The sequence below is a fragment of the Danaus plexippus genome, chromosome 17 (assembly GCF_018135715.1).
Source record: "Danaus plexippus chromosome 17, MEX_DaPlex, whole genome shotgun sequence".
Taxonomy (NCBI): domain Eukaryota; kingdom Metazoa; phylum Arthropoda; class Insecta; order Lepidoptera; family Nymphalidae; genus Danaus; species Danaus plexippus.
In genome coordinates, this window is record NC_083548.1 from 5,766,818 (window position 1) to 6,055,175 (window position 288,358).

The 288,358-nt window shown below is 31.8% G+C and overlaps 18 protein-coding genes across 20 annotated transcripts in view; 7 read left to right on the plus strand and 11 right to left on the minus strand.

The window, feature by feature from the left end:
* Positions 1 to 719: 719 nt before the first annotated feature.
* LOC133319335 (beta-1,4-galactosyltransferase 1-like) lies at positions 720 to 2,456 on the minus strand. The gene is made up of 5 exons (XM_061523334.1): positions 2,305 to 2,456; positions 1,981 to 2,213; positions 1,742 to 1,889; positions 1,082 to 1,176; positions 720 to 979 (listed from the first exon to the last, which is right to left on the minus strand). The coding sequence occupies exons 1-5, from the start codon at positions 2,424 to 2,426 to the stop codon at positions 774 to 776; spliced, it is 804 nt and encodes a 267-aa protein (XP_061379318.1). The 5' UTR covers positions 2,427 to 2,456; the 3' UTR covers positions 720 to 773.
* Positions 2,457 to 6,012: 3,556 nt separating this feature from the next.
* LOC116771493 (beta-1,4-N-acetylgalactosaminyltransferase bre-4-like) lies at positions 6,013 to 162,791 on the minus strand. Of its 3 annotated transcripts, none has more exons than XM_032663342.2 (10): positions 162,527 to 162,791; positions 15,143 to 15,243; positions 13,084 to 13,279; positions 12,607 to 12,869; positions 11,959 to 12,094; positions 11,125 to 11,222; positions 10,178 to 10,361; positions 9,021 to 9,143; positions 8,730 to 8,825; positions 6,013 to 8,367 (listed from the first exon to the last, which is right to left on the minus strand). In XM_032663342.2, exons 3-10 carry the CDS (start codon positions 13,245 to 13,247, stop codon positions 8,235 to 8,237), a joined length of 1,197 nt encoding a protein of 398 aa, XP_032519233.2. In that variant the 5' UTR covers positions 13,248 to 13,279; positions 15,143 to 15,243; positions 162,527 to 162,791; the 3' UTR covers positions 6,013 to 8,234. The 3 variants fall into 3 exon arrangements, with proteins under 3 accessions (XP_032519233.2, XP_032519234.2, XP_032519235.2); XM_032663343.2 differs by lacking the exon at positions 162,527 to 162,791 and adding an exon at positions 15,319 to 15,512; XM_032663344.2 differs by lacking the exons at positions 15,143 to 15,243; positions 162,527 to 162,791 and adding an exon at positions 13,551 to 13,730.
* Positions 162,792 to 163,522: 731 nt separating this feature from the next.
* Positions 163,523 to 169,669, minus strand: LOC116771318 (beta-1,4-N-acetylgalactosaminyltransferase bre-4-like). Its single transcript, XM_032663142.2, has 6 exons — positions 169,557 to 169,669; positions 165,312 to 165,409; positions 164,836 to 165,016; positions 164,414 to 164,536; positions 164,082 to 164,177; positions 163,523 to 163,716 (listed from the first exon to the last, which is right to left on the minus strand). Exons 1-6 carry the CDS (start codon positions 169,631 to 169,633, stop codon positions 163,542 to 163,544), a joined length of 750 nt encoding a protein of 249 aa, XP_032519033.1. The 5' UTR covers positions 169,634 to 169,669; the 3' UTR covers positions 163,523 to 163,541.
* A 3,933-nt stretch (positions 169,670 to 173,602) lies between these two features.
* LOC116771410 (beta-1,4-N-acetylgalactosaminyltransferase bre-4-like) lies at positions 173,603 to 175,234 on the plus strand. The gene is made up of 5 exons (XM_061523258.1): positions 173,603 to 173,697; positions 174,046 to 174,143; positions 174,378 to 174,561; positions 174,902 to 175,024; positions 175,111 to 175,234. Exons 1-5 carry the CDS (start codon positions 173,603 to 173,605, stop codon positions 175,232 to 175,234), a joined length of 624 nt encoding a protein of 207 aa, XP_061379242.1.
* Positions 175,235 to 175,290: 56 nt separating this feature from the next.
* LOC116771570 (sperm flagellar protein 2-like) lies at positions 175,291 to 181,017 on the minus strand. The gene is made up of 2 exons (XM_032663455.2): positions 177,653 to 181,017; positions 175,291 to 177,578 (listed from the first exon to the last, which is right to left on the minus strand). The coding sequence occupies exons 1-2, from the start codon at positions 180,964 to 180,966 to the stop codon at positions 175,541 to 175,543; spliced, it is 5,352 nt and encodes a 1,783-aa protein (XP_032519346.2). The 5' UTR covers positions 180,967 to 181,017; the 3' UTR covers positions 175,291 to 175,540.
* Positions 181,018 to 182,640: 1,623 nt separating this feature from the next.
* Positions 182,641 to 183,922, plus strand: LOC116771454 (uncharacterized). Its single transcript, XM_032663297.2, has 2 exons — positions 182,641 to 182,781; positions 182,866 to 183,922. The coding sequence occupies exons 1-2, from the start codon at positions 182,752 to 182,754 to the stop codon at positions 183,334 to 183,336; spliced, it is 501 nt and encodes a 166-aa protein (XP_032519188.1). The 5' UTR covers positions 182,641 to 182,751; the 3' UTR covers positions 183,337 to 183,922.
* Positions 183,923 to 184,285: 363 nt separating this feature from the next.
* LOC116771408 (PAT complex subunit CCDC47) lies at positions 184,286 to 197,766 on the minus strand. Its single transcript, XM_061523071.1, has 11 exons — positions 197,613 to 197,766; positions 196,742 to 196,878; positions 196,232 to 196,323; positions 195,425 to 195,529; positions 189,141 to 189,315; positions 188,571 to 188,698; positions 187,387 to 187,545; positions 186,189 to 186,379; positions 185,706 to 185,859; positions 184,926 to 185,060; positions 184,286 to 184,410 (listed from the first exon to the last, which is right to left on the minus strand). Exons 2-11 carry the CDS (start codon positions 196,872 to 196,874, stop codon positions 184,306 to 184,308), a joined length of 1,377 nt encoding a protein of 458 aa, XP_061379055.1. The 5' UTR covers positions 196,875 to 196,878; positions 197,613 to 197,766; the 3' UTR covers positions 184,286 to 184,305.
* A 3,131-nt stretch (positions 197,767 to 200,897) lies between these two features.
* On the plus strand, positions 200,898 to 207,991 carry LOC116771378 (lysozyme-like). The gene is made up of 4 exons (XM_032663222.2): positions 200,898 to 201,056; positions 205,012 to 205,185; positions 205,855 to 205,928; positions 207,521 to 207,991. Exons 1-4 carry the CDS (start codon positions 200,990 to 200,992, stop codon positions 207,674 to 207,676), a joined length of 471 nt encoding a protein of 156 aa, XP_032519113.1. The 5' UTR covers positions 200,898 to 200,989; the 3' UTR covers positions 207,677 to 207,991.
* Positions 207,992 to 210,774: 2,783 nt separating this feature from the next.
* Positions 210,775 to 213,088, plus strand: LOC116771398 (uncharacterized). The gene is made up of 4 exons (XM_061523309.1): positions 210,775 to 211,087; positions 211,460 to 211,636; positions 211,834 to 211,907; positions 212,077 to 213,088. The coding sequence occupies exons 1-4, from the start codon at positions 211,036 to 211,038 to the stop codon at positions 212,218 to 212,220; spliced, it is 447 nt and encodes a 148-aa protein (XP_061379293.1). The 5' UTR covers positions 210,775 to 211,035; the 3' UTR covers positions 212,221 to 213,088.
* A 1,822-nt stretch (positions 213,089 to 214,910) lies between these two features.
* LOC116771397 (low density lipoprotein receptor adapter protein 1-A-like) lies at positions 214,911 to 224,101 on the minus strand. Its single transcript, XM_032663247.2, has 6 exons — positions 223,957 to 224,101; positions 219,228 to 219,401; positions 218,946 to 219,051; positions 216,943 to 217,114; positions 216,424 to 216,486; positions 214,911 to 215,550 (listed from the first exon to the last, which is right to left on the minus strand). Exons 1-6 carry the CDS (start codon positions 224,003 to 224,005, stop codon positions 215,473 to 215,475), a joined length of 642 nt encoding a protein of 213 aa, XP_032519138.2. The 5' UTR covers positions 224,006 to 224,101; the 3' UTR covers positions 214,911 to 215,472.
* Positions 224,102 to 227,706: 3,605 nt separating this feature from the next.
* LOC116771389 (inhibitor of growth protein 5) lies at positions 227,707 to 229,176 on the minus strand. The gene has a single exon (XM_032663232.2). It carries the CDS (start codon positions 228,930 to 228,932, stop codon positions 228,105 to 228,107), a length of 828 nt encoding a protein of 275 aa, XP_032519123.1. The 5' UTR covers positions 228,933 to 229,176; the 3' UTR covers positions 227,707 to 228,104.
* Positions 229,177 to 233,256: 4,080 nt separating this feature from the next.
* On the minus strand, positions 233,257 to 246,444 carry LOC116771577 (actin-binding protein WASF3). The gene is made up of 10 exons (XM_061523102.1): positions 246,233 to 246,444; positions 238,178 to 238,326; positions 237,121 to 237,272; positions 236,591 to 236,859; positions 236,144 to 236,327; positions 235,377 to 235,508; positions 235,013 to 235,157; positions 234,571 to 234,734; positions 233,617 to 233,838; positions 233,257 to 233,450 (listed from the first exon to the last, which is right to left on the minus strand). Exons 2-10 carry the CDS (start codon positions 238,297 to 238,299, stop codon positions 233,257 to 233,259), a joined length of 1,584 nt encoding a protein of 527 aa, XP_061379086.1. The 5' UTR covers positions 238,300 to 238,326; positions 246,233 to 246,444.
* A 616-nt stretch (positions 246,445 to 247,060) lies between these two features.
* LOC116771481 (diphosphomevalonate decarboxylase) lies at positions 247,061 to 248,749 on the plus strand. The gene has a single exon (XM_032663323.2). The coding sequence runs from the start codon at positions 247,316 to 247,318 to the stop codon at positions 248,483 to 248,485; it is 1,170 nt and encodes a 389-aa protein (XP_032519214.2). The 5' UTR covers positions 247,061 to 247,315; the 3' UTR covers positions 248,486 to 248,749.
* A 1,485-nt stretch (positions 248,750 to 250,234) lies between these two features.
* Positions 250,235 to 252,284, minus strand: LOC116771218 (small ribosomal subunit protein RACK1). Its single transcript, XM_032663014.2, has 5 exons — positions 252,116 to 252,284; positions 251,626 to 251,834; positions 251,133 to 251,339; positions 250,645 to 250,896; positions 250,235 to 250,483 (listed from the first exon to the last, which is right to left on the minus strand). Exons 1-5 carry the CDS (start codon positions 252,222 to 252,224, stop codon positions 250,307 to 250,309), a joined length of 954 nt encoding a protein of 317 aa, XP_032518905.1. The 5' UTR covers positions 252,225 to 252,284; the 3' UTR covers positions 250,235 to 250,306.
* An 810-nt stretch (positions 252,285 to 253,094) lies between these two features.
* LOC116771217 (serine/threonine-protein phosphatase 2A catalytic subunit beta isoform) lies at positions 253,095 to 264,258 on the plus strand. The gene is made up of 8 exons (XM_032663013.2): positions 253,095 to 253,242; positions 253,370 to 253,480; positions 256,924 to 257,133; positions 260,155 to 260,459; positions 261,490 to 261,675; positions 262,849 to 262,902; positions 263,112 to 263,188; positions 263,469 to 264,258. The coding sequence occupies exons 2-7, from the start codon at positions 253,379 to 253,381 to the stop codon at positions 263,182 to 263,184; spliced, it is 930 nt and encodes a 309-aa protein (XP_032518904.1). The 5' UTR covers positions 253,095 to 253,242; positions 253,370 to 253,378; the 3' UTR covers positions 263,185 to 263,188; positions 263,469 to 264,258.
* Positions 264,259 to 265,835: 1,577 nt separating this feature from the next.
* Positions 265,836 to 276,027, minus strand: LOC116771406 (solute carrier family 25 member 16-like). The gene is made up of 6 exons (XM_061523163.1): positions 275,564 to 276,027; positions 274,868 to 275,094; positions 268,590 to 268,778; positions 268,068 to 268,224; positions 267,666 to 267,807; positions 265,836 to 266,951 (listed from the first exon to the last, which is right to left on the minus strand). The coding sequence occupies exons 1-6, from the start codon at positions 275,625 to 275,627 to the stop codon at positions 266,774 to 266,776; spliced, it is 957 nt and encodes a 318-aa protein (XP_061379147.1). The 5' UTR covers positions 275,628 to 276,027; the 3' UTR covers positions 265,836 to 266,773.
* A 452-nt stretch (positions 276,028 to 276,479) lies between these two features.
* On the plus strand, positions 276,480 to 284,362 carry LOC116771405 (sialin). The gene is made up of 11 exons (XM_061523162.1): positions 276,480 to 276,690; positions 278,086 to 278,291; positions 279,480 to 279,570; positions 279,852 to 280,000; positions 280,949 to 281,096; positions 281,452 to 281,618; positions 282,191 to 282,340; positions 282,635 to 282,767; positions 283,232 to 283,387; positions 283,756 to 283,841; positions 283,918 to 284,362. The coding sequence occupies exons 1-11, from the start codon at positions 276,657 to 276,659 to the stop codon at positions 284,086 to 284,088; spliced, it is 1,491 nt and encodes a 496-aa protein (XP_061379146.1). The 5' UTR covers positions 276,480 to 276,656; the 3' UTR covers positions 284,089 to 284,362.
* A 929-nt stretch (positions 284,363 to 285,291) lies between these two features.
* Positions 285,292 to 288,358, minus strand: part of LOC116771379 (5-methylcytosine rRNA methyltransferase NSUN4) — a 4,526-nt gene continuing 1,459 nt past the window's right edge. Inside the window, exons 5-10 of the mRNA XM_032663223.2 lie at positions 288,281 to 288,358; positions 287,555 to 287,738; positions 287,099 to 287,219; positions 286,615 to 286,739; positions 285,868 to 286,005; positions 285,292 to 285,501 (exon numbers count right to left, since the gene is read on the minus strand). The exon at positions 288,281 to 288,358 is cut by the window's right edge and continues 51 nt beyond it. Coding sequence (XP_032519114.2) covers positions 285,354 to 285,501; positions 285,868 to 286,005; positions 286,615 to 286,739; positions 287,099 to 287,219; positions 287,555 to 287,738; positions 288,281 to 288,358 — 794 coding nt within the window. The 3' untranslated portion in view covers positions 285,292 to 285,353. The remainder of the gene's footprint in view (positions 285,502 to 285,867; positions 286,006 to 286,614; positions 286,740 to 287,098; positions 287,220 to 287,554; positions 287,739 to 288,280) is intronic.

Sequence of the window (288,358 nt, forward strand, 5' to 3'; positions counted from 1 at the left end):
TTGAATTATATGTGTGGACTGTAATTAATAGAACTCTCAAAAAATGATTTTAATAAACTCATAGGAACATATATACCTTTTGTACATGTCGATGAAGTCACCGTCGTTTGACCAGGCTTTGTTAGAAAATCCGTTGACTTTTATAAAATGTTTGGGTCTCATGGCAACGGCTCCTCCAAATCTGTATTTTAATAAAACTTATATATTTTATTCACTGCTTGTTTAAATAAATAGAAAACAGCTTTTAATAAGTAATTGAAGCTTGATTTTCTAAGGGTATATTTAAAATTTTAATTATTTCACTAAATTGCTCTTTTCAAATTTGTTTAGTCAGAGAGAGGAGCTTGGACGGTGGAGGTGAGTGTTTAACGAGCGTTAGATGGGGGCTCCTAAAACCTACACCTGGGTCGCAAGTCCCAGGCGCTGTTGAAGCTCCTCTCCCTGCAACGCGTTGGACCCGGCACCCGGACGGTGAATCCATTGAATGCTAAAAAGTTTCGTCTCTGTGACCTTACATTTTGAGATTATGCAATAAGTTACTGTATATATATATATATATGTATATATTAGCGTGCTTGGACACATGAAGTAAGTTAACATTTTTTACACTTTAGAATAGATAGAATATAATCTGTATCTCATTTTACTGTTAATTCTCAATGCAACCAATGAATTTAAGAAAAAATGTCACAAATCATTCATAAATATTCAACTTTAAATACATTTATATTAAATACGTTTAATAAATTCTACTGGTTTTATGTTCAAATGTATTAAGAAACTTTCTTGATCGGTTTTTGGAAATCAGCTATGAGCATCCTTGGCCGGTGACTGCATCGGTACAAGTTACGAGTGTCGAGAGGTATGAGATGAATTTCGTGGAATATAACACAGTCCCAGCCCTCGTTGCGGTATGCTTGAGCTTGTTTAAAACCGATGTTAAATAGTTCTCCCCGCCTATACGGCACAGAAGCGTTTGCTGATGAAATTAAAAGTTCTTAATATAATTAATCATTTAAAATTACTGTTCTATGAAGATGATTTTGACATATAAAATGTATAGGAGTGAAAATTTACTAACGTTTAATTATTAGAAAGATTTGATATTCCAGTTGTTGTTTCATTAGAAAAGGGTGAATGTAATATAAAAAGCTGTAGGTATTTTGCTTTGAATTCCTGAAATCAAGAATGGTTTTCAAGTAAATCGATTGAGTTGATTTATTTATAGCAGAATTGTCAGGACCCTTATCAGAAAAACTATTAGGCTGCGCTGACATTTCTATACGAGAACGGCTCTAGCATTGGGCTGTATCTTGCAAATATTTTTTTTTTATAAATTATAACAACGTTGAAAATTCTAAAATAGTTTTATATATATATTTACCTACTATAAATGTATTTAAATAAGAAAGTATATTTTAATTTTTGATAAAATATTCATTAAATCTAAAATAAATACAGCGTTTACAACACTTTTGTGCTTCTTAAGTTTTTGAACAAATCTAAGCAGAGGCCTGCCATGTTCTTCGGTTAGTAAATTAAATTCACTCGTGGTTTGACTAGCGCAGTATAAATGCTATTAACAATTTATCTTCCATTTCCGGTATGTATGTATGTATGTAACGGAAAATAGCAAATAATAATAGCAATCCAAAATATCTGTTTGGTACAAAAAGTAAACAATAAAATTACATAACTTTTGATACGGTAGTTTATAAAATTATATAACATAATTACTAACGGCAGTGTTTCGTCAATCGGCACGACAATTGCTACTTTTTGTATCGCAATACATTCAATGGGTATGTGGATTCCACCGGGTTGTATCCGCAAGTGAACGTCTTCCATGAGCAAGAGACTCTTAAACGATCTGTCTTCGGCCACGGGGCCTATAACACAATGCAAGGGTATACTAATTGTAGATAATAACAAAGAACTCGAAAAGATACTATAAAACTTCGGATTTGTCTATGAACTTACCAAGGCCAGGTGATATAAACGGACATGGCCTATCAAAGTATTGGTCGACGTTTGTCTCAAAATAAGAATCATACTTAAAATCCAATGCTTTCAAATTGATTACATTATCTTCTTTTTTAAATTCCACTTCATCTACCTGCTGCTTTTCCGTTCCACAGCAAATTATTAAGTTGTAAAGAGTTTTTACATTTTCTGGGATATCAACAGTCACTGGAGGGCCATATTTATATTTGCTGTAATTTTTAGAATAGGTAATATTTAATCATTAATATGAAACATTTAGAATGTTAAGATCCAATGTTAAGATCCAATTTTTTTTCTTACCTCGGTGATTTCTGCTTTTGTGTATGAAATATTTGATAAAATGGAAATATAACGTGTAAAACAATATTGATCAAAACTACTGCAAATAATATAATCCACAATTTCCGAAAAGTTGTAAGCATTATTTAATGATTTAGACTTTATCAACTGTGACAGTTATGAGGGATGTATGTTATTTTTTTAATAACATATTGACTTGAAGAATATTTACATTGCCTTATAATAAATTCGAGTACTATTATTCAATAACACAAACTCCTTGGTGGACCCTCCACAAAGTACTCAAGCTTATAAGTCGTCCAACAAATAAAAACGTTGACATTGGCACAATATTCCACGATCCTAGTGCGAATTAAGCCATAGTTTAAAATAAAAAAGATATGTATATAATAAGTAGATTTATATTATTTATACTAGTAAAAATGGTTAGTTTGGTTTAAAGATATCGCGATGTAATTGTTTGATGTAGGGTAAATCGCGGTTTAAAACTTAACGGAATAATTGAAAAATAAAAACTAAGTATATAATTAAAACTAACTAATATAGTTAACACAATTGAAAAAACACACACACACACACTCACACACACACACACACACACACACACACACACAGATGTACGTTTGAAATATTAAAAGAATTAATGTGTTTTTATACACTTCATTTATACCAAAATTATTTTAAATGTTTGTCTCATTATGCGGCCCAATTTCTACAATGCTTGGATCCTTCACTTGTAGATAATTGATGTAAAACGAAATAACTTAAGCTAGGTTTAAATGTTGAAATTACGTATTATTTATTAGTATTGACAATAAAACAACAATATTTCGTTCGGACGAAGATAATAAGATTGTAATTTTATAATTAAAGCCATTCAAATAGTCACTTAAATACGGTGTATCTTTCCTTCAATATTTAGTTCGGGCTTCCCAAAATATAACATCATCCTTCGTGAGAGCTTAAGGTGAAAAGGAGCTTTTGAATTAAATATTAATGTTTTTTCACTACGGCTATTCAGTACACTATAAAAATGGTTCTCAACGCTAAGTATTTATTTTCTGTTCAATGTGTAGTTCTGTATATCATATATTGAGATTTTAATGAGCATGGGCGAGAAAACCTGGCAGCTAGCAAAGAATAAAAGTAACCCGAAAAAAAAAACATTACGTACAAAGATTTTCGCGTCCCTTTGGCGTCAATTGAAATGACATTTTAGGAAGCAATATAACAACTTTTTTTTGACAAAATTTTATCAGGAAAATGCCGAAATATTACAGATATAGAGCGACATCACCGACTCGGAAATCAAGGAAACCTAAAGACAAAGAGAAGGAAGTGGAAAGGTAGTTGTGTAGTCACTAAATGTAGAAGTAAAAATATGTGTGTAGGTATAAATTTATATTTGATGTATGGATATGGGAATAATACTATAAACCTTTGCTTTTGATTATTGCGTTTGCACCAATCGCGATTCATTTAATCGTTTTAAATTTAACAAACAGATTTGCGTTATCATTTTTCAAGACAATTTTTGAGTTAGTCTTATATTTTATACTGTACATCAAACTGAATAGATAAAATCAAGATCAAATTACCTATTGGTATATTTACCCCCAAAAGCCTGTCTTGATAAAAAAAGTTATAATATTGATTGGTGTTCCAACAATCACAATATTATTTCGTACATTTCGTTTTAAATAACTTCTATTCATTAAATATGTGGATAATTTGTGTCACTTTGGAAAGAAATTTGAGAAGGCAACGCCACACGGAAGACGTCCAAGATTCTCTTTCATTATTTCCTTTTCAGGGTCAAAGAACCTGACTGCAATTGGCTCGACCTGACATTAAGCTGCTCCCCAGCGCCCCCGTGGTATCTGCGACGTATCTCGTGGCGAGAAACACCTCCACTGATGGGTTTACCACGGCAGCTAGCAGTGGGCTTACGCACGTCCTTAAGTGTTGCCATAGACCAATACTCCTTATCGCAAATTAATCAACGATACATCTTCAAATTGTAATTTGTTATCAATTATTTGGTTTCTACTTTTTTTTAATCAATCCAAATGTAATGTGAATTGTGATCTTAAAGGATTTAGTTTTTTGATGTCCTCAAATGCTTCAGAATGTCCAACAATTTCGTCTTTACAAATACAAACATAAAAATATAGCATTTTTTATTTCTTATAATGTATTTAATTGGATGCTCTTACTTATAAAAGTTCCTTAAGAATATGATCGCTATTAACGAAGTTACAAAATATATTTTGAAAAATTAATGCACTTAAAATGTCGATTATATTTATTGTATCAAAGTTGAACTGATTTTCCTTATGTTATGACAACTGCCGACTTATCACTTGACTGTCTTTTTCCTGGTGATGTATTTATTTATTTTCATAATTTTTTCGATAGTGTTTTTGTTCACGTACGCGTGCTACTAGGGCAATACATGTACAAATTTGGTTAGGTAGAGAGAGGCGCTGGGACGGTGCATGTGAGCGTTTAACGCGCATTAGATAGGGGCCCCTTAAATTTACACCTGGGTTGCAAGTACCAGGCACTGTTGAAGCTCCTCTCTTTGCAACGGGATGGACCCCAACGGCAACCGCACGGTGAATCCATGGAACGCTGAGAAGTTTCTTGTCTGTTCGTGACTTGACACATACGAGATATTTGATAAATACGTCTCCGGATAATTAAACCAGCATCTATCTTTAATAATGTTACAGGTAATCTGTGTTTTTTTTTTTAAATAATCTGGTTATCTAAAATAAATATACATTAAAAAATATAAAAAAATATATTTAATAAAACTTTTATTTCACCAATATTATACTGAGAAATTAATCCGTATCTTCTTAAATAAACTTGTCTTCAAATTCCATATTCTTCTCAGAATGTGAATCATTTCATAGGCTTATTATAATGTCATCTATCTTTTAGACACTCGTTTTGGTCAGAATTTGGTCGTCAATTGGAGAAGTTATATGATTTGCAGCTAAATAGTTTTATTTCGGCCCACACAAGCTCCTTAGGGTTAAGATCAGTATAATTTGTGCTTCATAGAATGATACAACCTATATTTTATAGCATTTCGTCAATGGTTTACCTTTTCAGCCTAAGATGCAATAGGAAAAGTTCAGCTTTACACAACAGTATGCTGTAATTTTTTTTTGTTATCAAACCTGCATCTCAATTTTATTATCTGTTTATTTTTTTTATTATATTTAAGTGTTTAATACTGTTCTGGTATCTATTGAGATAAAAACTGTGAACATTGTTAATAAAAAATAATTTGCATTCATATCTGTGAACCTATCAAAGGATAATACGAGCGTTAGAACCAAATCAGGCTAAAATGCATCATTTAAACGTTGGGACAGCGAGGGCAAATTGAGTTAGACTGACAAGTGACATTAGTTCACCCGCCATTTTACCGCTCGAATGGGGCTGTCATCAGCAGTTAACGGACATTAAAATATTATTAATCTCATTTGTAGTATCAAATATTAATGCAAATTCCACTAAAAGCAAAGGAAAGAAAAATAGATTTTTTTTTTAAATTACGTTTGTGATTTTCACAGCTTTAAAGCAAATTTAATTTCTATTCAAATCAGTTTCAGAAATCCACTTTTTTTGCCGTAAAATTCTATATTCATAACTATTTAGGAATACAAGGATGGTATAATAAAAGGCGTCACATAATTTCTTTGAAACAAACGAATTTATTTATATATAAAAACAATACTTGGCTCTGAAAACAATGCGCTGTTAAATAAAATGTCTAAAGCTCACTACGTTACATTTGGATGGCTCAGCGAATTCTGTACACTTAATAATATTGAAAATGTATCACATAAAACAATCTTACACACCAAAATAATATGATATTTTTTTGCTATTAAAAAAAATATTTTAAGCAAATAATGTAGACTGGATTACAATTATTTTGTTAATAATCTCAGTATTTTGAATTCTCTCTTAACAAGAAGTTAGATTTTTTAAGGATTTCTCTTCATTCAAATACATTTACATACATGTATAAAAGTTTTTAAATATAAAACGCTCTAGAGTCTAGGCCAACCGCTTTGATATCAAATTAATATAATAAAGTTATAATGAAAAAATAAACATTAGAGTATTAAATAAAAGAAAAAAAATCTTCATTCTGACAATGTGGATTGTGATTATTTAATTAGCAAAAAAAATAAAATATATTACACAAAAAAGATTACCTCAAAAATAAAATTCTATATATCTTGCACCATACATAATAATGTAATTCACATATAAGCGTTACAGGATCAAAAATATTATACAGGTCTATTAAGTATATCTGACAAGTCTAAAACTACAAGCTATGTACATCTCATAAGTAAGTACATTAAACAGTATTCAACTCCACTTCTTTATTAAATGTATTAACTATATGTTAATAGAAAATTAAATGTATAATATTACAAATGAAGAAAAACTATGTGATTGTCTACATTTAGTTATTAATGTATACTTATGTATTGTAGGTTTTCGAATATACGAATTTTGCGAAGGTACATACTTTAGGCCGGATATAACATATACTAGCTTCAATACATTTTCAATGCTTCATATTATAATCTAAAAATTAATTTCAATTCTGATCCGTGGCTAGCTAATTGTTCATTCATATTGTCATATTTTTACATATTATTATTATTTATTTTTTTTTCAGATTTTTATTTTTATTCAAATTATAATATTTTTCGGCATCTCTGAGAGGGTTATATAAAAAGGTTGTTTTTAATTTATAATTTATTGTCTTCCTATTATTTTGTTATATTAATATTTACATACGAATTAAATCTATATCAAAAAAAAAATACACGGACAAGACTAGTTTTTCTAGCAACGAAATACATATTAGAAAAATAATTAAAAAATAATAATAGTTTTTACTTAATGATTACACTACGTTTACATGATTCCTATCTATGATATAAAAGGTAACATTTCGCTTACACTAAACATATATCAATATAAAAGCAATAAAAAAATAATTCAAACAAAATGATTTTAAAGATGGCAACACCATATGTTACTGCAGAGGTCTTAGTACTAAGTAACCACAATTCACAACATTGACTTAACTGCGGATAATGAAACCTTTGCAAATTATCAACTCACAAAAATACCGTGAGATATTTTTTTAATCTGTTCTTATATTAGATATAAGCAGACTAAGGTTTAAACTATACAGCATTGAGAGTTTTTTTTTTTTTAATAAATAAGAGCTATTTGTCGTAAAGATCAAAGTTATGCTTAATAATTGAAGTCTTCAGTATTATTATAGTTTTTGATATTCTATCTAACAACGTTAAATGTATGCTTACACTTGATTACTCGTTAGCACATAGTCTAGGTTGTATTCCTTACCAAGTAATTTCCTAACATATTTTTTTTTATCAAGTAATTTATAACACGTTACTTTCTTGTGATTACAGATAATCCCGTATGTATAATCTGCGGAAATTATGATTTGTCCTATATCCCCGTTTTTAATTTTCACTTGTCATATTTCCCGCTTTGTCATTAAAATTATGTATCTGTCAGATGTCAGTGAGCGTCCTTAGCATTAGTTAAACTAAATCACAAAACAAAAAGTTTTTAAATAATAAATGATAGTAATATCGTTCGTTAGTTTCTCATATGTGGTCGAATTAACAAAATTTCTAGGTATCTTAATAAAAAGACGCTTAGTGACCACAGATTATAATTTGATAAAGAGGCTAATATTTATAGCCACAGACTATGCTTTTATTATAGGACAATTTTTGCTGACCACAGACTATAATTACCACAGATAATAAACGTTAAATCCGCAGTTATGTCAAATATGTCGTTAGGTGTTACCGGTCGCCAAACAGGAGTTTGGCGAGGTATGTCCGTCAGCTGCGCTCGTCTATGTTCACTAGTATGTGCGTGTAGAGATGGTTGGCCGTCACCTTTATTACTTCGTATTCCAGCGTCGATAGACCGTCTTTCTGAAACGTTTTGCTCGTCTGTGATAACAACTGATATCTGGAATATTACAGAATAGGTTAACATGTATATTAATGAAGTGAAACTTCCTATGCCACTTCTAACGAGGTTGCGTTAAACGTTTAACGCTTCTGGGGGAGGGGATAAAGGAGACAGAGCGAGAGGGAACGAGTGGCGCTCGGACGCAAGCGGGCAATCAATTGTGACTTGAAAATAATGATAATAAAGTTTGTCTTAAAGAAAGACTAAAAATTCCTTAAAAATAAATTTCCACCCCTTCCTGTTTTCATTCCAACATTACGAAGTTTCACTTCTTCCGCGCGGAGAGACTCCACGCACACTTAATTAATTTTTTATTTATTATGTTTTTCTTGTAATCTAATAAAATCTTTCTCACATACCTCTTAGGATTAGGCGCTGACTTCTTATGATCTAACATGGCGTATCTTGCAATTGACATTTTATACCTCGCTATGTGGTAATTCATTTTTTTCAATCTGAAATAAAATAAAATTTTCTTGAATTTTTTTAAAATTAAATCTGATTCCACCTGCAAAATATGTTACGTCCTCAATACCTAAACATTAAAACAATTAATTTTGTTTTAGAATACAATGATAAACTGTTTATATAGTGATTATGTTTTGAAACATCTAAATAATAATGTTACATATATATTCTTATATAATCACCTATAAAACATATCGTCGTCTTCTCCACCCCAGCCCCAGTACTTGTTGGAGAACCCGTTCACCTTCGTGAACTGTTCCAGTGTCATAGCTGAGACGCCTCCGAATATATCTTCGTATGGTAACCTGAGAAAAATTAACATAGTATATATAGAAGACGCCTTTATATGACTCGGGACGGAACATTGAGTGGATGGCTAGAGCAGTGTTTTTAAATATTTTTCATGACAAATTATTTCGAGTAGCATAGCCTTAAACCAAGTTTATTTATTGTTATGAATCTGTGGTTTTCGGATGTACTAACTATATTACATTTTTTACATTCTACCCGACGTTCCGAACCTACGTTACCTCTACAGCAACCATGGTTTTTGGGGATGTGGTTTCTGTTGAGTGTCGTGCGCAGCGACAGGTACGTCATTCAAATACGCAAGTCAGTTGCACACTAATTGCTTTGTTAAGAGAAAGATTGCACGCGGGATGCAGCCCGCATGCAATCTATAATCATCTATATCTATAATCATCTAAATCCAATCTATAATCTACAATCAATCATAGACCAATGCATGCTTAGCAGATTCTCAAGAAACCGTAAGCTGTATTAACACAACGCGCTTTAAAATTCGCAAAAAAACAAATAAATAAGTGTAATATATCCGAATACCAAGTTCCATTTAAATGTATACTTACAAAATGTATGAGATACACATAATTATTATTTTTTTGTTAATATGGTATATGTAAATATAAAAGATGGGTGAGTTTTTTTTTTGTTGATACTCTGTTGTCGTTTTTAATTAATATTTAACTACTTAGTTGTTTTTTTTTGCTAAATTACTTGCCAAGACTTCTATCAGTTCCCCCTCTTAAGAGACTCTGTTTTGTAATTATACATTTTCTTCTAAGAATTTTAAGATTTCAGTCATACAAATACAGTAACGTAAAAGACCGTCTCAAACGTTATATCGAAGGGAAAAATTTATTAAAGCATATAACATTAAGGCCATAGAAAGATACAGATACAATTAACTATGGACTCTAATCGAAATCAACTCTAATCTAAAAGAGTCGTTAGGGTTTCAAAAAGAGTCATTAATATTTTGGAAAGAAAGAGAAGTAACAAGAGATTGGTAGAGTAGAAGTTGTCTGTTTTGTCTCACCTAAAGTTGAGTTTGTCTATAGATGCGGACATGTGACGCGGTTGTTTCGGACACGAGTACATGTTCCGTGAGTCTAGAGGCAGGAGGTCTATGTCGTGGAAGATGAAGCACTGCCACGACCTCTGTCTCTGACTCTCCACGAAGCCTACGTTCATCAGCTTCGCGCGATTAAATTCGCTGGTACCTATAAAAAATTCATTGCTATGAGCGAATGTTGTGTTTCCGTCGCAGAAATAGTAAATCATATTTTAGAAACTATGGTTTTAGTTCGTGTACGGTTTGTGATCGCTGTATATATAAGAAGAGAGAAAGATAATAGTAAACAGAATAGTCACAGTTAGTTACTTAAAACGACGAACCATTCGAATTTCATAGAATTTTTGGAACCAAGTTCCTTATTTACCGTCTATTCTATGTAATAACAAAAACTTTCTAATAACAACAGTTTATAGAAACGCTAAGGGAATAAAAAACAAAATAATTTCGAACTTATTCTCTTAATAAGTATATAAGGTTTCTGTCTAGGTTTATGACAATAATATTTTTCATAAGTTTTTATAATTTAATAAAATCCGTCGGACTAAAAATATCAAGCGACCGAATATGAATAAAATCCAGAACAAAGAACAGTTCGCTCAAGTAACTGGCGCCGGGTGGCAGCAAAAGGAGCACATGTTTATGCGCCTGAATTTATTGGCACATCGATATTTATTAGATAAGGAGAAATCGTCTCAAGACCGTACTTTATCAATCTCAAGTGGCATATAAATCCCTTCTGAGGAATAAATTCCAGTACAATCGTATTGCTTTTGACAACTAAGCGATTGCTAAAAGACGCATATATTAATGGAGTATTGAAGTTTTTTTTTTTTTTTTGGCACATTGAATTTAACCTCTTGACAGAGGTTTATGTATTTTTAACACCGAAGTTTAATAAAATAACTAACCTTCTTGTTCAATTATATATATTCCGTATTCTATCTGCTGTTTCATAAGGAATGGATGCATGTGGTTCAGGAATATCGCTAGGTGTTGTTGACGATCTCTGTAACCAAAGAAATATAATCGAGTGCAGACCTAAAAATGAAACCTTTACGTCATATATTATGTTTTATCGTGAAAAATTATGACAGAGGGCTAATTTACGACATCCGCAATCCGTTAAATCTGTTTGCGAAGGGAAAAAGTCGCAGGTCGAAGGTATTTTGGGCGTAAACAAGGATTGCTTGCTTAGCTGATAACATAAATAACGCCCTTGTCCACACGTGTGGGGACTGGAAAGGACCTGTAAACGAATTTGACAAATATTCCTTTCCTTTGAACCGTTTCCACAACGATTTTCTTTAACTTTCTTCACATTAAATTTATATGTATTTATATTAAATTTATTTAATATTACGCAATGTTATGAAAATTATAAAATACTTGATATTATCAAGCGGTCCATACTAGAATATAATAAATCGATTATTTCATATTCAATAGTACAATATAAATGTCATTATGTCTGACGTTTAGTGACAACTGACAACACACACACACACATCGAGGAACCTTCACGGATTTGCGTATTATATGCGTGTGTCAAAGTCGTACGTAATTACGAATAAGTAATGAATTAAATTACTTGTAATATATAATAAGGAAATAGCGTTTTGCACTTCTGCCTCATACAAATTTTGGACTGCACTAAATTACCCGATCTGCATTTCTCTTAACAAATGAGAATTTTTCACTTCCGTTATTAATAACGCGTATAAAGCCTACAGCCAATAACTAACCTGTAGGGTACTATGATAGCAACTCTATGTCTGGCTGTGCAATTAGACGAAGAGTATATTCCTCCACTCCGGACCTCCGGGTACCTCTTCTCCACCCAATCTAGTTCAATCTCAGTCTTGTTCACTGATATGGGACCTAGACAGTAATATTTAAAGAGTCATATCCTACCTGCTAGAATATTCGAATAGTCTAGAAATCACTAAAACACTGTAGTTTATTAGAATAAATGCCATCAATTGTATCAGGAAGATACAATGTTTGGAGAATAAAATATAAAAATTCAAATTAAATAAAATTATAAAAACAGAAAGTATAGAATGAAAATTCATAAACAGTTACAGGGTTGGGACCTGGCGTTCCGGTTACTTTATTAAGTAAATAAAATTCATTAGGTGAATTCTTTAAATTTATTCTTCATATAAGGACGATGGTTTAATTGGTTAGAAACCTGTTCGTGTCCTTGATTTTTTCATTCTACACCTCGATTTTCAATGTCACTATTTTAATGCACGAAATATAACTGTATGAACTAAATAAACATATTAGTAGAGGACGTTTTTGAACGATCAATTGAATCATAGTTTAGAGCAAAAAAAAAATTCGACCTCCTTTATCAGTGAAAGTTTATGTAGCAGGCTAAAGCTTACCTAGATCTGGCGGCATTTCATCACAGAGCGGTAAGGATGGTTCATCTCTGAAGTCTTCTTCTGTGGTTACCAAATTCTTTATGCTCTCCATAATCTTGGTGATTAAAAGCGGCGTGCTCGTGTCGTCAGATAGATTGGGTTTAGTCATGTTAAATGTTTCCTTGGCTGGATTTTTATTTGAACTGTTTGTTGTGTGTGTGTAGTTTGTAACTGATTCTGTTCCTTGTGTGAGTAGTTTTTTAGCCACAATCTGTTTATCGTTTCTGTAACAAATGTTTGGACCTGGTCAGTAAATATCATCAGTTTTGACAGTACTATTTAGGTGATTAACCAAGATTTCATATGGTGATTTTATTATTATTATTTTTTGTTTTAATCAAAAATATATTGATTAATTGTTGAAGTATTTTTATATGAAAAAAATATTATTTACTTTGCTTTCAATCAGTGTTTCTTGTTATATTTATTTACACTTACTTGATAGACGGCGTGACGTTGTGCATCGGTGCATACAGATAGGTCCTGAGAGGTGATGCGTCCAGGATGGAACCGAACAGGTACTCGACAGCGGCCAGCGCCAGCACTAGCAGAAGCAGAAGCCGGAGCGCCCGCGCCGCCCGCCCTCCGCCCGCGGTGCCCATCAACGCATATGGCGCAGCCTGGCACTTGACTCCTGACGAGACATATCTTATGAAAACGTTTGGATGATTGACACAAATAAAACCTACGTAGCTATACAATCTTATGAGACATTTTTTCTACTTCTAGCAGACAGGATCTTAAAACACTAAGTGCCCATAACCATTAGAAACCTCATTTGACTTTAGGGTTTTATGGAAATTATTAATGGATGTGATAACACAGGAAGCCTTTGGCCGACTGTATTTTCAGCCACCTACAGTACTGTGCTATAAACATAATTTGTACGAGAGTATGTTACCTACCCAATTATCCAGTAGTCAAGTTAGGTCCAATTACAAGTTGCAGTTATTTAACAAGTTTTATATCTACCAAACCCTCCTGGACATGAGGCACAGAAAAATTGTAAATAGTTAATTTCAGAATCATTGTGTTTGAAATCTTCACTTAGAATAGTTATTCTGTAGATACAATTCTGAATGTAATATATCTTAATATACCAATAAACCCGTAGGTAAGTTTTTCGCATTTTTTTTGTAATATCACAACCCTATTAAAGCAGGCACTTCAACCGCCCCACTGAAATGTGACCACATGTACCTATCTTTTTTTCTTTTATAACAAAAAGATCGCACTACCGATGTTACCTAAGAATAATCGATTACTAAGCGTGCATTTATCTATATAAAAATTAAAGTGATGTTTATATTAGATAACTTTCAAGAACACTCACGATACGAACAACAGGAAATTGTATAGATAAATTAAAACAACACATGTACATTGAGCGGGAAAAATGATTAAAAAAAATTCGTTTTGAAGCGATATCCGAGATTCATTAATAGCGTTAATTACGATGCAGTAAACACGTTACACGGAGGTAATGAAAAGAAAAAAAAAACTCATAGCAAAACGAGTGGGAAATGCGAAATATGCTATTATTGTTTACGATTCAAGAATGTCCAAGAAAATCGATTAAGAAAACAATAAATTATGTATTAAAATTCCATTTTAATATTTTAACTTATATCGTTAATATTTCGTATACCTTTGGGTGTGTTGTAATGACGCTATAATTTCCTTCACTACTCATTTTAATTATTAAGAGATACTTGCTATTATATTTTTAAACGTATACAATGGTTGTAGTATTATTTCAGAGGTGTATTATTTGAATGTCTATAGGAGACATTCATATCACATAGCATAAAGTAAAGTCAGTTTAAAAAATATATATGTAGCATATTCTTCCTAGTAATATTCTTCGATCAATTAGCGCTGAATATTTTTTGAGTCTTTTTTATAATCCTTAAGTCTGTTTTGTGTGTAAATTTTTTAAAAAAACTTAGCTTTAACTATTTACTATACACTAACTATATTGTATAGATTATTATTTATGTATTTTTTCTTGGTACTGGTAAAAATATAACTAAAGTGTTATTAAAAAAATCACGCCTTTATTACATTCGACAAACTCCTTCGTGTTTTGTCCACACGTATTAAAAACTATAATTTGATTAAAATATTCCAGTTTCAGTGTAAATTGAGCCACAGCATAAAAAAATGTAGTATTACAATTTTAAGACAAGAATTGATCACTGCACAATGTATATTTACAATATTCTGGTGAGTGAAAAACAATTTGCATTTCATGACATTGTTAAAGAAGTGTTTGTCTGTCTGTTATTAAATTTCTCCTCAACGATTCTGTCATGATACTCGGTGAAAAATCGATTGAGATATTATCACAGAGGTCCAATATATTGAGTCTCTTTTATGTAACACTTTATAGTTCGGATAACATAATATTTATAAAGGCAAAACAAGACGATGAGATAAAATAATCTAGCGTAATTATTATCACGTATTGTTTGGTAGAATTAATTTTGTGTTATACCTGTGACTTAAGTTTGTTTAAGGAGGGAGCTCTATGGAAGGGTCCCATTATCATCATTGAAGAGTCTCTTGAATGAACTGCATGGTAACTTCAATTCTCATCTGGAACAAAATACATATAATTAGATATTAAAATCTAAAAGAATATAATAATTTCTTATTTAATAATCACAGCACCTCCATTATTTCCTCTTGATAGCTTTTTCAAACAACCTCATTAAACTTAACACCTTTTAACGCCAAAAGTTATGGGAGCAGATATAAAAAATTACATTAACCTTCCCTAAAACCGGCAGAATTAAACGGTTGGGGAAAATTTTCCACGCCCCTGTAACTATAACCGCTCACACGTTGCTAACGGTCGACTGGTTACAAACCAGTGTGTTTAATGAGCAAAATTACAAATAAAAATCTTACTCGTTGAATTTGTTTTTTTTTTTCATATATATATTTTAAATATTATTATTTTTATCACTCCGTTGAATCGGTGCATGTTGAATGAATTTGAAATTAGTTCAGGGTATATTAAATGAGAAATGTTAGTTTAAAATACTGCTAAAATTACAGTTTTAATGTTTATTAACTTCAATTAGTTTCATAACAAATATATATAAGTATATGAAAAATTGTTTTAATTAAAAATATTATTGCTATAGATTTTTTCATTTCATACCACGTGACAAACTAGTATTGAAGCCAACTACCATATTGCATATAGCGTACTAGACTTTTTCCCAACTTTGTCTGCGAACAGTTCGGAATTTGGCTCACAGAGAATTGTATAAAGTGAGTTAAAATAATTAATATATTTATATACTGGCATCTGTGCTACTGGAATTCATACGTAATACATCTCCTATGCCGTGATTCGACGGGAACTACATGTAATTTCGTGATAAATTATAGCCCATATCGTATTCTGATGTTTCAGCTACATTATTGCAAAGTTTAATCAAAATCCGTATAGCAGTTTCTTCTTGAAAGAGCAACAAACGTCCATACATACATATGTACGGACATACTGTATACATGTTCACATTTATAATATAAGCGGGATATCCATAATATACGGGTGATAACGTATGTTCAGTTCCAACTTTAAATCCTTTATACGTGTTTAGAAAATTTTACATAATTTTTACGGTATTGTTATTAGAATTATTATTCTGGAAAACACGCGCACTCACACAAAAACAATCAATGGCTTAATTATAAGTCGATATTGATATACAATTTCGCTATTAATTAAACGTATCAAAAAATATTACATTTAAGAGCGGTCTTTTGTTACTTTAATTACCGATATCATAAAAGTGGACTGAATATTTAGATAAATTAATAATTTCAATAAAAAGTTATTATTTTCGTTTATCACAATGTTGGTTTAAATGTATCGAAGACGATAATATGTTTTTAATTTCTTTCTATTGATTTTTGTTGTACTATAATTTTGTTATTTGAGTACTTGGTTTGTTACTGTGTGTCTTTCTCGGTTATATTACATGATATCTTCGTTTAAATATACCGATAAGTAAGAATAAGGAGAGGAGAGAATTATAAACCATACATTTGTACCTCTTTTTAAGAGAATTGATCAAACTGATTACTGTGGAATTGAACGTTGTTAAAGTTTGTATGAAGAAGTGCATAAGGCTTATCTTTTTATCCCCGACTTAAAAAGAGGTATATTATGTTTGACGGCTATGTCCGTGTGTGTATCTGTTTGCGGCATCATAGCTCTCAAACGGATCGACCGATTTCGACGTTATTTTTTCTAAATGAACTAGAATTTACTTCTTTAAGTATATATAATATGTTGGGAACACTTTAAATTATTAAAATTATCATTACACACATTACTATGACATTGACACACACATATAATACGCCAATCCGTGGAGGTTCCTCGATGTGTGTGTGTGTGTTGTCAGTTGTCACTAAACGTCAAACATAATGACATTTATATTATACTATTGAATATGAAATAATCGATTAATTATCATCAAGTATCGATCATTAGAAGGCATCTTGTTTTATTAAAATTACTTATTAATGGTGGCGTTAATCAATCATTCTATTTCAAACGGCATATTGAATGGCAAATTGTACTCTACGAAATATAAAAAAGCCTCGTTTGTAGTGACGTCAAAATAACTTTTGTTTTTTTTATTTTATGGATACCAGTTTTACTGAAAAGGGTTCGGTAGCTTTATTTTTACGATAAATAAACAAAGATATGTCTAGCATATTCACAATATATTACACTTAAGTAAACGAATTATTCGTTCTGATTCATGATATTTTTGAGCATGATTCTAAATGAAGAATATGAATCATGGTTTTAATATAAACTGACTTCGTTTCTGTATTCAGAACTTCATCGACAGCACATTTTATATGTTAATATAAACTATACAGAGCCTGGATACCACGTAAATGTAAATTACACATATAACCCGAAATATATTCTAGCAAATGTGTACACTGTGTGAAAGACATAAAGCCTATTTTTGTATCTACAAAGCCATACACAAGTCGACACACTGGTATGAAGTGAATTGATCATTAGAATACGAATTTGAAATCATAAGAGTATATATTGGGACCTAGATAATGGAAGTTAAAGATGAAATATTCCTATTTTATTATACCAATAAGAATGGTAGGGAATTTTACTATTTATTTTATACACTAGAGAAACAAAAGGGTATTACGTATGTAACGTCTCGCTTATAGATGCCATTGATGCTGAGATATGAAAAGTACCCTCCCTCGTATTGGAACATTTGTCATATTACATTCAGATAATATATTGCTGTCTCCGCACAAACTAGTTATAAGAAAATTTATTATATAGTATAAGGATTCTAGAGTGATAAATAGGCAATTTTAAAAGCCTTCACACAATATAAGTCGTAAACATTTCGTATATGCTATATGCGCTTGAGAGAAAAGTACGTGAATCATTGAAATCGTACATTAAACGTGAAAATATTTATTTATTGATTGAATGTACAACTGATCAGTAAATATGAAAAGTAAAGAAGTAAATAAATCAAAATTACCATAACATTTTGTTTGTTTCCTTCTCAACATCCGGTAGGAGCTGAAGGCTGTTTTGAATCGCTTTGGGTTTTGCGTCAAAACCATTAATTGTTGCTTAAAGTTTAGTTTTACAACAAAGTTTTGAAGACGCGGAGCAGATGTTACTAGTTTGATATTTATTGGATAGCTAAATTACTTCAGAAATATCTATATATACATTTAGTTATTGAATCTGTTTTAAAATAAATTTTCTTCATAAAGCTGCTGAAAAATACGTCATTTCCTATTTTATTTATCCAAAACGAGCACCTTCAATAAATTATTGTGTTAAAACCAAAATTCTTTTCAACATTTGCAGAAAAAGACATGCTCATTAATTTACATTAAAAGATTATACAGACACGAAGCCGTTAATGGATTTATAATGTGCTGAAAATGTTAACATTATTTTGGCAAAGACATGACACTCTCACACAGTTATCGATATTAACAAAACACCTCACAAACTGGTTATTGAATGAAAAAAATCTCATCAAAATCGGTCCATCCATTTGAGAGATAGGATGCTACAGACATACAAACACAGGATTTTTGATGTACTATTCACAAACTAATATAATTTTATCGCCTAAGTTCTTCCTTATCCATAAATTCTGGTTAAATTCTCTTTAAACGTATTTTTTGTTTATACCAAGTAAATATAATTATGTTTTTTATAGACGCGATAACCATTACCTACTGAACGTTGAGTAATTTTTGTTTATAGAGGTATTACAATTTAAATTAAAAGTGATACAATAGAATATAAAAATCACTGGAACTACAAGGATTGCAGAGAGTTGATTACGATTATATTTATATTACACTGCTTTATTTTACTTTTTTATTGGCGTTCAGTATAATTAATTTACGAATTCGATAAAATAAACTATAACATTCATAATTTAAGAGAGAAATATGTCTTCATTAGTCTTATTTATCCTGGAGCTAGTTTCATCCGAATGATTCAGATTTAAAATTAATTTAACTCATACTTAAAGTGAGAATTTTAGTTTTTAAATATCTAAAACGTCTCTTAGAAACTTGTGAATACGAAATGAAAAAAATCTTGCAAGTATCTTCTTATTCAAGTTGTAAATATATTAATTATATTGTAATAGAAAATATATTTTTTTATTACATTTCTTTGTAAATCAATAACTTCAATAATATAATTTTAAAGTTCAGTGAGTTATAGTCATACGAATTAAAGATTATATATATATATATATATATATAATTTAAGTTCATGTCATAATACCCGCAATGCGTCGTTGCATTGTGCTGGTAGCTACGTTTGTACAACTCAATAATTTTAGCCGGCGTTTATAGTATTCTTACTGATTTCTGCTTTATTTTTTCATGGATTAATCAACCTGCGTTTATGATTTAAATATAATGTTGTTCTATTATCAGTATCACTAATGTTCAGATTTAGGTTGTTTAAATTTCCATTATAGTATAGTATAGAATAATTGCAATAAAATATATTTGATATTTTTGATTAATTTTTTAAAAGTATTTTTGTAGTATAAAAATTTTTTAATATTATTTTATTTACTATTCAAACGTTATTATAAGAAACATTCTCGTTATAATTCCAGCCGATTAAAACGATCCCATCCTTCATTATTGATCAATTTAATATGCCATTTGACTTTAAATTAGGGTGAGCTTCGTAACAGCCAAATAAAATTGTTTCATCGCTTGTAACGCCAGTGCTCTCTGAGCCGTTAACTTTTTAAAGCGTAACAATTAACGATATTGCCGCTGGTACACGTTATAAAGTAAATACATTTATATTATCTATAATAATATTGTTTGTGTTGTATATTAAATCATTATTAATATATGCACTGTGAATAGAAGTCGAATAACCTCTTAGATTTCAGGAAATGAAACTACAGATACGTAGAACCAAGTACTGTCTCCTTATTAATACTGACATTTATAATCGCAATAATTTTAACACACTTCACTTAATTTCACTCAATATAATACAGTATGACAATACTATGCTTCTGAACAACTCGTCAGATCAACGTTTGAATCGTTAATGTCTGACAGATCTCTCAGCGTCTTAAATACCCAACTTAAACTAACTCACTTGTGGTTAGGTTAAGTCATCAGGCGATACGCGAAAAAACATTACCTTCTAAATATATCTATTAGAAATTTTAACTATGGTGTTGATTTAAATAACATAACATGGTGATAATTTTTTTGGATGGATTAAACACACTCGAAGGTGCCGAGGATTACAAGCTCTCTGTTGATATGTCATGACTTAGTTGTCGTTTATTTAAATTATATGTATTTACTAAAATTATCATTTGAAATATCGTAAAATTTTAATGTTATGAAAACTGAATTATGATAATTAAAATGAAATTGATAAATTTAAAATTATATCGAACTAATCACGTTCAAGAAATACAGTTTTAATATGTATGTTTATATTAAAGTAAGGCATGACTGGAAAAAGTAAGTTTGAATTAATGTTAAATGGTAATAGAAAGAAATCAGAGACTGTACGATTAGTATACAATAAGACAATAGTTGTAATGGATACGTTTTATAATAATTCACGATTAAAAGGAGACGAAAGTTAAATTGATGCCAAAATTTTATAATATTAGTGCGATTTAAATTAGAAAAAACGTGGCTGACAGTGAATATGTTTAGAACTGGCCAGTTAGAAACATTGCTAATGAAAACTTTTTGAATTTCAATTTTAGAACCCTTTGGTAACCTAAAGTACCTAATATATTGCATTCGTTTTTCATATGTTTGTGTGAATTGGCGGCAAATCTAAAACTCATGTAACGCGTAAAAATGTACTCAACGCCAGAAAATTTTTAGTTAATGATGTATTATGACTTTCGCTGTGGGCTTACTCAACAACAAAGCTATGATAGGCTGCGATTAGCATAGTCGGTGAATGAAGCAATCTATTTATTGAATATATCGGAATAAAATATTAGATAGATAAACGTTAACAAAAATACCGCACATTTTTTAATAATTACAACATAGTTTTAGCCTTTATTACTTACAAAGGTACAAACCTATAAAATATAATCTTTCATTGAAGACTTAATTTCTTGTCTAGCATTAATATTACATCAAGATTTTATGGACAAAATTTTGGATTTTTAATAAGCACACAGTGGAAATCTTCAACGAGGGTCGTTATTAATGGCTGATGAACTAAAAGGAACTACTTAATCACTCCCCACAGACCGAACATTGTATTTAACACCTTTAAGTACGATCATTGAAGATTGAGGCCTTATACAATAGTGCCATCTATTATCAGTTATCAGAACTACACAAGAGTTTCGGAGAACCTAACGTAATTTAATCGTTAAAACCTTTCCTGAATTAAATTAATTGAATGGAAATAGCTTTGACAGTTTCTGCTATAAACATTGAAATATGTGACTCGACAGTATATGGATTAAAAAGAATATTTTGAACGAAAAAGTTATTAATAAATAATAATAATAATAATGAAATTACAATTTAATGTAAAGTCTAAAAGCGTGGACGGACCTTAGAAATAATTAATGTTCCCGATGAATTCATTAATAATACATAGGGGATAATTGCTTGAAGCATTGAAAGGAAAAGAGGTCTGAAAGTTTCATGAGGAGATAGAGGCATGTCGACTCTGGGATGTAGCGTATTAAGGGTGGCTCACCCAAGACAGTGTTATCCCACCATAGAAAGCCGGTAAAATAAGGTGATATGTTTTTATAGTACAATCCGGGAAGTGAGTTAGAAAACTAGATGTTTTCTCAGTAAGGGGATTTATTTTGTTAATTCGCTGTATTTCTTTAAAAAATTCTTTAATTTCAGAGTCACTATAAATATTTGCAAAGGGTCTGCCCTAATTTCGGTGATAAGAAATGAAAATTTAACATTTTTAATAATTTCTTTTTACATTATACCTATCAAAGCTTTTCGCAATATACATGAGATTAAACTTATTTTAATCTTAGAAAAAAAATAACTAAAATTATGAAAAAAAAGTTAATAACCTAATTTAGAGAAAAATACAAAAATGCGGTTTTCTAAAATTTTATTAATTAATAAAAATTATAAATTATAATATTCAGTGTTATTCATTCCGAACTATTCGTATCAGTATATACTTTCAGAAAAAAAACATCATTAAACGAAAAAAAAGAAAATAGCCACAATTTTTGGAGACAAACGGTTTATGGTTTTTGTTGAAATTGTGAAATGAAATTAAATATTTCGATAAACAAAAGCAAAATTCAAAGTAGACCCAAAAAAAAAAATTATATTTTAAATATAAAATCGGATGGATCGGACCCTTACATTTGAGTTATTCTTGAACGCAGGAATAAAAAAAAATAGATATCCTTACCCTATCATTGATATTAAACAAATTTTGTAACAAAGATGAAAGTGTCTATCGGTTAGTATGACTTTTTAATCGCCAACGATTTTTAATTTTCTGCCGACATTTTTTCTTTGTACGCAATCTGTCTTGAGTTATTAAAATTAAGTTTTAAATTATGGTATAATTTAAGTGACTACAACTGAAAATCTTTAATAAACATCTTCTTAAAATTTGATTTTTAATTGACTTATTTAAAATAAATTTATATATTTAATATTTATGTTAATTTTTATTATAATATTTAAATTTATATCTTGTTTATAATAGGTAAAGTAATACTGTAATCAATTTTAAGAGATCTATAGTTTACGAAAGTCAAACTATATTTAAAGTGTAAATAATTTTATTTAACTTACGATAAAATAACATTACAGTCTTGAATAAAACCTCTTTATATAATTTAGTGTGAAGAAAAATAAAAACGAAAATAACAAATCCAAACTCGACAAATATTACCTTTCGTATATATATTTCATAGAAACTTATTTTTATTTTACCAAGCACATTTTACGCGCGAAATTATTTTATATACGAATGTTGGTTTCCACGTAGATGTAAATTATTGCCCCCATCTTCTCATAGCCGTACTATTGATAATGAACCCTAAATTCGAGAGGTAGAGTTCATATTTGGTAAACAGATTATGATAAAGTGAAATATTGACACTAGAAATACTCTTGGAAATGAGAATAGGGATGGTAATAATATTCTTGATGCCTTCCGCTATTTTGAATGATGTCTGAGGTATTGTGTTGCACTAAAAGGTTATGAGAAAGGAGGTTTTCAGATTAAGGAGGTTTTATATAACAGAGTATGACGTATGAAATATTTAGGTAATGGTTTCCATTGATGCCGAGATATGAACGCATCATTTAAATCATAATATTCTATATTCTAGATTTGGAAGATTTTTAACAATATGAACGAAATCAAACCAGAGGTAAGTAAAATTATAAACAAGTAAGAATCAAGTGCTCGAATGGCACAAATATAGATTGTTTAACCAAGTAAAGGAAAGCAAGTAATTATACCAACAGCGAATAAAATCAAATTTACTATAACATCAATAGCTGGATTTTTATTCCTGATAAACGTCCTTGGAGTCTCTGTGGTTGAATCCAAATTATACAATAGCAAAGAACATACGTAAGATATTTTCAATAAAGCCAATTTAAGCGCCTGTTACATATGTATTTGATAAAAATTGAATTCGGCTAAATAAATCATTGATAAAACACTCAAGTCCGTGATCAAAGTAATCAATGTGCGGTTCACTAAGTTTGTAATCCATTTAATGAGCAGTTGCTACAATTTCAGGTCCAATGACTATTAAGGGACACCACAGGCTGAAGCTATTTGAATTACTTCTTGTTTGCAATTTCAGTGAGCTTTTGGGAATAAAACGTATTTTATTTCGTCTACAAGTTATTTCTATATTACTCACGTTATATGAAAATTCTGTTTTAAGACATACATTTAAATTAATTATATTATGAATGATATATTCAGAATAAGACAGTTCTTTGTGTTATAATTGTGATATTTAACTTTTATGGATATTGTTATTAATTACGTGAAGCGTTAAGCCACTTTTTTTTAATGAAATAAGTCGAATTTTTTTTAAATAAAACATATCAGTTATATGTATTTATTAAATTTTATATAAATACTCTGTGTCAGCCTAGCAAAGCTTCTGAATCATCCGACAAAGTCAAACAGAACTGTTTCTACCGATCAGCTTAAAGTACAGTTTATTCTTAAGTACACAAAATTATTGCAAGGTTTAATTACATCCTATTAAGTTACGAATAACCAAGCTTGCTGTTCCGAACTTTGTTCATGAAATACTGACGCATGTAAAATATTAGCTTGCTTGTATATGTCAGAGGTTTTAAATACAAAAAGTTCTTTATAACAGAACCCAATGAATTAAAAAGTCCAATACATTTACAGTATAGGAAATATTTGGCGGCAAATGATTCCTTTGGGTCGAGGATTTAAAAGAGGGTGAGGTCATTCATCAGTGGCTTTTCGTTTTATTTTGATCATATTCTCAATTCTTCTTATAAAATAATATCAGTACAGTTATCAGATTTTGAAAGTAATATTTTTCAATTTTTTTTTCACTACGTGGCTTATGATGAATTTTGATTTTTGTCAGCGTACATTCGTTTAGTATGTCTATTTATAAAAAGCGATGTGGTTAAATTAAATGAGAACTATTCAGTAAAATAACGTTATGTTTTATGCCTTTCAAGCATATAATAATATGTAGACTAAATCAAAATTAGATTTTACTCAGTTATATAAGAATAAAACTCTTTCTTATTTTACACATATAACAAATAAAAATATAAGTATTTAATAAATAAAGCAATTGGAAGGAATCTTTGAATTGGGATCTTTTGTTGAATCGGAGGGTCCGACATTCATCACTTAAATAAGAAGATTAGGATACCGGGCGACGATTTATGTGAAATGCAGTAACAATTAAATTTGGCATCATTGCCATATATATATATATAGATAGATACAAGCTAAAAACTATTCTTTGTTGCCATTTCTAGTTTTAAATGCTGAACCATGCCATACCATTTGTAACTTAAATAAATTATATATATTTTCAACTACAACACTGTGTGGTTTCCGAATATCGATACATCAATACCGATGGTTGTCCATCACTAAATTTCATTAAGCCATTTTATTATTAAAATAACTGGATGTTAAAATATTCATATTAATAGTGACATACGGTTTGCACAACACCACGTTGTTTGTAGCCCTTATGGCATATCATTTTTTGGTTAAGCTCATAGGAATTATAATGTATTATTAATAAATGTAAATATTTATATCGTATATTTTTTTTATTTTTCTTTACAATTTTCTAATATTTCTTTGTAATAAAACGAACAATGACACTTCGTTTTGATGCGTTTGTGATATTTTTATGTTATTGGTAGTTTATTATTGAAAATACGTGCATTGTTGTAATTCTAATATAACGTTCCTTTGTTCTCTAGTAGGTGATCTTCTCTGAATTTCCGAGAGCCATCATTAATGGTAACTTCAAATATTAATTAATGAGTTTAAATATACGTCAAAGGCTGTAAATCTAACAAGTTGTCAGATTAAAGCTCTTCATGAGGAACGCATAACGTGTACATTAAAATTTTCTTAAACAAATACTATGTTAGTACAAAAAATATAAAATTAATCAACTTACTATTTCAAATTAACTTTCTTATTTTGTTAAAAATGTAGTTTCGAAAGGTTTTCCGATATTTCCGATGTTTGTCCGTTAACTTTTAAGTGCTGCTAGTAAAAGCCAACAGTTTAATTAGAAGCGAGAGTAAACGAGTACTTCCTGTTTCTTTAATTAAAAGAAATAAGCGAATTCGTTCTATAAAATGAGAATAATGATCAAAAAATTTCGTTTCTAAAGAATATGATTAAAATTCCTATTTATTTTGAATTTTTTTTGCATTAAATTCTCCTTTTCTGCAAAAATAAGAATAAAAATAAATGAGTTTTTATTCTTGTTGAATTTAATTGAAAAAAGTTATCAGGTAGCTAACATTAAATAAAATACAGACAAATTGATAACCTCAGTCCTTTTTGAAGTCGTTTGAATATTTAGAATACAATTGAAATTAACAACTTACAGTAATAGAAACTAATAAAAACTTAGTACGTAAGTTGTAATAATTTTTTCACAGACAAACTTGTCGTCAGTGCCGTTTTCGGTCATTTTAATCTTTGAATTACGGTATAGGTTTTTATATTTTTGATTACCAAGAACATATTCCGTAACCATGTATGTAATTTTTTTTAAAATGACGAGCTTTGAAATAATCATTTCTATGAGCAGTTACCTTTAATATATTAATAGTTATATAAAATTTTTGCAAATTTTATTGTAAGATTATTTACAAATATATATAAAACCATGTTAAATCATAAGGTTAGGTGACGTGAAAAATATTATTTTATGTGACAGTAACGTACAATCGAGACTTTCATTTTCATCATATAAATGTAGGCTGATTGGTCCACCGCATACACTACAGTGAATTTTTACGATATTTTATAATAAATATTGGTCTTTGATTGGTCGCCAGCACTGTTAAAATTTTACCTCAATGCGTTCCAGATAACTCTCCCAGATCAGAGATATTTAGTAAGATGGGGCGAAGGTACCGAAAAAACTTGCTACATTTGCTCGCGTCAATACTCGCGTCTACAATACTACTACTACAATACTCGCGTCGTCACGATAGAGTTTTAGAAATCATATGTGAAGCGGTTAGTCTATCGGCAGCAAGAGCGCAAAAAGAAATAACCACGAACCAACGATCAATAGGTTTTGTGAGAGAAGGCACTAGGGCTATAAAATCAAACGTCAAGCCTTAATCTATTATTAAAGCGGCTTCGGATTGGACTTTAATGATGGACACGTACGAGAAGCAATATAAGATCCCAGAGTATATTTGTGCGTCGGCCTCGGACATATTTTTATACTCGCGAATTTTAAAGCGCGTTGTACTAATAGAGCTCACGGTTTCTTGGAAAACCAACACCCCCAAAGACCATGCCATCAAGGTCAACAAGTATTGTGAGCTTACTAACGAACTCACTAAGAATATGTTTCTTGTAAATTTGTACGCGGTAGAAGTAGAAGCGAGAGCCAAATCTCTCTACAACCTGCTAAAAGACTTAGAACCTGCCAAAAACTAACATCAGTTCATTCTTGGAACGTGCGTCGAAGGCAGAACCAGCAGGTTCGTTTCATATTTGGTTAGTTAGAGAGAGGAGCTTGGACAGTGGAGGTGAGCGTTTAATGCGTTAGATAGGGGCCCCTTCAACAGTGCCTGGGTCGCAAAGTCCCAGGCACTGTTTAAGTTCCTCTCCCTGCAACGCGATGGACCCGGCACCCGCACGGTGAATCCATGGAATGCTGAGAGGTTTCGTCTCTCTTAATGAGATCTAAGACTTTCACGAGTTATTTATTTAAATGGAACTAATTCTTTTCGGATATACTACGCGTGCTTTATTTTTGTAAAAACTACATACTCTCGACATTTCACATTCACATCTCGTCTGCCCGTGATCACGGTTGCTGAAAAGTTACCAAACCGTCGGGAGTATGTAGTTTTTTACAAAAATAAAGCACGCATAGTATGTATATCCGAAAAATATTAGTTTCATTTAAATAATATTGTTTTAATTCTGTTGTAAAAATATACTGACCTCATGTTCCAAACTTTACGTACTACACTTAATTAGGTCTGATATGAAACTAATAAAGCGATTGCCAGGGAAAATAACTTAATAAGACATTACTAAAAATCAATTAAATTGCGCTACAGGTCCCATGGGAATACAAAGGTGTGGCTTTATTAATGCAAAACACCCTTGACCTTGTCTGGCCTTCGAGTAGACAGCGCGGTAGAACCTCCATGTTAAAAGCATAATTTTCACAGATATAAAACTTTTACTATAAAACTAATTCTAGTTGTTTTAAAATGTGATGTCACATAGTTCGAGGTTTAATGAATTGTCTCTCATAACATCACACGTCGGATTTAATTGTGTAAAAAAACGACTGTTCATTTGATGAACAAAAATTTAATAAAAAGTTGCATCGTAAGTTGTTGTTGGGATTTTTCATAATATTCATTATAACGCATTATGCATTTTATTAATTCAAGCTCAAAATGTAGCTACTCTGTTGTGTTATTCTAGTATCTGAAGTAACGTTTAATAAATAGTGACAGGTTAATAGGTAATTGCAAGACTTGCTAGCCTCTTGTTGCAAGACCAAGACTGGGAGTGCCAAACCAAGTGTAGTGATGCAAGACCAAGACCAAGACTGGCCAAGTCTCGTCTTGTTCTTGCATTAGGCCAACACTAATTGCATACATATATTTTTGACTAATTTTCTGGTATGTGAGCTTTTAATATGACTTTATTTCAACGTGAAAAAGTTATGCATATCTATATTTGCATGTATACTAAGATTTATGAGCAAAAATATGTCTTCTTTATTTACGGTTCTATAGATGGATAACATTTTATAATACTGAAGTGTCATTACAACTCTGAGCGTCCATCGTATTGGTGACATATCATTAGAATAATAACTCCGTGTGAAAAAGACAACGTGTGAATCACATTGTACGCTTCATTATAAATATTATTATATTGTATTGTAAAAAGCGTTTATGATGTATATATAAAAAAGTATTGACTGAAAACATAGAGTGTACGGAGAAGAAAGAGAAATTAGGTTTTAGGGGCCATCCATAGCACGTCACACGTTAATGGGGAGGGAGGGTATCACCGAAGTGTGACATCGTGTGACAAGGAGCATGGCGGTCAATGGTTTTGTGACGTCACATATTAAAATTTAAAATACTAAAACTTAAAGTTTTGATGTGAATTGAAAATTAAGTTTTTTATCTTTAATCAATATCTATAATTAATCGTTTATTATTTGCTAACTAGTCGTTTGTTTTTTCCGTTTTATGGAATGTTAGACTTTATGTTGATTTTATTAGATAATATTTTATTAGATAGCAGATTATTATTTAATAAAAATAAATAAAAAATAAACAGAGCTGTTTTCTCTAGATTATTTCTAAATGCATACATAAATTTAAAAATTGTGTGACGTCACATCAGGAGGGGTGGGGGTTTATAAAAATGTGACGACCTGTGTGAAGGACGGGGGAGGGGTTCAAAAGTCCTAAAATTCGTGTGACGTACTTTACGGATGGCCCCTTATCAGTCTTAAGCTTGAAGAGGTATACTTTTACATGCAGGGGAATTGTTTTTTTTTTTGTTTAAAGTACATGTGCAGGAAAAGAAATGTTCTACGAATGAATGAATGTTCAGAATGGTCGTAAATTTGTAAAACAAAATAGAATTCACCTTCAGATATTATATTTCATTTAAATTTTAACGCTCTTTATATTCTGGGTATTAGAATCTTTGATACAACCAATATTAATTTCTGTTAATTATTTAATTAAAATTTAAAAAAATGCGAGAATTAAGTTTCGAGTTAAAAATTTAACTCTCCTTTTTAGTAGGTAAATGTGAAATATAATTTTGACATTAAAAGCGGTTAGTTCACAAACTAAAATTTTTTTGGTAAATGAGACTATGTATTTCGTTAAATTTGTCATGAGATGTCTCTTTTTATTTATCTTACTATATATATATTTTGTATTTTTGAAAAATGTAAAACTAAAAGGTCAACTGAAGTCGTTTAAATATGTACAACGAAAGATGTGTACAAGAATTTTAGCTGGAAATTTCCACGCACATCTGAATAAGAGTCTTGACAACAGGCGGACAGGCAGTCGGACAACAGTTATGTTATAAGGGCTATGTTGTTGCTGTTTTTGGTAAATATTAAAAAAAAATTAACAATCTCACTGAATGGATCTAAAACATTATCTTTTTGTTATAACTATAACTTAATCAATGTTAAGTTTGTTTTTTAAAAGATCCTCAAGGCCTATTCTATTTATATTATATATTTCCATAAAAGTTATTTTTATTAAGAATACAATAATCTAATATTTTCCGCTACAAAAATATCTGAACTCAACTTAAATGTTTTCGTACCAGGTGTAATGATTTGTGGAAATGTGCGTGACGTTTGTCGACACGCAACATTAATCTTCTGTATTCAGTCTTAAATTCAGATCAATTTATCATATTCGTTTAAATTCACTGATTTTAGGCAGTAATTTTTTATAACGAGGTTAGCGTTTAACGCGCGTTGGGTCCCCTTAAACCTACACCTGGGTCGCAAGTCCCAGGCACTGTTGAAGCTCCTCTCCCTGCAACGCGATGGACCTGGCACCCGCATGGTGAATCCATTGAATGCTAAAAGGTTTCGTCTCATCTCATAATCACGTTGTTCTTCAATTTTAAATTTGAATTAATTTAGTTATTATTATTTAATTTGAATTAATATAATTTAATTATTTTTTTAAATGCTAATTTTTGAAAGTTGAAAAATATTTAAAATATATATTATGGCTACATGAAATAAAAATAAACATTTCATTGTAGAATTATTATAAGTCAAATTCACAGAAATAATAACAAAGTGAGATAAAAAAAAAATATCACGATCCATCGTAATTTAAACTTCATGCCATAAACCCTGATGATTTAATGCCCGGGAAAGAGAAATTATATTGTTTGGAATAAAGGAATTAATGTTGCTATACTGAACAAAAATACGATAAAACAATAGTGGCTTAAAATAAAATATAAAATGCCGAATAATAAAAAAATACACATAATGGTTACATTATATTACATGGTAACATTATTACGTATTGTCTGTTATGCTTAACACATGTTTGCATCATCAGTGGATACGGTACGTTCGTATGTTTTATGTTTCTTATTCAATAACCTATATTTTAACTATACAAAAACTGTTTACACTACGTATCTATATTTTTTAAAAACATTTATTAACTCTTAATACTTTAATTTGAAAATTTGGATAAACTTTTTAGTTAATGTGTTTTTGACAGTCGCCACAATGCCTCAGCTCCCCGCTAGTTAATATATGTTAATAGGACAAATAATACATTTGTATAAAAGTGTGAGGAATAATCTATTAATTCCATCAATAAAAATTCCGTGTAAATGTTAAGAACTACTGAAAATGTATTCTTGTTGAAGACTTGTGTAATGAGAACTGAGAATTACTTTAATTTAAATTCTTTTATTCCTATTTGTACATCGATATTATACTCAGTTAATAAATTGAGCATTCAATAAAAGAGCCATTTTAATCCACTCCATCGTTAAAATAAATTTTTTAATAAGTTAAAAAATGTAATATTTTTTATCGACCCCTAACTCAACAACTGGCAATACCAAAAAAGGATTATGTAGATAGATATCAGAGCATAAAAGACGTAGTATCCGAAAGGCTTGGTTTCCTTTAACCATGTGCATATTTATGAGAAACATTATGTTTTTGAAGATCAAATCTGAGGTATAGAAAGCCTTTGGCTAGATCTTGTTTTTCTGACCAAAATAGGCTCTACAGTTATTTGGTAATGTCATGTTACTCGTTGCGTCTTGCAGCAGACACCAGAAAATCAAAATATGTTAAAAGATTTGCCGGTATGAAACAATAAAATATATATTTTTTAAAAAGTTATTACTGTTGGTTATCAAAACAAAAAAATACGAAGAGCTACCACCAGTTCGGACTTCTGTTTTAAACAAACATACGATCTTTATTATTTTTTTGTTTTTATATTAAATTAAACATTCAGGATAGCATGTCGTACGACCGACTTCGCCTATAAAATAGTATCAGTAGAATATTAGTAAAAACGAACGTAAAAACATTTTCTAATTGGTGATAATGATAATGTTTCCACGCTTGGCTATACATGACACACTGAACGTCAATTCAGCGCTTTGTTACAACGGAGGCGAACGTTCATCACTTAAATAAGAGGCTTACAGAATATTAGCCGACGCCGCGCCGGCGATGCGCAGTGCAGCGAACAACGACAGTCCGGCTTTACGAACAGTTGTACAAAGTTAAGCATAAATCAACGTCGAAACATAAACGGTATTTAGAATACGTATTAATTGGAATAACTTAAGTTATGTTTAATAACATGTATATATTGTGTATAAAATTAGTGATTACATAACGCACGGATCGTATTGTTCTGTCTTGTTTCTCAAGCCCTTGACGTTATTTATGTCTAGCAACATGGAATAACTATCATCACACACATTGAGCTGTCTTAATTGATTTATATAGTAGAAAAAATCCAAGATAGGATTGATTTCTTTGAGAAACCAATAAGACTTGTAATAGTATTGAGTTTTTTAAAGTCTTTTTACTACAACACAAAACCAAAGTTATTCAACAATATGAATTCATATTTTAATACAAATACGAATTTTTTATTTACAGTTAAAATTATTTTAGGATTTAAATAGTGCAATGAACATATTAAGGCAAACAAGCTTTTTATTCGACAATTGTAATTTATAATAAAAGGTATAATGTTTACTTAGAATCCTCTTCAACTCAATTAAAACTTTGAATATTTTTCTTTCCTCCCTAAATTCTTGATCAATTTAACTTCTTGCCATATTTCCATTTAAATTAGGATATTGGATAAATTGCGAGCCGCGACACTGTTTTGCTATTTGGCAATCGAGTTTACTCATAAAAAAATTTCGAGTATAAATATTCTCTGACAATTCTTAGACGGTCTAAAATTTATTTTTATACAGTAGTCCTAACAGGGCTGATTGAAACTCAAAGGCGTTTAAGAACCGAATCAATTGACAAGAGGAAGTTATCATTGATGGTTGAAAGATTAGGAGAGAATGATCTTTAATATGGTGTGGAATCCAAGAGAATCTTATTTACACAGCTTGAAATCAGTTCTAAGTTAGAATATAACTTGAATTTTTTTTATTTTGAATTGAAAGTTTGAAAGAAATAAATAGGAAACTCTCATTGTAGAATTATTTTCTTGACAAATGTCTGTAAGTGTCACGAGGCTTAGAAAAACTGATGTAAAATATAAAATTATATGCGAGATAATTAATTGAAGGCATGTTTGTATGGAAAATACATTCATATTGAAAGTAATAAGTCAATTAGTTAATCGAGTACTGTATGGATGTGACCGCTCCTTGATTAATTGGACGAAATGATAGCAGCCACTCCTCGCTACATGTTTATAGGAAAATAAATATAACAGATGGGAGGTTCGTATTGATAAATTATCGTATAACAAGTCGAGATTACACAATCAAGAGATTTTATATTAGAGGCATGAAGTATTGAGTGACTTGACTGTATATAATTGCTGAGCCGATGTTATGTTGTTTAAAATAATTTCAATAAATTTATGTATTCGTGGTATCGAAGTAATTGATTTTTAATTCCCGACGCAAGGAGAGGGTTTTATATGTTTGGCGATAAAAGTCTCTGTCTGTGTGTGTGCGTGCGTGCGTGTGTGTGTTTGTGTGGCATGCTATATATGTGTGCTTTCATATGGATCTGCCGATATTGATGCGATTTTTTCATATTTAAAAGCCAGTTTCCCTTAGTTCTTAACTACATCTGGTTAAAAAATGTTAAACAGTTAAATTCTCACGCGTCTCATTATAATGTTTGAGTGACAATTACTTGATACAATTTTTATTCGTTCTCAATATGTTATTTCTTTTTGCTTGATTTTCTTATGTGAAACATCTGAATGTAATCGTTTAACTGTAATCTAAATAAGAGAAACATTTTATTTATAAAAGAGTAAATTTTGATTTTTATCAAGAGCAGAAAATCTGTTCTCACTTATCACTGTTATTAATACCTCAACCATAAATTGTACTCCATGTTTTTGAACACTACGTGCTGTAAGGTCGTGACTCCGGCTTGTTGCCTAGCGGTTTAATTACTAAACGACCTGTGGCGTAACGCTCTCATCTAGAGCGCGTGGTTTATTTATCGCCTAATTATAAATATTCTCATCAACGTACGTTTTGGTATATAATATTAGCGTTTCGACTTTGAATAAAATTACACTATTTCATACTATATATATATATATATATATATATATATATAGTATGAAATATTTTATATTTTAATTGAAAAAATATCTCACATCGTTTATGTATGCATTAAGTTGATTCAGGTTATATTTTAACAACAATAAATTTGTTATAAACTCGATTGAAACTAGATGAATATATTAATTATGACGGTTTTAACGGTTAATAGAATCATCGGACTATTCAAGTTAAACGGCCCCTGAATAAATAAATATTTAAAACGTCAGAGTTTAAATTTTGGATTGAGTTGAAGTGAAAACCTGTATAACAAACCATTCCTGTCAGTGTGATAAATTATTAATGGTATATTTATATTAAAATGTCTCATTATTATAATATATATATATTATAAACAACTGAGTTAATATATTAATGATGTATCAGACAAGGAAGAGGTTTATAAAATGAAATTTAAATCCAACTAGTGAAGTAAAGTTAAATAATAAATTTAAATAAAATATTTAAAAAATCCTTTCGTGAATAACGCAAGATAATCTAATCATATCTTAAAATAAACCGTGAAATCTCACGGCTACGCCTTTGATGAGATCTCATCTCGCACAATAAATGTCTACTAGAAGAAAAAAAATATAAAGAATTTTCTCGTAACGGCCAAGCAACGTTACTTTTTTAATAAAACTTTTTCAAGTATTTTTATAACAAGTGACTTGGAAACCAGGAATCCAAAATGGACGAGATAGCTTGAATTAGGGATTTACAAAGTTTGTGAACTCTGACCTCTAGGAGTATGTTGCAGATAATATCAGATACTAACTTAAATAGCGATATGTAATTTGAAACTGGCGGCATTTGGAACAGAAAATAACATTGTGAGAGCTGAACCTCATGTAACTAAGGATATTTTAAGTTGTAAGAACGTACACTGAAATTGTCACAGAGACAGACTTAAAAAACCATGACATATGTGAGTTTTTTTAGTTACTATTTATAAATCACACAATACTGCGACAACAGAAGTATCGTCTAAAAGTTGTTTGTTCAATCAATATACAATACAAGGAACATATATATAATTAATACATATTCAATATAATTTTACATACCATGCTTTTTTTTATACGCAAAAATTTTAATTAATTTAGAGAATGTACTATAAACATCGAATACGGGCAAGTTAATCTTCTGAGTGTTGTTTTGTTGTACTTGGTTTGTGTGTTTCAAATAAACATACAAACTTGAATAGTAAGTTTAGTAGATGTACATAGATTAAGGTAACATTAACAGAGACTTGGATTGGGAATTAAAGTATAGTTTTATGTAATAAAATTAATTTTCGTATTTAAATAATTACAAACATTTCACATTTTATAAAAATTAGTAGCTATTGTTTTAAAATATTTAAGTATATTAAAAGATTGCACCTAAAATAATACAAACATATTAGTTTTATAAATTCGCCACTTTAACAAAATGCAACCACGTAAAGCATTTGGAAGAGGTGCTAAGATCTTAAGTATAAAATATGTGTAGGTCCCGAGTTACCGAGTCGTGAAATAAAATTTACCGAGAAACACTCCCTGTTTGAACTCAAGTTAAAGGCTCTTGTCTTTTTCACCTTTTGTGAAAATCGTTAAAATCGAATGCCTTTTGTGAGTTGATCGTGAATTTATGTGAGTTTTCTGTCGTCCTCTATCGTCCTATCGGAAAATTAACACGTAAACTATGAAATCCAACAATATTTTTACAATTTGCTAGCATTTTAAGATGTTTAACATATCTTTAGCCTGAAGCATTAGCGTGTATTGGGACTAGTTGTACTATAATAATGCATTATCAGTTTAAGGCATCTACACACTTATGTTGGAGATGTCCATAGTCGACGGTGAGTGTTTTCCATCAGGAAGAACGTCTGCCATATAATAAAATATATTTATACGTTAGTAGTATTTAATTTTGAATAATTAAAGTTTATGGTTTTGAAGCGGTGATATCTCACTGTAGAAGGACATCACGTCTAATAGATTAGTGAACCCTTTATGCATTAAACACAGGAAGTTATAACGTTACTTAGTGTTAGGGCAGTTTGGTTCCCGGCTTTCCTGAGCACACGCTTTGAATACTGATAAATATCCATTATTCAATATATATATAATATTATCTAACTGAATTTTCAGAGCAAATATGTAATACGATGATTGGAGTTTGTATATATTGATGTAAGGTTTTAAAATATTGTATTTTATTAGAAGAGTGGAACAATTCATACATGTCCCTGATAACGCTTCATAATACTTTGAATAATATTGATTGTTAAGGCCGCCGATACTCAAACAATATATGCCTTGTTCCTACATACATACAACATATGAAAATTGTCCTCAATTTTCGTATGTTTTACTTTTAAAGGTTTAGTATTTTAAAAAGAATAGATCTAGAATAATTATCTATAATTATAATATAAAGCAGGTATATAGAAGTAACAATAAAATGGTACAAAGAGTACACCAAAACGTGTTTTAATACATTTATACAAGGAAGGTTTCGTGTGTACAACAATAAAAATTCAATTTAATGTTAAATTAGTTCATATTACGTGCAATTTTTATTATTATTATTATAATTATATGTTTTTAATATGAAGATAATGTTGGGCTTATATTTGAATTCGAAAGTGTAGAATGAAAAAGTTATCGGCACGATTTATCTATGTTTTTTTTTGTCGCATGTCACGATAGTTTAATTGGTAGAGGGCCTACAACGCGTGATTGCAGACGTTGCAGGTTCGAAACCTGTTCGTGTCGGAAAAATTTCATTCTATATTATCTAATTTAAATTCAAATTCAGAATCTATTGGCTTACTTTAAGTCAAAATGGATGACGATTTAGGATGAATAATGTAAGAATCGGTTTGATAATTTTTTCAAGTCATCATTTCTGACTTATGAAGGAAACAAGGACAAACAATTAAATGTTACCTGAATGATGTAATCTCTTTTGTGATTCAAAGTGATTTTATACTTATTAAACTAAGTTTTTCCGATGAATACGCTTTTTTAAGAAATAAAATAATGAAAATTGCGTAGTTTTCCGACAGACTGCCTTCATTTAAGTGACCTTATGTTTTTTTATGCAACAACTGGCAAGCATTTTCTCTGAGGCCTGAATTAGTAAAATATTTTCTCAATTAAGATGTAAGGAGTCTCATATTTTAAATTATATTTCATACCATATCACACAGATAAATCGTAACTGTTACAATGCAATAAAAACAAAAGGACAAACCAATGAAACTGTGTGAGTCAATGTTTAAAAAATTTCAGCCAAATTGGATTTACGCATTGAATAATTTACAATGCGTTCATAACATTGATTGGACATTCATGAAGTCAACTTGAATTAATTTAACCAATCAGAATCAATTGTACTACTAATTGTTCTTGCTTTATTTATGATGGGTTACGAAAATTAAATTACGTTGATAATATTTATCTAATTTAACTTGTAATAAATGAAACTAATATGTATTATTCGGATTTACTACGCGGATTTTATTATTTAAAAAACTACATAATCCCGACGTTTCGGTTACTTTGGAGCAACCGTGATCACGGGCAGACGAGGTCGACGAAGACGAGCCAACTTGTAATAGTCTATAAGCTGATTAATGAAATAAAATGCTTTTATACGAAATCCTGTCAACTTTAAAAATACATAATGAAATGGTTCAATAGGGAAGAATTACCGACTTCCTATAGAAGTGAGATCGGGTCTTTTGTCAATTTGAGCCACATTGTAATTAAGTTACTGATGACATTAACATTTACGTTAAAGCTACTATCAGTTAGTAACATTTGGATAAAAAGCCTATTCAATGGAACAGGTACATGAAGGTCCCTTAGGAGTTTGGAAGGTCCCTTGATGTATAGCGATAAATCAGCAAAAATACATGACACTCTAAAATATAAAGACATTGCTATTATCACAGTTTATAATAGAAAGTCGGAAAGGATGTCTGTCAGCCATCCTTATGGTAATAGAGTAACAGATGCCTTATCTTCTAGCAGAACTAAACGTAAGAAGATTAGGCAGAGAGAGATACGAGCTACGAACAAATATCGACCTACATTTTGAAGAAAAGAAGGAAATTGAAATTTGAAATTAAATGTTAATTTTCTTGGACGTCTTAAAAACAAGTTGGTCTTACAAAAAATAATTATCTAAATATCTATAATATTTTACTTTAACACAGACTTGATATTCCATGATAGCATATTTATTAAATAATACTATAAGTTATATTAAAACCTCTTGTAATTGTTAAAAATATATCCAACATTTCATTATATTAATATGATGAGATCTTAGACTGTCGCGAGTATTCATTTAAACGAAACTAATATTATCGGATTTACTTTTTTATTATTTTAACTACACACTCCCAACGTTTCGGTTGCTTTGCGACAACTGTGATCACGGACAGACGAGATAAAAATTATATTAATATGTTTAAGTATAATATTTCTTTTTATTAATCCGTAAAACCACTATGATATAATATAAGGTTGGGACTAAAACCGACATTATATGTTTCATCAATATAAAACGGAGCTGATAATCAAAATGTAATTAATCGGTACAAACTATTAAAATACAATTATTCTCTTATATTAAAAGCAGCGACAGTAGATAATAAACAACAATAATTTAGTTAGCAAACAAACTATTGTTTCAAACAGTAATCGGTCTTTGAAGTGATTTTACTAACGATCACGGAAGCTCAAATGGACCTAGTTAACAAAAGCTCTCAGCGATTTATATTGCAATTAATTCATTAATTTAAAATCATAACAATAGACGATCGTTTAGTTTGACCAACAAACACATACATTTCTAAACGTTGCAAATTTTAACGTGCGAAAATATATTAACGTGTAGTATTTTTATGAAATAAAAATTATCTACATAAGCTTTTAGATATCTGTCCAATTTTAAATAAATAACTTTTGAACTGAGATAATTCTATTATAAGAATCATTTATAATATACAACACAATTCTGTCGTAAAACAAGCAAAGAAATTAATATGCTGTATTGTTATCAAGCTACACGATAACCAGCCTTAATTTAGATCACGTACGTTGTGATAAATGCCATTTTTCTAATTAACTTTGGGAGATAACAAGACTGCGTCGAGTCCCCGCTAACCTCTGGGAAGCCTTCGATGTAGAAATAGGGATTGTCATTGGGCGGGCTTTAACTAACGACCCTCAAAAGTTATCTGTTCAGTCACGCAACATTTGTTATCATCTAACGAGATATTAAATTATCTCACTGACAGGTATTAAGAAATTGCATTCATTTTAAAGAAAAGAAAGAAAAGCTCTATATACTTATAAAAATACGCAAATTTACGTTTTATATTTGGAGTTTTATCGACTGTAAGACAGAGATAGGTTTTAAAATAAAAGAAATAGAATTATATATGTAAATGTAAATGTATGTACACAGCCAAATAAATTTGGTCGAGTTTGTAGTTAACCGAATAATCCAACTAAATAAATTACAAGGAAACCTAAGTAAAGAAAAGTCCAAGGAAACACTCAAAAGTCCGAACTTAATTTGCGGCTCAGCAAGTTCGATAGTAATCTACTTATCTGCTATCTTAGTACGAATTTTTATCAATTACATAAACAACGATAGTTTACCAAAATCGAAGGATACTCGTGCGGCTGACGATTTGAGTAAAAATTTTTATAACTTTCCATTGTTAAGCTTGTTACACTATATTCAACAGAAATTATAATTTGTTTGTTATATATAACATTACATAACACGTATATTATATATAATTTAAACAAAACTAATATTTTCCGATAAATACACGTAGTAAGTAATCCGAAAAATATTAGTTTCATTAAATGAATACTCGCGAATATTTTAGATCTCATTTATATATATAATATATTGAATTTTTTAATTTATTCCATACGAGTTAAAAACATATCATAAAAATATGAGTAACAATTTCAAATAATTAATTTAAAATTTTACTTTTCTACTGTTTTCTTTAAATATATATATTATTAACAATAACTTCACATTATAAATCGCTTTCAGCTTAAAGAAAACTTATCAGTCGCATTTTTAATATAAATATCGTAATTTTATAATCAATTTGAAATTCCTCAACAGAAATTTTGAATCACTTTATAAACACGAAACTGATTACTCGTACAATATTAGTATCAAACTTTACATTGAAAGCAAACGATGCATAAATGGAACAATGATGTTCCCAGAAACTCGAGGGAACATTATCTTAAACGGGTTCTTAATAATAGATAGTTAATGATGAAACCTTGTTACAGTTTCGGGAACGTCTTATATTATATTCATGCACATTGTGTAACGTTTAGAAACTGGCATAGCGGAGTTGGTTAGTAATAAAATTCATAGATTTATTTTGAATAAATTACGAAATGCAGACTCTTAATTAGATTATATTGCGCTCGCTGATTATAATTAATGGCATTTAAAAAAAAGTTTTATACGAGTTAAACAATTATATAATATATTGAATCAGAGTCTAATATTTTAATCACTGACTATTGTCCCTTTTGATTCCTGAATAATCACATTCATGGTTAAATTAAGAGTGTCATGAATGAAAACTGTAAGTACTTGAGTAAATTTACTGTGATATTGTTATTCAAATAGCATTATATTTCGTTGTTATAGAATTAAACTAGTAGGAGCGACGGACCCGGAACTGTGCTACAGCTCAGTTTAATTTTGCTGTGAGGGAAGCAAGTTTTGAGTTAAACTGTTGCTTGGTGCCTCGTGACTTTAATTTTACGAATTCAGCTTGTAATTTTAATGAAAAAATTTCGTCGGTTTCAAATGTTTTACATTCGATGCTGTTTGTAATTCAATATTATGTGACAGGAGCGAAACAGTGCGAATAAATGCAAATGCTATTAGAATGGGGACTACTACGAAAAGTTTTCAACCCTATATACAACGCAGATAAACTGACATGAATGAAAACAGAATTTTATATACAAAAACATCTACCGCGTATTAATTTTTTACATTCATTAATGACCGAAATATTTTCTTGTTAACACAACGCTTTTATATCATTACATTAAAAAGCGATCGAATTATCTCAGCTTATTTACAAGAACGTTAACGTGCAAATATGTATTTTAATATGTATAGAGAAAGCAATGTTTAAAGGCTTAATTTAATTAATATAATATTTTTAACATAACATAGAGAAAAAAAAACTACAAAAATAATTTAAAAAGGAGAATAATATTATGAAAACTCACCCACTTCTAAAAGGTTTAATTTTGAATGAAACGACTCGTTTTTACCTGAAAAATAATTATATTTTTTTGTTGACAAACTTTATATACATAACAAGACTATATGACTTAGACAACTGAAAATATATTAAGGGATAACTTTCTAACGATCAATTGACCAAAATACGTTTAAAATTGTTAGGTCCCAGTTAAGTGTCGTTACAGTTCCCATCGTGAGATTTTCACATACAATTTTCTACTCAACTCACTATAAACTATATAAAGCTTAATATCTTTATAATAAAAAAAAAAATCCAATATTATTTCATGTTATAAGATAAGTGATAAGTGAAGCGCAAATACTTTTTGAGAATCCATACAATTACACGCACGAGTGGTCTTGTACATATTGGCTGATAGGACAAAGATTCGAAGAGATGACGTAAGAACGTTCTATCTATCACGAGAACCCTTCCTTTAATAAACCGAAGAAGGTTATTATAATATAACGATGTAAGGATTTTCGTAGTTGAGAACAGACTTTCGGGATAGTGATTGAATGAAAAACATTTTAGTACATATAGTTTGATAATTATAAGGCTTTTAAAATATGTCAGTTTAAAACGTTAATGAAGTTTGTAACACTCCCATTCGTAAAATCCCAGAAGATATTTGTGCGTCGGCGTCCAGATCAGACATATTTTTATATTCGTGTATTTTAAAGCGCGTTGTGATAATAGAGCTCACGGTTCCTCGGGAAACCAGCATCCCAAAGACCATGCCATCAAGGTCACCAAGTATTACAAGCTCACCAACGAATTCAGTAAGAATAGGTTCGTTGTAAATTTGTACGCGGTAGAAGTAGGAGCGAGAGGTATAACAGCCAAATTTCTCTACAACCTACTAAAAGACTTGGGCCAGTCAAGAACTAACAATAGATTATTCTTGGAACGTATGTCGCAGGCAGCCCTAGCAGGTTCGCTTCATATTTGGTTAGGTAGAGATAGGAGCTTAGACGGTGGAGGTGAGCGTTTAACTCGAGTTAGATGGAGGTAGGTCCCTTAAACCTACACCTGGGTCGCAAGTCCCAGTCACTGTTGAAGCTCCTCTCCCTGCAACGCGATGGACCCGGCACCCGCACGGTGATTCCATAGAATGCTGAGAGGTTTCGTCTCTTCTTATAATATAAAGTTTGTTAGTTGTGGTTGTGTGTAAGTAAATATCTATTAAATAAAGCTTATATCTATAAGAAACAAATAGATTCTATACAAATATTTGGAGGAAAAGCTTTTAAGTAATTGCAGTGACAACTTCTGCTATATTTTGAATTTTTTTGTAAGATCTGCAAAATCTAAAATATATGGAACATTTTAACTAACTAGATTCAGAAAAACAGTTCAATAATTTAAATGTTAAACGATATAAAATAAAAGTTACTTTAATTGCCGGATTTTCAACTGGCTATTATATATTAAAAGAATATCGACATCGCTCGAGTTGGCTTTTAAGAAAGAAATATTGCCAATAAATAACTAAAATCATACTTCGATATATTCCTCTCACATACGAATCGACTGCGGTGTTAAAAACCAAACTTATATAAATCAAAGAGTTAAAGTTATACTCGAGATCTAACTATTTTAGAATTTGCGTAACAAAACTATTTTTTCAGATCGGAGGTTTAATTAAGTTCAGATCGGAGGTTTAATTAAGTTCAGATCGGAGGTTTAATTAAGTTAACATAAAAAAAAAAATAAACACACAGATAAAATATTAATTGCATACAATTTAGTTGTATTGAAGTTCCAACATTAAGTAGTGGTAACAAAATGTAAGTGGGAAAAAAATTTATTGAAATAGTTTTCATTTGTAAAGTTCTAGAAATATGACAAATTAGATTTTTTTTGGCAGAGCAAACCAGTCCATCGTTATGAATATGTAGTATGTATAGGTTTTAATGAAAATTATGAAGAAAACGGTATTTTTCCTGAAGGATAACGGCGGACGAAAAAAAATAATTTTCTAGTATCCCTGATCCCAAGAGATGTCCATATATATTGCTGAATTTTGTAGGCGATTTCCGAAGCGCTGTAATTCATACTGCATTAATCATATCACTACAAAGATAATTTTTACGGCTTCTCCTAAATTATTAGCTTAGACTATATTTTGGAAGTAAGGCATCTGCTTTTGTTGATAACTAGCTCTCAGCACAGGTCTCTTCTTAATCTGCTGGATCTCCATGGAGGTCAAATTCTTTAGCATTCTTTAGATGTTAATTTACAATTTATGATACTAATCGCAGCTGTCAGTCTTGAGAGATTCCACGCTAGATTATTTATTACGTGACGTGAACATGTTACGACCTTTACGTCTCATGCTTAAGTACGTTATGGGCATTATGAATTACGTTAAAGTAAGTTTCAGAATTACGTATGATATGACCTCGTTACGTGAGTGTATCAAACAATTAAGCTGGTTATGCAAAGTTGACCCGAGCGGGCGGTCGCGTCAAAGCCTCTCGACGTTTAATATCGTTTGTCGGAGATTTAATTAAGCGACCAGAAGAGTTATATTATATATAGACATGGTTTTAGAAGTATATTTTTGTTACACAAGTAAAAAAGTTAATGCTTAAATTATGATATAAAATGTCACTACATTTTCTGACTGATAACGATTCTTTTGTTATAGTATTGAGATTTTTATGTATTTGAGATTTTTAGTTATATATCCTTAGATTGATAATTGCTAGGTTAATTGTATTTTTATTTCATTAGCTTTACAAAATCATCGCGGTTCTTAGAAACTACATAATCCGGTCGTTTTGATAGTAATTATAAGGATTTCCACATTTGGATTTTCGTTATATATAATATAAATTATATCAAACAATTTATTTTAATGTATATAATGTACATATTATATAAAGCGACTTTATATATAAGTATATGATTATACCAAATCTACAATTATTTTAAATAAGTATCTGAAAATCCGCAGCCCAGCTGTTAATTTTTCACGAATTCTCTTATTCAAATTAGATTGAATGCCAAAAGGTTTTGTTGGAGTCAGCGTTTGCTGAAAATAAGCTTCGATGGAAGTGTTTATTTGGGCCTAATTCTACAAATTTATCAAAAAAAAAAACCGTTTTAACTCCCTAAATATTTAACGGCCAGTTGGAATGTTAATACAGCGGATTTACAAGTTAAATATAAACGTAACCCCTGCTTGTGTTGAATGTTGAGAGCTGAATATTTGAAATTATAAACAAAACAACCGCCCTGGTTTAGTGCGTGTGCAACGCCATCTATACTAGGATAATATAAACTTTTCGAGTATAAATCGCTTTATATGTCCGACTACAAACTATTTCTCTATACTATTTAAAATTAAACATTTCACGTGGCTGTTCGAGCTGAACTTTCATATACATTGATAAAAAAATATTTTAATTACATAGCCTATGACTTTTCGTTGAAACGGTTGACAATAGGAATTAATCGGAAAGAAGAATAATTACGAATACATATCCACTGTGGTTCAAAGGCAATTAATTTAAACAATTTTGTAATACATAGTTATTGGAGACCGTTTATCTGTAAGCGACTTTTTTATTACAGTCAAATTAAAAAGATTATATATCAAAAAAATATATTTATAGAATGTAAATAAAACCAGACAAATAAATGTTATATAGGCAACATCATATTGCATGTACCAATATTTAAAAAACGTAAAAATTTAAAAGGGTCGTTAAAATTATTTAAAAGTAACGAATGAGCTTTAAAATATTATCATACTTTTTTTTAAGGAGTATTTGTGTATCAAAAAAATGGTACGGAGACAGCTTTTTTGCGGATATGGTAAAGGGCAGCGGGTGTGTGGACTTTGATATGTTTGGTAGTTTAAATACTTTTATATATATTACATTATATATTTTTAAACTAACAATTTAATAGTGCTCTGTTCATGTTGAGAATAGCGTTAAAAGTTTATTTATGGCCACCTCACTATTTAGGTTAATCTGATACTATACGACTATTTAAGAGAAACTTTGAAATAATTTCGTCGTATTGTTTTAAAGGATCCCCGGTAAATTGATACCCAAAGTAACTTTAACGAGATATCGATCGTGTTTCGTATTCATACACTAACTGTAAAATAGTTTAAGGTAACTGAGTTAACGATCCGTTCAGTCGATATCTTATTGTTACAAATCTCAACAATCTGTTGAAATTGTTTTATGATCCATTAAATATTTTAACGGTTCCCCAGACAAGAATTACTGCAAAACTAAGCTTTAAGTCTTTTCCAAACAACAGTAAAATGAAGCATAAAATCTGATGTTTTTTAAATATAGCTATTCCCAGCATTGTACCAGGTTGTAAAAAAAAAGATTATTTTATTCTCTGTTTTTACAAGTGAAAAGCACTATTATCAATTCGTATGATGTACAATCACAGAGCCATCGAATGCTTTCATATAAAGGCCTTTTTTCTGTAGAATTGACTCTACCAACTAATATTACAACACAGTATAATTAAAAAATATAAATCATTCTAAGTTCCAAAAGTAAAAAAATAAACGTGGCTGTATACATGTCGCTGTAGCGTTAAAGTATCGTCAGCTATATTTATTTCACCCATAATTCAAACCAAGACTCATTTGTCAATATCACTAGCAAAGGTGGTCTGTAAAAAGGGCATTAAAGTTACATAAGACTAGTGGGATTTTACTTAAGGGATAGTGTTTTAATTTTGATTACATATATACAGTAATCAGCGTCGTTTGATGGCAGGGCGATAGTGTCATAGTCGTGATAAGCATTATATAATAACTATTGATTAATTGGTATGCGGTACATAAAACCGGCTTCCCGCGACTAATTAGATTTTGTGTCTGCATAAATTACACATTTATCTAAATGTGCTAATTGAATTCATATATGTATATTAATTTATGTTCTTCTTCATGCGAGAAAGTTCCACAATGAAAGCAGCCCCGCTGTGCGCCTGGTTATCCGATGTCAAGAGAAGTGCAGGAATTTTTGAGCCAAACGAGAAGTACACAGAGAACGCGCTCATTTGCCGTATGATCCATCAGATATAGGCAAAGAGCGTGTGAGAACCGTAAAAGTTCGTCTCAACCATTACGGCCAGGTACAGTAAGCTTTACTACCGGAAGTATGACCAGAGAGTTTCGTGCTATAGCGGTCCACACAATCGAATTATTATTTTTTTTATTTTTTCAACACTAGCTCTAACTCATGTATATTATATGTAAATTTATAAGAAATTAAGTTTTTCACATCGCCTTTGTAAACGGATGCTTTATTTAGATGTTTCTTTATAAATTTAAAAATTATATTAACGGTATAAACACAAGGTTATTTGCATTTCTATTTAAAAAATAACAGTAGAATATAAAAATATAACTTCTTATTGATTTACTTATAAATAAAACTCTTTTCTTATGCCACATTATATTATTCTAATACCTTTATCTGTGCTTAACAGTGTTAATATTACTGAATTATTCACTTCGCACAGATGTCATTAATAACATCAGCAGAACAATTGCCTTATTGCGTCAGAAGTAAGGCTCGAATTTGCCAAATAATTTAGTTCATTATTTCCAATTCAAATAAGAGTGAGCGGCAAAACCTTTTTGTTACAGCAACTGCCTACGAAAATAGGCTGCATTATTCATCTTTATGGAAGTATTTATTTTGAACAAATATTTATTTTATACAAACGAAATTAAGGTTCCGACGAATTTGTTAATCCTACTTATGTAATAATTGCGAGAGTTTTAGGGGATGTGTTTAAATTTGTTGCTCTTTCGTTTAATAACTACTTAAAGGATTATGATGAAACTTTAGAGAAATGTAGCTTTGATATAAGGATAAGAAATGGCTTTAATTTATCCCAAAATCCTGTGTAGTTACCGCGTGATCAAACCACAATAGATGTATTGTTTGAAGTCACGTATCGTAAGCTATAGCTATCGTAGCTGAATAATTAATTATCATATCTATTGTTTCAATAAAATTTATACATTGATTAACTCCGAACTCCACGCGGACAAAGTCATAGACGAGAACTAGTAGACAACTTATATATATTTCTAAATTATTTACTTCGTTATTTAATAGGGTTTCCGTTTTTCTAAGAAACATTTTCTTCTGTATTTTGTAATAATAAATCAACATACATAAGTCACTTTAATTGTAGATAGACTTTCTCCAACTTCAAAGCTTCCATGAGTAGCTATATCGTGTAATTCTTAGAAAAAAATTGATTATATGAGACGAAACCTCGGCTCATATATAGGTTCTCTAACAGGAACAATAGTTATTATATATAAAGTTATTTCACTTCACTTATACATATGTATATATTAATTTTATGACTTCAAACCAATCGCACTACAAAGGTCTTACTAAAAATACATTGCATTAAAATATAGTATCTATTGAGCATCTGAACATAAAAATATATGTAGATTTTTGATAGTTTCATGGCGTTCATAAATGTTTCATAAAAATAGAGTTATGCCTGAGTACTCGACAAAAATAGTCGTTTCATTCCTTGTATTTCATCGGGACTAATGTTTCGGATCTGGAAAAAAAATACATTTTTACATCTACCACGGGTATTTTCAATTGTTGCCTTTGATAACTTTACAAATATCAATAAAAATGGCTCTATATCAAAATCAACAGCTTTGTTATATTGGCCTGCTTTAGTTGTTTCATGTTGCGTTTTTAGTAACAACTCGTTATGACATTCAATGATAAATGGTAGTATTTGATATGTATGCGAGGACAGTCAATAAGTTCGCAAAAATAAAAGTTATTTTTTTATATAAAAACCTGTGTTTCATTCAAAAAGTCGAGCGCTTATTCATCCCTCGTTATATATATTTTGAAGAGGAACTTCCGTTGGATTTATTTTTGTGTGATAAAATATATATGAAATCATCTTCTGTAGCAATCACTTCACTGTTGGACAAAGGCTCATAGAATAACAATACACAAGAAAAAAGTTAATAAAATGTTATTGGAATAACTTCAAAGATATATTATAATATATAATATATTAATTAATTACAAGATCAACGAATTATATAAATAATCTATGATTCACGAGTAAACTTTGTTCTAAATTACATCGATTTCTTGTGAAAATTACGTAGAAAACTGATGAGTAGTCTGAGTTTTATCAATACTCAAACAGAGACTGTTTGGTAAACTTGTTTTAAGTCACGTCATATCGAAGAAGAATCTAAGCTTGTAGAGGACTTATAAACATCGTCATATTATAAAGTTTGCAGAATTTAAAGTAACTTATAACAGAATATCAGACAACTATACACTAACGACTTCAATAAGATAAGTACTCACTAACGACAACATAGAAATAGTAACTTTTATTTAAGTTCCCTTAATGATATTCTGTTATGACACTTACTGCTTGTATACAAATTAAGATACCGTTGGTTTGATGTGAAGAAAAATAAGCTTCTTTTTAAAACAACCTAATTATATAATCTTTTCTTTGATCGCGATTCATTACACTTTTATATAATCATTATATATTTTATTTATAATAACTCTGAAATAAATCTCGATTCTGGTGTCATTATATGGACCACGTGAAAGATACATATAAAATAGTACTAATAATATATTTAACTGCGATGAAATTAATCTAAATTTTACATCCGAAAAAAAATATCTAAATTAATGTTATTAATTTAAGACTCCCGATATAAATATTAATGTCTGTATCAACTTTGGAATATTTCAAAATTGTTAATTCTTAACTTTTTGACGTGTAACATTCTCAATAGTTAACTTAAAAAAAGCCGAACACGAAAACAAGATAACGCAGTTGATCTAATATTTAAGGAACATCATGTAGAGGGTTAATATTTTCAAAAAATAAACTCTATTCTGTTGTTAGAAAAGTTATTATATAGTGACATGTTTAGATCACAGTTAGTTAATGAAAAATTTTGTCATCACAAAATCGTAATTATTTTTAGCCGACTTCAAAAAGGAGGAAGTTTCTCAATTCTATCGTATTATATATGCTTTTTTTATTTAACTTCCAATTAACTTATTTTTTCAAGATATTTCAATCAGGTCCTGACTTGGTGGAAACAAACATACGTCAGCACAATGCCTTTTCGATTAAAAAATATAAAAAAAGGTCCTAAATTGAAGGAGTAATAGCGTAACAAACATTTAGTCGCATGGATATTTACCTCTATTTGAAGTGGGTTAAAAACTACCCTAGATTATTACTTACAACATTACCGCTGTGGGAGTGAAATTCCCATCATAACCGGTTCAGTCCCTCCGCAATTTAATAAGTAACGAGAAAAAATGGGGTTATCGCTTCAAGTTTTATAAAAAATATACAGAATTAATTCTAGCCTTCCCTGACGATCTCGCAATACTGACACGTAAACCCAAACACTATCAAGTACTATTGAATGAAGTGGATAAATTCTTTAAGTGGACGGATGGATTGAGGACAAAACCAAATAAATGCCACTATCAGTGTCTCGGCAGGCGGCATACAAAATATACCTCATACGATCCGGGATTATCAGTAGGTGGTCCATGTGTTTCTACGGTTACAGAAAATGCTCCTTTTAAATTTCTCTGTCCTAAGATATATAATATAGGTCATAGTCCATCCTTAGAAGGAATAGCAAATAGCTTTTTGAACGATCTTAACAAGGTCTATAACAAAATAGCGTCAAAAAAGCTTGGATCTACGATTAATATCTAGTAGCACGTTTGAATTGGGCTTTCCTCGTCTATGATTTTAATAAAACCGTTTTGTCAAAGTTAGATGCAAGCGTCATAAAGGTGTTTAAGTTGTGGCTCGGACCGCGCTGTCGGCTGATTTATTCAGGGATCGCAATAATTTTAGCATAAATCTAAAAAGGCCGTCGAAGCTCTATAAATACCTAAGAGTTTCGAAGAGAGATATCCTGGGGAAATCCCATGATGACGTCGTTACATGACTCCCAAAAGACAATGATGCCCTAGAATCAAGACTTCAATTCCATAAACAGTTTATGATGGGAGCACAAAGTAACAGAGCAGGGTTAGGATCAAGTAGGAAGGCCAAAGATACGGATATATTAAAGATTTTATTCGGCAAGACGAGAATTCTAAATTTAAGATCCATGCAATGAACTTAGAAATGCAAAATGAGTGGCTACCTAAGAGAATTTTGCATCCCATTAGCACTAAAATGGCGCACTCTAATTCATGATTGGTCGCCAGCACTGCAAAAATTTTATTTCAATGCGTTGCAGATGACTCTCCCAGATCAGAGTAATTTAGTAAGATGGGGTAAAGGTACTGAAAAAAATTGCAACATCTGCGGGGAGAAAGTTGAAACTGCTAAGAATTTGCTGGTGGGATGTAGGGTACTCCTGGATAGTGATCAATAATAGCGTTTTACAATTCATACAAAGAAAAAACCACAAAAAAAGAAAAACCACAAACCAGCGATCAATAGGTTTTGTGAGAGAAGGCACTAGGGCTACTAAATCAAACATCAAGCCTTGCTCTATCATTAAATCGGATGGAACTATAATGATGGATACGTATGAGAAGCAATATAAAATCCCAGAGAATATTTGTGTATCAACGTCCAGACCAGACATATTTTCATAGTCGCGAATTTTAAGCCGGTTGTGCTAATAGAGGTCACGTTTTCTTGGGAAACCAACATCCCCAAAGATGCCATGCCATCAAGGTCAACAAGTATTACGAGCTCACTGATGAACTCACTAAGAATAGGTTCGTTGTAAATTTGTACGCGGTAGAAGTAGGAGCGAGAGGTATAATAGCCAAATCTCTCTTCAACCTACTAACAGAATTGGGCCTGTCAAGAACTAACAACAATTCATTCTTGAAACGTGCGTCGATGGCAACCTTAGTTGGTTCGTTCCAAATGTGCTGAGGTAGAGAGAGGAGCTTAGACGGTGGAGGGGAGCGTTTAACGCGCGTTAGATGGGGGCCCTTTAAACCTACACCTGGGTAGCAAGTCCCAGGCACTGTTGAAGCTCCTCTCCCTGCAACGCGATGGACCTGGCATCCACTGAATCCATTGAATGCTGAGAGGTTTCCACTCTCGTCTTTATTTATTTATAAATTCACTACATATAATAAATATACTACATGTAAATTAATTTATTACTAAATAAATATATTTTTAAGTAAATTATCATTATAATATATGTGTAAATCTTTTTATATTCATTGTTTACGTAAAACTTTAAATTGGGTTATCAAAATTAATTGTTATTCAAAAGTGCAAGGTAATGCCAGGGCGACCCTGATGACTTACCTTATCTCAAACAAGGGTTTTTTAGGTATACTGATAACATAACAGGTTTATGACCGGAACGATATCGAACGTAAATATTATAACGTATTTCATAAAAGATATTAAACTTTGGCTATACATGATCAATACTTACTAATACTATGCAGCTTGATATTGTTTTATATTAAAAACAAATTAATTAAAATATTTTCTTCAGATCGTAGCAAAAATCAAGTTATGAAACTATTGGAAAACAGTTTTCGCGAAATAGCTAATTAGGTCTTCATGAGCGTAAAAAACCTCTTAAAGTAACGAAATATTAAAAAAAAAGGATCATTTGTGTATATTAGTTTTTTCCAGCGACTTCGTTAGCACGAACTTGGTAATTAGGGTTAGAGAATGTATAGAATATATTAAAACAATACATAGAGTACCAACCACCAATCAACCTATACAAATTTTTGTCAGGCGACTTCATATACAATACGACTCTAAAGACTCTATCATACGCAACTATATACGGAGTATATTTTCTGCCTGTCTTATACTGATGTCTATGCAAATTGCTGTAAAATTTTATCAGAATCGTCCATTCATATATACAGACACCCTTACAAACTTCCACATTCATAACATTATCAGGATTGATATACGCCGTCTTCTATATTTTGAAAGTATTCTTGTTTCTCCCTATGTAAATGTTTTCGTACATTTGTGGACTTCCCTTGTTATGTACATTAAAATGTAATTTTGCTGTGGGCGTAACGAAACAAGTGCGCAAGATACATTTTGATATTATAACAGTTTAATCAACATTAAATATTATAGTTTTGAGTTACGTTTCAAGCAAACGAGATGTAAATGGACCAAATGTATTCTGTGAAACTTCGGGGCATAATTTTGTGAAAAAATAATGAATCGTTCTTAAAGAGGTCACATACATGCTTTTTGACATATGTTTGCTTAGCTATTAAGTGTATATATATACTTAATATGTAATATAAATAAGGTAAAGTCTAGATTCAACTGACCTTTGACCGGAAATAAGACTTGCCCTACAAATAATATTTCTCTGAAATAAAATCTTGCGTGCCACTCTTGAGTATAACTTCAATTGATTATGAAACAAAGTTTATCTCATATAGGAGTTGTATGTTATGTTTATTAAGGAAAAATGTGTGTACCATCCTTAATTGAGGGGCTGTCTACGAGTATTATTACGAGGGAGTCGTTTTCATTAATAAAAAACGAGTACAGTTTGAATATCACAAGGGACATTAAAAATGTATATCAGCAATACATCGCTACTTACATTCCTAACATAATAGTTGCATGTCTATGTCATTTGTTCACAGCCTATATAATTACTTTTTACGAAGTATAATTTTAGTTTAAAAAAAAATATACTCATAAAATAATATATTTAGGGAATAATATGAATGAAAACCTTTAAAAAAAATATAGAACAAAACAGTATTATCCTCTTGAGCAATAAAGACTATTTTATCATAAGTCATCACATATGTAAATACATATTAATTATTATTCTATTTATTTCTTAGACAGCAGTCATGGAATTGTATGCCATCGTGACTATCGGACGGTAGATGTAGCATATAAAATAGCCCATATAACTTAAATAATGAACTACTTAATCACGTCTCACATGAAACGTCGTTGTTTAACGATCAATTCATCTGTATTGAAGCCGACTGGCGCTACAAACGTCTGTTGAACAAAACGAGCCAGACCGATGGCGCCGGAAGGCTACACGGGTTGTTATGAAGGTTATATTGCTGGTACAATGTCGTTCAATGTTTAAACTGTACACACGGAATAAGGGTTTAAATAATTCTATGAAAAAACGGGCCATAGATTACCTTCGATATTAAACAAGTATAAATTTAATTTCAATGTCTATGTTTATGAGATTTCAAATAATCTTCATCGATTATTTCGTTAATTTTTACAGCGATATAATTATACTTGATATTTAGACGTCATATATATTTAGTAAGTGATTTAGCTTTAAGTATAGTTTCCTTGAACTGAAAAATTTTCAACGATGAATTATGATTCCATGTCTGTTATAAGTTATCGTCGGTTACAACCTTCCCGTATAGAGCCAAGTGTTTTTTGTCTATTTATTTTTATCGATAACTCTACCTATTTCTTCTTGTCTTCCGACTCTTCAGGAGTGACATGGTAGAATAGAATTTACCTGTAAAAGAAATTAATATGTCAATAATTTAATCCTACAGTGTAAAATTTTATGTTATTTAAATAAGAGTATACGGAATATACATACATTAGTACATTATATAATTAGGACATACGGAATCACCTTTATATTTATTAAGCGATAATTTATAGTGAAAGTAACCTTGGACATCTATTATGTCGAAAATGTTATTTCAGGACAGCTTCTTAATTTGATTGTTTAGTGAGTTTTTATATCAATTTATCTAACCTTCGACCTTAGTTATGTGGACGGGTATACTTAATAATTAAATTGAGCGATATTTTTATGGTTGAAACATTTATATACCAAAAATTATTTTAATTAATAGAAGCGTTCCAAATTTAAATTATATATACTTTATTTGGGTGAAATATCCTTATATACAACAGTAGTTATATATCCTTCAATTTCTTTAAACGGAGAACCATCCAAACTATTTTTTTGTGTCCAATTTACGGTTCAATTTCCAGCGACCGTACATTTTATTTTCGGTCTAACTGAATGTACGTTGAAATTTTAGGCTCACTGATTTTCAATCGCAATCAAATCATCTAAAAGTCATAGAAAATAACGTTGATTTGCATTCAGAATTTCATTTACGTCTGGTGGTTATAAATGTAATTTTTTTTTTAGGAATTATATCAGGATATATAAAGGCTTTGTCTTTTAACTATTAAACAGTTGAATAAATTTAATTAACATTATTTAGCAAGTCACGAATATAAATTTTTAAATTTTTTAAAATTATTTTTATGGGAGTAAACTTTTAAAATTATATACAATTGAGACACAGTAATAATTTCGTACATTACTATAATTACCGCAGATACATTCAATAATAATTTTACTAAAGCAAATCCATTTTATCACGAGATACAAATACATGAATCATTATTTCGATTGTTAATTAATAAATAATATTTTTTTTTTAGAAAGTTACAAAAATTACAAAGATAAAAGGCATTTTATAAAGAACATAACATAAAGGCGCTGTATAAATTCAGAACGAGAACAATATTGAATTTTAAGTCAAATTAAAGATCGACTTTTCTTCTGAAATTCGCTTCGCTATGAACTTATGACGTAAGTATTTGAGTTATATTCGTTGATTGCTATATTTTTCATTTTCATATAAATTTCGTGTTGATATGGAAGCTGTGATGCTTCATCCTCGATCCAATCTTCCAGACTCTGTTTCGTTTCACGTCATTTGTTATATAAATAAGATTTCTTCTTTCATAACCACCCGTGTATGATTATATAGGACTCTTTATCAATAATACGATTATTGCAATATTAGACCGGTGAATATTCATTTTTGATTGACGAATAATAAAACTGAAAAACGCTCCATCATAGTTTAAAATAACTATAAAATAGAAATTTGTTTACCGAGTAGTTTAAATAATATATTATTTTTGTAAGTCATGGAGACGGGAATAAGAAACGGATATATCAAATTTGGTTTTGATTTGAGTGAGTTACGATTCAACAAAATTTAATGAAAAATCTGTGTAATAAAAAAAAAAATTCCTTTATTTCAGCGAAATCAAGAAAAACGGTCAAGACAATTAAAAAGAGTTGAATCATAGAAACGTAAGCAATCAGATTAGAGAGCTCCGAAGCTCTTCAAAGCGCGGACGGATCCGATTTTCTGTATTTTGAATTGAAGAGAAAATTCATTTGATTCTGAAGATGAAAATTTTTTGAATCATTAAAATACTGATCCATTGGAATAGAAGGATTTCCTGTTTGGAATTTTGTAACAATAAATGTATATCAATTTAATGGTACCGTTAATATTAACTAAATAAAATGTTGAGAACTTAGAGACGTGTTATTTCGCGGGTTAATGTTTAGATTGTTTTCAGAAATCGTGATCACGCGAAGACGAGATGACATTTCGCCCGGTAGAGTCTGCGATAATAAATTATAAAAAGCGAGTGCAAAAATCAGTCTTATTTAAATTTGTTTATAATCTCTAGTAATAAATAAAATCGCTGTCTGTATGTACCATTAAAATATCTGCTTTTTATGTTAAGTATGGATCCACGATACATATATAAATAATATATGTTAAATGCTTTCGTCTATCTGTTTGTTCCGACTTATATCTGAAACTGACGGACTGATTTCGACGAAACTTTCACTGGCTCTTAGCTGATGTAACAAGGAGCAGTATGGGCTATTATTCTTTTATATTTACTTTTATTAATATAAATAGTTTAAAAACGTGACATTAGGTTAGGTTAAAGTATTTAAAAAAATTAAATAAATAATCGCTAGACAACCGTATGAACTTCTTTAACAAACGAATCAAAACATCTTGTGACGTTCAACATTCTTGTGATGAAAAATTTAAAGATTATTCAGAGGTCTGCGAGGGTTGAGATTAAACAAAATGTTTTAATAATAGAGACTTTATTTTAAAATGAGAATTATCATTTCATTGAAAATGTACCTCTTGATTTACATATATATACATATAACATATGTAATGTCTTAGATTTATTACAGGTGAGCTTCAATTTCCTACTTACCTTACCAATAGGTAAGGTAAGGTTACTGTATACATACATATATGTAGGTAATGTCGTAAATGTAGTATAATTACATGTTAATCTATCTAAAAACGGACTACAGATAATTGTTTGTTTATTATAATTAGGACGTAGTACGTTTGTTACTTTTAAAAGCTTTGTATGAGATTTTTTATTTGTATCTTTACAATAATATTAGAAAAAATATGAACAATAAATTTGCTACAATTTACAGATATATTGTTTGATTTAGCAATAAAACATAGTATTCGGGAACAAGTGAACGGAATAGCCAGTAGTTTATAAGGTAGATGAAAAATTCTTAAAAGAGGTTGCATTATGAAGTATTTATTTGCATTATTTTTAGGAGACACTAATATTAATACAAAGCTTTTTAAAATATGTTTTATATTTTAAATTCAGATTAATAAACGACCCGCATAAGGCTAAGGCTACAATGCGTGCTCAGCGAACCTTATTTTTATTGTTGTCCTGTCACAGAGAAGGCTCGATGGAAGCTCCTGGAAAGACTTCAAAGAACTCTTTTCACGGACCATGGTCACCGTCTTGTAAAGACCATTAAAGAAACTTAAGGATGGCCTTTTGAATGTGAAAATGTAGCCTGTAATGGGTCCAAGGAAACGTTTTCTATAGAATACAATACCTTGGAAGCCTGTTTGTAGCAAAGGACGATCGAACGATGAGTACTAAGCTTTGTATCAGATAAATTTTATTATCCTATTTCAGAAATAATGTCTAGAATAGAAAGAAAATCAATCAAAATTAATTTTGCATCAGTAGTATTCTTCTATATTAAAAAACATTTTTACTTCAAATTAGAAATGTTATTGTATTTATTTAGTAGGCTTTACATTTAAGAGGTCGCCTAATAAAACTGAAACAACTGGTCTTATGAAATTAGCAAAGTTAACTTCACACTTACGTTTGTGAATACCTATGTGGAAACTATAATTCCGAGTTAAAGAACTCAATGCAACGAATATCTATCTCCAGAAAATATAAAAATAAAAATTTTATAATGTAATATTCTGTTGAAGAAAAATGGTCACCCAAATGAATGACTGTGTGATACAACATTAATATCCTTGGATTTTTATATGAAAATATAAAAAATTCAAGTCATCAAGTGGAAATCCTCTTAAAGAGTAAAATACTGGCAAAAAGATCCGTCAGCGCTTCAGATTTAATCTGATTGCTTTCGTGTCCAGCCCTCGACGCCGTTTTAATTCTATTTAACAGATCATTCTTTAAAATGTTTCTATAGTTTAAGTTTTTAAATTAATTAACTATCATAGTGCTGGTTTTGTCTTGTTTATATAGATGGCACTAATATATAATATATTATAAGAAGAAAAATAACGAGCCTTAAATATTTTTTTTTGTTTATTACGACAAATTAAATATTGGAGAATACGTAAGAGAAAAAATCCAAGTAGCATAGAAAACCCAAACATATTGGAAAAGGTAAGCGTATTGTTACCGTGGCCAGGCAGCCACTGTTAGTTGATTTTTGATTAAGAGAGCTTAACTCCTTAACGACGCTGAACGTCTAAAGGCCGAGATACTGTTGCTTTATCGTGCATGCTCTGCATGGTTTTATAAACAACCCGCCCATGCCTTTTCAGCATCGCAAGAAGCAAATTTCAACCAGCTACTGTCCAGTGATTATCGGCCGTATTATTATATAGAAGGTATTGACTGAACAGGCAACATGAACATTTGCCAACAATATATATATACCAGTTAAAATGTAAGTAAATTCTTGAGACTAGTAAGAATATCATTCCTTTATAGCAAGGAGGAGCCTACCATCGTGAACGCGAAAGTTCTTCGTTTGCTTATCTTACGTTAGCCAAACGAAGGGAAGCAACCGCATAAGATCTTAAGAATGTACACAGATACTTAAAATAGGCGTAGGTGTGTGAACACGCAGTGTGTCGACAGTGCGTGAAGTCATAGTGGACAAGCCAAGCCATTATATCCTTTTCGATATACCACAGATCGTTGCTCGTTAAGACATTCTCATTTACGAGGTAAGTCTGCAATAAAAAAAAGAAATATTTAATAGAGAAGATGTCTGGTAATTATCTAACACTTGGGTTCCCCTCATCGAATATATAAAATCCCATGTTCTTGACCACACTATTATCAAATTGAAAATTATCTTCAATCACATAAAAATATAAATCAGTGTAATTATCACCTCAAACGGTGGTGAGGCAGCATTTTACGGAGACTTATAAAAATAACGATCAGTACAGCAATACAACCCAGAGTATTTTCTATGAATAATTAATATTAAATTGCTATAAAAAATAAATTCATTTAAAAAATGACACTAATAAAGATGGCAGATTTATTAATTGTAATAATATGGAATTAAGATAAATTTTTAAGAATTTAAATTTACTTACTTTTTGTGAAATAAAAAACTTATATACTTATGTTACGAGTATATACGTAAGCATTTGAAGTCTGAAACAGAATTACAGAAGTCGAAAGTAGTAACTATTACTGCTTGTAAAGAAGCCTCAATGGAAGGCTTTATTGATTTTAGGTCTAGTAGGTTAAGTGAAGCCTGAGACTGAGTTAGTATTTTTTTATTGGATTCTTGCCAACTTAAGCTATATATACATATAAATATTATGTATATATTCCTGTCCCTGTATTGAAGTCACGGTTTCCCTTCTTTTGGATTTAACAATACAATTCCATATATTTAGTAATATTAGAATTATTTTGAATTTTATTCATTTCTACATTTAATAAATAAATTATTTATATTCTAGTGTCATATTTCATGTATGTAAATTCTTCAAAATCTTTAATAAGCATTTCGAATGATTTGACACATGCACACCACATTGTGGGCTTGAAACGCGTTAAGTGCATGTAATGGCTTGATTGCTTTGATATGGGTCATCACTATGGGTGCACTCTGTTTGAATAAAAGCTAGTACGTACATACTATAAAGCTAACAAACTATCCTGCCTTCAAAGTACCTAATGTTTACAAAATATTACGACACTATTCCAGGGACTACACTACAGTATTGGCTATTATAATTATTCAAATTTTATACAGCAGTCGACCAAATTTATGCTATTTATCTTGATAAATAAAACATGTTTTAATCAATTATTCATAAATTGAATATTACCAAAAACTTATTCAAATTGAACTATTGGATATGAATTGAAACAATCCTTCAATAAACTAATGAATGAAGAGTGAACAAATATGTGAACGAATGAATGGGTTAGCGCTTGACATAATCAGAATATACAAAAATTATAGGTACAAGCTTGGGAAATAAGATAAGAATTACAAGTCAAATGGGAATTTTATTACGTGGTAACATTTTTATTAGTAAAATAATTTGTGAGTGCATAAGGGAAATATAGTGTGTATATTATATGTATAGCATTATTTAATAATAGACGTATATTGGATAAAGTTAGATTTAATTTCGCACTTCAATAGACTTCATCTCGGGACCTCAGTAAGGATTCATTGAATCAAATATATTTGTAGAAAATAATATTTATCTCTAGTTGAAGAAGTTCTTTAACTCATAGATTTTAATTAATTATTGATTCTATTATTACTTCGGTAAGTTATTTATCGTAAAGCCTTGTCTATATAGGTTATTAATAAAATTCAATTTTACATTATTTATATCTACAATGTCGAGCCTGTTTGTTTTATACAAAAATCGGTAACAAAGTATTTGGTTAATATATGGCAAACATTTATAAAATCAAATTTGTATATTTATTTATATAGCAGAAAACTAAATAAAAAAACTATTTACAATAATACATGTGTGAAACAAACGTGCAATTAAGATGTAAGGATTATATTTCAGTGAACACTCAGAAACTTTTGCTAGTTTAGCAGCTCGCTTGCTCGTTTGTTTTGCTTTGTGGGAATTAAGGGATCCCAGAGTTGGATGTGTAGAGGCAGTCGAGCGAATGTGATAGCGCGATGGTCTCTGTTGTTATTTAAAATAAAACATTCGTGTTAACAAATTATTTTCTGCACTGTTTTTAAATACATCTCACTTACGCACTAACACGTTAATATCCTTATATAAAATGGCTGGAAAGGTCTTAGATATGTTCAGTCGACGAAGCGAAATATTCCAAATAAATAATTTTATTTTAAATAAGAAATTTGTATGTAATTTGAGATTAATCCTCCATAAATATTCGATCTGGCGTACCATAAGGCGAAAATAATACGAGATCTGGTTCAATTTAGTTTGAAATGCATTGTTTTACAAAATCCTATAGATTATTGACAGTTTGGAGTATAACGACGTTGTTAGTTAGTAACTAATACGTGTACGACGTTTTGATATGAAACACGTCTTATCTATAGATATTAAATTTCTATTGTATATTTAATAGAAATATAAATAGATGTATCATAACCTAATGTTATTCAATTAATACGAAGACTTATAAGTCTATGTATAATGATGATAAAAATTCTATATGTCCAGAAATATCAAATTAAGGTAAATTCTTGATAAACATCTACCTAATGAACGTAACTATCATTATTCTAAGCGATTAAGATGAGGTGTTGAGTTGAGTGTACAAAATTATGAAACTTTCCTCTGATATCATGATACCTGAATACACACAGTTTAGTGTACTTTATTTATAGTAAACAATGTTACTCTTCGATTATATATTTAAAACGACATCTATATTTCTATATCTGTCCTAGAAAATAAATCTAGATTCATATATTTTTGCAGAATCTCATTTATTAATGGAATTGTTTCTAATGTACCAGAGGAATATGTATTGACAGAATTATTTAAATTGTTCATATATTAATGATCGTGACATGTAATCTTTTGTATTAATAATATGGTATTAAAGATAACTATGGTAATACGTATATAAATATAATTGGTAGTTTAGATGATTTTTATTACAGTTTTGTTAAACTAAATCTAAAAAATCTTAGGTGTTAGACGCAGCCCACGAATTCCGTACGTCCTGAAAGGTGACGTCCCCAGTTGTAGCATTTTCTGTCTGATTAATGGAAGAAAGTTACTATCGTATACAAGGTAAATTCGACTGTCATTTCCCGGACTGATGTTGCCACCAAAAATATATGAACCTTTCCTAAAACGGAATTCGTTTTACTCGGAACATTCCAAATTTAAATCTATCATAACAATATGCTCAATAATAATTTGCGAAAAAAAAGTAGACAAAGCAAAAGATTGAATTATGCCAATGAGGAGATGGTTTCAAAAATGCATTGGATAAATTTACCGACATTGATTCTGTTTTTTAATATTTTACTTGTGTTATATCTTTCCTAGGAATCGAGTTTTATTATTCGGCTCCAAAACTATTAAGTTCTGACATATAAAATAGGCATACAGAAGTACAAGCTTACAAAAATTTTTTCAGAGTTCAAGGGTTACGGGAGCATAGATCGATATGATTACTATATCCGCGATATTAAAGTGATACCATACTATGGATGGTGAAAAACCAGATCTTAGGAAATAACATAAATCGACCCATCCGATTTTCATTCGATTTTGACGGTTACATGTTTAATATAAAATTAAAGTTTCAATAAGTATATTGAAACTATATAATTGGATAGTTGTAAAATATAACAACTATCCATTTATATAGCAAACAAATAACAACTATAGATTGATAGTAAAATTATTGGAATAAACAATAGATAAAGCAACCGCTCATGGAAATTAAATTGGTGTTTCGAACAAATGCTAGATTAAATTGCATTTGAACAATAAATTCGTTTGCAATATTCAAATGCAATTGACTGATGTATGACGTGTCGTGATAAATGAATCGGAGCAATTCTGTTTTCATATATATATATATATAGTAGTATTATTTGGTTGTATATGACGCTTTATTAAGTTGTTACAATAAAATATAAGGTTATGCTCGTTCTACTCATAGTAATTAACATTATTTATATTTTATACTAGGTGCCCGACCCGGCTTTGCACGGGCTCTTTAAAAATATATAAAATGCCCTTTTTTACGTAAAGTTGGTTGACTACTTATTTTTTAAGTAAACTCAAGACAAACAAATTTTTCATCATATTTCTTGTTTAACATATTTTCAGTTTAAACGAAACAATATTATATTTTGATGTTAATAATAGTTTGTTAATATAAAAAAATACAATATTTCTTTGTATACAACATTAATGACGTGATCCTGTGAAGAAATGAACAAATTTTGTTAAGAAGTAGCGTGTGATATGGCAACATTTAACAACAGGAAAAGGTTTTTTTTAAATTGATGATTTTGAATCTTGTGCCGTTGCACAGTTTTGGCGGCCACAAAATTCTTAATAATATGATAGGGTCACCTACTTTTAATGTTAACTTATGTGGCGGGATTCCTGGGGGTGTTACAGATTGAAACTGTTACACGTCATTAGTCGATTGTAAGCTAAACCTACCCCGATCACTACCTCTACTTATTTATTTTGTAATATATTTGAACGATTTTACAGAACTGCACAATTTTACGTTCTCATGTACATCGCAGATCTTTCATAAAATTCAGTATGTTTCGGGTGACTTCCTTCAAGGAGCGACTTTATAGGCTGTGGTGGCCAAACTATCTCGTCTATCTTCATCTTGCCATTAGCAAAGCAATATTGGTCAAATCGACGGAGCGCCTTTCGAATTATTTTGAAAAATTGTAATGCATCGCAGATTATTCTTCAAGGGACCATGAATTAGTTTTTTGCGTTCCACTGCAATTATTTTGTGAAGCATTTCTTAAATGTCTATGCCGTATATGGTCGTTACCCATGAGGACCTGTTTATCTTCGGGCGTTTCTGTTTGTTTTTAAACATGATGCCTATCACGATCCAATCCACGATGCATAGTACGATCCAGCGAAGTGTCTCGTGCTTCAACAAATATCGTTAATGTACACACAAATAGATACAAAAACTTAACAAATTATATACTAAAACCTTCCTCGAGAATCACGCTATCGAGTGGTGAAAACTGTTAAACTGTAAAATAATTGATGCAGTATTTTTTCAGTTTATCGCGAACAGACAGACAGACAGCGCGGGGGACTTTATTTTATAGTATATATTTCTTTTTTGTTATTATACCACGTTTTATAGTGACTGACGTTTCATGTCAAGTCACACGGGAATGCTGTCGAACGGAATAAAAAGTATCCTATGTCCTTCTCCTGGCTCTAAACTACCTCCCTGCCAATTTTCAGCTAAATCGGTTCAGCCGTTCTTGAGTTATAAGTGGAGTAACTAACACGACTTTCTTTTATATATATAGATAAGTTATTACTGACTATTTTTTTTAAACTATCTGTTTTATTTAAAACATCCATTTTGTTTTCAAACATTTTAACATCATATATATTTATAACAGATAACTGTGAATAAAAATTAAATATTTTTACAATAATTTTTAAAGACGAATCCTAAATTTAGAATATAAATAATCGGCACTACTGTCCATAAGGATAAACTGAACTTACAGAAATACATATAGGTTAAAAATAAAATATACTTTCTCCACTCCCGTCGTGGTTAAATAAAAATAATAACTAATTGGTCTTTTATAAAAATATAATAGCGGTGAATGAGACGAGTTTTAATTAACGTATAACATTAATGAAATTTCTCGTTACACGTCTTAATTAAAAAATCTTTAAGTGTGAGCTTCTCGGTTCATTCAAGCTTGCTGTATAGATCTAATTAAGGCTGTATGATGTAACTGAATATAACTTTTATCTCAAAGTTCATTAAATCCATATTAGCTCGCTGTGTATTTCTTAATCAAAAGAATTTTCAAATAATCAAACTTCAATGAAACAATGCTCTACGTTGTATCACCCGAGATGTAGACGGCGGTATGTGCTTATAGTATAAATAGATTTTTTGCTTCTTTACTCCAACTTAAATTGCACAAAAATGAAAAACAGTAATGTTGAAGTTATACACTGTTAGTTTAACTGTTATCGTAAATAATTGACGCGAACATCTATGAATCTTATATTTTGTTTTAGTTTCACCGAAAATCATTTCTGATTTCGAACAATCGTTTCCAACTTGCACGAAAGTATCTTCTTTTCTAAGACAATGCCAAAACTTTTAAGTAACTTTTAACGGCTTTCAGATTGCTGTTCTGTCCAAACGGAAAGAAGCTTCAAAGCGGTTGAATTTTACTTTCGAATACATATATATATATATATAACTAGCTTTTTGAAGAATGCTATACGGATGCCAGTTATACGACAAAAAAAAATACTATATGTATATAGTATATCTACTATATATTACTATATATTCAGAACATAAATTTAGTGTCATAAAATCAATTTCATCTTTAGTCTTAATATACATTTATAAGTATAATCGGATGCCACAAAGAAATCCTGATATACTTACAAATTTATCACAGATTTTAGACAGGTTATTACCGCACGCTGCACTTTTCATATGACATAAAAGAAGATTTTAATATTTTTCAAGGAGATAACGATAAAAATATATAATTGCAATATAAAAATAAACAAAGAGCGTGCGAGTATTGTGAATAAATCAGAAACAACATGGTAGTAATTACACAATATATTGTGAACAATCACTCCATTATACGTATACAGAAATTAAAATTATACAAGTGTCATTAACGAGTTCATATTAAATAAATCATTTATCACCAGATAAATAAATAACTAAAAAAATATGACAGACATAACGAAAAAACATTTATTTTAATGTTATGTTAAATAATTTGCAAAATATTTCAATGACATACTTCTCGTAAAGTAATCGATGTTAGAAAGGCCGCGCAATAAAGTACCCACTGATGTTTTATCGAGCTTATGGCCGATTGAAATTTATTAACCGGAAGAAATAATCTATTTATATAGAACCTCTTGCTTACATCACGTAAAATGATGATTAGATTGTAAGTAAAGTACCTATTGAAGTGAAAAAAAAATAATGTATTCTTATGTCATTATATGATATCAAGCAGAAAATTTATACAAAGTAAAAACAGGTAAGTCGTATTTATAAAAATGATTTGAAATTGTCTTACTTTCCTACTTAGACTTATTAGAATCGAGTATTCTGAAATCTAAAGAACATTAGAAACTTCATGATAGCATTAGGAGTTTTGGATTAAAATAAAGAGAGTACAAACTGACATAACGAACAAAGTATTTTAACAGAATTATGTTGGAACTTCCTATTAAGATAACGTTGTCTTCGTTAAATTTATTACGGTTTTGTCGGATGTATGAAATGAAATTAACACACGTACGACGATTCACTTATATACTTAGGTTTAAATACGAACTTTTGTGGCTCACTGTCACGACTCGTTTAATTGTAGTTTTCCTTTTGTTGTGTTGCAAGAGCCAATTGTACAGACGTCACCGCAAGTATTATACTCGTAAACATTAAAATAAAAATAAGTGTATCATACGCTAATATTTGAAAGTTAACTTAAAACGTTGCGTTAAAAACTATTAAAGTATTATTTTCTATATTTTCATTATTCATTGAGGCTATTAATAAATGTAATATACGGTTTTTTGACGATAATTTAATATTTTCAACACAGCGGGACGTAACGATCAACACCAAGTGAAAAATCATTTTATAAAATAAATATCACATTGTATGGTAAAAATAAGGTAGTATTTATAGACCTTGACGCAATATTTGTTTATTCACTTTACTATATCGCATTAGCCATATAAAGTATGCATACACTATTCATAGCTTGATTACTCAAACGCTACAAGCACAGTCTAGCACAGATCAACTGTGATGGGAACGGAAATGGAACTTGTAAAACCTATCAAACTATTTCCTGGACAAACATCAGTCGACGAAAGACATTTTCATGACTCCTATGAAACGAACAATTTGTTTGTATTTTTTTTTTTTTTAAAAAACAAGCATTATTCCTATAGATATTACATTAAATATGTGATGATTCAATCAATCAAATCATCACAAAGGGTCTCCAGTCTGAACCTAGTAGGATCCATATCGGAAAGTAGTGTGTGGTGATCAAATAATATTCCATACGCGTGTTGGCTTTTATTCATTGCCTCAACGCGTTGTGATCGAGTAGCACGCCGGCCGCGACACGAATTCCGCTATTTGTTCTGTCGGTGATCGCCTCAACGCGTCAACGAATTTTCGTCAGAACCACAACACGCCATGTGGAGTTTTTCCTTTGACCACACCGAGTTGCGAGATATTTTTCCGCTCACTGAGCGTTTTCGATCTTTGAGCGTAACATATACAAACGGGGAAATTGTTTTTATATATGACCACTTCCAACGAAACTGGACTTTTTTTTTTTATAAAAACGTAGTACTAAAGTAATACTACAAAATCGCTGAAACATAGGCAGTACTATGTTATATTTGATTTCATAAAATTAAATAACAAAAGGAACAAAGAAAGAAAAATATTAACAAAATTAGTAGAAAACTTTGGTACTTCATTATTATTTAGGTGAGCGAGCCTATCTGTGGTTAAGTTACTATAGCTCTAATATGGGCTGGCTCGACCGGGAAAGTACCACTCTCTCACAGAAGATGGGTGTGAGGTAGCTTTTAATGGCTGCGTTTCGTTTGATGAGTGAGAGAGCCGGTTGCCCTTTCCCTGTTCCCAGCCCTCCCTTTCCTCAAAAAGGTTGGCAAACGCATCCGCAAAATCTACATTGCGGATGTCCACTGGCGACGGTCACTACTGCCCATATAGTAGGCCGTCTACCACCTTTCACATAATATATATAACTTCACCTTCAACAGAACTAATACAATTATATATGAAATAAAATAAGAGAAAGTTTGATCGGTTTCATCTGTAAAGAGAAATTAATTAACATTGTACCCATCGTACTTAAGTTAAGTTACATAAAACTAATATTTTTCGGATTATACGACGCGTATGTGAATCACGTCTCGTCTGTCTGTGATCCCAAAGCAACCGAAACGCCGGGAGTATGTAGTTTTTAAAATAATAAAATACGCGTAGTATAATCCGAAAAACATTAGTTTTATTTAAATGAATACTCGCGAAAGTCTTAGATCTCATTTGAGTAAACTTACTTCATGGAAAATTTTCCGTAGAGGTAGCTAGCACTATTTTATATATAGACTTAATGTGACATAAGCAATTTTTTAAGTTTATAATAAACGCTTACACCGATTCATATGTATTGTTCATACATTACTTTCTTAACTTAAAGAGTCTAGTATATATAGGGCATATGTGTATACATACATACAGAAGTAAAAAGTAAAAATATAAATTCATATAAAAGGTGACATCTAACGGGAGAAAAACAAAACAAAATTAATATGGGATGAAAAAATTTTCGATGTCAAATTGACTGTGCTAATAAAATTGATCAAAAAAAAAGTATAGTTCAAATTTAAAAATCAAATGATCATTATATTACGTAATTTGTAAGAAGCGCTGTAATTTAAGCATATTTATATTCAAGCGAAGATAGTTTTTTTTTTTTAATAAAAATCTCTAAGAGGATTCCGATTTCAACGTCTGTTTTAAGTGCTGTATAACAGTTCTGTCTGCGCATCAGACGTCTGTAAACTAATTGTTTTTGAGTCCATTAGTCTACGCTTTTACATTGAAATTACTCATAACGAGAAACTTCAACATTATTTTGCGTAAAACCTTTCTAGCTTTTAAAAATATATGTAAACTAGACTTTAATTAATGCTATGTATATACTATACATGTTTATATAGTTGAAAACATTTCACATCTCGTCTGTCCGTCATCACGGTTGATGCAAAGTAAACTAAACGTCGGGAGTATGCAGTTTAAAAAAAAATAAAATACGCGTAGTATAATCCGAATATTAGTTTTATTTAAAAGAACACTCGCGAAGGTCTTAGGTCTCATTTGTTTAATACAATTTTATGACTAACAATTAAGGCGTAATGTCGTCGGAATAAAATAATAGTTACATATATGTAAAATACCGTTTACTTCTAGTTTCAGGAGAATTTCGTCTGTGGGAATCCTTAGGAGGCTTTCCGAGACTTTAAATTTGATTTAGTTTTCGTTATATATTTAGTAAAGTTTGTGAATAATAAAAAAGATTTACATGAATTTAACATGTTATTTTAGCTGTATATTGCTATATTGTTGTAATGTTGTTCAAATAAATAAAAAAATTATTACCAACTTTAATTTGGAGTTTGTATTATAAATAAAGACCTGTAGTTGTATTATTGGTATAATGTAAAATTGTAGATATTTTTTAATAATACTTATAATTTCACAATTCAAGAAAACCCTCCGTCCAAGGAAATCCAGGTGAAAATGTTTACATTTTAAGGAAATGCTCACAGCGTTTTGTCCATATTCCTGTTGAAAGAGCTTGATGCTATAAATTTATGCAATTGTTTCCGTGATTGAATTTCGTACTCGGTGTTTAGTGAAATAAAATATTTGGTCGAAGAAAATAAAATATGTTTTTAAGATGGAACCTTTAATGTATATAGATAAATTAAATTGTTCCGAAAATATTTTAATTACAAAAAAAGATATTTTTTAAATAAAATATAATAATTTAACAATCTGTTATTATTGGTGTCAAGTTGAGAGCTTAAAATAATTTTAAACCTGAAATGTAGAAACACTAACATGTGGAAAAATATGCAAACCATTTATTTAGTTTCGTTAACATTTCTATGCGAAAATGTAAAATATCCGTATGAAATTTAATGACTCAACGTATATTTCTCATCTCGTCCATTTATAATTTTTTTAAGGAACAAATTAATTATTTTTTTATTATTTACTTTATAAAAAAATATATTTTGAATGCTATATAGTTGGAACGATTTTGTTACTATTTTTATTTCTGTGCAACGACACAGGGGATAACATTTTTTTTTATATTTCTGTTTCCATAGACAAATCAAAACAGTCAAGAAAAAAAAGAATAACAAACGGATAAAAATATTATGTTTTAATACTCTGTAACGTTACTGTATGAAATAAACAAGTTCATTGTAAAATAAATGACATTTCTGCTAGCAAGTATTTTTGAATTTAGAACGTCAGGATCGAAGAAAATAAAATTGTTTTCTTTGTTTGTTTGTTTACAAATTTACGTGTCTTTTGTTTATTTTCGTTGGTTCTTCACTACCTTGGTAAATATCTATATATCTATATTTACTTTAATAGAATTTTTAGTTTCGTATAACGGATCTCTTGTTACCAATATAAAAGCTTTAATAAAAATATTATTCATTTCATACGACGAGCTGTTCTTTTCGTACATTCATGCTTTTTAAAAATACTAATTAAATTTATGACGAGCAGCTCAAAATCAGCTCTATCACGAACAAGATATAATCTTTATTGGCTTGTATAATAAATATATTTACAAATGAATGTGTATTAATTAGGATTCAGTGCCTAACGATGCTGCAGATGGAGCGATTGTTGGTGTTGGTACTTCACATGTTTTGAAGGTGTTAGTAGAAACAAATTCTCAAGTAAAATCTTCCTTTGGTACATTTTTTTATGGTACAACCATTTTATAGCTGCGCCTTTATAGTAGAGGCGCCTGAGAGGGGATTTCTTGATTTTCCAAAGTACAGCAGATTAATATATAGAGGGATAGCTTGTCCCTGTTAAGTACTTTCACGAAATATGAGCTTCATATATATAGCCGCCCGTCCAGAATAGAGGAACAAATTAGTGAAAAAAAATTGATCATCAGATATTCTCGAGCAAGCCACACTAGAGTAAGGTGAGTTAATTACATTATAAAAACTATATGTATGTAAAACTAATCTAAAATTGGAGTGATGTGAAGAAAGGTGTCGTTGATAAAAAATGTTATCGCAAAGCATGGTTTGGGTAATTTTTCTCATTTTAAAGGAACTAATATAAGAATAAAGTAAAATATATAACCTTATAATTTCCATAAACCGAAGAAACAAAAATTAGTTGTCAAAGTTCATTGCGTACATTTGCTTGATGCCTATTATCACTCCGTCACGCAAGCGATCACACTAATATGCGTACATTATTTAAAATACGTAGGACACGGATTTTATCAATATCTGGCGAGCTCGAGTATATCTACGCCAGTTTTTATTTACACTCCCCCACCGATGAAAAGGTATACATAATATAAAAAAATATCTTTTTATTATGTCAGCTTTCAACCCAATATGGCTTCATAAAGCTCCAGTAAATCCCCATTCAGCATCGTGGGCTCTCCGACTAGTGATATTACCTTAACATTTCCAAAAGATGTCGCTGATTAACGAATGATATGAAACAATTATGAGCGTGGAAACTAAAGCAAAGAAACCTTAACAATGAAGATAATATATTTGTAAAAAATATTTCTACAAAAAAACACGAATCTCATTTAAGGCATTATTCTTGTGAAGTTCTTAGCTTAACTGTTGAATGACCAGGCATTGTACACTGGAATATTGCCAAGCTTGGAAACTGATTAATTGCTGGCTTGGCATTATTATTCTTTTTTCCGCCTTAGCCTAATAGGGAATGCGCTATTTAGAGTAATAATTGGGTCAAAGTGTCGGGAATCTGTACGTTGCTAATTTCTAAAATAAACTAAATGCACCGCACAACTTTGTACGGATGTATCATGGATGTATGCGTGGAAGTTAGTTACTAGTTTAAAGAAAAATCGCTTAAAAATTTCAATAAAACGCAGCTCAGAAATAGTTTGTATTTTAAGTCAAAACATGGGACGTTTTTTAGAGAATTGTCTCTTGCTCTTGCGACAAAAATTACATTAAATTTGTATATTATATAGTCACGTGTATAGACTGCAGCTGGTCCAAACTATATAATTTTATTTGAGCAAACGCCACTCATGTTTCTGTGAATTTAAGACTAGAGTTCCAACGAAAGTTGAAGATATATTCTTGTACACAAACTTTCCTAATAAATTGCGTGTGTATAACTGAGATATACTTTAAAGCTACTCGTAACGTGAAAATAGTCTAACGTAGACGAAAGCACGAAACATATCTTGCTGCATGATGAAGCACGAACTGTTTCAGAACAAGCGTTACAAGCAGTTGTTATATGCGAGTAAGTTCTTCATACTTAATTAAATCTTAAATCACCTTATATAATTTTTTTAATACCGTCTGGGAGTTCGTTTAACAACATGCCAGCTACAAAACATTAATGGGTAAAATATTAAATACAAATTTTCAAAACAATTTACTTGTAGGTACCATTTCTGTCGTTTGGTAGAATTTTAGAAAAAAACATTAAACTAGGTCTCGTTAGCGAAACACGTTTGTAGTCAATTTAAATACACTTTACACACACACACATATATATATAAACAAATATTCATTTTCCTTTCTTCCTCAACTGTATATGATAAACATGACCTGGTAATGAAAAATAAAAGACATTTAATTAGTAAAATTAAATTATTTAAATCATTAATGAAAGATATTGTAAATGAATTCTAATTAGCTGATTTTGATCGAGTTCATCATTAAATCCGCTATACCAAGCCTATGTTCACAAGGATTTTAATAACTTGATACTGAAGGTACATTAATATAAAGTAATCCATAACAATGTTTATATTTCAAACTGAAAACAATTGTCATTGTTTAAGCTCACAATGACGATGCGATTCTCAGACGTCTGACGATTATTGAATTAAAACGATTAAATGAGTCTTAGAAGCACACTCAATAATTTCTGGTACTGAATGGTTAAGAGAGTTTTCCTCATTAACGAATTGAAACAGTTGAACTTTAAATGTATTATGACTTTATTATTATAACTTTAAATTTACTGTTATTTTGTATCGACAATATCACTCATTATAAACTAGCAACACCATCTACCATATTATATGTAATAATGTATAATGTTAGTTCACGTGTGTCACTTGTTTCATTAATAATAGGTTATGGCCCCAGTGATTTTTAGTTTTTCTCGCATATTTTCGTGGAAATTCCTAGTGAAAATAGACTTTGCAGATTGAGATAAACTGTGATAATGACAAACTATCTTATCAGTGTGCCCAAATTAAAGGGGCGTGAAAATTACAATGAGTGGGCTTTGGCGGCTGAGAATTTCTTAGTGTTGGAGGGAAGGTCTGATTGCATTAAGTCGGAGACTGTAGCAGCAGAAATAGGAGCAGCAGGAGACGCAAAAACACGAGCCAAACTGATTCTGACAATAGATTCGTCACTGTTCGTTCACATCAAAAGTGTACAAACGACACATGAACTGTGGAAGAAATTGAAGAACCTATTTGATGACTCAGGATTCACGAGGAGAATCAGTTTACTGAGGAGTTTGATTTCCATCAGACTTGAAAATAGCTGTTCAATGACTTCGTACGTGACACAAATCATTGAAAAAAGTCAAAATGCCAAGCGGAAGCGGAAGCCAAGCGGAAATGGCGGCGACAATGACGCTGCTAGTGGCGCGTTTGCGAGTTTTAAAAAGAACCGGAAAGTTGGTAGGACGGAGACCAAAGACAACGCCCAAACGTTAAAGTCAAAACAAAAAGTTGTCACATGTTATAAATGTAAACAGACAGGACATTATCGCAACCAGTGTACATATTCGAACAAAAATTCCTCGAATACAAATAAAAATGAACGTGCAAGCAGTATTGCGTTTAGCGCTGTGTTCCTGAATGGTGAATTTTGCAAAAGCGATTGGTATGTTGACTCCGGGGCGAGTGTTCATCTTACCGCGAACGAGGAATGGTTGTCAAATGTGTCGCGATATCATAAGATCAAGGAAATTGTAGTGGCAAACAAAGATATAGTACCTGTATTATGTACTGGAGATGTACAGATTACTACAATGACGCGTACCAGTGAATACGATATTACAGTAGAAGATGTATTATGCGTGCCAAAGTTGACTACAAATCTGTTGTCTGTTAGTCAACTTAGAATCTGTTGAATGGGGTTGAACATGCCTGAGAGTTGTTCATCAGCTGCAGTGATGATGTCCAGTGAAGTTTGGCATAGACGTCTAGGTCATGTCAACAGCCAGTATTTGAACAAAATGCAAGATGCTGGATTGACACTTGACAGTAAGTCTGATACATCAAAGTCATCATGTATTGTATGCTGTGAGGGCAAACAGAGCCGCTTACCTTTTCCCAAAGAAGGTAGCAGAAGTACAAGGTTATTACACATTGTGCACACGGATCTCTGTGGACCTATGGGAAACCAGTCAATAGGTGGTTCTCGATACTTTTTGCTATTCATCGATGATTTTAGTCGTTCAGCATATATTTATTTTTTGGAAACTAAGGATGAGGCATTGAAATGCTTTCAACAGTATAAAGCAGAGGTTGAAAATCAACTTAATCACAATATAAAGATCTTGACAATGGGACAGAATTCTGCAACAGCAAATTTGATGATTTTTTAATGTCACATGGAATTGTACATTACAAGACAAACCCATACACATCTGAGCAGAATGGTCTCTCAGAGAGATTTAAACGGACTATCGTTGAGAAAGCAAAATGCCTACTGTTTGATGCAGGTCTCGAAAAAAGGTTTTGGGCAGAGGCAGCACATACGGCAGTGTACTTACATAACAGGACTGTTACCACAACATTAAATTATAAAACTCCTTATGAAATATGAACCGTCAGAAAGCCAGATGTAAGTCACTTGCGTATTTTCGGTAGTACAGTGATGGTACATGTGGCGAAACAAAAGAGAGTAAAGTGGGACAGAAAGTCTGAAAAGTGTATCCTCATCGGCTACTCCACTAATGTCAAAGGATACAGGATTTACAATCCGAAGTCCAATGTCATCATTACCAGTCGAGATGTTATAGTATTAGAGAAGAAAGAGACAGAGAATGTTCTAGAGGTACAAGAAAGTTGTTCAGATGAAGTAAGGATGGTTCCAGTGGGGGAAGATGAAGTGACTCTCCAGAAAAATTCATTGGAACAGTCAGAGAGCTTGAACACAGATGACAGTGGTGAACAGTATATACCTTGTGGGAGTGAAACATCAGATAACTCTGAGTCTGTTTTCACAGACAGTGAAGACTCCATTATACTGAATAATTTCAACATGACATGTAGTTTTAGGCGTAGGCAGCAGCCAGACAGATATGGCTTCGCAAGTGCTTGTATAGAGGACGACAACATGTTCATGGGTGAGATATCATTGCAAGAAGCCTTGAAAGGTCCTGAGAGAGCACAGTGGTTAGCGGCCATCGAGGATGAATTACTGTCGTTTGAGAAAAATAGTGCGTGGGAACTCTTAGATGTTCCAAAAGATGGTACTACAGAGCAGTGGAAGTGGGTTTTGCGGAAAAAATATGATAGTGAAAACAATTTGCGGTTCCGTGCACGTCTAGTTGCAAAGGGCTTCATTCAAAAATATGGTGTAGACTATATTGAAACATTTTCGCCTGTAGTGCGACATACAACTCTGAGACTTTGGTTTGCATTGTCTGTTAAGTTAGGTTTAGATGTTACCCATTTAGACGTCAAGACTGCGTTCTTGAATGGCGATTTAGAGGACACCATTTATATGAAAATGTCTGATTGTTAAAATAGCAGTAGTTCAGTTTATAAAGTATTAAAGCTAAAAAAGGCCATTTATGGACTTAGCAGGCTTCTAAAGCCTGGAATAAAAAGGTTGACAATTGTTTAGTCAGTAATGGTTACAAAAGGTCAAAAATGGAGCCATGCATGTATATAAAGGATATCAACAAATGTAAAACCACTGTAACAGTGTACGTCGACGATGTTTTTATTCTCCAATGATAAAATTGAGACTGAGAACTTGAAACGGAGTTTGTCTAATAAGTTTAGCATTAAGGACTTAGACGAAGTTAAACAATGTCTTGGAATGAATGTAACTTTTAACAAAGAAAAGGGATATGTAACTTTGAGTCAGGAAACTTACATTGATCAACTTTTGACTAAATTCCAATTAAGTGATTGTAAGACTGTAGATACTCCTATGGAGGTCAGATTTAAGGTAAATAAAGGTCAAGTAGGTGTAAATAGGCAAGTGCCTTATCAACAACTAATTGGCAGTTTGATGTACCTGTCAGTCTTAACTATACCAGATATTAGTTATTCTATTTAACTAGGCCAGATAATAGTTATTCTATAAGTTTTTTAAGTCAATTTAATAATTGTCACACAAAGGAGCATTGGGAATATGCAAAGAGGGTATTAAAATATCTAAAACACACTAAGTATGGTATAAAATATTGTAAAGAAGGCAATTCAGAAATAAAAGGCTATTGTAGATGCTGATTGGGCCTCTGACTCTGTAGATAGGAGATCATATACTGGTTTGTGTTTTTTATTATGTAATGGTGTTATCTCACGGGAATGTAGAAAACAAAAATTTATAGCACTCTCTAGCACTGAATCAGAGTATGTTAGTCTATTTGAGGCATGTAGGGAAGTATTGTACTTGAGAAACCTGCAATATGAAGTATCTAATAAAATGTACACATTCAGTCTGTTCAATCATAACCAGGGTGCACAGAAACTGTGTGCAAACCCAATCTTTCATATCGTACGCTTGTACAAAGCATATTGATATCAAATATCATTTTTGTCGTGATCTAGTAAAAGATAAAATACTGTAAGTTGTGTATTTGCCAACAGCTGATATGCCAGCTGACATTTTAACTAAAAGTTTATGTTCAGCAAAACATTATAAATTTCTGTCACTTCTTGGTATAGTGGTTTGTGAAGAATAGTTTTGTTTAAAATTGTTTAATGAATATTGCGATAAGTGGGGCGTTATTTTGTATCGACAATATCACTCATTATAAATTTGTAACACCATTTACCATATTATATGTAATAATGTATTTGTGCAATAATTTTAGTTCACGTGTGTCACTGAAGGGTTTCATTAATAATGATTACAATATTCCACAACTAAAAATGATTTTAAAACGACTAAATAATATTGAATAGGGAATCAAATTGTACAGTAAAGAAGTTTTGTACTTAGAAACTACACGTTCAAGGAAGACACAGGTACAACATAAAGATCAAATCTGGACTAACATAAATTTGTAGTAAAAAAAATTGTTTCTATGTATTGAAGTAACTTTAGGTTATATATCACAACAATATAAGTAAAACTAATTTACAGATAAATTACTTGCAATTTATATATATACTAGGAAACAAGTATAGCAGTTGCATTTTTTTTAAAGTCAACTAACAGCTCCCGATCGCGCTAAAACCGTGCAATATTTTTTTTACATACAAAATAAACCATATATATTTCTTTGGTATAAAATAAAACCATATCAGGTCAAAATCGCGAGCATATAGTAGTTTTCACATTCCATCCATACGCGACTTATGCCAGGTATGATATCTATTGACGCATCAATTCCAAAAATTATGATAAGCAACTGTTAGTTTACTGAATGATCGCTAAGTGCTTTGTCTTTATTTTCTATTATTATCTCATAACAATTTTTTTTACCACCTTCCAGGAAAGCTGCACACATAATATCGTTGAAAATGTTCTTTATAAACTTTTATCAGCCTGAAGCATATTTATTCAGACGCAAGTAAAGATTCTATGAATAACAAATAGCTTCTGAATTTTTTACAAAATATCATAACAAAAAAAAAATAAACCAGTGACCCGACAACGGGAAACCGGAGGTTCGAGCTCCTTAAAATTCATTTGACAAAAAGAATGCAGCATTACGTGCTATCTTCTGAAGAAAGTTTGCTTTTGAATTGTTTAATTAAAAGTTTTATCTTTTGACTGAGGCTGCGAGCGGTAAATTTGTTATACCTATTTACGTATAATAACGATTACTTAAAACACTTGCATGTAAAACTTCCGCTGAAGAGAAATTCTTTCAGCTATGGCTATTTTAAGTCTAGGAAACTTGAGCCGCTTACAAAAATGTATATGTATATATTGCATTATATATAAGTAAAAATATAATATTTGATTAAAGTGCAATCAATGTAAGGAGTATCATAATTGTATTTTAGGAAAAAATTATTAGTAACAATCTAGACCGAAGCTCCTTTTTCTAACCACATCTTCCAAAACAGATGATCTTAAAAATTATAGCGAAACCGTGTATTTTCGCAATCACTAAAATTTTATTTTTAATTTCTACAGAAAATAAAATATATTATTTACGAAGATTATTGTATAAAAATTAAGATTTAATTGGGCAAACAAAAAGGGTAGTTCAATTTTTTTTTTTACTTTATTTGCCACGTCATCATACAAGGTATACGGAATGTTTAGCTTGGATTTAATAAACACAACATTCCATTCGCTATATACTTTCAATAATAAAAACTATTTATTTAACTCGAATAATATTTTAATATCTTGATTGATGGATATGAAACTGTACGTTCGTAACTATTTTCACAATAAACATCATTTAGTTTACATTAGTTACGAACTAACAGCACATTTAATGTGTTCTAACACTCATTGCTTATTGACTAAATTACCCCGTAAATGTATTTATGGGGGATAATTTGTTTGTTCAGTTTGACCATAGATTAGATAATTTTTTTTCTTTTTTGAAAGCGACAAATGAACTTTTTTTTTTCTTCAAACATAAAACCTCATTACTTATATCAAATAGTATTATTATAAATCCATAGATAAGAATTTTTCGAACATTGTAAGCACTCGACACGACTAAGAAATTACTGAAAGAATTATTCTTTATCGGAAGTTATTTATGAAATCTCTTTGAGTAAGCTTTATTTCATTGTTCATGGCTGTGATCAAAATATTATTTTATAAAAAAAATCAGAAGCCATAAAAGTATACATTTAAATCTTCATAATTAATAATCAAATCTGATACAACGAACCTTTCACTGGATTCATGCAGGCTTACATGTTGTACGGAAAATTAATTAATTTCGTGATGCGACACAATCAACACTCTATGACAAAGGTAATTCGATCTATATTTGCTTGTGTAACGTATCTTATTACTGTACAAATCCGTTTTCATTAAGGTTCAATATTCAAAACATTTTATTACGTTATGTTAATACAAAGGCAGATTAAATGATCCAATATCTTGATAATACTTTTCAGACTACTTTTTTTTATTTTTATTTTTATATTTAGGTTATAAAAAACAGATAATCTTTAATATTTATAAGTATTGTTATTATGTTTATTACCCATTTAACTTAATTTTTCTCGAGAAAACTATCTTCTCCAGAAATTCTTGTCTAGAAAATTGGAACTGCGCTTTGTAGATTGGATTACTGCCAAGTTTTTGAATAGATTAATTGCCTTATGGTGTGTATTTTTACATCTGGTTGTAAATTAAAATAATACAAGTGTTTTTTTTTTATTTTGCCAAAAGAAGACAATCGTATCCTTTAGAATTTAGACCATGATATAAACTGTATTCTCTTGATTGACTCTGAGAAATACAGCATTAATTTAGCTGAACACATACATTTCTATTATTTGCATTAATCAAAGAATTTAATTGAATCTACGGAATAAATTGGCTCTCATCACAACCAAATCATTCGTACAGATAATTTTGAGTTAACACTGAAAGTATCAAAATATTTATCTCATATTGACGTAAAAGAATATTCCTATTTGATATATTAAAACTGCAAAGTTTGCTTATATTAACAAAACTATACAACCTTTTTGGTTGTACTATATGCACATTTAAGTAAACTCGTATATGTACACAAATTTTTCAAGCGTACAATATAATTACATTTAAAGTCAGACAACTTTAGGCAGTATCATTTTCTTATAAATAAAAAAAAAAAAAAAAATCAAAGTAAGTGTAAGGCATCTCAGAAAGTCTAAGTCTTCTAAAATAAGAGCACGAACCAAATACATATATCTCCTTGCATGATTAAGCTCCAAGTCTCCTAAAATATGTTCAACGTCTCACTTTATTCCGTCTGGATGCACCCTTCTTGTCTTGCCTTGAGATTTCTCAAGAATCTTAAGTCGTCTCATGTTACGTTAAATTTAACCAAAAGTAAATTTGATATTTTATATAAGCGATAAAAATGTTTCCGTACATGCACTTAAGACTCACGAATCTCCAATGAAAATTGTAACATTTCGTTACAGAATTTTCAAAGTACTCAGATGAAAGAAATTAGATAAAAGTATATTGCGAACGAAATTTCAAAACGTATACTACCAATTTTAATGTATAAATGTTAGGTGGTTACATAAACTAGCAAAAAAAGTTTATTTACAATAATTATCTGGTTTCGTTGGCATCACTTCACAGACAACAATAATATCAAAACGTCATAGATATCCGCAGGTTCATTTCAATAATTTATAAATATTACACACTTTATATATATATATATATATATTGTCTATATTTCAAAAGTTCTTTTTACCATTTACACCATACCTATTCCTAATCAATCATTAATACTCATTGTTACGAACACTTCAATCGTTCGAGCTATCGCGTGACGGTTTTCGTGAAAGGTCAGTAAATAACATATCACCCATAGACATGAACATTAAATTAAAATAAAGTTTAAAACTTAAACGTACGTTATGTTCTGAGAATAATTTATTTAACAAAACATTGTTAACTAAAAGTTTACCACCGTTACTCGTATATTTTATAATTTATATAAATCACTTGTTTAGTTTCAAAATTGAAGCCTGAATAGAATTAAGTTATTTGCCGTGTATTAAATGATAAAGGCAATAAATCTAACACCTTATTGATGTAATATGGAGAAAGTACACGCTAAAATACATTACTTATTACTTACGTCTTTAAAAATATAAGTAAAATAAAATTGAGCTCACGTGAAGTGTTCATCGTTATGACCTAATTGTCAAGACACTAAGTTATATAAGAGATTGATGGATCGAGATAATAAAGTTTCTATCTGAAATTGGAATAAAAAAATCAGATCAAACGAAGTTTTAATTCCAATATAATAATAAATCGCGAAGTAACATACGTCTTACATACTTCATGTTATGTTAATATCACGAACTAATAATGGAATTAATATTAGTTCTTTTAAAAATGCGACAAAATTTCAACATGACATCACGAAAGAGGCTTGGAAATAATGCATCCTGTATGGTGAGATAAATATATTATAAGCTATTTGTTGTGTTTCACCTCGTTTGAAGCCTCTAACAAAACTGCTAGACTCGTATGTTAAGGTTGGTGTGAAAAAACAAAGTTACGTTAAGGACTAGAAAAATTTCTTTCCGACAAAAACGTTGGCGTTTTCTGTCTAAAACTTCCAATCAGATTTTTTAAGAGCTGTAAATATAATTTTCGGCTTAGATTGATTTTTTAAAAAAGTATCGCATATAGCTTACTTGTGTGTTCTTGGTTGTTACTTGTCATTTATTTGCTCTTCTAAAAGGATATTCTCTTACCTGAAAAAGAAAACATATATTATTTTAATTGAACAGTAATATTATTGACATATCCACATCAATTTGTCGACACGGATCTGTAACATGCCAACTCGCCGGCGGACTCAAGTGTTGCGATGTTATCAAATTATTATTTTTTTCAGTTCATCTGAGTTATAGTAAGGAATCGTAAAGAACTTTTAACAATATACAGCTCTTCATCGTTGAACCTAAAATACTATAAAATTTTAAGCAATGTAACCTTAATTCTATGCTAGATAAGTATTACATATGTACAACACGAGCCAATTAGCATATCTGTATACTCGGGCGTCATAAGAAGCCGTACAAAGAAGCCATTTCATGCTATGAACTAAAACGTGTTACTATATTTAAGTATATACACCTAACCTTAGAGATATTAATACAGAATTATATAATTTTGAGAATAGTAGAGCAAGGCTTTAGTTTTTTGACTGCAACTGGTACTGCTTCGAAAGGGAAATACCGCTGGCATAGCTGGCATAGTCGCGCAACGTAACTAATATTAAATGATGAAAAAGGGCTAACCCTGCCTCAGATTTATCGCTCAAGATTATCTCCTTGTTGAAATCATTCTGTCATTAATTCAGCTTTTAGGTAATCTGGAAAGGGAGTAAGTAGAGCTTATCAGTACATTTATCAGGTCCGGTGCGCAGTAAATCTTCTTGCAACCCCAGATTATTGATGAGCTGAAGATATAACAAGCCAAGGAAAAACCCTGATATAATGCAGGCCTTCGTTGGAGTTCTGGTGCAAAGCTATTTGAAAAATTACCCTAGGCCTATGCAAATGGGTACCTAGCTTTCTTTAAGGGTGCAAGTCGAAATGGTCATGCATAGAAACTAATGTTTTCGTTACCCAGTATGAGTTGCTACACCTTCACTTTATAACATCAGCCGAATATAACATACTACCTAAATAATTTTTGCTTAATAGCAAAATAATACATTTTGCATCTGACACTGAAAACTGCATAAAACAGGTTCACTTAAATTACCAGATATAAGTTTCTTCGGTCCAATATCTCGAAGAGAAGACTTCATCTTATCGAGAATCAAAAGATAGCATTCAGACCATGAAAATTAAAAGATATTCCTCTTTAGGTCAGCGCGTGTATTATGTTCCTGGTCGATATAATAAAGAATCTTTTCATTAAAGTCACTATTAGTGAAGCAGTCATAATTAATCTGCATTTAAAGGAAATCATACGAAAACGTATTTTTTTTATGTATTATAAACAAAACCAGTTTAAAGAAATCTTAAGGACATACTTAAAGAAATTTCCATTTCTTCGAAACCGGTCTTAGTATTAATGAACTTCTATCTACCAATGAAGTAATCAAATAATAATAATTTCAAGGGCAGTATTTCATAATCGAATGAATAAACAGACAACATGGATGTTTTATATAAGTTGAATAAACAATTAACATGTTTAAACACAAACACACTCAGTCATTCATAATTTTATTCATCTTTTATGTTCCGATCCAGCCGTAATATTATGCAAACTTAATATCAAGCGAATCGCTCTCAAACTCATTTTACGGATTGGAATAACATTTGACGGCGTCATAACGGAATAAACTTTAAACATATAATCAATTCATTTTATAAATATGAAATAAAAGTTCTAATTATTTTTAAAACATTTTTCTGGATTGTCCACTAGTTTCTTTCTTTCGATGACTAGTGTTACAGACATAATAAAGTAATTGATGGCGCATACTTTTATTTCTGCATATAATTGAAGATTTACATACATACATATGTGTTACCCCGAAAGTGACTTCAATGAGTAGTGGCTAGAATGTCAGCCTTCATATCTTCGTTGTCAGATTCAATACGCGGAGAGCAAATTTATAAATATGTACGCATAAATAGCAATTACATATGCCCGGATTTATAAAGTCTGGAAATTTATTTATCTTGGTCGAATCTAAGCATCTAATTCACTATTGATCGATGTTCTGAATCACATTCTAAAAACGTCCCGTACGCAATATACAAATTTTAGTCAAGAATCGTAATATATATTTATATGCTAACTTTGACTTTAGTCATACGTACGTATTATATGTATGTATATTAGATAGGAGTTGCTTTCGGTACGATATAAACCAAAGTTTTGTTCGCCGTTCACTGTATAATATCTCAAGAACAAACGACATCCAGAATAGTTTTGTTTTCTTGTCATTTTAATCATGATTCTGAATATTGTTCCCCTTTTGTGTGTTTCGGCAATTGGTGTTTTAACGCTAATAGATTCCTTCCTTAGGTAGGATGATTTGGTATAGTTAAAAAACTTCTTTACAATATCATCCGTTAACAATAACGAAAAAATACTAACGACAGGTAACGAACTAAAGTAACATTACTATTAGTTCATCTAAAGCCAACATTACAATTATTTCAATGTTTTGTAGTCACTTAATTTATTACATATTTCTTCTACATATTAACTTACTTATATACAAATGATAACGCATGAAAAGGCTAGAGATTTCAGTAGTTAGTGAAAGTAAAAACGTTGGCTTATCAGTATTTGGGGACGACATTGCAATTCTAACAGTTACCTTAATTAAAACAAAACGGAATTAAAGTATTGTAACGAATAAAACAATTAATTTACTGAATGTAAACTTTATAAACCTGCCGAAAAGACTGAATAACATCTGACCTACCCGTGAATTCAATTATTTTAAAGTAATAAACGTTGTTTTATTATTTAAAATACTCACGTGTTCGACGTCGGGGCAAAAAAAACTTTAACATATATATTCTTTTAAAATGCAATTTCGTTTTCATACTGTATGAAACACTGACATCGTTTTTTTTTTGTATCCGGAACGCGACGGAAACGGTGTACGTGTATAGATGTTTGTTTGTTTGTGTCGTTTGAATGATCTCCAAAAATCGATCCGGATACGGTTTATTTTTATTTGAAACTTACTTTGTTTACGAGAATCTCTGCAAAAGTTTCAACTCTTCCTGTTTTATTTTACAAACTTTTAGATTCGATGTACTTCCAAGTTTTAATTGACGATTCGTCTTCGAGACTAAATAAATATAAATATCACTTTGTTCGACTTCAGTGTATTCTTTATGATACGAAAATTTATTATTATTATTAATTTAGTCATTCCTGATTATAGTAGTCTAGGTATAGCACGTTGTGTACTAGGAGAACTTACGATAAAGCCTTATTATGGGGTATAGCGTAATAATATTTAAACCTTTAGAGGGTAAAGAAGATGGGGATTTAAAGAACTTATATAAATAATATTAAAGTAAATTGTACTTCCGACAGCTTTGCCAATAAATTTGTCACAATATGACACACAGATAAGATGAAAAAAAATTATAGACCAAAAATATTTCACCCTAAGGCTTAAACTTTAGTTAAAGGGACGATCTATGTTAAAATGGTGTTATTCTGACTAATAATTCATTATTTAATTCGCTTTACACAATAAGTCAATAAATTTAATAATAATTTATTTTTTTTATTATTAAAAAAATATCGAACACTACTAATACTATTAGTAATACTAAAATTAAACATTGTACCATTATCATATATGCTTAAAGCGTAGTTATACAAAACTCGTATGATATGTCGAAGCTTTAAGCGTAATACTTGCAAGCATAAAGACAAAAATCGTCACGACATTCGTTCGTATAGTAACCAATAATCGTCGTTCGTATAATAACTAATAGAGAAAATATTATTGCTAAGTGCAAAAAAACCTTTATTATTAAGATACACAGAAACCGGTTGTTTATTAACTATTCGCTTTAAATAATTTCAAGTTAAAAGCATATCTTTAATTTATGAATAGCAAATTTTAAGGCAAGATTGAAAAAGTTTTCTTCGACACGAACTCATCGATCAAGGGTTGTCTCAGAAATTTGTAACATTTCTGTTTGAGACAAAATTTTTAACGAAAGTAGAAAATAAACTTATTTGTTATTAGATTGATTGACTCATTGAATAATCGAATAGGCTAGAAAACTTAAGTAATTGTTAAGTGAAGTAGATCTCAAAATTTTCATTTCGTAAAATGTAATCAAATATATATATACATATATATCAATAAAAATGTTAATGTTACTATAAAGATTTCTCAAAACATATTAAAGCGATTAAGTACATTTTTATATCAATTCTTATTCATATATTTAATAAAATATTTCAAGTTCAGTTTTGAATAATTGTAACAGTTTATGTCAGTGATGAATTAAATTTAACATATTAATGTTGTCATATGCAAGATCTCGTCAGCCCGTGATCACGGTTGCTGAAAAGTCACCGAAACGTCGGGATTATGTAGTTTTAAAATAATAAAATCCGCGTAGTATATCTGAAATATATTAGTTTCATTTATATGAATAAAACTCGCGAAAGTCTTAGATCTCATTATACAAATGTTTTGATTTGAGTCAAGCCATATTCTGAACTTCCATAAGTCACTTATTCGTTGTATTAAAACACTCATATACTTTAAAGAATTTTATAAAATACGCGAACAAATTATTAAAAATTTTATTGCTTATAATGCTCATTCAATGTTAATATAAGCAAATAGCAATTATATAATTTTGTTCATCATCGTCGCAAGAGTCTTTGCAAACACGTTTCAGTGAGATAGTTGCAGTGGTTTCCCCTTGCCTTCTGCTCTAGCACTTTTTTGGGGCTATTCAGACCCCAAGGCTTGCTGTAACGTGTTCCAGCCAGTGGTGTCTAAATACTCTTAGAAAGTACATATGACTCGGAAAAGATCACATATGTACCTGCCAGGTATCGAACCCGTGCCCTCACGTATGAGGCCGCCTCCTTATAACCTCCACAACATTATTACATTACATTAATATTAAGTACTCGTTGAATGTTTTGTTTATGTTATAAAGAACACATTCTTTTTCACGTAAAATATACTGAGCAGATTATATTATTATAGAATTGTCCAATGAGCTAAGACAGAAAATAATGTAAGCTAATACTTAAGAGCAACGTATAGGCTATATTTATGCCTTCGGTTCGTGTAATTTGTTCAGATATCACAACAATTGTGGGTAGTATGAACATTAACAAAGAGCGTAGGTGTCGCTGACGGTTTCTTGACATATCTCATTATGTAAAGTACACATAAAGTACTATTAATGTTACTTTAAACATAATATAGAATACAACGCGTACGAAGTCACGCACAGACACTGTAATAAATAAAAGGTATTATTAATTTTTTCCTCAAATATTTTTTTCTTAAAGCAGAGTAAATATGTTACAATTTTTACGTAATTACATTTCAAAAGTAGATTCGAGCACGGCTGTCTGACACATTTATGTCTTTGTAAATTCTCTTTTTCGAGACTGATTTTAATTTTCCAGCAAAAAATGCTATAAATTCATATTTTTAACCAGAATCGCACCGCAATCGAGTATGGATTTAAATACTTTATACCAATATTGTTTGTATGATTAATATTGAATATATTTTTATTTTATTAGAAGGTGTTCCAATGAGAAACACTTATATTTTAAAACCAAAATGAATTACTTAAAGCTGTTATTATTTTTTTTCAACTCTATACTTCTGAAATTGTAAATAATTCAAGTAAAACGTAGTTATCCAATTGCCTTTAGGTTATATATAAAAAAAATACAAATAAAATATTTAATTGTTGTCTTTAAATACCGGGCAATATTATTAGGATTAAATTTTCGTGTAATTTAAACGATAACTATGATTTTAAGGATACAAAGTATACAAACAAAATAAATGTCCCTTCAAATTTTTTTGTTCAAAAACGGGGACAATGTTAATGACAATAATTGAAGCTCTAACGAATCTTGTCGGAGATTTTTTGCCAAAAAAGACATGATCCTTTGACAACTTCTTTCGTTTTATCTTTAATGAGGAGTTTTGATAATTACGCTTTGCTGTATTACTTAAAGTATTTTTTAAATTATAGATATACATATATACAAGCAGTGGAGCATTGAAAATAAAAACAGATTTGTTCCATTAAACCAACAGTTGTTACGTACGGACAACATATTAAAAATAAATAAACATCGCCGGGGCAACATCGTTGCATGGATAAGATATCATTTTACGAGTAACGTTGCTGACTCCGCGGGATGAACACCAAGCCGTGTGAACCAGAAGATTCCTGATACCACACAAGCTATGGAATGGCATTGCGATACTAACATCGGGGCAATCATGTAGTCTTAGGTATAGGTTATAAGTTTTAATATGTAATTCTTATTATAATATACATATAAGTAAATTTCGTAGTTTTCCTGGAACCTATATAATTTAGTTTGGTTTGGTTGCCACCCTATATAATTTAGTTCATAATTGTATTTATAAACAAAGTTATATAGATTTAACTGACATATATTTTTTGATACAACACAAAAACTACTTTCTAAATTACAAGAAGGCTTCAAGCTAGAAATTCCGTTTACAGGTGAAGGCTATGGCTGTATACCATAACGGTCTTGGCAAAAGCAACTGAGTAATAGTAAAAAAATTAAAAGCTATTGATAAATATTCCCAATGAAAGATATTTTGCGTAGGCTGCATTGAACCTTAAAATTCACCACAAAAAAGAATCACGACGAATGTATCAAAAAATCGCAAAAAATTGGTAGATTAAAATAATCAACGAGCAATAACAACTAATCATAATTACTTTGTTATAATAAGATTATAAATAAGAGGCGGTAATTTTACCATACCTTAAAACCTCTACGTTTACAAAAACTCAACGTCTATCTTGTGTCTATTGAGACCACAAATATTTTCAGCGAAGACGTAGGTCAAAACTAATAAAGAGTACAATAGTATCACTTGCATCTTTATTTCCATATCTTTAATCCAAAAATAAGTTTATGTTAATTATATTAAAACATGTCATCACTAAATATATAGGTACGTTTAATTAAATTTCATGATATAATCCTTTGACCTTTATGAGGTAACAAATCACCCCAAGGGAGCTCTTCACCCTGGTGACGACAAAGTTTACATATTTATTGATGCCATGAATAATTCAAATATTCAAGTGAAATAAAGATTCCTGATAAATCATTCTATAAGAATATTGAACATAGTCTTTATTAGTCTACACTTACCACGTTAAGTCTTTATATTAAGATATTATCAGTGTTGATCGAAACGGAACTACAAGTAATCGGAATTGAAAATAACTTAATAATTACTAAAGTGACTTATACAACTGATAATATTATATCGAATAAACGAGTGTCTTTATTGTTAGAACGATCGAGAGACAAAACAATTACATGTATTGAGAAATATTAATAAAATAAAATTCAACAAATAAACTTGAGATTTACATTGTTTAAGTTAATTTCACTGATTGATTAATTTCTAAGCATTACAAGTATCTTCCTAACAGAAGAATACGTGGCTAAATATGTGGCCGCGTATAAGCCTCAGCGGCGATGACGTCACTATGACGTCATCATCAGTGATGTACCCATTTAGCACGAAATATGCTGTGACGGTTTAAAGACATTACTGTTTCATGCGTTGTGTCGCAGATCATAGAGCTTTGGAGGACATATAGTGAGAAAATTATAAAAATTACGTGATAATATTCGATGGTAACTAATAGAATGTATTACTATATCTGTAAGACAAAAATTTTCTGATGCATTTTTTTAATTTTTAACAATGATAAATAAAGTTGAACAAACAACAATAAAGAAAGCTGATGATCACCGAAACCTATATATGTATAAGAATTTCATCATATTAGAATACTTGCCAATTAAAAAAAAAAAACTATCTGGTTTCGATGTCAAATTAATTCTTATTTAAATATTTGTGTAATTGCGCTACGTTTTAAGATTCCAAGAACGGAGGCTGAGTTGACTTTCAGGTGAAGAAACTAGCCAATATAAGGTGAAAGTGTGACAACCCTTAAGCTCAAGGAATCAATTTACGAATCAGTCCTAAGACCCACTGTATTATATGGATCTGAGTACTGGGAGACCAGAACTTCGGATGAAAACAGATATCACGTATCAGATGCGAAAGTTTGGATGTACTTGTATGTGTGGGGTGACAAGACTGAATAGAATCAAGTATCAGAGCATTGATAGAGAAATTAAGGAATAATAGTTATAACAAGTGTTTAAAGCGATTAACGAAAGAAGACGAGAATGTACACGATTAAGTGAAATGTGATTGTGTGAGATATTATATATATGAGATGGGCTTGAAGTCAGATATTACGACTGAAGAACAGAACAGAACAGAAGACATGAAGACACCGTCGTTAACAACAAAGAGATGGGACAGATACACATGTTAGGGTATAATATATTTGTGGGAACTACTTATAATGGCTGGATTAAACGACCTTATACATAAATCCATTGAACATGTATTTTGACCCTGACCCTGCTTCCTGGTAAGAATTATACGTCAGAGATAACCTTTGTAAGAAAGCTACAAAATGGTGTTTATAAAAAAAAATTTGGTAAACTAAAAGAAAATAACAAACGCTTCCTAAAAAACACGAAGAAACACAAAGGCCTGGTTTAAAGAACGAAAAATAACAAAAAAAAAAACCTTAAAGGCCTTCGCTTTGCAGCACAAAGGCTTTGTCTTAACTTTAATATTTACATATCCATGTGTGAAGAAGTAATTGCACAAAGAGTTCCCTTTGATAGTATTATTTGGGGAATATTCAAGAGCATATATGATTAAACAATTACACGTATTTACATCTATAGTACATCGGTTTTCAAAAAAAAAACTACGTGTCGAATGTGATAAGGGAATAGACAACTTAATGATATCCAAGATTTTCACGCGTACACATTTATATTAAACTAAATTTTTCGAATAACTTGGTTTCATTATTTAAACAGGCAACTTAATGTTGATACAGCTGTTCTCGACGTGTCATTATAAAATGTAATAATTCATAAAAACCATATCGAAAAAAAAATGATTTGCTCAAAATGTATTGTCATAAGATTACAAACTTAAATTAAATTTCTTTAAGAAAATTCATTTAAAAATCTTAATTCAGTTGCTTTACCGAATAATAATAAAAAAAGATTTATGAAAATAATAAAAAAAGATTTATGAAACAATTCAATGTGTTCTAAAAATAGGCAATGAAATTTTTATTCAAGTCGTTATAAAAATATTCCGGTTTTGATGTTCCTTTAAAAAAACATGTGTGCTCCAGAAGTCTAACGTTTATTCATATTTCATGTGATATTTTAAACTACAACAAAAAGGATATGTGAAATGTTGATAATATTTTTAATCAATTAAAGTTAACATATTAGCACCTATGCTAAATTTAAAAGTATATGAATATAAAACAAAAGGTTTTTAATTTACACATGCAAATATATTTTATATATAAACTTTTTCAATATGTGCTGTTCTGTTCAATACATTGATAGTTAACCAAAGCTTATTTGATTAAAAAAATTACATTTTATATAAAAAAAAAAGAAAACAGTCCATGTGGGCTCTAACTACAAAATTATGGTTTGGCGAGAATTTACAAATGAGAGACATAATTTTAACATTCCTTAACCTTTGCTGTTTTATTATTTAAAAAATAAAATGCTCCTTTTTAGTGTATATAATATCAGTATTTACGTAGCTGCTACGTCGGTGCTTCGCGTGTTGCTACGAGCTACGTGCTACGATTGGAAATTTGCGGTTTCTTTGTCCTGTATTTCATGAAAAAAAGCGAGTGTCTTCACAAAGATAGTATTGTTAAACTCATTTTTAAAATATAACTTTTAGCGATAACTATTATCAAATCAATATAATTCTTATCTATTTGTACAAAGACCATTTCAAAGCTTTTCAAGCAATAAGTTATTTTATCTAAAGTAATACAAAATAAACTTCCTCTCTGACATTAGAATATTTTTATATGTATATAGAAAGTTTTATATGTGAAAATTGAGATTATTTTCAACAGACCATTTAATTTTGTATCGATATTACCTCATGGTAATATTTCCTCGAACCGAAAATGGATGGCGTCCAGGTGTTTTATGTGCGTCCCAGTTTATTTATCAGTTTCCGTTGTACATCTATGTAACACGTGTCCACATAGTTAATGACTGGCCGGAGAATATATGGCGAGTGCGAATCACATTTGATAGTGAAATGATTTTGACTCGTACGATAGAAAATTTCGATAATAGCAGTACAAGTGGCCCACATAAGGCAACAATACATTACCCGGTCGGAATATTTTAATGTAATTCTAATAAGTAAACGTCAATCGATGTAAGGAGGCGGAGGAGGTGGTAGGAGTGCTTAACTTATTACTTAAATTTAACGATGTTTTGCCAAAGACTATACGGTGACTTGCATATGTACAAGCCATATGCTTGTACCAATCGCTTAGGGCGTGAAGGCTATAAAATAAATGGTTTACCGTTATAGCAACATCGTTGACGCACGTACTGATATTAATATGTTAGTCATTAATAAATATAATGTAAGTAATAAAGATTACAAAGACTCAAAGTTTCAAAAAATGTGAATGGAAAGGCTTTTTTTATTCTATACTTGTATGAGTTGTCCAAAATCCTTTAGGAATAAATTAAATTTATCAACAGAATCCATGGAATTAATTATTGTGTTTCAATAATTCTAATATAAAAGCTCATCAGTTACATCAAACACATAAGAAAATATTAATAAGGCTTTACTGTTGTTGGAAATGGGAAATAACCGTATCAGTGGCTGTATATTTTTGTCATCAATATAGATGTCACTTTTTTACTTTGCTACTCCTCGTGAGAACGATTGCAAAACCAAAGTTCTGATTAGATCTGGAAAGCACACTGTTAATAAAACTAATATTTTCGGATTTACTACTCGTTTTTTATTAGCTTCACCTGTATGTTTGTTATTATTATAAAACTACATACTCCCGACGTTTCGATTACTTTACAGCAACCGTGATCACGGGTAGACGAGATGAAAATTGAATAAATGATACTCGCGAAAGTCATTTTTAATATGTCTCGTTCTATGTCTCTCCTGGGCATTTTTTATTCCCATCTTGTTGTGGAGTCTGCCTTCTCTATCTTCTTCTTCCACTTCGCTCTATCAGAGACTTTGCAATCGGAGACTGCAGGAAATCTTGTCTTTTTTGATCAAATCTGTCCACCCTGTCTTTGGTCGTCCTCTAGGTCTGGACCTTGAGATGTTCAGATTGGTTGTCACTTTCCCACATAATCTTGAGGTCGTCTCTTTACATGTTCGAAACACCGAAGTCTGATTTCGTGTAGGTTTTCGGCGTTGTCACGTACGCCGAGACTGCCAGGGATGTATTAATTCCTAATTTTACCGAGTCTCGTCACACCGCACATCCACCGAAGCATCTTCATCTCTGCGACTTGGATGGTATGGACTTAACGCTGCGTAACGGCCCACGTTTTAGCCATTAGTCATAAAATAATTTTTACAATGTAAATTATGAAAATACTACAACTATCAATATCGCTGATGTCATCGACAAATATAACACAAACTGCGGAAGTTTTTCACAACGACAGCTAGATTGAAATAAGAAAAATAGATACGGTTTTAATTAATAATAAATGAGAGTTACTGCAACACTTTATATTCCGTTTTAAAAAATAACAAAAATATTTTAAGTGTGGAAATAAATACAGAAGTATATGAAACGGACTAGAAAAAACGTGATTTTTTTTTTTGCTAAATGAGCTTTCAGTGCCCCCTCTAGTAACATTTTCTATAAGAATATTTCCGAGAATCGACTCAAATATCATTCAAAACAACGAGATTTCATAAAAATTTCTTTACTAAGTTATGGATAAAGGAGAAATATAAATAGCCTAAATAAATTAAATTTAATATTCAAATACAATAAATATTTTCAAAATGACTCTTATGTATATGAACATTTTAACACTTATATATAATATATAGTAAATAACACGCACATTCGTTGATATAATAAAACATCAGAATTATAAATTAATTATTTTTTTAAAGATAGTTTTTTTTTTCAATGGTCTATTAAATATTAATATTGATTTTCCCCTGTGCTATTTATAACAAAGTAAATAAAATCTCCCGAATATTTAAAATCATTAAACATTTTCTACACTATGCTTATCCTCCGACGTTGCGTTGCGTTTATTTTAATTAAATTTCATAATATATAACAATCTTTGTGACCTTTATTGACGCAACAAATGACGTCGTTTGATCTCGTCGCCGGAGGGACAACGGCAAACTTTATATGACATTTATTGTGGTCTCGGAATTCTCCAAGTGAAATATAGGCTTTTACGCAATATCAAATGCCTCTACACTACCATAATCTCCCATCGTCAGTATAGACTTAGTTGTAAAAATTTCTTTAAGTTTAACAATGAATAAAAAAAGATTTAAGTGACATGTTGAAGTCAAAAATAATTGTCGTAAATATGAAGCATAGCGGTGATAGAGATATGTGATAATGTGTTTGTTCTTCAAAAAACATTAAATAGATCATTAAACTTATCTTTTGTAATGCTACGCCTACGTCTGCCCTTATAATAATTTTGTACGTCTTTTAAAACTCATTACTCAAAATCACTTTTAACCGAGCTAAGTGATTTTGGAAGCGTACATTAGTGTTATTTATGTATATATAGCAAATATGTCGATATATTTTTTTTAACTTTATGTGTTAATATTTAACCTAATATGTCAATAATACGAATAAAACGTAAAAATAATCAATGTAAAGTATGTTGTTAACAACTATCCTGAACGATAACTATATTGTTAACAATAGAGCTTTTCACAAACGGTCCGTTACCAAAACTTCATAAAAATAATTATATAAACGTATTAATTATCCCGAAACAGCAGTCCTTTATGCGAAAAATGAAAAACGAATAATACAAATGTACCGCAAAATTTGATAAAATATAATTACTTAACAATTATTATTATATTCAAAGCAGTTTTAAAAAATAAATTAAAAGAGTACGCTTTAGTTTATATTCTGATAGAAATAATAAAACGGCTGTCGGTTTAAAGTTAATATTAATGTGCAGGATATATCGAATCTCCGCTTTAGAAATTGTTCTCACGTCACCTATACAAAGATATATAAAAATAAAAAAATATCATAACAAACTACACTGGCCATAGTCCAGAGACCAAAATCCGTCCGAAACAAACCTTAGCGGTCATGACGTCATACATCATCGGTAATGGAGCCTTTAAACACTAAGTATCCGATAACGGTCAGATGACGTCATATCACGACCAAAGCCAGACTTAAAACTATCGAGATAAAAAGCAATGAACATATTTCGACTCGAATTTTATTTCAAAGTGCAATAACTCTCTACTGTTTCGCAAATACACGTTCATAATTTGAATTCAGCCCACGTTTCTTCCGATGAGCTGTTGCTGTCAATCAAATGAAAAATGTTTAGCGATTCTTTCCTGATACTACCAAAATCGATTCACATCTGTATACATAATATTGGAAGAATAAAATAAAATTTATCACTTACACCAGAGCTGTCTAAACAAACGCTTGAGTATCAATGCTTTTCGTTTTCTTTGTAACCTTTTTTTTTTTTCATGACGCAGGGAAACTCTTTTTACGAGCCGTCTCACCGGCCTTGGTGGGGCCGGAGAGGATGTGTGAGACTCAACCTGGGTAGGTCCCTACTCACTAAAACCACTGCGAAAGCCATCCGCCGCTACGTTGGTGCACCCCGGATCTGTCAGCGACAGGGCACACCAGCGACTGGCCGGTCCTGGCAAATACCGGACTTACTCCTTCGGAGAAAGGAGGCGATACCGGCAATTAGGATCGCTCCGACGACGCCGGGCTTTCACAGGAGCCGGGTTACCAGCCCGACCCCAGCCCGTAGTGGAGGGGCGCTATTGGAGGCGTTGCGAATATTGCCTCCGGCGCACCCCCGTCCGTCGTCTGCGGAGGGAGGGTGCATCAGCCGCAACCTCCCGTTCCCGCTCAGATGCCTCCTTCGTGGACATGACCGTCTCATAGAAGGAGGACACCGCCATCCAGGACCTGTCACTCTCAAGCATCTTCTCCGCGACACTCGAAAGCGACAAGCCCACTCCGCCGAGCGCCGCCACAAGGTCTTGGCGCTGCGCAGCCCATCTCGGGCACACCTCGAGGGTGTGCTGGGCTGAGTCCACCGCAGCGCCGCACTCATGGCAGCCTCCTCCCGGCTCTCTCCTGGCCACCCGACACAAGTAGTCACCGATTTCTTTGTAACCTAACCTAACAGTTTTAATGACAGCATATTATAATCTAATTCGTATGTAATCCTAAATAAATCTATATTTGTTGGTGTGTCCGATTGCATGACACTGGGATCGTCACTATTAGCGCTTGAGCACTTGGGTAATTCCCCGAACGCAAAATAGGTACACAGTTTATTAAATGACACGTCACTAAAGCATGATCTTCCTCTTGACTCTAGCTACTACCAATATTGACGTCCATGTTGACAGAATTGTAAAAGATAATTTAATGAAAAAGATAAAAAAATTAAAAAATATAATGAGATCTAAGACTTTCGCTAGTTTTATTGATGATGTGATCACGGTTGCTGAAAAGTAACCGAAACGTCGGGATTATGAAGTTTTAAAATTATAACATCGCGTACTATATCCGAAATATATTACTTTCATTTAAATTTAAAAAATATATTACAATACGTATTTAGTCATTTTATTCGCCCTAGATCCGATTAAGTATGGACATCCCTGACTTGATACGATTCCACTGAGTATTTAATCTGCAAGTGAACCTAATATAAATTAAAAACATCAAATTACTACCGACGTAGGTTTATATACTAATATTGTTATTAATCAATATAGGTATTTGAAAATAAAAATTATTATACACCCTACAAATCTTTATTGTAAATAATGTTGGAAGCCCTTAGTCATAGGAAAACGAGGTAGACCACGTTTAGACTGATAAGTAAACTTGTGATATGTCACATCAATTTTTATATTAGCTCTGACGTTCGTTGTATTATATTTCATAATTATTAAAAAAAAGCCTATATTCCTTTTATTTAATAATAATTATTATCATTAAATAATTTAATAAATCCTATTTTATGTACAGTAAATATTATATAATTAAACAAGACCAGCCAATATTCCCAATATTACAAAATAGTTATGTATCTAAAAATTTCATATTATTCATATACTTTTTAAAAGCCACTTACAAGATATTATTTTAGAGTTCACAAAAAAATAATCGAATATTAATAATTTATTTTCAATGATAATTAATAATTACATTAATGCAATTAACACTTACATGCAAATGATATTCACGAAAAAGTTTTACAATAAAGAATACAGAAGAAGTAACAAAGTTATAAAAATAATTTAGTTATATTTACATTACTCAAATACATAGAATATGTTTATTTAACGTAAAAGCAATATATAGAACGTTGAGGTAATAATTTAGTAGAGTTCTGCTGTTTTATTATATATACGTATAGGATAATAATACGGAAGCTGCGGGTTCGAATCCCGCTTGTAGACATTTTTGTTCATTCTATTTCATTCTACTTGAATTTAAACTGGAGACACAGACGTCCACAGCTAAACCTCCGAACGATTTTAAAACTCTTAAATAGATTTACATTACGATTTTAAACTGCTTTGTTGGAAACTCAGTTAAATAATGAATAATCCTTCAATCCATATACGTGTAATAACAATGGTAACACTTCAGAAAAAGTCGGAGGTAATTTGTTCCCAATTCTTTTTTTGGCACTCACTTTAAGTACTCACTTTAAGTGTTCTGTCAAACTATATGACAATTTAAAGACATACATAGCTTTAAAAATAAACAACTGGAAGGCTATACCAGGAAATGTTTTTTCGGAGCAGTTATAATAACATTATGATTTTTGGTTAAGGTACTATTCGTTTAAATACCTATCATACTAATATTATTAAAACAAACTAAAAAAAAAATGTTTAAATGTTGAAAAATATTTAGTATATTAATTTTTATTTCAATTAATACAAAGTCAAAAACAATGAACATCGTAATTAGTTTTTACACAAAGGGTGTTTTAATACAAAGGGTTTTACAAAAAAAAAAAGTGAATTGAATTTTCACAATATTTATCCGTAAAATCCGACAGGAAAAATCCCGTCCATATATCTTAGGGCAATAACGGTACCGTAAATCGTCCAAAAAATACTTTAAGGCCGCATCTAAATACATTACCGATAAGAGTAATCTTTAAATGTAAACCTTTTTTTTAGTACGGAACCAAAACCATCTTTACTTAGATAAGAATTATGCAAATATAAATTAAAACTCAATTCGACGCTTTATATTCCTAAACGTTAAAATTCAGAATCGGTCTTGTCGATGGAATTTTCATTATATTTTTTTTAATTTAATTTTCAATTCAATTATTAATGAACGTTGATCTTTGTGTTCAGAACATAATTAGACAAATATAAACATATTTTAATTCAGACTTCATGTATCGCATCCCGAATTGAAGCGTTATATTCCTATATTGGTTGTTGTGTCTAGCAGATGAATGAGGTTGTTGTTGTTCAGTTCGTCTTGTTTTCTCTGACAACAGCTGTGCTCCGAGTGTGTAATATAATTCAAGATTTGATATGCGCTCTATACTTTATACACAGCATTTTGGAATTTATGTGCATTTGTTTACCGGATTTTGAAATGCTCTGTAAGCAGAAGAACACATCGCCGTCAGCTATGGCATTGCTAAAGTGATTTGCTATGGAGAAAATCGTTTAGAATTCCAATGTAAAGTCTAATCGAGTAACTCTATTTTGTGATGGGTATGCACTTTGCAACTTTGTTTAAAAAAGGTGTTTACAAAATATTTTGCGATGTATTGTCGTTAAAGTTTCTTTTATAATATTAGTCATATAATTGACCTAGAAGGAAAATTAATAAAAAATTTATGCTCATACAACAAAGGGACACATTTGAGTCGAACAAGATTCAATCGAAATAAACTTTTTCAAACAACAAAGTAACAAAAATCAGCCTGATTTGTTTTGAGGTAGAAAATGAAAACATAAAAAAGTATTTATTTTTAACCGATTTCAAAGATCTGAGTAATATTTATTCGACTCTTTTTTCTGTTATGTATATATTTTTACATTGTTTTCCATTAGGTAGTCTGTGTTTCGATATTGGTAAAATAAAAAAAAGATTGGTGAAATAAAAATTCACGAAACTGATTAAACGTCCGTTATACTTCAACAGATTTCAATAGTTTTTTAAAGTAAATACTTTTTTAGGGTTCCGTAGACAAATAGCAAAAAACGGAATCCTAATAGATTCGTCATGTCTGTCTGTCCGTCCGTGTCACAGCGTAAAAGGTGTAAAAATGAGTGTCGTTGTCCCCTCTAACTTTTAAAATAAGAGAGCGAGGAAACTAAAAAATATATATGCTGTAGATTTCAATGAAAACTTTCAACAAAAATTAGTTTGAACGAAATATCATAGTTAGTTTTTAAAAAATAATACACTTTCAAAAAACGCATATACAACTTTGTCGTTCATACAAACACTATGTAAAACCACGTTATTTTTTTATAAAATATCGATCAAAGTTACAACGAACTACAATACCTTCTATATTATCTACTCTATTTAAAATCTTAGACCTCATTATCTACTCTACTTGCTGCTACGGAACCCTACATGGGCGAGTCCGACTCGCACTTGTTTTTTCATAAAAGAATAGAGCTCGATTATTTACATTGAGGTCCATACTTTTTTTTATATGATATTTGTGTTCCATCATCATTATTCTACATCATACGTTAAATTTTACACATAAGGCGTTTTACTTTTTCATTAACATTACACAAAAACACTCTTTCGTCATATTAATTCGTGAAGCGAAAACTTTGTATCCCTTTAAATGAAACGAGATCGCGTCGGTCCGTGATCACGGTTGCTGCAAAGTAACAGAAACGTCGGGAATTTTAGTTTTTTAAAATAATAAAAACACGAGTTGTATACTACGAAAAATATTAGTTTCATTTAAATGAATACTAGCGAAAGTCTCAAATCTCACTTCGTATCCCTTTCAAAGGAAAAAGTGCGAACAGATGAAGCTCGAATTAAAAGTGAAAATTTGAAAAAATGTGCACAAAAATATTTTTTTATCAAAAATTAAACATTACACACACAACCATAGCTTTGACACACACATATAATACGCCAATCCGTGAAGATTCCTCCATGTGTGTGTGTCACAAAACGTCCAACACGTCAACTATTGAACATGAAATAATCAATTAATTATGGTCGAGTAAATACCATTTGTTTATATCACGGTAAATTTAGTTGACTTTGAAATCTATTTCATTTACGTTTAGAAATATACCAACAAGATAGAATTACTTAATGATATCTAAGATTTTCGCGAGTATTCATTTAAATGAAACTAGTATTATTCGGATTTACTACGCGGATTTTTATATCTCGTTTCGACGAACAGAGTGTACTATTGGAACGAACTAACAAATACACTATTATATTGAGATGACAAACAAGGTAACAAAATCTTCGTCAACTGCATAAAGAAATAGAAAATGAAATGAAACGTATAAGTTTATATTCTTACGATTCGATATTATTTCAACATATATATATCATATTAATTGTTACAATCAAACTATTTCGAAAACATTTCAAGTGAGATTTTCTGTTGAAAACGTTAACTGGGACCAAATCGTGATGTGCAGATTAATTTAAGTGATCACGAACGCATTAGCTTCACTCCGTGTTCCGTGACGTGCGATTAAATGTTATACCATTACGTACAAATCATGAAATCCGCCTGATGAAGTGAAAAGCATCTATATTTCATATTGACACACATTTGTCACATAAGTTGATGCAATAAAATTCTATATAAAAACAAGTTTTTGCCCGCGACTCCGTCCGCGTAAACGCCATAGTTACACTCAGATACAAATGCATAAAGTGTTTTAAAACAATACATAATCTATGTTGCAGACATTTTATTTTAAATAACCTATATACGGACTGCAATTGCATACAAAAAAGTGATTCAAATCCTTCCAGCCGTTTAGGAAGAGTTCAATGACGTAAAACGTACAGTAGAATTGTATAGACTAGTAAAAAGTACAGTATGTCTTTTATAGTCACAAAAGACATGCAATTTCATAACCGTCAAAGCTAATTTAGTAACAAAAATAATGACGTGTTTTGAACCTCTTAGCTTAACGCTTCAATGGATCAAATATTTTCAAATGGGCCATCCCATAAAATCTTTGTAAAAGTATCTGCAAAGAAGCTGCATGGTAGAGAAATAGTGTAAGTCAATATCTCAACAGGCTTGTGGAGATCAAAAGGGTGATTTCATGACGATTCTAGATTTTCATGCGTTAAACTCGTTGGAATGTCTAAGCTTAGGCCTTATGGTCCAAAATAAAACAAAACATATACTAAGAATAACAATACAAGATAACTTTACAAAAATATTTTTTATATTAGTATTATCCGAATACAAAACTATTTAGATAGATACATCAATAAATATACGTGAAAGCCAACTATCGCTGAAGGTAGGTAGTCGGAATATATTAAATTGTTAGTAGTGTTACAAAAGCGCTGTGCTGTGATTGAGAGTGCTGAAAGCCCTAAATCCTTTTAATTCCTTTTAGGGTAATCTCATACTACCCTCCCATGTTCCTATTACCAGGACAAAAATACACCTGGAACAAATTCTATAGCTATTCTATGTAATGGCCTCTCACAACGTACAATAAATAATTATCCAAGTAAAATTTTCATTGCATCCTCAATTTTACTTATAATGAAATTAATTTTTGCTAGTGTAATTATAACATAATGTTACATAAGATTTGTGCGTGTACCTACTCATTTAAATGAAACTAAGGTTATCGGATAGTACTACGCGCTTTTTATTATTTTATGACTACATGATCCCGACCTCTCGGTTCCTTTGCAGCAACCGTGATCATGGACAGTCGACATGAAAGTGCGATTAACCTTACTTCCATGTAATTAGAACATATTTAAAAAGTATTTGTAGACTCATTCTTTCGTTCACTCATCATTTCAATATGTTCAGTGAATGAATTCCCATGCGTCGCATTTAATATCCGTGCTGCAAATCAAAAATTCAAACCATTCAGGTTTATTTCCACACAGATTTTCATAAGTTATTATAAAAAAATGTATTAAAGATTTAAATCCTAATTAAATTATACATATTATTCAGTAAAAATGTCTATATGAATGACATTTTGACTAAAGACGCCAGCTGTATTTCTTCTTTTATTCACATCTGAGACAAAGAAATAAAAGCTATCTATGTAACATATTTTTAATATTGATGTTTCATTGTTTTGAAGCCACACACTTATAGAAAAACTTCGATAACATTTAGAATTCAATATTTTTTTAAATTAAAACCTAATAATATAAGATTCTGATTCAATTTGGAAAAATCTAAGTAATTTCGTTTGCTCCAACGGAACCGTCTACGTAATGGAACCGTCGTATCTAATTTCGACTAATGTTTTAAACTTTGAATTCAAACACGTTTTGGCGTAGTTAAAGTACTTTACAAAGTTTTTGTTTTAATCTTATATTTTATATATAAAAAAAATTAATTGTCGGAATAATAAAAGGGATGACGGGTCTCTTTTACAACTTCTGAGGGTATTCTAACATTAATAATTTTAGAGTGACGTACCTACTTTTCCTTAAATGCGGTGAGTTCCTTAATGTAGGAGTTCCTATTCATAACTAAAATATTTATTTCATTTGGCACTTGTCGCTTGTTATACATAGCTTATTCAAGAAAAAAATCTTTGTTTTTTTTTTGATAAAAGAAACAGTGTTTTATGGACTTCCTATCATATTTTTTAAGGCTTACAGCAATTTTTCATTAATAGATCAAAAAAAAACTAATATGACAAAATTAAAGGTCACATGTCGAAACTGTTACAAAAATGTTTGGTAATTAAAACAATAATAATTAATAGAATGAATAATTTAAGTAATATAAAGTGAAAAATACCACCATTAACCCTTCACAGACAGCTGAAGCGCTTTTCAAACACTGAAATGAGGCCTTAATGATTTGCGCTTCGGTTTAAAAATGAAAATAGATGAAAAAATAAACAATGTAAATAATTACGCTCTCTCCTTTACTGTATTTTTTTTTATCCGAATCAACTAACTTCATAAAACCGCTGCAGTTATTGAGTTATTCTTTTGCTTTTGACAACTGTAGTACATCAAATCAAATTTTTATTTAGTAAAAAGCTTTGAATAGACAAAATCCTGATTATTTCGAAAATGGAAAGACATAAAACAATTTTTCAAAATCCTTACAAATATTGAAAGATTATTATAATTAAATTTGAGTACATTCTAGAAGAAAAATATTCGTTAAAAGCGTTACGTATTATTGGAAGTAAACGATTAAACTAATACGCGTGAGGCAATTTTTAACCGAGTAATCATATGACAAAAATGCCTTATATAATTTTGGAAAAGCTACGATGCCACACTTACTCACACATACACACACACGCACGTACCAATTTTCTTATCATTCGCTATCCCGCCATCATTTTACGTATCTCTCACTAAAGGCTGTCTGTAAGACATTATTTATAACAATAACAGCCTATCATGTGCTCAAAGTTCTCGAGCATATTTTGTAGGATGTGCGTATATCATGTTGTATTATAGTTACATTTACTAATGTCAGAGATATGTCCTGGTGCCAGTTGATGTATTTTGTTCATAAGTTGTCACAAATTTGTTGATACTTTTAATGTAATAAGTATTATGATAGTATATTAAAGCAGTGATTGCCAGGATACAGTGGCTAACTAACCACTGTACGGAGGATCTGATTGTATAAAGTGATAGTTGTACTGTGAACTAGAGTTACATCAATTAACTTAATCAAGCTGTGTCAATAAGATTATTTATATATATATTTATTGTCAAGTTTAAAGTTTTTATTCATTCTAAGAGTAAGTCTGTTGCTTTTCTTTAGTGTTTTGTGTACTTCTTTACTCTAACATAGAATACAGTATTAGAACAGATACAAAAATAAAAACAATATTACATAAAAACAAACGTAATAAAGGAAAGATAAGATGTGTTGTTAATACATAGATCAATACAGAAAATAGCTTTAAATGAAAAAAAATTATAATAATGACACAAAATGGAAGATAAAATACAGAAGTTTAGAATTGTAATATTAATTAATCAAACATAATTAACATTCATCATCATCATCAGCCTATCGGAGTCCACGGCTGAGCAAGGCCTCTTCTCACATGGAGAAGGTTAGAGCATTAATCGCCACGCTTGCTCAAGACGGGTTGACGATTTCAATCTTATAATTTGAAATTATAAGATTTTCCTCACGATGTTGTTCTCCGTCTGTCAGTGGTGTCTAAATACTCTTAGAAAGTACACATGATAAGATCACATTGGTACTTTGCCAGGCTTCGAACCCGCGCCCCCACGTGTGAGAGGCGGGCCATTAACCTCCAGGCCACCACGACTTTTTTTTTAATTTACTTTATTAACATAAGATAATAATAAATGTGACATTGTATATCATGGCAAATTTGACCGACCTATAAATTATTCGAATTATAACTTACGTCTAACTAACCTTGTTTTGATTAACGTTTGAGTTGTAATTTTCTTTCAAGGAAGCATTATAACAAGACTATTGTGCAAGTACTAATTATCATAAACCGAATTAATTAAATTTATCACCGTCAGACAATAACACTTTGTACTAATAAAATGGCTTACAACTTTCTTAGCAACAAAAACGCCAATGAAAACAACCGAGAACAATATATTTAATTATGATACAATAGACTGTTTCGGCTAACAAATTACTTTTTACATCGAACACATAATTTTATATTGAAAATTGGATAATAAATAAATGTTAACATTGGATATTAGGGAACAACAACTCCTTTGAAACAGAAATGACAGTCGCATTTCTGATGAGGCTGGAACTGATGGCGCTGTAAGTTAACAATAACGTTTTAGTTTATACTCTGTAAATATAAACATATATTTTCCGTCCCGAACATACGACTCAAATGCAAAACCATTAAAGAGAATGGTTCCCCTTCATACTCTACTGTTGCGAGTTATGGAAAAAAAAAATATCTAATGGAGGCGACAATGTATGTCATGTATTATGGGCATATATTTTATAATGTTAATATTATGATATATTTTTTCGCTGACACGTAAAATTTAAATTTATCAGCATACAAAAATATATTGTTACTATAGTTTGAAGTTATTTACAAACATAGTCTAAAGAATCGAAGAATAAAATGGAGATATATAGTCCTTAATTTAGCTATAACATTAGTTTTAATATAAGCAAAACATCTGATTTAGAAACTTAAATACATTATAAGAAAAATTACTTTTTTTTACCAAATACAAATTTTACTCTGAAGAAAAATATTTATCACTGTCGTTATTGATTTTGAAACTAGACAAAGACGAGCAGTGGGCACTGATTGTCGAGAATTTAATCAACCCAAAGAAGCTTTGCGCCACGTTTGTTTCAATCAAATCCGGAAAACCAATAAGAAAATCTGTTTGCCAAAAAAAAAACATCATTTCTTTGCTTTCAAAAATCTTAATTAAAAAACAAACAATACTAAATAACTTTAAATATTAAATATTCTAAACGAAGTAATTTTAATAGCTCCTATTTACACGTATATAGATGGAAACAATATTTCTATTTAAAATATCATAATAATATTATACCCACTCATTAGATACGTACGTGATTTTTATAAAAACACTACGTTTATATTTTATTTCGTCAGAAAAAACATTACAATAGAATTTTTACAGGAAAATAAACTATATTACGAAAACACAATCGGAGATAATTTGTTATCAGAAAAAAAATCAAATACACAGCAAAAAAAATTTGCTCGGAAGAATAAGTTTTTTAATATCAACATAACATCAGTATGGCATAGCTTGTATGTTTCTCTTATAAGATATTGAGGACAAACGATGTAGGTAGCCCATTTTGGTAAAGCCGCTGTAACATGGATAATCCGTTGTGTTCCCGCATTATAAGGGTCTTATATGAAAGAATTTCGTGTACCATCAATATAAATCTAAGCTACTTATAATAAAAAGATAAAAATTACAATTATATCAAGAAAATGTTTTATATTAATGTATTAATATATCGGTGTGTATATTTCATCGAAACTAAGTCACAGTAACTGATAACTCAATGCTAGAATAACTGTTACAATGTAGATATTGTTATCAAAGTTAAATTATTACTATGTTTCATAAGCTTATATGTGAAACATGCACTATTTTAGTCATAAATAAGAGAAATCTATATATCTACTTACGGTGCAGCCTTTTCATTTTAAATAACACAGATACCGAATCGATTAACTTCGACTTCCGACTGCAGGGCCATACGCGGGGCTGACTAGTGAAACCATCTGGAGCACCACCCAAATGCATACAACAAAATCCATACAAATTGGTCGAACAATTTAGGAGGAGTTCAGTGACATCACATTGACTTTACATATGTTGTAAAAAATGAATCTGAATCCAAGGTTTGAAAAGGTGACGTTATAAAAAGGAGGGGTTTCTTCATGAAATTTATTTCCATCGATTATACAGCATGAATTCTTAAACCGGTCCCCGGAGATTTACCAAAAGTAGTGTACATTAACGCGACAAAGGAATGGGTATTTGGAGCTTCATACTTGGGACGCCAAGTCAACAGAATTTATCTGGTTTCATGGAGGAAAACTAAAACGTGCGCTTGACGTCCCTTATCAATGAAGGTAGATAAAATTATATTTACAAATAAACGATTATACGTGAAAACGCAACAAGAAACACAAAGTAATATCTTAAAGTTTTTCGTGTAAAGTAACTTCGGCGGGCTTTGTTGTGGGACGAAAAATGTTATTCAAGTATGTTAATTGTTCAATATTATCGACTAATAATCTAATATGCATCTAGTTTAAATTGTCTGCTTTTGAAAGAAATACTCACCTATTTATTATCACGAATTCAAAATTATTCTTAAAACATAGACATGATAATCTTACGAATTTAAAATTTAATGAGTTAAAAAAAAATTATTGTGACAAATCTTTAAAAAAAAACTTTTTTTTATTTAATAACTAGACTTTTTATATACTTATATTATGATCATTGAAATTTCCAACACCGGAAAAGTTAAAAGTATCAATATTAACTTAACACGGAACTTAAATCCTGTCGTCAGAAATGTAATCACGTACTTCGGAACGAGTTCCTCAAAGTAAAATTCATAGTGTGTTTACAGTCAAAGATAAATATATGAATTCCGTTCGGATCAGACTTTCCAAGTTTCACGTTAAGACTATTAAGTCATATCAAACTTTGTTACAATGGAAATGCTCACAGTTCTCGAAAGGTTCACACATGGATGTAGAATATTGTAGTTAAATTTCGCTTTACAATACTACAGTATAATACATTTATAACGTCGTGCCTAATCTTTGTTATTCCGAGGCTATATTACAAAATATACTTGTAAGTCATAAATTTTAAATTCAACCAATAATTAGAAAAATATCTTAAACAGCGTATAATACAGAGAATAAAAGTAGGAAGGGAAAACGTTTTTTTTTTAATATACTTTTTGAAATCTATTCGAGTTAATGCATAAAAGATTTTATAAAATACTCTTCAACCCGTTACCACAACACGTAGCCACAGTTCCCTATTACTTATGGCCACGGATGATGGTTTACATAATACCGACCTCATTCCACATAAAACTGATATAAAGGTGCATAAGTACAAAAAGGGTGAAATATATATATATATATATATATATATATATATATATATATAGAGATATCCTGCCTGTAGTAAGTAAAATTTTATTTCAAAACCAAATTAAAAAAAAGACTCGTTCTTAGAAAAATAGATCCTTAAATTTAATTTTTCAATCTCATTAAGTTACGCGAATAATAAAATTGAAAAAAATATATAACTCTACAATTCGTATGTATGTCATTGAAATCTCCCCAAACGTCCGGACCGATTTGAATAAAAATTTTTTGTATGCATTTGGGAGGCGCCCTAGATGATTTAGATTAGTAAATCAGAATGACAGATGGCGCAGTGGAACTGCAATAAGTATCTAGGTTATTATAATGAAAAGACTGCAACGTAGGTTACTATATGTATTGTTTCAACACATTTTAAAATAATTTCTCTGAGCGATGGTAACGCGGACGGAGTCGCGGGCAAAAACTAGTTTATAAGAATTTTTTATTAAACCCGAATAATAATTTTATCCTCAAGATATTTTTATATAAAAGTGGGCCTAGGACATGTTTCTTCCGAATATACTTAACTTGAAGTTTAAATATAATTAATCATTTATGACGTTATGATGAATGAAAAAGCCAAGGAAATAAGTAATAACAAAACAAAGTTGAGTCTAACAAACTCTCGTAATTCATGCCTGTAAAATATGAGCGGTAATAAAATGCTGTAGCGAGTAAAAAGTTTGTTGGAAAAAGACTAAGGAACTATTTCACACAAAGGTAAGGTGTTAACCAACTCACATTGAGAACAAAACTGAATAACATTGTGAAATTTCTTCAATTTTTATTATTTATGTAAATGAAACTAATATTTTCGGATTACTACGCGTTATTTAATTATTCTACTGGCGACGTTTCGGTTACTTTGCAGCAACCGTGATCGCGGACAGACGAGATCTCATTAGATCTTATTTAATTATTTATATCACAGTGAATGCATTATATTATTGAGGTTTTTGTGATATGAAATAAATTTCATTAAAGATCAACTATTGACAATAGGTTTTACAAATAATTTTTTTTTAACAGTTGCACAAAATTAAAAAATATGAAAGTTTAGATGTTTGATATAATATACAAGTTAATCTATCATTAGTACGGTTCCTGGGCCTGATACTGAAGTTTAAATGAAATAAAATTTAAGATATTGTTATGAAACACGCGTGCGTTTATTACCATTATATATATATATATATATTCATTTATGTATATATATTTAATATCTGATATAGAAGCTTGTGATAAAATACATAACAATTCTTAAGCTGGGAGTAAAATAATACTTAGCAAAGAAATCGTAATTATATTTATAGCGACGAGCGAGGAACGGCATTATTCACAAGCATTTATTGCTCAGTAACAACAATGACTTGATTGTTACACTGCCATCATTAGCTTAGATATCCAACCTCCAGATACAGATTACAGTTGCAAAGGTTTAGATCGCATTCATAGTAAATAGTAACATGTATCTTCAGACCAGTTAATTATAGTCCTAACAAGGCTCGATCTAGATTTAAGCTACGTTGTAAGGTCATGATAAACAACAAGACCAACTGACAGACTATTCCTCTTATCCGCCCGTGATCGCGGTTGCTGCGAAGCAAGCGAAATGTGGGGAGTATGTTGTTAACATTTTTAAAATGTCCCAGAACATACGAAAATATTAGTTGTATTTAAATGAATACTCGCGAAAGTCTTATATCTCATTAAAGTCACGACGTTGCTCGTTTGATGAATGCATAGTAATTTTTAAGGGTCAGTCAAGGTATCAGTGTTACGATACCTTTGGCTGATAAGATGTTTCACATATGTTAGTATATTTAATCAAACATATACATATGTATCTGTATAGTGCAGTGGGAAATTGACAGATATGTTATAAGGCTAGCAGTTACATAAGGTTATTATTATTATTGTTCTTCTTTCTTTTTGTTTTCTTTGACAACAGCTGTGCTCCGAACGTGTAATAATTCAAGATTTCATTCACAGCACACCCCAGCAACGTATTGTCATATTTATTTTTCTAAAATAAAATGATCACCCTTCATATCTTTTGTGGGGATAATTGTAAGAATAATGTGGTATTCTCAAATCAAAAACCACATGCTCTAAGTACTAAGAAATGCATTTCACAAAACAATATTTCGTATCATTTATTTTGCAGCTTCAATAAAGTTGCAAATAACTTCAGACATCAGACTCGCATGAACAACGGACGAGGAACATCTGTGGCTCAGAAGAGATTGAAAAAAAAATTATGAAATAAAGTCTAAAATTATAAATGTACTAAATTCTGTTTAGCATATATATATATTATATGTCTGTGGGAATAAGTTTTGTTTTATTTAGTATTAGAATATTAAAACCAATCATTTATTTAAGTGAAATTAGAAAATATTTTTCATGATAATTATTGTTAAATATTTGAATGAAATTGAGATTAATAGATAATTAATACATATCCTTAATTTACAAAACCTAATAGAGATAACAAGTAAGTTGCAGGTCGTAACTGGCTGAAATAAGATAAAACATTTCTTTTATAGATTTCTCCAGGTGTTGAAGAATTCTATTAATGTAACGGACCCCCCCAAATCGGACCCGTTTTTATCTAGCACCCCCCGTAACCCAACATGGTGTATTATTTATTATTGAACGTTTTTTGTCAATCTTCGCTAATGTTCAAAAAGAGTAATAACTTGTAGGTACCACCACTATTATGCTCGACATGTATATTTTATAGTCTCTACTCCGATTGCTTAGTTTAATTTCACTATATGTGATGAAGGTAGAAGATTTGTCCTTAAGAATACGTATACATAATATAGAATTTTATCAATGTATCTATGTGTAATTGTTCGCAATTCAAGGTGATCCTTTGTTGATAAAATTCCTTTCTTTAGGGCGTCTTAGTCAATACTCTATAATCCAACAAATCCAATAGTCCAACAACGTACTGCAAAATGTTTGTCGGATTACCGGGAGTCCACTGTAATCCATAATTGATTGTAACGTTGAAAATTGATTCTTATTGCTTAAACCATACTGATTAAATTAAAATAAAATGGTTTACTGTCCAAATAATTTTAATAAGAAATAATTTGAGACAGAGACTAGTACTACAATATAATAAAAACATTCCTAACCATTTTGCAAACGTCTATCAGACATTCCACATAACTTCTCAATCATATTTGAATGTTTAATCAAATCCCTTTACAATAAATTAATAATAATAATATAATGAAATTTAAATTGAAAGCAATCTAAATTAGTTAAATTAAGGCACGAAATACATCTCGAACAAAGGTTTACGAATCCTCGAAGAAACAATTTAAGTTCTCAACTCAAATCGTATTAATACGAACGGATTATAGAATTTTGACGTCAGTCTTTAAAAAAAATGAAAATGTCTCTCCTATTGTCTTTGAAACACGGTAGATACGAAGTAAACGGAATTCGGGGACAAGAATCCAAATTGGAATCCAATACAGGCGAATTTAAAGCGAGAATATAGGCAATTTTATTTAAAACTGTGTGCCAATTCTAGACGAAAAATATAAATGCGAGCCAATCTTGTAGTATTAAGAGGCTGTAGTTTAACGATTAAGGCTCAGAGCTACAATCAATTTTTATAACTTTCTTTGACAGGAAAAATATCTTAATAATCACATTCATTAAACGTATCTTCTAGGCTGTATCAAACTAATTGTGTTTTATAGTAAATTAATACAATGAATGCTTTAATATCTGTAAAGTTTCTGCATAAAAATTTCAACTAACGCGCGTATTAGTATACCATCCATAAATATATATATTTGAATGAAATCCACAAATTACCAATACGTATTACTACTAAAATGACATTCGTCTTAGAAAATCTAAGACTCAATCAAATTCTCTTCATAGTAAATTTTACTCCTAAACTAATATGTATGATAGTTTATACTTTAATGCCGATACAATTATTATGCGTATGTTTGGCCGTATTTGTATTTACATCCAGATAGAAATTGTTCAAACAATAGCAAAATAACAAAGGCCCTAAAGTGCTGCCATTTTGTTTAATGGCCTTACATTTGGGCCGCATTGTAAAGACGGTTGAGATGTTTGTGCATTTTTTAAGATATACAGACCGGGATGGACACGATGGTGAAAATAAAGACTACTCTGTAAGCTATAAAAAAATCGTTAATGCTTATTTTGTATTTATACTAAATATTTTTAATAGGAGCTGCATTTAATTAATCCCTTAAAGGGATAACGGGGATGTTGATACAAGATTTGTAAGTTCTGACAGATTAAATAGAATTATAAATTTATTTATTATATAAGAAAGTTTACTATTTGTAAAGCTTAGACAAAGACAGAAACAAAATATTTATAGTTATGTCCTCGTAAATTATTTCACTTTGTAAATAAACACTAAACAGATTACGAGAGTGTCGTATTCTACTCATTCAAATTAGTTATGAATTACATAATAATAAAATAGTAACTAATGTCTTCGCCAGTCCACTTTTTAAACGGAACTATGTTTTTCACATATGACTACGCTGTTTATCAAATAAAGTTTCTGTCAAACTTTTAACTCTTCCTTCCGTGATGGTTATGCTGTAAATTACAAAGGAATCTAAAAATGTAAGAATAAAAAAAAACGGCCAAGTCCTATCCAAAAACGTGGTGTATTTCATATTAGTACAATGACCAACACACATGTTACGTTTCAGTTTGAACTCACCTTGAACTGTTTGCTGTGCAATAAATTATTATCGTTTTCAGCAACGTCCTCGTCACAGCACGGAACGAATTCAAAGATAAAAGCTGTGTAAAATTTAAATATGCACAATATATACTTCAAATAAACCGATCACATTGTGCCTTGTACATTCAGTATAGTTTATATTACCAACTTAAACACTTAAAACACTCACAACTTCAATGAGTTGAAAACTCTTTGTATCTCATATTATTAATACTATCACTCAATACTGTTAGAGTTATTGTTTACACCATGACTATGCATAGTGACTATGACAAATCCAATTACTCACACTTAGAATATGTGTGTTTGTGTGTGTGTGTTTGTGTGTGTGTATGTATATATATATTGCTTTACAATACAATATTTTAATAATAAATAATAATTAATTGAGTGTTAAATAAATGAATAACAAATATACATTCATTTATTTTAACACTCATTTAAATTATTAACTATCAAACAGTAGTATAATCACTTTTGATGTCAACGTTTTATAACACCTTTTTTTTTTTTTTTTTTTTTGATGACGCAGGGAAACTCTTTTTACGAGCCGTCTCACCGGCCTTGGTGGGGCCGGAGAGGATGTGTGAGACTCGACCTGGGCAGGTCCCTACTCACTAAAACCACTGCGAAAGCCATCGGCCGCTATGTTGGTGCACCCCGGATCTGTCAGCGACAGGGCACACCAGCGACTGGCCGGTCCTGGCAAAGACCGGACTTACTCCCTCGGAGAAAGGGGGCGATCCCGGCAATTAGGACCGCCCCGACGACGCCGGGCTTTCACAGGAGCCGGGTTACCAGCCCGACCCCAGCCCGGGGCGCAGGGGCGCTATTGGAGGAGGCGTTGATATCGCCCCCGGCGCGCCCCCGTCCGTCGTCTGCGGAGGGAGGGTGCATCAGCCGCAACCTCCCGTTCCCGCTCAGATGCCTCCTTCGTGGACATGACCGTCTCACAGAAGGAGGACACCGCCATCCAGGACCTGTCACTCTCGAGCATCTTCTCCGCGACACTCGAAAGCGACAAGTCCACTCCGCCGAGTGCCGCCACAAGGTCTTGGCGCTGCGCAGCCCATCTCGGGCACACCTCGAGGGTGTGCTGGGCTGTGTCCACCGCAGCGCCGCACTCATGGCAGCCTCCTTCCGGCTCTCTCCTGGCCACCCGACACAAGTAGTCACCGAAGCAGCCGTGCCCGGTGAAAACCTGCGTCAGACGGAAAGTGAGAGGCTTGCGTTTCCGCCTCATCCAACGCTCTAGGACCGGACGGAGCGCAGCCGTTGTACGTTTACCGTACGGCTGCCCCGCCAGGTCCTCCCCCCACTCCCGCATAAGGCGCGACTCCCCCTGCCGGCGAACCGCCCGGATCTCCTCTGTCGAAGGGTTCTCTCCGAGAGCCCTCCTACCCGAGACGTAAGAGAACACCTCGGCGAGAACCGACGCCACAAGATCCCAAGGCGGATCGCCGGCAAGAGCCGTCGCTGCGGCCCAGGAGACCGTACGGTACCCCCTAACCACCCTCACCGCGGGCGCCCTTTGCGCGGAGCGCAGAAGGGCCTTGACCCCGCGGCTCATCGGGCGATCAGCCCAAACGGGAGCACCGTACGTGGCTATACTCCGACAGACCCCAGAGTATAGCCGCCTGCAAGCTGCGCTGGGACCTCCGAGGTTCGGGAGGAATTTCCCCAGCGCACCTGCCGTCCTCATGACCTTCGGCACCAACTCTCTGAAATGGGGCACGAAGGTCCACCCTCCGTCAAGGGTGAGCCCCAGATATTTCATGGTAGGGCTCACCCTGACCCTCCCTCCTCCTATGAGGAGGGTGGCACCCGGCGGGGGTCCTTTCCGCCCAGTCCCGCGGAAGAGGAGGGCTTCGGTCTTGTCGATTCTGACCCGAAGCCCCAACCTCTCTATGCGGCTGACCACGAGAGCAGTTCCGACCTCGGCCAGCCGCGCCGCCTCCTTGTAGCTCCGTCCCCGGGATAAGACGAGGGTGTCATCAGCGTAGCATATGACACCCATCCCGGGGAGGAGGCGGCTCCGCAGGACCCAGTCATACCCGACGTTCCACAGGACAGGTCCCAATACCGAACCCTGTGGAACGCCGTTGTCGACTGTCCACCACTCTATGGACCCCCTCCGGTTCTCGACTGCCACCCTCCTCTGGGAGAGGTAGCTGCCTAACAGCCTCCTCAGATACAGGGGCACTCCGAAGTATACGAGTGCCGCCTGTATCGCGCTGTGTGGGAGGCTGTTGAAGGCGTTGGCGATGTCCAACGACACCGCCAACACTACCTCTCCTCTGCGTTCCGCCTCTTCCGTCACCGCCCTCAGGCGTTTGAGGGCATCAACGGTCGACCGGTGGGCTCGGAACCCGAACTGGGACTCTGAAAGTCCCGGTCCCGAGCCTTCCTCCAGGTGCCGAACGAGACGGGTGGCTATAATCTTCTCAAAAGCCTTCCCCGCCTCGTTCAGCATAACCACCGGTCGCACCGCCGAAGCCGAGTCCGGAGGCCGGCTGCCTTTCGGAAGTAGGCATAGCCGGCCTTCCTTCCAGGCCCTCGGGAACTGCTCGGACCTCAGACAGAGGTCGAACAGTTCCCTGAGGGCTCCTCCGAGGTGCACCAGGGAGAGGGCCAGAACCCTCCCGTGCACCCCGTCCTGACCCGGTGCGCTCTTCTTACTCTGGAGGCGAGCCAGAATCGCCTCCATTTCAGCCTCCGTGACGGTGGGCGGAACGCGGTCGCCCTCTTCCAGCGTCTGCCGAGCCATTCTGGGGGGAGTGAATCCCGCCGGGGCGTCGGGGAAGAGTTCCCCGACGATCCCCCTCAGAACAGCCGGCTGGAGCACCTCCGTGATGGGGGCCGACTGGGCGCAAATTTTGTTCCGCGCCCGCTTGTACGGTCGGCCCCAGGGGTCTCGATCGAGCCCCTCCACCAGCTCCAGCCAGGCTGCCTCTTTGGCTCGGCAGATGGCCTGCTGCAGGATCAACTTTTTCGCCACGTAGACCCTGTACAGCCGGCCATCACGCTCCTCGTCCTGGGGGCGGCGTCGCCTGCTCCGGGTATATGCCCTCCTGGCCCCGTTGCAGGCGACCCGGAGGTCGGAAATGTGTTCCGACCACCAGTACACCGCACCCCGCGGGGGTGGACGTCCAACGGGGGGCATCGCCGCTCTGCAGATGTTATTGAGAACGTCCCCAAAGCGACTAGCCCCCTCGTCCACCCCCAACTCTTCACTCCCCGGGAGACTCCAGCGGCCGACAACGGCCGCTTCCTCAGCCAGCTCCCGGTTGAGCCTTGACAGGGCCCAACGCGGGAACCGACTTCTCTCCGGGACGACGAGGTACTCGACGCTGGACTCCGGCGACCGGCAGGAGTGGCAGACACTTCGAACCGTATGTAGCGGTGGTCCGAAAGCGTCTCCACTCCTGCCTCAACCCTCCATCCCTCCACTCTGCGTGCGATGGTCGGAGTGGCGAACGAGACGTCCACCACTGAACCTCCCAACCGTCGCACGCACGTCTGGACTGTCCCCGTGTTGAGTAGGGACAGCCCGGCAGTTAGCGCCCATTCCTCCAGCTCCCTCCCTCTGGGTGTTGTGAGGGGATTTCCCCACGCCGTGGACTTGGCGTTGAGGTCCCCCATCACAACCACCTGGAGAGGCGCTAACTGCCCTACCACCGGCCCGAGAGAGTCGAGAAATCTCTCAAAGGCCGGCAGGTCGCGGTTCGGAGAGAAATATACCCCGACTATGGCAATCTCCCCCCGAACCGCCGCCACATACCCGTGGCCCCTCGCCTTGACTGCGAGGGGGGGCACGGCGCCCGGCCGCGTGACGATCGCCACGGAGCCGCCCCTGTCCCCCGCCCAATGAGGTAGGGCAGGGACATAGTACGGCTCCGCTATGACCGCCACGTCAACGGCCCACTCCACCATAGACTGCAGGAAGAGGTCCTGAGCCCCGGCGGAGTGGTTCCCGTTGGCCTGCAGGAAACTGAGATGTCCAGCCATTATTCGGACATCTCAGCTCCCGACGCCCGCCTCGAAACCCCCGCCCTTTGTGGCTGGGCCGGGAGTTTCCCACGGGTGGATGGGGGGCGGCACGAATGACCCCCCATAACATGGTCCGCCGGCTTGCTCGCGTCAGCGCACACAGCGCAGCGCGGTGACGCGGAGCACTGGGCGGACTTGTGGCCCTCCTTGCCGCAGCGGTAGCACAAACCGCTGCGGTCTTTTGGACTGGGGCACGCGGCCGCGACGTGCCCCGTTCCCAAGCACTTGAAGCAGTGCTTGGGTCGCGCCTCCATGTGCGAGAGCCGCACCTGGCTCCACCCGACTGACAGGCTGCCCAGCTGCAGCAGCTTTTTAGCCGCCGCAGCCGGCACCTCCACCAGGGCGGAGCCTGTGCCGCGAGGCCCAGGTCGCACGCTACGAACCCTGACCTGGGCCTCGGTGCAGCCCCCCTCCTGCGCGACCGCGGCTATCAGCCGGTCCGCGGTCGTCGCGTCGTTGAGGCCCGTTACTCTTACGTCCGTGAATTTCACGGGCCTCGACACCTCCGCCTCCTCCGCCAGCACAGACTTCAGCTTAGCGGCCAAAGCGTCGGCTTTGTCCGCGCTGGCTGAGCCGGGCACCTCGATGATGCGGGCCCCTGTTGCCGATGAACGGATTTTCAGGGGCCCGATACCCAGCTCCTTCGTATTTACCTCCCTCTCGGCCCTTAAGAGGACCGACAAGTAGGTCGCCCCCTTAGCCGCTGCTTCAGGCCGTAACTTCAACATTACGGCCTGTGAGCGTGGGAGCGCCACTTTCTTGGGGCCCTCCTTAGGGCCCGCCTTCTTTTTGGTTGTGGCGCCGGTGTTTTGGGTACCGGCACCACTTCCTTCTTTTTGAGGGCCTTGCGGCGGACCACCTCCGTCCACCCCGCCGCAACGGCCCCGGCCCCGGCAGTTATCGCCTCAGTCCTTCCACCGGAGGTGGATGGACCGAAGGCGGTCCAGGCAACCTCCTTCCCCCCCTTTGATTTCTTGGCCTTCCCCTTGGAGGGCGCAGGGAGGGAAGGGAAATCATCCTCTGACACTAATATTACCGGTGCCGCTGACGCCGGTAAAGGGGCTGAGGATTTGGCCCCTCTTTGTATGGCCGCCTGGCGGATCGCCGCTCTGGCAGCCACGGCGACGGCCGAGTTATCTCCCGCCAGGGGAGGGCGGGCGACCTCTTCCCGCCTAAGCCGGGACTCCAACGCGGTCAGCCGTCCATCCACCAGGTTGCCCACCAACCTGGCGATGTTTGCTTCAAGCGCCTGAAGCTGGTCCTGGCCGACCGGCCCACCTGCCTTAACCGCCGCCGCCCTCTCCCTCATCATCTCCTCGTATTGGAGACGGTGAGCGCGTACCTCTTCTTTGAGACCCGCGTTCTCCCTCTGGAGCCGACCAATGTCGGCTCTGAGGCGGTGGGTCTCTTCAGCCTCGGTGCGCGATACGAGCGCATCCAGGGACTCCCTCAGGAAGGCAGAGGCCTTCATAATTCGGGACGAGTAGCCCCCTTTGAGGTCTCTACTCTTTCCCACCAACTCTTTGATAAGGTCGAGGCTTTTCTCGGCCTCGACCTTTATCGCCTCCGCCCCCATTGCTTGCAGGTCCAAAGGAACCTCCCCCCCCCTTCCCCTTCGCCTTCCCACCCCCGTCACTCTCCTTTCGGAGCCTCTTTTCGAGGCAGGAGTCGAAGGCAGCCTCCGACTCCTCCTCCTTCCTGTCCCTTAAAAATTTGCGGGCTCTCGCCAGCGTACGGCCGCGGCCCCGCCTTCCCGACACTACCGGACCCCGAAACATCCCACCCCCGGTCTCGGTGTCGGAACCAGATACGTCCGAGAACAGCCGTTTGGCTCCTAACACCGATTCCGGGCGCGATGACATTGAGTCATCCGCAAACACACTCTCCTTCATCTCCTTACCCGGTATTTCCCCCCGGGAACCCCCCCCACCATCATACTCTCTCTCACTCATCATCTCAACCACACTCACAACAACTTCTAACAAACACGAAAGCAAACGAAAAGCAGAAACGAAAAACGACGTTTTATAACACCTAGATTCCAGATATAAATAATTAAAATTAATAAGGTTCTCTTCAATGACAAAAAATAATTTCAATTTAATATTTACATTCTTTAAAAGGGCTACCTAACGTTGTTGGCAGAATGATTAAATGGGTTCACACATTATATTCTGCGTCGAAGTCAAAGAAATGGATAGTTAATTGGCTTCATAATTATCTCCCACCGCTCATGCCTCACAGTTGTCTCGAAGAATTGTTCCAGAAATTTTCTTATTAAATATAAGAACGTGGAAATTATGTGTGATATTGGAATGAAAGAGAAAATGAGATTAGGGCCTTCCCCACTTAACCGTATCATAAAAACGTAGCTGTAAAAGCTTGTTTACGCCGTCGAGACAGCCCACGTAAAATCCCCTGTCTAGTGACTACAAGACTGTACATAATATTCGGAAAGATTTTTCACAAGCAATCCTAATAAGATATATCAATAACAGGAGTAAATTTAAATTAAATTTCTTATAACAAACTTCATCCGCTCTAAGACAGATTAGTCTCAGGGGATAGAAGACGGCGGAACAAAGATTCATAATAGACTTAATGCACTCAGAATAAGTTAAGAATATAAATATTTAACAGTAAAGGATTTCTACAGAATACATGAAAAATAATTTAAATATTAATAAAAGAAGTAAATGACTAATATATATATATTTAGTAATATGAAGAATAAGTAACAATATGATAATATTGTTTTTTTTATTATAAATTTATGTCTGTTACTAGATCTGTTCAACTTCAAGGCCTTTTCATTAATCTAGCAAACTGCTGTAAAAATATAAACAACTGCTAAATCTATTCTATATGTTTAATATTTTAAGATTTGACGTTATTTACTTACATGGCTTAAAGAATAAAATCCCAGAGCTGAATCTCTCGAAGTTTGGTAAATTATTCAATGTTCGTCAAATAACACTCGCATAGACAAAGAGTTTATGGGATAATTAAACGAATAATTTGAATATTTGTTTTTTTTTTAAACAGGTCATATCATTATACTGTTGCCATGTTCAAAAACTATTATCAGAATATGGCGAGTGTTATCCCTAACAACAGAATGTTGTAACAAATACCCAGGTAGTATTAAAATGTCGTCCCAGATAACAAAAAATAAAGAGGTCATGCGATGCAGGGTGCGTACATCAAAAAATAATCTCATGAGATCAGTTGAAGGAATGCTTTAGAGATTGTTACTCTATATCAAAATTATAAAACCCATAATCGAAATGCCCACATAGTACCCAATACCACAACCTCGTCCACTCACGTTGGGTTTTTAATTTATTTATGTAATAAATAAGGCAAACAACTCAAGTTTTTATCTAACAGTACCCTTAGTAAGGTTATGTGGACAAACCAAACAGTTCCTAATATTTCCATTCATTAATACTCCTACGACCGTATCACAAGGTTTAGTAATTATAAACGATGATACAGTTAGTATTGAGTTTAGTGAAAATCAACACATGGAGTACATTTTACGCAGCTATCCTTTTAAGGTTACTGCTCTATACATCATAAACAATATATACTTATCAGACTCTGTTTATGTAAGAACGGTAGTATAATTTAATTGTTACAAAACAATATTAATTTATTTATTAATATTTAACCCCCGTAAAATTATCATATATATTATAAAAAGCATATGAGCTGTGAATGACGGATCACCGTGACCTTTCAAACCCGAACCACTGTTTAAAGCCCCGCCCTCATCACCAGCCTCCCCACTCATTGTTATCAACTGCACGTATTTGCTGTTCTCTTATTACGTGTTTAACTAATGAAAAAAAAAACATTCACGTTACAACGAAAAAATATTCAAGTCAAATGATACGTTTTTATTAAATGCAAACAATGTTTATGTTATGGAATGTTTTGCTTGATTATTATTTAAATAATACATAAACGGACGAAAAAACTATACAGAATAAAAAAAAACATATAAAAAATATACTCCAATTCATTTAAAGGAAAATAATTAATTGATAATCTACATACATAAACTTCTTACTTATTTCTGTTTAACATCAATATACATTAATTCTGTATGTAAACAGAACCGTCTTTATGAATCTCAAAGAAAGATAATTACTTTTTTAAATAAGTTTTTTTTCAATAACGACATAACAGGAAATGTCATAGAGCAAATAAGTCAGTATATAGATTTATGTCAAAAATCAATGCATCGTTGGATTACCAAAATTACAATATTCAATTGGGATTTGTTTTACAATAGCTTAAAGGCGACATAAAAAATTGAGATAATACTTTTGATAATACGAAAGTTCGCACATCTTTTAACAGTTTACTGAAGAGGTTCCCTTTATTATTTATCATTATTTAGTAATGAAATAATTTTACATTGGATTAATTTCAGTATCACATAAAATAGAAATAATATGCCAAAACTGTTATCCAGTTTTTGGATAAAATATAAATCTAATTACAAAACTAGGCGTGACATTGAAAAACCTGCTGACCCTGAAATCTGGAGTGTTCTCAAGTTGAAAGTTACAACACGGAGCTTTAAATAGCGTAAAAGTTTCCAGTATAAGAACGTTGTTAATAATGTTGCCAGTATAAAAATAAAACGGGAAATCTGACCAAAAATAAGACGAACAGAACTAGATAATACGTAAGTACACATAACAGGAACAATAGTTCTACTATAATTTTATTCCCAGCACAATAAAGGCCGAGTTGCTTTTGTAACGTGGCCGTTAAGCTTAGACAAAGCCTTACAAAACCGCAATGCAACCGCAATCCCAGCTTTATAAATAACGGACTGTTTTTAAACCATCTACATTTATATAGAACATAACGGATAACAACCGAATATAGTGAAAGAATCATATCGAAAACGAAGTACAAACGAGTCACCATATGAAAATTAGAACATCTCGGGATATGTGAAACCAGTGTGGCTATTTTGTTAATGATATTATATTATATTTTACCAAATAAATCGTTGTAAATATTACGATAGCAATGTTGACGCCGGGTGCCTTGCATGCATTAGAACTAATGACAATAATAAATTAAAAAAAACGAATTGTAAGTTTACCTTGATGTAGGCTGTTGCCAATATTGTGAGTGTGTCGCTTTTGATCCATATTACACAAATTACGGTCTTCTCTATGGGTATTTTGATAGAACTAAATAGATATTTTCTTTCATTACCTCCACCGTCGACCTAGTCGTGTTCGGAGAGCACGCGAACGCTCCTTGTCATGTACACACACTTAAAACTTAACTGACACTTATAAAGAGAAGTATAAAGTAAGTTGTCTCTACAAAAAACCTTGACAATTACAACTAAAATATATCAAAAGGTTTAAAATATTATTTTCTGTTTTTTTAATTTAGAATTCCCAACAATCAGTGGAGTATTGAGTTCTAATGCTTGCTTTGTAGTTTATATATATTGTTACATCGAAGACATCGTTAGAATAGATAATGAATAAAAATATTTAAACAAAGCTATGTGGAATCCAGTGTGTCCCCACGATGCGAGACTGACTTGAATTTCTAGACTTTTCTACAGAGTCACTTACGTATTTATCCGAAAAGTTTCATAAAAAAAAAGCTTAAACCTATAAAGACTTTTAAATGAAGGTTTAATTAAAACGAACTTAGCAAAAAGTGAATGCTATTAGTACAATTGACTGTTCTTTTGTTATACATTCTAGGGTGGTGTAATGAAAGGGATTAATTTTACGGAATAGAGAATGAATTAATTCAATTAATAAGATTATGCAGTGCAGACACTGATGGCTTTACTGGCAACCGTAAACTCTATTATACTTAATACCATAAAAGAGCCCAGTAATCTTTTTGTAGAACTCAAATAATTTAGATGAAATGAAAAATGTTATAACTCTATCTTTAATCTTTTAGTATTTTAATCCTGTAATAATACATAAGCTTATTTGGGCATTGCTTCGTAGCCTAAATTTTACTTTTACAATTTATTCTACTTGATATATTAACTAGTTACCGTAACTAACCCTCGAGACTAAGAACTTGGTGTCATAGCTCTGTATGTCTTGCGAAGATTATTTCTCGTCATAATATTCTTACCTGAAAACAGAACAACACACATTAAATATAATAATGCTTCAAAGTAAATTATCTATTTGATAAAAAAAAAAATTTGCTTTTACGATAACAACATGTTTAAGTATTGAAAGTTTCTGAGAATCTTCGATCAATCAATCAATACCGTGATAATAAGGAAAATACATTGAAGAAAACATTCTTAATGATAAAAATTACAAGTTTAATAAAGGAATTATTTCTATGTATTTTGTTAATTATAACAAAGATAAAATAACCTTAATATAATTTCGAAATATTTTTTCTTCACATTGGATTATCAAATATATTATTGAATTAAAACTCGTGATATGAATAAGGAAGAAAATTTATTTGTATATTTCGTCAGCAACACCAGACAGCAATAAAAAAATTATTATATTAGTAAAGTTTACAATTTAATTCAAACCATACCTATATTTCCTATATAATAATATAATTATTCTTACAAAAAAAGCAGTCTTCATTATTATTTATCCGTCATTAACACATGTAAAACAAAAAACTTTAATATTTTCAATATTTGGGTACTAAAGCAGAGTTCAGATACAACTTTCATATTAATTCAAACGCTGCCTCTCACGTAATGCCAAACCTTTCAGAGAACGAATCCCCTTTCAATGCATGCGGAAGTTTGATCGTCCAAAAAAAGCAGTTCAAAACATCTGTACCTTTTTTACGAGCTCGCATCGTCAGCCAAATCACCGACACTTCCTAGATTTTTCATTCATGATTCTATTCAATTCTATTCATGTTTTGTTTCAACCTTAAAATCTCGATTTTTAGATTGACGATGTCTAAATACCAAGATACCGATGGCGAGGTAAACTTATTCAAATATCAAATAAAGATGTGCAAATAACATCAAAGTTTAATAATTAAATTATACAATATTTTTAATTATTATTACTAAAAAGGATAGTGTATAAATTTACTTCAACCTTACAGATCCATATCGCATTGACCACTATTGGACCACAACAGAAATAAACTCAACCTGTCAATATAATCATATATATAATCATTGTATGAATTTGTTAATCATAAAGTACTTTTAACCGTGCTATAAAGCTATAGTATTGGACTAATAACTGAATGAGCACTCTTTGTGTTTATAAAATTCAATTATACGAACGTAGTCTAAAGCGATTGCTACTTATTAAAATAGTTTATGCTAGATAGTTCTTCAAATAGAACATAAAACACAAGGTCGATCCGTCTCGAGGTAAATTAGACTTAGAGGATTACAGAAGCCTCCGCAAAGCCTTGAAATAAACTGATTATTGTACGAAGGCACAATTTATCTTAATATCAATGTCGGCAAGCTGCGAACATTACCTTTCCCTTTGATTAAAAATTAAAATCATTCAGAACTTCATTTAGGAATCCATATATATGTATATATATGTACTTAACGAAAATATAATTATATTTGTTTTTTAAAATAAATTATAAGTTTAATTTAACTGTGATGGACAATTATAAATAATTTAATAAATGTAGTAATTACCGTTATAGCTATAATTAAATCTGATACATATATAATATAATTTTTAGCTGATTTAAATGGCTATCCATCTCACATCTGAATAGGTCTGTACAAGATCATCAACCACACTTCATCATCTCCAAAACAGATGTCAAAATATTATAATCAGTCTCCACGGACCCTCAAACTGATCTCCTTATTAATCTCCGTCCAGCTTTAGGGTTCTAGCATATTAAGTTATCACAGCTCAGCATAAATTTCTGACCTCACTTCAAACACACTTTACGCTAAGCGGACACATTATATTTTATTATCAGGGATATGTCAACGTTGTGAATAAAATAAAGATGTATATATGTATAGTTTTTTTTTTATTTAGTAAAAAAAGATCTACGATATGTGAAATAAACCAAGGAAATTAATAAAATGAAAACTAGGTGGTAGAGCCTAGCTGTGGTCAAGTTACTGCAGCTCGAACATCAGCTCGCTCGACCGGGGAAGTTCCACCCTCTCACAAAAGATCGGCGTGAAGTAGTCTTTAATGGCAGCGTTTCGTCCGATGAGTGAAAGAGTCAGTTGCCCTTTTCCCCCCTTTCCTATCCCTTCCCTTTTCCCTCTCTTTCCCACTTTTTCCTCCCCCTTTTTCCTAATCGAGGGTGGCAACACTTCCGCAAATCAAAGTTGAGGATAAAAGAGACAAAAGAAATCTAATTAAAGTCCCATTAGAAAATATTTGATTTCATCAAAATGAAAAATAAAATTTTCTATTACGTCTGTAAAACATAATATATAACATTTAAATGAAACTAATATTTTTCGGATATACTACGCGTGCTTCATCACGTACATCTCGTCTGCCTAAATGAATAAAACTCGCGAAAGTCTTAGATCTCATTATATACAACATTTCATTTTTTAAGAACAGAATATATTAAAATATTTTATATATTTTAAAAGTAATAGAAACAATAGCAAGAATCATTATTTTCTACTTGGATGCTCATCATATCTTCTCGCGCCAGCATCTCACAATATCTTATATCTGTTATTGGTGTCTAAATATATGTCTATATATGTCTAGTTAGATCGATATAACACTTGATCCAAAAATACATTAATATATGAATTGTTTATGAGATTCCCTTCATATTCCAACTAGCTGAAAGATAAACAGCCCTTTTGAGTAAAACCAAAAATAAACGAACCTATCTTTCTTCACATAATGGTATGTCATACGAAGACAATACATTTTTATCCAAAAGAAATTCTTTTAAATGTATAATATTTTTCATTTATTAGTCATTCTTAAATTTATCATGTGTTGATATTTTTCAAATTTTATTTCAATCAAAATTCAATTCAAATAGCCAATGTACATTGAAAAAGTGTTAAGCACAAGTAGGACTCAAAGTAAGTCCCAGAAAAACTTTTACTTCTTACCTGAATTACCTGAATAAATTTATACGTTACTACAAATACAAGTAAGAGATCTTGTTATAATGTACTTAGAAGAATATAGTTTTTTATTACTCTGTCGGTATACTACGTCGGCGGTAGATAACAAATAACAAGACCAACTGACAGACATTCACATCTCGTCTGCCCGTGATCACGGTCGCTGCAAAGTAACCGAAGCGTCGGGAGTATGTAGCCTTAAAAATAATAAAATAACGCATTATTATATTAGTCTTATTTCATAAGTATAAAAAAAATGTAACAGAAAAATTAAGAAATTAACATACTTACAAAAATTAATTAAATTCAGAAGTAAGCAAGTAACACTTAAGATTCCAGTGCTCTCAAGTTACTATGGGTGGAAGATTTGAAACCGGAGTGCTTAAATATTTTAATATTACATTTTAGAAGCATTTTCATACGCGAAATAACCTGGCAGGAGTTGTAGAAAATATTTACAGCATACATGAGTGTGAAGTCATTACCAATATCAAATAAATCCATGTATACACAAAAGACAACTGGAAGAATTAAACAACCGCTAAATAGATCAGAATGATTTGCATACTTTTTAAATTATATATGAAATTTAAATAAGCCACTTGTATAGTCTATTCCATATATTTTCTGGCGATTCAACGAATATTCACAATATCATAATTTATATTCCAATTCGAGTACCAACACCTGCACTTGTTACAGTGTTGCAAATGCAAATAATATAAAACTTTATGATTTAAAACATTTTCAGTTGCAACACCAGAAACATACACGTTTTGTAAAACGAATTGCTCACTTTCCTTGTATATGATATACATTTTAAAAGCATTTTAATGTTCAATTATGTGAATAGTTTTTAAAATATTATCGTGATTATACCGTGAAATATTACTGTGTAAATTAAAAAATAAAAAACATTCTATTCCTCCTTATACAATGAAGATATGGTAATGTTCTACATTAGAAAGTAACGATCTAGAATGTTGTCTTTTTTTCATACTAGATTTATAATTGTCTATATTCTCATTTTTACATTAAAACTTTAATTGATTATTAGGCTTAATGCGACCACTAAAAGAGACCCAAAAGTTCAATCCATATCTCGTGTGTATGTGATCACGGTTGCTGCAAAGTAACAAAAACGTCACGATTGTGTAGTTTTTCGAAAAAATAATAATAAAATACGCGTAGGAATACGAAAAATCTTAGTTTCATTTAGACCCAAAAGTTCGAAAAAGAGACCCGTTTATTAGCATTTACCAAGAATAACACTGTTCGCGTTACAGCCAGTCATGTCTAGAGGTAATAGAGCCTTATATCAGGACGGGGGGAGTAAACACATGTGAATGTAACTCATTCTACTGTCAACCCTCTTTTTTTAAGAGGAAATTTATCAAATGACCCCTCTTGTCCTGGGTGGGGCAAGAGGAAGTGTCAGACTCCTACTGACTAAAAACTTTTCCGACTCCGAGCCAGTCCGCAATACAGCATGGCGCTTGCCCCCGCAACCCGGCTTGACAACGGCTCTAGGGCCCCATCAATGGTGGTCAACCATCCTGGCGATTAAGTGATTTAATTGTTCCCACCAGTTAGTTCTTCACGCACACGACATTATATCCTGTGATCTGTCCGCCAATTATGTCAAGTCTTGTATGTATTGAAAATTTTTCATATTTTTACTCAAACCATAAATCTATAAGAACAGCATGGAACATATTTAATGTTAAGATAAATGGACAGAATTTATACAACTCAGGTATACAAATGTTAGAGAGCACATGTAAGGCACACCTTACTATTCCGTCCTTACACTAATTGTTTGGTACATTTTTAGATAATTTAAGACAAAGGCAACTAATATTTAAAATGGATTTATACTTTATATCCCTTGTCCTCTTTGTGATAAAAAATTAAAAAAGAATAAATTCATTACTGTAAAAATGTTTTTCGATTATACTTATATATCTATATACATATCGGTTCTTTTTTGGCGACACGACCTAGTTGTATGTGTGAGAGCACTTGGATTCTCCCTGACTTACACTTGGTACACACTCAAAAGCTTAGAACATTCAAAAAAGTACGATACTCGGTGGGAGGCTTTACAACTATACGCCAAAATGGTATTTTTTGTAGTGTACTAATAGATCTAATTGCATTTAAAAACTTATTTTGTTTTTTGTACTAAATACATATATATTTCCTTGCATCCGTTAAAAGTTATATCACAGAAGAAATCTTTTTAGAGTGGTGTCAGAAAGCGATTAATGAAATATAAATTAAGCTTTAATAAAAATGTCATGATAGAGGAGTTTATATGACCCAAAAAAAAAAAAAGCACTGTAATATCGCAAATTAATTTTAGACCAATTATATATATTATTTTATTTTTTAAGTAATTTAAATTAATTTATGTTACTATTTATTAAAGTTCATTCTAAGTTTAAACAACTTTGGATTCATTTTGAATAAAACTTGACTGATATATCCTTGAATAGGTTATTTAAAAAATAACTAAACAAGTAGTGATCATTTTTACCACGTAAAACTCAGTAACCCATAACAGAACAATCAACAGAACTGATGTTATATTTCACTAACACTTAAGAATGTTTTTATATAATATATTCTTTATAACACTGCATATATTTATTTGGCACCGTCTAAACCTTTCGTCGAATACCAGACACCGCCGGCGTAGTAGGTCAAGGAGGTTTTTTAAAACAACAGAAATGTTTCTCACATAAAAAAAGAAATATTCCATCATTGCTTGACATGTAAACATATATCAGAAATAATTTAAGGTTTGCCGGCGCAAATCACATCAATCTATAGCAAAAAGGTACAATAAAGGCGTTTAATTAGTTAAGTTGGTCTAGACCAAAACAAGGGAGGCATACTAAATAAAAAAAAAATCATTAACAATAATATATAAAACATCAAAGTATGAAGAATAATGAACAATTCACTGTAGAAACTTCACATACTTTTCATAGCAACCAATCATCCTGTATATAAGTAGCGCTACGACACGCAGTGCTACGACACGTAGCAAATTACTACACAACTACGACTGGCTTTGTTACGTCTTAACTATATTTACTATTGTTCCGTGGAATAATTACGTATTGTTATTAGTATTACGTCTCTGAATCAAGGCTTGTGAGAGAGATAATTAGTACCCGGTTTCGGTTAATTGAATGCCGATGTTCCCATATAACGGGAAATTAATTTTATTATTAATAGAAATGAAATGAAGAATTACCTTCTTAATTAATATTGGGATGGACGGAAGATTAAAAAATATCTTAATATCCATCCTATATTCAAAGTTAAACCGATAATTGTGAAACCCGTCTTATTTATTAAAAGGTTAACAAATGGCTATTAGTACTTCATTTAATTACTTTGTCACAAATGTTAACACATGTTACAAAGTAATGCCTTTATATGACACAAATCGTCTACTTATTATATCTTATATACCAAACAAGACAATCTCAAGAAAACAATTCAAGTAAAACAAAACAATAGACTATACATATTATATTCTCGGTCACGTCTCGTGTCTATAATACAAATCCTTAGATAAGACAAGTTATTGACACACGGACATATGATCTGTTTAGCCTTAGTACTTGTTTGTGTCGTCACACTACACACGGAGCGTTACCAGTTACATTCATGAACCTACATTGATACTATCATGTATGATCATTATCGTACTCATAAGTAACGAACTGTAAACGCTGCGTATTTAGTAATGATACAAAACGTGTGGTAAGGATACTATACAACACATAGTAATAAAACCATCAGACGTAGGTATTTCAATATATTTGTACATTTGTACGTGATCTGAAACGAGGCGACGACGCAGCATATAAAAGTTTAATCAAAGACAGACAAGACTTATCTGACACAAAAGAATAATACTGAGACAACCTTAAACTTATATACAGTACGTAATAAAATTATACACAGTAATTATATAATTGTTATAAGTTTATTCTAGTTACAAGAAAATAAAATTGATTACAGGTATTATAAATATTCGTCTACCTCTGTTTCCTTTGAGTTATAGTTTGGGTGTCTTCAAGAAAATCGTAATAATAGTCTGTTACTATATTATTTATACAAACATACGAGGAACTGTTAGGTTCCTCACAACTGCACAGATAGTATTACAATTATATATATATATATATTTCTAAAGTTACATTAAATATCTTTGATACAATCTAAAAAAGATCATCACACAATACAATTTACTATATCGAACTTATAAAGGCTTCAGTCTTCCTAATCAACTTCATCTGAACTGAATATATTTTATCTGCTGTTTTTTATTATATTAAATTATAAAATAAAATTTATATAACATCATTCTTAAAATAGAACATAAAACACAAGGTTGATCCGTCTCGAGGTAAATTAGAGACTTAGAGGATTACAGAAGCCTCCGCAAAGCCTTGAAATAAACTGATTATTGTACGAACGCACAATTTATCTTAATATCAATGTCGACAAGCTGCGAACATTACCTTTCCCTTTGATTAAAAATTAAAATCAAATTTTACAAACGACGCGTAATGCAATGACGGTTGTAGCTTTGACGAAAGATCCTTAACAAGCTGTATACGAGACAAAATATAGATCTGTTTGTAATAATTACATGAAAATATTTATTTTAATATTATAATAATCTTTCGCGAGTATTCATTTAAATAAAAGTAATATTTTTGGATGTGCTACGCGTTTTCCATTATTTTAAACCACATACTCACGACGTTTCGTTTGCTTTGGAGCAACCGTGACCACGGGCGGCTGAGATGAAAAATTTTTCAACGTCGTATGTTGTTTAAAATAAAATAAAACGTCTAGTACATCTCAAAATATTTGTGTCATCTATAATAATATTACTTATAAATATGAAAGGTTATGAGCATGTATGGATCTAAGTGTCAAGTACGGATGTATGTATGCATGTTTGTTGTATAAAATGCAAAAAGTATTTTACTTAATTTGATCAAAGCATACTTTTGTATTGGGTATGCCTTCATAACACAGACTATAGATTATAAATATCATTTCAAGCCTAATAAAAAAGTACACGCGGATGAAGTCGCGCGCAAAATCAGCTCTTTATATTTTCTTTTAGGTATATGTCAAAAATCTTTTTATTTGAATCAAACTATGACAAGTTAATAATATTTATACATACATACTCAATGACCATGCAACTATTCTCCTGTTTCCATACAAGTTTATCAACGCCACTTCATCATCTCCAACACAGATGTCACATATTATAATCAGTCTCCACGGACCCTCAAACTTATCTCAGTATTAAGCTCCTTCCAGCTTTAGGGTTCTAGCATATTAAGTTATCACAGTTCACAGTGCTGACCCCACTTCAAACATTAATCATAATTCCCATCACTAAATTATGACATACAAAACAGTCCCTAAAACGTATAACTTATAGTTCTCAATTTAATGTATATGTTAGTATATGTGAACAATTTTGATCAAAATGATATCATAGCTTAGTTAGCTTAGTCATGACATAGTTTATCTTAGTTTGAAATGCACTTGGATGCAGACGCGGGCACAAACTAGTCGTATTAACTAGTTTCTGGTACATAATACGTATCAAGGCCAACAAATATTACAGATAAAACACAAACTTGGATTACTAAGTTATAACCATAACAGCATGATACATAGGAAAAGTAACCTGTATGTAGCGGTTACACAATTTTACTATTTATGTGTCGAACACAGAATGATTTATAGTTAATTTCAATAGAATTTGACAATCTTGTAAACAAAGCAATTGACCACGATTACTCCGTACTTACGTCCAACTGAACGTCAGTCCTTATTATAACTACATCTCAATGAACCCACCACTTTTTTTAACAATATTTTCATAATTAAACAACTATGTATATACGTATGTTTATTTTATAAAATTACTTTCAACACGAAAATTTATTGCGTTTGTCAAATTAACACGAGCATTTTTTACTCATCAAAGTCTATTTGTCTTTGAAAAGTGAGTATTGTACACGATGAACATATAATGAACTAGTTTTTGCCCGCGACTTCGTATGCGTTACTTTCAAAAATAGAAATAGATAGCGCTTAAAAGTATGAATTGACCTTAATAGCATGGTCTTTGGGATTGTTGGTTTCCCGAGTACCGTCTGCTCTATATATAAATATTTTAATGTAATAATTAAGATTAAAATATCTTTAAGAGTACTTACATTACTAAGAGCATAGACAAGTCTCTGTCAATATCAGCTGATCACGTTTGTTTACAAGATTATTAAATTCTATTGAAATGAACTATAAATAAATTAACGAAACACTTGGTTTTATCATTAAATATTTATTAGGTTTCGGAATAAGTAACGTTTCAGCTACATCTATGTCTACAGTGTAATGGTTATAAAATAGGGGTCGGGAAAGTCTTTAACGTGAATATAGACGGACGTCAGTAAATTAAAAACGTTAGGCATTTAAATTACTTCATTATAAATGAAACAAATATTTTATTGGGATTAATTCGCATATTTTATTATTTTTAAAAACTACATACTCCCAACGTTTCGGTTACATCACAGCAACAGTGATCAGGGGCAGACGAGGTGAGGACGAGGCATTATATTGATACTGATTTCTATATTCGGACAACCCACAATACTAATACAGAATTAAAAGAATACGTAATATAACTTTATATTAAATTCATTTTTCCTAAATTAGGTTAACGGGTCACAAGCCATCAAGCTACGAAGTACGAACCCATGGTCTCGAGAGCTGTCGAGTAACGAGTATGGATGGAGGGCATGGAAATCGAAGGATTAAAAAATTCGGTAATACCTTCTTAAAGTTAAACGGTTGTAACCTGTGTTCATACAACAAAAAATATTGTTATACAAAATATGAAAAGAAATACAAGTCGAGTAAAAACACCGCTGTCTAATGAAGGCTTTGAAATCAGACAGATCATTACCACGTTATGTTGCTTTATTAATATTACGGCATACATAACGTATTTAAAAATATCACCTTATATATATTGTTATATTTCGGTCTCGATATTATTACAAGGCTATATATTTTGTAATATTAATTACATAAAAACAAAAACAAAAACAATACATATACACACTTCATTATATGTTCCAGTGTTACAAATTCAAATAATTTAAAAGTTTGTATACGCAAAATATTTCAGTGGCAACACCAACACCACCCGCGTTTCCAAGCGATCGCCCACCTTTATTTATTTTTCTCCACACTGGATATTGCAATGTTCAGTCATGTAGATTTCAAAACATCAATAAAAGCTTGACAATTCTATTAAAACTCTACGTAAAATTAAAATTATCGGTAATTTATTTCGATTATCAGCATGTAAGACATTAACTTTAAAGATATCAAATAAAGATAATGAGATAAAAATTAAATTCCAAATGGAAAAAGTAATACGGACAATTTAATCCAACCTCATTTGGTACATAATCTCCAAAGACTTGACGAGATTAAGTAAACTTGACGTAAGCTGTAATCCCGGTTATTAAGGACGAGATATTAAAAAATATGTCCGGTTTTATACATTTTCTAACAATTTAAAATGCATAATTCGTATCATATTTTACGAGTAAATATTTTTATATATATAATATACTATTCAAGTAAACATTTCATAGGATAATCTAAAGAAAATTTCTTTGATATGTAAGTCATCGGACCGATAGAGTTGAATGTAGAGTTGGTCTCAAGCGTAATTCATATACAGTAGCCAGATGCAAAGAGATTCCTAGTTTCGCCTATTACGGTCGCCTATTGCGACCGTAATAATGGATACGAGTGATTATGATAATAAAATAATCGAAATACTTTCGGATAATTCTATTTATAAAAAAGTTAACAAAGACCCGACAACTAAAGTTTTAACAGAAACAAAATTTTTAATAAATAAATACAGTTCAAAACTTAATTTAGATTCCTAGTTTAATTAAATCAAATTAAGCTTCAAATTAAGTATGTATTTACTTAAGGGGATAATTAAGAAATGTATACATAGAAAGACGAGTATGAATCGTTACTTCATTATAATGATTTTGACTTATTTATACAAATACTTTTTTATATACCTAACTATATCTGCAACTTGGATCTCTAATGTAAGGCCAGAAGTGGAACACAATAATCTTATCTGCTTACGAAAGAATGTTCCGGTTATTAAGAATTATTATTTATCCTAATCGTTTGTTTTATTACACTTCAAAACCTTTAGTAAGTCAACCTTCAATCATAATTTATTGATCAAAGTAACGGGAATTATTTTCTTACTTATGAATTTGTATTGCATTAAGATTAGGAAAAAATATATGTATATATTAGACGTTAATTATATTTAGCACAACAAATTTATATGCAGTCGCCATAGTTTATACGCAATACTAAGATATTTTTTCTTTCATTGCCTCCACCGTCGACCTAGTCGTGTTCGGAGAGCACTCGGACGCTCCTTGTCATGTACACACTTAACACAGAAACCAAGAAGTACTAGACGTAGAGTTCAACTTAATACTAATATACTTCAAGTTGGGTTATTATTTTAGTGTTCTTCGTAGTTATAATAACATCTTAATGGACATGATTCCTTAACTCATATCTGTACATACATAAAATGAAATTGGAGCGTCTGTTTTTGAATTGAATTAACGCATTTTAATAAAATAACTATCGATGTATACGTGGTGCATAAGAAATATAAGTTCCATGAAATTTTTGTGCGTCTGTTTGTTCCTATTTAACTCAAACATGTCTGAAAAATGTCAATAGTGCTTTTATTGGCATATAATAAGGAGTGACATGCTACTATGAGTCTTATATTTTCATTAATTTCTATTATTATAAGGCATGAACAAAAAAAAATCTCCTACACCTAGTAGCTAGTATTTAATTCGGTTTATAGAAATAATGATATGGTAATTGTTTATTAAAATATTAACAGATCTATATTTCCACTAGTATACATTTATATATTTAGCGTGGTGATTAATGCTCTAACCTTCTCCATGTGAGAAGAGGCCTTTGCTCAGCAGTGGCCGATAGGCTGATGGTGATGATGATGATGATGATAGATTTATATACTCTTACATATAAGTTCGTATTCAACTCCCATATTATGCTGATTGAATATAAGATTTATTGTACTTAAATGTGTCAAGGAGGTTAATTGCAATCATGCGTATTTACTTAGTCGTTTTGTTACCATATATATTATAGTATCCTTACCACACGTTTTGTATCATTAATAAATACGCAGCTTTTACAGTTCGTTACTCATTATCATACATGATAGTATCAATTTAGGTTATGAATGTAACTGGTAACGCTCCGTGTGTAGTGTGACGACACAAACGAGTACTAAGGCTACATAGATCATATGTCTGTGTGTCAATAACTTGTCTTATCTAAGGATTTGTATTATAGACACGAGACGTGACGGAGAATATAATATGTATTGTATTGTCTATTGTTTTGATTGATTCGTATTGTTTGTGGCCATTGATTATAGTTTAGGGAACAAGTAATTGATACAATCAATGTTAATTATATTAGAAAATAAAAATCATATATCCATTAGACAGGAAGGTAAGCATCACATTTAATCGAATGCTGGATTCCTTGATCCGGTTGGATTCAGCTCTGAGGGCGTCTTGAATATGCCACATATTGTTGTAGTAGCTCATGAACTGTTCTTGTCAAGATAATTCCTATGTTGTAATCTGTATCTCTAACAGGTCTATTTATTCAAACGGAAATATTCGATAAAAGCATCTGCGAATTATTACAATATGAGATGCTTATATTGTAAAATCAGTTATTAAAGTTATAAATTATAACTACCTCACATGATTGTATTGTATATATATTTTTTTTGTTAACTGTACTTTAGAATTTAATGTATTAAAAAATTTAATTTATTTCTATGTCTATAAGTCAATAGGTTACCGTTGAATCTCTATTCTGTTTATAAATTATTCTCAGAGCATATTTCAAATAATTGAGAGATCAAATTATACTGGCTTCAATAACATTTTCGTTCCGTCGTCTACCGTCTAAGAGATGCCTTTGATATTCAAATGTTAATATTGAACGTGGATATAAAGTTACGTGCAAATCTGTCTGGTTAGATGTTCTGTGAGCTTACCACAAGTTTGCATTTTCGTACTCACTACTACTTAGCGATAACAGCTTTTCATTTATCTATCACCGCACACTACAGTATAGACGTAGGTCACTTAATGTTAAACGAGAGAGGCTTTGTATGTTACATGTCGTGTGAAGGTGTAAACTTGTGTTCAGCATACAGTTTGCATAATTTTCTAGTTCAAAGTATTAAACACATAGTTCCTTTAATATCTAAAGTTACGAAAGGGTAGCCATTTTTATTTATATATATTTATTTCGTAATCTCAGAAATACCATTCTTCTCCTAGATACAATAACATACTTGTGTATTTTTCATTTATATATATTTTTTAATTCGTTCAACTTGCTTTTTGTTTATTTTATTTTAGATATTTCAGTTGTCACGTCAAACAATCCCGATACCTTTAAAATATTAAAAAGCCAGTAGAGTTTCCTGTAGCAATTTGCTACGAGTGTCACTTTTGGCTGTGTGAAATGAATTTGATGTCATTCCTGCTGCATCAGTGATAGAAAATTAAGGCTTAGTTTCCCAACAGTTTGACATCATATTATCTGTCTAAATATTACAAGTGAGGAACAAATATAAAGTTACTTTTATGATGAAGATATATGAAGAAAGTTGTTAATTCGGCGAATGTACTTTTCTGAAGTATTCCTTTATCTTTCCTAGTCGTGTATCTCGTTAATACTCTTGTTCCTCTTATAATATCAAGAAACTTGTACAGTTAAGGAAGTTATAACTTGGTCCGTGTTATGTGAGCATCATGTTTCGCTGGAATCTCACTTTGACTACTTAATGAAGTAACAAGTTAAAGCCTTTTAAGTTACAAGTGGATCCAGTACCATTGTGGTGGGCTATATCAGTGATGCGCCCTTCTTGTTTGCTTCTCAGACAGTTATAATTTATATAAAACTCTGGTTTAGGGTTACACCACGCCATTTACTGTATTATTTGACATTTAACTTTTTTCGATTACTTCGCAGCAACCGTGACCAGTGGAAGACGAAATCAAACTGACTGTTATATAACTTAGTTTTTTTTGATATTATTCAGCGTTGATGTGGCAATCAGGGCCTAATGTCTTTCGTCGGCTGATGTGTCGAATATTTGACATATTTTCTATTGAAATGAGAATATTTTTTAGAGAATTATTGACGTCTGCAAGAGACAATATCTGTGGCTATTAAAATCTGATGTTTTGCATATTAAATTTGTATATAGTTCATTTCAATAGAAATTAGCAATATTGTAAACAAATGTCATCAGCTGATATTGACAGAGACTTGTCTATGCCCCAGTGATGTGAAAGATACTAATCTTAATTGTTTTATTAAAGTATTTATATAAAAAATACTTTGTTATTATAATAAATACTTATATTATATATACTTATATATATATTTTTTATTAGTGAGGTTTTTTTTAATGTGTTAAGAAATGCTGAACGAGTGGATACGAATAGTAGATTTTTGCTTAAGACAGTTAATGGTCGCCAGCACTGCTAAAATTTTATCTCAATGCCTTCTAACTGACTCTTCCAGATCATTTTAGTAAGAAGGGATTTGATTTTAAGGAACGAAATTGCTCTGTCTGTGGGAAGGCAGTTGGAACTGTTAAGTATTTGCTGGTGGGATGTAAGGTACTCTTGGGTAGCCGTCAATACTCGCGTCGACACAATAGTGTTTATACTTTTTAGCGGTATCTATATTTAGTTATACCTGGCAAATACCAGAAAAAAATACAATTTTACTTCCCTGTTTTAGCTGATTTTCATAACAGCCTGTTGAATAAACTATAGTGTTTGGTATAATCAGATCTTTTTAATATTTATGAGTTAGTTAAAATTCAAATAATAATGATTTTAAATATCTTTATATATAAAAGAAAGTCTCGTTAGTCACACTATTTATAACTCAAGGTCGGCTTTACGGGTTATGCTGAAAATTGGTGGAGAGATAGTTTAGAACTAGGTAAAGGACATAGGATACTTTTCATATGATCGGAAAAAAAATAATAAATTGAGAAAATTAAAAATCATCTTATTTACTGCCTTAAGGAGGAACAGAGTTCGACCGGTCAGCTATAAATTTCTAATTTTGAAAGTAACGCAGACAAAGTCGCGGACAAAAACTAGTTCATTGTTCATTTATCACGTACAACACTCACTTTTCAAAGATAAATAGACTTTGATGAATAAAACATGATCGTGTCAATTTGACAAACGCAATACATTTTCTTGTTCAAAATTATTTTATAAAATAAACATACATACACAGTTTTTTGATGATGAATAGATTGTTGAAAACAGTGGTGGGTTCATTGAGATGTAATCATAATAAGGACTGACGTTCAGTTGGACGCAAGTACGGAGTAATCGCGGTCAATTGCTTTGTTTACAAGATTGTCAAATTCTATTGAAGTGAACTATACATTGCTTCGATATAAATCTTTTTTGAATAACCGATACGGTACATTTCAGCGCTTGCAATCTCGTTTTTATATGTTCAATAAATGACCAAACTACGTCAAGTTTATTTACATCTGCTTTTTGTAAATAAATTTCACTTTTCAAGAATTGTCGCGCCTTTAAGTGGTTTGAATTTTGATTTTATTTGGACCGACAACAGCTGTATTATACCATTACACTACACCTCATCAGATGGAAGTCCTGGTCGGGTCTCCCCATTGTTCGCTCTTACTGTGGTTTCCAAGGAATTACTAACGGTTACGCTATTAAATAAACTTCTTTTATAGCTTTTCCCAAAGGACTACTCACAACTGTATGGGGTTCTTTAAGAGACGAATGAGTGGGTATTTGAAGGATCTGCAACTGGCAATGCAGGTTTCCCCAGGGCACAATGACATTTAACATAGTACAGCGTGACGTAAGCTTGCTCGACGTCGATGTGACTTAAAATGATATTCCAAACCCTGTAGCCTTATTTATTACTACTGTATTGAGTCAAAATCATTATTTAATATAAAATAACTTTTTGATTCAATCGTATATATAATAAATAATTATAACATATTACACATTACCTAAAGAAAACAGGGATATTATGAACTTGTTGAAAAAAAAAAGAGGAAATTTACAATAATACTTCAAGTACATTAAAATGTTTATATAAAACAAATTATTCTAATTTTTTCAAATAGATATAGTTATTATTTATTCCTTACTTATTCAAACAAACTTGTTTTATAAAAAGTCAGGTTGATACGGTTAGAAGAAAAAACGATTTTCATAATCATTACGTGTTCAGTGTTGTGGGTTTTGCTTGTTCCTACAAAAACTTTATTAATATATCATATAGTTCAGAAAAAGACAACAGCAAATCTGTATATGTAATTATGCTTTACGTGTGTAGGTATGTTACTGAACTTCACCTAAATGGCTGGACCGATATAAACGAATTGTTTTGTATGCATTTAGCATTTTGATAACACCCCAGATAGTTTAGATTCAAAAATAAGCAAGGCAGTATCTAGGCGGTATCTAGGTTGCCGAAAATGAAAAGGCTTCAACGTAAGTTATTATATATAATATGTATTGTTTTAAAATACTTCATATATTTCTCTTTGAGCGCATCTCTTTCAAGCGAACAGAGTCGCGGGCAATAACGAGGACGTTATAAAAGGAAAATCATAATGAAAAATATAATATGTACATATCTCGTAACCACACGCAATGCATGTATACATACATATATATATATATATATTTGTTTAATGTTACACGAATTTTTTGTTTCTTTTCATTTAATTTAGCACTGATAACAATATAAGTACATAAAGTATTAAATTAACGGAAATCATTATCTGTGATAACAAGCATTACTAAGTTTCTTGAAACTTGTGTGTTATCTGTAAGAAAATACATTTTTCTATACTTTTATAATCAATAATATATTTAAAAACATTTTACGTTCAATAACTCAGTGTTGTAAATAATTACATGAAATTCGTACAGATTTTTAAAGAATCGTAATATATAAAATTATTAACAACTTTAACCTAACATTAAAATTATTATTAAACAAAAACGCTTACGTGATATTATCATAGTAAACAGGAAAATCATATAACTTTATTTCCTACTAATACCGTTCACTTAGTAAATAAGTTACAAACACACGTACTCATAAAAATATCCGATACATATTTACGTGAAAAGAATCAAAGTTGTTGCACACTCATCGAAATTAATAAAACTTCTATTTAGATGTGTAATACAAGTTAGTGTAATATAAGTTAGCTAACGTAGATATCTATCAAGCCGTACATTAATATACGTACTTTTATCACATCACATGAGATTGCTAAATCACATTCTATGAATCAAATAAATTTTGTACTATAGTTTTACTATTTTCATCATCATCATCATCATCATCATCATCATCATCATCATCAGTCCATAGGAGCTCACTGCTGAGCAAAGGCCTCTTCTCACATGGAGAAGGTTAGAGCATTAATCTCCACGCTTGCTCAAGACGGGTTGGCGATTTCAATCTTATAATTTGAAATTATAAAACCAGGTTTCCTCGCGATGTTTTCCTTCACCGTCCGTCAGTGGTGTCTAAATACTCTTAGAAAGAACATATGATTCGGAAAAGATCATATTGGTACTTGCCAGGTTTCGAACCCGCGCCCTCACGTGTGAGAAGCGGGCCTTTAACCTCCAGGCCACCACGACTCTACTATTTTATCCAGCCTTAAATGGAGTAGATCGCATAGCATAGTATCGTTAAGTTTAATTATAATGAATTAGAGTAGTTTCCGGTGGTTTTTGATTATTCTTCGGCACCTTCATGTAGTTAAGGTAATTAATATGTAGACTGTGTCATGTATCATCATCAGCCTATTGGTGCCGACTGCTGAGCAAAGGCCTCCTCTCACATGGAGACGATTAGAGCATTAATCACCACGCCTACTCAAGTCGGATTGGAGATTTCAAACTTATAGTTTTGTAATTAATACCTCACGATCATTTGCTTTCACCGTCTGTCATTGGTGTCTGAATACTCTTAGAAAGTACTTATTACTCGGAAAAATCACACATACTTTCAATATGTACAAACGCAATGTAACGTTTCAAATTGATTATCTTGGTATTTATTGGTGAAAAATTCCGATGACTTCGAACGCATACCAATGATGCTATGATGTAATTGAGATGACATTCCATTTGGCTATGATATTGATTGATAATACAAAGGACAACATATCACAGATAATATTAAAACTATTTATGTACATATCTGTAACGAAAACTGTGCTACTAAGTTGTAATAGTTTTGTGCATCACATTTCTATTATAATATTGTATTTATTAAAAAAAATGTACATAAATAGATAGACAAATATATCAATCAATCAATCAATTAATTATACTGGCTTACTTTTCTAGTTATACCCGGATACCGCAACAAAACCTTACCTGAAAACATCCAAATTAAATAATATGTTATTAAGCAAAATAAAATTGTCTATATAAAGAAAGATATTTTTGAGCAAATATTAAAGTGGTTACTTTGTGAAGTTACGTCACACACTGTAACTGAATGAATGGATTTTTGGTCACGAACAGATCTCTATGCTAACGTTATATTACTTGAAGGGTGCTATGGGAATGTTGTATGAGGAGAGAGAAATATTATATTCCTTTTATTATATTGTCCATTAGTTTCAAGACAAAAAAAAATCAGTAATATTTCATTCTTAAATACTTTGACATGTCATAAGCTATATTTTCTGTTGCACGAAGTTAAAAATAAATCAATTGATAAATAATCATGTGTAAGTTTAGTTTAGATTCAAACTCAAAAGAATTATCACTAAAATTTAATATATTACAATTATTTTTTTATATAACAATCTCATATCTGTATAGGCCTGCACGAGGTCATTAACACCACTGCATTACCTACAACGCAGATGTCACAGTATTACAATCAGTCTCCATGACCCCTCAAACTTATCTCAGTATTAATCTCCGTCCAGCTTCAGTGTTCTAGCATATTAAGTCCACACAATAGGACTGAATGCGACCTCATACGACCTAGTTTAAATCTTTCGCCCTAATATTTGAATAAAAAATTTCTATATAACCTAGTGAATTCATAGCTTATTTAAAACCACGTAAAACAGAAAATCCGTCCGGTTTTTCAATTCTACATAACTCATTGCTATGTGAAAAGCAAATCAGTTCATATAATAATTTAAGACTCGCTTTTATTAAAGTAACTAATGAGCCAACTAAGCCCGCTCGCAAACATGTTACGTTCCCATTTTTAATTTAAGTCTCCATACGTCAATCTTAATATCTTTTAAAAAAGCAAGAAATGTATAGCATTTTCTGATGTAAATTACAAATATTATCCATTGACAAAAATTAACGCACATTTGTAAGATATTTCAGTGCATAGTCCCATATATAGATTATATTTTTCGCTTCTGTTTCATAAAACGTAGGGACTGGTTGAAATGACGGGTGACGTCACCCTCGTTTCCCCGCAAAACCTCCCATTGTTAGTGACTGAACTACACAAAACATTATCCGCTGTGCACTTTGAACGTAAGACTGACCGATATGAGGAGTGCAATATTATAGCCTTGTATAGTGCACGTAATATTTACGACCATGAAAACATTTATGCATATTATTCACGCTGTGTGGAGAAATATTCATTGAATGCCTATTTTAACTGCTTATTTACTATAGAAAATCAATTTGCTTTAGGTTAATTTTCTGCTTGATGTTGAACAAAAACAAAACAGTTTGAAATTTATCAGTTTAAAATCTTTCATTTGCAAAAAGCTGTTATGATATCCAACAACTTTATGGCTCAATATTTGATATCAAAACCAATACGCAATCATATAACAGGCGATATTAGAAAGAATTATCCAAAAAAACGAAATACAGTGAGTGATGTCTTAATCAAACCAAACCCTTTTATATAAAAACGTAAAATTTTTGATTCACAATTTCATGACAATTAATAAAAGAACAGATAATAAAAAAAAAAACACAAAGGTTTCTAAGAATAGAGCCAACCTCATTACAAAGTTGCCCCTAGAATTGAAAATATAGGTTAACTGTCTGTATGTAATCAAGTGGCCGGCCCTTAGTGTTCTCAAGTTGCGACTCGTTTATAACACTGGAAGTGGAAGGAGAAATATTTGCTATCGGACTATCCGTATACTGCTTCGTAAAAAATGATTTCAAATAGATTTTAAACAAAATTTTATCAAAAAGCCGACTCTGTGTTTTTTGTAACAAAAAAAAAGGAGTACAATTCAACATAGTTGTTATTGAAAATTTTAAATTATTAATACAAGACGTATATTTCATAGCATCCATCGATTTTGTACACACCTGTCAGTTAGTTCGGTTAAATATGTAAAATTATATTCCATTGCCAGCATCTTGTGTTTATTGTGTTCAAAATGTATTAAAAATAAAATATATTTTTACTAACTATAACGGTTGATAATTAAAAGCTACGATCTCACGACTAGTACACCCACATACACACATACACACACACACGCATACGCACACGCACACACACACACACACAGACGTCGACGTTGTATCAATGTAACTAGCTATCAATTAGTAATTAACTATAAATATACTAGTTATTGTAACAGAAACAGAAATAACATTATAAGGTATAACAGAATTGAGATATCTCAAATAACTAAACGAAATTACTATCTTTTATATCACTGCTATCAAAGAAATTTGTTATTTGCGAAATCATAATAAAATTTAAAACTCGCATTATTGATTAAAATAGGCGATGAAAGTTCAAAAATATTATAATATACCAATTACAATTATAATTGGTAACGGTTTTTTGAAATGGTTTTGTAAACTATTTTCTTTAAGAAAGGCTTTACCCTACACGTCTATAAATAATGTCCTTTGTGTTTTCGGTACAAAGATCTTCAATAATGATAGAGTAGGTCAGCGTTTATAAATTTAAAAATAGGATAACTTCTTAGAGTTACTACACTTAATGCATATAAGTGTACGAATTTTTGTCGTAAAGTTTTTAAAAATTTCTTACTAAGTTTCTTGAGATAACACTAAAACTCGAATGACTAAGCTCAAATGCAAAAAATAATACAATTTTAATTCCAGCCAATGTTATGATTCATTACTGCTCTTACTTACGTTTCTAAGCTAAGAATTACGTTAGTCACATGCCATGGAATTTAACAGGTGAAGTCTTAGATATTTTTTCATTCATTACCTCCACCGTCGACCTAGTCGTGTTCGGAGAGCACTCGGACGCTCCTTGTCATGTACACACACTTAAAACTTAACCGAGACTTATACGAGAAGTATAAAGTAGACTGTATAAAAAGCAAAACATAAGATGGCTGGTTAAATTTTATTTTATGTATTCCTATGTTTTTAAGACACACATTTTGTATACATTTTATTTCATATCGTTCTATAAATCAATAATTAATTAAATTTTGTAATGTTTAGGTTTAAATACTTTGATGGAGCTAATTTAATTCTCTTCATTCCTCCGAGTCCTTCAACTTCTTCATAATTTACTATAGATCTTTGTCTGTATGAATAGCAAATAAACCTTTATAGGTACAAGTAGAATATTTGCAACAAAACTTCTACCATTAAAAGTAAATTCAGACAATACCTCTAAATGAAGTCTTCAGTTAAATAAAGTTAGCAAAGAGAATTTAACTCTAACAAGTTACTTTCGAAGTTAAGGTACAATTTTTTTGTTCTCTACTTTAGAGGTTTTTCATTAGAAATGTGCTTTAAAATTTCTCTTGTAATACAAATCCTGCAGCTGTATAAATGAAACTGGATAATGTACACGCCCCAATGAATTAATTAGATTACCTATTCCGTAGTATCTAAAAATGCTCTTTAATGAGACAAAGATAAAAAGACACAAAAGGTAAGTGTAACAAGATAAAAGAAACTCTTTTTTAACAAATGTTAAGTTCCATGAATAGATAAATAAAATTACGAGCAAGGCGACACTCGCATAGTAACTTGATTTACATACATTTTCAAGTAACTTTTAAAAATGTCTAAATAGTTTCAAATTCTATTATGAACTTGTTGGTTACATATACTTGCATAAGTAATTAACTTAAATAATATATGGCTTGTGTATGGATCCGGGTCATAGTTAGAACATATTAATACAAACCACTGGGTCCGGGTGTAAAAGTTTATTCAGTTAAGTATAAGTTGGATGTCAATCCGGGGCGAACGTTACGAGCAACTCCCATCAACTGTTCAACTGCCTTTTAATGGTACGAATAATTGCCTTATATATCACTGTACGTGTGTAGGTGCAATGAAATACATTACTGCTTCAATGTAAGAGAGCAAATGCAATAAACGAAGTCACATTATCGGAATTATAGAAATCTCAACATAAACATTACAGCTCGAGTGAAATCGAAGGTTGTATCTACTAGAGTTGGTATAAAATCTTACATTTCACGTTAATTGATATCTCTTATCAGTTTTGTCGTTCAATATTATTAAATAAAACTTTAATTTAACCTGCATATTGATTAAAATCCGATGTGAGCTGTCAATCTTGATAGTTAGCCTTTATAACCCGAGGCAGGATCAGGACGAGGGTCGAAGAGTTTGGGACCAACTTTACACTATTATAGGAACACACATACACCTTATATTCCACTTATATTATATAAGGAATACTTGTGCGTGTGTCTCGTCATACCTAACATGTACACTAGGCTTTTCGTTAGGTGTCGTATAGAATAGTGTAAACAAAAATAAAAAAAAATGAGTTGCTGATATTTATTGACCGAAACTCAAAACGAACTGACCTTTATATATATGCAATATAAATCATATTTTGTATGGAACTGTCATCATTTACCTGCACATTAACAAGTTATTAATGTTTCAGATTCTAAGAACTTTGTATGAATATACCTACATTGCATTTATAGAGCTTGTACTAAAGTGTTACCTTTCAATATATAGCTATTATTTTCATATTATACATAGGAATAGTTTACATTTCCATCGAAGGAGTAAATGGGCAAAGGAATATAATGTATGAATTTCTCTTAGATATAAGAATTAAGACTTGACCTTCTACCTCGTATCGTTTTATTAATTCGTTCAAAATATAAATCAAAAGTATATTTTATTAAGATATGTATATACAATTTAGGTATCAAATATATTTGATATGTTGTAAATAAAACAAATAATTGTTGTCTGACACATTGTCTGGAGACACAAAATAAATACATTTTGTCCTCTCAGTACATATTCGTCCTAAATTTTTATTTGGCTGCTTTCCTTCATTGTATTTCAGGTCGAATGGCTTGAGGAGACGCTTTTATAGGCCACGGCATTCATTGCCGCAGAAATTCACTTATAGTATAAAATCTTAAAGCACATAAAAGAAAAAAAAATTGAGCCAAATTAGGTTTTAATTTAAATACAATGTATAATAATTGCAACTTATTTTATATCTGCAGGTGAAATACGGACTCGATATAGGAAAGCAAGACGCAGAACGTATACATTACTCTTACTGCTGATGTCCTGGTAACTTGTATAAATTTTCATAAAGCGATACTTCGAAATCTAAATGATTTATTATATATAATAATTTAAGATTAAATATAAATAAAATACCATTTTTTATATACAACACTGTATATATTTAAAAAGAAGTTTATGACATTTATCTACATATATAAATAAAGTTGTGTTAGTTACACTATTTATAACTTAAGAATGGCTGTAGGGATATGGTTTACAATTGACGGGGAGAGAGCTTAGAACCAGGAGACGGATATAAGATATTTAATTCTTTTCGATCGAAAAAAAATAAATTTCAAAAATTCCAATATCTGGTTATTTTAGACCTCTTGGGCAGAATAGAGTTCGCCCGGTCAGCTATACATATATTACTAATGCCGAAATTAACGCGGACGAAGTCGCGTGCAAAAACTAGTTTTATATATTAAAAAAAATATATTTTAATATAATATTTTACATAAACTCACCATCCCATGTGAGTTTCGTTATAGTTTATCTTTATTTCTGTTGTAAGTATTTCTATTAAAATGGTATATTTTAATTAATCTAAAAGATTCCATAAAATGAAAAATGTTATGTTGAAAGCCAATTCATGTAAACCATCCTTAACACCTACTCGCCGTCTATAAAAAGCACGTATTTTTAAAGAAACGTGTATTATATTATACAAAATTTCTACAATACAAAGCTGTATATTTTTCGGAGCTGATTTTTTTACTAAAGTTACAGTACTTCGATATAATGATGACTGTAATTTAAATATCAAAGAAGTATTGTAGCCTACAAACCAGACTGTTAAAATTTGGTTAGGTAGAGAGAGGAGCTTGGAGGGTGTAGGCGAGCGTTTGACGCGAGTTAGTTAGGAGCCCCTTAAACCTACGCCTGGATCGCAAGTCCCAGGCACTGTTGAAGCTCCTCTCCCTGCAAAGCGATGGACCCAGCACCCACACGATGAATCCATGGAATGCTAAAAAGTTTCATCTCGTCTCTCATAATAAAATCTTATGTATATATTTTTTGTTTAAGCAAAATTATTTACATTCAATTAAAAAGAAAATCACAATCCACATTTAATTTATTTCAAGGAAAGTCTTTGTTATAAAATATATTATGTTCAATTTCATAAAATATTAAACCTTTACCTACATATATAAAAAATTCTAAGGACAAACTTGTAAAATCATTAGGTTTTCCAGACAATAGCTTTTCCTATTTTTTAAATCTCGATGTTACTTCACATATAGATATCTTGAATGATCATTGATTCTATGAATATTTAAAAAAATATTCTGGTAAATATGTTTTATAAAATCTACAGGATCTGATCTTTACCAACCTCACTTACATAAGTACATACGGATGTATGTATGTATGTATTTTGATATTATTTTTTTATCATAAAAATATGTTTATGATTAATCATAACTTTGTTTATTGTTAAATTTTTTAAACATATAAAGAGCTTATTAAATTTTGCATGATCTCAAAATCAAACCAATAAAGTAAATATGAAAGTTTGTGAAATGTATGTAAGGATTTTTGTTGCTCTTTCACATGAAAACTACTGAACCGATTTTGATGAAACTTCACAATGATATAGCTTACATATTAGAATATTACGTAGACTATAATTTATCCTGAAATTACTTAAAGTGCTCGCGGGATTATTGCATAGCTGTTGTATTGTGAGTAAAGTCACGGGATGCACTAAAGATCTCACTCGCTGTCGGTTGTACTGTTTATTGTTTTAACATGCTTTATACATTTCTCTCCGAGCGGAACTCCGATGGTCACACAAGCGAAGTCGGTAACAAAAATTAGTATACAATAATATTCTTACAGATACAAAAAATATTTTACGTAAATTCAAATATAAACATTAGACTGACAGACTGACGGAGCTTAGGAATAACAAATTATATTACACTCAAATATTTTTTTAAAGATAGTTAAATATAACTCCATTATTGATATAAGAACATGATGTAGTTTTCGTTAATACGAGCTTACTAAACTAAATAAACATATTCCGGTTATATTTTGTATTAGTGTAAACAAATTTTCAATTATAGGAAACTAGTTTACATAGCTACCGACCCGTCGGCAAATATATGTGTATATAGACATTATACAAGTGAGCAGATATACAAGAATATCTTGTTTACCATTTCGCATTATTCAAAACTTTTTTCCAAGTTAAAATCTGTTCGCGGACACTTTGATCTCCGGCATCCATGTGGAAAAATTGTGAAGCTATTATTCACATCGATGTAGATTTTATTCAGACGAATAGTAAATGTATGCTACCATTTCGTTCATTTATGACAGAACATTTACTTAATGTTAGACCGTTTGATGTTGAAGTATATGCTGATAACAAATCAGTGCGAACTTATTGACGTACCTGGCTCTTATGACTTCAGTATAATTGATAACTATGTCATTAAACTTATCAAACTGATGTTTAAGTACTCTCTCGTTCTGTGTAATTTCCTTTATTTGTTTACTTACAAATTATATACAACCTACATACTTTTATTGTAAATGGGATAGTGAGTATGTTTGTTGCTATTTAACGCAAAAACTAATGAAGAGATTTTATAGAAACTTCAAAAATAATTTAGCTCGGGCATAACATAGAACCTATAATTCCCTAAGATATAAAAGTTATTGTATTATTACAGGACTTAAATATTGTATTATTACAGGACTTAAATATTGTATTGTGTATAAAGTTTCGTGTCACAGACTAAAGATGTCGCTGGTAGTTGGTTAACTTATTTTCCCTAGTCTCTCTGAATCCAATTCCGAAGTCCAAGCGAGCGACGTCGCGGGCAAAAGCCTGTTTTACTCGATACAAATGTTGAACGTATCGATGTTGGAATTATATTGACATGTTGGAATTATACTTTAGTACAGAATAATATGTCCATTCCATTAGTCTATAACTATTTTAACTCTATTATTGTTCTCAAATATATGGCTAAGGTTTTACAAATTTATGCAGAAGACAGCAATGCCCACTGTAATTGCTTTATTATGTACTCAACACAATTACCTTAGATTAAATTGTATATAATTTAATTCGACCAATAAATTAGAAGTATGCCTCCATAAAAAGGAAAATTACATTGTAAGTACCTAAATAGGGTGACTTTTTGAAGAAGCAAAGGTTATATAATTTTTTCATGTACTAAAAGACGATTACCTAAATATATAAAATTATAATAAATTGTAAGTCATATATTGAAGATGTTTTATTATTAAGGAAATAGAAAAAAAAACGCTATAACAAATAAAAAGATCTTAAGAATGTTCCCAGAACATCGTATAGGAAGAAAATTCAAAGCCTCTTAAAATAATGAAAAAGTGTTCAGAGCAATACGTAGAAAAAGGTTTAGTGTTCTGCGTCAGGAAATATAGGTGAAGGTATATTTTCCAAGGGCTTCACTTTTCATTCGCCTTTTCGTTCGCTTTAAGATAAGTTGAAATGTTCTCATTTTGTGTAATGAAATTCTTACCATCCGTATTTATTTTAAATTATCACATTAAATTATGTTGTTATATCCACAGAATAATCATTGTTAATAATAAAACAGACGCATGATAAGACAAATCGTAATATTATTTAATCTTTTTCACTTATTCACTCTCAACATTCAAGGTCGTGTGTAGGATCGAGTTAAGAAAGATTATTACGTCAGAAAATTTAAAAAGACACCTTCCCTTCTTATATGTGAAGAGTTTTATTTCACTTGTTCGTCATATTAGTTTTCGGTACGAATATCAATATTGTACTTATTATGAGACATGGATCTCCAGATTTCAATTTTAATCTAACTAAGGTAGATATATATGCAATAGTTTATTATAATATACGCCTTCTCCGACCATAAGAAAGACCTTAATTAGCATGTGTATTATAAAAAATATGAAAAAACAAAAAAAAATGTTTAAACGTTAATTTAAATTACACAAAAATTTTGTTAAAATTCGATTGAATTAACAAAACGAAGATCTATCTATTCATACTATATGTCATATAAAAATTATATAAAATCTAATCTTTAACATTAAACATAAAAATCAGTATAATATGAAGTGTATCAAGTCAAGGACGGCATGCTTTAAGCTGAGATTGGGGAAATCCACTTTACGAGTTCACTGACTTTCGACTGTCGTCGTTGTAATACGATTTGTCTTCGTCTAAATCTTCTCCTGATAATAGATAACGAAAGAATCGAGAAATTAACTAATGACTGAAATCTATGAGCTTTAAAATCAGCTTTTAATTTATATACGTGAGGTGTTTTATCAATAACTTTGTTTTTTTTCTTCTTTCAGAATTTTAAGATCAATATTTCGATGGCTAAGATTTTTGAAACTGGTACAAAATGTTTTTGAGATAATAACTTTGAGTAACACTCAGCTTTTGGCTTCGGAGAAATATATACCTAAGCTATCACATATTACATTTCGTTAATTACATAGCAAAAAAAAATAATAATAATAAAATGAATAATTCTTTGTACACATACGATAAATCTTTTTTTAATTATTAGTCTAAATAAAGGTTCCGGTAAAAAAAATCATAATATTGACATTATTTTGTGTTGTAAGTTGTATAAATATTAAGTATTATAAAAAATTACTTTTATAAAATAACTTCATTAAATAGGAAGTGAAAACACAAAAAAAAACATTTATATATATGTATATGTTTTTGAATTGCAATAATATGGCCTAGTGGTCAATACAAACAAATAAATTCAACTACCAAAACACACCAATACAGTTCGCTTCAGAGAACAAGACACCCTTAACATCACGAACAGTACATAACAATCTACTGTTATAATTTTAATAGATGACATTTAATTTCATTTAGATAACAGCCTCCTTATTAAAGTTAATTTTATTCATGTCAACATATAGATATATTTCAAAATTATAACAAAAATTCCCGTCATTAGTATATAAATTCTTGGTTTAATAATACTTTTAACAACAGAATCTTAGTTCGACAAATACATGAGATCATTAAAGTCACGTGAAGGTAATATCTGTCTTATCTTTTAACACGAATCCATTTAGCGCTAATTATGTTTTATATACTGAATAGTCAACATAACTCTTGTGCTATTGACATATTTTCTTGTAATATTCCATATAGGAAAATTATCCAATACATAGATATAAGTATTGAGTAACTTCAAATCACTTTAAGAGTATAGTTACTATACTTTACAGAATATTACTTTACAATTTACAGACGAATCGAACCGAATGAGATCACACATAACATAAGTGGTTAGGTGGGTAGAAATGAAATCTTATCAGACATTATCCGTATATTAATGATAACACAACGGTACTGAGTGCTTAGATAGATCTGTAATTATAAGAACTCACTGGAATCAATGTCATTTATAGAAATACTATGTACATTTAAGCCATAACATTTTTTTATTATAAATGTGAAAGTTTGTGAGGACGTATGCATGTTTGTTGGTCTTCCAGGCGAGATATACTTAACGGATTTTAAATGAAACTTTACAGTCACGTAGTTTGGACATTAGACTTATATATAGGTTATATTCTATCAAGTAATTCCATGTAGATCCTCGGGATCACGTTGTATAAGAGCATTGAGTATGAAGCAAGTGACAAAGACTATGGTTATCGAAAAAATGTATGTATATATATATTTTTTATTTAAATAGTCTCTGTATAAAAATTTCTCTCTAAACCTTATAATGAAATTCAGATGGAATCGCGAGCAAAAACAAGTATGTATATATATTAAATTTATTCATACAAATGCCAGATCACACTAAATATTTGATAGCGAGTAATCAACGTGATGGCACGTCTGTTTACTGTCCACGTTTGTATTACAGTCACAATTTTTATTACAACATATGTACATAACACAGTTCTGTTGAATTTGATATGCAAAAATTTTAACACGTAAGTGTCTATATCAATGAAAAAAAATACATTTTTTTACAAAGAATCATTGATTGAAATTTTTTTTAATATCTTATTTGATTATTTCGTTATTTAAAATTGAGACAAATACTCATTCAGTATGAATATTCCCTTTCCAATAAGCAAGATGACTTCAAAATTATCGCGACGTCATGCAGAAACAAAAAAAAATATAGAAATGAGTCAAAAAAAAACCTTAAGGCTAACTCTGTCTATACTTGTTTCGTACGGTGTAACAATGACATGCACTCACTGTCTTCTAAATATTTTTAATTAAAATATAACGTCTCATATTAATTCAAATAATTCGTTTGATGTTCGTCTAGGTTTGTTTTTAAAAACTATACAATACAATAATTAAATATATGTTGATTTGTTTTATTATTTATAATAAAAATATAAATTCTGTAAATTGCATATTGTTTTGATTTTAAATAACTAACTTTATTGTTGTATTAATTCTTTGTGTTCAATAAATCGTAACTAGTTTTACAAATTTTCTTATTTATTTGTGAGTTGTGTTCATTACTTTATATAACATGCTAAAATATTTATGCTTTTTCACGGTAACACAAAATTAATCATTGTTTTAACTGGAATAAATAAAATATAATTTTGAGTTCCAAACGTTACGTCTAGTGTTGCTCTGCCGCTCCCAGCAGTCATTTTAACTTCATAAATATTGAAAGGTTTTACACAGTGCAAAGCTAAATTCAGTACGACTTATGAGCAATGAAAAGAATTGTTAAAAGTCACGTGGTTTTTCAACAAAAATATCAGAGAGCCTCGCATAACTATAGTTAAAATTAAAGCATATATTTTGAACTAAATATGATAATGTTTGTTCACAAACTACCCCACAAAACCATAGCTTGAACGCATTCACCTTGTCTATTTAATGAAAGATAAAAATACAATATATAAAAACAGAAAAAACTTGAAATTCAAAAAGTATAATGATATATGAATTAATTGAACAAAAGAGTATAATATCAAAAAACACGTGAACGTTAATTTAATGAAGGAAAAATTTTTAAGGACTTTTCCTGTAAAAAAACTCAAACCTTTTCTTATTAAAGTTATGGAGAAATATTAGATGCTTTCTTATAGTGGGGCACAGTCACGTTCAAAGACTTCAGATAAATCCAGACTAATATATTTAAGTAAAATATCAATCATCAAAAAAAAATACAATAATTGGATATTAAGTATAAATTTAAAACCTGTAATTTTTTAATTATTGTATTCAACATTTTAATGCTCGTTAAATAAATTACTAATACCTATATAAAAAAATATATTGTTTGATAAATAGATAGGAAATTAGTTCATGTCGATTGTAAAAGTTTAGAGGATGTTCGTAAAAAGAAACGTTACATTATATTATTATATTTCACATAAAAAGTGTTTCCAAAGAAAAGCCATTACTTTTTACAAAAATATTTTCTCTCAAAACTTTTTTTTGTCAAACCTAACCGGCCGTTACATTTTACGGCTATTTAACCAAACAATATAAACACATATATACATAGCTTCAATTAAATAACCTTCCCTTTGATGATAACCGTCTTATCTGTTTTACTATTTATTTGATAAGATTTATAGTTATACTTGAGAACTCGCCGACTATTATAAAGTAATTGTGATATAAGCAACGCGCCATACAGAAACGTAATCAAAATTTAGTCAAACAAATCCTAAATGAAGATTACTTTATTGCTGGAACGTCTACAGGAAATTATACGAATTAAATAATATATAACAAAATTATTCTTTATTTATTTTTAGCACGTCTCACCGTGTTCACGGTTGCTGTAAAATTACAGTGACGTCTAGTAAAATATAAAATAATAACACGAGAGTCACATCACATGAATAAAATTTTAATTCCAATAATAGAAAATATGCTTTATTACGTAAAATTAATTTTTATCAAATGAAAACATAAAAATCGTTGGAAACAGCTTGATGAGAACATAAAAGAATAAATAAAAACGATCAACAGAATTACGAAATGACGACCACAGACTATATAAATTTTATCATTCCCATTGAAACCACAGACTATACAAAATTCGACACACACAAATCACAAACATATATGGTTCCACATTCGCACATCCGCATCTGACTTGACGTGACCTCATCCAGCGGAAATGAAGACGTCTTGATAGACAGTTTATTAGCGAAGTGTCGGCCACAAGCGACGGTCGTGAAAATATAAATACAGCATCAAAAATATCATGCAACAACCATTTCAATTCAATGTTCCATATCGCTGCTTGGCCATGAAGTCTGGCAAATAAATGATGAACTTAAAACGTATTTATTTGATATAAAAATAAAGGAAGAATTACAAATATTACATAACATATATATATATATTTCACATTAACTTGGTATCAAGCCTATTTACGTAACAGCTTCAGCTGTAAACAGAACAAAGTTGGAGGTCAAGTGCAAACGTTTCTAGATTATTCACTGTGTAGAATTTTCCAAGACTCTGGAAAATTCTATTTTCTTCCAAAGTTGTTTCTATCAAAAACAGAACATATTGCTTTTTAAATATGGAACAACTGATCGAAATTGAGAATAAAAATAAACATTGCACTAATATCAACAATGTTAGAAAAAAAATATTGCTTTATTTGGGAATTAATGAAAAAAATTATATTTCATGTAAGCTGCTGTTACTTTGCAAAAGGAAGACTACGAAAACAATTGACAGTCTTCCTCTCGCTAATTAAATGTAAATATTTTAATAATTACAACACTCATAACAAGCATTCATCAAGAACAAATAGCTCTCTAAACAATTTTAATATTCCGTTAAAAATATTAGAAATAATTTATTTCAATCAGTTGTCATTTCAGTAATTTAATAAGAAAAAAGTATTGATTTGTTAAAATTAATGTTTAATTTTCGTCAGTAGGGTACTTCAAACATTAGTGTTTATTAGAGGTCATAGTCCACGCGAACGTAATGGCGGCGTCAAGAAAAACAAGCAATAGATTTCTCGCGTGATAGTAATAAGGAAATACATAATATAAAAACACTATCCATATAACAGATGGAGCAATTTATTATTAGCAATCAATATTTTAAATTGTTTCGTCCCTCATAACGTTTTATTTTTCTTTCAGTAAAACATCATTATTTATAAACGCGATACGTGATTTCCAAAATGAATCTAGTCTAATTCAGAAGTTATTACATTAGCTATGTACCATTGCAAGTACCGTCAAAATCAATCCAGTCGTTTCAGAGATTATGGAACCAACAGACAGACATAGTGTCTCTAAGGACATAATTAAAAATATACATTTCATAAATGTCCGTAAATATACATACACAAAAAATCGGTCATTACAAACAGACATCTGAATTAATTTCTTTATTTAGATTATATACAATAAAATACAAATTCCTTATATACAAGAAAATAAAAATTCCTTTAAAAATTCCTTATATACAAGAAAATAAAAATTCCTTCTTAATACAAAAGTAAAAGTGTTAACTCACGAAAAAAGTTAGGTACTTAAAAAAATTACGTGCGATGTGAGCATCCTTCCCAGTACTTTGTTTTGCGTTCAAACAAAGGCTTTCATGTAGTGTGAAACTACACTCTGTGTTTGAAATTTAAGTAGTTAATTCTACTACTGCAACCACTGTCTACATTTGAAATAAAAAAAAAAAATTATCTGTGCGATAAATATTTAATCATGCACTCAGGTGCAACCATGTCCGATAAAATTTTATCGCATTGACAATTAGGAAGATATAAATTGATATTTTGACAAATCATTACTTTTTATTGCACACTCTGGCCGTCAATTGTCAAGTTGCCTGAGAAAATTATAAGAAAAGAGGTAGCATATAAAAAAAATAAAAGAATACTTTTCAGCCAGTTCGTATTTAATAATTGCTCTCAATGAGTACTGTTCAAATGTAGACTGCATGTGTGTGTAAACCTATATGTGTATGTATATATGTGTTGACCGATTTATAAAAAAAAAATATATATATAAAATTACGTTAGCAAGAGTTTGTTTCCAATTATATTATCACTAAACAAACATTTAATAACATTTAATTAAAGGTAATTAGTTATATATTATGTTATTTATTTTCAAACAAATAAAATAACTTCTTAATATAATGTATATGGAGTTAAGATAAATATGTCAATCTTCAACGGACAAACATGAAATGGCGACGGAAGACATTGTACACAATCATTAAATACAGCATTTATATTGACTGAGCTGTAATTAGTGTTATGTGAATTCTTTATTAATTTTACAGGACACTAAAAGCTGTAACTAAAAGTGTTAAACTAATTGTATCGTAAAAATAATAAAATAAACCTGTTTAGTATTATCATAACTAACGCTTGGTTTAAATTCATATATAAGCACGGTACATACATTGAAATAACATATTTGTCTGTCTGTTTGTTCCGGATAACCTCTGAAAAGGTTGTTCCGATTTTTATTCAACTCTTACTAGTTCCAGGTAGTTAATATAGTAAAATATAACGTAGACCATTTTTATATAAATAATAGTAAAATATACGAAAGCGTTCGGACGATGATGCTGGCATAGTAGTTTTATTTATAAAAAAAAAAATATAATAGCCAATGTTGCCAACCTAGCAATACTATCTCAGTCATTTCGTAATGGCGCAAACGAAACAAACCTACATTTGAGAAAATATCTCAAGGTTACCCACAGCAGATGGTATGACGACAAACTTCACGGATAACAAAATAGAGAAACGGCTGGACGAATAGTGTGATAATTATGACCTACTGTTAAATAACTTATATAAGGACAATTGTGTATTACTAATATGTAGGAATACTGAATTGTACCTAGAATAAAAGATCCTATTAGACATAAGTGACAAAAATTTAGGGAAGCAATTTGAACTGATGTTCTTAATGCTTGTAAATTAAAAAAAAATATCGAACTTACATTTTATTAACATTCAAAATCCTTACCATTTCCGTATACACTTTTTAACATTAAGATCAAACAAGAACGCTTTAATATTATAGATTTAGATATAACCAAATATATATATTTTAAAGCTATGACTCGAAAAATAAATATATTCGTATTATTACAATCAATTATAAATTATTTACACGGAAAACAGCGTGTCATATATGTACGTGTGTGTGTGTGTGTGTGTATCAAAAACACAGGCGCAACATAAAACACATTCTGGTTAATCTTACAAACCATTTTCAGTCGAACGATTTATTCCAACGTCAAGTTTTTATTTAAAAAAAAAGTTATAATCGCGCCATATCTAAAAACATTCAAAGTGACATACCTATAATATGTTTACGATGTGTCCCGTTGAAAGTGTAAGTCATTAATATTTATTCGTAACATATTTAAAAGATTATGTTATCTTGAAATTTCACAATGGACTGGTTGATAAGATTTAAACAAGTTTTAAGCGGTTTTGTTTTATTATATAAATATTATCAGACTGCACGGATTACAGCAAGGATTATATATGTATACGATTTTATAAGGCAGATAATTTTTGACATCGTTTATTGACGCGTCAAAAGTATTTGTTATGACAGTACGAAAAAAATAATAAAGCATAGACATAAAAAACGTTCACATTGGCGAAATAATCCACGATTCCAGTGCGTAGAAGACATAGCATTAAAAAATAGCCATAGACAATATTGTATATGCATAATTATTTAGTCTATGCTGTTAAGAAAACTATAAAACTGGCCAGTCTAAAAAAAAATGTAAAGATAAACAGTATTTTTTAAGAAAAAATAAACAGACATTACCTACATAATGTATATTTTTTTTGATAAGCCGTAGATGGTCGGATAAGTCACGTAAGTTTTAATTCAGCATAATTTTGCATAAAAAATTTAATCTATTCTATAATTCAGATTAGACCCATTACGGGAACATTTAAGCATACCCAGATGTAGTAGACTAGAGATGTCCCAGGATTTTAATTAATTGTAGGAATGCCGTTTCACTACGGTCCTTATATGCGAAATTTAATTAAAAATTAATAACGAAACTTTATATAAATAAAAGAATTTCACTTTAATTAATACTTAAATTGCGTCGATTTATATAGAACTAGAATGTTGGGATATCAAAAAATCATCTACGTTGCAATAATTGCTTAAATTAAATTGTAACAAATACTTACCGATTCAATGACATTACATACATTAGTATTACAATTGCAAGTAAATAAATAAAAGTAAACGAGTAAATAGAATTAAAACAATCTGCAAACTAATTAATTACCTGTTATTTGTAATCATTTATATAAAAACGAAGTGTCGCTTAAAGGTAAAGTCCTTTAGTTTAGTTAGTGGCGATTCCTTATAGATTTCACCGATGCCATGTGCCGATATTATACTGGACTATGTAGAGAGGGAAAGGTAAGTTCGATAATTATATTATCTTGATTGCTATTTCACGGTATTTATGTTGTTTGACACATGCCTAAGAATCTTTTTACATGCATGAAGTGAACGTGAAATACTACCATTTAGTAATATTTATTTTTAATTCGATCATATCATTTTTAATACAATCATATACAATCATAGGGTATATTATGTAAAGATTTACGTAACTAAAATTTGATCCTAACTAGACCGACGGACAATGTCCGAGTAGGCCGCTATAACATATCTAGGTGTTGTTTACAGCACAATCACCAGACTGTAAAATTATCACCACGTGCATACGTTATAGTAAACTGATGCGTAACATACGCACATTACAGAGATTATCAGATATTATATTTATCAAATCAATAACCAAACTGGAGTATGTCTGTTCCACATTCCCGTAGAATGGGTGGCCAAACACTTTAGAGTCAATTTAGTTTCATTTATTTCATATTAATAACACAATCTCTCGGGTAAGCATGTGTCAGCACTCTCCTTTTCTCGTTTCCTTGTTTCTAATGTCAAATAAAACAATATATACATATATATGTTTTCAAGTAATGTTTATTTTAAATATTTTTACTTGAAATGTAGTTTTAATTATCAAATTTCCTTAATGATTTTAAAAGTTATAAATTAAATATAAAATAAAACTTTATTTATTAAAAATTTCAATCCCATGTTCCGAAAACGAATGAGTTCGACATAAGAGAACCCACTTGCAAATATCATATCCGGAATATGACCCAATAACAATATTCATGACAGCGTTCCGAAGCAGGCAAACTTACGAAACAATACTTGTCACATTATAACTCCAACAGGAAAAATATGAGCCGTAAATATTTACGTCCAGGGCTGATGTATGAATTAATTAATCCTATAACTGCAAGAGTTGTAATTCTTAAAAATAAAATAATGTTATATTTTGAACTGTTGAAAAAAAAAATAAAACAACCGACATTTCTAGAACGAGAAGATATTACACCTTCAAGACGTACGCGATCGTAATGTAGGCAAAAAGTTAATTACTTATAAACTTGACGTGTTTACTCTCAATAGAACAATAGTTACAAGTAGTTCATACATTACGTTGACATGATATAATTTTTTTTATGTAATCCTTCCTGTATTGGTCTTAATATTGTTTAGTAAAACCTTATAATGTCATTATTGTAAACACTTTTGTATTACCGAAATGTTTAAATAAATAAGTAAATTACTAACCATCAATCAAAGGCCGTAAAACTAGTTTACCTAAATGAATTCGGCCACCCAGTTTCATGGTCAATTCATTTTACAGTTTCAAATTACGGAACCACAGAGAAAAAATATTATTAAAGAAAATAAAAGACCAAACGTGATACTGTTAACACACATTCCTTATAGGTTTTAATGTTTTTTAAGACTATAGATATTTTTCATCGACTTTTAATTGATTCTCAAATATAAAGAATAAAAAATTATTTCATACAAAACATAATAAAACGTAAATTGTCATTAACAAAATCTGTAAAAAGTCGCTGCAAAATAAAATCCAAGAAAAAGATAAATTTTTAAATAAGTATATTTCATCTTTATCAGATAAACTGCTCTAGCGTGACGCGCTCCAAAAGCAGGCTGAATACAGTATGCCTTTTCCGTACAGCTGTCAAAAGCAGATGCAAACAAACAACTTAGCTGAAACGGCTTGTAACTATTTGTTAATACCTCAAGGTATTTCAAATAAAGAATTACACGTATTTATTTTTACTTTACCACACAATTTTATGTTAACTCACTTCAAAAATAACCTTCAAATTATCCTACATTTTAAATTAACAGTAAACGATTTGACAGGTAATAAAAAAGACGCATTACAATTTCTAGCGAGTCACTTTATAGAATTTCTATTATAATAAAAAGTTTATGCATCAACTGGCGACTATAAAAAAAAATCATTTCGAAACTTTAATTTTCTGCTTGAGTGACAGAATCCGTTACCCGCCATAACTTTTATAGGGCGTAATTTGTTTCAGACGAAGTTTTAAAGACGCTCATTAATCAGAGATTAATTATAAGATAATTTACTAAATATTTCAGTACACGAAATAACTATATACAATTATAATAGATTAACTACCTACTGTTATACCTATATAATTACAAAGTGTATGTTGCAAGATTTTGTCATATTATTAAGAGTAATTAAACACTACAAAGAAACAAACAAGTAATGGTATACTAAACATATTTCTCATCTAACTATGAAGACTTAACATTTATGTATGAAAAATCATTAGCAAAGGTAAAATAAATCAGAATATAGAAGAAGCATTTTGTAACAGAGGTTCATTATAAAAAATAATTTATATTAAAACAAAGAGTGAAAAAGAAAGCACCTGTGCATAACGTGATAAAGGTTAAAAATTATATATCGAACGGTAATTAAATTTGTCACAAAACAAAAAAAATAAATTTTATTATCAGTTTAAAGTGTACTAATATCCTGATTAGAATTTCTTCTCAGAACAACATATTAATATAAACATTTCAGTACTTATCTCTTGAAAGCTGTAGGAGATTGTAAAAAATATTGTTGAATAATTTCAAGCAAAAATCAACAGACTGCAAGAATTTAAAGTGGAAATCAGTTATTTGCCACTGGTAATGAGTTCCCAAGTATTCAAATACTGGTTGCATATAATAAGTATATTAGTAGGACATTTTAAATTCAATATTAAAAAAAAATTACATGTCTACAACAAGCCTATACGACGAGTATGTTAACAATGCAAAAAAATTTAAAGATGTCTGCATTACCCTATCGATAAAATGAATGTTTAATTCTAATTGGCTATAATTTCAGCAGAACCAATCCCGACTGTCCAGGTTTGATAAAACTGTGTTATTTTTGACCTCACTAGAAGTGTATAATGTGGTATAGTTTAGAAGTATCTATTTTCTTGTCCAGTTACAATGTGAAAATTAAATATAACTAGTTTGATAATTAATTAATAAATAAACTATTAAAATCATATTAAAGCAGATAACAAGAGCACTACAATGATATACAATCAATTTGCTTAGTAGATATATATTCATACTAATAATTTAATCAATAACATAAGCCGCCGAGACTTTGGTCAAGAGTTATTCAGAAGTGAGTAATCAAAACGGATTTAAAATGATTTTATTGTCACCTACTTCACACAATTTAATAAACACAAATCTATAAATCACTGAACAAATCCCACTGATTGTATTTATATACAGAAAAAAAATTTTTATTCAATTACTATTGGAGACACCATTACTTTGACCGACGCAAGTATATATTAGTCAGCTCACTAATAACTTTTATGGTCTTCAATTTCAATAACAATACAGAAATATTAGAAAAAGAATTTCTTTGACAAACACTATGAATGCTATAAAAGTAAGGACATATATAAAATTCTTTATGAATATTACGATTCATTGTCATGCTAATAGTTGTATGTTCTTAAATAAATAAATCACCGATACACACACAAGTACTGAATGATAATGTTATGACAGAGTGGATTAAATTGACAGAGCTCAATATTCCACACTATAATTATTCTACACTATTCTACACTTTAATTATAAATGTTTAAAACATTGTGGGTAGAATAAATTTTGATGGCCAGCATTTAACTACTAGCTTATTTAAAATGTTTGTTTGATAAATTTTCTCCATTGACATTAAAAACAATTTTCACTATAATATCTTATTTTAAAGTGTATCAAAATATTATATGTATGAAAATTCATTAAATAAGTTTGAATTTATATCATGACCAGTTGTAGTAGCTGAAATGAAGTTATTGAGGAGAATACCTAAATTGCAAAACATCACGTCTTAATAGCTTATATATATAACCGATATTAAAAGCTATCTTTTGTTTTTGTTTATAGTTTAACAAAAACAGTTCCATCTGCAGTACTAAATGTATATTTAGAACAGGCTAATCTCTGCCATTCAATGTTTACGAATGTTTAATGTAAATAAAAATATAAATAAACCAACCTTTTGACCATCCGCTGGTAAATTCCAAACAACTTGCGCCAAAACTGGTTAATATTTTGCACAAGAACTGTCTCTTAATATTTTCCTGCTTATTAATTATACACACTTCTATCAATGCCACAAACTAACAAATTAATTTCTTTCGTAAGATTACTATAAACGTATTCGAAAAGGAAAATAGTGAAAGTGCGATAATTATCACAAAACACGGGACACCCGACTGAATCACCTACTTCCGCAAACCGCAATGTTAAACTGACGTTTATTGAAGAATTTCAACTGGTGCTGCCAGCGTTACCTTACAAAATGTTTGACGTTTTGATTTAAATGAAGTGTAGATAATATCAGAATAACATTTTACTCTTAAATGTATGAGAATTCTTAAAATCGTTTCCAAAACGAAATATCGTTGATATCGTTTTATAATAAACCTCAATAATTCTTGTGCTCTTACACATAAAGGCTTGCTTGGTTTGAAATTTGTTTTGACAGGTATGTTCCATTTCAAGCAGTACTTAATCAATGACATCCAAATTTACACTTAGAATGTACATATTATCAGAGAAATATATTACTTAATAAATATTAATAAATGTTTAAATCTTTTAATTATTTTTACACATAGTTGGTGCGTATTCTATAATCTTAACCTATCAACAATTCTAATAATTTTCTTTATTACCGTTTCATAAACAAGTCAGTAACTTGTTAGATATATAGGTTTGTCAATCTTGGTGACTTATATCTCAATTATTGTAACTCATTCAATATTTTGCAGATTACTTTTTGTCATATCCTCATGTTTATCAAAATCAAGTTATTCTATTCGTGAATATAAAAATATATAAATTAATAATTATTATAAGGAGCATAAAATATGTGAGAATTTTTTTAGAAAAACACCAGTACATAGAAATATAACATATTATATGGCTCTAAGCCACAATCAAAACTTTATTTGAAAATTTCTAAACATATTTTTTTTTAATTTCTAAACATATGTATTTTTTTTTAATTATATCCATCTAGATGCTTCTAACATTATCTTTGTAATGTTTTTCTTCTTGGGGTTTATATCCAGCATCAAGTGCGTGTAGAGATGGTGCAATGTGACTTTATCGACGACATATTCCAAAGTTGTAAGACCGTCTCGTAAAAAACGTGTCGCAAAAGTTTTGAGAAGGTTATATCTGAAAATTATAGAGTTTTATTGAGAAACCATATAGAAATTTTGTGTATTCCACGCTAACGTTGTAAACATTCGAATACTTTTGTTTTCCATAGTTCTTCTAATGTCACTAGGGATTTTCTTAAAAATGTTTTATTTTAAGAATGACCACAATCCATAAATATTTCGGATAAGGGAAAAGTTTATCTGCTTTTGGGTGAGGCAAAGTTGATCTAAGGAGGGTAGAATGTTGGAGCCGTAAAATAAATATGATTATGATATTTTATTTCCATGTTATATGATTATTTATGCTCTATATAGGAATTTTATTTATACGAGAGTTTAATATTCGAAGATGAAAGTAAATAAAACAATAATGTCCTTTACCTGAGTGTATTGGGTTTCGACTTGTCATGTTGAAGTGACGTATATTTTGCTATAAGCTTGTTGTATCTGACTATTGGTAGACCGACGGCACGAATCCTATAAAAAGCAAAAAAATATCTTAAACATGTATTCTTATTACTTAGTAATACTGTTCTATGTTTTTTGAACAACGATTTTGGTCATATATGCATGTATGAATATTTTCAAAGTAGGGTTATGATGATTACTAATATTCCTTTGTATTATGCATTGCTTCCTTCTCGTATTCTAATCCCTTAAGGAATGAATTTAATTATATGACCCATTGTAAAAAAAAATAATAAAAAAGTAACCTCCAAAATAAGTCGTTATCCTCGCCGCCCCAACCCCAATATACGTTTGAGAAACCGTTAACTTTCTCGAAATGCTGTGGAATCATTGCGGAAACTCCGCCGAATAGTGTTCGGAAACTCGGACTGAGGAAGAATTCTTTTACATGAATTGCAATTCATAAATAACGCAGATTGCTATTTACTTAAAACAAAATTCACATTCATATTCCACCAACTAGCAAAAAGAAATGAAGTGATTTAATATCATTCTTACAGTTAGTAATAATTGTATTAATGTGGCTACACTGTTATGACTGTATAGTTACCTATTGAATTCCTAGTATGTTCATGGAATATTTCACAGTCTAAAAACTTTACATTTTACTAATCTATGTAATATATAAATTTAATATTACAAAATAAAAATAAGTAAAAGAACTTACTTCTTAACCTCCACGACTGTGCCACACATGTGTCTTGGCCACATTGGACAGGAGTAGAGTATTCTATCATCTAGAGGAAGCAGGTCCACGTCGTGGAACACTACACATTTCCAATTGCCAAACTTCCGTACCTCTAAATAACCAGCATTGAAGAGGCGCCCTCTATTGAAGAAATCTGTACCTGAGAAATCGATCGAAGAAAAAGTATTTTATATCATCATAGATATATTTCATAAAATTAAATGTTTTAATAATGTTTTGCCAAAAAGTGCAAAAAAAAATTAAATTCTGGTATTTTACCACCGCCATACTACCTTACCACACCATATCAATACTATAGTCTTCCACTGACAAATTTTCATTTGTTTTTTAATGAATAGCTTAACCAATAACACTTAATGAGTAAGAATATACACACCAGAATAAGTACTTTCTCAGGACACAATACGACCACAATATATACAATTGAAGTGTACCTTTCTGTTCAACAATGAATATCCGGTACTCCAACTTCTGTTTCATAAGAAAGGGGTGCATATTTGTAATAAATGCTGCTAGATTTTCCTTCCGATTTCTGTAGTAAATACATTATAAGATTAGATCTTAACTATCTAATTATGTCTATAATATTTCCCCTTGACACGTTTACGTTTCATTCTGTTGTAGTCATTACACTTGAAGTTTTTATTATTTTATTAAATTATTGATATATTTCTTTAAATTTATATTTCACGAAAGTAATACTAAGGACTACTTACATAAAAAAGAAAAAAGTGGAAATATTTGAACTCTGACACTTATTTTATCAATTTCCTTTCGGTCACGACCTTTAAATTAACAAAAGTAATCATAGAAACTATGTTTTTAGTGAAATTATTAGGTATATTGGTCGAAAAAAGCTATTCAATAATGGAAAATCAATAGTAGACAAGATATCCAACCATAAAATATTATTTCAATCTACGAATTACAGAGCCATATAAATAAGAAATGCAATAATTCATTTACAGGCGAGGCAAGTACGAGAAAACTATGAAGTCTTACCTAAAAGTATGTCATGTTAAAATTTCATTACTGAAAGTTATAATCTGTGACTAAGCCTGTGGGATTGTTTATAGAGAAAAGCCTAGTTCCAAACATGGAACCGCAAAATGTTATATCACACGTTATAAGGTACCATATCAATACTATAGTGTTGCACTAACAAATAATCATTTCTTTTTCTTTAATGAATAGCTTAACCAATAAGACTTACTGGATGAAAATATAAACGCTAGACGAAGGATACTTATTTATGAGCAGTGGCGTGCACACCATAGATGCAAATAAGCACTGCTTACCCTACCTATACAACAACTAAACCTACATTGTTTAATTCTTACTTACATACTTTTTATCATACATTGATAATAATAATAATAATAGCTTTATTTTATTCCTTACAAACTGTACAATTTAAATATTTTGGTTGTGTTAGTAACTGTTTGTTTATCCTAATTTGTTAGTAGTCTGTTGTAAGGATGGCTCTGGCGGTAAAACCCACCTCCATTTGTCTCAAAATGTCTTTATTCTTGGCTACTCTTGCCACAGTTATTCCAGGAGTGGCAACTATGTCATCACTCCATCGTTTGACCATAGGGTACCAATTTATGACACTTTTGGACCATTTGTTCCGTGGTGATCTTTGTACATGTCCAGCCCACTTCCATTTATGACTCATTATTGCTTTAGCTATGTCCTGTACCTTGGCGATCTTTCTAATGTCTTGATTTCTTACTTTGTCGATTAGCTTTAGACTCAAAAGTCTTCTTTCCATGCTATGTTGGCAAACTTTAACTTTGTGAGTCTGTTTAGCTGACATCGACCATGTTTGAGAAGCGTAGGTGAGACAAGGTACCAAACAAGTTTGCATGGCCTTCGTTTTTAGTGAGACCCGAAGACTGCTCTTGAATATCTCTTTCCTTGCCCAGTACATGTTCCATGTTATTTTGATTCTTCGCTCTACTTCTTTATCATTGCATGACTTAAAAGATATTAATTATCCCAAGTATGTGTAGTCTCCGACGTATTCAATTTATTTTGACTCTGACTTTGGCGCTATAAATTCACTGTTTGTGATTGCCTTAGTTTTCTCCTGGTTAATTACCAGACCTACTTTTCTGCTCTCTTTGCTGAGTGACTCTATCATGTACTCCATTTCCTTTGGGTCTTCTGAAAGCAGTACTACGTCATCTGCGAATCGCAAGTGCGAGAGACGTTTGCCATATATGTTTAAGTTTTAACCCTCTATCTTCCCAATGTAGTGCTCTGAAAATCTCTTCCAGTACCGCAACAAATAGCTTTGGAGATAAAGGATCACCTTGCTTCACTCCCCTTCCAATTTTAAAGGCTGAGCAACACTTACTGATTTTAATTCTAGCTTTACTCTTATTGTAAATCTCCATCAATATAATGATATAATTATTGTTTACTCCATGCCTTGATAGAGCTCGCCAAATTGCACTATGGGATATAGAGTCAAATACTTACCTATAATCAATAAAGCAAATGTAGAGTGGAAGGTCGTACTCGTTGTATCTTTCAATGATAAGTTTCAAAGTGTGGATGTGTTCAGTCGTCGAAAAGCCCTTTACAAAACCAGCTTGCTCTACTGGCTGGTGTTTATCTAAGATATAGGCAAGACGGCGAAGTAGAGTCATTGCAAACACTTTATAGAGACAGTTCGTAAGACTGATCGGCCTGTAATTTGAAATTGATTTCGGGTCTCCTTTTTTGAAAAGCAGGATGATATCAGAACATGTCCATTGTTTAGGAATTTCTTTTGTTGATAGAATTAAATTAAATAGTTTTGTTAATGGCAAAGTCAAGGCGTCTATGGCGGCAATAATCATTTCATTTGTAATGCCATCAGATGCTGGGCTTTTTCTGGTTTCAATGACTTTATGGAACATTCAATTTCGTTTTTGGTAAATTTGGGTACTTCCTCGTTATTTCGACAGATAACTGTATTCAGCGTTTGTATTTTCTTGGGACGCATACAGTTGCTGGTAAAAATTGGTGGCTATCAGCATGATTTCATCTCCGCTCGTGACTATAGATTTTTTCCCATCTTGAAGTTGGTTCATCACATGTTTTGAGTTGGTTAGATATTTATATGCCTTTTTAACAGCTCCAGATTTTTTAATATATTCTTCAGTAATGTTTATTCTAAATACGAAATATATAATTCTAATTTATCATACATTACGAAATACAAATGTTTACAAAATTCATAGAAGTGCCATCTATCAATGTAAAAATTAAAATTTTAGATAGGTTACTGCTAACGGCTAGCGCCGCTTCCTAGCCAAAGCGGCCGTATGCACAACTACTCGGTGCATACATTCCATACAAAGAATTTCAAGGACGATCAACAAATGTGTGTTGTGTGTATGTGTGTGTGCAAAAACTATGCATGTGTTAGTGTTCGAAATGCACTGCTTCCTTTACCCTACTCGTTTAAAACCTCGTAGCACCTGAGTAGATTGTCAAATGAAAAGGGACTATTCAATTTGTCGGTATACCGTTCAAATATTGTTTTCGCCATTTTTTATTAATTTGCTAATTAGTGAATTTATTGACGTATTATTATAGAAAACTATAGCTGTGGGGTCTGTAATTGTGATGGTTTTTTAAGCAAAATAATTAGGAGTACATTTTCAATGTTGTCGTTTGATGACAAAATTTAAATAATCACAAAGGGCAGGTGTGAGGATTTTTTAGAGGAGTAAATAATGATGTGTAATTTTTTTTTTCAAACATATTCTGCTTACCCTACTCCAAAACTCTGTGCACGCCCCCGTAAATAAGCATTGTCTACTTTGTTGAGCCACTTTTACAATCCCCATTCTGAAATCAGATGTAATGCGTGTTCCACATATCGAGGAAAAATGTTTGCGAATGTAATAAAACTTTCACTACCCAAAAATTGATATCTAAAACATAATCTATACATTTTTTCCCAAATATATTTTAAATTCCTTTAGGACAAATAAGTCGTCAAGGTAAATAAATATGGAAATAACCTCAACTCCCAAATACTCGAAGCGGAGTTACGTGGGAAATAAACAAGAACACTTCATTCCGTTATAAATTATGAACCTAATTTTATATGACGGACAATAAAACTTTTGAAATATTATGTTTGTTACGAAATTAACAATAAAAGCGATTCATAAATAGATTTATGAACCGGACGATAAATACTCGGAATGATTATGCCGAATTACCGTTATGTGGCGAAGCAATATATGATGCATGTGTGTACGTTTGTTACTGTCACACCAGAGACTATCGCACGTGGACTTACTTACGTGAAGTCTAATTTTTCTACAAACGGGTTCGATTTGGAGATAGTATGTACGTGTTTTTTTATTATAAAAGTTCAATCTTCTGTACCAATATAAAAAAATATCCTATGTCTTACATCTTACAGCTAAAAACGTGCTAAGCACGTGCAATTCAAAAACTCTTAAGCGTGGCCAAAAATTATAATTCTGTCAAATAAGTTTAGGCGAAGGTTGTGACCGAAAAAAGATATGAAGATATCTCCCAAGTTTGTCTAAAAGTTAAAAAAAACAATAATGAATAATAAGTAAAACAATAGTACTGTGTAATGAGTTAGATAGGAAATAAGTTATCCAATTACACTTTTTTGACAAGAGCGACATAAAGAATAATACCTGTAGGGGACAATTATGGCCACTTTATGTCTCGATCTGCAATTCTCAGGAGTGTAGTATCCACCATTTTGAACCATGGGGTAATCGACCTCAGATACCTCTGTCACAGATTTGTTTATAAATAACTTGCCTATAACACAGAAAAAAAATTACCGTGGTAGTTCTACAAGAATAAAAACTAATTAATCCGTCAAACTCACCAGATATTTCCTTTTTATAATAACACAAAGGCAACGAATTATCTGTTTTAATCACGGTCGCTAAAAAAACAAGTATAATATATTTCAAGGTATTTTGTATGGATGTTATAAGTGTATATGTCAGTTTTATTTATTTTTTTAAATAAATAGGTAAAAGTTTATTCATGTCTAAATTTACTTTCACCATACGCTAAATCCATTGTGATTTACATTACACTGAATGATGTGTTGTCAAAAATTAACAATCGATTGAGTGGCAGGGCCTTAACAAACTGACAAACTTAGTTATTAAGTGTATAAGTATAGAGGTTCTGTTAAAACTTACTTTTATTTGCCTCCTCAGAAGATCTGAATGTCAATAAATTAACGCTTGTATCCGTCTTCAAGTTATAATTTAAATGTAAATAAACACAGCACGTAACAGTAATGACGAAAACCAAGAAATATATTTGCGTATGACCTTTTTCAGTGACCTTTTTCTCCAAACAATCGGTCAGAGAACATAATTCGCGTTCCTTTTCTAGAGAGAAATAAAAAAAACATTATAAAAAATGAATTATTTACAATGGAAGTAGAAATCAGGTAACACGGCAGTTTTCATGTTTATGTTTCGTACAGTACCAAGTTTTCAGATTGACATAAATATACATTTTTAAATACAACTATATAAACTTCAAGTTTAGATTTAACTTAAAACAACTGAATTTATTACATTTTAAAACATCATCTACGCATTCATTGTTATAACACGATTATGATGGCAGGCGTGAAACACTCCATCGAGTAAAATTAACCTAACCTAACATCATTCTGAACAAGAGCTGATACTCTCACACTGCTGGACCGATATTAACCAAATCCTATTGCAAGGAAACTGGTTTTCAAATGAAAAACATCTCACCGAAATCGATTTATCCGTTACTGAACTACGATGCAAAGATCAAAGAAATATACCACAATATTTTAAATAATCTAATTTTACTATTTACTCTTTTTATCATATACTTTTTGTTACTATTGAAAACTACATTAAAAATTAATTGAAAACTGAATACCGTAAGCAAATTAGGACTAATAATTAAGAAACGCTAGTATATTTTATTAAGAAAGTTATTCGTCAAACAAAACTTATTAACTCTTATAAGTTGCAACATTCGTATAATATATTTATAAATCTAAATAGCTGTTAACTAAATATGACAAAGTCATTGCAATTTTTGTTATAAAATTTTTCGTTGCGCTGTATTTCAGTATGCCAATTAATTCTATTTCACAAATAATTAATTAAAACATACATAAATGTGGTCATTTGGACAAATTCCGCACTGCGGCTGACTTTAACGATATAATTCAAACTCGGAGGACTTTAAAAATTATTATTAAACTACTTAATATTTATGATTTTTTATCACGTAACGTAGGAAGGAGTAACCAAAGGCCAAAACATAGAGTTAATATAGCCGATACTCATAAGAAATTTTGTTAGTTTTTAATTAAATTCAGTGGTTATGCAAAATGTGAGAGTTCGTTGGGAAATTAATAAGAAATACGTAACATCCGGGGAGGATATTAAACGGGTCCAGACAGTATCGATCCTACAACCTTTTGATAGCTTGCCAACGCTTCTACCCTCTGGCTATGTTTGTTTTTAAAAAAGATTGCTAGTAAACTTTGTATTTAATTTCTGTTTCGAAATATATTTCTTTTACAACATAAAATATTAGTTCAATTTAAAAAACGGAATATGAGTTTCCGAAAAAAGTTTTTCATAATAAAAATACTGGATTTTGGAATGTTACTGAAAATATATAAATACAAAATTGATATCTATGCTCAGCCCGAGTTTGGATAGTTGTACAAACAAATCATTTCTCATTCCCCGGCTTACGTTAAGTCTATAATGTGTGAAAATTTACGAATAAAAAAACTGTCGTAGTTCCGTTTGTAGATTCAAAACAAACTTGGAATAAGCGTATAAAGATATAGTCCTAAGTTTTGCTCTTAAATAGTTCGAATTACCTATTGTAAACCTCTAAAAAAACCCTTCCTTTATGATTAGACGTAGTCGAGTAGAAAAGGGGTTATCATGAATGCAACTAAACTTACTCTTTGGTCGTGTCGTTCCAAACAGTTTCATGAATTTTCTCACTGGCAAAAAGTTAAACATTTTTCAACGGGATCTCTTTAAAATTTTAACAAGCATAGTCGATGTAAGAATGGAGTTGTCACTAATTTTGTAACAGTGAATGTTCTCTTTACTATAAACGGGATGTTGTTTGACAATATCCGAATATATTTTGTTGATGTTTTTATAATTTTTTTCCGTTACCTTCACTAAATTCTTATACAAAATTATTAATTATTATTAAAGTATATCCGAACATTCAAATTGATTTATTCATAAAGCTATCTATAACTATCATAATTTGTTAAATCTTTTGTCTCAGTTTTTTTGTGACATCTATTTATTGCAATATATAATATTTCCAATAAAAAAACAGAATATAAGTTTTCTATTGTCTAACAAATTCTCTTCAAATAGTAATAAATTATCAGAGATCATCTTATTTTCAGTTAAGGCTATAAACCTCATTCTGTTTTAATAACTCTGTTTAATGAAATATTCGTAAACAAAAATATAAACAGCGAGAGCAGCTTGTCTTATCTTCAGTAACTTTCTCTCAACAGCTCCACGTACCAACATATAAAATCGCAAATGAAAATCAAATCGAAATATATAAAAACCGGATTAAAATCTGTGAACTGTTTCATTAAGACCATTCATTCTACACGGTTCTTTCAATTGAATGGAAGTAAAATATTATTGTTCTTTCTCGTTTTTAAAGCGGTTATTGTGCTTTTTTTTTATTATAATATTGAAAAGTGCTACGTTAACTTTAATCCAAGTAAGTATTTTCTGTTCTATAGAGTACTCCAAATGGGATGTAGAACCATAAAAAATTTATTTTAAAATATATTCGAAGGATCTCTGTTATTCTCTTTTGGTGAACAAACGATTCCAAACTCATTTTGTCTGCTTAGATGAATTGAAAAGAGATCACGAATAAAGAGTTTTAATAGGAGGGTCCAATTTCTTCAGCGCTGACATCTTTTATACGTGTCTACTAAAAGTTTTTTTTTGCTGAAAGTTTATAGAACCCGTGATCCTGTAAAAAATCAAAAAATGTCACCTCCATTACTGCATAATGAAATAATTATGTTGTTTACAGAAATACCATCCAACTACGTATCAGCGCCGGACATTTGGACTTATAAACTATTTTTAAATCATAAACACCTCTTTAATTTTTCTGGTAAGTGGAATTAAATATTTTCCAAAATAACATCATATATTATATCCTTAAATAAATATCTCATCGACTTGAGGTAACAAGAGATTCCTCCGAACAAAAACAGAAAATGTTAGCCCGTACTTCCTTAAATCATGTTAGATAAAGTCTATAAAACCAATTTAATTTGGTATCCCTTATAAATGAATTAATTGGAGTCTATATAAATGTACTATAAAAATTCTTTTCAGTTGAACAACCAAAAAGTCTGAGGTCACATATTATTCCGTTTTGTAAATTGAATCTATCCGAATTAGGTGGGTACTTTAATATATTCAAAAATATGAAATTAATAAAGAGATTTTCAACGAAGCATTTATATTTTATTACTAATTCATAAATGTTTTTATTTTTTGAGTACGTCATTAGTGATATACAATAACCGTGAACCATATTACCCTTATGCTCTTTTTAAAGCGGACGGTATTGTTATGGCATTTAATCCCTACTTCCAGGGCCCATAACGGTGAATAAAAATGTTTCTAACCTTAAATTAATGGAAATAAAATACCAAGAAATACTCGCGGGAGGGTTTCATGCACCAACCAGGTGTAGAGCCAAGTACAGAGTTGCTATATTAATACCATACAGGTGAGCAACATATTTATTGAGTTACACAAAATTTTTAATGAAATCTAAATAGAGCGGTAAGTACCGCTGCCCATTCATATTTTGAATGTTATATTACCCTAGATTATATTGGATATTTAGAGAAAATTGTAAATGAGTATTAGTATTTTTATTGAATGTTAAGGGAGACTTGATACCTCTGCAAAAAGAAATCCCTTACTATCAGTTTTTATAATAAATGTCAAATTACCTGCATACAGAGCGTACTCAGTATTCTTAATCATAAACCAACGTTAAATTATATATAAATAAATTATATATGTTCCGCCTAGACCCGCTGTTAGCTTGTTCATGACATCTTTATTTCAGAGACAGGAAAACAAATCTTATAATATTTCTAAACCACATGCATAAGTTCATGAAAAAGCAACTATTGGAATACCAAATTTTCCTGATAGAACAAATAGGTAAATAAAATAAAACCATACAGTTTACATACAATATATATAGGTAAGTTTAATATTAAATAGTAAAATTAAAAGTGTAACTCTTTCAGAAAAATTTCATCAAGTTATACTCGTATATTATAAAATGAATCCTTCTAAATTTATTAGAGAAAGTTTCTTGCTAAATTTCATTAGGGTCCGTACATTACTTCAATGGGATAACCATCTAAATGACTTTATTATCTGTTTCTTAAGATAAGGACAGATTCAATAAAGGAGCATTATTCAACATAGGCTATACAGTATCACGAGTGTTTGGTAATTGGCATTGCTACGTCTTCCATGATGTAGATCTTCTCCCGATCGACGGCAGAGTATTGTACTCCTGTCCTCAACAACCTACTCACATGTCATCGGCGGTGGACTGTTATGATTTCAGGTATAATTTTTTTTAATATTCTCTTTTAAGATAAATCTTTTAGATATTCCTTTAGGGTCAATTCATTCGTTCCCATTAGTTTATTAAAACAAAATTTATCGACTTTATATTTTCAGGACACTAGTCTCTTACATTAAATATTGACAAAATAGCTGACGACGAACATTATAATTGCAAATTTAAATTAATTTTAGTTTTGACTGAAATTTTATTGCATATTTATATTATAAATATAGAATTCAAGAATTTTATACAGGTTTTAAAAACTGACAGCATTACATTTTCTAAGTAACAATTTGCAATTAAGATCGTGCTTAAGTTAACTTTCCGTTTTCTTTAGACTGCCATATTATGGGTTATTTGGTGGTGTGACTATTCTAAAGCCTACTCATTACGAAGCTGTAAACGGTTATTCGAATTATTATTGGGATTGGGGGGCAGAAGACGACGACATGTACGCCAGGTTTGACATTCATTACACGTATGTTGTAGTTTACAGAGTTACTTTCGAACGCAATGAGTGGTTTATAAGTGATTTATTTGTATTAGATTGCAGGCACAAAAGTTCCCTGTGTTACATTATAGCTACTCATTGGGGAGATACGCAACTCTACCTCATTCTCCGGCAAAAGAGAACTCCCAAAAGCAAGTATATCTGGTCATAAATACATAATCCTGTATGAAACGAATTACTGCAACATTTTCATTGGATTAGTTCAATGATAACAATTATGTTAATTTTCAGTAAAATGATGCTTTATTCTGCCGAAAAAAGATACAAAAATGAGGGGCTTAATTCAATTGAGTTCAGACTCGTCAACATCACAAAGGAAAAACTTTTCACGCACATTCTGTCAGACGTAAATCCAGATAATCGAATGACGAACAAACAATACAGATGTTTCTAATTCCAATAATATATTAAATTATATATAAGAAAATGTATGAAGCTTTAAATAAATGATATCATTGAATATTTTTACATAATGATTTTCCTAATTTCTTGCGCTAGATTAAGAGCTTCAAATTTTTTGGATTTGTGTATAATGGTGCAAACATTTGGATCTTTTACGAACTTGCATACATATATATCTTTATTATCTGTGTAAACTTCTAATTCCTTTATCACTGCATTCACTTGTTCAAGATATGGAGTCACTTTTACTTCTGGTATTAACTCAAAATGCCACGGCAGGCATATTTTTAACACGTTCCACAAAGCAGCTTGACTAATAGTATAAGCTAAATTCACATCTACTTGTGGTTCATATTTTTGTTCTTCTTCCACTTCTTCTTTCTCCGGAGGCTTCTCCTCAGTTATTTCAGTGTCTTCTTCACACGGCGGACAAATAAAAGTAGTTTTCACGTTAATTGCAGATTGCGTGATCTTACTACGACTGATGCCACTTTTTTGCAGTTTTGGTAACCTAGCACTGAGAGTGCTTTCAATCTTTTTAGCTTTTTGACCTTTACCTTTTTTTCCTTTCTTATCGGTCTCCGGTAGTGGTTCTGAATACTCTAATTCTATAATAGTGGTACCTTCACAAGTACTAATCACATTCGCAATAACCTTATCCAAGAATTGGTTAGTACATTTGAGAGCACAGGTGTAGCATTCATCTCGATATTTCTTTTCCTTGATCAGCTTACATACAACTTCATGGCATTCTTCCATCAAATAGCAAACCTTTTTGCCAACAGCCATAGATAAAGCCATAGCAAATCCCTCAACAGGATCTGAACTTTTACAAAGTGCTAGCAGGAAAGCAGAATAATTCATAACATCCTCAGCAATTTCATAAAGCTCAAATACGAAATGTTTGATCAAGTTGATTCGCAATACAGCTTGAGTATCTTCCAAATCAAAATCGTCTTCGAACCAAAGTTTCTCAGATACGAAATCTTGCCTAGAAATTGTCTCTGTTGACTCAAGATCAATACAACGAAAGGTTTTTCGCAGTATCAATAATTCATCTATTGTAGGAAATCTAATGTTAAGACAGTAAATAAGAAAATCCCGCCAATCGACATAAACTGTATCACCAAACATGGTATACACTAATTTTGGAATTTGCTCTGGATTCACCTGTTTCCATGCATCCGGAAAAATGGGACCTTCACATGATTCTTTTCCGAAGAATATAAAGTCCTGTATCAAATATATAAAAGCTTGTAATAAAATTATTCCCTTCGGAGCCACAATTTTGAATTGAGTTCGTAATCTTGCTAGCTGCGCAACTTTAAACTCTGTTTCATTAACGAATTCCTTTAAAATTCCAGTATCTCTTTCTGGTTCTGGCTCAGAAAACTGAATTAGATTAGGATCTATTATAAAAGTGTCTTGTTCTAGAATAAGCGTTTCGGGAACCTTTTTCCCGTCTTCTACTGCCATTTGTAAATATTTGCATAGCCGATCCACTGACTTTATCTCATTTAAGTAGTAGCTGTTTATAAATTCTTGAATTTCCGTAAAGGTTCTATAAACTTGATCATTAAACAATTTCATATCTTTATAGCACATATACTGTATTGCGAGCAGTCGTAAATCCGCTCTGAACATTTCCCCATTTATTCCCATAGTCCATTCTTCAATGCACTTCAAAGCGTTGTCTTTAAAATTCATTTCAGTATGTATTGAATCTTCAGATGTGCTTTCATCCTTTTTCTTTGCAGTTGGAACAATTTTAGCTATTTCACTATACTCACGACTTATAATGGACCTATAGTTGTCGTTGGTGTCTTTAATTATTTTAAGAGCAAATTTTATATTATTGTCAATAATAGTATTAAAGGGGTTGTTAGTATAATCAATTTCTATATTTCGTAGTTGCAAGTCTAGGAATGCAGATTTAAGTTGTCTGAACACTTTATCCTCACCACCTTTTCTGTTTCCAGAGCTTTCGTCGCTTTCCTTTAAAAGTTTTGTTAATTCTTTAGATGACAATCTGTCATTTGGTGGAGAACGTTTTATCATTGTGAAGTAGAAATCATGCAACGCTTGATACGTTAAAATAGATCTGAAATAAAATGAAAATTATTGTTTTTATATATTTTTTTTTCACAGTTTTATTAGTAAAGTTTTATTTTATACCTGTTTAATTCAGCTTGCATACAAGATATGTAGGTATTGACCATAGAGGTCAATTCCTCCATAGCCCAATTTTCACAAATAAGTGATTTTCGTTGTTGTTCAGCATGTAACTTTCTTTCGTCACATATACGGTATAGATGGTGTTGCAAATCTTTAATCCTGCAATGCCATTCATTTTTAGTTGAATGTACATCTCGCCAATCGTTTTCAAAATCATTATATTCTTTTTGGAAATCGCTGATTAAATCTTGTTTTTTTGATGGTAGCGTTATAATTTGTTCCATTTTATCCTTTATGAACCTTGTATATGGAACAAGACAGTTCATTTGCAATCTTTTTCCGAATAATAATTGCTTTATGTCGTTAATATAGGACTTTTCTATGACTTCCCAACATGTGGCTAACGCCACTCCTATTATTTCTGGTATAGGTAATTCACCATAATCCCAATCTTCTTCTCCCGCTAACAATTTGATTTCTTCCACACTAAAGACACCTGACGATGTTTTACTTTGAAATTCTTCTTCTTCGATTATTTCTATACGTGTTATATCATCATGAACTTCCTCTAAAGACTCTGGGGCTTTCACTACTTCCAAATCATTAGTAAAAGATATTTTACTTAATTTAGAACTTCGCCGTAATCTTTCTTTAGATTTGCCATTGGATGTTTCTGGTTTCACAACTTTTGATTTTGTTCTTTTGTCTTCTGAAGTAGGAAATTCTAAAACGCTTAAAACGTTGTCTCCAAACAAATTGTCGTAAGACTTGAGAGGCATAGTAAAATCTCCAATTATATATTTGCATATCAAAGCCAGCTGGTCTTTTTCTATCACCTCATAATACATGCTGTAATTGATACCTAGAGCAGCATAAAATCTATCTATTAACTCAGAATTATCTTCAGCCAAATTCCAGATAAATATTTCATGTAAGATGTTTTCTGTTTCTTTCAAATTAAGATAACATGTGAAATAACTAGTAAACGGGTTGTCAAGCCTTTTTTTGTGAGGATCATTAACTAGTCTTGAAATTCTAATATCTTTGAAGGGGTCTTTCTCCTTTTTCCTATGTTTACTAATACTTTCTTCCAGATAAATATCATCTCTGTCGTCTAATTCACCTTCATCTGGTGGTGGACGACCAGAAAAAGTTTCCTCTAAAATTTGTGCTTCACGATAAGAATTTGGATAATTTATTATAACAAATCCATTAATATCCTCTTGATCTTTTATGTACTCAACAATCATGGCTGAAAGTAAGTGATCTGTAAGTGTATCGCCAAAATTTAATGATTCGTACGCATATCTACCAAGTTCTGCTGCAGTTGACAAAGTTATGTCTTCTTCTGGTATAGTTTTTGGTGTTTGGGTCTGCTTCGTATTGGCTGGTGTAGGTCCTAGCAATAATAAAGAGTTGGTTTCGCTACTTTTGCATATGATTTCATCTTCAGTTTTCACCAATTTTATCAATTCCCTTGTCTCTTCCTCCTGAGCAGCGGCGATAAATTTATCAAATGACAGTTCTATGTCAGTGCAACCAATCATCTCAACTTTGAACTTTCTTAAACAGAAGTTTATAGCCGATTCCAATCGAACTACGTGTATTTTTTGAGTATTTAATAATATCTGCATAGCAACTGTTATAGATCTATCAGGGAGCCCCCGTAAAATGGCTTTTGCAAAAAAATTTGGTAACTCAGCTGGTGGTCTTTGTGGTGGATAAGGGTACTTTATTTCGAGTAAAGTATAGATTAAATGTCCTAGAATCCTTGACCCCAAATATTCATATTTTCTATCTTCACATTCACTATCATAGTTTGGTATTAACAATTCTAATTTCCATGGTGGTAAGTAATTGTGATATTCGATAAATTCCTCTTCATTTAAAGCCTCTTGTCTATCTAACTCTAAACGTATTATTTCTTCCTCATCAGGAGTTTTCTCTGCTTCAAATTCTACATCTTTTAAAATTTCTTCCATGGGACTAAGCAAATCGAAGATAGGTTGTTTCTTGAAATACAGAATTTTCCACTCGTGAATAAAATGATCCGGTATTTCATCTCCTAATAGTTTTTTAAAGTAAGCGTACTTCGTAGCATAATCTACAATGGACAGCATAGTATCGTAACATATGTCATAGTAATGTTGCCTTTTCCTTTTCATTTTCTCAGCATATAGTCTTTGATGTAACATATCTTGCCTCCGTTTTTCAAAATCTATTTCAGCTACACCCAAATTAATTTCTTCTTTAACGTTATCTAGAAACTGGTTAAATTGTTGTGTTCTTTGATCAGCGAATTCGACTTCACCTAAAATTCTATTTTTTACTAAGTTTCGGGCCTGTTGTTTAGTCTCCATTATTTGAGTACACATTTGCTTTTCAAATTGTGACAGTTTCATAACTGTTTTTGCAAGATCGGTATCTAATTTTGATTCTTCTTCAGCAACTGAAAGGTCCCATAATGAGCCGCTCAAAACGTTTCTCAATTGCTTCTGGAACTCTTCTGAATCCGATTTGTTATGCATTCGCGTAAATAAGTTGTCCATATAGTTTTTAGCCCATTCTGTATCTATAAGTGAATTTTTTTTTTCAAGTGCCTTTTCTTCTAAGTTTAATAATTCCTCATAAGTGTAGTTATGAAATTCACAAGGATATCTTTTTTCAAATTTATCCATTTCCTTTTTGTCTTTATTCGGTTTTTTTTTCGGCTTAACTGGGGGGTTCTGAAAGGGAGTTTTAGATTCATCTATTCTTGAAAGCATCTTGGAGTATTTGTGTCTTATAAAATCGTAAATTTCTTGTACTTCCTTGGCCTTCTTTCTCTGCCAGTCAATAAATTGTCTTTGATCTAGAAGCGGTTTCGAAAGGTCATCAACAACTGATGGCCGCTCTTCATCCACTTTATTGACTGTGAATCGATGATCCAACTTTTCTACTAAGGCAGATGCTTTTTTCCTTTCTTCTTTGATAAAATTTATCCTATCTCGTTTATCCAAATGAAGGAACAGTTGATAGAATAAACGAAGTAGTGCAGAACCTTTTCCATTCATAATATTCGTTAAATCTGTGTCACTCAAATTTATTTCAATACCTCGTAACCATTCCCTCAAAAGTTTCCAATTGCTTGTTATATCTTCCTTTAAATTACTAGATCTCATCAGGTAATGTTTCTCGTCGTCGATAACATAGTAACTTCTCAGTACACAGGATATTATATATCCATTCTTCATGATGTCCCCAAATTCTTCAGCTTCCCATTTTATAGGACGTTGTAATCTTTTTGACAGCCACTCCTTTAAAATCTCTGCCATAATTGTGATAATATGTAATAATTAAATAAAACTATTGTAAAACTGTTTGACCATTTGTCATTGATCATTACATCATTCAAAAGATTTGAATAGGTGTTATATTAGTAATAAGTTTATATATTTAATATTAAGAAAAAATACGTATATACATGAATATAAATAATTTTTAAGTGGTATAAATAAAACATTTTAGTAGCACACTAAAAACGTTAATGAAAATGCATATAAGCCTGTTATCTTGAAAACACAAAATGAAATAACTTTAATCCTTGAAAATGTGAGAGCTCAGCTGAAGTCAACTATCTGCAACTTATATGGGGTTTTGCAAGGCCAAGGAAGTGTACCCTTTTTTGCAGATGATTAGTGTTAAATAGTTATTACAGAGATTGAAATTTTTATTTTGCCTTACATGTATCCTTTTTCTACTCAGGAATAAAATAGAATATATATTATTATAATGAGTAATGATTATTGAGTACATTCAAATAATTATTGATACACAATCAGTCCTTTAGAATTATGACATGGCATTATTTAAAAACTTTAAAAACATTATAAGAAATTGTTCACCTATATATATTTTTATATTTAAATTATTGCTTAATTGCCTTCCCAGATTTAAAAAAATATACGATACCCATCGATTTACGATCACAATTATATAAATTTAATTACACAAAATACATAAATGTAGAAAATAAATATAAACAAGGCGTACTGAATAATACACTACATTAAGATTTTGATGATTTCACATATAATTAAGAAAACATTTTCCTAATTTTCTCATGTATACTGCCTTTGGTTAAGGTCACGCAGTGTGGTCTACTACACGGACTTTATATTTTTATGAAGCGATTTGCGATTTCGTGCAAGCTACCAAACCTTACAATAAATTTTTTCGTTTCTTGAGATGGTTTATTAATCTGGCTCACGAGTTCGCCCAAAAGAATATTTACTTTATGGATCTTATCCAACTAAAAAAATATTTTGGTAGCTTTGCACAAGCTTTAACAGGATAAGGATTTTTTTTATCTTTTAAGATGTTTTTAATATCCCAATATATATTATTAAAGAAAATCCTTATCCTATTTTTTTTTATTTGAGGATATTTAAAAAAAATTCTTAAAATAAATTATTTAAAAAAATTAGGATTTTTTTTAAATATCCTAATATAAAAAATTATATATAAAAAAAGAATAGGATAAGAATTTTTTAATAAATGTGGGGTCATAATATGAGATAATGATTAGATGCATTTTTAATAACTTTCTAAGAGATTTCCACCATTTTTAAAATATTCCATCATTTCAGCATCCATGTTTTTGTGGAATGTAAGATAATTCTAAATTTTTATACCAAATACCATTAATTACTGGAACAAATAACACTTATAGTAAAAAAATTAAGTTTTCAGCAATTTCCTATAGTGTCGAAACGTTTGTGGCTTTATAAATTATAATTACGAACTTCTGGAGTCTGTGGCTTTCTCGGTTTTTAAGAAATACTACTTTTTAAGAAATCATCTTTAATGTGACACACGTTTTATATAAATTTTCAAATCTCATTTTTATAAAATACTTTCACAATTTTTTTTTTCTGCTCTCATTTTATCTTGTGGCAAAATAAAAAATTAAGAATTTTATTACACCCTGGCAACCTACAAGTTTTATGACATGGCAAGTTGGTAGTTAATACTAAATGTCATCAGTTATTATGACTTTTTTGTGATGTTTATTTTCGCACGGTTTTTGCATATTTTATAAATTTCGTAGAGAACAACTCATGATGAAATGCAATGACTTTGAAAAAAATGTATGTAATTTTCTAAGGTTTGCCAAATAGCACGATCATTGTTTTCAGTTATTCTCATATTACGGTAAATTACGTTGTTTACAGAAAACTTGCAATCACATGAATAATTTGGACCAGGCACTACACGATTTGGGTATGTTAAGTGCCATAACTGAGGCTCGCCGTGAATATCTAAGAGAATCTAAATCTAATTTGGGCGTGATGCGGCTAAACACGCGGTATGTGTCCAACGTCACAGTGGGGTATTGTATGAAACGGAGCACAAACAAAAGCAGACTCTGTCCGTACGTCTTGCCCGTGCGACATAGAACTAAGAGTGAGAACTCAGACGCGATCGGTTGTGATTTGAGCGATAACTTCGATTTTAAGTACAATATATTAGAACCATCAACGAGTACTTTCATGAGAGAAGAAGTCGAAATCAAAAGCCCAGCTAAGAGATGTCAATCTCTAGAGAACATAAATCTCAACCTAGACCCGGTGCCTAAAGCTGAAATCTCCCCCGATATGGATTGTGTGTCAACAAGGATTCAGAAGTTACAAGTTGATGAATGACAATCATTTAAGCATCTCATTTAAATGTCACTGTGATTAATAGTGACTAGTGACTGAGGGTAGATTAGTGATGTAATGGACAAAATAATGTATTTTCAGTGAACATGTTTGTATGATAGTATGGGAGTAGATAATACATGTTACAAATGTTCCTAGATCTTTAACAAAATTTGCTGTCACAAAATTCGTACACTTAAAATTTATGTTTATCCATAACGCCTGATGTGTTAAATTAGCTTCAAACAGTCACAATCGTTACCAGTTCGAGTAGTGTTATAAAACACATGTTTTTTTTCTCTAAGTCACACGGGATAAATCGATGGCTTCCATTTTTAATTGTATGTTTGTTTTATATTTGTGCACCTGTAGTTAATGTGTGTGCGTAATGGTTGTTATTGATAATAACAACAAAGATCTCATTTAATTACACTCGGCAACAAAGTATTTTAAAAAGATTATGATTTGATATCATTAATTATAGCTACCGTTTAGCTTTGTGACTTAGACGTAGTTGATATGTTTGTTAACATATATTTTTTTGTTGTTTTTTTTTCTCCTTTACAAATAAATAAATAATTTAAATAAATTTTTCCTTGAAGGACAACGATAATTTGATCTTCTCACCTAATCTCAGTTTGATGATTTTAAATCCCTGTTTTGTGCTTTTTGTATACTATTTTATAATCTATTTATTTATTGTAGTAAAAAATTATCAAAATATTCAAATGGAGACAATCTGATCTTAGAATATTTTTGAGTGATTTTGAACAGTAAATTATCATTTACTAACATCTCAGACAAAACTTCAATCTTATCATAAATGTTGGGACGAAAGGGTTGTTTAAAAACCAGGAAAAAAAAAAAGATACAATTTTTTTTAAATATTTAATCACATGACTGAATTTAACACTTAAAGGTAGGTAACAAAATCTGTTTAAATAATATTGCATTTTATTTAACTTATTTTTATTAAAGAGCTTTCACTTTGAGTTGCTTCAACTTGGGCGTCTTTCGTTTCTGCTGACGTTTTTGCTCCTTCAGCTCCCAACGACGCTGTTTTTCAGGATCGTCCTCCTGTAAAAGAAATTTTACTAAGTTATTCAACAGAATAATTTACTTACGACTCATTAAAAATTAGATATTTAAATATACGGAGCATTATTACAACTCCTTGGCTGATTTCACATTCTTCATAGTACTCAAAATATATAAGTGCTTATACAGCAAAATCTTTTTGAACATGAAAATAAAAATTGTAGAAAAAATCTAGTAACTTATTGACGCTGATGAAAATCTTGAGGATTACTTATTTATATTCCTTCCAATCCGTAGCAACATGCATGTAGCTATTTTTGTAACTTATATATATACATTTGTCATTTTTTAATCATGCTACCAATTAATACTGGTATTAATAGGCATATATATATATATATATATATATATATATATATATATATATATATATATATATATATATATATATATATATATATATATATATATATATATATATTCCCCTTTTATACCTTATTAATTGGTAGCATAATTACAAAATGAGCTTCTTTTAAAAAATCTCAGTCCCTCACCGCCAGTATCCTCTCCTTCTCCTGCTTCCTCTTCTCCTCCCTCCTCAGGGCGGCGGACTCCTGTCTCGCCGCGTGCGCCCCCCTCACCCACGCCTCCGCCGCTTTCTGACGGCGCTTCTCACATTTACTTAATGCCTAAAAAAATATGACATGAAAAAACCTTTAAACAACTTTGTAACAAAATTAATTATCACAAATTATCGCTTACAGAATAATGTTGAGACAGCTCATTATATAAATATGTATATGTTAGCGAAATAAAATATATATATAATATACAGAACATATACAACAATATTATTTAGAACATATCAGATTATTACTTTTTTATCTGTATTTATCTTACCACCCCACAACATATAAATCTTGGTAGCTATGTTAATCTGCGCCACAGATAAAAAAGATAAATATTATAAAACAAATAGAATGCACAAATAATAACTGATCTCATGTCGATTAATCTTTATTAGATAGAGGGAATATGTATAGAAGTTGTAGGTACGTATATAATACATACATCAGACACAAATAAATATATAATATAAGAAAATAAACAAACACACATCATGTGACCAGGACAAAAATTTTACTTAAATCATGAATTAAATTATAACGGCTTACATTATATGGCTATTTGTAATTAATACCAGATGTGAATATCGCAGTTGAGCACTTTAAAGGAATTGTGTTATAACATAGAAAATATCGAGAGAATTCTGTGCAGCACATGCATGCAAAGACGCTTACATGTCAAAGAGTTTACTATTATAATAATCTAACCTCCTTGCTGAGCCTCAACCTCTTGATCCTGTCCAGCATGTAGAAGATCATCAGCATCAGAGGCCTGACCTCGTCCCCGCCGCCCTCGCCGCTCAGAGACAGACTCGCCAACAACACGCGCTCGGTCTCCGGAGGCTTTGTTACCGAGGTTTCCCTAGTAGGGGCCAGGGATACCGTGAGATAAAGACTTCCGCGTGCATTCATTAAAATAGGAGCTAATATTTTCGGTTTTACACTTTGTTTTGACAGTTCGCAGCGACAGACACATCGTGGAAAATAATGAAACTACCCGCAGTCAGTCCTAATATATAAGAAGTCTCATTCGAGAATGGGGATACGTAGTAAGTACGTTATATATAGATATATTTATTATGAACATAATATTTTGATTTGTTTTGAATAGTTGGTAGCTTTCATATTAATATCATTTACAACTGAACATTAGCAGCCAGTGTGTTAGCATCATCTATATTGTATACTGACTCCATCTGTTTGGGGCCGCAGTATCTGTCGGACACGTGTATGTACTGCACGTGGGCGGCGTACTGGGTCAGGGCTGCGACTACCCGGGCGTCCAACAAGGCCGCCGTAGCCTCCGCGCATTCTGACATCACAGATAGAGAGCCGGGGAGGCCGTGCTTGTCCCCGGGACGGCGCTCCGGGCAGAACATGCTCTGAGATAACCATACATCATTATCAGACATCATTGAAATCATTATCATCAGTCGAGCTCACAGCCATCATGACGTTCTTATCAATTATATTTCTAAATAATGAAATTTAAATTAGGAACAATTATCTTATAGATTATATATTTAAAAAAAAAGTAAGTCTTGTCTTTTCACAGTATGGCCACTGTAACAGTGACATGAGACTATATAAGGTATCTTTAAGTAAAATCTTAGTGTTGGCAAACAAGTTTATACTGACACGAGTCATTAATCAAATCAAAAAACAAACGCTTACATTTATTTAGTGTGTGATATTAATTGCTCTTTTTATGATATTAATTTTAAATGTCTAAAGTTTTTTTATTTTTAAGCACTTGTGCCTTTTTTTTTTAATTCTCAAGACATTTACTTTATTTTTTAATAAATTGTTATTTATTGATGAAAAATGACTATAAATGTTACGGCCGCTGTTTTTTTTTTCCTCTGTGGAGATGGTGACGAAGGACTAAGAGCTATAGATAAGACGTAAAAATAATTTTCATAGGTACTATGTATTTTATTGTAACTGGGAATACGATGTTACTCAACGCTTTGCAATAAATAAGAATCGACGAAAAAAAAATATATGACAGAAACAAGCGATAATAAAGACAAAACCTGTACACATATTTATATTATATGAAAAAAAAAAGGTAATTTAAATCAATTAAGTATGATCTCTCTGACCGTTTATAACACTACAACCATTATCAAATAAACACATAATTTAAAAAAAACTATGACAAAACCAAGCAATATTTTGATAATAAAATAATGGTAATTTATATAAATTAAGTATTGGCCCCTCTGACCGTTTATAACACTACAATCATCAGTTTTTTAAATATAGAAAATACTTCATTTCTATCACAAGTTTCATCAATAGATTAATAAATTTTAGATACTAGTATTTATTATAAGCAAAGTAATTAAGCCATTGATTGATTTACAGGATCTAAATAGATTCTCACCAGATCTTGCATTTCCTTGGACAGTCGCGTGGCCACCTTCTTCTGCGCGACGCACAGCACGAAGGGGTCGTTATCATCCTTGCCGAGCTCCACTCTTATCAGCAACGTGTCGGGATTCGGCCGGACCACGCCCAGCAGAACGTTCACTAGGTCTTGACGCTGAAGATTAACATAATTATATATAATACAAGTTCTTGCCAACAGTTTGGAACACGTGGCCTTGGTGCAGAGAAACATTTATGAGCTTTATAAATATATGAACCAACAGTCAGCGACAATTAAATTCTGGCCCGCGACTTCATACAATAAGTGTTACGCCTTAATACTGCCTAGCTATTCAGACTCTAGAGCTCAAAGTGCCTGCATCCTACCCTGGCGTGTAAGCTGCTTACTGTAAAGTTACATGAAAATCAAATAAGCAGTTTCTGCAGGGCAGAGCAACAACACAGACGCGGCCCCAAAAACTTTTGCAATTATTATGTCAACTTGTCCACAGATTCAAAGTCGCACGGCGGGCTATGCTCGGAGTTTCTTTGAAGGATAAAGTTCGCAATGAGGTCATCCGACAAAGAACCAAGGGAACCGACATAGCTCGCAGAATTAGCACGCTGAAGTGGCAATGGGCTGGTCATGTCTGCCGAAGAACCGATAGCCGATGGAGCAGACGAGTCCTAGAATGGAGACCGCGACTCGGCTACCGTAAGGTAGGACGCCCCCCCGCCAGGTGGACTGATGACCTGAAAAAGGTCGCCGGAGGGGACTGGATGCGGAAGGCGGAGGACCGGGTATTGTGGCGCGAAGCTGGAGAGGCCTATGTCCAGCAGTGGACCAAGAGTGGCTGAATGATGATGAATGATGATGTTAACATTGCAATTAGATGGAGGGAAAAGAAATTTTTTCCAGTACAACCAATCAATACCTAGATTGAATCCTACATCTGGTCAGAAATAAGCTATTTTCATTAATCAAATGAGTGTCTAAGCCCTTAATACCTCAGTAATTTCTGTTACAATACAAATAGTACAGGAACATTAACCGCTCCACCAGACAACAAACTTGGAAACGATGAATGCTTTGCACATGGCCTCATCCGATGGAAACTCAGAAATTTGTTCCCCCAAAAAAAATTTCCTTCACAAGAATCGCAATTAGGACAATTCTGGTAAATAAAACAATACACATACCTTAATGAGTTTGAGTGTGAGCAACATGCCCTCGCAGCACTGGCGACCCGAGCACCACATTGTGAAGCAATGTTCCGCTTCCCGCCGCCAGCCGCGGTCTTCTGGCACCATATCCGAACCCGATTCTCCTACAAAATAGAAGATTGCAATATCAGTCTCGCGACTCGCATTGCTTTTGTATTTATCAATATATTTTTTAAATCTTATTATAAAAAAAAAGTCGTGGTGGCCCGGAGGTTAAAGGCCCGCCTCTCACAAGTGAGGGAGGCAGTTCGAAACCTGGCAAGTACCAATGTGATTTTTTCCGAGTCATATGTACTTTGTAAGAGTATTAAGACACCACTGAGAGATGGTGAAGGAAAACATCGTGAGGAAACCTGGCTTTGTAATTTCAAATTATAATTTTGCAATCGACAACCCGCCTTGAGCAACCGTGGTGATTAATGCTCAAACATTCTCCATGTGAGAAGAAGCCTTTGCTCAGCAGTGGGCTCCGATAGGCTGATGATGATGATGATGATGATAATAATATATTTAGATGCAATTAATGTTCAATATCAAATGTCTTACCGACTAATGTAAAATTATCTTCCAATAGCGGTCTGTGTAGCTTGAGGAAGTTTGTAGCGATGGTCGTATTTTTGGCACGACCAATGGCATACACGAGGGCGTACGCTGCCAATAAACAGCACAGAACACCTTCCAGCCAATAAGCATCCAAACGAGGGCGCATCACTATTGGGACCTGGGTTATAACAAAAAAAATTAAATCATCCAATCAAGCTGCATTTGTAATTAATTATTAGTTTTATATAATAAGCAAAAATGGCGGAAAATAAGGAAATTTGGAAAGAGAAAAAATATATTACTTTGTTAAAATAAAATAAATAATAATAGTGTGCTATGATAACTGTCTCATGATTATGAGTGCTGTATCATGGAATATAAAATGAAAATCTATATAACACTCAAAAGAAATTTCTACAGAAACATATATATATTTTTTTATTTTTTTTCTTGAAATATATACATATATATATATATATATGACGGCGCAGCTAATGACATTTGACATTCTAAGTGTTTGACGTCGGCAACAGGATGACAATTTTGAAGGCTGTCATTCTAGCGGAACGTTGACAAGGGGGTAGCGGGGGGCGGCCATCGGCACTTGTCGTATTAGCGGCCGCCCGCGCACCACGCTCACGACGAATCGCTAGTTACCGACGCGATCCTTATTCTTTTATGTTCTAATTATCCTTTGACTGATTATTTATGCTATTAGGAAGTTTATTAAGTTGTTATTTTGAGAATCGAGAATAGTTAAGTGTAATTAAATAACTTTCAATTATTGTGAGACTTTTTGTTAATACCCACATAATATAAGATGGATAATAATGTGGGTAGTTGTGATATGGACAATCCTGACGTTATATCAGAAGTGGGATCGAACGAACATCAATCGGAAAACATAAAATCTGCAGATGGCCCCGCGGCGACAAGACTGCTCTCGAATATGGAGTATATGTTATCCCGTATTATGGCAATGTCACAACCATCTACCGCTGGAAATACTGTTAAACTAATTGAATTTGATCCTAACGATCCAGAGGCTGACGTTGAAGGTTGGTGTAATGTCACCGAAATCATAGTGCAAGAAAAGCGTCTTGAGGGTGTGGAATTGCTTATAGCACTTACCAAAGCGCTTAAGGGTCACGCTGCGACTTTCTTAACCAAAATAAACCTCCAAGAACTAAAATGGAGCACTGTTAAAGATACTTTGTTAGCAAGATTCGCTAAGCCTAAATTCATACAAGACCATTTCGATGATATTTTAAAATTTCAAATTGGTTCTAAAGAAACCGCGCCAGAGTCAGCACTGCGTTTATGGAACTTGATCGAGCGCATACCAAAAGTTGAATTCCCTGAGGAAGTTATTACAGGATTCGTAATATCGGTGTTATGTCAAAAAGACTATGTTATACGAAGAGAATTGACTACACATGTGATTGCTACTCGCGCTCAATTATTTCGGGTTCTAGGTGGTATATCACTGAAGCGACGGTCAGATGTTAATAATGGAAATCAAGAGCCTGACGTAAAGCGGTCACGGATTGACTCGAAATTTCCTGGAAAATGCCATTGGTGTGGAGTGTCTGGTCATAGACAAGCTGACTGTAGAAAGCGAAAGGAAGATATCAACACTGCGAAGATCCAGGATCAATCAAGCTCTACTTCTACACGTGGTCAAGACAATCTAACTGTTTGCTGTTACACGTGTGGGAAGCGTGGTCATGTTTCTACTGCCTGCCCAGAAAAGAAGATGAAGGACGGAATTGAACGAAGGGAAGTCAACCTATGTGGACATCGGCTTTCGAGATCTACCTTAGAGACATCCACTGGTGAGAGATTTCCATTTTTATTTGATAGTGGATCGTCCTGTTCCCTTTTGACTGAGAGTATCCGCGACCGGTTCCCGGGTATTGTACGCAATAATACTGTGTATCTTACTGGTATAGGAGGTGATGAAGTACAATGCACTTCACAAATATTAAGTACAGTAAAAATCAACGATATCTCGGTTGATCTAGTATTCCACGTCATACCTGATTCAGTAATTTCTGTGCCAGTTATAGTAGGTAGAGATATTTTAAATGAGGGTTTTTGCGTTACGATAGATGACGACAAACTTATATTCAGGACCAAGGAGCGCGCGAACTTTTGCGAAAAAAAGAAGGTTGGGATTGATTTTTCCCTAATCGATACAGATTTGGAAGGGGAGGATAAAATATTGCTGTCAAAAATAATTAATAAATATTCAAGTTATTTTATCGACAGTCAACCTACGCGGCGCGTTAAAACGGGACAGTTAGAGATTAAATTAATAAATCCTTTTAAAGTAGTTCGTAGATCGCCTTATCGCCTAGCACCCGTAGAGAAAGAAATAGTCCGCGAAAAGGTAAGACAACTGTTAGATGCAGGTATCATTCGGGAGAGTTCTTCCCCTTTCGCTAGTCCAATACTCCTTGTGAAGAAAAAGGATAATACAGATAGGATGTGCGTTGACTATCGGGAACTAAATTCAAACACACAACCCGAACATTATCCCTTGCCCCGCATTGAGGAGCCAATAGATCAACTTAATGGCGCTAATTACTTTTCCTCACTGGATATGGTCAGTGGATTCCACCAAATTTCGATTCACCCCAATTCAATTCATATGACCGCATTTGTAACACCAGAGGGTCAATACGAGTATCTCGCGATGCCTTTCGGATTACGCAATGCACCGTCAGTTTACCAGAGATGCATCACAAAAGCACTGTATAACCTCACTGATAAGCCTCTCATCTATATGGACGATGTTTTGTGTTATTCCCCTAATATTCCGCAGGGTTTAGAGCGTCTGGATAAAGCGTTGAATGCCCTAACTTCAGCAGGTTTTTCATTTAATCCTCAAAAGTGTAAGTTTATGAAACAAAAAATAGAGTATCTTGGTTATTCTTTGCAGTCTGGCGAAATTAGACCCAATTCCCGTAAAATTCAGGCATTAGTCGAGGCACCCTCACCAAGTACAGCTTCACAAGTTCGTCAATTTCTCGGGTTAGCATCATATTTTAGAAAATTTATATCCGGTTTTACTAATATTGTTGGACCGTTGTACCCATTAACCAAAATAAAAGGACCTATTAATTGGACTGCCAGATATGAAGAAATTCGTAGAAATATAATCAAAATTCTAACATCGGAACCAGTTCTAACGATTTTTAATCCAGAATTGCCTGTAGAGTTGCATACCGATGCCAGCGCTGAGGGCTACGGGGCAATATTGATACAGAGGAAAGATAACCTACCTCACGTCGTAGAGTACTTTAGCCGGCGTACATCCGAGGTCGAATCTCGCTACCACTCATACGAATTAGAGACCATGGCTGTCGTACGGGCTGTGGAACACTTTCGTCATTATTTGTACGGTCGACGTTTTGTAGTTTACACAGATTGCAATTCACTTAAAGCATCGAAATCCAAGGTCGATCTAACGCCTCGCGTGCACCGTTGGTGGGCGTTCCTACAAGCCTACGACTTTGATATTGTCTACCGCGAGGGTCGTAGCATGGAACATGCCGACTATTTTTCCCGTAATATTCAGCCGGACGCAGTCGCGTCTTCATCAAAAACACCAACTACCAAAAGTGTTCAGTTTATTGAGTTACATCAAGGATGGTTATCGGTTGAACAACAACGCGACAGCGAAATCCAAGACTTGATCACTAAGCATGGCAGCAACGAATTGCCGGACTCCGTAGCACAAACGTACGATGTTAGGGACGGTATTTTATATAGGAAAATTGAGCGAAACAAAACTACTTCTTGGTTACCGGTTGTTCCACGTTCCCTAATTTGGACACTTATTAACCACGTCCATAACGAAATCCAACACCTTGGCAGTGACAAAACCTTAGACAAACTATACGAGCAATACTGGTTTCCGCAAATGTCAAAATGCGTACGTAAATTTATTGAGTCATGCATAGTTTGTAAAGCATCCAAGGGACCGTCGGGCGCACTTCCCATTCGGTTACATTCGATTCCGAAACTATCTACGCCCTGGCACACCATTCACATTGATTTTACCGGGAAACTTAGTGGAAAAAGCGATAGAAAAGAGTATTGTTCGGTAATAATAGACGCGTTTACAAAATATATCCTGCTAGAACACACACTGTCGTTAAATGCTAACAGCGCAGTGCAAGCCCTATCAAGAGCTGTGTGCCTTTTTGGGGCTCCTAAGCGCATTATTGCTGACCAGGGTAGATGTTATGCTAGTAGTGAGTTTAGGAACTTTTGTAATAACTATAAAATAGATCTGCATTTTATAGCAACTGGCATAAGTAGGGCAAACGGACAAGTCGAGCGCGTTATGCGAACATTAAAAACCTTGCTTACAATAGTAGAGAACGATCCAAATAAAACATGGCGCGACGAATTAGGCAATATACAATTAGCACTTAATAGCACAAAATCGGCTGTTACTAAATACTCACCTACGGAACTCATGTTTGGCATACGTGCAAACTCTTTAGGAATGTCTAAGATATCATCATATTCCGATGACAACAATATTCAATTAGATTTAGAATGTGTTCGAAAAAATGCCTCGGATAATATTGAAAAGGCAGCGGCAGCGGATACTCTAAGGTTTAATCGTGGTCGCGCCAACATTATACCATTTACTCAGGGAGATTATGTTTTTATTAAGAATTGTGAAAGAAATCAAACCAAGTTAGATAGGAAGTTTAAGGGTCCGTTCGTTATAAACTCCGTATTGGAAAATGACCGGTATGAACTAAAAAGTATTAGTGGTTCGCACCGCACTTATAAATACGCACACGAGTTTTTGCGTGCAGTACCTAAGGGACACGCCGGGTTACTAGAAATCACTACCAGTCTATTGAATGATAACGAGGCCGAGACGGCGGCTGAAGATGCACAGAATTCACAAATCAATAGTTATGTTGAGTCACCGCCAAATCAAAATGATAGAAGCGATAACTTAGATATTAGAGATGAAATAGTGGGTGCAGACTCCGACACTGCCTCGGCTAATTCTGCAACCCTAACTGCTGGTTCGGATACGCTTAGTGTGTACTCCGATCCCGAAACGTTAGATGTACAATGTGAAGTCGAAACTTATAGTCAACCAGATGGTTCATAACTAATAGGTGTGTATGTGTTGCTATAATATGCTTTTATCTTGAGAAAGTTTGAATGGTACAGAACGAAAGGACAAGCTTGTCCAGTCAGAATCGTGTGTATGACATGATGGCTTGAAAGACGTCATCCGGTCCTTTACGTGGAAAGGTCGAAGGGATACGTGCTTTCGAAGCTTCTTTAGTTGGTCGAAGTATAGTGTCGTCCGGTCCAGGTAGCTGGTCGAAGGGACACACTCATCTTGTTTTGAGTCGGTCGAAGGGACAGTGTAGTCCGGTCCATGCTATTGAGGCTGGTCGAAGGGACACACTCATCTTGTTTTGAGTCGGTCGAAGGGACAGTGTAGTCCGGTCCATGCTATTGAGGCTGGTCGAAGGGACACACTTATCCAGTCCGAATTATGTGTACGAAATAATGGCTTGAGAGGCGTTATCCGGTCCTTTACGTGAAAAGGTCGAAGGGATGCGTGCTCTCAAAGCTTCTTTTGTTGTGCTTGTTTGATGCTGTGCTTTTTGTCAGGCTGGACGAGCAGACGATTATTGATACTGCCTGTTTCAGAACCACGATAGATTTACGCCCGAGGACGGTCGAATGTCAGTCCGGCCGTGACGGCGCAGCTAATGACATTTGACATTCTAAGTGTTTGACGTCGGCAACAGGATGACAATTTTGAAGGCTGTCATTCTAGCGGAACGTTGACAAGGGGGTAGCGGGGGGCGGCCATCGGCACTTGTCGTATTAGCGGCCGCCCGCGCACCACGCTCACGACGAATCGCTAGTTACCGACGCGATCCTTATTCTTTTATGTTCTAATTATCCTTTGACTGATTATTTATGCTATTAGGAAGTTTATTAAGTTGTTATTTTGAGAATCGAGAATAGTTAAGTGTAATTAAATAACTTTCAATTATTGTGAGACTTTTTGTTAATACCCACATAATATAAGATGGATAATAATGTGGGTAGTTGTGATATGGACAATCCTGACGTTATATATATATATATATATATATATATATTACAAATAAGATCTTATACAAAATCAATCATTCCTAATAGTTCAACTGTAAATATAAAACCCAGTGCAGCAATGTTATAACTTTGAACAGCTATATAATTTAGCGCTTAATACATATATGTACCTTGGAAATTGTAATTTTTGGCTGCTCCGCATTCCTGGGTGTAGATTCCTGGAATCCTTCAAATTCCTCGGGATCTTGGAAATGTTCAAATTCATTGTCCTCATCCTGTAAAAAAAAATCCTATATAAGATACAAGAGGAATCGTATATTTGCCTTGTATTGTTTGCTTTCAATAGAAAACTCAAAAGGAAAAATGCATTAAAATGCTGGCGTCAAGTTTTAACGATGTATTGGACAACAGCATCATGTACGTAGCATCACCGCAGCTCCTTATACAAATGACAATTAGTTTTCGAGATATTGAATAACAAACACACATCAAAAATTATGATTACAAACAATAATAATACTGTGCACAGCCGGGTAGTGCTATTAAGAGCCAGAAGTCTCATTCCTGAGCCTTGATATAGTGTTGAGGTTATAATTCTGTATATGCTACCTTTCGCACAAAGATATTAGTAACATATGTACTTATATTTGACCGAGTTCTAAAAGAGAGAATTTAACAATCGCTCGTTGGTACACTTAATTCATGCAAAATGATAATGAAGCCTGTACAGCAATGAACTGGCTGTTATTCAAATTTAGAGAAACCCTAGCAATTTTATTTGTCTTAAATCGGTAAAAAAAAAGGGTTTACGGCATCTGACATTTCCTCATATAATCTTATCGACATATGACAATTAAATTTGTCTATTAGCCGAGTGTGCAATGAGAAATAACTAGATTTTTATATTATCCTATATTACTGTTATCTGTATTAATTTCAGTGTTTAGGTAACTAGGTGAATATAGGCAACTATTTACCTCTACAACAATATCGTCTTCCACTGAGTTGGTATCGAATTCATCCTTCTTATTTACTTTTGGTGTATCTTCGACCTCTTCTTTGCTGAACCCTGGAAGTATAGTGAAACACTCAGCTCAATATTCCTCTATACTTATAGACAGTTGTTTGTTGCATAGTTAGATATGTTAATATTTTACGCTTTAAATTAGAAATACCTTATAACAAGATTATTATCTAAATTATAATTTTTAAAGCAATAATTTCATATAATATATGTATTTCGTAAATTTATTTATTTATTACAAAGGAAAATTTAAAAATATATAACGGATTCCATATGCAAGCAGACCATAATGTTAAATGTAACTAAATACATGCAAGACACTTAATTTTATTCAAAAATAAATTTAACATATATTACTATAAGCTTTAATATGACCAGAACAAAAAATACAATATCTCCACATTATATGGGGAACCGATATAATTATCCTATATATTAAAACATGGTTAAATATCTTCCTCACCAGCTTCATTCTCATCGTTAGATTCAAACTGCTCAAACTCGGCGAAATCATCATCCTCAAGATTTGTGTCCTCGAACCCATGAGAGATGGTAACACTGCACAACAGCAGTGCCAGGACAACAACCAAACGCATCTTCCTATAGAATTATACAAAGAAAAATTTTTACAAATAGCTTAAAATGTCTTAGAACATTTTTAACTATTTACTTTAGATATGATCTCTTATCTGATTTATTGTATCAGAATAGTAGACTGTCAGTTGAAATTTCCTATTATGTCTCTACTATGTGGTGCAGTTGATAACAATAAGGTCTTACAAAGATTATTTAGTGTTACATGTTATATATAATTCATAAAATGTATATTTACACATTGAATTTTAATTTAATACTTTTGTATGTTTACGTGTTAGTTAAATTAAAAAATAGCTTTACCATTAATAGGAAATTTATATTTGTGAGGACAGTTCTGTTGTCGGTTTTTGCTTTATTTTAAAAAATATTAACCTTGACTAATAGTCATTGATTGGAGACTTTTCTTTGAATTTTATAACTGCATTAACATAAATTAACATTTTAGATAATACCTGAGCAAAGTATGGTTTCTCAACGTGTTACATTAACCAGTACTGACTAGAATCAGTTCATACAATTGATGACCTAATTTATGTTATATTATTATAGTAATTTATACAAAGTAATGTTTAAGAAAAAGTAGACACGAAACTGAGTTTATTTAAATTATGAAAATTATAGGTTTAAGTCTTATTTTTAGAATAAATATAATTTTAGAAATTCAACCTTCTCGTCGCATTGCGCATATTTGTTTCAGAAATAACAGTAAGTATTAGTAATAATGCTTCTTTTGTTACCTGTGGTTTGTACACTAAATATATTAAATTATTAAATTAGTCCAATAAATTAAATCACTTATTTTAATACTATATCTACAACTGCTCCAATAACTATAATTTCATTACATAGCACAAAAGTCACAGAGGCATAGCATATTTTCTATGAGTGAGATAAAAGATTATGAGACAATTTTATTGGCGTTAATTAGGAATCTTTTCGTTTTAGCCAATAGGAAGAAAACCAACACAGCAAAGGTGACAGTTGATTGGACGAACTAATTCTAAATTTTTTATTGTTGCTATATAAAACAGTCGAAACTTCAAATTGACATTATTTACGATCGTCACATGACACTTGGGGATAATGTTGCAGCCTTAATAAAGATTTAAATCACCTTTCAATGTATATGATAATAATTTAACATAAACACTCAACCATAAAAACAAACACTTTTATTAACTTGTACGCAACACACATAAAATATTATTTTTATTAATAAAAATAAAATTAATTTTCATAAAATAAAGTAAAAATAAAGACTTTCAATAAAAAAATAAAATAAACATAGTCTACTTTGATACAGCTTCTTATGTTCCTTGTGATATAAATAATGATACTTAAAAAAAAAAACTCTGAAATCTCATCTTCATTAATTATTCTTAAATGTCAGTTTTTATGTCTTTATAGTATTTTACGAAAACTTTAACGATACATAAATCTAAAGGAGGGTATTTTTTCTTTAACAGAATTATTTACTGAAGCGTTCGATTTTATGGCACCAATAATATTTTGAATTGCGTTTCTTAAAAGCTTATATTGTTTAAATAAGATAAAGTTTTGGGATTTTTGTAACATATTCATTAAATTTGTGAATAATTAGTTGGCAACAGTAACTTAACAAAATAATACCTTTTGTGTTTCTCGTGTTTTACATAGCGTCACGATAAAAGTATTTAGAACGCAAGATATTATATGCAATTTAATTGGAATATTGTTTTCTAAATGTCACTTCCTGTATATGATTCATGTCGTATAAGTTTTTTCCATTGCGTTTAATGATATTTTAATACCCTTTTCATAAAACCCAGTACCCTTAGAACGAGCTTAGTACGTTACACAGAACACCGACGATCACAAAGTTAAACGTATTTCATTTATAAGTCTACGACTATTATGTCGTAGTAAAGTTTAAATTGTAAGAAGTATAAAAGAGATAGAAAAAAAGGATATAGGGCTTATAAATAAAAAATAAATCATTATTTTTTTTTAAGTTAATTTATATTTATAATACAATAGATGCATACATTCTTACCAAAAAAAACTGGTGTCTACATAATTACAAATGTTATGAAAATTCTTTTCAATAAATCTTAGCTGTATATAGTAATAAGTCCCGCTTAAGGCTTTCAAAACTTAAAAAATAAAAAATAAAAGAGCGTTCCTTCTCGGGGAAGAAATGAAACTTCGTAATATTGGAATGATAACAGATAGGGCTAGATTGATTTTTAAGGAAATTGTAGTGTTCGTTTAAGACAAACTTAATTGTATTTACAAATCACATGCAATGCAATGCCCGCATGAGTTCGAGCTCCACGTATTCCCTCTCGCTCTGTCTTTTTATTCCCCCTCCAAGCCCCCCCACCCCGAACGTTTAACTCAACATTGTTGGAAATCACAATAACCTGTTAAATATCCCTAGTAATGCTGTCTAATTGATATTTATTTGTTTATTAATTGAAAAACATACGGCTTATATTACAATAAATTATTTCAGTAAGGCAGAGCTATTTGCATGAACAGTTTCCACAGTTATTTTGATGTGGAGTGTCTTATACCTTACAATTAAAAAAAAAATCCTATAAATAAAATGTTAAATATTTATTGAAATCTGCAGATAGTTAAGTATTTTTTTCATTAAATCTTTAGGATTAAATCATTAAGCGTTATTGGGTAAAACTAATTTAGTCCCTATTTTTAAAATACACATAGGAAAGGGTGCTCAATTATTGCATGATATAATTCCTCTACCTCCTTTTTATCCGTGTGCAACTAGACTTACATCGATTCTTCATTATTATATCTTCCTACAATACGGACAAAGAAATAGGTACGCCTCCTTATTAGGTTCATGCAAAATAACCTAGGTACAATTTCGTAGTCTTCGAAGAATGATGGAAGGCTTGTACTAAAATAGTATATTTACAATATGAGACTTCATTTTATTTACTGTCAGGTGGGATGGATGTATGGCAATCACACACTATCGAGTACTTATTAAAAAAAAAGAACTTACGTCACTCGATGACATTTAGACGTTAGTATTCAATTATAATTTTCGAGATTGGTAAATGAAATACAGGATTTTCCCTTATCCATTTATAAATACATGTCCGTCACGATATTGATGCACGTACGATAATGGTTCTAAGCTGTATGGTAATAAAAACAAATTTTTAAGCAACATTTCTAAGAATTAGTATAATTTTAATACAAGATAAACAAAATGAATGTTCAAAATGGCTCCCCAAGTTAGATTTAATATAGCTACATATAACAAACTAATACAAATAAATTATAATATTTTTTTTTATTAATACATAACTCACGTTGTATAAGCATTATAAAACTTTTACGTATATAACGCGTACGTCTTGAAATCCGCTAACGGTTATATCGATTAAAGGATATTTTAAATTAAACCAGATATTTTATTTATGTCTTTACACCGGTACAACTAACGGTCCGTTTATTGCACAGCGGTGATAGAAATACGAATGTTTTATTTGATTTTAGTATTTAGTTAAATTTATAAATAAATATTAAAACTTTTTTTATATAATCAATTATATTTCCTATTAATTTTAATATTGGCTGATTGTAGTTAGCTTAGTTACATATATTATTAGTAAATAAAAAAAAAAGATTTCGTTATTGCAAATGGCGTTGTGTAGTCGGATTTATTTAGGATGGAAAACTAAATTATTGTCTTTTTTATAAGTCTTTAAGTCAATGATGCTATTTATTGAAGTACTTTGATAAGACTGCTTTTTATACTGAATATCTGTTGAACCTTACAACACTTATACCCTATAATATATTTAAAAAAATATTTTCTACCATACCTAAAACTTCGTCAAATATTCCAACTTATTTAATATAAAAAAATAATTTGCTGCCATATCAAAGAGTTCATAAATTTATTACTCACTATATTCGGAAGACAATGTACTTGACATAACAATCGGCAAAAATAACTAAAAATAATTCAGAAGGATCCTGTGATGCTCTCGTGTACATATAAGATGGTTTAAGGCCAGCAACATCAGTCTGCATCAGATGCTCGACCACACAGCACGTATCAAGCTTTAATTTTTTATATTTTTATTTATTCACAATGGCGTCGGCCGTGTTCAAGATCAGTGCCATATTTATGTTGATCGGTATCTGCGTAGCGGACATCGGTGAGTTTGTATTTAATAAAAAATATATAATAATAATACTAAATAACAAATTGGCGGTATTTACATTCCGGCATTTACAGTATACAAACAGACTATTTTTTTTTTTTTCAAACAATGTTTAGAGTAGAAAAAAAATTCATCGATATTAAAACTGGACTCGATTCTCATTATAAATTTTCCTCTTTGCAGAATTTATATCGATACCGGTTTTTAAATCGAATGACATTATAAAATATTGATCATCACTAGCAATAATTTATTCTTTTTAGTTTTTAACTACCTTTTATTGTAATGTATTAAGGAGTGTAGCTTTAATAACCCGTTATAAGCAAAAAGTTATTAACAAAAATTTATTTCTCTTGTACATTTAATGAGAATTTTATTTCAAGCTGTGAAAGCATATGCATATTTATATTGTTTACACTAAATTCACTGATATAATTTATATTGAAGATATTGTGAGAAGGGCAAATAACTTTTAATTAAAATATGTAGTTATTACTAAATTAAGTTTATCTTGAGTAAGTCACACGATATCCATTCCCATATATCCTATAAAAAAACGCTAATAAACTGACTTAAATATTTTTCAACATTATAATTCCTCAAAAATATTATTACTTACTTCTCTGTATGTTATATAAAACTATCCTAAAATAATCGGATTTAATTGCAATCCAAATTAAAGTTTAAACTACTATCGGCAACTTTAATTCCACGTATCTATGTATTTCTTTTGTTATAAAATTGGCTTTACCACTTGGCAATTATTTCTTAATAATATATTTAATGTATATCCTGATGGAAATCACTTAATTACTTAATCGTAAAAATCAACTTGTCAAAATTATATATAGATTTATTATATTTAATAAATTATTCCACAATAACCTTATTCATACAACAACTGGTAACATTATTCATCTTTAATTAGCCTAAGAGATTTTTTTTATATAATCTATATTGATTCGGGTAATTTAATAAAAAAAAAAACTATTTAAAGTAACTATTTCATAATTAATCCTCAATTATTACAACATGATAGAGGTTCCGGGAAACTTGACGTTAAGCTGTTATTTATTGATAATTACTAGTACAAATCAATATACATATAATAAGACGGTAAAAATCTAATGTCTGTACATTAAATATATTTTCCAAAAAAACTGATAGGAGGCAATTAAAGAAGAGTCATAGAAACCAAAAGACAATCAATTTTTGAAATTTTTGTCTGTCTGTCTGTTACGTTATAACTTCAAAAGTACTCAACGGATTTAAACGCGGTTGGATTACATATAATTAGGAGCATTGTTAAAACTTTGTTCCGTCAAAATCGATAAAGGGAAAAAGAAATTATGGTCAATTTTAAGTTTGATATATATATGGTTATGCGAAAAGCGATTAACACGCGGATGGAGCCGCGGGCAACAGCTAGTTATAAATACAATAAATTAATGGAATCGCAAACATATATAAGAAAAATATTCATAACATGGTTGATATTGTATTGGAAAAAATTCTCGATAAATAACTTTATACGCTTATTTTGAATGCAACTTTATGTGTACAGTTAAATATTACAACGAACTAATATTATTATTGCTAATGAGTTAACGTAACGAGAATCATATACCGCTTCCACAAACTGGTTAATCTAAATTTAAATTGATTAATTTTTAGCTAAACCTATATACATTTTATAAAATGTGAAAATGTTTTTTTTAAATTGTAAGTTTATAACCTGCTACGTAATTTAAATATATAAATATTGTACAAATCATACAAGAAAATCTTGTAATTTATTTTTTTTAGCACAGATAAAAATTTATTCAGAAACTTGTTAAATAGGCCATAACAGGAACTGCATCCTGTAGGGACAACTAAAATACCGTTGCACTACCCGTTATCCGTTAGTTTGATCTCAATCTAAGATAAAATTCTCGTCATATCTAAAACCACTGTTGATAACAAGAACTTTTACGGAAGAGAAACTTTACTATCCATAGAACTTTGGAACTTAGATATATATATATATATATATTGAGTCATTTGAGATATTTAATCAATAAAAAACACACACTTAATGTTTTTTTTTTTTGAGAATAGGTTTCCTACAAAATAAAACACTGAACAGTTGTTTATACGGTTCAATTTTAGTCAATGCCTTGAGATAGGCTGAATGAATCATGATCAAAGTCTAACTGTCAAAAACAACATGTAAGATGTAATGTCATTGTTAACTCATTTTATTATATATGTAAATAATATTACCATAAATAAATGTCATATTTGACGTAAATATGTAACAATCAGTAATTAATAGTAATCAAATGCTTTAATGATAATTCATATTAATTTGCATAACGGAATAATATAAAAACATCATAACCTTGCTTGTAAAGTCCTGTTCTAGATCCCACACAATGATGTACGTCAATGATACAACGTTAACAAATATAAAAAAGTTATAATTATAATGCCTCCTATACTTCCGTAAACTTTAAGTGATTTGATGTGATTTTTCTTAAGAAAATACTTCTGTTTATATAACAAAAATTTTCTTGCAATTACTATTAACATGTATAAATATGTTGAGAAACACTAATGTAGCAATTTATATAAATAATGCATGAATATTATCCGTAACATACCAGTAAACTGTACCACGTACATAATGATCATCTGAGATCATTGCAGAATTCATCCGGTTTGCTTCCGCATCTAATAATTGCACCGCCTTTGTTATAAATTGATTAATATTACAAAGAACTACAATTAAAACATTATTTGAAAACCGTGAAAACCCACATTGTGTAGAAAGAATGGGACATCACTTAAAATATATGTCCAGAAAATCTGACAAGACTGACATAATTGTCTAAATTGGCTGTAAATTTCAAACCCTCGCACAATAGGTATGTCAAGGCAATTGTTTAGAGATTGACATTTAAGTTACATTCGGTTGTTTTTTTACTCAAATTTATAGCATTTATTGTTATTGAAATAAAATAAGTATTTTTTACAATTATAACGTACCTAATTCATATATTATTTATGTACCAATATATAGAATATTTTTTGACAATGACACTGTGTGAAGATATATTTTAAATTAAACAATACCTAGAACTCTCGAATTAAGGAAAAGTTTAATTATATTATTATCAGAGATATTTTATCGATACACAACTAGAACGCGGACTTCTCAGTCTTTACTGAGAACCGCATGTAAGAAGGTCAACTGAACACGATAATAACATGGCTTTAACCGGATCTAAACTAACAAAATAATATAAGAATAGCGTGAGAATTCGTTTCAAACATGGAAATTACTATTTTAACCTGATCATACTTATATATTATAATTAATAAAGTAAAATTTTATATGCCTTAGCGCCAAACTTGCAAATATAAACACTCCTGACTCCCGAACCTGTATTCTATGAGCACTTTTAAATATGGTACATTTCTTTAAATTCAACTTAGTCCCAACTAATATGAAATAAATTAATCTGAATGTATTCATAGTTTTTATACCATAAGATACGCTGAACTGCTTATAAAAACGTTATTTAAAATTATGTCTCCTATAAACATTGACGAAATTATTGACGTCAACAAAAAACAACCTGTCAGTCCTCTGGTCATTAACATAAATAATTTCACGTATATCCTAGAGAATGTTTTTTTTTATTCTCCATACATAAAAGCTAATACCTAAAGGATATAAACAAACGCGACATGCTTATATATTATCGCTTATATACTAGATTTGCTTATATATCGTGTGTGTATCAAGAGATACGAAAACATTACTCTTTTAAATATTATTGCGTTGTATAAACAAGGGAATCATATATTGTTATATATATGTAATTAATATAAAGAAAATTTTGTTTGTAATTTCTCAAAACCTATTTAAACATGGCGAGTAAGTAATTTATCTTATTTTCAGGTCTTCAGCCAGTGACAGACGCTTGCCTCGGATGTATCTGCGAGGCCGTGTCTGGATGTAAACAGGGTCTGCAGTGTGATGGAGATTCCTGCGGTCTTTTCCGCATCACTTGGGCTTATTGGGCTGATGCAGGGAAACCCACTTTGCCAGGATACTCTCCTGATTCACCCGATGGTATGATATTTTTGTTTATATTATCTTGTAAACTTAAAAGGTCTAATATTATTACATAATGTTTTTATGAAAACAATTCTTAAAATCCACATCATTAAACTTAAATGGTTTTTTAGTTATTTATAAACCGACTATTCTAACATATCATTTTCGTTGGAAGTCATTATATTTGTCACATAAAGCCAGATGTTGTTTTTGTTGAAAAAGTTCAACAGTCAAGAAGGTTTTATTTTAGATGTGGAGCATCAAAAATGTTAAAATAAAAAAAAAAACAATGACACATAAATATTCTGCTTTTAATTGCTACCAAAACCAATAAACCGGTAGAAACTATAAAGGACATTGAATCATTTATTTTGACATCGGTTAATAGTGACCGTGAATAGTATACAAGGTTTAAACATTATTTATTACCGCCTTGAAAAACACTTTAATGGAGGTCACTCAGTATGTTCGCTGTAAATCTGGAATACCTACCTCGATGACGCGAACTTAAAGAGGCTTCATTATGTACTTAAATCAATATAGCAAATTTGTATTGCAATTTTTTACTCGTTTTTAAAAAATTGCAGACACTTTTGTTGCAAAATTACGTGAATTTAAAAAAATTCTTTAACCAACATCAAACGTTAATAGTACAATTATAAAAAGCCTTGTTTTTTTTTCCAGCGTATCCTAAATGTACCAACGATCCACACTGTGCCGCATTGGCAGTGCAAGGATACATGAGGAGATTTGGACAAGTAAGTATTAGTTTAATTGGAAAATAAATTATAAATTTTAATACACTTTTCTATATCTTAAATAATAAAAGAGTTATTTAAGATACTTTAAAAAGAAAACACTCTATAAATTGATAAAAAGATATAAAGGCTATAATAATATCGACGTAACAAATAAGCGATTTTAATATATTGTATATATATATATTATTGTACATAACAAGCCAAACAATCTGAACAGCATATCAACAGGGTCAAGAGACACGATGAACTCATACCGAGAATCGAGACAGTGAAATATAGCTATAAAGAATAATATTATTATAACAGAAAAATGATTTTAAGTTATGTACGAGTTTATAAGGAATCTGAATGTATCACTGAAGATTTTTGTATGACAAACGTTTGGAGACTATTTTATTGTTCTGAATGCAAATTAGTGCTAAACAAATAGATTGACGCAAACATTTAAAGCAAACATGGCAACACTTTGGAACAAGGACGGAATATAGAGGGTTTTTGTTCAAAAATAAGTCGACAATAATATCAAAGTTGTTCCTTACCCGGCTTTGTATGTTTTTTTTTCTTTTAAGACTTAATTTTAAAAAATCATTCGAATTACTCTAGCAGTTTTTGATAAAAAAAAAAATACCAAAAAAATAATCCAATTTTTCTTTACAACTCTTTTTTTTTGATACTGTATACATACTTTCATAGATAATAAAAAAGTCCAACATAATTCGAATAAAACAAAATTTTCGCTTTTTAATGAGTATTAAAAAAATCTACTTTAAAATTGCGATTCTGGATTTATTTATTCGACAAAATAAAATCAATAAATTATATTTCAAATATTTCGCTGTCTGATATTCAAAAAATATAACGCTGTCAAAGTTATACATTAAAGTGATTGGAATTAATAAATTTGCATAAACTCGTGTCATTGTTAAATACATCTGGCATGATGTCACGAAACTAGTTCTGCGATCAAAATGTCGAACGCTACATTTTTTATTTACGTTTATAGACTTGGTTTAAAAACTACATAGTTTTTTTGGGAACCGCTCGTATTTTTTATTCTATTACATGTAGAAGAAAGACGTTTTAAACAATTCAAAGTCAAAATGCACTTTGAACGATAAATACAAGTGAGATTTCAAATTTTTATTGATTGCTATAAAACGACAAAAGTGTAATTTGTAAATAATTTTAGACGTTAAAAGAGAGGAGGGGGGGGGGATAAACAAGAATGTGACTTAATGACAAGTGAGGAAAGGATGTCAAAAGCTTTAAATTCAAATGCTAAAATTTAAAATACTCACTCAAACGCGGCACTTCAATGTGAATGAAAAACTTAATTATTTACATACTCTATCTATACTTATTAACATTTAACACGAAGTCGATCTATTTAATAAACACAGTTCTTAATAGTAAGGGTCTAAGTATGGAATTAGCGTGACATAAACTACGGACGTCACCCAATGACATTACACCTTCACCCGTGTAGCAAGCGAAACGAATTTGTCCGAAATTTTTGAAACTTTTACTATTAGCTTCATTTTATAAAAAAAACAATCGTACTTTTAATAAGGAATAAATATATTTTCTAGGACTGCAACAACGATGGTGTTATCAATTGTTACGACTATATGGCGATACACAAGAAGGGCGGATACGGATGTGGTGGAGAGTTGCCATTCCAATACGTGAATGTCTTCAACCAATGTGTCGCAGCCGTGGCCTTGAAACAACAACAGGGAAAGTAATAAGCACTCAACAACAGTACAGTAGTAAAGGCTCAAGAAATCAAATATAACTGTCGGATAGATTTTAAAAATACAATGGGTTTTATTTAAAAATGACATTCTTTATTCCATTCATTCATTCATATACGTTCATAACACTTTAATTATCTATATTTGAATGAATGATAAATATTCGAATTCGGAATAGTTTAGTTATGCAATAAAAAATAAAACTTAAAACACTATCATTAATATATACATATAGTCATATCTGTTAAGGAAATAAATATTTTTTATGAATATATTTTTATTGTAAATAAAGATAATATACAATAATTGTTTGTCTTTTATTTTTATGTACTCTATATGGTATTCAGTTCTGATATAAGATTATAAGAAATATTAATGTGTAATGAGATCTAAGATTTTCGCGAGTTTTATTCATTTAAATGAAACTAGTATTATTCGGATTTACTACGCGGATTTTATTATTTAAAAAACTACATAATCCCGACGTTTCGGTTACTTTGCAGCAACCGTGATCACGGGCAGACGAGGTGTAAAGTAACCGAAACCATAACTACGCGGATTTTATTATTTAAAAACTACATAATCCCGACGTTTCGGTTAATAATACTAGTTTCATTTAAATATGAATGTGTTTCAGCAATAAACATTAGTTACAAATCTGTTACATCATAAAGTTTACAATCAAAGCATCCTTTAAAGCATCCATTATTGAAAATCATTTTTTTTAACCAGAACCGCAATATCGATCGCGGTAGGATACTGTTTATGATAACGGGATCCACCTCTTAAGAAATATTTTTGACTCGAAAAAGTTGGTATAAGTTCCCAAAAAGAAGTTTTAGAACAGATGAGGTGGGGTGTTTGTGTTTTCAAAGCCTTTCCGATTGGTCACATCTGTCCTTGTGAAGCAACGAATGATATCACAATTGGCACAAAATGTGACTTCATTCATGGTAAATCAATCAATTCCGCTGTTCCTATGAACTATGGTGGGTAACAAATAAATGTAGTGACCGCTTTGTGACGCTGAAAAAAAACCTCACCACTTCCATATATGTACTGGTTGAATCAAATGATGGTATCAAATAGCTCAAGTCTTGTCGTAATTTAATACAGCGGCAAAAAAACTAAATTAATGGCAGCCTAGATCAGGTAAAGGCGTTTGTCGTTTTCTTTAACAGCTCTAATTTCCTCAAGTTTAAGCAATCTGCAAAAGAAATCGCAGACAGAATGAGCTCGGTATGAGCTTCTACTCTACAATTAATTTTGAATAAGAAACAAATAATCCTCGAGCTCGTAAACTCTCGCTGATGTTAGTCACAGTTAGGGATCACACGACATCTCTTAGGGATAACCCTGAGATGCCTTGAAGCATCCGAAAACTTTTCAATGTTTTTCTGCACGTGTTGGAATTTCTCGAATCTTATTTCTTCTTCTAGGGTAGGAAAGCCTAGTGAGAAGGCAGTGACTGCCATTTCAAACTCCATCTATGTTGTGCCAGGAGTGGGTATCAACAGTCTGGTGCTAGCTTCTATATTGTGGCAGGTTACCTTAGTTAGGTTTGACAGAACCATATCCTTTTCGTATAAGCTATTACCCATTATCGTATTAAGACATATTTACTGAGACACTCCTTGGTTTGTTCCCAAACAGCTTGCATTTATTGGATAGGATATATCAGATAGGATGAACATAATCGCGCACAGTCCCTCTTCGTGAGGGTACGCTTTAAGTAGCCTCATGCGTCAATGTTATGGATGTAGTAAAAAGAGAAAAAAACAATGGTTGTTTGGTGGGGCAACAGGGAGTGTCAGACTCCTACTGACCGAAAACCTCCTCATGCTCCGAGCCAGGCTGCGGTAGATTATTGTGCTTGCACCCGCAACCCAGCTCGTCAACGAATCTAGGACCACATTTGTGATGGCCTGATGGTTCTTTGAGGCGCGCGCGGTACGCTGCGCGCCGTGCTCTTTGGTCTGGTTCTGATGGGGCGACAAGCTACCTTTGCTCGCCATCCGAAGACCCGCGTTATTTCTTCCCTTAGAAGTAGATATGTATTAAACATTTTCTGGACTAAAAAACTTCTTTCTCGGCATTACGGACAAATTAATCAAAACAAACGAAAACTAACATCACTGTGTCGTAAAATCAAATATTAATATTACATAAGTAGTAGTATCCGTTTACTGATACCACTACTCAACTGATAAGTACTTAATAGCAAAATTTTCCATATACAATTATTTGAATTTGAAGATGAATAATTAAAAGACAAAAATTGGACATTAAAAAGATTTAATCTAGATTTTGTATTGCTAAAATATCACACCATGAAGTACATTGGTCGTTTAAAAAAATACTATATGTAATAAGAGATTTTTCACGGCATTGTCGATTTTTATTACAGAATTAATATATGTTTTTTTGCAACCAAGAATAGAAAATAAAATATAGTAATAGTAGTCTAGAATTTATTTAGAACCGAAATAACTCACAAGACCAAAAAAAGATTACTTCGCGAATCATCTAAATTGGTCAGTCTTTGTCCCAAGAACAAATAAAATATTTAGACGCTCCGTATAAAAACAAAAAAATTAAAAAATATCAGCGCCTGTCACTAACATAGACGAAAAACAAAAATAGGAACATTATATAAATAAAAATCTTAATGTATATTTGTATTATATGCTATGTTTACAAATATATATATATATATATATATATATATATATATATATATATATATATATATTTGTAAACATAGCATATATATATATATATATATATACATGAAACTGAGAGAATAAAAACGATTTATATATAATTTTCAATAAATAATTGCAAAGCGTTATCTTTAAATTCGTATTCTACTTGTTTATTTGACCCCGGGGTGACTGATAATAAACAATACGGTGCCTGAATAAATAAAAATAAATGCAACATTAATTAAAAAAGGAAAAATCCCCTAATACACATATATTATATGAGAACTTTGAAAATTATTACTCTATATTGTGTCACAAAAAAGGTTATATATTTTTAATAGATCGAATGTACACGATTAACCTTCTGAATGTCCCAGCGTTTCCGGATGTAGTAATGCATTCGTACTGTGAATTTAACTTCTAAGAACATCAAGGAGGTTTAATGTATATATACACGTGGTCAGTTGTATATAAAAGCACGGGTGTATAAATCGATTCGCCTACGAGTGTCGCTATTTTTTGCTCCAAAGCCTAATATATTATGTCATCGTCAAAAGAATTCCTTACGCTTGTTTATGGTTTGTTTAGTATCATTGTGTGTTTCGTACGAAGTGAATTGTATTCACATTAAAATAAGTTACGAAAATGTTGCTTATACTCTTCCTTAGTGCGTTTCTGGTGTTCGAAGAGGTGGCAGGTGCGTATGTTTGCACTGATTTCCATGTCATTATGTAAATGTTTATTGTAAAACGAATATATTTTTGAGTATACGTTTGAATTCACTGTATCCTATGTTATAATATTATTAACTGCCATTTAGCATAAAAACAGTGATATGCACAAAGGGCCATACTATGCATACATACTTGCACATTAACGATATTGGTTGCATATAAGCTATTGTCTAGAATATAATTATAACTTGCACGATATAATGACCTTTCAATAACGATAAAAAAATAATGATCTAAAAATATTCAGAATAAGTTTGGATCGTTTCAAGCTATGACTAAAAAAAACGATAGCCGGATATCCGCATGTCAATAAGATTGGGTTTATTTACATTCAGCCCTTCACGTGTCAAATTTGAACGAGACGTGTCTTCGTTGTTTGTGCCACGTAGCGGGGTGTGATCTCGGTCATAGCTGCACGGATGGTTATTGCGGACCTTTCTACATCTCAAGGGTTTATTGGGTGGACGCAGGTAAACCAACTCTGCCGGAAGACAGCCCAGAAAGGAAAGAAGGTAAGGTTTTATTAAATATCCCAATTATTTTTTTTATTGGGATTGGATCACATTTATTCTGCCTGAAGGTTATTATGGTTTAGTACTAAAATTTTTAAAATGGGAACAGCTGTTTTGGGCTATCTTTTAGTAAACAACAATTCTTAACGAACCGAGGGATTTACATATATATAATATATTTCCTTCTAATTCAACAGCATATGAAGACTGTGCGAGAGATTTTTACTGCTCTATGAAAATCGTTGAAGGGTATATGGCAAAATTTGGCAAGGTAATTGGATATATATAAAAATATATTTTTATGTATATTTTTTTATGTATATAATTTAAAAAATAAACATTTTAATTTATATTAGTATCTATACATTATGTATTATTTTTTTTACTATGGAATAAAAATACGAATATGTGATTTGAATATTGTTTTCGAATGATTCCAGGACTGCAATGAAGATGGCGTGACGGATTGCTTCGATTACATGATGATAAACCACCACGGATCCACTTGCAGCGAACCATTACACCTCACACCTTTAGGACGCCGTCGGTTAAGACTGTTCCAACAATGCCGTTTGACAAATTGATCGATATATACAATTTTCAAGAGGAAACTTACTCGCATTAATTGAGACTATATTTTTCGGACGTAACTAAGAACTCGCAATTTTTATTAATTAAATTTTTTCCCGCTTTTTTTTTACTTTTCAGCAATCTTGATCACGGGAAAGCGAGATTACAGTCCGTAAAATGTAGTGTTATTTCTTAAACTGGACGTTTTTGATGCATTTACATTAATCATGCTTAACGATTGGCTTTTTTATTCCTATCTTACCGATTCGACAAAGATACTTGTTAAATTAATTGTACTAAATTGATTAAAAAGTAGCTTACTAATATTATAAATGCGTTATAAGTTTTATGGTGATGTAAACAATTTAAACAATGATATAACAAGCCAGTTTTTTTTAATCTATCTTAGGCGAAGATCCAAATAAAAAGTAGTAGACCCGTACCACGTCGCACGTATACTAAACACGAAAAGTTTTGAGTTTTCACGCTTATATCTACGTTAACGATGTCGTATGAATATATACCAGTAAATAGTTCAGTGCAATGTCTTATAACAATTCCGTATAAAATCAACAATCATAATTTAAATTAATAAAACTTTTAAAAATATGAAAGTCCCTACAAGTTATTTATTTTGTATGCGATAATTATGTAACAATAATATTAGGTAAGTGAGAATAAAGTATTCGATGTATTGCATACATTAATTATCTTATACATATACCTAACATTTATATTAATGCTGCCTTTTAACGACTGATACACGTAATTTAACTGTATTTTAGAAAGATTTTTTATCCTATTTCGTTTTAAAATTAACTATTAATGTCTTTAATATAATTGAATCTTTCCAATAAAAAATATAATTCTCCATACGAACGATATTATTATTTATTCCATACGTATTTTATAATTAACAAGAGCGTGATTTATTTCATATAATATATGTCGCGCCGACAGCCTTCTCGTATCGAAAATATTCCTTTTCGTGTTTTCGTTCATTATAATTGTTTTCAAATTACCCACTTCACCGATGTTAATAATTTTATTAATACATCAGGTGATTAGTTTTTTCCAAGTACCCACAATTGTAATACAGAATTTACCATATAAAAGTCAAAGCATAATCGTACTGAATTCATTCTACATTGGTCGCTCTTAGGAGCCACAGTGGTAGAATCTCCGCTATACAATTCTTGACATTCATTGTAACATTGTAAGAATTTGTTAGCAATAAACAAGTATCATTTTGAGTAAAGACTATCTTTGCTTCAAAATGGAAGCCTGTCCATCGTCATCGGTACTTAACGCCCAGACTCGAAAGCCTTTTAAAGGACTAGGGTCTTGGCCAAGGTTCCACGAGGATCCCCTCGCTCTCACATATATATATTATATTATCTGTATGTTATTTTAATTATAAAATTTTTATGCAATCTATCCATTATCGCTGAGCCTACATCTTTTTTTTTTATTGGACGCATAATTTTTTTTGGAAATTCACAACTCTTTTTGTCACTTACCTTAAAAGAAAAATATATTTTGTAGAGAGAACAAACTTATACACAATACCAGAGATTTGCAATAGCATAGAAGTGGCAAAACAAAAAAATGCATAATTGTATATATTTTAACAAAAAAAAAAAATCTCAAATGTATAGGTTTTTCTTTTGAAGTCCTTTCAGCTATCTTATTAACAACAGATATAATTACTTTATATTAATTACTGATTAAAGTTGTGTACTTGTGTTGATGGGTGGAACTCGCTGGCATTGTCGACTTAAAACATGTTTGTTTCGTTACTCTACATACAGAGAAATTCACATTATCATTCAAATGTCTACAGTAAAGCTTGGTACTATCAAGTAAAAACTGGAAACGCTCCGTGTGTAGTTTAACACTTATACTTGTCGTAAGGATACAGGTCAAACTGATTGACTAATTTGCTTAAATCAGTAGATTTTTTTTGGAATGTCACGGAGACTTAAGAAAAAAAGTAATAGTTTTATGAGCTCTTCGGTCGTTTCCTTATTTTATTTATCTTCTGAATCCGGCGACGAGATTATCTTTTAGTTTATTAAAGTTCATATAAAGAAAGAAAATCAAAAAGTCGAATATTCAAATCTTCGTACATAACTCACTTTATAGTTTAACGTGAATTTTAATTGAATAATTTAGATCAATGATGCTTTGTTAAACTATTATTAAGTATATCGTAAATTATTTAAAAAATTAACAACTCGATGCCAAGAAAACTACTTCTATTGTAGAACGACTATTGCAGTGGATATTTTAATGTAGATATAGTATTTAATATATGTGAAGAGTTCTAGCAATAAAATCATTAATATATATCACGATAGGTAATTTATGCTGAAAACATTTGTGTGCCAACGAGTGGATCTTTTCGATGGGCATGAATTTGTATAAAGAAATACTTCGTCCACGATTATAATGATATATCAAAACTTTCCTAGAGGTAAAAAATACGAAAAACGTGAAGAAATCAATCAAGTAATCGTATACCAAAAATGCCTTACATCATTTTGGAAAAGAAATTATGATACTCGGTCGATACAGACTGACACACACACGCACACATACACGCACACACATACGCACGCACGCAAAGCTATCGAAGTCTAACTAAGAATACCCCTCTTTCCACCCATGCAACACCAGGAGGATTAGTCAAAATAAACACAAATAACGAATGGAATGCTTTTCCATTATATTCATAAATTTTATTTATATGATATTATAGAATTAAACCGAATTTACAAATACTTTATTTCATTAAGAATATTCTTATAATGTATATAAATCTAAAACAGTCGAAATATACTCCTTAAATTATAAGTATACATGTATAAAATAACGAGAATTATAACAAGTGATTAGTCAATACAAGTTCCATCATCATAAAAATCAATAACACTTAAACACAATAAAGCTTTCTTCCGGTAAAATTATATTTTTTATATATTTATAAATTTTATATTTTTTTTACTGAAATCTAGATGAATATCTAACAAAAATATAATTTTATTTCTTAGTCTAGGTTTATTTTGATATTACAATTACATTAATTCTAGCCGAAAACTATAAGATTTTGAATTAAAAAATAATAAGTATGTATACATTTTGACGGCTAGACTTGTGAAAAATGGCCGACGATTTTGTTGCCTAAATGATTTTTTTACCAAAATGTCTTAATATATTTAACTTTTAGTGCAAATGTCTTAATAATTTTATAATATGTTTAAGAGTTAAGCGAAAGTGACAAGCGGAGCGGGCGCGTCCCACTGATCCACAACATCCTCGTCGGACTCATCGGGGAAATTTACCTGAAATATACAAATTAGAAATCACATTTTAATATATTCTAGAAAAGTCAAACGATCGATAGTCGAGCATAATTGATTATTTCAACTTCAATAGTATAATATAAACGTCATTATCTTTGACATTTAGTGACAGCTGACAACACACACACACATCGAGGAATCTTCACAGATTGACGTATTATATGTGTGTGTCAAAGTCATAATTACGTATCCGTACTAAATTAAGTCACTTCCAATACATTTTATATAAACAAAAGGCTTTGTGCACTTCTTCGCCACACAAACTTTGGACTGTGTTAGGTTTCACGTTAATTTTTTGGAGCATTTTTCTAAAAAAGCGTACAATAATTTAACTTCACATATTGATAATGATTAAACACTAACAACGCAACTCGATCAGATATTAGAAGGTTGTTTTAATGTTTTTTCTCGTGTCATGCAATTTTTACGTAAAATTTAAACGTAAATTTTCTTTATTTCTTGATTTACATGAAAAATTATCTTAATATAGGGACTTGAATGATTTTAAAGATAGAATAATATTTATTATGTAGGAAAAGAATATTTAAATAGCATTATTGATGCCTATTGAAGTCTTAAAATATAATTAAATAACACAAAACATACAAAAAGACCAATTTTCCATTCTATATACCTACAGCTAGGTAAAAATAGTTGGCTGTATACATTTTTGCCGTCGAGTGGGAAAAACGCAACTAATATTAGAACGTGTACTCCAAAAAAATTGCTACACTTTATGGTAATGTCTTTACGTTAAATAAAGCAGTTACTTTAAAACTTTAACATAAAAAAATCGTCACATTAAACAAATTAAATGCGTATAAAGTGTTTGTGATAAAAAGTCATATTTACCCAGGGAGTTATTAGTCTTTTGCCTCCCGATTTCAAGGATGCCGCTTCGTTAGCTTGCCACGCCTGAAAAAATTGGTATTAAATAAATTTCATCCCAAGGATTTAGGTAAACCCGAATATAAAATTAGTAGTCCTAAAGACTGAGCAAATACTAAAATAAGCTTTTTGGAAAATGTTTTAAATTAACGATATACATATATACATTTTTAAAGTAATCATCGATACGTCTGAAAGATAGTGAAGACAGAAAATGTACACAAAAATATGTTTCAAACTATAATAGTGACGTGATATCAACAGTATTCTGCTTATTCCAACAGCATCCTTTTTATGTCAATAATATATTTTATTACAAGCTTCTCCATCACATAATAGTGCACTTCAAAAAGCGACTACTATTACACCGATATAAGACTTATCTTCATTAACACCATTGATTTAACATGTGGTAGCCAAAACTCTTTAGCTATTAAAGATATTTCTCTCTCTTTTTTTTCTCTCTCTCTCTCTCTCTCTCACCTGGTAGGCATCATTAAACGCATGTGCCAGCGATAGAGCCAAGGTGCGCGCTTGCTTGCGTCTAGCGCACACGAACACGTGAACCGCGTGCTCGTCGCCCGCCCCGGCTTCCGCGCCTTCTACCACTGCGAACACACGAGCGTTCGCCGCGTCCGCTGAGCAGTATGAGATTCTACAAAATTATATACATATAAATTATTAAAAATATATTATTTTACATATAGATGCATCTTAAGTTTTCACATAGTGTTCGAGGTACAATTTCAGTTTTAATTTTTAATGTTCGGCATTACTTCGTTCGTTACCAGTAATATCGTACAAAATGGCTGAAGCCAGTGTTTATAGTTTTCATATACAAGTTGAGACTTAAATGTTGCCATTACATTATAATGGTTAGGTATTATAATTAATTATAGTCAGTCGTACACATAAGTCTATGGCTATAGTAATTTATAATTAGTACTTCATAGATGGCGCCACTAATTTATTTTGCAATTATGTACTATGATTTTAGTACACAAGTACGCATAAATAAAACGTAGGGATACATTTAAAAAGAAAGAATTATTATTCCTAATTAATTAAAATACATATTTCGAAATTTTAAAAACCAAAATAAAATTAAAAATATTTATTTTAAACAAAAATAAAAAATATTTTAATTCAATTCGGCGTTTAAGAATCTAATAAATTGAGAAACACAATATTATAACCTTGGGGCGTTATAATGTTTAAAAAAAGACGGTACATCGACCCTATATAAAACTATTAAGTTTTATAACTTTGATTAGAATAAGAGACAAAAAAATACGTGTTCTATAATTGTATGACATTAATATGACACCTCAAGCCGCACTCGCCGCAAGAAAACGACAATTTATCGCGGTTATTTTTAGTTCTTTTATATTTACAAACACGAATTTAACATTAACAAAGGGTCATACAGCGGAGCAAATGTATCACAAATAAAAAAAATAATGTGCCAAATTACAGACGGAAAATGAGTTTCATGTTATTCTTAATAAAATATGTAAATCTCGAAGTACAAAGCAATTCGACCATATCCTAAACATAAAGTTGCCTTATATCGAATTGAAACTTCATCAACACAAATCATCAAAAAGATTTTATATACTACAGAGATTTTCTAATCAATACTGTCCGTGGTCTATAAAAAAAAATAGTCAAGAATTATCATTTCATTATCTGTAAATTTATTTTTTGACTTAACGTAAGCTGTCACATACAATCTTCACTAAAGATTTTGGATCATGTCTTAGTTTTACATTTTTTATACAGTATATTATATCTCCTGTTTGCATTTAATTGAATTTGTGTTGTTCTAGACCATAGATTTATAGTTCCTAATTTTGACTTCAGTCGAGGCTGTAAAACTTTATTTCATTCAAAGGTTAATCCCGGATCGTGTCTCCTCCATTCTACGCGACACTGGCTGAATATACTGTGCACGTCTTTGCACGGATGAAAGTCATATTAAAAAAAAATGGATAAACAAAATACTAAACTGAAAAAATTCTTCAATAACAAACACGTAGGTAATAAAAATAAAAATATAAATAATTTATATCGCATTATTAATATAATAAAGGAAGTTAATGTTGATAAATACAATTAATAAACGATAAACTAACACGTGGTTATTTATTGACACATTTTTATTATCTAAAGAAGCAATGTTCTTGCAATTGAAGGGTCGTGGCAGATAAAGAGTCAATGCTTGTCTATGGTTACATAAAGCGTAGTTCAAAGTTCTTTAATACGTTGTATAGTTAACAGCGAACGTGTTTCTCGTTAATGCACTAATTACGACATTAATGTGCCAAACAATACTTTTAAAAGGAAAATTTAACAATTAAAAGAGTAGAGAGAGAGTAAATCAGAACAGGATATACAAAAACTTAGTTAATGCATCAAATAACGCGGACGAATTAGCGGAAAACATCTGCTATTCTTATATTTTCTGGTTTCATATGTATATTTACCTGTAAATGGACAGGCTGAGAACGTCTTCTTGTGATTCAGCGTCAGACACAAGGATACCCTTAGGACTGATATCCAAATTCACTCTCGGCAACTTTTTGTTCATAGCTGTAAAAAAAAATTGTTATTTCGATTATGATTTGTTAAATTAAACCAAGTACACATGAAACGCCAGGTTATAAAAAGAAAAAAAGATCATGAGTATAATCATACAATGTAATTCTATTTCAATCTCTTTTTTAATATTGAAATTCTCATAAAATCAAATAAAGTGTTGCACTAACTTTTCGCCGTGTGTAAGGCCGAGCGCACAGCAAGAGCGGTAGCGGGGGCGGAGGCGGCTCGCTCCACGGGTGCGACCCCTGCGTACCGGACCTCTGTGTTTCCTTTCCCTTCCCGCGCCTCTTTCCACCAGCCCTCCCCCTCACACTCAGCTAGCGCCCACTCCTCACAAAGTTCTATAAGAATATATACGTATTTATACATATATGTATATGTACATACATAGGTATCTATGCTTCAGAAATCGGCAGTCGGAAAGTATAAGTTCGATTATAGCTAATGTAGATAAACTTTTCATATTATTTTTCAGACTCATTTGTAATTATTTTTTCTTTACTATTTATTCATTGGAACAAAATTTTTAATACCCATATAATAAATGCTTGGTTAAAATTACTAGGTATTGATTGTATTTTTAACAGGGCTCGTACGAACAAAACATATGTATAATTTTTTGTATATGTAATATGTATATGTAAAAATGATATAAATACATCCTTTGGTCTTACTAACATCAAAAACTGAATTAAATTTAAGAATATTCTTATTCTTTGCTTATAAAAGCATAGTTAACAATTTTTAATCTTTAATTAATCAAGTACATAGATTATAAGTAACTCACTCCTTATGAAAAAAAAAACTGAACAACGCAGTGATGATTTAAAAACTTTTATATGACAAACCAAATTATGTTCAGTATGCATACAACAAGTGTACATCTTAACCACATACGAAGCGTTTCCCGGTCTCATTCAATGATCTACGTTAATTCTTACGTGTGGAGTTTTATGAATGAAAAACGTTAACGTATGTATGTAGAGTAACGATGCAGACATAGAGTAAGCATATATTTAAAATAAATTTATATTGAAACAAAACATACTGTAAACTAAAAACAGAAACATAATAAAACGTAGAGACTTCATTAAAACGATCTCGGTAAAATAATCACAGATTTCTTATTATTATAATTTTAATGTACGATTTAATTAAAAACCTAACAATAGTTACAGTTGTTATGAGGGCATCAATTTTTTTAGTCGAAACTTTTTTATAACTCATTTACCTAAACGTAGCGTAGGTCAATGAATTATAAATATTTAAGAATATTTACATATATATATATAAATTTTTATTTTTTTAAGTAAAACTGCTTATGCGACGTCCAAAGTTCCAAAGTTGCGTTAAACGTTTAACACAGGAGAGGGGGGGGGAGATAACCAGAGACAGAGCGAGAGGGAACGAGTGGCGCTCGGAAGCATGCGGGCAATCAATTGTGACTTGTAAGATATGTTAATAAAGTATTTTTTTAAAAGAAACACTAAAAATTCCTCAAAAATCAATTTCTTCCTCTTCCTATTTTTATTCCAACATTACGAAGTTTCACTCCTTCCGCGCGGAGAAACTCCACGTACAATTATAATTTTTTTACTTTTATTTCTAAAATGGTATTCAACCTTTTTGGAATATTATTAAGAACTGTATGTTTTCAAAATAATATGAGTCAATTCATTATGAATAATTATAAACAAATTAAGCTATCCAAAAAATAACACGAACGAATTATATGCTGAATCAAAAAAAAACTTTACTATTCCTAATGTTAACGTAATCTCTTTATGAAATCATATTGTCTCTTAAGAACTTAAAATACGCGTTCTAAAATAATTGGACCCCATAATTACAATCTCGTAATATCTCATTACGGACACAATTTCCACGCAATATCTGGGCTTTATAGTTGCGAATTATTTAAATTGCTCGAAAACCTCGTTCTTGATAATTCAGTTTCAGGTAACGAGAAATTACTTTAGCCTATGATTTGTGTTACATATAATCTAAAAGCTAATCTAAATCAATTTAAGATCTTACGCAATAATTGCGTAGGAAACTTTTGTTTTCGTTGTTTTTTTTTTCTTTCGAATGGCAATGACACACAAAAGAGGTTTTCTATTTATAAACATTTATTTGTCCCAAAATATTGATATGGAGTGAATGCCTCGCGAATAATACGGTTATCGGTTAGCTGGGTCAGACGTCTGATAATGGAAATAGGTCACAGGTCAGTATTAGGCGCAGTATCCAAAGATTCATCCGCCAATTGTCTCATCTACAATTATTATTTGTATTTCAGATCTTATCTTACAAAACATAAAGTACAGAACTACAGCTCTGCTGACTTCTACAACACTAACAGCCGACCTAATACAAAAAGAAACAAAAATCAAAGGCAAAAAGTAGAAAAAGAATTAATATAAATAATTGCACAAAAATATAATTAATTTAATCTCTTTCTTTCTTTTTTCTGTTTCTGTATCTTGTACGATAAAAAGGAGGGTACATGATTAGGATTATTAGACACAAATCACAGTTTCAACCCATAGATAAGCGTCTAGAAAGTAAGTTCTTGATTGAACGGGTTCTCATACTGAAAGTAGAGTAATTGAGTCAGAGCCTATATGATTTTTTTTGCTATCGACATAACGGAGAGCTTATATCCGGTATAGATTGACCGGTTTATTTTTTATCTGAATTATTTTACAGCAATGTAGGATTCAATTTCGTAATAAATTTTACTTTGCAAGGAAGTTTGTATTTAGACTAGACTTTTTTAGTTTATTTTCTTATATATAAATTGTATTTTATTGTAATCTGTATGGATTAGTTGTAATTTGTAATCTGTATACATAGATATATAGATATCGTACTTAATGCTTAATCTGCTTATTTCTGGTTGAAGGTATACTTAAAAATATTTAAGTTTATTTTATACAAATCGTAGGTACAAGATTTTCTAGTAGATGCATTAAATTCTTTTGTGTTTTTTGTTGTTGTTAACGATAAGAAATGTAACAAAAGTATAAATAATAAAATTATTATTATTAATACAAGAAAATCAATCACTAGAACAACGCCGACTGATATAACTCTTTAACCAAAGACCATATCTTGACGAGAGAATTTAATTTTAGAAGAGAATCAAAAAGCTTTCTATTTTTCATTATAACCAAACATCAAAAATACTAAAAGATAACTTTAATAAAGCACATATCCCATTTTTTAGCCAACTAGTTTTATTGAATACTTTATAAAACAGGAAATAACTGTTAAAACATAATTATCATTTATGTAAATGAAATAATTTCTATTAAACTATGACAATTGTTATCGTTTCGGAACTCTAGCCTTGGCAAGGATGTAAATATGACATAAGCATAATAGACATAGACAGATTGTGTCAAAGTGACGTAAGTACATTGTACATATAAAATAATTGAATTAACTTTAATGAATGCATTCGACAAACTCCTTCGTTTTTTCTCCACACTTGAGTACTTCAAGATTATAATTCGACAAACAAATAAAAACATTGACATTAGCAAATAATGCCACGATTCCAGTGCGAATGAAGCCATAGCATAAAAAAAAATGAATGTTGTATTGAATATATTACCTCAAAGTAATTAACTAAAATATCTTATGAAACACAATTTTAGCAAAATATGTAAATGAGATACGGCTATTAGCAATTTAAACCCTTAGACATACCGTTCCACTTAATACAAAAACGACGTAGTTTAAGGTTTAAATCGTAAATCCTATGTCACTAAGTAGGTACGATACTTCAATTTTTTTTAAATAATTAACTTAAATATATTATTACACTATTAGCATCAAAAACAATATATCTTCTATTATGTATTTTAAATAGATATTATAATTTTTAAATTGATAGTTTTTATATTATCGAGTTACAAGCAACGTATCAGGGAACAAAATGTTATTCAAGTACCTTATTTAGATAGTTCTTCTTAAAATAAAACTTATAACACTTTATTATAGTCCTATAATAACACAAATTTTACCATCAATTCGGCATTAATATTTGTGATTTTGTCCTTTATGAGATTCCAAGACGTCGATTACATTGTAACGCAACATAATTGTGAGAACCTTTGAGAATATAGATTTGTTATATTAATAGAAATTTAAAAAAAACAATCTTAAGGGTGAAGATTTGGAAAAATATAGTTTAGTGAAATGATAATTTTACTCTTCCAGTTAACTATTTTTATGAAGTTGAGGTAAAATGTTGGTAAATCAAAAAAAAATGCTGTTTAGGAATAGGTGTAGTTTTATAATCTACGCTATTAAATTAAACCATTTACTGTCTATGTAAGGTTTTATGGTGTAACATTTGACTAGATATTTAAATTGAGTTAGGTTTAATGGTTTCGAAAGTGTTTTATAAGACTTAAAGTAATGTAGCAAGATATTACCATATTTGTATATCATCAGGTCAATCAACACTTATTTTTAAACGAAACAATTTTCTAATATACCTTAAGTCGTTTTATAATGTAACTTTTACGGCGTAGTGGTAAAAGTCCGTTCGGAAATCTAATACAACGAGTTTTTCTATACTCAAGAACCCGGTAAGGTTTAGCGAGTTCCAATTCCTAATTACTTGGAAACTTGTCCCATACAAACTTATTGAGAAAGTTTAATTTAAGCGGTAATAAATCTGTTATCTTTACTTTAAATAAGTGTTGTATTATTTTGATTCTCCTTAAACATACACTCAAGCAAAGATACAATTTAATCGATATTTGTCCAGAATTCTTTTTAAGATTTTCAATTAATTGAATTCCTGAGTAATTTATTAATTTACTATCAAAAGTATTTATACAAAGTTATTCTAATAGTAATTAAATAAAAATATTCACTCACTTTTGTGTTTCGAATTGTTCTTCAACATTTTTCTTAAAAGCGTTGTCATTTTCTTGAATAATTTTTTTTTTAATACGGGACGCAACTTTTCTCGTCTACGGTTTACAGATAACTGCAACTCAGCCACCCTGTGATATGGGCATGCGAGATAGACCGCTTTACTCTTATAAATATATATATATATATACATATATATAAATATACTGAACTTATATTATCTGCGTAATAAATATTTATTAATACCCTTAACCAACGTTTTAACCACAAACACAGATCTAAATCAGACTTATATTTTTTTTTAATAAATGCTATTAATAGAATATTTGACTTTGAAACATATTAGTATGAAGATAACTAATAAATTTAAAGTAATATTAGTTTTTTGAAGTAAATATGGTCATGATGAATATTTGTAGCTGAGTGTGAATATTTTACTGAATTAGCTATAGCTATCATAAGTAAAAAAAAGTCCTGAGGAAACGCTATCAATTATCATCCATGGTTTTTGCAACGCAATATTCAGATTGTACGCTTAAATCAAATCAATCAAAGTCCCAATCACCATTTTTTCGCAACGCTACCTTTAATTTAACACTTGTTGATATGAAACAAAATTGAGTTTAAAATTACTGGCCTCAGCTGGTTTACGAACTCGTAAAACATTGTAATTATTATCATGCAAAAAATGCATAGCGGTTTCATTGGAAGAAATGAAGGCAAAGCTTCGAGAATTGCGTCAGAAAGCGTTCCGTGTTACATCTTGCATCAGGCGCATAAATAATGAAAGGCATTTATATTATGAAGTGTATAGTGAGTACCAAAAACAACAAAATTATATATGACAATTAGCTACTGCGTGATTTTTTTTTATTGAGCAACTGCGATCTCGTGTGCTTGACATGAAAATTCTTACAAATAATACAAAAAGGCTGAATTCTTGTACATATCGCTTCGTTAAAAAAAAAAATCTAATGTCTCTACATCTCAGTATTTCCTGTGTAAATAATGCTTATAACTCCTTGTATGTATTACGATCTTTTAGAATAAAAACAAGTGAAAAGATAGATATATAAGTGAATTATATGCAATCCGTACACTTGACGAAAGGGTGAGTACATTGACCCTATGCCACTAACCACAAAACTCTTTTGCTCAATTATAATCATTTACATTATATCTATTTTATGCGGTAATATTATTTGTTATAAAGTATTTATAAAATAATGTAATTAAATTTACGCCAGATATATTACCAAAATATTAAATATTAATTTAGTTGTAAAGAATATAAGCTTTGCATTTGTAGTGTGCGTAAAAGTTTTTTCATGAAAAAAGTGTTACCAATTTTTGTATTCAAGGAATGTTATACAAGTCAATTAAAATTTAGCATCAGAAGTTCTTTCATTACAAAAAAAAACTGTGTTAAATCAATATTATATCTTTAATAAAATGCTTATTAGGCCGCTTATTTAGAACTATTAAAAATTAATTATAACATAAGGGTAATTAATCTCATATGAACATTATTGATATTATAATATATTTTTGGTTACTTCTATATTATCGTATCATGTTGTAAAACTAATAAAATCATTATGATATTTTAAATTATAAAGTATGTTACACATAGGCGAATAGAGGGGATTAATTAAAAAAAAATCTATGATAGTTATATATCTATATAGTTTCATTATTAGAATAGGGCACCTTCACTAATTATTCAATTAATATCAAATGTTCAAAGTTAAACTAAAATATATGTAATTAAAGGTCAACGTTTTAGTTTTTCATTTATAAAATATACATTTAGGTAACAGCTGCCAACTGTATTTTTTTTTTAATTTTTATTAATTTTAAACATTCATTTCCATTACGACTGTTTACTGTTTAGCAGTAGTAACATTTATTAGGATAGAAATAATTATTAAAATATCTTTTGATGTTTCGTATTCTAAAATCTATGGCTTTGTAAAAATCTCTAGCAAGTTTTGACTTGATAAATCGTAGTGCGTCCTAAAACTTTAGCGCTTTGTAATGAGATATCTTATTTTATTTTATCCCGGATATCCGCTTTGGGTACATCAGTAACGTACTTAACCCTTATTATTATATACTCAAATCCTTAACTTTTATTTATACAGATTGAATGGGTTGTGATTAAAAATATGTATCCAGAAAAAAAAAGAGAAGAATTTCTATAACTTAAATAAGTTGAATAAAGAAAGTAGTATACATAGTCAATATGAAGTAAGAATAAAAAAAAATATGTAACCTGCTTTGTCTTGGATAAAATACTGGCTGTTTGTTACAAAAAAAAAAAATTAGGGTAATGTAGTTTTATCATATACAAATTTACATTTTTATAGTGCACATATCTGCTATATTTGATTTTAATTAAATTTGTGTTGTTCAAGATCTACAAAAAAAGTTCTTAATTGTGACTTCAGTCAAAGCTGTGAAATTTTATTATATTCATAAGTTAATTGTTAATAATGGCATCTCCTCCATACTACTTGACACTGGTAGAATATACTGTGCACTTTTCTACAAGGATGAAGGCCATATTTAATACAACCAATCAAACATCCTATAAAATGAGTTAAAATATCTGTCAAATTTAATTAGATATATTTTTGTGTGCACGAGTAAAATATAAAAATAAATAAAAAAAAAAACAAATCTTTTTCTTAATTATGTGTAATAAAATATGTAACATAGCTATTGGCATTTTTAACATACATATAATGTAATAACATTATTTAGTACCTAATTTACTTAAACATAGTGAATGTTGCATAATTCAGATTTAAGTAATGTCATAAACAATAACTATTAGTTACAAAAAAAAAAAGCTACAAATGACTTCAATGTAATAAAAATAATAGAACATTTTCAACAAGATATTTTTGTTGATAGAGATATTTAAACAAATGCATTGTTGACTAAACTTCCATTTCTATAATTTAATATACATAAAGAGTTTAACAATAAAAAGGTTTTATACATCTTGCAATACTATAATTCTGTACAATGGGTTGTGTAAATTAAAAAAAAACAACATTTTTCCCTATTCCGTATGTGAAATTAATAATTTATAATATAGACATATGCAACCTTCTTTGAAAGAAATATTATCAATATGATAAAAAAAATATCCCTTTCAATATTGATATTTGGCTTTGTTATCACCCAAGCGTCAAAATTTATAATGTTTTTATAGAAAAACAATAATACTTTGAAGATATATAACTCCTACTTCCTATATTTGAATTTAATTTATAATTATAAGTTTTTATAACTTAATCGAGATTTTATAAGAATTAATTAATTGAACATCTTAAATAAGGTTGAGACTTTTTTGACCATGGTTAAATAACAAAAAATCATTCTAGTATATAATATCATTAATTTAGAAATTGTACTAATGTCAGAGTACAAATACTTAAATTACTCGCATAGGAGTACATTGTGAAAAAAAAAAAAAATTAACAAGAAACTATTTAAAATTAATTCAGACTTAATATCATAGTAGATTTAATTGTAGGAAATTAAGTAATATTTCATTAAGTATAACAAAAGAACACATCTGTAACTCCGAAAAATGATTCACGCAAACACAATCACAGAAACAAAAACATAATAATATTTTGTGTGAAACGAGATATAAATTTTTTGAGAGAAAAATTTTTGGCTCTATTGAAAATTGAGTTGTCTCAAAACTTTCCACAAATATCATAATAAAAAAAAAAATACATTTTTAATTACGTTTTATTTACAATCAAATCAGTTTTATCCATGGAAAATGAATGGAAGCACAATGTACAGATATATTTCGATAAAAATTTGAATAAAATTTTTAAAGGGATTGATTTCTATTGCATCATGCACCAGTGTCGAGGTACACATTGTAAGTTGTAGCCAATTGTAAAGGCATTTTCTATTACACTTAAAATTATTTGATCAGTTAATTTATGATAAAAAATAAATTAATTCTATAATGATAAATCCATATACATATATATATATATTTAAATAGAAAACAGTATGTTTATATTAGCCACTATTCTTACAAACTAATATAATCACTTTAATTCTTTTTTTATTACGACAGTCTTTTCTGCGGGTTTTGGGGATGGTTTTATTATAGATCATTTCTTTTTCCGATCCTGTGTACACTTGGGACAGTACCATTTGCCTTTGGGTTTAATTTTGAGGTCTACGCAGGCGAAGTGGAACCATTCGATGGGACAGTCGGGGTTGTCGCAACCTATCATCTCACCATATGAAACTTGGTGGCAGAGACAATATGTAGGTTCGTTGGGATCCACGGGCATGTCGAGAACGTCGCTGGGATGTGCCATTCCAGCCACCGAATCCAGATCCGCGTTTTCTTCTTGTTCCTTTGCTAGGGTTGTAGTTGTTGTGGTTGTACCCTTTCTTTGTGCCTTTTTCTTTGCGGCTGATCGACCACTAGCCACGGCGTCTTCCTCGCTTGAAGCACCAGTCCTTTTTTTCTTTCCAGTGGTAGCAGCTGTTTTTTCGCTTCCTTTATGTTTCTTCCTGCCTTTCTTCACTGTAGCTGGATTACTCTCCTGATCTGTAGCAGCGTGTTGCGCCGCGCGCGAATTCATTACTTTCTCTTGAATTTCGGATTCAAATCGTGCGAGGTCAGAATCAAGGCGACGTATGTGCTTATCAACAAGTTCGTATGTTTGGATCGCAAGCTGGACTTTATCGTCTCCATATTCTTTAGCTTTATTGAATAACCCCTGAATTGTATTTACCTTTTCTTTTTTTGTTTCTTCGTCCATTTTTGGAATATTCGGTAATAATTCATCGGCCATAAGATCAATTGTCCTCATTAAGCCATGAGCCCTATCGTCGAGGTCTCTCATTAACTTAAAATTCCTTTGTAATTCTATTGGCAAATGTTGCAAGCTATCCAGATAATGTTCCAGGTAAAGAGCTGAAGTCATTTTGCAATATTTTGTAACGACTCCACTAAATAAAAATGTATGGCAACGGCGCCAAAATGAAAGAAAACACTGACTTAGATGACACTAACTTAATTTTCATTTAACTATCAGCAAACTACACAACGGTGAGTATGTAAAAATATTTATAACGGAAGAAATAAAATTAAAAAATATGCTTCACAAATCTTTACATTACAACAAGCAACTTCAAGCAAACCAATTTGAGCGGAGTAACGTTCCATATCATCATTTATTACAAGTGGCACAGACTGCATTTTATGTTCTTTAATTTGTGTCTTTCTTATTAAAAATTTAAATATTTATTTTAAATATTTGTTAATTAAAAAAAATATACATTTCAGAATAATTTTAGTTTATAACTATTCACTATTTCATAGTTGTATGAGTCTTAATGAGACAAATACGTGGTACGAAACGTAGTGTCAGTACGCTTCAGCAGGCACGTATGACTGCAAACAGATTATATAATAATAATTTGAACTTAAACAAATACCAGACGGTGAAAGTATTTCAAAATTAACTAATATTGAGCTAGACAGACATCAAAACTTATTTTGGAAAGGCGATCATATTAAAATAAAATAAAAAATTAAAAATACAAGCTGATAATAGTGATAATGGTTCATATCAAAATATTACCGCACTTATTAACTATAAATGAGAATCACTTTAATTTTTATTCGGTTAATCTCATTACTTTTGCATCCGACTAGATTTGGAGAAGAGTGATTAAAATGTGCATTCGCTGGTGTGAAATGAAAATATAATATTTATTTTATTATTTTATTGTATTAGCAAATAAACAAGTTATAAAATATTTTTAATAAAGTGACACTAGTCCGGGGTATAAAGCACTTCAGCTTGACTTACATCAAATGTTTAATGGGTTTCGATTGCAATTAAATTTTTTGTAACATACAATATTGATATTTATTTTAAAATGACGTTTCAAGTTAAGCAAAAGAACCCATAGAACAGTCGATTACAATATGGAGTACTATATAATTTTAGCGAATATAACAACTCGTTTTATGTCCATAACATTTAAAATTATAAACTTTAAAGGTAAAAAAAAAAAAATGCAAATAAATAATTAGCTTCGTCGCATCGTGACGAAATAAAGGAGCGTACGTAATCTACAAAATATAAAACATGCTTTATTTTCTTAGTCTACAATTTACATTTCTTAGCGCTAAACGTGATCGTAAATGTGAGATACACTATCGTTTTTTGTTCTGAATTTATCAAATAATCTTAATGAATGATTCGCTTGAAAGTATTTTAACCACCCGCAAATAAGGTGAATGTGATAAATGAAATAGTTTTAACATACTCTTTAATAATTGGCCATTAATACATTTTTTTTTTTTTCATAAAATTATAAGTAAATTTAAAAAGTAAGGTACGCAAAATCATACTTTTACTTAAGCCTAGCTACATACAATTCTACATATTACGAAAATTTGGTACACATTCGTTGCTCATTTTGTTTTTTTAATTATAATATTACAGTCGCTGCAGATGAAGTGAGCAACTGAACATTGTGGAATGCATGACATTAAATAGTTTCTTAAATGGCTATAAACAAAAGTAATAGAAATTATCTTAATAAATCTCATCTGCTACTGTCTATATACGAAATTATTCATAATAATTCCCAAATATTTTGTTATTAATGAATACAATAATTTATAATAAAATGGAAGTTAGTAGTTACCGATTAAACTGATATACATTGTGATAATTGGCACTACATACGCAGGTCTCAATATATGACATTACAAAATCTATTAGTGTAATTGTATAGGCATCTAAATATTACAAGTATACCATCTAATAAACATGTCAATATAAAACGTCCATTAATAAAATCGAATGACAATAATTCAATCGGTACAGAAAATTATCAATGTTGAATTCCCTCACCGCATCAAAACACTGACTAGCCGAGTCATCATAGTCAACATATTTTAAAGCACTTCAATACAAATTAAAACATTAAAACCTCAAACAAGTTTTCACAACCGGTAAAGAAGATAGACAGGTGTAGTAAACACAAAGCACCTTGTATCATGATTGTGCTGGTGGGATACTTTACAAATCATACAATTAACAACAGAAGCGCCACATAAAACACGATCTGCTAACATTACTTTAATATTAAGGTAGCGGATAAACATTGCTATTACAGCTACACGCTATCATTCCTCACTAGTATAATTCAATATCCATATATTTAGTTTACGATGAGACGTTTCGTTAGCTGACGCTTAAAACTAAACCACTTCCGTAACTAAGCCTAGCGATGTGTGACATACAGACGGACAGTATGTCAGTAACGAACTACACGCACCAAGTAACGCTCACAGTCAACTCGTAGCTTACGCCATTACAGTCATGGCATAGTACTGACACTAAGCTACACTAGTGTTTCGTACTTGTCTAACACGTGACCTTGGTTGTTTTCGTCGCCATGAGATCGAGAGCGAGGCCGCTGATTCGATTCCGGACCCGCACTCTTCGCTCTAGTTTTTTTATCGTGGCCGCATGTACAAGCTACTGATGACTGGCGCTTTAAGGTTTGCGCCCTCGCTCCTGCCCATTGTGGGTCCAAAGATTCGCTTCTGGTATACATCTGTCTCTTAGTACGACCCATAGTCGCGTGGCTGAAGGAATTTTGACCGCTATCCGACGACGGACGCACGGATTCACTCCGCATGCACAGATTACCACCCGCCCGTCGGAAGGAGTCGAGCACCCGCTCCTCAATTTCTTCAATGTCTTTCTTTTTCACCAGCCATATCTCCTCGGAACCTCTCGTGAAGTAACTGGAACCCTTGCTAACGGAATATTTTTCCTTATTCTTCTTTAATATGCAGGTCTTGAAATTGTTCTGAGTATTCACATCGTCGTTGACTTTAACTGGACGAGGGTCGGGGGAAGCGACGTTGCGGAAGGCAGTTCCTTGAGAGGGGAATTGATCCGGGAGCTTAGTGCCAAGACTTGGAGATCGAATCGTGACGTCGACGTGCGACGGCATCGGTTTGAATTCCGGCTTTATAATTCTCTGCGGTTCGGGTTTTTGTATTTTTTCATCGGTAGACGAGCTTTCGTTGTGTTGCCATTTAGCTGCAACTGAATTCACCGATCCTCTCGGCAGACTCAGCTGCCTCTCGAAGGTTCGTTCGGGTTCAGTGTTTTGACCTTTTGTGACTTCCGGTTCGGTATTACTCTTATCCGTTTTATCTGTACTACCGAGGTCGAAGAACACGTGGTCCTTGAAGGGTGTGGCTGGAGGTGGCAAGTCGTCTTTACTGTCGGATCCGAGTCTCTCTGATCGTGATCTTCCTCTAACAGACCCTGGCCGGGACAGTTTCCCTGCGCTTAGACTCGCATCTTCGGCGGCCTTCTCGAATTTTCTAATTTTGTCACCGACTCCATTAGATTCCGCAGCTTTTTCACCATTAGTGACATCGGACGTTTTAGAAGAGTTGTTCTGATCGCTACCAACCGTTTTCTCGGCATCATAGCTGCTCATATTTACCAATGACAGTTTATCGATTTTAATAGGAGCCTCCTTGATTAATATTGAATCCTTCTTTATTTTCGACGCGGCCGAACCTTCCTCAGGTTTCACGTCGGTTTTATTGAATTTGAAAATATTCGGAGGGGGCGATGTCACTGCGGACGACGGGGGTGACATAATTTCGTTCCTATTTAATAGGAAATTGTCTCGTTTTGTAAGTGGCGATAATACAGATTTGATAGGAGAAGATGTAATTGATTTACTGACTGGGGGAGACGCTACTACCGGAGAATGTGTCGGTGGTGAAGTAATAGGCGGAGAGCTCACCGCCGGCGAACTTATTTCCGCGACAACTGGTTGTGATGATGCATTCCTCTGTAACAGATTACTCTTGAATGAAGGCAGATGCGTTTCTTTATTATTTACAGATGAGATTATATTCTTATTAGGTGGGGATGAAATCTTTTGGGTCTCAGGGACCGCTTCCTTCTGAGGGTGATTGGGCGGTGAAGGATTCGGCGAATCCTTGACGAGACTGCTCCTCCTCGGAGGAACGGACGCCTTCGGTGGACTGTTCTTGGGTGGGGAATCGGTTTTCAAATTAGACTTCTGTGCTTCAATATCTCTGCTGAGGAAGGACGAGTTCCTGACATACTGGTCGTTTTTAACTGAGGGTGTGGTGGGAGCTATCCCGGGAGGCGTTCCGGGAGGTGTTCCGGGTTGTGTCCCGGGAGGTGTTCCTGGGGGGTCGCGCGGATGGCGCGGCGAGGCTCTACGTCACGCCCGCGGCTCCGGCCACTGGTCGGAGTCGTCGGAGTCCGACTCGTTGTCGGAGTCGGTGTCGCTCTGCTCGACGGCCACGCGTCGAGCCAAAATAGACGCCACGTCTAACAATGGCGGCGCGCCCCTCAGTGTATTATATTTGCCCGTGTTTTCTTCGCATCGTTTCTCCACTTTGCGTAACTTGATTCCTGAGGACAAGATGTTAGAAGTGCGGGCATTAATTAAACTGATATTAATTTTTAAAAAAAATTGACTGGATTGTTTCTGTTAAATTGATAATTAAAGGTAATCTACACATTTAAATTTTATTAATTTAAATATAAAATAGCTTTTTAAATATTTAATATTTTTTACCTTCACGTATAGCTTTGAGGAGGTCGGAGCGCGGGTCCGGTGCGGGGTCCGCGGAGGGCCTGGGAGGTTTGAGAGCGGAAGCACCCCTGAGTAGCGAAGCCGGCGACGGAGGCCGAGGGCGGTCTTCTTCTGGCGGCGGAGGCGCTGGGGGCGCTAATGGAGCCGGAGGCGCCAATGGGGGCGAAGGGACCCGCGGCGGCAGTTCCTCTGATGACATCATTCCTAGAATAGGACAGTTTATTCTAAAATCTGTAGTAAGCTATAGGTGCTATAAATTTTGATTACTGGAAATCTAAGAGATGTTCAAGTGAAACATATGCATGCAAGTGCCATAGATGTCGATAAATTACCTTTTTACCAACAGATTCTTGCTGACGATGTCTAAAGCTTTTTATGCAGAGGACCATTTTTTAATTATCTATGGTAAATTTAATTTTACTTACAAGATCTACTATTGGGCTCTAAATGTTGCTGTAGGTCGGAAATAATACTGACATTCAGAAATATCTTTAATACTTTTAAGATATTTTTCCAAAAATAAAATCTCAAAAATGGCCAATATAGATTTTCTTGTTTCAAAGCCTCTGGTGCAGTAATTTTGAATTCAGATCAGTATTCTGAATTCGAAAATAATTACAAATACCCAAACAATGCACATCTGATTAGGATATAGTTTTTGTTAACACAGACACAGTGTTGGGATTTTGCGTGTAGAAAAACGATTATCTATAAAGATTTCTTCCGAACGAGTAGATTCTGAATAAAATGTGAATGTTACCACATAAATAGCAAATGATTCGTGGCAATAACTACCGATCCCTTCACAGACATTCACAGCAGTATCAGAAGAGTATCGGGATCATGACGAATTTAAAAATACTTACTGAGAAGTCTTTTAAGAGCATTGTTTTATGGTACACACATTATATATATGTATGTATAAATATAACTAACCGATAACAGCGTGCATCTGGTCGAGATGCTTGTCCAGGGCGGTGCGGTGCGGCGGAGAGGTTCCGTTCACACTGTGCGGTGACTCCGGGGGCGGGGGCGGGGGCGGCAGAGAAGACCTCACAACTGTCTCGTAATCGGTACAGCCGAAACCGTTGGCCTGAGCCCTGTATGTCGATATTTATATTAATTTAGCGATTCCGTTTCATAGTGCATGTAATATTTTTTTTCAGGATTTAAATCCCGTGCATACTATATTCGAGAAGTTATGGTAACATAACCGTTTAGTAAATAGAATAGATATTTCGATTTAGTGATTTTGAAAAGCATCTACGGCACTAGGATTATATAAATTGGAAAAACTATTACAATAGCACATGTTTACTGTACTGAACCAAGGAAGTGAATGATGTAACTTAGATTACAGTTATCCTATCGTCCTGACCTGGTAGGCGTGTGTTGCGAGGGGGAATCCCCGATTGTTGCGGGGGGCGCGGGAGGAGGTATCGAAGGCCTGGCCCGGCGCGGTGTACCGGCAGCACTACCGTAAATACTCTCTACACCACCGTATGGACTCTCATCAGACATTACTGTGAATTATCATGTATATATGTTTAGATACAATAGAATATTGCTAATTTAATACTATATTTGTAATTACATAGCTAAAAAAAATCAGTATGACAATGGAATCAAATCCAAATACTTGCCTTTATCTTCTGATAAAAAAAAAAAATGTTTTAACTATGGCAAGTTTATTCTATATTCAAACATTTGCTTATTATGTGTGTGCACATACTACAACATACCATGTCCATTGCCAGTGAGCCTCGAGGTTCTATTCTGCTGGTTTTCTATTTCGATGGAGTTGGGTCGAGCCGGTTGTGTTATGGGTGGCCTGTTCTGTGTGGCTCGGTAACCACCGTCGGTTACTGTTGTTGCTAATAAAATTATATTACGTTAATTCTCATAAACATTCCTCTGCAGCATCAGATCGGAAATGTCTTTTACTTGAAATTGATTGAGCTTATCGAAATATAAGCTTTTTGAATTTAATACATTCAATATTAGGACCGCAATAAGACGGAAGAATAATTGATCATATGTCTGATAGATCAATACACTGGGACGATAATTACATCAATGTTTTAAGCAAAATCAAACCCGAAAAACAATAAGCCTGGTGAGTTTACGACCAGGTATCTTTATTTGTCTTGTCCTATCTTAAACCCAAAGTTTAATATTCACATACTCATATACATACTATCAAAAATAAATATTTTATTCGAATTTCCACATTGCGTCCCAAAATGTATAATTTTATATCATTTAAATGAAACTAATATTTTTTTGACTATACTACGTCTATTTTATTATTTTAAAAACTACATACTCCCGACGTTTCGGTTACTTAGTAGCGGCCGTGATCACGGACAGACGAGATGATGAAATACGCGTAGTACAATCCGAATAATATTAGTTTCATCTAAATGAATACTCGCGAAAGTCTTAATCTCATTAATTCTATATCCTTATGCGGGGTGATGAAAGGTTTTTTATATCTTAATATACTCACTCTGATAAACCTGTTCCTGTTTATTCTCCCGGTAGTCTATGTTGTATCTCCTGAGCTGGCTGGGAGCCATGATGTGTTCTCCTCGTGTCACCGCATCCGCCTTCTGCCTGTCCCTGGTAGAATGTGGCACACGGACACGACGGGCTGATCTGCCTTCAGTGTTGTTGTTACGCGGTTGCCGAACCTGGAATTTATATAATACATACTTTAGAAAATATATCAACGATATATATTGTCATTGATTAGTTGCTGGTCAGTGTGAAGTTGAAATGGATGAAAATATAGTATAATCATTATGGATGTCATTGAATAGGTTTGGAATAATAGAAGCATATATATTATATATAAAGGTGGCCAGTTTACGATACGGAAAATAACTGCTCAAGATATATACAGGGTGTTATTGTCGTTGAACATTTCATTAATATGTATGGTGTAAATAATTACCTTCTTCCCTCTATCATGTTGGATCCTCTCGGTGTCCTGCAGCATCTCTCTGCGCCACAGCTCGAAGAAGTAGTCCGGGTCAGTGTAGAACTTCCTGGCATCCCTGCCATCGTCTCTGAACTCGTTGAGTTTTTCAAGCGGTGGTGGTCGATCGCAACGCGCGTACGTCGCCAGCATGGCCGACGGCATACTCGTACGAGAGAACAGCTGCTGTTGGAAGCTCCTAGCCGAACGGAACGCCTTCCGCATTTGTATGTCCTGGAGCGTCACTGAAATTCATATATAAGGGTTATTTTAAGTCTTAAAACTCGCTGATAAACACCTGACTGAAGATTAACTTCACCAGTTAGACATAGTCGACTTTAACAAAAATAATTATACTATCAACAATATAAGATCTTTCCTTAACCCAAAAAAATAATTCAATCTATATGGTTGCTGATTATTGTTAAAGTCGCGTCTTTTTAAATAACATCTAACCAAACTTTCCAAGGTGTTTGTATAGGACATGACCATAAATAATGAACTACCTTCTTCAACCCCTGAATCCAGTTGTGTGACCTTGATGGCGAGGCGGTCTATTCTCGCCTGCAACACGTTCGTCCGCTCAGCCAGGCCGGTAGCCTCGCGGGTCAACTCACCGAACATGTCCTCTGCATGCTTAGAGAGGGATGATAGTTGCCTGTAATATTAACAGAGATAGAACCAGGTCTGAATATAAAAACGATAAAGTAAATAAAATTTTACTACGAAATTACTTAAAATCATTGACGAGTGAATTTGCTTTGTTTGACGGAAATATTTTTTAATTTTAAATAATCCGATAGAAAACAATTTGTTTGTTCAGCGCCATCTATCGGGTATTGCGTGTCTTCACACAAAATAAATATTCTAGGCTACGTTCCCAGGTGAACTATTACTAATTTACAGATGAATTATATCATATATCTAAGTCTAGTGTATTAACTGTTTTTGAAAAAAAATGAATCAAAATACATTCAGTAGTGTTTGATTTAAAGACTGACAAAACATACATTACATGCCATAGGATCATTAATTTAATTATTCCGGACAGTTTCATTGATTTATAATAAGATATTTTTTTTCTCAATAACCTCTAAATACGATCAATACGAAATGTCTGACATATTTCTTCGTAGCATTTTCTATGAGAGTCAGTATTTTGTTTACGTGTAGCGAGTGATCTTTTACTATTTCTCACAAAAGTTTATGTCGGATTTTAAACTCGACCGCGTCGAGAGCGTTTGATAGGAACAATGAAAATTAAATTAGGTTAAGTTATACAGGGCATAGTTCCGTGCAGCAAACTTAACATTCACATAGGCATAGAAAAGTTAACTAAATACCAAAGTTGAAGTTCCTTATACTATTTTAACGTCGGCTAACAGATCTCCTAAACTCTTGGACCAATGTTATTCCAATGTTTGGTGTTGGTGTCGATGTAGACCTTTATTACTGTACACTGATATGTTATTATCATTATCACCTAGCGAGCAGTTCTACTTCATACGTATTACGATATTTTAGAAGAAGTGGTTCCCTCATCACTTTTTTTATTGTGTTTACCTGACTGTGTTGGCGAGGGTGCCATTGGTGACGGCCTCTAGCTCGGAGGGTACGGCCAGGCGCTCGGGGACGGTGCCGCGAGACACGTGCACCGGCTCGACGCAGCGCTTCGGCAGCGGCATACCTGGGCTGCTACCTCGTGTACATCACTGCAGATCATTGATCAGGTTATACCCAGGCTATAGCGCCATTAAATCAGACTGATGCAAGAAATTTGAGATGTTCATAATTTTGCCAGTTTTATGTATAATAAATATCTTTACATGCACTTCAATGTCAATTACAGCACTAAATATCGATGGATTTTGGAAACGATTAAGGATCATAATGATTGGTCTTTCCAGAGTTAATATATCTAGATTAAATTAAAACGTAAGAGTACTTTCAAATCCGTAAAAAGAAAATTCACGTTTTATATAAAGCAAGGTAGTTTGAAATAATCTTAAAACAACTCCAAACTAAATTAAGCGCGGAGCTTGCAATTGAGAGACATCCCTCATTAGGAGATGAGTTCTTTGCCCTACTTCGTAGAGTGAACAGGTCGAGTCCTTTGATAAAAACTCAGCAACGCATATTTTCTTTTCGAATATTCTTATTTACAAAGGAGGCTATTTAGAAAAGAGGTTACATGATTATGGCATTAGATTTTTTTTTATTAAATTTAACCTTATGATTATTAATCGCAAAACTGCATATACGCAATTTCCAATTGTTCAATGATATAAGAACCTTTTCGTTAACGAAGCGTAGATACGAACGACGGACTAGATACTGTCCGTTCTGACGTATACCGTAAGTTTGACGGTACAAACTCACGGTAATTTAATTGATGTATGTCTTAAATACAGGATAGGTAATTAAATCGATCACTATAAAGATAAATGCAGTACATTTTTTTTATCTAATCACATGAAAAACAATCACCTTTCATTTATTATCAACGAACTGAAATCCTTTACGTTGGCGACATTTACAAATAAAAAGGGTATTACGAACGTGTTTTCTAAAAACATTATTTATTAGTACTATACGTAAACTTATTCTGAAAACACACAGTAAAATATATTCTACAAGCATTCAAGTCAAGCGGGCTGCTTCTAAAATTTACATCCTTTGTATATGAAACCAAACACAGAACTGTTTAAGATAAATGATAAAAAGATCATAAATAAATTAAAAAAGTTATGACACAAACATACACACATTCATTTATTTAATTTTTTTTTAATGCACAAAAAGTGTGCTTACGATAAAACAGCATCCTCTACCAGCCAGTCTGAGATGTGTAAGAGAGGGTGTTCGTAAGTGTGCAATTTTCGGAAATGATATTTTATGATATAACATGAAATAATTTCTTACATTAATATACATACATACAATAAATATTATATTTAATTATATATATATCGATGCCAAACCCATAACAGTTCGTTTTTGCGTCGGGTATTAAAAATCAATAATTTTTTTTTTTTAACTTGTAAAATATTTTTAATTTTATTTAACAGAAACGAAGGCAGAATCTCACATTAAATATAAAGTTACAATCAGTCTCGTTTCTATGGGGATTTAGATTGTTACTATACGTGTTAATTACGTCTCGTTTGAAGCGTTTAGTATGGAGAGGAGAATTGCATCACATACTCACTGATACGTTAATTCTTACTTAATATGAACGTTATAATAGAACCGGTTGTTTAAAACGATAACTCTATAGAAAACTAAGACTTTTTCTAATAAAATGTTACAATTATAGTTATAATTATATATGAAAAAGAGCATAGAACTGAACGTGTTAAGATAGTAAATTTGAAAAAATAAACTTATACAAGCAAAATTAATTTCTGTCTTAAATATTTATAGTGAATATTTGATTAAACGAACATTTTCATACATATATGCAAGAAATATTTAAATTACCAATTGCCAATAATTAGTTTTGCTATTATTATTTTTTTAATGTGAAATGTGGCTAACGAGCAGACGTCCTACTCGGTGGGCAGCAGCCACCATCGCCCATGAATATCCGCAACATCTCTGTTGCGGATGCGTTGCCACCCTTGGTTTTTTAGGAATAGGGAGGGGTGGGAATAAGGAAATTACAAGAAAAGGTGGGAATAGGGAAATGGCAACCGGCTCTCTCACACATCGGACGAAATGCAGCCATTAAAGGCTACTTCACGCCGATCTTCTGTGAGAGGGTGGTACTTCCCGGGTCGAGCCAATCCAGGTTCGATGTGCAGTGACATTATTACAGCTAGACTCTACCATCTCAAAAATACGTAAATATAAAATAACAAGTCTTAAAATTTTATTAAAAAAAATTCTTCAATAAACAGATAGACGATATTAAATATAAACTTATTATTCCGTATTAATATATTTTTTTAATCCGTTCCTTTTGAAAAAAAAATCTTGTATTACTTACACTGTCTGAACAATGCCAAAAATCTTATCGAACCGAGTAACTTATATGACATTAAATGTAGAGAAAATAATCGATTATATAGTATAGGTGCATTCAAATCAAACAGATCGCGATGATAAGTAACTGTTCCGCAGTTAAAGTAATTCATGCACAGCTAACTTCCTTTCTTGAACGTTTTTCATATTTCCTAGCATTTCAACAAGTCCCCAATGAGTCAATGGCTTGTTCACTAAGCGTGAAATATGCTCGTTTGAAATGTTACAATTTCCTTAAAAATTTCACTTGTTTTTTTACAAACTAAGTAAATTAGACTACGTGTATGGCGTGACAAAAAAAAATTATATATCTTACCTTTTCAAACAAATTGTAATGCTATTTAAATAACATTTCCTAAGACTCAGTTTTTATGCGTTTCACCGATTAAGTTAAACGCTGGCTTTAATTACGAAATGTAAATAATAGATTAGAAGATTTCATATTTGTGAGATGGAAACTTAGTTGGAAACGGGAAGGAAATATACGGAACCAAATTGAGGTACAAAATACGATTTTAAGGGAAGAAAAAAATTACTTCTAAACAGTAATCTTATGACAAGCATCGTCATACTACACACGAAGAGTTTAGAGTTTTTCATTTATATTATTAAACTAATGGTTAACACAGACAATAAATTGTCATTAAGTCTCATGTAGGGTTATGCAACATGAAACGTTATTTCGCGTACATTGATTGCGCAAATAGTTCCTTACAAAAATATTACAGCATAACACTCAATGTATAGCGAGCAAATATAATGTCTTGATTGTCTTAATAAAACTAGGCTAAGGAAACCGTAACGGCGCGGCGCGGCGTTTCAAAACACTCGATTATAATTATTCAGTGTGGATATTAATTATATATTAGAAAATTATTTGTAAGGTATATATAATTTTTCACAACCATTAAATGTACGTTAGTAAATGAAAAGTGAAAAACGCTTCGTATTTAGTGTGACGTTACGAATACGTAGTTGGGTTAATGACCTAATCGTAATTAAAATATATTTGTTGTCACAGTTACTAAACCATCTCATTCGAAATTTAAATAAAATTTATGTTTTCGAATTTAATATTCGTTTTTTATTATTTTAACCGAATACTCCCGATATCACGGTTACTTTGCACCAACCGTGATCACGGGCAGACGAGATGGAATTTTTTTCTTTATATATATAAATACTAGCAACATTTTTCCTAGGACATACATATAAATATATGTGTTATAGATGCTAGGATAAAATTTCAAGAACCGCCAATTACTAACAGAATCATTACACAAACTAGATTCCAATTATAAACAGACATTTCCAAGAAATAACTTAAGATTATTTGGTAAGTCATATATAATGAGCACAAATAAGGTATAAGTAATTACGCCATAATTTCCCTCCATGATTTCCTTTTTAGAAAGCAGTTGTATCTTTTCATAGTGTAAAGATTTTTTGTTTTGATTTATACAAAAATGTTTACGTCACAGGATATCTTAATACGATCTCAAATGCAAGGAGACATGATGCGTTGAAGTTTGATTTTTTTTTTTTGTTTACAAAATTCCTACACCACAGTTATTTTAAAATAAGTCAAGAAACATCTATTTCCATTAATCCCAAGTTATATTCAAGAAACGCTCTTCTTGAGGGTCCTGGTTTAGGTAAAACCTTGGTTAACAAATCAAATATTCATTATCAGAGCTCTGATTACTCTTTTTTTGTATATAGAAAACGAAATGTATGTCTGTATGTATCTTATTAAATAATACGTAACGGTCAATATAACATTCGCGATTGGTACTATCACTGGAAATGCAGAGAATTGAAGTAAAAAAAGTTACATAAAACACGTCATTTGCTTTACCGATGCATTTAATAACGGAAACCGATTAATCGGAGCTTAATTCCGCAGACGAGGCTGCAGGCGGAAACTAGATGTAATATATTTAACTTACAAAATACAACATTCTCATCCTGTCCTTGATAGCGTTATCGTATTGTATATTAACTATTGTTATAAATAAATAGGCGAATACAAAATAGCTAAATTATATTTTATACTCAACTACATGTAGTCCGCGACTTCGCACGTTTGAAATATTTTCGATTAACCTTTTTTATTGATGATAAATATCTCTTACCTATTTTTGATTATAAACCTTGCCAATATGAACGTTTAAGTTAGTTTGCAACGTTTTATTATAAGTCGCTAGTTTTTGTCTAAATTATTAAGCATAGGTATAGCGAAGGCATCCAGCAAAAAGTCACACAACGCCCGGGAATCATTCCCCGTCCCGTGGGATAGAACATAAATTGAGCGGAGTGATCCCGACACTAACCTAACGAACACGTAGTCCCCGAATCGATCTCGTAGTTTAAGCCAGACTGAGTAAATTTCACTTGTATTCGTTGAGAATACGACAAATATATATTTTTTTACCTTAGTTGAAGTTCAAACTAAACAGTTAGCGTTTAACTTTTAAATTAACTACGTTAATTCATGTTTTTGAAACTATATATTGCACCACGTAACTTTGCTGTCCCATTTGGCAGTATGCCATCAGGTGCAGAGCTCGATTCCAACACGAAATGAAATAAGTCATATAAATCTTCGAACAAATTTTTGAAATTTAACTTAAAATTATATCCCAAAATCGTCGTAATACATTTAAGGTTGTATTTGGTATAAAACGTACTAATTTCTTAACTGGAACATGTATTTATTCCTCTCCGTACAAATGTTTTTTAAATATAGCACATTAAGGTCTCTCCTTGATTAACAGCGAACGTAAGTACCCAAAAGCCGGTATGGTCTAATGCGATAAGTCAAGGCTTCTATACGTTACTTTCAACGTAATATTCCTGTTCGTTCAACTTTATAAGATCTCTACGCCGTGTAAAAGAATATATATATTATAACTATAAAAATTATGCTTCTATGTTTTAAACACTTTTTTTTTATGAACTCAGACTGTAAACAGTTTTTAATATACAGCCTAATCCTCGTGTCTTACAATATTACGTAATCGGAGTCGCGAATTAAATATTTAGTGTAAAACGACGCACCATCTACAAGTAAGCATTCTTTAATTAGTGATAACAGTGAGCGTCGACCGATATCTGTGGGTGGGAATAAATTTAACACATCCGTCGACTAAACGTTACAATTCATTCACGAATATGAAGTCATATGTTTCATGAAAGTATAAACGTACTAAAAATATTTTTAAAAAACTCGTCACCACATATGGTACACATTTTGACGTGAAATAAACTTTACGATCTAATTACCCATAAGAATTCCTTACATATTTACACAACCTTTAATTAAGATTTTTTTTATATAAAATGAGACTAAACGACCATTGATTAAGAAAATGTCTTGAATTAGGCATATGTACCTAATTCAAGACATAACTAAGACTAAGAGAAGGATTTAGTAAATGAACTATGTTTTATATGATATGCACCAGAACCTACAATCAATATTTTTCTGAAGACAGTCTATTCATATTAAAAATATATATATATATATATTTGCATCAGGCCATTTTCACAATATACTTCAAACGACATCACTAAGACCCGGAATCTGTTAAATATGAAGTAACTATTCCCTCTTGGAATCAATTTATTGTAATGTCTTAACTACAAATACCTTTGTCACATATGTATTATGCATGCATTATATGATGTCATTTTGCTATTAAATGTGACTGAGTTATTACCAAAAATATAATGTATCTCTAATAAAAGTAAAAACATATATTATTGCCTCAAAAACTTATACACAGGCCAACTTTTGTATTGTTAGACTACAATGATCTCAAACACATCGTAAAGTCATAAGGAAATAACATTATGACATCACTTAATAATATTGATGTATCAATTGAATTGAATAATAGAGAAGGCCAATTAGTATAGATACTAAAAATACATTAAATATCCGGTTATGGATATGGTAATAATTACTTGATGGGATGAAAGGTACATATATCATTGCCTTCTCCATTTTACTTCTCTTCTTAGCTCCTCAATAAAGATATAATGTTTGAATTATTAAAAAAAATTAAAGAGATTATACTTGTCATAAAAAAAAAAATAATAATAATTAAATTTAAAAACCAATATGGCATTGAATTAAAGAAAACAGACTTAAAAAGGTGGTGTAATGTTATGCTTGTAACACAGTTTTTTTTTAAAGTTACAAGTAAATGGAATTCTATAAAAAATGAACTCACTGTATATTGCATGTGTATATATTAAAGGCAAATTTATCATGGTATTCGTAAAACATTTTAAAAATTTAATCTTAAGTCAGTATCGAAATAGTTATCTTAATTAAAGATTATATTGTTACAAAATTATAAAAAAAAGTACTATAAATTGTGAAACAAATGGACTTAATTTTAATGGGGCTGGTGGTTCCCCTTAACATAGTTTTAATATAAATCAAATGCATTAATATTCAATTACTTAGGGTTACATGTGACTCACTGTGGTTTGACTGTTTTATAAGTGAAAGGAAATAAGTTGCTAAAAAAAGTTTTCCTTTAAACTGATTATTGGAAACAAATTCAAATTGTTGTTATTAATGTTTTAGTCAAAAAGTACATAGGTTTATAAAATAAATTTGTGACACATTTTGGATATTTTAATAAATGTTATGGGAAATAACTATTCGTAGAATGCATAATATAATATAATTTTTTGACTCGATGATAAAATTAAAAAAAAAAATCGAATGTCTTAGGATAAACAAAAAATGTGGTTTCAAATCTTACAAAGGGATATTATGATGTAAATGAAAATTATCGATGTTAGAGTGTAAAGTAGGGTGTCTTGCAAGTATTTTTGTCTAAAACTCTAGTCTTATAAAAAATAAATGTTTAATATTATTATAAATAAAATGGTTGTTCAAGAAATTTGTTTACTCTCTTTTTAGGTACAATGTTTAATAAACTTGAAACACTACTGAGTAATAGTATTAATTGACTAACAGAAAAATTGCTTCAGAAAATGTATTGATATTGGTCAATAGCTTAATTAGAAAAGATAACAAATCACAATATTCATTAACATAAAAAATATTGACATTAAATTATAATAGTGTTTATTTTATTTGATTTTTCTATTAAAATATAAATAAACACTGGCTTTATAAAAAAAATAATATTTCTCCTATTATATACTTCACACTTTTTAACATATGTAGTAAAAGCAAAGGTATGGGATTAAAAGCCTCGGAAATAATGAGCCTTTAAATGCAAGATTAATAAAAATAATTAACCATTTTGATCAACTAAGCTTACTAATATCTATACACCTTACCAGGCCTGAGATTAACATGTATTTTTACTATTTAATATCGCGTCATTGCGAGTAATAGCGATTACTGAACGTATGACGATATTAAGAAACTCCTTACTTCACAACGCCCATTTCATTAATAAGCACAAGAAAGATCTATGTAATAAACAAAGTTCAAATTTATTCAAAACGTGAACATCTTTAATAACAATAATAAGACTCCCAGAGATTAAATAAGTGAATCATTGGGTTAAGAATTAGCGAAATATTGATAGAAGATGTACTTGCCCGTTCCACCCAAGGAAGTCAACAATTATTTGATAGAAAATCCACTAGTGGTAATAAACTGTGTGATTTTCACTGGCAGTCGAACACTTTATACTCTAATTCAAACACTAAGTCCACAAATAAATAATAATTGTTAAATTTTAAAGAATAATTTCACTCAGACTGCCGCTATAACCGTGCCACAAAACGAAAATGGCAGCGTTCTAAAACCGTGTTTCATGTAAGAAAAAATAAAACTTATCTAGTAATGACAACACTGGTGGTAAATGTATTTTTTATACTACTGGAAGAAGCTCTATATATTACATACTGGTAAATGGAGTTGTAATTTTTTTTAATAAAAACTTTTTTATTCTTATATATAAAATATACACATTCATATATACGTATTACAAACAAAAGTCGTAATTTTTTAATACAAAAAAAATTGCTTCAATATTAAACAAATAATAATTAAATCATCTTATAGACGATTCATTATCTATGTAGACTATTGAGTTTTAGTAATGTTTCATAAATATTTAGTGCTTTGAAAATTACTACCTACGTACGCACTTTACCAAACATACCAGCTATTTATTACCCCCTGCGTCGCAGATGTCCTTGAGCAATTATGGTTATTTTCAAATTTCATTACATGGACAGCCCTAAAAAACACGTATTCCACATGGAGTACACACTATTACATAAAAATAATATAACAGGAACTTATTTCAGTTGGTTTTACGATTAGAATATGAATAAAAATCTCCAATTTCGGAAATAAAATGTAAGTGAATGTAGTAACATTTTCTATCATATTTGTTAATGTAGAAAATTAATACTGATAGTAAATAACTTCATTATCCTACACTCATTTTGTTCATTTAACTGGGTAAATGGCAACTGAACAGTAAACACTGAACTTATATACTTGGCGCTTCGGCATATAGTTATTAGGTACCTCTAGTCTAAGTTCACTGTTTGTTCTTCGCAGTCTCGCTGCGGATACCGAAGGGAGGTCATTAAATTTTTTCATTATCATTAAAAGTTTTGGCGTAGTTACTTGTGTTACTTTAAAAGCTAATAATTGTTAAAATTAAAATGAGTGTTATAGTAACAGCAACCGCCTCGGTTAACATAGCAGTAATAAAATACTGGGGTAAACGGGATGAAGAATTAATATTACCGTTAAATGATTCCATAAGTGCCACTTTGGACACAAACGTTATGTGTGCTAGAACTTCAGTTTGTGCGAGGCCAGATATAGAAGAAAATGAAATGTATTTGAATGGAATCAAGACTTCATTTGACAATAAACGTCTGCAGACCTGTTTAAATAAAATCAAAGCTATTGCAACTTTACAGAAAGTTGTTGACAAAGAATTTTTGTCCTGGAATGTTCGAATTTGTTCGGAAAACAATTTTCCAACTGCTGCTGGATTGGCATCTTCCGCAGCAGGATATGCTTGCTTAGTAACTGCTCTAGCGAAATTATATAAAATTGAATCTGATATAAGTCAACTAGCCAGATTGGGGTCTGGCAGTGCATGCAGAAGTGTTTTTGGCGGTTTCGTTAGGTGGCACGCCGGTGGGAAGTGTGATGGAAGTGACTCCACAGCGTCACAAATAGTCCAATCAACTCACTGGCCTGAAATGAGAGTGCTGGTTCTTGTTGTTGCAGACAAAAAAAAACATACAAGCTCCAGCATTGGTATGAAGAGGTCTGTGGAGTCTTCTGAGTTACTCAAGTACAGAGTAGAACATTGTGTGCCCAGACGTGTAGATGAAATGATTAATGCAATCAAGGGAAAAGATTTCCAAAGATTTGCAGAACTGACCATGAAAGATAGTAATCAGTTTCATGCTGTATGCCTGGACTCATATCCACCTTTTCACTATTTGACTAATGTATCATATAAAATCATTGATGTTATACATAAATATAATGAAATCTGTAAAGAAACCAAAGTTGCTTACACTTTCGATGCTGGACCGAATGCTTGTTTGTTCTTATTAGAAAAAGATGTACCTGAAGTTCTGAGTCTGATCAAATATATTTTTCCTTCTTCTAATACTGATTATGTTAGAGGCTTAGATGTTCCTAAGGCAGAGGAAGAAAATACATTTGAAACATTTCCAATACAGCCAATGGAAGAAAATAAATTACAATATTTGATATACACAAAAGTAGGTGATGGCCCGGAAATACACTATGATGGTCCACATCTATTAAATGAATTGGGACAGCCTTTAAATGTTTCAAAAACATAAAAAATACCAAGTTATTACTTTATTGGTTGCTTGGTTAGGGTTATTTTAAAATAAGAATATTTTTATTAGCAATGACGGTTTTTATTTTTTTTATTAATATTATTCTATTGTTTCTAGTTTCAGAATAGAAAAGTTTTATTTTTATGAAAAACCTATAATGATTGTGAGTTCTATTTATTTAAAAATTTAAACTAAGAATGTTGGAATGTAGTAATTTTATATACTGGTGGTTGTTTTCATAAAATAATTTATTTTATTTAAAAATATCTATCTTTTATTTCATATATCCTTATAGTTATTTTAATGTTCAATAAAAAAATATTTATAATTTAATGTTAGCTATAAAAAGAAAATATAATAATAGAAAATAAAACTGCTTTAATATCCTTTTTATTTTGCCGCGTAAATGCAGTAGTTTAAATATCAAATCAAATATTCTATAATATTCTGACTGAATATATCTTTTATATGTGTATACAACCTTACCTCTTTAAAAATTCTCTCAGACTTATCTATGTAGGAACATCTTAAAACATTTTCTTTGTTAAAGGAAGCATTAAATTCTTTTCAAGTTTTTCTTATAAATGTCCAATATATTTGTTAACTTTAATTATATTTTAGACAACTTTTAAATCTATAAACAGTTCTGTTATGTATATTTTTTAGCAGTCTGCATTAGGTTTGTACTTAATAAAACTTATTTCATGTTAATTTTTTTTTTGTTTTATAAATGCAAGTATAACTATGGGAATATGAAAGAGCAATATTTTGTGGTATATATGTATAATGTGTGCTCTATATTCACTACTAGGTACCAACCACGGCTTTGAACGGACTCTACAAAAAATATAACAAAGATTATTTAATTTTGAGAATTATTGAACTTATATTATAACTTTGAAATGGTAAGCCCGATTAAGTTATTTAAAAAGTTATTTACAAATACTGATGTAGGCTTGAAAACGAAGTAATTTATTTTGATAAGACTTGATAGCGTATTTATGTAAATAGCTTTGAAATAAACGCTTTAGGAATGCCAAATTTTTAAAGTTTAAAATGGAGATAGTATGTTATCCTATAGACATATGCCACCGCGGACTCTCTGTAGACCTATATAAGATACCCGATTCCATCATGTTTTATTTTGTTATATCTCAAACTTTATTAAGCAGCGTTTTCGTCAGGAGCTCTCAGACGGCTCATGTTTTCCCGATATTTTCATCAAATTTCGTTAATGTACACACAAGTAAATATAAAAAGTTAAATTATATATTAATAACCTTCCTCGAGAATCACGCTATCGTGTTGTGATAATTGATTGATAATCGATGCAGTAGTTTTTCCGCTTATCGAGAACATACTTTTGTTTTATTATAATATAATAATATAGCGTTTCAGATTTTAACTTTTTTCATTTCTCAAGCAGTCTAAAATTTTCAAGTCCCTTCACGCAAATATATTTCATAATAGATTAAAACTCGGTTTTGTTTTCCACTTTCAATTTCAAGTTAGGATATTTGATATTTAGTTGGAACTTTAAACTTATATAGTAACTAAATCTGTTTTGTAGTTAACTCTCGGATACACAGGATATATCCAATATTCATTGGATATGCAAAATAAATTAGAAAATAAATTGAACACTCAGCTTTATTTACATAATAAAACTAATATATACAGAGATTATGCAGATACATAACTGCATATAAAATAAGGTAACTTAAGTGGAGATCATAAATAATAAAATGGTGTCTTTCAATTCCATTTATTTTTATACTTCAAGCTAGGACAAAAATAAATGAAACTATATGTTTACGACGTTTATCGTGCGGAGACTGAAACCTGCCACACTCTTATGATGTTGTCAGAGTAACCGGCAAACAGGGTTTGTCCGTCAGTAGACCAGGCCAATGACAGGCATTGAGGAGGGTTGGGGTTCTGGTTTTGGTTGATGATATCAGGTTTCAACTCTTCAACCATTTCCTTGCTTTCGAGATCCTGAAAGTATATTTAAATTATTATTTTATTCACAAAGGAAAGTACTAGAGATAGATATCAGTAGTTTATCTAGCCGACAAGAACAATAAATTCTTAAGGACTTAATTAACTAAGAATGTCATTGATTGATGTATTTGTAATAGAAATCTTTTCCAACTTACCCAAATCCTGATAGATGGACCGAATGCAGCACAAAGCCAGTATCTGTTCGGTGAGAAGCACAGAGCTGTGATGATATCATTGTGGTCCAGAGTGTGCAAGTGTTTGCCGTCGTTCAAATCCCACAGCATAGCCTTCATGTCCTTACCGCCAGATGCACACAGAGATCCGTCAGGAGACACGGTTACTGTGTTCAAGTAGCCAGAGTGACCACGGTGGTTGATCTTCAACTTGCAGTTAGTCAAGTGCCAGACCTATAATAATATTGTTACACTGTTTATCATCAGTTACAATATAAACATTAGGAAGGTACTAAACATTGATGTCCATAATGTAATAGATTACTTATATCGACATATACAAACGTAACAACAACGTGAACAAGTTCAACATTGTAATATTATAGGAATTATGTGATTTAACATATTGAGTTATGTCATATAGAGGATATTGTGATATTTTAAGTTAATGTTGGAAAATATATTTGTACCTTAACAGCACGATCCCAGCCAGCAGACACAATGATGGGGTTAGCATGGTTAGGTGAAAACCGAACACATGACACCCAGTCGCTGTGGCCATCATCTTGGATGGTGTATTTGCATTCAGCCAATGTGTTCCATAACTTAATGGTCTTGTCCCGGGAACCTGAGACGATCTGACGATTGTCGACTGAGAATGCAACTGAGAGCACATCCTGGTTGGAGTGAGTTTAGGTTAATAATTTTTATACATAAGATATTATATCTCGTGTAATTTTAATTGTAAGTGTACAGATAACCAACCATAAGTAATGGACTTCAGTTCAGACCAATTTACTTACGGGAATTTCTGTTACATGGAGACAAATCTTCTGCCTCGCAAAGGCACAACACTCAACCTTCCAAACAATCACTAGAAATCTTCTGCCTCGCAAAGGCTCTAAGACTATGTCTTCTGCCGCGCATCGGCACTAACACTAACAAAATAGAGATCCGTCACACCTTAGTATGGTCTTCGAAACGCCTAGTGGTCTTGCCAGCGGCGAGATCCCAGAGGCGGAGTGTTTTGTCCCATGAACCAGAGAGGGCGTAGTTTCCGTCACTGGAGAGAACCACGTCAGAGATGAAGTGAGAGTGGCCGTACAGACGCTTCTGCGGTACACCGTAGTTAGTTTCGTCACGGGTCAACTTCCATACAATAAGAGTTTTGTCTGAAATAGGTTTAAGGAGGATTATAGCGTCATGTGTATACGACACTCTAATAGTATGACAAGGCAAAACATCAGCCCCATATCCGCTTGCCGCTCAGGAATCGCGTGGCAAAAAGTTTGTTCATCATTCATTTAAGTATACAAATATTAGCATAAATTGAAATCTAACAATAATTTACAGTAATTAGGTTGTAAATTACACCATACATAGGAGTAAATATAGTGATGCCTTCGGATAAATATTAGGCTCGCATGTTATAAAAATGCAATTTAAAACGTACCTCGTGATGAAGACAAAATCATCTCAGGATATTTAGGATTTGTGGCAATCTGAGTAACCCACCCATTGTGCCCACAAAGGGTACCCCTTAATTTTAAAGTTTCGGTCATTTTGATAACTGTTACACCAACAGCACGGTTACTCCTAGACCCAGCCGAAGTAAAAGAAGGTGACAAGCTAGTCCTTGGCTACCGGTGAAGTCACAAGAACGATTGAATGAAATGAATGATTGAATGAATTTCGTAATACTTTAACAAATATTATTCTTAAAACTTAAAGTTTAAAAAAAAATCACAGATTTCAATAATTTTCTAAATTAAATATTTCCATGTTTTTTTAATTAAATTGTATGAAACATATAAATGAACAAATTATTAAATTTATTGATATGACAAGGAAAATTTAGATGGAATAAATATGTTTTTATAAAATAATAAATTGCTTTGATATAAAGAATAAAATAATTTATATTTTTCTTTATACGCCATATATATGTAAAAAATAACTTGATAAAAAAGTGTCGTCTGTCATATTTTTTTTATAAATTAGAAGGTGTTATTTTTAAGTTTGACGTTCCCAATAATTTACTAAATTTATTGAAGATACATATTTATTGTATTTTATTTATAAATATGGATTTCAACGTAGAAACGACGCAATCCATTATGAAGGCAAAAATAATGCCATCAGATAATTTAAAAGTACGTAATAGATTTTTTACATCAAGTAGTAAACTATTGCTAAAAATGTAGAAAACCCAAAAAATATTTGTTTTTTTTTTTTGGCAAATCATATAACAAAGACATCAGAAGCCGTTAAAACATTAAAACTAGTTTAAGAGTTGCCTACTGGAAAATCTCGAGATTGTGTAACTGGAGAGATTGTAAAATACTTAAAATATATTATGAATAATTGTTTTTAATTAGTAGTAATCTTCTTAATATTAAGGAATTACATCATATTATAAAATAAAATAGAGATTCTGTTAAATATAAATATAAATTTTGTATTGCTGCTGAATGCATCATTATTGGGCATCATGTCGTAGTGTCTTTGTATTCCGCTTGGGGGACATCATCGGTCTTTTGAAGCAAATTGACGTCACGCAATTGGTACCTACGCCATTTTGTAAGTGTCTGCCATAGTCAGTATTTCTAGGCACAGTGTAAAATACAAAATTCGCATGGTTTTGTGTACATTAAAACGATAAAGATATCTTAAAATCAAGTTAACGTGTAGTGCGTTAATTTCACAGACACAAAGTATGGAGGACAAGGCGTCATTAAAGGAACTGGATCAATGGATAGAACAGCTAAACGAATGCAAGCAATTGACAGAAAACCAAGTGAAAACGTTATGCGAAAAGGTAATTATGCTTTTGATATTTTATTTTGCTCATAAAATAACTTTGGGTGTTTATTTTTATCAAGTCCATCGTAAGTTAGGTTGGTACGATGTTGTATCGATGTTGAATGAATCATATAGGTACTTAGTGAAGAAAGAGTATGCGTATATATCGTGTGGTAGTCTATTTGATAGATAATAGTTTTAATATTCCGACGGGATATCTAACATTACGTCTGGTGTACCTGAATACCACACCCAGGTATATCCTAATTCGCGTAAGTCAATAGACCGAACTGAATGAGATATTTATAGAAGCTGCGGAAATGCTAACAATTACACTTCTGATCTAAACTTGTTTTTTATCCATGCATTAATAAACCGACACTAAACTGGAATCAAGTATATAATTTTATCATATGTATATATATATAAATATATATATATACATATATATAGGAGCTTGCTGTTGATAAGATTACTGACTATTTATTCAATGTTTAACAATAATCCCACCTTTGAGTGACTGTTGGTAAGGAACTCACAGGTGAATATGTATCATCAGAACATTAAAATCAATTTCTGTGTAATAAATGTTAGTTTTTAATACTATAAGACTAATATTACCAGTATAGATCTATACAAGTGTAAGTCTTTCATTAGAAGTGTTTATATAAATATCACATTGACCTTTTATTGATGTCTATAATAATATTTGATATATATTCAAAGCAATAATTGTATACATTTTTTTAATTCTAGTATGGCTACATACATTTAACTATAGTTATTGATTTAGGATTTATTAGAATTCCAAATTTGAATGAGTACAATGTTTCCCTGTTAATAAATTTTCTTAGTTACCATGGTCACTAAATCTAATAACAAATGCTTTTTATATAAAAGATAATTAAATGTTGAGACGTGTTAAATAATTACAAAATTAAATTTTATCTAACATGTTTTAATATGATTCAATATTTTCACTGTATTTTATATTAAAATTTAAAAAAAATAAGCATTTTTGTGCCTTCACGCTGGTTTTTTTCAAAAAAAGAATTATACAGCATAGTTACTGATGACAAGTTGTTTGTTACCCAGGGTGTTTGCATCTTGTTTTTTTTTTTTTATATTTAGAAAAAATATTCCCAAGGAATATTTGCCTTGAATTTCTATTATAAATCTGTTTTTTTACAAGTATGAATAACTGGAAAGTGAATTTAATGTGCTCCCATCTTTTAATCTATTTGATTTATTGACTATGGCACTGCCTCTGTTGGTAAGTAATTTGAATTTCCTCTTTATGTATTGCCAGTGGCAATTATAATATCCTCTGTAATTTTATCAGTGTTTTTTTTTGTTGAATATATATTCAGTATTAAAAATATATTGTTTGAAAGTATTTTTTAATGAAATTTCTTTTTATAGATTTGTTTGGTTGGGCATTTATTAATAGACTTTTAGTCAGCTATAGTTTTGTGTTTTTTTTTTTACTTAATGTTGTACATCGGCAGAGTGACATGTGTTTATACATAAAAGTGATAGATTCATGTTTTTTTTTTTATATATATGATTAAAGCATCATTATCAAGGAAATTTATTTTTATTAACTAATAAATTTTTGTACTATAAAATTTTGGTGTGTTTTGTTATGCCAAAGTATATAAATTTTAATGGTTAATTTCAACAATTAGATGTCATTTCAGTATAATGTAGATTAAATAAATTAAAAATGTTGTACGTTTAATGGAGGTTTAATTGTCAGCCATTGTTCAAATTGGGGTTGACACTATGTATACAAATACCTATTTTGCATGAACGTTAGCAAGAAAAATGCGTTTTCAGCCTAAAGTCACTCGATTCAATGACGCTCTCTCGCTTCAGGCGCCTAAGTGCACTTCCTAGGTTAAGGATTGCCTTTAGCTCCACAGCAGAATAACCAGGTTATTATGAGTGTCCAACATCAACTTTTACAATGACCCCATCCATCAAAATACAATTGTTTATACAGTTTACATATAATAAATATATACGTACATTTATATATATATATAAAGTAATCGCGATAATTAGGTTCATACGCCCTCATTAACATTTTTTTTTTTAATTTTTATCAGAGGATGTAGCGAAACAATTTGTTACGAAAAAATGACGATCCTAAAAGCTATTTAACAATGACACTATTGGTAAGAAATTTTCGTGATGAAATTTTTAAATACTATTTGATTAAAAAAATACATTATACGTTTATAAGGTATGAAGTAAATAAACAACATATTGTATTTGTATACCGCAGGTTATCTGTGTAGAGATATATATACAATATACTGATTCCTTTTTATGTTGCCGGGATGAGGTTTTGCGTGGAAGACTAACGAACAGTTTATAGCCAGCTTTAGATACAACAATGTTGATTAATAATATACATGTAGCGAGATTAATTTTTAGAATCACTACACTTACTCTTGTACTGTGTTTAGCCGTTGCTTCACACGTTTCCCATCTAGTATACAGTCCTGTCAATGAATGCCTTCATTATATGGAATATAAATTGCTTATGTTTTTCCAAAAATTTAAGTGCTCGTATTATTTTCTGAAATGAGAAACGCCCCAGGGTTATTCAATAATAAAGTGAAATAAATATATTATAATTACGAAGTAACGTGATATTATGTTTGTGTTAATTTGTTGTATTGGTTAGAACGAAGGCCTTTATTATATCAGTGGTCGGTATTAATGTAGAATCGTTATGATGTCTTTGACATGACGAGACGTTTCAGTGCTAGTTGATAATAAAAATAAAATTTCAGTCATACATTGATTCTCGATTACATAAGCACTAGGTCTATACCGACATGTAATGTGTATTTTTTGTAATGATAGTTTTTTTTTATTGCTATCGTTATTGTTTTATATGTTAGTAATCTTAATACGGAGCATTGATCCCGCAGAGTAATGCTCATTACTCAAATTAGCCTCAATGTAATGTTTCAAACTAAATGTTGTTATAACATGATTTGGTTTTCACGTTAAAATCACGATAGTTTGTGATCGGTCTGACCGCGATGTATTTGACCGCTATATAAAACATTTTCGACTATTTCGAACACAATTTGTGCTAGATTTAAAATATTTTCGTACTTGTAATCAACCAAGTGTTAATCACATTGAGTTGATTTGTTATAAGGTTATATATATTGAATAGTTAAAATAATTATCGTCTGTTCGTATTGTTATATACATAAGCACATATATAACCTCATTATGATTATTTATATATTTTTTTTTGTAATAAAAATTCTTTTATTAATTTGATAAATATATTAGTTGCTTTTGTATTTGTATGAATATATTTTTTTAACATTTACACTTTGAAGGTTGTATATCGAGATGATTTAATTTGATTATAATACTTATATATATATATATATGTGTTTGTATATATGATGTAATTCTTATTTCCAGGCAGAAGAGATCCTGACCAAAGAGTCTAACGTCCAAGAGGTGAACTGTCCAGTGACGGTATGTGGGGACGTTCACGGCCAGTTCCACGACCTGATGGAACTGTTCCGTATAGGTGGAAGATCACCGGACACCAACTACCTGTTCATGGGCGACTATGTTGACCGTGGCTACTACAGTGTTGAGACAGTCACGTTGCTTGTAGCGCTTAAGGTATGTACTTATTATATATATATATATATATATTAGCTTTTTTTTTACTCGTCTTATAATTTGTTCAGCTGAAATCTTTCAACTATATTATATGCGTAAAATTATGGTTTGAGTAAACTGTCTTTGAGTATAATAAAGTATTTTATCTTTATATGTTATTTGTTTGAATGTATAAAATGTTAGAGTGTTCGACAGCGGCGTAGATGTAGGTTGTTACTCAGCCATTTGTGATCAGTTTTCCTATTTGCGATCAGTTTTATAAGTAAATTTCATCGTAATCGGTACAGCGAACCATTCAGATGTTAAAACGTATGAAAACTTATAAACAGTTACCTTAGTATTTAGAACATAACGGATCAAAGTTGAGTGTATTCCAATATAATTTAATTTAACATATTATGTCAGTATGTTTGTGACAAAATTTACTGTAAGATGGATGCCACGAATCCGCCCTTATTAGCCATAACAATAGAGTTATTGTAAAATCGTTTTACATTGACTTTGTATGTCATTATGTAAGTATGTATGTTGTGTGTGTTTATTGTGACACCTAAAGCCTCTCGGAAGCCTGTTACGTAATACGTGGATGTTACGTAAGAGGTTTATTTAATGATGCACGGTATCCATTGAGCTTGTGCTGGATATAACATAATAGGTCGGACGTTATTATTATAATATATATATATATATATAATTTTCTTCATACGTTCTTTCGTAACATGTGATATTCCTACCAAGCATATATTTTGTCACACGGCCGTAGTTGTCTCAACTCTCGGCTGTAGTTGTTTTAATCTTATCTTTCTCCTCGTGTCATCCTGACTTGAGTTAGTATAATGTCACTTTGATTATTTATTTTGAGTATATTATAATTAGATTTATTATAAGTCAATTTCGTTTTTGTTTCATCTCTATGTTAACTTGATTATTTTAAAAAATAGTTTTATTAACATTAACAATATATAAAAATTTATTTTTTGTCCCTTTTGGTGTTTAAATATTGACGTTGTTTTTTTTTTGTAAACCTCATTTTACTTTGTATTACACCAAAAAGGTTGATTTTTTTTGTCTATCACAGTGTTGTATTCAATGTAGGTTGGTAAGTATTTTAATGTGTCCTATATTGGATTGTAGTTTGTGGGGCTACGTGTGTACCTAATACAATATTGTACACCACTGTGTACTAGATCAGGTGTAACAATGAAGGCAAGTGAGGTAGGGTGATATATATTGATAATAATATCCTTTATTGAAGTAAATTTTTATAAGGATTTAAATTATTTTTTTTATAAAATTGTCTTATAGTATATAAATATGATATATAAAATTTGCAAAATTATGGACAGTGAATGCTTTTAAAGTGAACATTTATTGCAACCTTCATAATAAGAATTTATTACATTTACATATTAAAGTTTAATTGAATTTAAAGAACGCGACCTTGTGTATAGATTAAGTGATTATTACTTTGGCTTGATAGGATTTGTAGTAGGATTTTGTATTATTTTACCTCATACGAGAATTTTCGTCTGAAAAAAAGCGTTCTAATTTGTATGCGTTATATGCTAACAATATAAAAGTATTCGTTCTTTTTTTTTATTGTTCCATAGTAGCGTAAAAAAATATTTCTTTGTTGCAATTCGTTTCAAAGATTTATAAAGAAAAAGATTATTAAGACGATTTTTGTTGAACTGTTTATTGTTCAAAATGCATTCTTATAGTTTACGTAAATATCCTTAACACATATTTGTAGAAATAGTAGTATTGTAATTGCAACAAAGATGGCATGGATAAAACAAAACCCGTATTTCATTTAAAGTCGGTTAACATTGTCCTATTGAGAAATGTTGATAGAATCGAAAATGATTTTTTTAACATCGGTGTTACCCCGCGTTTGCATCGTGAATCGGCGAAGACGTAGTTTCCCATACGATAGTATTAACGCAGATTACGTAATGACAAACGCGAAACGATTCGTTTGTTGTGTTTAGATGCAAAACTCGTGGTAGGCATACTTAGCTCTGACAGTAATTTGTTTATTGTAAATGTCATAGAAATGGAAGCGATAGATCGATTGGCTATGAATTAATAATACAAAGCATACCCGGCCATCGGTTTTGTAATTTGATTTTACATTCCGTAATAAAGTTTATATATTAATTGCTTAGAGAGAAGAAATAGGAGGAAATATATAGGAAGAGGAGAAATAGGAGCAATCGTTAGGAGACAAATAATATTGCGTGTGACATTAATGAGAAGTATTCGAATAAAATTTTAATGACAATCTAACATGTTACCCCAAACTACCCGCATTTTAAAAATCCTCGCTAGTCGATTAAGACATCGGATGATAAAATTTTTCCATCGATTCGTACCAAAATAGTGATATCGATTTACCGATTCGCGAATACTGAATAAGAAGACGGCGAGGATTGGAATCAGGTTTATTTACTATGAAGGGAAAATTATGACTTATGCTTCAGGAAGTTTATCTATCTACCAAATACTATAAAGATGGATGCTGCAATACAGCCTTGAAACAAACAGACATACACTTTGTTTTTATAATGTGTATAGTATATTAATGTCCACATATAGTTTATATATAATCTTTATTCGTATACAGAGTATCAGTACATATAATATTGGTATATAATAAAAGTAAATAATGGTTTGAAAGAATACATTTTTGTCGTAACACTGATCAGATAACGAAGAAATTTTCCATCTCCATTGCATTTCTATAGGTAATAACCTTGTATTGTATTACTATAGGTAAATTTTAAAAGTGTGAAAAATGGGTTTAAAAATATATCTGAGATTTCGACCGAAGTTGTAATTTTTAATATGTGTATAGTTTGTTTTTTACATTCTAAATGTTTTTTAAGATTGTATCGTTTCAAGGTCATCGTAATGTAGACCAAAACGTAAAGATATCCGTTCAGATCTTCGTAATCTAGTTAATCGCATTAATGATTATAAAGTTATAATTCTATATAATCAATAATAAATAACTCGCAGGTCAGATATCGGGAGAGAATAACAATCCTCCGCGGCAACCACGAGTCACGTCAGATAACTCAGGTTTACGGCTTCTACGACGAGTGTCTACGTAAATACGGCAACGCGTCCGTGTGGAAGCATTTCACGGATCTTTTCGACTTCCTGCCGCTGACGGCCCTCGTCGATGGTCAGATCTTCTGTCTCCACGGAGGCCTGAGTCCGTCTATAGACACCTTGGATCACATTAGGGCTTTGGACCGCGTGCAGGAAGTACCACACGAGGGACCCATGTGTGACCTACTCTGGAGTGATCCCGATGATAGGTGAGAAATGTAACACACACACATACACACACGCACACACATATATATACATACACACATATACACACATACATAAAATTAGTATAAAATAGCGTTCATATGATTTATATCGATTTTAAACTAATAGTGATCAGTATATATTGAAAACACTATTGAGATATAAAAACAGTGTACACAGCCATCAGTGAAATATTACAATCGAAGAGAACATTAATTACTATATATATTGCATTAAATATAATGTTAAATTAATTGTATAGATTTGCTTGTGTGGAAATATGATTCACTTGGAAGACTATATAATAACAAATAGCCCTTATGTATGGGATACATTTTTTATTTAACTTTAAAGTTAAGTTAATGTCAATAGTTATATTATGAGTTCACGTTATATCTTACTGATTTCCAAGATATATAACTGGAAATCCCTTCTCGGTAGGTTTAGTGAGATAACTAATAAAATTCCCCGACATGTTCCTCATTATATTTTAATTAATCTTATACTAAGCAATCAATAATAATGTATAACGGCAAGCGAATCATTAAGTGTTGCTAGGCTGATACATTAATCTATTATGGTATGTATAGAAATTTTTAATATATTTCTTTAAAAAAAATATTTTTATTAATTTCTATAAAGTAATGACAGATGTAGGAAATAATAATGAATTACTTGTTAGGACTTGATATAAACGTATTAAGAGAATTGATCTATCCAATAAGGACTTATTGTTGTTGGTTTGAGGGACATCATATCTCTAGCACTATTCTATGTTATTAATGTTTAAAGAGGGAGGTTCCTATTAAAGATGAGATGTTCTGTCATATGTGCGTCAGTCGTTCTGTTTTTTAATACTTTGTTATATTACATAGAAAATACATAATCATTTAATATCTGGACACCTTTCTTGGTGAAATTTTATTTTGTCTTTAACTGTAACAAAAGAAATATAGTGTACTAAATCCTAATTGATATATTTGTTTTTTTTTTAATCTGTCGTTTGTTGATTAACGGTTTTATCATTTACAGAGGCGGTTGGGGTATATCCCCACGTGGTGCTGGCTATACCTTCGGTCAGGACATCTCGGAGACCTTCAATCACAGCAACGGCCTGACCTTGGTGTCCCGAGCCCATCAGCTGGTGATGGAGGGGTACAATTGGTGTCACGATAGAAATGTGGTCACTATATTCTCAGCACCCAATTACTGCTACAGGTACATACATATCATGATATAAAAGTCTTGAAAATAGTGCGGGGACATGACCGCTTTATGATATTAACAGAGCTCTATTATATTTGCCAACACTACTAGATACATTAACGAGCCTCAGAAGTGAACGGTATAATCTTGAAATTTCAATACCAATAAATTTAAGCCTTAATATATACACAAGAATTTACAATTAGTTAAAACTTGAGCTGTATGATTTGTAAAAAAAATATTATTTGATCACATGCTGCGAAAAAAAAAATAACATGTCTTCGAATGCTCTCCAATGCTCTCAGGGTTAATTGTTCATAAAAATCGTTTGAAAATTATCACCATATATATGTGCGAAAAAAAATGCTTATTTCTTCATACAAATTACAGATTTTGTTTGAATCTGTCCCCCTCCCCCTCCCCCTCCCCGGGCGACCGACGGCTTGCTTATTATATTTAGCTAATATTCTGGTTCACATACAATTGGTATAATTCCAATGTATCAGTTTTCAGTATAAACGTTTGTTAAGACTATTACAGAAGGAAGGTAGGCCGGATATAACTTGCACAAGTACTCCGAGGCAGCTCTGGCGCACGTTGCTTCTAGAAAACATTCGTTTGCTGTTATATCCCTTATATAAACATAAATTACTATTTATGTTTATATAAGGGATATAATTGTATTTTTTGTCCCTCGTCCTAGAGACTCTATGAGACGACGAGACGAGAGACAGTTTGATTTAAAGCAGATTGTTGAATTTATATCGACTGTATCTCTCGTCGTTTTGTTATTTGGCTTGCATTAAGTGCAATAAAGATATCATCCGTGTGTTTGAAAACCTAATCTTTATAAAAAATCAACAGTTTTGATTATGTGTGTGCTGTGTATGCCGACATAGCTTTTAATAGTTACAAGTTGTTATCAGCAAGGGGGGTCGTTTTGTATATATTACTACTAATCCATAGAACAAAGACGATGAATAATATATGTATATATACACCATGAAGTCGTGGTGGCCCGGGTGTTAAAGGCCCGCCTCTCTCTTATCCTATCTTTTCCGAGTCTAACCTTATCCATGCGAGAAGAGTCGTTGCTCAGCAGTGGGCTCCTATCGGCTGATGATGATGATGATGATGATGATATACACTATTAGCAATTTTTAAATACATATATATTATTTCCAGATGTGGTAACCAAGCTGCCATAATGGAATTGGATGATGCGCTCAAGTATTCATTGTAAGTATAATTGATTGATACGAACCGACGATGACGTGATATGTAACGCGGGATGATTAGAAGCGCAAAGTGATGACAGACGGCCAGCCCTGTGGCATGGCGCGTCACCAGCACATGGATTGTGAAGTTTTATGACCTGTGTGCTCCGCGCTGAGCGTCGCGGGTTCACTGGACATGTTGTATGTATGTGTATGTAATTCTTGTTACAGCCTTCAGTTCGACCCGGCGCCTCGACGCGGCGAGCCGCATGTTACGCGGCGGACGCCGGATTATTTCATGTAGAAAAGTTAGTATATACGTATGTACTATATATGAAACACAGAAAGTGGAAAGCAAACAAGCATTACGTTTCAAGTATGCTATAAAATTGATTGTTGATAGTTTTTGCTTATATTTACCGCTTTGACGGCAACAGAAATGTAACTACATCATCATATATCAGGCTTGATGAGATGCAGCCTGGTGAGAGACGGTTGAACAACCGTGGACTCATAGTAATAAGGTCCCATTGCATACTAAACATGGTTAAGTAAGCGTAAACTAAATGTTTGATTGTATTCCGTCAGCGGAGGGGACAACGAAGTGGGAGCGCCGCCCGCCCATCGCCAAGCCGCCCGCCCAAGAAACACCTGCCCTTTACACCGTCACACGTCTCCAGCGGGGGACGGCACTGGCTCGACATCATTATATTTCTCCTATCAAATTTACACCAGTTTTTACTGTAATAGTTACTCTGTAAGGACGATCCTGAGCAGCGTCCTTGTACATAGCTTGTAACAGGCGGATGCGGCGACGGACTCAGTATGAACTCATTCAACTTGTTCGGGATCTCGTCCGTGTGAATGTAATGTGAATCTTATTTGACTCGCACTAAGGTTCGGTTTCGTACTGAGGTGATTATATCGACCACGTCAATGTATCTGTCTGAGCGGGACAAATACCGTTTACTTTATGATATACAAGACGACCGCGAGTGTTCAGCTGAATTAAACTGATGTCTTCGGATCACCTGCGCTCTTTTTATTGTTTTAGACGGCTCGCCCCCGCCGCGCGCGGTTTAAACTAATAAAAAACGCGCACTGGATCCGAATACGCAAGTTTAATTTGACTTCCTGTTTTTGTAACACAATATGATTCATAAGGCGGGCGGCCGATCACTTCAACTAGGTTCTTGCCCCGACATCGTCCCGTTATGTTAAATCGAACCCTATTTCAATGCGAATAGGTTGGATTTAACGTGACGGCGGTCCGCGCTGTTTATGCTGGTATGTTCATCGAGGCGGCCGAGCCCCTGTCTGTAAGTCAAGTCGATGTATCGGAGACACTTAGACCTCATTAAACGCCGTACATTTGCTATGAAGGTAGTTTTATTTCGCCGAGTCCACCGTCCGCGGAGGCCATGGACATACCACCATAACGAATCCCCGGTGACGGAGAGCGTCACGGCTAGCGTCCGATGCTCACGTCACAGTTATTTAGATCAAAATCTGTAAATTCCCATTTTATACATTTTAATAGTTTTAAATTGATCTATTAAATATTTTTTTTTTTTAGATTGTTTTAGTCTGCTTTTACTTGCTCGGACTGCACAACGGTACCAATGGTCTAACGATTGTACGTTCCTTGTAACAATAGTATGCATTTACCTTTATGGCAGAATGGTGAAAAAAAATATGACCAAGTCACGTAAACTACTACACGCATTCGAGCCGAGACTAACTATTCTGCCATGGAATGTCCGGGGATGCATTTCGAGGTTTACTTGTCCTTATTCTCTTCTTGTGCCACAGTACCTGTCTAACATGGAATAAATTGTCTCACAAGAGCTGAGCTTTAATATTTTCCTTACAAATCATCTATATTAGTTTGGGTGAATGTTATAAATAAAATGGCAGTAATTATCATAACAGTCTCTAAATATTGAACGGTCTGACGAGCGTTGCGTTTCGTCACAGCATTGTTTTGTATTTCGGTTATGAGTTAGTAAATTATTTTTCTTATCAAAACATTCAATCGACAATGGTTCCATGCATTCAATGAAGTCGGCGACTCGGGTCGCTCTGACAGCTTTTGTATATGATTCGTTTTGTATTGTGCACTGAGAGAACGCGTGTCAGTAATAGAGTACCCACCAATGACATCAGAAGCCACACGTTTCGTTAAGTATTAAGTATGTAAGTTAGGTAAACGGATAAACTTAGAATAAAAAGAAAAACACAAAAAAAAATATGTTTAAAAACGAGCTTCCCTTGTATGAAATGGTTGAAGTAGGCTTTGATTTACGAAGTTGATTTCCGCTTGAGCTTTTTATTTCATTCAATCGAAGCTCGGTCTAATTAAGGCTTTCCCGGCAATCGCGTAGTCATAACACGACGTTCGAGACGGAGGCGAGTGTGAAGAGCCTTTTATATGGAGTGTTGTGTGAGATAAACTCGACTGCGATTAATATTGCATTAGATATACGTATATTTTAAATTATATGGATATATCCAAAGTTAAAATTAATAACATTATGCAATACTGAAGAAAAAACTGATAATGAATAACACGGTTCAGTCTCTCAACTCTGTACTATGCCCGTTAATAGGAAATAGTTAATAAATAAAATTAATTATAAATGAAAATGTTTTATTAAAGATGATTCTGTTCCTTTACTGATAAGTTGAACCGATTGTTCGGAAACCAGGTTACTTGCTGTTTGATAGAGCGATCAGAATATTAAATTTAACCTATAACTCGAGTTTTTTATGCATCAATAATGTATAAATAAATTGCACAAAATTTATCTCTCATATATACACTAAATAATAGTATTAGGACCGATACATTATCAATAGTCTTAAAATAAGTTATGTACCTAAAAGTTCTCCGTAAAGTAAAAAATTGGGATGTGAATTAACGTAGAAACAACAATGACAGAAATAAAAAACGAATTAATGTTTATTTTTATTATAAAATGTAATAATATATATTCTATTATATTGTATTTTATCTAATTATATTATGGGATACTTTAAAATAATTTTAAGAGCTTTCTGATGGCATGATAACTTAAACTGTTTGGTGAGCTTCGATAAACGAAATACAGATGATAAGGTCAATTAATAAGTATCCAACGGTCGTCGTTGGAAAAAATAAAAAACATTTTCTAAGGTTGGTTAAAAGGTCACAAACTGAACAATAACATCAATGAAAGTACTGAAAGTATTTGAATAATGAAGTTGAATGAGGAACATTAAATCCGTTACTCAAAGAAGCGTCTATGTTGGAAAAAAAATTGGTCTGCTCTATCAGTATATATAAAAACATTAGTCTCGTCTGTGCTAGGTTACCACGTTACTGTAAACAATTTGAGTTAAGAGCTCTATGTCACTGTATCTATACATGTAAACATTTTGTTCACCAAAAGAAGGCAGTCAACATTTAAATAACCGAATTATGTAACGCCGGGGGATTCCAATATGTATATGACTATACTAAATATAATTCAAATATACAGAGAGCCGACACACATTCATATAAAAATAATAGATTTTTATTACTATCCCAAAAATATGTTTATTTGTCTGTTCACACATGGTCCACGAACATCATATAAAAATAAATCAAAATATACAAAACAGACAGTAGCTTCCACTTACCACTATATTAACTCATATGCAATAATTTGACATATTAAACAATATCTTGTGCATCGACGAGAAAATTTTATACTTTAGACCCCATCCTAGGCGTGAACATAAACATTTTAACCTTAAAATAACAATACCCTCCTAACCCAGAGACAATATAGAGCGGGACATGAACAGATAATAAATAAATTAGTGATGAAAACTTCACTACGAAATAAACTATAATACTGTTACGGTGGTTATGATATTTTCATGCCAGTATCGAGGTGGAGTAACTGCTTCATCAGCTCGTACGTGGAGAAAGATGTCGCCACCATCGGTATGGCGCGGATGTAGTTAACTGTCATCCCTCGATACAAGCCCTTCACTATACCGTTCTCACGGTAAATGAGAGTCAGGGTCTTAATCATGCCCGTTCTGGAGTTAGTAAAAGAAATTTTAATTATATATAATTTAGAGCGAATGTTTATCCAAAGCAAATCGTTCTATTTCTACTTTTGATATATAAAAACTATAGGAGCCAGTAAAAAATAAATATTATTTAATAAGTATCTGTAGTTATTAAAAATAATTAAATTAAATATAGAACAGTTTAAAACTTAATGAAGATTATATAACATAGCCATTATAATAATAATTAAAGTAAAAATACATAAAAATTAAAAAGTTAGTACCGACCTTCTGTTGGTGTTGCCAACACCAGTGCAAATAATATGCAATAAAAAGATTATTGTTATCACATAATATGTATATAAAAAATATAAAAAGGTTAGATGTGTTTGTTAGAAGAAATAGGAAAGTTATTTATCCCCGAATATATTTACAGTCCAGGAAAATTAGAAAGAATTAAAATTAATCGAATAGAATAATTACTTTTAACAGTGCACTTTACCAGACAACATATTAAAAGTGTATTTTACATATTTATCTCTCAAGTTGTAGAAATAGCATTTATTATAAGCTAGTGTTCTTATAGTTACAATTGCTTGTGTGTGTGTGTGTGTGTGTTAATATATATTCATGTGTGTGTGTGTGTGTGTTAATATATATTCATGTGTGTGTGTGTGTGTTAATATATATTCATGTGTGTGTGTGTGTGTATGTATGTATATGCGTGTGTGTGTATCTCACCCAAACTTGGCGGTGTCTGGTGTCATGTGGGCTAGCTGCATCCTTCTCCTGGTGACGTCCAGGGGGTAGGAGACGGACTGAGCGACGGCCCCGGCCAGACCACCACACACCAGTTTACCCGGAATAGTTAGGACCAAACCGCCTTTGGTGGAAAATAATATATGATATAAATTATATATACAGACATTCGTCAACACGTTTGGTTTATAGATCAAGGAATTTTGTACCTTTTTTTGTATACTGTTAATTATAAAGAAATATTGCATGTTTGCACGGTATATAGTGTTTGAATAGTGAAGTTGCTTTTATTTAGGCAAAATATCAAATGAGAACATCACTAAAGTTATTTATCAACACTAATTTAGTGTTAAGAAAATAAAAATAAATTAAAACAAAATTTACCAGTGTTTCTGTCACACTTCTTACAAAGTGAACTCGGTAGATACTTCATGCAGAGGAATTTGAGGGACTCGAAGCAGTAGAAACTGAAACCAGCGTACGGAACCATGCCGACCATAGTGGGAACGAAACCACGGTATAGAGCTAGTATACCGCCCTCCTGGAATATAATGTGTTGTATATTTAGTACAGGCAACACTAGCTTACGTTCCATCCCCGGCTGGACCACGGGATATACAACTTTAATATGTATTAGTAATTAGAGAAAAGAAACTAAAATATTGTTTCTAACATATAAAAAGATTATTATTGCCATATATAAAATAGACATGACTTTTGTTTTTAACAATAACCAACGATCTCAATATATAAAAACATTATTATACGAGCTTAAAAAATATCAGTAAAATCTTTTATATCTGTATGACATCTAACAACTATGTATTTGACGAATAAAAAAATCTTGATGTTGGTCCAAACAAAAAAAAATAATAATAATAAGACGTAATAGCATAGGAGGCTCACCGTCTTAAATATGGTTGTAGCGGCGTCTACGATGCCGTTGTACCTGTGCTCGCCGGTCACTTGGAACGCCAGACGAGCTCTTATTGTATCCAGGGGGTAAGTTAGGGTCACCGCGGTCACACCGGCGCCAGCACCAGCCACGAACTTATCACCATGCTGAACTAGAGGCACGCTTAACCCGCTGAGATACTATATGAATTTAATTTTTAATTTTATTTTCATGCAAAGAAGTATGAATAAACAACTTTTTTTTTACCTATCAAAAGTATTTATTCAGCCAATGTCAAGTGCATAGAATGTCAATTGGTTAATGACAATGATATTGACACTGACATATGTCAGATTTGATAGCTCAAACAAAATCTTTTATCATAACGTGACAGTTTTTTATTGCACGTAGTGTTTATATAGATTATTAATTAATAAACGGGATACGCTTAGTATATAGTGTGTCGAATCCAACTTGGGGTAATCATTGAGGTCTATTAGCGCTCACCAAACTTCCTTATCGCGTTTACGACGCTACATATGCATGTATAGAATATTTGAAACATGTTTTGTTCCAATTATAATCACAATGCTCGTCTGGGGCACTTAGTATTCTGCGACCGTCAACTCTACAGTTACATTGAAATTCAAATTGTCCCGTGTTTGTGGGCTAAATAAAAGTTCAAGCTACCCGTTCCATTGTAATACATAAATATACAAAGTCAAGGTGACGCCCTTAATCTCTCACTCTTTTTGGGCTTCAATTACGGAGACGATTTTAATAAAACTTAACTATGGGGTCAGAGGCCTTACCAAAAGTTTTCAGTGGCACTTCATAGTGAGCGATTACATATAATCTACACATATAAATATAATTGGCGTGCCTATTTCTAATATTGAAATAACGGTTTTCTCCCACATGCCCTATGAATATATTTACGGTACATACACCAAAATATTTTTTTTTTACATTTTTTATCTGTCTTTCTATCTCTTTGTTCCGTCTAATCTCTGAATGGCTGGACAGATTTTGACGGGACTTATTTTGGCAGAAGCTGATATAATAAGAAGTAACTTAGGCTACATTTTATCCCGATTCCGAAATTAAGCGTTTTCATGCCGAAGTGGAAGGTAGGGTGTATGGACGCTTAAAAGTTTTTCATTGTTTTTTTTTTTTAAACTATTGCATAGCTTCTATCGCGGGCCTTGAGCGTGGGGACCGAATCCAGAAATTCCGTAACGAAAATTCCTAGCACCTATCGTCGAACGTCGTTTCAGTCGGCAAACTTCGGCACGGTGTATGTGTGCGTGCGACTACACGTATGAAGGTTAACTAGCTGCTACCTGCTCACAACTGATTCTATCTCTTTCACACACAACGCTAGAGTCCGGTCAATTTAGACCAAAAAATGAGGGTGAAGTTACATAAAGTCCCAACAAGCTGAATTTCTGTGAAATTGAAATTTTATCATAAAACTTACCGTTTTGCTGAAAATCGCGAAAAACTCATTTTTTTGACCTTTGACCTTGAATAAAAATTTCTTCTTAAACGGGAACGATGGGGAACTTCTAGACATTGTTTATAATTATGTTTTGAACAATTTCACAGAAATTCAGCTTGTTGGGTCTTTATGTAACTTCGAATGTCTAAATCGACCGGACTACTGGGTGCTTTCTGTCTTCGTCCACGAGTAAGTTCAAGCCCGCGACTAGTTACATCTTATCGTGTATGTATATGGTGTTAAAATTATAAAAAGATAATTACGTGAAATCGCGTGCTGAGAGACATGCTAGCGAGATGCTAGAGATCTAAGTACAGTAGTGGCATCACACTAAAGAAAACACTTCCCGAGCAACGAGCACTCTGAACCGTATATATAGTCAGCGAGCTACAAAATACTGATAGTACGCTTCAGAACTCGACACTGAAACGAATTTTGCTTTCGTATCCAAGTGGCAATTTTTCATTTTACTTCTACAATTTACTTTTAATATAAAGTAAATACACCATTGACGCGGTATTTTCCACTTAATTAGAAGATATCAAGTCTCAAACTCATGTTTCTCATTTCAGTTAACCTAGACCTATAGTTTCAATGATAAATATTCCTGAAGAACCGACATGTATTGAAAGATAAAAAAAAGTTAGTTTTACACTGTAACCACGCTCAACATGTAACTTGAATTAATATCAAAGAAAGAAAAAGAACAAAGAAAAAAAAATACATGTATAATTATAATTGCATAAGTTGATAAAAAATGCTTTACCGCGGCAGTCTCCGAGTGCCACGCGTCTGTTCTTCTTAAGTAAACGGAGTCGCGGGTAACGGCTAGTAATTTATAAATATCCGCACATAACAGTTTAAATGTACGTTTACGATTGAAAAACTAAAAACGCTCCGTATGTAATGTACCCAACAATAACTCGTAGTAACGCTATCAGTAATCTAGGATAAAGAAGACGCGAGGAGAGTCGCGGGCAACATCTACTAATAGCCTGAGAATGATTCTCATATAGAGGAAAATATTTAAATAAAGTAGATAACGTTTTAAAATTTTATTTAAATATAAAAAGTATACAATAATATGTATTATGTCAATAAAATTATATCCGTGATAAATTTACTACGCAATAATACAAACGTGGTATTTCAGTTAAATTCGTTGTAAAAATATTTGTACACCTCATTTTGTATTTAACGCTAACTAGCTGTCGCCCGCGGCACCGCCTGCGTGTTGGTCGCTTTTCGCATTACCATATATATATCAAACTTAAAATTGACCATAACTTCTTTTTCCCTTAACCGATTTTGACGGAACAAAGTTTTGACAATGCTTCTAATTATATGTAACCCAACTGTGAAAACCGCGTTCAAATCCGTTGAGTAGTTTTGAAGTTATAACGTAACAGACAGACAGACAAAAATTCCAAAAATTGTTTTTTTGGTTTCTATGACCCTTCTTTTATTGTATCCTATCAGTTTTTTGGGAAAGTATTTAATTTACAGACATTCGATTTTTACTGTCTTATTATATGTTTATAATAAGATAATCATGATACGTGTTTTTGAAAAAAAAAAACCGTCTTATATAACACAGTCTATAGATTCTGAAACACTTAGTTATGAGATATAAAAATTTTACTTTTGGATTGCGGGTTAAAAATGCTTGGAAACGAAATTTTCATTAAGACTAAGTTACTATATATGTAAAATAAATGTATTACTTGTTCAATAAACATTGTGATGGGGAGGCACAAATAATCATTTTAAATTGAATCATATCAAGCAATCAGTATTTCACGAGTACATTGACACAACAAAAATTGTCTTCACTATAAACGAACATGGAGGACTCTTAGTTTAAACGCTTCTAAAAAGTTTTTAATAATTTATTATACGAAGGAGGTTATATGAACATATATTAAAAAAAACTCTTTATAAGATTCAAACTGTGACATACGTATGTCTAATATGTAAGTTGTTCTAGGTAATGCTAAAAACATAACTAGTCTTATTTAAATAAACGCCTTTATTCTATTCGACAAACTCCTTCCTGTTTCCTCCACACGGTACTCAAATAAAATCGCTGACATTGGCACAATATTCCACGATTCTCGTGCGAATTCAGCCATAGCTAAAAAAATATTTCGGCTTAAGAACTTTTTTATATTTATTATGATATACTATTTAAGTTATACATAAATATTTTTTATACAGTATTTAATTATCTCTACTTTTTAATTAAATTTTTATTTCTATAACGTCATGGTGTCTACGCCTACGGTGACTATGATGTGCATTTACGAATGAGAAACTTGAAGCTGCGTGTAATTAGGTTGACGTTACTAAGTACTAACTCGTACTTAGGATAATAAATTCTGTCTACAAAATGTTTACCAAATTTATTACGTATCGCGTCAAAAACTTACTGATAAGTAATGAGGTCAATAAAAAAATAAACACGGAAATAATCAGTCCAGTAATAAAGTATTTAACTGTTCTGAATTACTATAAGTTTGTAGTAAACAACTGTTACTAAGGCTATTTATATAAAGAATTATTAATTAATCTCATTTAATGATGAATATTAAAAAATATTTTTTTTACTTATATTTTTTGATACTATACAATATATAGTAGAGTTAAATAAAAAAATCTTTTGTTAAATATATTATTATATAATTAATACATATAATTGTTTTTCTTTATTCAATCTGTGGGTTTGTGTAACTGCAATGTAACTTTTTTTTTTTTATTATAATAACTTTTCATATTTAAACAGACTTTGAAAGGTTTTACTTTTTTTTAATAAGATTCTCAAGAGTATATATAGGGAGGTTTAACTTCAACAGTATATTTAGTCCGAGTTCGTATAATCACTACGAAGCGTTTTCCGTCTCTCATTCAATTCATTCAATCTACGTTTAAACGAAACCTCTCAGCATTCCATGGATTCACCGTGCGGGTGCCGGGTCCATGGTTGCAGGGAGAGGAGCTTCAACAGTGCCTGGGATTTGCGACCCAGGTGTAGGCTTAAGGGGCCCCTAACTAACGCGCGTTAAACGCTCACCTCCACTGATTATATTGTGCGAAAATTTATGAAACAAAAACTGTTGACGCTACGTCTGTAGTGTGACGATAGATACTCGGACTAAGCCCACTCCTGTTAACACTAAGTAATACTGCAAAAATTGTCTACACTATACTGTAATATTCTATTTCGTACGCTCTTACTAGAATATTCTTAAATTTTTTCTTGAATTATATTCATTGCGATAGACATATTATGTTATTTTATATTTAACAATCTTAATGTAGTTATTTTTATTTCGATACGAATAAAATCTTTATTACCAAACACGCATCCGATACCGAGATGATTAATTTTCATTCACAATAACGGATCCATCAGCGATTATGCAAATAAATGAATTCCGGATACACCAAAACCTGCGACGCGGCGGCCGCGCCTTCAACGCGCCGTGACTTAGATAACGACAAATATTTGATTTGAAATTATTTAGTAAATTTTATAAAATCACAAGTACGACTTACGGCTAAAAGTGTTGACTTACAAAAAAAATAATCTTCACATAAAATCGAACAGTACATGACAGGATTTTATTTGAAATAGATTAAAAACATAAAAAAAAAAATACAGGTGGATTGATATCCTTCTTTTTTGAGCGCGGTTGAAAAGTTTGTAATTGCTCATACACAACTTTGTTCTTCGTCCTTTATGTCTATGGAATTAAAAAAATATATATTTTGAATTAAGAACATATCGTAACGGTATTATTTGAATACGTTCAACCGTTTTGTTAATCATGTCAGATGATAGACTTGTTATAAATAATCGTTTGTTTGAAAACGTAAACGGACCGGCTATCCTTAGCCCCGTGACTGTTCTGTGCCCGTTAAAAATACCGTATGAACGTAGAAATTACGATTTGTTCCACAAAACCGATGTTTTGAATATATTGTATGAATAACACTATATATTTGTAAACAAAGAAAACCGACTTCAAAAAGGAAGAGGGTTCTCAATTCGATATGCTTTTTATGTTGGTTCGCGGATAACTTCGTCGTTCATGAACCGATTTTTATGATTGTTTTTTTTATTGAAAAGTAGATAATTCAAAGGAGGTCCCGTGATAAAGAAACCAGGATCTGATGATGCCAGACCAGAGAAATAGAGGGGAACTTTCAATAATTGTAAGGGCAACTAGTGCCTTTGTAAGTTTTCATTAAATATTTTAATGGCTGATCGTCTTAGGACTTACAATTAAAAAAAAAAAAGTTGTATTAATTCAACACTATTGTTATAATTGTAGAAATCAGTTAAATTCTTATTTTTATTGTTATAGCGGTCAATTTAAATTAAAATATTATTAGGTATCCATTAAAAATATACTAATATATCTTTATATTCACCATTGAAAAAATTGTAAAAAAAAAAATAAAAAATAAATAAATTGGTGATAGAAGTAGCTTTTGATAGGGGTAATAACAATCAAAATAATCCTATGAATAATTCAATACTAATGAGACTTAAGATATTCATATAAATATAATATTGGCTTATAAATGTTTTTTATATTTATGTTTAATGGTAAAATGTCCCTTTAAAATTATCACAGATTAAAAAAATATCTATATTTGAATATAAGGATACTGTCAAGATATACAGATAATAAGAATTATTAAAATGATCTATGTCACATAAAAAAAAAGTATATAAGGCATTGTGGGATGACAGTTTATTTAATATATAAAAAAAAAACTTACCCGTTTATATATTTCAAAGCTTGTGAACTGTGTCGCCGCATAGGGGAATATTCTGACCATCTGAGCACCGTTTCCTTTGTATAGAGCTATGAGCGACTCCTGTTTCACGATAGCCATAAGTCCACCAAACACTCCATGGTGTTTGTAATGTGAAGACTGAGCTTGGAGGAGAATCTTTATGCGATCTAACGGAGCTACTGTAGTCTTGGCGCACATGCCCGCAACACCTTAGAATAAGTAGGAGTTTTTAAAGAAAAAAAAAAAAAAAAATTACTGCCCGAAATTAAAATAGTAATAATAGGTCCAGGCTTTTCCTAGGGTTGGTTACTAAATTTATATATATATTTATATATAATAAGTAAGTTAATAACCATGTTATGTATATAATAAAGCCTCCATTGAATCAATAATTAATAATAAAACCAGTTTAACAGTACATTTATTAAGGATATGTAATTTTAATACTTGTCATTACTCAATGTAGTTAACTTTTTAAAACAATAATTATTATTTAATGATATTTTAATTATGACACAAAAATAATAGTGAAGTTAATTGGCAACTGTGAAAATTAAAAAAAAAAAATTTTGTGCCTCATCAATCACTGCTATGATAAGAAAATTCAATTTAGGGATTACATGATTGTATCATAAAATGTTTCTAATACAAATTTAGGTTTTACACATAATTACTTACCACCAGCGAGTAAGTTCTTTAAAATAAAGTCCAAGTTATTCTTCTGATCCATAGTAAGTGCCATTTTCTTGGAATTAGTCCAGGATATTTTCACTTTTGACCCACAGACTTCAAGAACGTTGCTATGAATCACTTAAATAATTTCTACTAATTATGGACGAGAGGCGACATTTCTTTAGCATTTGGCATGCAACATTTTAAATACGCTTTCACCTGCTATAGCAAACAACTTTCTTCAAAAAACCATGGTGACGTTAACAATGCTATTTTTATACCGCTAATAATATTTAATAGAATAGTTTTAACGTAACTAGAATCGAATTTATTAACATTTCTTATGTTACTGTAATAACTAAATTCCTAAACAAAAGTTCCGTCCAATTTAAAAATAAAAGGAAACACCAGTAAAGACGAAGCGCTGACATTCGTCTGGCGAAGTGACAACTCACAACACTAAAGAGTAAAGTCTAAACAGTAAACTTCAAAGTGGACATGGTTTGATTGAAGTATGTCGTTTCAAACTGACATTGACAGGTTTTGAATAAAAATCACGCATACGGCCTTTTAAAAACACCTCTATTTTAGAATAAATTATAATTTTAATTTAAATGTTTATGATTAAAAGAAGTTAAACAAACATATATTTAACTACAAAAAACAATGTATACGTGTCGCCATCTGTTAGCGAATTAAACTCTTATGATATATTAATATCATATTCAACAAAACGCCTTTAATTCAGCTATTAATACAACCATTACTTTTGTCGTTTTAATAATAAATTGGGTATATTCTGTTAAAAAATTGTGTTCACATTATTTAATCGATCTAAATTCTAAGTTTCTGGAGGTCACCTTGGATGAGCGCGAAAGCTCAAAAGTGTTGATTGAAACACAACAACAATCACGGTTTCATTTCGGCTGCATGCTTACTTGCACGTTGCATCCCACCGGTACATATAAACGGGAGGACCGCAGTATAAATTTCACAATGTTTTCTGAATTGCGTGATGTGATATCATCTCATCTTTCATTTTATTAGAATTCGGTTAAGTGTGTTTGTATTAATTATATTGTGATAAAAAACAATTAACATGGACGTACCAGCAAAAGGAAATATATTGGGGCGTAAGGATTTTTTTTTATAAGTTTGAATTGTTACAACGTTTTATTTACATTAATTTGTATAGTTTATAGCTTTATTATAATAATTATTTAACAACTAATTAATATATTAATTATTTACTCAAATATTAGTAATAATATGTTAAGATTTTGGATAATACCAATTTTTTATTTATTTAAAATATTTATTCGATTTGTTAAATTATCGATCCAGATTATGATTGTTTTATTTGTTTTTTTCCGATTTTGTTCAATTTTATTCACGCGAGTGAAGTTGTGAAGCTTATCATTAATTTTAAAAACTTGATTGCGTCAGTAAAAGTTCAACGACCTTATACGAATACGAGTTCATATATGACTATCAAAACAATGATTTAAAATAACCGTCTTCTTTTAACATTGTATTAATATGAATATATATTTAGTGTTGTAATATTTTATTAAATATATATAACGAAATACAGTTATTCGTATTATATAAAAATAAATATTGAATTTTTCATAAACGAACTTACTATTCGTATTAATCACTGATTATTTCAGAAATTTACCTTTTAATTATGGATATGTGATACATTATAATTTATATTACTTGTATAACATAAAATAAATATATAATAAAAAATCTACAATATCGGTGTTAAGGACTATCTGTATAATTAATTCCTTCAAATACTTGAGATAACAAGGTTTTACTTAATATTGTTTTAAGCGAACAAATAGTTAAATAGGTTTTTATGTTTTAAGATAAAAATAGTCGCAGTAGTAATATTTATTCGAGTGTGATTGATAAGAACTTACAATTTCAATACACAGGGCTTTGTTCTTACTTTGAATCTGAAAATAAAAGGAAATTTTTATTGTGTCTGTATATAAAACCTTTTTATGAGAAGCGTTTTTTAACACGCTTTTATTAGCTTCACCTGTATGTTTGTATGTTTGTAATTTTTAATTTAAATTTAAATACGTATTCAGACTTTAATAATATCGGTGTACATAAATAACAATAACGTAGTAGTCATTAGTAGAAGGAAAATAACCGAGTAAATGTTTGGAAGATAATTTAATTTTTAGGTATATAGTACAGAGTTGGATACTATATATATATATATATATATATATATATATATATATATATACGTTACATGTTTTATGTATATGTATAAATTGTACATTGTTAATATGTGAATCGAACGTTCTATTCAAACATTTAATTTAATTTCTCCATGATTAGAAAACAAAATAAACTGTTTTAATTTAAATAAGATATATATTCCGAACATCATAAGCAGCTTTTGTATGTGTGAGTTATGTGAATGTGCGTACGTGCTTTTGTACATGTACGCGTGCACAAACTAAATAATGACATAAAAATACAGCTATATAATAAATTTCCAGGTTTTGTACCAGCCCGGTATATCCTCGCTATCCTGGGCTCTATAGGGATGGCCATAGTTTACGGGCTCAAGGTCAATCTATCGGTGGCTATGGTGGGCATGTTGAATCATACCGCGATCAAATCTATAGAACACCATAACACGGAATTCAATTCTACCGTCTCTGATGTCGAATGCCTGCCGGCTAAGAATGACACACATGGAGAGGTAATTTTAAGTAAATTAGTTTTGAAATCATAAAATATTGACAATAGCCAGCTAACAAATAAAAAAAACTAACATCTATTTGTCCCTACTACGAGTTTTCATGGTCACTACTCAATACTAAACACCGATAGTTTGTAATTATTCATGGTATGAACAAAGGTATTTGGATGTAAAATTAAAAACGGTTTGTGCTTAGTCCGGCGATCCAAACTCGTTTTAGGGTTACTGTCATTTATATTATTAAAACTCTATATTCACTTTATATAGGACTTTTATTTTACGTATGTATTCAACTGGTACTCATTTATTTTAACTGCATTTAAATGTCACGCGATCACAATCGTAAACAAATAAAAATGTAGCCATTTTGTTTTAATGACAACCTCCTTCCAGAAGTGTAATATACGCAAATATAACAAGGAGGTCATTGGTAAATAACAGAATTTTATGATGATACGTCAAGGACAATCGAACTAAAATGAAATAAAAACACAAAATGTACATAAAACTATAAATAGAATCCAATAATTCCATCGGATAATCATGATTTGATTGCATTTGGATAAACTCCAAAGTTGTAACTGAGTTAAATATACTGAATGTTGTGTAATAACGGTCCAAGTATTTTTATACAATCGGATTTTTAGTGAAACATTAATAATTGAGAATCATTTCAGCAAATGTCACAATAAAATGAAATCAAAAATCAATATAATATGATTATCAATTATTGGCGGGGACCGTCTGTTAATACGTGACACTTAAAATTCAAAATGGCGATCTCGTCTAAAACAAACAATCTCAAAAGACGCTTGTGTATTATGATATTTATAGAATATATGGGGTTTACGTAAATACCCGATGAGGTTCCGTATTAATAGCTTATCACACATTAGAAATACGAGTTTTGATTGTCCTTGCTTCAACGTATACATTTTGGAAATGCTATTGACATCGGAGTATTAAACTTATATTACCAATCTATAACGCGACACCTGTCTTTTATGTTAAGGTGGACCATATCCGTATATATCCTTTATGATGTATTAGTTAGATCCTATATAATGCCAATGAAATTCATATAATGTTTTTTTTTTTCGTGAAAATGCGATGGATTAACTTAGTAGGCTCATTCAATTATTTGTAGTGAAGAAGTAAAAATGTCAATAATATTTTTTAAATTTGAAGGAAGCCGACGGTCCATTTACTTGGTCATCTGAAGTTCAGGGTATTGTTCTCAGTTGCTACTTCTGGGGCTACTTCATCTCTCAAATTCCTGGTAAGGAGAATTGTAATACTTTAAAAAAAAAATCTATCTTTATCTAACAGATTTCCCTTTGTGTGTAATAATTTTAATGTTACAGCCGAGTTGGTACTTTTTCTTTTCACGCTAAAATAATATTACAAAAATTAACTGATTAACTAAACTTACTCGACAAAATATAAGATTAATATTTCCCCTACTTACTTACTAATTATTTAATGTCACCAGAGAATTATTAAAAACTTTTTAAAGTGTTGCCCTGCTCGGGTAGGTAAAATATTTTAAATGTTTTAAAGGTGGTCGCATCGCGGAGTTATTTTCCGCTAAATGGGTGATGTTCTTCAGTGTTGCAATCAACGTCGTGTGCACGCTGCTGACTCCTGTCATGGCAGAGTTGCACTACCTGGCCGCCGTGGTGATGAGAGTGGGCGAGGGTATCGGAGGGGTGAGTGATTGGTGAAGAAATCAACGATAATTTGTTACGATTCACACCTCCCGCACGTCTCTCGCGAGAGGGCCTCTGAGGCAGCCACAATCCCCCCTATAACACTTAACAGCGCCCTTAGAGCGCACGTACCTTAGAGGCCTTTCAGGCCCCCTCGTAACGGACCGGTCTCAACACTGACCCACTCTCCCGGTGAAGCTTTAAAGGCCGTAGTGCTAATAGTTATACACATTACAAAAAAAATTGGTACGATATAATTTTTAGGTATTTTATAAATATTCCCTTTCCCCGTTTTTCTTTATATATTAATTCCTCTAACATCGTGAGGTCAGAGTCTTTGTCTGCTTTTCTCTGTTATACCAGTTCTCGCTCGTATAAGGGCCTTCCTTTTTGTATCCTCCCTCCCCAGTAACGTGTGACGTACTTTATGGATGGCACCTAATTATAAAAAAAAATTGCAATTATTTTTTTTTTGCACCTGGAAATCTAAATAAGGTAAATTTAATTTATCTTTTCATCCGCCAAATTTAGTTTTGGCGTTCCACATTATAGTAGAGGGCAAACGTTTAAGACGTCCTGTACTTTCATATCCTTTACTATAAAGCTGAAATATCGTTACAAGGAAACAATGTAGATATGTGAGATTTTCCACGTTAAATTAACCAGACGACTGTCCTTAAATGTTGGTTTAGTTAACCGATATTATTCATTCATTTAGTTATCTCCTGTGTACACATATACAAATTTGGCACAAATGTCCAGCTTTATGCTAAGACGCATTGTCTACACGCTTACTTTAAGCATGAAGAAGAAAACAAGAAAAAAAAATGGATATAAAACTAAATATTTTAGCCAATTGTACGGTTTTTTTTATTATTATATAATGTTAAAGTTAATATAAGTAGTTCATATATCTATCATGATGGGTGTCCCGCGACCCGCGTGCAGGGCGTGACGTTCCCTGCGATGCACGTGTTGCTGTCTCGCTGGGCGCCGCCCGCTGAGCGGTCGTTGCTGTCGGCTCTGGTCTACGCTGGCACGAGCCTGGGCACCGTCGCGTCTATGCTGCTCGCCGGTTTACTCACCGCAACCGCTGGTATTGTAATTCGATGTGTAACAATTTAATAGGAAAAATCTTTTTAATCGTATTGTTTCTATTTTTTTTGTGCAGAGAAACTCCAGTTGATTTAAATGAGATGATTGTGTTATATTTATAATTTGGCTAATTAGCTGTTTATTTTCTTGAATAGATTTTAGATAAGTCTTACTCATAAAAAAATTAAATGACAAGAGGACACGTTAAAATGGAAATAGTTAAAAACACTATAGCTATTCATTTAAATCACATTCAAAAAATCACCATAAATCAAGTATAACTTGAAAAGTTTGCTTTTTACCCATTAGAATATAAAATTTTCTCTACGTCCAAAAAAATATTTCCAATTGTTCAGGTTGGGAGAGCGTATTCTACGTGATGGGCGGTCTGTCCGTACTGTGGTGCGGTTTGTGGGTGACGTTAGTGGCGGACGATCCCAGAACACAGAGACTCATCAGTTTAGAGGAGAGAGAGATGATTGTTAACTCTCTGGGGAGGAAAACTGCCAGCGCTGAACGAAAGGTGGGACGTCATTTATATATGCTTTATTGAACATAGAATAGACAGATGAAATAGAATAGATAAGACTACGAGCAGAATGAGTACAGAGGTTTTATTGCTGCGAGTAATTCCTTATAGACCAGCTCAAGTGAGGGGACACTGTAAAAATCAACTCGCTGATTAAATATACTAATAAATGAACACAGATATTAATAAATGATTTTTTTTGGTACGGTATATGTGAAAGTTGCTTCTATGAGGCTACACTGATAACTACAGTAGGGTGTGTTCTACATTAATCTTACGACGATTGACTTTTCTATCCATAAATTACAAATATAATGCCAACATAGGTGTATGAAAAAAACCTGGGATTTTTTTATGTTATGTTTAAGTTACTTTCTCGGAAAGTGGCGGCCGAATTATAAGGCTTTTCCTATATTTAATTTAATTTCTTTTATTTGTTGTTTTTTAATTTCTTACATATATCTACAAGGGTTTTTTGAAGAGTTAAAGGTAACACATAGCTTGTACCTCACAGATTTCTGGTTAATTTATCTCATGATTCTTATTTTTTTATATTATTTCATCAGAAGCTGCCTGTACCGTGGAGGTCGGTTGTGACATCAGGTCCGTTCCTCTCCATCCTGGTGTCGCACACGTGTTCCAACTGGGGCTGGTACATGCTGCTCATTGAACTGCCGTTTTATATGAAGCAGATATTGAAGTTCAACATGACCGAGGTGAACGATGGTGCCATTGAATAGTGACGATTATTTAAGGACTCACGTTTTGAGTTGCATTTTCAGGAAAACTTTATTTGGAACGATATAGTCTACATTATTTTTTAAATTTTATTAACTGTAATTCATTACACCAAATATATATATATATATATATATATATATATATATATATATATATATATATATGTTAGTATTGACACATTTTGTTCATATAGAGCTCAATTTGATGTTAATTTTTTTTGGTCGAAAAAATTAGGTAGTAATTATTTTTTGTATTATTATCTGTCACAGAACGCTGTAACCACAGCTCTGCCGTTTCTCTCGCTGTGGTTCTTCAGTATGGCGCTGAGCAGGACATTGGACTGGTTGCGGGCTAAAGGCAGTATTACAACAACCACTGCTCGGAAGATAGGGACTTTGTTTGGTGAGTTACAGTTTAAGAAACTATCTATATAATTTTCGATGATAACGGGGTAAAACCAATTAAGAGCGAAAAACAGTCGTATATACATTACAGTGTGAAATTGAGTCTCAGTTCAAGAACTTAGTATGATAATGACTGGTATTCAGAATTCGCGGTATTTTGTAAAAAGTGTCCCCTCATATGTCCGAAGTACAGTTTCAGATTTGTTTTTTAATGTTCAGCGTTACTTACAGTAATCTACAAAATGGCTCAACCCAGTATTTATAGTTTTCAAATTCAAGTTGATACTCAAGTGTTGCCATTACAAAATTACTGTTTTTCAGTATTCTAATTAATTATATTCACTCATAAAAATAATTCTATGGTTATAGTATATTATAATTAGCACGACACGGATGGCGCCACTTGGAACACATTACGAAAGTTAAGTTCTCTGACGATGTTGCCATGCTTAATGTTTCCAGCATCAGCGGTGCCAGCTGTATGTTTGTTCTGTCTCTGTTTCGTTGGTTGTAACCGGTCATTGGCGGTGGCACTCACAACGGTCGGCGTCACCTCAATCGGTGGAATGTTCTGCGGATTTCTCTCTAACCATATCGACATCGCCCCTAACTTCGCCGGTGAGACCTTTTATTATTGCAATTATTTAACACACGCATAAACACTAAACTAAAAATGAGATCTAAGACTTTAGCGAGTTTTATTAATTTAAATGAAACTAATATACTTCGGATATACTACGCGGATTTTATTATTCTAAAACTACATCTCGTCTGCCCGTGATCACGGTTGCTGAAAAGTAACCGAAACGTCGGGATTATGTAAGTTTTAAAATAATAAAATCCGCGTAGTGTATCCGAAATATATTAGTTTCATTTAAACTACACTAAAAATTTAATCTCAGAATAAGGTAGACATATTTTTCTGTTTTCATAATAATATTCTGGTTCATTGGTTTAAATTTTTTATGATAATTTTTATTTTTCAGGTACGCTAATGGCAATAACCAACACGGTCGCAACGATCCCCGGTATAGTCGTGCCAGTTTTCGTCGGGGTTTTGACACATGGGAACGTAAGTGACACATAACCTCCAAATTGCTTTCCGCTATATGTATCACTATTTTAATTATAATTAACTTTCTTTCCAGCAAACAATATCAGCGTGGAGGATTATATTTTTTGTGACGATAGCGTTGTATGTAATTGAGATAGTGGTTTATACTTTATTCGGCTCCGGGGAACAACAGGCCTGGAATGATGTGGAAGAAAATAAACCGGATGAAAAACCGCTTCATGATGAACAAAAAACCCAAGTTTAATCTTATAATTTATATTTGAGAATTGTTTGATTTCGATATATAACTAACTAAGATTTTGCTTAATGAAACTTTCGCGAGTATTCATTTAAACGAAACTAATGTTTTACGGATTGTACTACGCGTATTTAATATCTCGTCTGCCCGTGATCACGGTCGCTGCGAAGTGATCGAAACGTCGGGAGTATGTAGTTTTTAAAATAATAAAATACGCGTAGTAATCCGAAAAAAAAAAATAGTTACATTTAAGATTTTACTCTTTGAGGCTTACAATAAATATTTCCTTAATTTATGTGAAATAATATGATGTGTGATTTATTAAATAATTCCTATTTAATTGTTATCAAACATAAAATATGCATTTAGTTAATATAGTTATCTGTTGTGAATTTTTAAGCACAACTCCACTTTTATATATCTCTCAAGAAGAATTGTAGTTTTTATTGTGTCCATCAAGCAAAGATAAATCTATACTCAGAGATGAACTTAGTTTACATACTATATATAATTAATGTGTCAAAATTAGCTCGGAATATTGATATAGAACGTCCCATGAAACATCCGGACACATTGAAATGACTCGATCAACTCACTGCCAGCCATACATTATAATATCAAAATATTACACTCTTAAATGACAAATAAATACTGATTTTTCAAGTTTCTTACTGTAAATCATTTACTTTTTAAACTTATAGTACTTATATGAGCCGGAATATATTTTTTTGATAAGTATTAAAAATAAATTTATATTTAGCCAATACTTTTTACTCACCAAAGATTTGATGTACTTATATAATTTAAAATTAAAAGATATAATCAATACGCTTGTTTCATTATCCGCATATTTTGAATATTTTTATACTAATAATAAATAAATTACAAAAAATATATATTTACAACACTTATTACTTAAGAATTATATAATAGAAATTAAACTCAGTTATAACTTTGAGTTCTTAATCATAAGACATTTATATATTTAGGAAACACACCTTTAATTTGAACCGAACCTTTAAATTCCCGAACGCACCCGAAGCGACGTTAAAGCGATAACATCTGGTTTGCTCACTTTTACGCGGGAAAGCATTTGGTCGACGCGACTTGTCTTTGTAAATTGAATTTAATTTATTTAATGTGTTTTGGTTTATGATAATAATGAGTTTGTTCTAGTTAAGGTTTGATATGATATTTAAAAGTACTGGCTTTATAAGACAACTATATTTTTAATGATTTTGTTAGAATCCCAAATGTATGTACATATATACTCATTTAAGTCTAACCAGTCTAGATACATAAGTGGGCCCGAAATTAGCTGATATGTCCGGTATAATGAGTTGACCGTACTTTGGTTTGACGGAACCCTCGCCCAGACATAGAGTGCTATTTAAAGCTCTGAACGGCAGTGACAGATCTCTGGAAATATAAAAATTAGCAATTCATAAAAAAAAAAAAAATTAGGTCTAATTATATACAATTATAGGCTATATACATATTATGTTAATTTTTGTTATATTTTTAACTACAAGACAGTGATAGTCTGTTATATTTTTCAATGATTAGTTAAATTTTGACTTCATATAAATATTAATATAAATTATTTTTTCAAAAGCATTTTAGTTTTAATAGAATAATCAACATTAATTCTTAAAAAAACTATTCCCAACGGTGAAAAGCCCATATATGTTGTCTCTACAAGGAATCAGTTCAGTAGTTTAGGTGTGAACAGATAATGAAGACAAACATACAATTATATTGTTTACTATGATATGTATAGCTTACTTGACGGCAGCAATGATACCGTGGTTTCTAAAGGCCTGTGTCAGGGCCGCGTGGATGACACCGTCGTTCTGTACGGGGCTTAAGGAACACGTGCTGTATACCGCGGCGCCGCCAGGTTTCACCAGCCTGAGGGCGTTACTACACACGATACGATCGTGAGTTAAATAGTACCTTAGTATGAGTGTGTATAATAAAAAAAAGAGCTTTAACAGTTTTAATTTATAAATTAACATTGAAACTATCGAGCGCAAAGCTTTCATTCATTATCAGTCCGCTACGAATATCTTTTATTATACATGAACGGAATAAGTTCATACTGTCGGTATTACGGTAAACCATCTTTAATCCTACTAAAGTATACATATTTTTGAAATTCTAAACGGGTAACAAACATATATACTATTTAATTATTATTTTTTATAACTTCAATATCTCCGTCTCTTGATAACATGGACTACTGTCACATAAGTCTGGTAGAAGTGTAACTTGTATACACAATTGTCTCTGTTGAAAATCGATAAAATCAACTGACAGCGCCATCTATCGTCTATCACCTGAGTTCATACTAAATACAAGTATTGTACCGTATTCCCAAAGATAATATATTGAATTAAGCAATAGACAATATCTCATATATTACTGGGATGTATAAGTAACATTACCTCAATGTTTCATCAAAATCCGTTCAGTAGTTTTTGCGTGAAAAACTAACATACATCCTAACAAGAATATATATATTTTACTCACACCAATAACTGTGACTGCAGTTCTGGTATCCTCAGTCTCTCTTTTACTCTGTCCGGTCTAAATATATTGTTGTCATCTTCCATCACGGAATGTCTGTCTGTTGTACACGGCACATCTACTAACACCTGGAAAAGGTAATAACAAAATATATGTATTATAATTTTATTGCAATAAAAATATATTTTTCATTAATCCATTAAAATATTATGCTTCATATAATTGTTACATTCTTAAATAAAAATAAATAATTATTGAAAATATATTAACTTTATTTTATTTATACAGAAATCATGAAAAATGGCGATTGATATGATGAAATAGTAACAAGGTTATAAAGGCTGTTGAATGTTTTAAGTATATAAAAAGTTATATATCTTAAAAACTTTTATGTATAAATCTATTTATCAATGCGAACACTTGATACTAACTAATGTTTATAATTTTTATCTTGTCTCGTCGGCGCACAATAGATTCAATATCAAACCTTATCGAATCCCTGGTCATCTGTGTAGTTCCGACCGTCTGTTCTCACAACGCGTACGCGTTCGCTCCAAGAGCTGTTCGTCTCGTAATCCAGCAGATAGTCCCGGAAAACCCTCACCAACCTGCGGAGGTACTAAACCTTCAATGGGATATATATGTAATATATGGCAATTCTGGTCAATATATATACAAAGGTTACTCTGATACACTGATATCACCAGATCATACAAAATCGGTATATCTTATCCACGATTATTGGAAGTTCTTAGTCTATGAGATTTATTACAAAATCACAGGAAATAGACATATATTGCTGACCTTACTTCTCAAAGAAATCTAAACATATAAGTTATTAAAGTCTATAACACAAGAATCATCTCATATTTCCTGTCACGTCTTATAAAACATATATTGTGATTATGAGATCTATGATACTGATGTAATCAGTGGATCTCACCTGTTGGACCTGGATATGGAGGCGTCGTTGGCTACCAGAACATCTGGTAGTAACGTCTGCAGCGTAGTGAGAGCCTTCCCCCCAGGTGCTGCACACAGTTCCAGCACTCGGTCACCAGCTCGAAGCAGCAACGCCAGCACTGACACCACACTGCCGCAGTCCAACGGATAATAGTTGAATACACCTGGATTTTTATGAGACAATATATTTATATAATCTGTGTTCTAAATTTCTACTATGTTTTTTAATCTGTATTTTCTGTTCAGATGAGATAGATATATTAAATGACAAATGTAATATAACGGTGGTGGCTAGAAAAGAGTTTAAACCTTATTAGGTCATGAAACACAAAATTATTATATTTTTAAAAATTAAAAAATTTAGAACTTCTAGACTAGACTATACACACAATTTGTAAGGATTATTGTTAAAGACGTTTTTATGTAAAATCAATAACTATGAATTAATCGTGTATCACATTAATAAAGCTACACTGGCGACTCGCGGAGAGGATTTCGGCAAACCAATGTCCGATCGAGTGGACGTCTTATTTGTTCGATAGAAGTCACCCGGACTGATTTTTATCATGAAATATATATTGATCGGACCACCAATTTCAATTTTAGAACCGGAAAACGGAAACCATGTAAAACAACATTTTAGCACTGTAAAACTGAGGTCGCTCAATTCAAATAGCATCAAGAGCATATCTGTGGCGGTTATTACCTGTTTTACACCTTTTCGGTTCTGGGAACTTATATGCCTCACTATCTTTTTCATATGTCATAACTTTCAAATGTTCCG

Bases quoted from the DNA above. Each gene is read 5' to 3' on its own strand.
- LOC133319335 (XM_061523334.1), bottom strand. From the start codon at position 2,426: ATGCTTACAACTTTTCGGAAATTGTGGATTATATTATTTGCAGTAGTT. The intron at 1,177-1,741 runs GTTAGTAATTAT...TCTTGATTTCAG, and splicing joins CCGATTGACGAAACACTGCC to GAATTCAAAGCAAAATACCT. The intron at 980-1,081 runs GTTAGTAAATTT...TAATTTCATCAG, and splicing joins AATCTTTCTAATAATTAAAC to CAAACGCTTCTGTGCCGTAT.
- LOC116771493 (XM_032663342.2), bottom strand. From the start codon at position 13,247: ATGGGCACCGCGGGCGGAGGGCGGGCGGCGCGGGCGCTCCGGCTTCTG. The intron at 11,223-11,958 runs GTTAGTTATTGG...CTTTGGTTACAG, and splicing joins GCTATCATAGTACCCTACAG to AGATCGTCAACAACACCTAG. The intron at 8,368-8,729 runs GTATGTGAGAAA...GTAATATTCCAG, and splicing joins TCAGCGCCTAATCCTAAGAG to ATATCAGTTGTTATCACAGA.
- LOC116771318 (XM_032663142.2), bottom strand. From the start codon at position 169,633: ATGGTTCAAAATGGTGGATACTACACTCCTGAGAATTGCAGATCGAGA. The intron at 165,410-169,556 runs GTATTATTCTTT...TATTTACTACAG, and splicing joins GCCATAATTGTCCCCTACAG to AAATCGGAAGGAAAATCTAG. The intron at 165,017-165,311 runs GTACACTTCAAT...TCGATTTCTCAG, and splicing joins ATTCATTGTTGAACAGAAAG to GTACAGATTTCTTCAATAGA.
- LOC116771410 (XM_061523258.1), top strand. From the start codon at position 173,603: ATGGAAATAAAATACCAAGAAATACTCGCGGGAGGGTTTCATGCACCA. The intron at 173,698-174,045 runs GTGAGCAACATA...TCTTTATTTCAG, and splicing joins GCTATATTAATACCATACAG to AGACAGGAAAACAAATCTTA. The intron at 175,025-175,110 runs GTTTGACATTCA...TATTTGTATTAG, and splicing joins GACGACGACATGTACGCCAG to ATTGCAGGCACAAAAGTTCC.
- LOC116771570 (XM_032663455.2), bottom strand. From the start codon at position 180,966: ATGGCAGAGATTTTAAAGGAGTGGCTGTCAAAAAGATTACAACGTCCT. The intron at 177,579-177,652 runs GTATAAAATAAA...ATTTTATTTCAG, and splicing joins ATGCAAGCTGAATTAAACAG to ATCTATTTTAACGTATCAAG.
- LOC116771454 (XM_032663297.2), top strand. From the start codon at position 182,752: ATGATGAAATGCAATGACTTTGAAAAAAAT. The intron at 182,782-182,865 runs GTATGTAATTTT...CGTTGTTTACAG, and splicing joins GCAATGACTTTGAAAAAAAT to AAAACTTGCAATCACATGAA.
- LOC116771408 (XM_061523071.1), bottom strand. From the start codon at position 196,874: ATGCGTTTGGTTGTTGTCCTGGCACTGCTGTTGTGCAGTGTTACCATC. The intron at 196,324-196,741 runs GTGAGGAAGATA...CTATACTTCCAG, and splicing joins TAACGATGAGAATGAAGCTG to GGTTCAGCAAAGAAGAGGTC. The intron at 185,061-185,705 runs GTTAGATTATTA...ATATTTTTTTAG, and splicing joins GGTTGAGGCTCAGCAAGGAG to GCATTAAGTAAATGTGAGAA.
- LOC116771378 (XM_032663222.2), top strand. From the start codon at position 200,990: ATGGCGTCGGCCGTGTTCAAGATCAGTGCCATATTTATGTTGATCGGT. The intron at 205,186-205,854 runs GTATGATATTTT...TTTTTTTTCCAG, and splicing joins CTCTCCTGATTCACCCGATG to CGTATCCTAAATGTACCAAC. The intron at 205,929-207,520 runs GTAAGTATTAGT...TATATTTTCTAG, and splicing joins ACATGAGGAGATTTGGACAA to GACTGCAACAACGATGGTGT.
- LOC116771398 (XM_061523309.1), top strand. From the start codon at position 211,036: ATGTTGCTTATACTCTTCCTTAGTGCGTTTCTGGTGTTCGAAGAGGTG. The intron at 211,088-211,459 runs GTGCGTATGTTT...ATTTACATTCAG, and splicing joins GGTGTTCGAAGAGGTGGCAG to CCCTTCACGTGTCAAATTTG. The intron at 211,908-212,076 runs GTAATTGGATAT...GAATGATTCCAG, and splicing joins ATATGGCAAAATTTGGCAAG to GACTGCAATGAAGATGGCGT.
- LOC116771397 (XM_032663247.2), bottom strand. From the start codon at position 224,005: ATGACAACGCTTTTAAGAAAAATGTTGAAGAACAATTCGAAACACAAA. The intron at 219,052-219,227 runs GTTAGTGCAACA...TTTTTTTTACAG, and splicing joins GGCCTTACACACGGCGAAAA to CTATGAACAAAAAGTTGCCG. The intron at 215,551-216,423 runs GTAAATATGACT...TGTATATTTCAG, and splicing joins AAAGACTAATAACTCCCTGG to GTAAATTTCCCCGATGAGTC.
- LOC116771389 (XM_032663232.2), bottom strand. From the start codon at position 228,932: ATGACTTCAGCTCTTTACCTGGAACATTATCTGGATAGCTTGCAACAT.
- LOC116771577 (XM_061523102.1), bottom strand. From the start codon at position 238,299: ATGCCGCTGCCGAAGCGCTGCGTCGAGCCGGTGCACGTGTCTCGCGGC. The intron at 236,328-236,590 runs GTAATTATTTAC...TATAAATTCCAG, and splicing joins AACATGATAGAGGGAAGAAG to GTTCGGCAACCGCGTAACAA. The intron at 233,839-234,570 runs GTTAGTTATATT...GTCCTATTCTAG, and splicing joins CCAGATGCACGCTGTTATCG to GAATGATGTCATCAGAGGAA.
- LOC116771481 (XM_032663323.2), top strand. From the start codon at position 247,316: ATGAGTGTTATAGTAACAGCAACCGCCTCGGTTAACATAGCAGTAATA.
- LOC116771218 (XM_032663014.2), bottom strand. From the start codon at position 252,224: ATGACCGAAACTTTAAAATTAAGGGGTACCCTTTGTGGGCACAATGGG. The intron at 251,835-252,115 runs GTACGTTTTAAA...AACCTATTTCAG, and splicing joins GATTTTGTCTTCATCACGAG to ACAAAACTCTTATTGTATGG. The intron at 250,484-250,644 runs GTAAGTTGGAAA...ATATACTTTCAG, and splicing joins GTCCATCTATCAGGATTTGG to GATCTCGAAAGCAAGGAAAT.
- LOC116771217 (XM_032663013.2), top strand. From the start codon at position 253,379: ATGGAGGACAAGGCGTCATTAAAGGAACTGGATCAATGGATAGAACAG. The intron at 253,481-256,923 runs GTAATTATGCTT...TCTTATTTCCAG, and splicing joins TGAAAACGTTATGCGAAAAG to GCAGAAGAGATCCTGACCAA. The intron at 261,676-262,848 runs GTACATACATAT...TATTATTTCCAG, and splicing joins GCACCCAATTACTGCTACAG to ATGTGGTAACCAAGCTGCCA.
- LOC116771406 (XM_061523163.1), bottom strand. From the start codon at position 275,627: ATGGCACTTACTATGGATCAGAAGAATAACTTGGACTTTATTTTAAAG. The intron at 268,779-274,867 runs GTAAGTTTTTTT...AAATTCATATAG, and splicing joins GCTTTGAAATATATAAACGG to TATCTCAGCGGGTTAAGCGT. The intron at 268,225-268,589 runs GTGAGCCTCCTA...ATTATATTCCAG, and splicing joins CTACAACCATATTTAAGACG to GAGGGCGGTATACTAGCTCT.
- LOC116771405 (XM_061523162.1), top strand. From the start codon at position 276,657: ATGGACGTACCAGCAAAAGGAAATATATTGGGGC. The intron at 283,388-283,755 runs GTGAGACCTTTT...TTTATTTTTCAG, and splicing joins CATCGCCCCTAACTTCGCCG to GTACGCTAATGGCAATAACC. The intron at 283,842-283,917 runs GTAAGTGACACA...CTTTCTTTCCAG, and splicing joins GGGTTTTGACACATGGGAAC to CAAACAATATCAGCGTGGAG.